General features: G+C 49.2%; 1 protein-coding gene across 1 annotated transcript; it reads left to right on the top strand.

Moving 5' to 3' along the window:
• Nucleotides 1-54042: 54042 nt before the first annotated feature.
• ITGA2 (integrin subunit alpha 2) lies at nucleotides 54043-281973 on the top strand. The gene is made up of 30 exons (XM_075326643.1): nucleotides 54043-54168; nucleotides 138353-138476; nucleotides 163338-163444; nucleotides 173993-174084; nucleotides 183258-183372; nucleotides 187179-187306; nucleotides 189598-189746; nucleotides 189827-189977; nucleotides 195390-195555; nucleotides 198815-198891; nucleotides 206029-206167; nucleotides 208911-209056; nucleotides 214721-214864; nucleotides 224961-225164; nucleotides 226218-226348; nucleotides 228573-228712; nucleotides 230110-230264; nucleotides 235800-235910; nucleotides 240346-240428; nucleotides 241663-241804; nucleotides 242766-242858; nucleotides 247729-247805; nucleotides 248516-248599; nucleotides 258533-258635; nucleotides 263819-263929; nucleotides 266468-266572; nucleotides 269438-269551; nucleotides 275720-275809; nucleotides 277199-277315; nucleotides 281171-281973. Exons 1-30 carry the CDS (start codon nucleotides 54126-54128, stop codon nucleotides 281246-281248), a joined length of 3519 nt encoding a protein of 1172 aa, XP_075182758.1. The 5' UTR covers nucleotides 54043-54125; the 3' UTR covers nucleotides 281249-281973.
• The last annotated feature ends 6385 nt before the right edge of the window (nucleotides 281974-288358 follow it).

The raw sequence follows: 288358 nt of genomic DNA, 5'->3' as shown, positions 1-288358 counted from the left end.
ACCTGAACCAGATCTTGAACCCATCCTCTCTGATCCAGCTGTAATGTCTGAACCAATACCAGTATACACACCCTACCTGTGATTCTGATCCCGTCTTGCCTGATACTTCATGTCCATACCTGTGTCCCTGACCTCTGTGGTCAATTTCTGCAGTCCAGAGACTGTCCTGGAGCGGTACTTGTCGTCTATGGGTGGCCAAGCCCAACCACACCATCAGAGGCTCTGATGAATCCCAGGCAGACTCTTAAGGGTGCTTTACACGCTGCGACATCGCTAACAATTGCTAGCGATGTCGCGAGCGATAGCACCCGCCCCCGTCGGTTGTGCGTCATGGGCAAATTGCTGCAAGAATGGTCACACGTACTTACCTGCCTAGCGACGTCGCTGTGGCCGGCGAACCGCATCCTTTCTAAGGGGGGCAGTTCGTGCGGCGTCCCAGCGACCTCACTAAGCGACTGCCCGATAGAAGCGGAGGGGCGGAGATGAGCGGGTGGAACATCCCGCCCACCTCCTTCCTTGCTCATTGCCGGCGGCCGCAGGTACGGTGATGTTCCTCGTTCCTGCGGTGTCACACATAGCAATTTGTGCTGCCGCAGGAACAACAAACAACCTGCGTCCTGCAACAGCAACGATAATTGGGAATAGAACGACGCATCAACGATCAATGATAAGGTAAGTAATTTTGATCATTAACGGTCGTTTGTGCGTTTCACACACAACGACGTCGCTAACGAGGCCGGATGTGCTTCACAAATTCTGTGACCCCAACGACATCTCGTTAGCATTGTCGTTGCGTGTAAAGCAGCCATAAGTCACACCCCTCCTGGGTAATCCTGGCTCATGGCGCAGTGGGTCCACACCCACCAACGTGACAGATTTTAGAAGTTTTTTCAGAGTGAATGATGAGTTCAGGAGGCGGGGGGAGGGCAAGAAGTTGCCCATAAAGAGATATAAGCAGAGAGATATAAGCAGATATCTCTGATATTACAATGCCTGTTTAATTTGGTTATTCCAGGGCCTTAAACCTGTGGACGGTAGGCCGCATGAGGGCCCTGAGGCTAGTTCATTTTGCCCACAGGCACCGTAGACCTCTTGTCAATCACAACCTTGTCCAAAGAGCCACCAAAGTCAGAGCTTTATTTCAGTTTAATGTGCAACCTTGGATGCACATTCAATTGAAATGTATTACTGCACAGAAACTGGCAGCAATACAGCTTGCTGCTGTGACAGTGCATGGCAGTGGCGTTATGCGCTGCCGAGCTGGCATGCCAACGTCAGCTACTAGCCTCTAATTGGCTGGCCTGGCCTGGGCTGCAATCATCAAGGGGTCTACGATGCTTGTGTGAAGCCCCACAGGTGCGATGTAGCGGTACATTACCTTTAGGGACTCCACGTGATGGGACGGTCTGGTCACAGGTAGGGAACCTTCGTTTTGGGATTGTCGTGACGCCACTCTCAGAATTGCGGTCAGTGAAGACCGCCAATGCAGGTTAAGGGATGCCTGGGGCTGATGGTGGGTGCAGTCAGTTGTAATAGCCTCCTGAGAGTGAGGCAAGCCCCAGGGCCCTGTGTAGGAGTGTGGAACCACAAGTCATAGAATGACTCACACACACAAGCAGAATGTCTTTCAGGGGTTTTACTCACTGATGGTGGCAGGGTGAGTAACCTGGGCGTAGCTGGGATGAACCAGGCTGGAACAAGGCGTCCTTCCGGCTGACTAGTGAGGGTGGCTACTGACTCGACCTTCCTTAGCCCTTTTGTGGTTTGTGGTAACCCACACTTGCATTCCCTACGGGGGTCACCCAGGGAAGTTACTGCTCCCCTCGTTTTGGCCCGTTTGCTTGTAGCCTGGACCAGGTCACTCCGGCTGCTTGCCTCCTGTGAGCTATGGGCCCTCACTCTGCTACGTGGCTGCGGACTCTGTGGTGTTGTCTTGGGGGTTTGAAGTGCCCCCTCAGGCAGGTTTGGCAGAAGAAAGGTGGATCTATCTCTGCACTGGGACCTGTTACCCGTTTGGGCCTGGTTACTCCCTGGCAGTCCCCTTACTTGCTACCCTGTTGCTCTCTCTAGCTTTGGGTGGATTTCGGGCGGCACTACCAGGTGACCGGTCTCCCCCGTCAGTAGTCACTGCACGGACACTGTTAGACTGCCACAGCTCCAGGATCTGCTTCTGCTCTCCCTGAGCTGCGCACTAAACCGGCTCACTTGTGGGTTCTGCACTTCTGCTCTCTCTGAGCTCCACACACCAACTAACCCAGCTCACTCTTTTCTTCCTTTTCCCACTCGTGCCTGCCTTCGCCACCTAGCAACCAGGCTCTCTACCACACCCCTTGAGTGGACATGGAGGCCACGCCCCCTCCTGGAAGCTCTCAGGGGTCCTCCCAAAGGTAGATGTGTGAGACCTGATTACTATGCGCCTGTGTAGTCACACCTCGGTCAGCCTTCTGGATTACCTGTATTGCACTGCCCCCAGCATGGGTGCAGTACTCAGTGGTGCCTGACCAGGTCAGGGGCACCACACTTGCAGGCTGCACGTGGAGTTAAGAGAACACCAAGGGAATGAAGGACATGTGAGAAGAATCTTTTTTTTAATGTGTATATAAATAAAGGTACAAGAGGGGACATTACTACAGGATGTATCAAAGAAGTGATGCTCCAACTCTGTCGGATACAGCTTTGCATTTATTGTAAAGATTAAAATTGTAACCACACGTGATGTCTGCCCACCCCAAAACCAACAAGCTTTATGATTAAGGCACCTAGCTGAAACGGGTTGGTTTTGGGGTCGGCATACATCACGTGTGGTTACAATTTTAATCTTTACAATAAATGCAAAGTTTTATCTGTCAGCATTGGAGCATCACTTCTTTGTTCCATATTGATTGCTGCACCTCCTGACGAGGGTGGCTCCAAGCGCAAGTCAGCCATTACCAACAGAGACAAGGTTTGGGTGAGCTGAATCTCTTTTTCCCTTTCCTGGATTTGTATATTACTACAGGATGGGGATTGCTACAAGTTGGGCACATTAGTACAAGTAGACCAGGATGGGCCATTACTACACTATGGGGAAATGGATGGGTAAATTACTACAGAATGGGACAAGGATGGGAGACATTACTACAAGGGGACAAGGATGGGGCACATTACTACATGAAGAGGACCAGGATGGTGCACATTACTACAAGGGGTCCAGGATGGGACATTACTACAATAGGAGGACCAGGCAGGATGGTCACATTACTTCAAGAAGGGGCAAGAATGGGCATATTACTACAGGTTGAGAACCAGGATTAATACATTAATATAAGAGGTCCAGGATAGGGCATATTACTACAAGGGGACCAGGATAGGCACAGTACTACAAGAAGGGGGCAAGATTGGGCACATTAATACAAGATGAGAACCAGGATGGGGCACATTACTACAAGGGGACGAGGATGGGACATTTTTGATAACCAGGGAAGGTAAAACATACAGCTGAGGGCTGGTATTATGAGGCTGGGAAGGTCCATGGATATTTGGCTCTTCCCAGCCTAAAAATAGCAGCCTACAGCCATCCCAGAAATGGTGCATCCCATTAGATGCGCTAATTCTCTGGCACTTCACTCGGTTCTTTTTGATTGCACTGGCGCGTTGACAAATCGGGTTAATACATTTGGGGTTGATTTCATCTGTGTAGTGTCAGTTGTCATCAAGCCCTGGTGTTAGTAATAGAGAGGGGTCTATCTGACACCCCCATTATTAACCAAGTAAGTAACAGGAAAGAAAAACAAGTGAAAAATAGTTTCTTTGAAAAAATAATCCCTGACTTTTTCCTTTGTTCACCAATTTATTAAAAATGAATAAAAACCCATGCAGGTCTGCTACATACCACAAATGGAAATCTGAAAGACATAAGCAAGGTTCCCAGGTGTGACATATTATTTGCACATTTCAGTGCTATGTGTTTTTTTTCTGGTAACTGTCACACGGATGGACAAAACGGAATGTGCCACGTGCATTTTTTACGCGCACATGTGAAGGGGCCAGAGTCAGGATTTATATCTAATCTGCAGAAGAACTTCAGATTATTTGGGAGAAAAAAAATATAATTTCTAAAGAAATCGAGATCCCTCAATTCTGTTTACAGGATACTGATCTGGAAACTGCACTGTTCACTCAATCCCTTCCAAAAGCATTATAGCAAATAATTGCTGTCAACACGAAAAATCAACAAACCCTCGTATCACTCTTCATTTATGTGCACATTGGAAATGTTTCAATTTGCTAAAACACATTTTCTGTGAATTCCTACAAAGTGTTAATTATTAATGAAGCACTTCCATATGCATAATATATCATATACTCAGCGGATCTGATCTGATGCAAAGTTCCGTGCAGGATACATGACTTACCAGATTATTGTGCACATACGGGATATGTGGGCCAGTAGTTACCTGAGCAGTTACATTCCCTGTATAGCGTTATGAAGTATATAATCACGATATATTATATATAAAAAATAGGGCTATATTTTCAGTTCCAGTTTTTACCACTAGATGGCAGTATAACTACCTGACTTTTCCTTTATAAGAATTTTTTTTTTTATTTAAATAGATGAGATTTATGGATTGTCTTCCACAAGTAACTTTTCCGACTACGCTGTCATGTGCGTACATGGGAATTATCATTATTTCTGGCCATTACATAACTTGCATCCTTACAAAAACGGAGTCCAAATAGTATTGGGAACTCACCGCTTAGTGCAAAAGCATGAGAGGGCTAATTTATTACAAGATTCTGAGATAATGATCAACCCAGGATAATCAAGCTAAAATCGAACAATGGTAAAAAAATAAAATGATTAATTATTGTATGTGTTAAAAGTCAATATAAAATATCAGCATGAGTAACTACGTGGCTTGGGGGACGTGGGCACAAATTGTACAAGAGATGTAGAAATTAATATCATAATATATATATATATATATATATATATATATATATATATATATATATATTATATATATACAGCTCTGGCAAAAATTAACAGACCACTTATAAATTTTCAGTTTTTCTGATTTTTCTCTTTATAGGTATATTTTTGAGTAAAATGTAAATTGCTCTTTTATTCTATAAACTACTGACAACGTCTCCGAATTTACAAGCAATACATTTTGTATTTATTTTCTGAAAATGAGAAATGCTCAAAATAACAAAAACAATGCATTGCTTTCAGACCTCAAATAATGCAAAGAAAACAAGTTCATAATCATTTAGAAACAACAATACTAATAATGTTTTAACCCAGGAAGAGTTCAGAAATCAATATTTAGTGGGATAACCATGATTTTTAATCACAGCTTTCATGCATCTTGGCATGCTTTCCACAAGTCTTTCACACTGCTTTTGGGTGACCTTATTCCGCTCCTGGTGCAAAAATTCAAGCAGTTCTTTGTTTGATGGCTTGTGACTATCCATCTTCCCAATGATTACATTCCAGAGGTTTTCAATGGGGTTCAGGTCTGGAGATTGGGCTGGCCATGACAGGACTTTGATGTGGTGGTCCTTCATCCACTCATTGATTGACCTAGCTGTGTGGCATGGCGCATTGTCCTGCTGGAAAACCAGTCCTCAGAGTTGGGGAACATTGCCTGAGCAGAAGGAAGCAACTGTTTTTCCAGGATAACCTTGTATGCGGTTGATTCATATGTTCATATTCACACTGTTACACGTCAGGTCATAGATTCATAGTCTCTGTAAGCAGCTGATCTAGCCTATACTACAAGATCTTGGTCAGAATTCCTATATGGTGCTAATTATAAGACAATATTACTGTATGTGGTCAATTGGGGGAAAAAATAGTAAAAATGTAAAAAAAAAGAAAAATAAAGCATGAAAAATTATTTTGCCACTAAAAATTCTGTTTTATATAGAAACTAAAGTAATGCCACATCTGTGACGACCCAAGATATAATACTATGCTATAACCCATATGGTGAATGCCATTTAAAGAATTAAGCATTTTAAAAAAAAAAATTACCCCCAAATGTTTTTTTTTCTGCGTGCAGTGCCGAGTGTGAGACCCTTGGCTTATATATTATATTGATGGAGGGTTTGTTTAAATGACAGTGACCATATCGTACCGTAAAGATGTAATAAGATGTAGACTGCACTAATATGACAAAATGTTCAGTCCTGTACACGTCACAAATACAGTTCACTATAAAGGGTCCAGAAAATGGCTCCATTCAGAGGTTTTCACTATTAAGATATTTCCTGTTTTTCCTTCCTTGTCCCGTCTCCAGAGCGACAAATGTAAATTCCCATATGTGCTACTGGAAGACTCATGGGACAGGAATTTTCTTAGAAAGGAATGATTGTGACATTGGGAGGCAGACGTTCCCGCCTATTAATCACGGGGTGACCAGAATTACTTCCCTCCTGATAATACAAAGCATAGAGTATGCCAGATTGTACGGGGAAGGTGGGGGCAGGTCCACGGCTTATGTGTGAGACCACCCCATCAGCGTGTAATTACACAACCTGCATCCACACATTGCGGTCATGTAGCAGTTTGCCAAAAGAAAACATTTGTCAATTGGGACACACCCAAGGGCGGACATATCATTAGTGCAGCTGCACAGGGGCCAAAGAGCTAAGAGGGCCACCACCATCTCCAAAGCAGGTGGAATTGCGCATTTTGATGAGCTATTGGGCTGCAAAGGGCCCATATATTGTTTTTGCACAGGGGCCTCATTCTGTCTGTCCGCTCCGCCAGTGGACACATCGATAGCCTAAGATGCACAACATTTATTATGAGCTCTATTAATAACTATTAATAACTTTGGTGCATTTTAATCCAATGCACTTTAGATTCAGACTGCCATATGTGATACTACTCTGACAGCGGAGACTAAAGGCTGCTTTACACGGTACGACCGATTGTGCGATTTCACAATTGATCGTACCCGCCCCCGGCCTTTTTGCGTCACGGGCAAATCGCTGCCCGTGTCGCACAAAGTTAGTAACCCCCGTCACACATACTTACCTCTCGTGCGACCTCGCTGTGGGCGGCGAACGTCCACTTCCTGGAGTGGGAGGGATGTTCGGCGTCACAGCGACGTCACACGGCCGCCGGCCAATAGAAGCGGAGGGGCGGAGATGAGCGGGACGTAAACATCCCGCCCACCTCCTTCCTTCCACATAGAGCCGGCGGCGGCCGCGGGAGTCAGGTGAGCTGCTCATCGTTCCCGTGGTGTCACACGGAGCGGCGTGTGCTACCACGGAAACGATGGTCAACTAAATCAAACGATATTATGGAACCTAGCGAGCAGTACCCGACTCACGATTTGTGAGCGATACTGCGTCGCTAGGAGGTGTCACACAGGCCGGCATCGCCAGCGATGCCGGATGTGCGTCACAAAAACCGTGACCCCGACGATCTATCGCACGATAGATTGTCTGGTGTAAAGCAGCCTTAACACACCATTCCAGCATGCCAGTGGTGAGGAGACTTTAAGCTGCAATGCTCCTCTGGGAAATATATTTCCTAGAGGAGCATTGCAGCTTAAAGTCTTCTCACCACTGGCATGCTAGAATGGTGCGTCAGTCTCCACAAACAGAATACCTTTCCCTTTAGACTCCGTCTTAGCATCTTATACAGCCAGATCAGGTCTCATACTTTGCACTGATGAGGGACAACCATCCCGAAACATCGCGTCTACAAATTGAGGTTCTGATCTGGCATAAATCCTAAGTCATATGACAAGGCTTGTTAAAGAGACACTTTTGACTTTTAGGATTGCTACCTCCAATAGGTGGCACTAGGGTTGCATATTTCTCAGGGGAGCATTGCAGCTTAAAGTCTCCTCACCGCTAGAATAGTATGTCAGTCTCTGAAAGGAGAATAGCTTCCCCTGTAGACCCTGTCTTAGCCTCTCATACAGCTAGGTCACCTCTCATACTTTATACTGACGAGGAACAACCATCCCAAAACACAGTGTGTGCAATTTGAAGTTCTGATCTGGCATAAATCCTAATGTGCCGCCCCCACGCCCGCAACAGCCGGGCTGCTCAAATCCGGACCCGCTGTGTGGCTCGAGGGATCCTCCAGACCCGAGGGTCACGCGGACATGCCGAATAAAAAGGGGACATAGTTGTACGGCCTTGGCCGTATTCGGTTCGTGATGCCATCTTCGGTGTGTGATGAAAGGTGGCACCACCGCTGCTGTTGTGGGATACCCGGGGGGAGATGTAGTGGAGCCGGATGTTAACCCCTCCGTGGGTAGGGATGGCTGCCCCGGGGCCCAGTGTCTCTGTGCAGGGTATGGCGATGGCAGGGTCTTGCGTCCCCGGATGGACCAGGGGATGTTTGGTTACTCACAATTAAATTAATCACACGAGTCTTTTGGTAAACCAAGGTGCTGGTGGCCGGCCACCGCGGCCGGTTGTACTCTGGTCTCCCACCCGAGCTGGTGGTCGCTGTCGTTTTCTCTGCACTAGTTGTGGTTGTGTGTTTAGACTTCCCGGTATGGAACACGGGAGTCCGCTCCCAGCTTTCTGTGTGCCTGAGGAGCCGTGCCCGCTGACGCTGACCCGTGGGATCTATGGGCCCTGGCGGTTGCCTTATCCCTCTCTGTGGGTGGTTGTCTGCTTTTGGGACTTTGGTTGGGACAGGACCTGTAATCCTGCCCTCAATCGGTTGATTAGCTAGGCCGTTGGTTCCGGTCCTGGCTTCATGGTCCAAGTACCCCCTCTGTGCACGGTTTCCGGTCGGGTCTCCGGTGTCGGTACCGGCGGGCTCCAACTCTGTCCCGGCCCTCCTCGGATCTGCCGAGCCGTCTTCCCGTCTCCTGCTGACGGAGACCAATATCTGCCACCTAGCCAAGGTACCAGGGCTCCGACCCTGGCACCATCCAACTTGAACTTCTCCAATGCTGGAGCTACACCTAGCTCCAGCCTCCACTCCTCTCAACTTGAACTACAACTTAATCTGTTTGTTTTTCCACCCTGGGCTGTCTAGACCCCTAGGTGGGCGTTTCTGCCCACTGGTGTGCCTGTCTTGCCCTGAGGGGGGGGTGACTAGGGTTTCAGGTCGGCTGTATGTGACCTAGGTGAGGGAAGGTGTTATGCGGGGGCCTATTGTGTGACTACCTGGTTTTGCCAGGTAATAACACACGGAGAACAGAAAGTCTCGCCTTACCTGATTCTTCCCGAAATGTCTGTGGTGCTGAATGACAGTGTCCGGCACAGGCCACGCCCCGCTGGCGCCTCTTCCGGCCCCCAGTGAAGAAGATGCGTTGTTCAAATTCACTGGGGGACGGATGCAGGTGACAGCAGCGGCAGAGACTGCAGGGCTGGTGGAGGTGAGTATGTGTTTTTTTTATTTTTACAATGACGTGTGTTTCTCCGGCGTGTGTCACGTGGGACCGCATCCACACTACATCCGTGTGGTACGGGTGCGGGCCGCGTGACACCCGTGCTGCTGGAGAAAAATGGACATGCCGCTGTATGGAACACACGGGCTCACGTCTGCTCCACACGGAGGCACGGGCCAATGGCTGAACACGTGTGTACACATATACGCATTGATTTTAATGGGTATTCGTGTGCCCGTGTCTCCGGTACATGTGGGAACGGACCTAGCACGTACCAGAGGCACGTGCGTGTGAAGGGGGCCTTACACATCTCAGCTGCTATCATTGAGGTTATTAATGGTTGTGTGAGGAAATGTGACGCTCTGGACTATCCAGGTCGTCCCAGGTAGACACAACAACACTACAAACCCCCTTCCCAGTTAGGTAACAGCAGTCAAACTAAAAGCCTTGTCACCACCCTCCAGGTTTGATGTCCACACCAGGGGGGGTGGAGCCAGGCAGTTGGCTCCACCCACCGAGGAGTTAACAGGTCTGGAGGCGGGAAAAACAGGGTAGTTGGAGTTGAAGTCTAGCTCAGGCTCTGGAAGGAGTCGAGTTCAAGTCCAGAAGCAGACCTGTGCTCAGGCCTGCCAAAGACTACTCTAGTGGCTGGGTTGGAGCCAAGTCACCATTGGCAAGGAGGCAGATGGTAATGGCCGCCTGCAGGAGACCGGGAATACGACCGGTGGAACCGTAAGGGACTGGGACAGAGTAGTGGCCCGCCGGAACCGAACCAGGGAGCCAACTGGATACCAGAGCACCAGGTAGGGTACTCAGACCCTGAACTAGGCTAGAAGCCACCACCATAGTCAAATTAACTGATTGCGGTCTGGACCTCAGGGGTTCATTCCCACCTAAGTCCCGATTTGAAGGCAACAGCCCAACTATTCCGGATAAGTGCCACCGCCAAGGGCCAAAGATCCAAAGGGCCAGCGTCTGCGGGAAAACGGGCTCCTACGGCAGATACACGTCGGGGAGCGGACTACTGGTGCTTAGGCACGGAAGTCAAGATTCACATACAGATGTGCAGGAGAAAGGCGGACATTACCAACCTAATCTTGGAGAAGCTGCAGCCGGCTGCGGGCCCCGTTCATCACTTCGTTTGGTTTACCAGTGACTCCAGTGTCTTGTGTCAGAGTGAGTACACCAGTGCCATCCGGCACTGCTCCCGGGGTTGCACACGCCGTTCCGTGTGACACCCCGGGAACGATGAACATCAGCTTACCTCTGTCCCGCGGCTCCCGCCGGCTATGCGGAAGGAAGGAGGTGGGCGGGATGTTTATGTCCCGCTCATCTCCGCCCCTCCGCTTCTATTGGCCAGCCGCTGTGTGACGTCGCTGTTATGCCGAACGTCCCTCCCCCTTCAGGAAGAGCATGTTCGTCGCCCACAGCGACATCGCACAGCAGGTAAGTACGTGTGACGGGGGTTTAACGACTTTGTGCGCCACGGGCAACTAATTGCCCGTGACGCACAAACGACGGGGGCAGGTGCGATCGATCTTGAAATTGCATGATAGATCGTACCGTGTAAAGCAGGCTTTAGTCAACCATGACTATGCCATGTCTGTATTGCACTGAATAAATCACCTGGTCACTCCGCTGGATCGCTTTTCTTCATTTCTCATTGCTGCGGCCAGGGCAGGGCCGGATCCGTGTCTGAGGTGCGGTGAGGTCAGACGTGGGTGAGCTGGATTCCTTTACAAATTTAGTCCCCCACCCCCTGTATTATCCTCACTTGCTGCCCTCTTCATCTGTTTCCAGTTTCGGTCCGGTTGGTTTCCGCCACTTTATGACCTGCCGGCTGTTCCAGTGTTTACTGGAGTGTGCCAGAGGTCACAATACAAGTCTATGAAAACCTCGTTCTGGCCTCGTTCTGGCTCTCATAGAGTTGCATTGAGCACTTGTGATGTAACTTCTGACTTCCGACCAGTCAAAAGTTACGAGCACTAGATGACACCGTGGGACTGAAGCCCGAAAAGGATGAATATGTCTGAGGGTGAGTATAAGACAAGGGACAGGGGACTTTGATTTAAAGCACCATTCCAGCAGTGAAAGAAAACGGTGGTGCTTTAAAGATCATCCAATCGCTTCTGCTGTCCAGAGCAAGGAATCAGCATCTCCTATGTATGGCGGCATTCACAAGAGGATCGTAAGGACAGACACAGGGGTTATCAGCTGACCCCGTGCTGTCATTACAACCCATCGGCGTCCTGCGATAACGTCAGAGAGCCCTATTGCCTACAAATGTGGGCTGTCTCAGCCCTGACTACATAGTTAAGAGGAAAATTATGCAGTCGGATTGAACTAGCAACCAATGAGAGAGCAGCCATGTCCAACCGTTCATATAAGACTCAATACCCAGAATTGCGAACTGATAGATGTAAAACGGCCTTGCTTCTGTCACCAGTGAGATATTCTACATGACCTGAGCCGAGGAACTACGGTTCTAGCTGGGGAATCACAAAACTGTTTCAAGATTTTTTTCTACAGGATTTAAGTCCAGGATCCACCGTTTCATTTCAAGGTTCTGTACCGCCCTGAAAGGGGACCGGCCGCTTCCTCCGCCTGCTCGGGCCGAGACGCTCGAGGTCCAGGCTCGGGTTGTCGGTGGCACGAGCGCCTCCGGACCGGGGGCCGCGTCACTCTTGTTAAAGGGGTGTAGGCGGTGGGAGGATTTGGTGGTCGTGTGACGTGTCGTGACGCCACCCACGGGTCGTGGTGACGGGAGAAGCACCACCGCTGCGGCTGAAGTGATGGCGGGCTCGTCCGGGATCGGTGTTGCGGCCGCAGCCGAGATGTTAGCCCCTCCGTGGGTAGGGGCGGCGTGTCCCGGGGCCCGGTGGGGGGCTGTAAGTGTTGGTTGTTGTTGTTGTCGGGGTGCAGGGCGCTGTGCCGCGGTGTAGTGCGTCGTGCCCGGATGGCACTGGTGTACTCACTATTAATTCACACTGAGTCACTGGTAAACCAAAGTTCGGGTCTGGTCGGTCCCCGCGGCCGGCTGCTGATGTCCCCCTGCGGGGTTGATGGTGGCCCCTTGTCCCGTGCACCTCTAGATGTTTGTGTTTCAGCTCCCCCTGCCTCAGCAGTGGTAGCCCGCTCCCCGGCGTTGAGCTGCCGGAGGAGCCCTCTGTTGCCCGCAGGCGCTGGCCCGTCGCGTGTTTGGCCTTTGGCGGTGGCGCTCACCCGGTCTCGGTGGGCTTTTGCCTTCTTTCGGGACTTCGGTTGTGGATGAACCCGTGAGGTCCATCCAGCAATTAGTCAATTCGCCTATACTCAGTGGCTTCTAAGCTAGGTCAGGGTCTGAGTACCCTTCCTTTTGGTGCTCCGGTACACATTTGACTCCCAGGTTCGGGACCGACGGGCCACAACCCAGGCCCGGTCCGTACGGTTCCGCCGTTTGCTGTACCGGTATTCCTAAAGACGGCCACCACCGCCTGCCTGCCTGACGTTTTCCAAGGGGCCCAGGCTCCAACCCGGGTCCCTGACAGCTGCTCCACTACCACTTCACTCTCTCTCTAGAACTTATCTGTCTGAACTTCCCGCCCCAGGACAGTAGTCTCCTAGGTGGGCGTGTCTTTCCGCCTGACTCCGCCCATCTGGTGTGCCCTACTGGCCCTGAAGGAGGCATCAGGTCTCCCTTTCGGGTGACATGTGTGTGACCTCACAGGGGGTGGGGGTGTGTGTGTATGTGGCTGATGTAATTACCTGTGACCCCTGGGGTCCAGGGCATCACAGTTCACAGAACTGCTTCACTGCTCAACGCTGAGACCACAAATTTGCTTGGAGAACCCAGGTTGGGACTACTCAGTCACCTGGCTACATATCTTGCTGTGCTTGGTGAGCTTCCTATGCTTGCTGGTATCTCCTCTCAGTGGGTGCCCACCAAAAGTGGGGTGCTGTTGGCTGGATAGTAGGCACTGGAAGCCCCGATGTCCCAAAGATTGTAATTCCTAGCAGGCCATCAGAAGGGTGAGACTCTGTCGCTTGTACCATCTTGTGCTGTTGCTGATAATGTACAATTTTTTTTTACCTTTTGGTGAACCAATAAAGTTGGACCAATATGTGGTTTTCTTGCTCTGTGTTCTCTGAGTAGTGTTCTACCCATGGGGAAGGAGTGCGAGCGTTCAGTGAGATGAGCCCTGGTCTGTACGGTCTTCCTGAAGACAGCCATGCCAGCAGATGAGAGCACCCACTGACCCTCGTGTCTCCACATCTTGTCTGACGCTGGTCCTGTAGGTGTAATGTGTAGGTGTCCTAATATTTATGTCCATATATTGTACTATTGTACTAATGTACTATTGTACTAATATTTATGTCCATATGTGGGGCCCCGAGGTTCGGTGTCGGTGCAGCTGTGCATTACCTTCAGGGACTCCACGCGGCTGGATCTTGTCACAGGTAGGAAATCTTCTATTTTGATTGTCGTGACGCCACTCTCAGAATTGCGGTCAGTGGAGACCGCCACTGCAGATTAAGGGTGCCTGGGGCTGATAGTGGGTGCAGTCAGTTGTAATAGCCTCCTGAGAGTGAGGGATGCCCCAGGGCCCCGTGTAGGTGTGTGGAACTACAAGTCGCAGAATGACTCACACGCACAAGCAGGATGTCTTTCAGGGGTTTTACTCACTGATGGTGGCAGGGTGAGTAACCCGGGCGTAGCTGGGATGAACCAGGCTGGAACCAGGTGTCCTTCAGGCTGACTTATGAGGGTGGCTACCAACTCGCCTTCCTTAGCCCGTTGTGTTTTGGGGTAACCCCTGCTTGAAGCCCTGCTGGGGTCGCCCAGGGAAGTTGCTGGTGCCTCTCTCCCCTTCTTTTTGGCCCGTTTGCTTGTAGCCTGGACCAGGTCACTCCGGCTGCTTGCCTCCTGTGAACTATGGGCCCTCACTTTGCTACGTGGCTGCGGACTCTGTGGTGTTGTCTTGGGGGTGTAAAGTGCCCCCTCATGCAGGTTTGGCAAAGGACAAGTGGATCTATCCCTGCACTGGGACCTGTTACCCGTTTGGGCCTGGTATCTCCCTGACAGTCTCCTTACTCTCCACTCCGTTGCTCCCTCTTTAGTCGTGGGTGGATTTCGGGCAGCACTACCAGGTGACCGATCTCCCCCGTCGGTAGTCACTGCGCGTACGTTGTCAGAATTGTGTAGAGCTACAGGGTCTGCTTCTGCTCTCCCTGAACTTCACCACTCAACTGTCTTTGGCTCACTCTTCCCTCCTCTCCTGTTCTTGCCTACGTCACCTAGCAACCAGGCTCTCCACCACACCCCTCGAGTGGAGATGGAGGCTTCGCCCCCTCCTGGGATCCCCAGGGGTCCTCTCAAAGGTAAATGTGTGAGACCGGATCACTATGCGCCTGTGTAGTCACACCTCAGTCAGCCTTCTGGATTACCTGTTTTGTACTGTCCCCAGCATGGGTGCAGTACTCAGTGGTGCCTGACCAGGTCAGGGGCGCCACATTCCCCCTTAGTTATCACCAGCACGTCCTCGGGCTGCAAGACAACATTTTAAAATGCGTAAAACAGTAAAACATGGTAAAACGTTTTAAAACCATCAGGTACCATACATCACCACCCTCCACCCACAAGTCCGTTAACCCACCCTAAACCCTCTCAGGCGGCAGGTCACCGGTTTCTTTTGGTAACCAGGTCTGGGCCATCAGCTTCCCCAGACCTTTCTTCCAATCTGCCTCTCCCGTTGGCCGCGCCTTCAGCCACTTCTGGCAGGATGTAGAGGCGGCTTTCATGGTCTGGTGGTTTCAGGGTATACCTGGCCTGGTGGAGCCGCGCCTTCAGCCTCTTCTGGCAGGATGCAGAGGCGGCCTCCACAGTTGGTGCTGACCAGGTACCCTCTTTGTGGTGGAGAGCCAGGCCCCATAAACAGGCGTGCTCCCTGGTAGTGGTTGTACCTCTGGGGTAACTATAAACACTGCGAGAGTTTGTGGCTATAGCCAGTTCATAGCCTTAAGGTTCAATTTTCAAAGTGCAAAAAGAGGTTTCTCACATTAGTTCATGTGGGCACATTTCTTGAACATGTAAACGTTGCAAAACTTGTCAAAACTTGTAACTTCTGTACTTTACTTTACATGAACTTTGCTCCTTCTTCCTCCTCACCAGGGCTTGGGCCTGTAGGGCTGCGGCACCTGTTGCTTTCTCCATCTCTGTCATCATCTGTAGTGGTCTCATCAATGGGTTCTTTGTCTTTTCTGTAGGGATTTCTGGGACATGGTGTAACATCTAGTGCGTACCATCCACGTTCTCCTTGGTGCTTTGTGAATTCTACCGAGTCTCCTATCTGTAGGTTTCTTCCTGGATGTCCTCTAGGTAAATGTGCTCTTACATCCCTTCTGTTCACAAAGATGCCCTCCTTTACACCAGGTGCTACTATAAAGCCATATCCAGACCTTAGATTGAAGTCTTCTACAACTCCTCGACAAAGTGGGCCTCTGACCTGCGATTTGGCTCTTCTCAGGGACCGCTTTTCCTCTAAGTCTCTGGCCGTGACCTCGTCCTTCTCCTCGGGAGACTGCTGTGCAGGTGGATCCCTTGTCCTGCTGCGGCGCCGTGTCCTGCGGGCTGGGTCCGGCCTGGCTGCTATCTCACCGCTTGCAGGCTCCCAGGTGATGTATCTGGATAAATCTTCCTCAGCGGAGGATGTCGGGCCCTCTTCATCCCAGCGGGAGTACGGCAGCATCTCTGGCTCTTGGACTGGTGCTGCATCCACTGCTGATGGTTCTGGGGTCAGCTTCTCAGCCTCCTGGCCTCCCCTCCCCCTTAGTTCTTCTGGGCACTCCTCTTGTGGCAGCGCTAGGGATGGATTTTTATCAGCAGGCCAGGGCGGGGGACTCTTTGGCATGAATGTTGCAGGAGTCTTCCTGTGGGTATGCGGAGGGAGCAGATACCGGTCCACCATCTCCTTTGGGAAGTGGGCCTCTAGATCAGCCTTCAGCTTCCAGTATTCGGGGTCCTCCCCCAGCAGGGACTTCCTAGCAGGGACTTCCTTGGGCTGGGGAGCGGTGTCTGCTCTGGCCTTGCAGGCCGGGGTAAATAATTGTACAGTCTTGTCTTGGCGGGCCGAGCCTGGCGTGGCAGCGGCCTGGTCTTGGCGGGCCGGGCTGGGCGTCGCTGCGGCGGCCTGGACTTGGCGGGCCGAGCCTGGCGTGGCGGCGGCCTGGGTTGGAGTCGCTGCAGGGACCGGATCTTGGCGGGCCGGGCAGGGCATCGCTGCGGCGGCCTGAATTGGCGTCGCAGCTGCGATGGGATCTGTGCAGGCCGGGCTGGGCATCGCCCCTGCGGCCTGGATTGGCGTCGCAGCTGCGATGGAGTCTGTGCGGGCCGGGCTGGGCGCTTCTGCGGCCTGGATTGGCGTCGCAGCTGCAGCCGGTCCTTGGCGGGCCGCACCTGCGGCGTGGAGGAGGGTCGCAGTGGCAGCCGGATCTTTGCGGGCCGGGCTGGGCATCGTTGCGGCGGCCTGGGCTCGGCGGGCCGCACCTGGCGTGGCTGCGGCCTGATTCAGCGTCGCCGCGCCGGGCATCTCTCCAGGGACCGCGGGCATGGCAGCAGGGGTCGGGGCACTCGCGCTGACAGGGGCAACACAGGACTCACCCATCGGTAACATCATCGGGGTCTGAGTCGTCGCCGCTCGGTCTGGCACTCGTCGTGCGGTTCCCCTCTCATAGGCCTGAACCGCTGCAGCCATCTCCAGAAGCTCCGTGCGTCCCTCGCTGATCTGCCATACGACCCTGGCCTCCAGTTGGTCGCAAAACTGGGCAAGTTCCCGATACCACCAGGCAGCGGAGCCTGGCTCTGGGTCTCTGCGTTCAGATGCCATTTCCTCTGCGTCTCCTTCTTCTAGTAGCAGGCTTCTGGCTCCCTTTCTTTCCCGATGTCTGTGAACGCCTCCGCTCCCATCACTTGCGGGACCAGGACCCTGCAGGGGATCTCTGGGTAGCCACACCTCTTCGTGGGCGGTAACTTCTCCCAGCGCGGGCTGCTGTTGTTTTTCAGCGCGCTTTTCATGGTGGCAATATGGCGGCGCTTCCAATTTTCCAAGCGGACCGCCCAGGCACATGGTCACCTGTCTGAACAGGTCTAGTCCTTATCCTGTTCGTGACGCCAGATATGTGGTGCCCCGAGGTTCGGTGTCGGTGCAGCTGTGCATTACCTTCAGGGACTCCACGCGGCTGGATCTTGTCACAGGTAGGAAATCCTCTATTTTGATTGTCGTGACGCCACTCTCAGAATTGCGGTCAGTGGAGACCGCCACTGCAGATTAAGGGTGCCTGGGGCTGATAGTGGGTGCAGTCAGTTGTAATAGCCTCCTGAGAGTGAGGCATGCCCCAGGGCCCCGTGTAGGTGTGTGGAACTACAAGTCGCAGAATGACTCACACGCACAAGCAGGATGTCTTTCAGGGGTTTTACTCACTGATGGTGGCAGGGTGAGTAACCCGGGCGTAGCTGGGATGAACCAGGCTGGAACCAGGTGTCCTTCAGGCTGACTTATGAGGGTGGCTACCAACTCGCCTTCCTTAGCCCGTTGTGTTTTGGGGTAACCCCTGCTTGAAGCCCTGCTGGGGTCGCCCAGGGAAGTTGCTGGTGCCTCTCTCCCCTTCTTTTTGGCCCGTTTGCTTGTAGCCTGGACCAGGTCACTCCGGCTGCTTGCCTCCTGTGAACTATGGGCCCTCACTTTGCTACGTGGCTGCGGACTCTGTGGTGTTGTCTTGGGGGTGTAAAGTGCCCCCTCATGCAGGTTTGGCAAAGGACAAGTGGATCTATCCCTGCACTGGGACCTGTTACCCGTTTGGGCCTGGTATCTCCCTGACAGTCTCCTTACTCTCCACTCCGTTGCTCCCTCTTTAGTCGTGGGTGGATTTCGGGCAGCACTACCAGGTGACCGATCTCCCCCGTCGGTAGTCACTGCGCGTACGTTGTCAGAATTGTGTAGAGCTACAGGGTCTGCTTCTGCTCTCCCTGAACTTCACCACTCAACTGTCTTTGGCTCACTCTTCCCTCCTCTCCTGTTCTTGCCTACGTCACCTAGCAACCAGGCTCTCCACCACACCCCTCGAGTGGAGATGGAGGCTTCGCCCCCTCCTGGGATCCCCAGGGGTCCTCTCAAAGGTAAATGTGTGAGACCGGATCACTATGCGCCTGTGTAGTCACACCTCAGTCAGCCTTCTGGATTACCTGTTTTGTACTGTCCCCAGCATGGGTGCAGTACTCAGTGGTGCCTGACCAGGTCAGGGGCGCCACACATACATTGTACAGTATATCCAGGGCCAGCTTCAGGTTTTTGTGGACCCTGGGTGAAAGAGTCTCAGAGGGCCCCATCCACACATAGACATGCACAGATACATACAGGCATACGTACACATACTTATTTAAAGAGAAATTCACAAAAACACATATAAATAGACATAACTCTAGACACAGTCATATAGACTGCTGAGACCCACAACCAAACCAACCCCCCATGCCCGAACAAAACACACATTTTGTAATAAAACAAGTAAACTTTATTGGAGAGATAATCAAGTGCAAACATATAAAACTCTCATCTTTTGCTGGGTTGAGGTCGGTCACAGCTTTTACATTAATTTGTGCAAATATCAAAACTAACTTATACTGCTGTCAAGACGAGGCGTAATGCCAGGCCGGTCACCCGGCGCAATCAGCCTTCGCTTGACACCACCATTCCATAACTGACCGCCACGGAGGAGCAAAGTCCCTAGACAGCGCTCCGACCCCCACCCATTAAAAGAAGTGCCTGCTCAATGCCATCTTGAAGGCCTGATAAAAATATATCGATGCCAATGTCCGACAAATGGACGCCATCCGGCAACATGAGGCTGGGGTTGTCCCCTTCCAGCTGCCTATGTCTGACGACTACACCACCCTTAAAGCGGATGAAACGGGACATTCTCGCGTTCAAAGTACGGCGTGACCGCTCAACCGCTGCTGCGTCACGAGCACCCTGCCATGCAACGCGGGGAATTACTTCTGACCAAATGAGAACCAGCTCAGGAAAGAAACCGTGGAATTTATCCACGTCAGACCTCATAGTAGTCAGGAGCTCTGCAAGCCGGTAGGAACAAAGATCATTGCCCCCGGCGTGTATGAGAAGAATCACCGGGGACACAGCAACTTGAGCGATGCCGACTACCTCCGGGAGAACCTGCGGCCACATCAGGCCTCTGATGCCCCTCCAATGCACGTCGAGGCCACGAAAGCCGAGATGCCTTCCACCCGGGCGATACGCCGCTCTCTGGCCAGCCCAAAAAATATATGAGTGGCCCAACAGCCACACCGCCGGCCGTGCACCGCCTATGGAAAGAAACAGAATTAGTAAAGCAATAAATCAGGTCGAACGTAGCGCGCAAAGCAAGAAGAATGCCATCTACCAATGCGCTGAATCTCGGAATTGGACAAACCAGCTCTCGCGGCCTCGGTAGCCGCACCTATCCGAAAGGAGTGTGTACCAAAATCAGTAGGCTTCAAGCCAAATGATCGCAGGCATTTACGAAAGAGGGCCAAAAACTGGAACTTTGTGAGTGGTGAACCATCCTCGTGAGATAAGAAGGACACACCAGAGCGACGCACAGCTAGATAGTTGTTTACCAAAACAATGGGGCAGACAGGGCCAGGGATAGCGAATAAGGGGATCCAAGAGCCCCTGCCAGATGGGTCCGTTTTGGACTTACGGATGCGGATACGCAAACCCCCATTGCAAACTGTAACATCATTGTGCCGGAGGCCACCGGGCCGGTGTTTCGACAAGGACAAAAGCTCACCAATTCGCAAAGTGCCAAAAAAGGCCAATCCAAAGGAAACCGCGAAAAGGGCGGATTCAAAGGGGGATGAGCAAAAATTATGGACGGCCCCAATGAGGCGAGCCAACAGTGCAAAAGAGATGGGCCGTCTATGCTCCTGGCGGGGGGTCAACCGACACCAACCACGAACTGCCCGACTGATAATAAAAGATTTTGTAACGTCCGACCAGCCGCGAAGCTTGAAATGGAAGGCGATGCCAGTTAAACGATTCCGGGCCACGGACCCAGAAAAACCAGAATCACGCAAATGTATCAAGTACCGAACTGTAGCTGCCAAACGGGCAGGTTCTGAACTGTCAATCGGGGGGTGCCCCGCAAAAATCAGCCATTCCGACCATGCCTTACCATAAGCTTGCCACGTCGCAGGAGCCACGGAAGCTCTCACCAACGGAATCAGTTGCTGAGAAGGAGGTTCCACATACTGACAGGGCAGGGCAAGCTGTCCGGCTGAGCGCGAGGGCAAAGCTCTCGAAATCTCTGTAAATGAAAACGAGAAAGAGCATCAGTAGCGGAATTGCGAAAACCAGGGACATGACGGGCACGAAACCAGATGTTAAGTTCCAAACATCTAAGGACTAATGACCTGAGTAATTTTATGACCGGGGGGGACGAGGAAGACAAATGGTTAATTGCATGAACTACACTCATGTTGTCAGTCCAAAACAAAATGCGCTTATTCCGTAGAACAGTTCCCCAAATAGCGACAGCCGCCACTATGGGAAAAAGCTCGAGCAAGGTTAAGTTGGAAACCCAGCCTAATGCATGCCAGGAATCTGGCCATCGTTCAGCACACCACTGGTCATCAAAAATCACTCCAAAACCAAGTGACCCAGAGGCATCAGAGAAAAGGGATAGCTCCTCATTAGTTATTTCCTCCTCCTGAAAGCATGTATGACCATTGTACTGAGAGATAAACTCAGTCCAAACAATCAAATCAGCGCACAGCGGTGCCGAGATCCGAATCCTGTGGTGGGGGAGCCTGACACCCCTGGTGGCAAGGGCCATGCGACGAGAAAAAATACGTCCCATCGGCATGACACGGCATGCAAACACCAGGAGGCCCAGTAAAGATTGCATTTGGCGTAAAGTAACACTACGAACTGAACGAAAACCCATGAGCAATGAAAGTAATGCAGAAACTTTGTCAGATGAGAGACGAAAAATCATGGCCTCAGAATCGATTTCAATCCCCAAAAAGGATAGCGTTGAAACCGGACCAACTGTTTTCCCTTGTGATAAGGGAACGCCAAATTTTTCCATGAGCCGGCAGAAATTATCCAACAAAAATTGACATTGAGAGGAATCACCTGGGCCTACAAAAAGAAAATCATCCAAGTAGTGAGTGATGGAATGGGAGCTAGACTCCCATCTCACCACCCACTACAAAAATGAACTGAAAAGTTCGAAATAATAGCAGGAAATCGAACAACCCATGGGCAGGCACGTGTCGTAATAATAAGAGCCATCGACGAACCAGCCCAGTAAATGGTGACAGTCGGGGTGAACGGGAAGGAGGCGAAAGGCCGACTCAATGTCAGATTTTGCCATCAACGCGCCCCTTCCGGCCTGTCGAACTAGCGAAACCGCTCTATCAAAAGACACGTAAGTCACGGTGGCATCTGCTTCAGATATGCCATCATTTACTGATGATCCTTTGGGGTGGGACAAATGCCGAATCAGGCGAAATTTGCCCGGTTCCTTTTTGGGAACAACACCCAAAGGAGAAACCCTTAAGTTGAAAAAGGGGGGTGAAGAAAATGGGCCTCGAATCCTGCCTGCTGACAATTCGCTTTCCAACTTCTGTAGTAACACCTGATGAAACTCAGTAGCCGATTTTAGGTTCTGAGCATGTCGCGGGCGGGGAGGAGGGTGTCAGCACACCGCGCTCACCCCTTCTGCTCGGGTCCGGCAGCTGCTCAGTGGTGGCTCGAGCCGTGGGCCGGATCCCGGGGTGTCTCGAGCGGCACTCCTCGCCCGTGAGTGAAAGGGGGTGTTTGTTGGGGTTATAGTTCGTGACGCCACCCACGGTTGTGGTGATGGCACCACCGCTGCTCGGTGTGGGGGTCCCGGGGATGGTGATGGGAGCAGCCAGGTGTTGTGTTGCCCCTCCGTGGGTAGGGGTTGGTGGTCCCGGAGCCCGGTGAAGAGATGTAAAGTGTAGGGCCTGGAGGGCGCAGGGACGCGGGGGCAGCGCTGTGCCTTGCGGCACTGTGGTACTCACTCAGCCTGAGACACGGACACAGTTTGTACGGTAAACCAACAGCTGGTAGGACGGTCCCACAGACGGCTGCACCTGCACTCCCGGTAGGTGACGGTGACGTCTCTCTTCCTTGCACCTGTGTTGTCTGATGGTAGCGGTGGATTCCCTCCGGTTACCCGCTCCCCGACTGCAATCTGGGCCGGAGGAGCCCTACACTTTGCCCGCAGGCGCTGGCCCTGGGGAAACTGGTGCCCTGGCGGTGGCGGTGTCTCCCCGGTAATGGTCGGGCTGTTGCCGTCAATCGGGACTTGGTTGCTGGGGGATCTATGTCCCCTTCACTGACGGATTCGGCAAATTGGGCGACTCCTAGCCTTGCCGGGGTCCGAGAGGCCCCTGCCCTGGTGCTGACTGTCCTTCGGAACACTGCTCCAGACCACCGGGCACACAGCCAACGGGGTCCTTCCAGGAACTTCCAAACGGTCCCCCTCCGGACAGTCACCGTCGTCGCTGACCTTGCTGTTCTAGCCCTACACACAGCTGGGCTCTCAGGCTTTCTTTCCTTCTGTCACTTTCTTTACTTTCACTTCTGGTTGTTTACTCTAGCCCCTGCCTGGGCTACTCCTCACTCCTTCCACTTCCTCCTCCCTGACTAGACTTGTTTACTCAAGCTCGTCCCTGAGCTGACTGCCTGGTACTTCCTGCCTCCAGAGTTGTGAGCTCCTCGGTGGGCGGAGCCAACCGCCTGGCCCACCCCCTGGTGTGCATCAACAGACTCCTGGAGGAAGGCAACAAGGATTTCTGGTTAGCAGATGTGCCTACCTGGAGTGTGGGGTGCGGTGGTGTTGTGACCTGTGTCCCCTGGCTTGCCCAGGGCGACACATTCCCCCTTAGCAAAATGCAGACCGTCCGCGGGCTGCCGTCCTACACCGGTTTTATTTTTCTGTAAAAAGGGGATAACAGGGTTAAACATAACATGCATAACATTTTTAATAAATTCTTCCCAAGACGGGAGGCACATTTTCTTTTAACGTTTCAACGGTATACGGTTACGGTTTCCGCTCTCTCCCACCCAAGTAACCTGGCCCTGATGCTGCCCCTAAAGCCCAGGCAGCACCCCTTGACCCACAGTCCAGCACACGGTACCCGAGCGGGATCTGTCCTTCCCTCCAGAGGGTAGCCACCGGTTCCTTTGGCGGCTGGGCCCTGGCCTGCTCTGCTCAGGGCCCTCCCTCCAACCTGCCTCTCCGGAGGCGGCATTGCGGAAACGGTAACGGTACCCAACATATTTACAAGCCACTAACGTTTGTGGTTGCCCTGCAGAGTTCACGGGCTTGTCCATGGATAGTTCCCATGCATTTTTAAACGGTGCCGGCTCCAGCCGGTTGCAAATCAACAACAATCAGGTGAAAACTCGGTTCAATCAGTGTTTTTCCATTTTTCAAAACTTTCAACTTTTTCAAACAGACACACAACACTCTTTTACATTTGCGGACCCCTCTTACTCATAGAACGGTCTCCCTGTACCTAAGTGGGGGTCTACCTAGGTTGGAACGGGTGGACCTTCGGGGCCCGGTGTCAGTGGTGCTAGACAGTGGGGTAGAGGGAACAATCAGTTCCTCCTCCGTGCTATAGTGTGGAGCAGGCGGAGGTGCAGGGGGGCTGGGTACAGGTTCATCCCTGGGCACTGGCACTGGTTCTGGCTCACGGTTAACCGCTTCCACTACTTCTTCATCCACGGGTTGTGGGAACAGTATCACTGGAAGTATCACCGCGCCGTTCTGTGTAGGCCAGTTTGCTGGGAAGTCACCCATCACAGTGTGGATCACCTCTGCTGCCTTTTCCACTGGTGGAGGAACCGGTACTTCAGCCTCTGCCTTCAACGCTGGGGGGCATTTTTTTAGATGGTCCAGAGAAACTGTGGCCAGGGTGCCCCCTTGGTCACGACTGATCTGGTAGGTCTTCCCATTGTCCCACTCGGTGGGTTGTACAACGTAAGGGACTTGCTCCCACTGGTCATCCAGTTTGTGGGCTTTTCTCTTCCGTTTCAGCACCACATCTCCTGGCTGGAAAGGACCTGCAGGCGCCTTCTGGTTGAACCGGTGCTCTTGCTGTTCTCGACTTCGACTGAGGTTTTTCTCCACATACTCCTGGATTTGCCGGTACTGGGCCCTCCTCCGACTTTCCCACTCTGCCGTTGAAGGGAGTGCTTCCGGAGCCTCCAACCCCATCTCCAGATCCACCGGCAGGCGGCCAGGCCGAGCCCTCATCAGATACGCTGGGGTGCACTTCGTTGAGCTGGACGGGATATTATTGTACATGTCGACCAAGTCGGGTAACTTTTCCGGCCACATGTTCCGTTCTTCCAGCGGTAGCGTCTTGAGGAGCCCCAGGACCAAGTGGTTCATTTTCTCGCACATGCCGTTGGTTTGGGCGTGGTACGGAGTGGTCCGGATCTTCTTGCAGCCGTACAACTGGCAGAATTCGTGAAACACTTCTGCTTCAAAAGCTGGGCCTTGGTCTGTCAGCACCTTCTCGGGGTACCCATGAGGTCGGCAAAAATAGGCCTGGAACGCTCGAGCAGCGGTTCGACCAGTCAAGTCCTTAACGGGGACTACCACCATAAATCTTGAGTAGTGGTCTACCATGGTCAATGCGTAGGTGTACCCACTTCGGCTAGGGGTGAGTTTGACATGGTCCAGGGCGACCAGCTCCAGTGGCTGATGGGTGACGATGGGATGTAACGGTGCCCTCTGGCTAGTCTCGTCCTTTCTCCTCAGGGTACAAGGACCGCACTCTCGGCACCAGGCTTCCACCGATTCCCGCATCCCACTCCAATAGAACCGCTCCCTCAACAGCATCTCCAGCTTTTTCCACCCGAAGTGGCCAGCACCATCATGGTATGCCTGCAGGACAGTAGCGACCTCAGCTTGAGGAACGATCAACTGGCATATTTTCTCATGGGTCTTTGGGTTGATCAGCTCACGGCACAGCCTCCCTTGGTGTAGGTAGAGCCGTTTTCGTTCTTTCCACAAGCGTTGGGCTTCGGCTGGAGCGCTAGGGTCTATTCCCATGGCGCCTTGTTCCACCAGAGTCTTGACAAGGCGGACAGCCGGCGCTTGGTCCTGGGCGTCCTGCCACTCTTGACTGGGCCGCGGGTCCAGATCCACCCTTTGCTGACATACTTGTACCCTCTCAGTAGGCGGCTGGTGAAACGCAGGCAACTCAATCTCCTCGAGGTCGTCATCCTCGCACCCCTCTTCTGACAAATGGGGCATCCGGGAGAGTGCATCTGCATTGATGTTGACACGACCAGCTCGGTACTTTATGGTGAAATCATAGTTGGCTAACCGGGCTACCCACCGCTGCTCCAGCGCGCCCAACTTGGCCGTGTTCAGGTGAGTCAGTGGATTGTTGTCCGTGAATGCGGTAAATTTTGCTGCCGCCAAATAGTGACGGAACCGCTCCGTGATAGCCCACACCAACGCCAGTAGCTCGAGCTTGAAAGAGCTATAGTTCTCAGGGTTCCTTTCGGTCGGCCGGAGTTTTCGGCTGGCGTAGGCAATCACCTTCTCCTTTCCATCCTGGACCTGGGAGAGGACCGCTCCTAACCCCACATTACTGGCGTCCGTGTGGAGGATGAATGGGCGCCCGTAGTCAGGGTACGCCAGGACCTCTTCTCCGGTCAGGGCCGCCTTCAACTGGCAAAAGGACTCCTCATGCTTGTCCTCCCACGACAGTGGGGCTCCGACGGGTCTACCACCTTTGGTCTGTCCCACGAGGAGATCTTGCATGGGGGCGGCCATCTTCGTGTACCCCTTTATAAAGCGCCGATAGTACCCCACCAGACCCAGAAACTGCCTTACCTCCCTCACGGTAGTGGGTCTCGGCCAGCTTTGGATAGCAGTGATCTTCTCAGGGTCAGGGGCGACACCATCCGCACTCACCACATGCCCTAGATATTGCACCCTGGGTTTCAGCAGGTGGCATTTTGAGGGCTTCAACTTCATCCCGTACTTGGCAAGGGACGCGAACACCTCGGCCAGGTGCTCCAGATGGGCTTCATACGTCTGGGAATAAACAATCACATCATCCAAATACAGCAGGACGGTCTCGAAGTTTAAATGTCCCAAACAGCACTCCATCAGCCGTTGGAAAGTCCCGGGGGCATTGCACAGCCCAAACGGCATGCTATTGAATTCGCAGAGCCCCATCGGGGTGGTGAAGGCGGTCTTCTCCCGGTCCTCTGGGGCCACGGCCACTTGCCAGTACCCGCTGGTGAGGTCAAGAGTCGAGAAGTAGTTTGCAGTTCTTAGTGCAGCCAAAGATTCTTCGATACGAGGCAATGGATAGGCATCTTTATGGGTTATCTGGTTGATCTTCCGGTAGTCCACACACATCCGCATGGTACCATCCTTCTTCTTGACCAGTACCAACGGAGCGGCCCAGGGACTACAACTGTCCCGAATGACCCCTGCCTCCTTCATATTCTTCAACATATCTTTGGCACACTGGTAATGGGCAGGGGGAATAGGTCTATACCTCTCTTTGATAGGGGGATGTTCACCCATGGGAATGTGGTGTTGGACCCCCTTGATCTGCCCAAAGTCTAGGGGGTGCTTACTGAAAACCTGTTCGTACTCCTGCACCACCCTGTGTACCCCTGCCCTGTGATGTGTAGGGGTATCATCAGTGCCTACATGTAGCTGTTGGTGCCACTACTTTGTGTCCCCCTGGGGTGGGGAAGTGCTGGTGGTAGGTGGGAGTGTGGATGGACTGGCTTCCTGGATAGTGTGAGGGTCCAGGGTGAGCAGCTTAGCAATGGTGGCATACCGGGGGAGCCTGACTTCTTCCTCCCCACAGTTCAACACTCTCACAGGCACTCTCCCTTTCTTCACATCTACCACCCCTCGGGCGGCTACTACAGTGGGCCAGTGCTCGGAAGGCATGGGCTCCATCATCGCAGGGTAGTCACGCCCCTGAGGCCCTACCGCTGCCCTACACCAAATCATCATCTCACTCCTACGGGGCACAGTCAATGGAGCAACATCCATCACTCTCACTCCACCAATCTCTCCTCCGGTTGAGCTTACATGCTGGCGGTACATCAGGGCGCGGATCTCACGCTGCACAGCCCTCTGCCGGCTTCCCGCCGCCGTAGCGGCTAGCTGTTGCAATAGGTTCAACACATCAGCCATGCAGTGTTCCATCACATTGGTTCCCAGCACTATTTTCGGGTTATGATCACTGGGTTCATTCATGATCACAATCATACCCTGGTGCTGCAGTTCAGCTTGCCCCACTGTCATAGCCACCTGTTTATACCCCACCTGGGTCAATGGGAGTCCATTAGCGGCAATCAAATTTATACTATTGTCTGGAGGCGCCAGCTCGTCTGTGGCCCAATATTGCTGATACAACGTGTATGGTATGGTAGTTACCTGCGATCCAGTGTCCAAGAGAGCCATCACTGGTATGCCGTCCACAGCCACGGGGATGATAGGGCGGGCCCCGACATATCGGTCTCGCCAGTCCGGGGGGCCACGGTGTTCTACTCCTGAGGATTGGCCCGGGGCCCCAGGGGTTGCTCGTTTAACGGGCACTGTCTGTAATAATGGCCCGGTTTACGGCAATTGTAGCAGATTGGAGGTCTGCTCCGCGGGTTGTTAGCGCTTCTCCGCTGCATCCAGGGAACATCTTCGGGACTGTCAGCAAGCTGTATCTGCGCCGGAGGCTGAGATCTGGTCAGAGGTTGTAGCGCAGCCAGGATCTTGGCAAGGTCTCCGTCCATGCGACGGACATGGGCTGCCAGTTCTTCCACTGTGCTGCTCGGGGCTGCAGGTATTAAGGAGGTTGGTTTGGCCGAGGCCGCCACAACAGGAGCTGTCTCGGCGGGCCACGGGACGGGTTCCAGAACTTCAGCAGCTGGGGGCTGTAGTGCTTTAATAGCCCGCTCTTTTAACACAGCAAAGTCCACATCAGGGTGTTCCAGGGCCCACAGCCGGAGTTGTTTACGATCCTCAGGGGACCTCATCCCCTGCGCAAATTGCTCCACTAACATCTTGTTGCTGTCCGCCTCATTAATAGAGTTCACTCGCTTCAGCGTGCGGAGGGCGGTCTGCAGACGTAGAGCATAGTCCCGAATGCTATCCCCAGCTCGTTGCCGGCACTGGTAAAACTGCATCCTCAGCTCAGCTTCGGTCCGGGTCTCGAAGGCAGTCTGTAGCTTCTCGAAGATGGTGGCTACAGAGAGCCGGTCCCCCTCGGCCCAGGTCTCCGCTTCCTGCTCCGCCGCACCGGTTAACTGGCCTAGCACTATCGCTGCACGTTGCTTATCAGTCAGGGGGTACAGCTCTAGCAACGGGTTAAGCTTTTTCCGGAAGGCCTGTAGGGCATCCGGTTTCCCGTCATACTGCGGTAGCCAGGCAGCTCCGGGCGCATAGGGCAAGGAAAACGGCATGACCTGAGCAAGCGCGGGGGCCGCGGCACCTCCCGCCGGTACGGCCGGAACCTGGGCAGGCCCATTCCCATCCGCGGGTGCCGCTGCGGCTGCGACCACCGCTCCTCCAGCGGCTCCGTCGGGCGCAGACATCTTGTTTCCGTCCCCCTTAGCTCTTTCCGGCCCCTCCTCTCTCGGGGCGGAGTTTTGGCCTTCGCGCCTCTACTGCTCGAGAAGACGCTCGAGCGGGAACTTTTCGCGCCAAAGATGGCGGCTTCTGAAATTTTTCTGCCGGATACCTCCGGCGGTAACAAGGCGCACCTCTACCAGACGGCAGAGCGGTAAGATCCTGCTCGTGACGCCAAGTTGTCGCGGGCGGGGAGGAGGGTGTCAGCACACCGCGCTCACCCCTTCTGCTCGGGTCCGGCAGCTGCTCAGTGGTGGCTCGAGCCGTGGGCCGGATCCCGGGGTGTCTCGAGCGGCACTCCTCGCCCGTGAGTGAAAGGGGGTGTTTGTTGGGGTTATAGTTCGTGACGCCACCCACGGTTGTGGTGATGGCACCACCGCTGCTCGGTGTGGGGGTCCCGGGGATGGTGATGGGAGCAGCCAGGTGTTGTGTTGCCCCTCCGTGGGTAGGGGTTGGTGGTCCCGGAGCCCGGTGAAGAGATGTAAAGTGTAGGGCCTCTAGGGCGCAGGGACGCGGGGGCAGCACTGTGCCTTGCGGCACTGTGGTACTCACTCAGCCTGAGACACGGACATAGTTTGTACGGTAAACCAACGGCTGGTAGGACGGTCCCACAGACGGCTGCACCTGCACTCCCGGTAGGTGACGGTGACGTCTCTCTTCCTTGCACCTGTGTTGTCTGATGGTAGCGGTGGATTCCCTCCGGTTACCCGCTCCCCGACTGCAATCTGGGCCGGAGGAGCCCTACACTTTGCCCGCAGGCGCTGGCCCTGGGGAAACTGGTGCCCTGGCGGTGGCGGTGTCTCCCCGGTAATGGTCGGGCTGTTGCCGTCAATCGGGACTTGGTTGCTGGGGGATCTACGTCCCCTTCACTGACGGATTCGGCAAATTGGGCGACTCCTAGCCTTGCCGGGGTCCGAGAGGCCCCTGCCCTGGTGCTGACTGTCCTTCGGAACACTGCTCCAGACCACCGGGCACACAGCCAACGGGGTCCTTCCAGGAACTTCCAAACGGTCCCCCTCCGGACAGTCACCGTCGTCGCTGACCTTGCTGTTCTAGCCCTACACACAGCTGGGCTCTCAGGCTTTCTTTCCTTCTGTCACTTTCTTTACTTTCACTTCTGGTTGTTTACTCTAGCCCCTGCCTGGGCTACTCCTCACTCCTTCCACTTCCTCCTCCCTGACTAGACTTGTTTACTCAAGCTCGTCCCTGAGCTGACTGCCTGGTACTTCCTGCCTCCAGAGTTGTGAGCTCCTCGGTGGGCGGAGCCAACCGCCTGGCCCACCCCCTGGTGTGCATCAACAGACTCCTGGAGGAAGGCAACAAGGATTTCTGGTTAGCAGATGTGCCTACCTGGAGTGTGGGGTGCGGTGGTGTTGTGACCTGTGTCCCCTGGCTTGCCCAGGGCGACACAAGCAAACGAGGGGTCCCTACAAAAATTAAAAGGGATGAAAAAACCGAAAGTAAAACCAAAACGCAGCTGGGCCGCCGCCTCTTTATTGGGGTACTGGTCGAGCCACGGCCCCATCGCGAGGACGCTCACTGGCATCCTTATCCGGCATGCTGGATGTCTTTGCAGGCAATTTTGTGGACGGACGGGTACACTTGGCTGCGGTATGAGGTCCACCGCAGGCGGAGCACTCGTGCTTGAATTTACAGAGGCCAAAGAAACGACAGTGGCCTTCATTAAATGACCAGCACGTGCCGGGTCTACGAACGGCCACTGAGCCGGAGCCGGCGGTGGTGCTAGGGGCCGCTGAATGAAAGGGCTGATACGCCTTCTGGGCCAGCATCAGTCGCAGCCATGTGTCCGTGGCTTTGACCCCCCAGCCTAGCTGGGGTTGTAGGGCTAAACGACGACGAAAATCTTCGTCGTAACGCCACCAGGCAGATCCCCCGTGCGATTTGTAAGAATTGTATATGGTGTCAAGATAAATGAACAACTCGGAACAGCGCTCGGGGTGCTTCTGACCCATTACGCATCCCATGACACAAAATGCTTGCAGCCAGTTGTTCATAGACCTGGCTACTTTTGGCCTCCTTTCAAAAGGACGATCCGCCGATCGCCGCTCTTTATCAACTGTATGTTGATTGGTGGAAACCAAGGACCATATATCAATATAGTCATTGGCCCATATTTTTTGAACAGTCTCCTCGCTCAAGTGGGATCCCAAAGGGGTAACGCCACAGAAAAAAGCGTCTCTGTGAATATCCGCGCATGGAGGGGGGGGAGGAGGGGGGTGGGTGAGTCAGGTTGGTTTGAAATTTGAGCATTAAATGAAGGGTTAACTAATATTTTTCCCCCCGCCGCAGGCTGCAAATTTGCCAAAAGTGCTTTAAGAGCTGCTGGCATACCCGCACTATTCCCCCATGCCCCCGAGTAGTGGTACTCACCAGCATCCTGAATAGGGGCGACATAAGGCTCCAGTGGTGGATCAACGAATTCCACGGGCTGCGAACGCGCTGTGGGAGGACCCGACTCCCTCTGCGGCTGATGGTGACGTCGGCGATGATGGCCATGAGGCACGACGGAGGCGTCTGAAGAAACTGATGAGGCGGAAGGAGAGCGCCACCTCGAGGAGCGAGAGCGGCGGCTCCTCCGAGAGGACCTGGAACGGCGGGAATGGCTATGTGCTCCATGCGACCTAGCAGGGCGCTCGTATCGCTCGGGGGTGTGTGATGACGCAGATGAATGTGTTGCTGAGCGTTCGCGGCGGCCGCGGCGGCTACGACCGCGGGCCAGAGCTTCAGCATTTATCTGTTCCAAAGCAATAATGGGGGCCTGTGAAGTGTGGACTAGTGGGAACAGATCAGATGGGGGATGGGCAGACGCAGCTGGCTGCGCACCCGCAGATCCCTGCATAATGGGTGGCAAGACCAGCATCTGGGGGTTAATATGTGCTGAAGGGCTTATTACTGCCCCAGCACAGAAAGCAGGTTGGCTGGACCCAATGTTTTGCTGTGCTGTTTGTGAAAGCTGGGTGGGAGGGGGAGTGGGCAGTGGAGGCACAGCGTCTGCAGTCTCCTCTAAGGATGAGGAGCTGCAGCTGTGATGTCCTCCCATAGTTGGTGGCAAGTGGAACAGTGGTGGTTCAGGGTGGCAGGGGTTACCAGCTGCCGACCGCGGTTCCGCGTTACCGGAGGGACAGAGTCGGCGTGCGGCAGCCGCGGTCGGGAGCTGGGAGGAAGTGGGCGGAGCTTGCCGCGAGGCGCGCGCAAGAGTGCGCATGCCCCGTGACGTCATCGTGGAAGGACTCAGGCGCTCCGGCGGGCGTGTACGCCGAGCGGATCGCCTGCCGCCGGAGATTACCGCCCGAGCCTCAGGAGGGAGAGGACGCATCTCGGCTAGGATGGAGGTAAGCCATGCGTCCCCTTCCCTCCCGATCCTGTCCCTGATCGCTGCAGCGAGCGCGTCGGCCATCTCTCACCAGAGGCTGCTGTGTCCGGGGTACCAGCAGCACAGCAGCTTCCAGGTCTCACGGATGAGGAGAGACCGAACCAGGAAATAAGGGGGATTTTATATGGGAAACTGGAGGAGGAGAAAACACTGGGATTGGACACAGACAAGGGTGCGGACGGTTCGGGCATGGGAAGGAAGAATTAACCCCTTCAGACCGGGCTCAGCAGTCAGGGTGCATCCAGCTCAATATTACTGATATGCCCCACACACTGACGTACATAGATACATATCATACATGCACACACAGACACATTTTTTATATATTTATATATATTTCTAATATTAAAGGGGTGGTTCACCCATTTTTTTTTTTCCCCAATGATTGTCACTTACCATTGTATGCATCTTCTCCATTGGCTTCTGTTTCCAGTTCTGGCACTGAGCGGCGCTATCCTGCACGCTCAGTGCCTGTCACATGACCCCCTGGAGCTGTGGCCGCCGGCATCCTCTGACGTCCCGGCATTTCCAAGCTCTCAAACTAGAGGGGTACGTCAGAGGATGCCGGCGCCACTCACAGTGATTGACTGGGCTGTGGGCAGTGACTACCGCACGTCACAGCCCAGCATCGAGGGGAGGAGCCGGAGGACGCCAGTGTGGAGCGGTGAAGGCAGAGCGCGCTCTTACCCTCCGTCAGCTGTGGGAGGTACGAGCTCCAGTGTGGAGTACAGGGGGTGTTTCCTCCACTGAAATCCCCCCTGTCACGCAAGTATGTGATCACACTGTCCACCCGCCCGCTGTGCTCAGCTGTCAGGAGAGCGGGCGCTGTCGGCAGTGTGATCATATACTCCCCCCAGCAGCACAGGTGACCGGACGCTGCATGGGACCAATCTGCTCCACTCTGTCACCTGCACAACAAGTCCTACAGTGGAGACAGTTAGTGACATGTAGCATCCGGTCACCTGCACAACAAGTCCCAGAGTGGAGACAGTGACATGCTCTGCTCTGACACATAGTGTGCTGCATGTCACTATCTTTCTCCACTCTGGGACTTGTTGTGCAGGTGACCGGATGCTACATGTCACTAACTGTCTCCACTATGGGACTTGTTGTGCAGGTGAGAGTGTATACAGTTGGTACTATGCAGCAGAAATCACAGAGTGGAGCAAGTTAGTGACATGTATCATCCGGTCACCTGCACAACAAGTCCCAGAGTGGATACAGTGACATGCAGCACACTATGTGTCAGAGCAGAGCATGTCACCAACTTGCTCTGCTCTGTCATCTGCAGTGCTGCATGTCACGTTTTTGCCGCGATTTGGTGCGTTTTTTGCTGCGTTTTTGCTCACTGCGTTTTTAATCAGTGCAAAATGCCATTAAAGATTGTTGATGAAAAAAAAAAAGGTCTGATGTCATTTCCTTATTCAAAATGTTCATTGTATGCAGGAGAGCAGACAGCAGCTGCAGAACTACAAGGCTCAGCATCCTCCATTCACTAGTGTATGCAGGAGAGCAGACAGCAGCTGCAGAACTACAAGGCTCAGCATCCTCCATTCACTAGTGTATGCAGGAGAGCAGACAGCAGCTGCAGAACTACAAGGCTCAGCATCCTCCATTCACTAGTGTATGCAGGAGAGCAGACAGCAGCTGCAGAACTACAAGGCTCAGCATCCTCCATTCACTAGTGTATGCAGGAGAGCAGACAGAAGCTGCAGAACTACAAGGCTCAGCATCCTCCATTCACTAGTGTATGCAGGAGAGCAGACAGAAGCTGCAGAACTACAAGGCTCAGCATCCTCCATCCAGGACTGTATGCAGTTTTTTACCCAAAAAGAAAAAAAATGACATGGGCTTCGCCATATTTTTGTATGCTAGCCGGGTACAGCAGGCAGGTATGGGCTGCCCCCAACCCCCAGCTGCCTATTTGTACCCGGCTGGGAACCAAAAATATAGAGAAGCCCTTTTTTTTTTTAATTATTTCATGAATTTCATGAAATAATTTAAAAAAAAAATGACGTGAGCTTCGCCTAATTTTGGTGTCCAGCCGGGTACAACTAGGCAGCTGGGGATTGGAATCCACAGTGAAGGGTGCCCAAGCTTTCTGGGCACCCCCACTGTGAATTGCAGTCCGCAGCCACCCCAGAAAATGGCGCTTTCATAGAAGCGCCATCTTCTGGCGCTGTATCCAACTCTTCCAGCTGCCCTGATGCAGGGTGGCTAGCTGGGTAATAATGGAGTTAGGGCTAGCTGTATATTATCAGCTAGCCCTAAGCCCGAAATTCATGGTGTCACGCCAATATTAGACATGGCCACCATGAATTTCTAGTAATGATAAAAAAAAAAAACACAACACACAGAAAAATATTTTTATTAGAAATAAAACACAACACAATTAGTGACTCCATCTTTATTGAAATAAACCCCCCTCCGCAGTAATCCTGGGTTAGGGTCCCGCGCCGTCCAATCAGGATCCAATATCATCTGATCGGTTTGCTGGAAGGCAAAGCGATCAGATGATGTGTCAGGTTAAAGGATGTGAATCACATCATACATCAGCTGATTGTATAAAAGCCGATTATACAATCAGCTGATGCATCAGTAGAAAAAAAAATAAATAAATGAATACATACTCACTTATGTGCTGATTACCGGCAGCTCCTGCAGCGGAGTCTGATCCTGGCCCATCACTGCAGGAGCTGCCGGTAATCAGCTGATGAAGTCCCCTGACAGCAGGATCAGCTGATAGCCGGCCGGGCGCGAAAAATCCGGCGACACTGCGAGAATCGATCAGCTGATGCGTCAGGTGACTGCATCAGGTGATCCACCGCCAGGTCCTGCAAGCTTCGTACGTGCCCCGGGGAGACTGCACACAGCCAGAGCGGCGGTACCGAGACAGGGGCTGGAAGCAGGCATGGCACCGGGACCCTGCAGACAGGTGAGTATGACATACACACACACATACACACTCACACACACACACTGTATATACGCACACACACTGTATATACACACACACACTGTATATACGCGCACATATACACTGTATATACGTGCACACACACTTTCTTCCCCTGGCTGTGTAGAGCTGCTGCTGTCTCTGTGTGATTGCTCTCAGTGCATCCACTGGGAAGAGGCAGGGAGGAGGGTTTGGTCGGAGAGCAGAGTGGGTGTATTAGACACAATGGGTGTGTTAGATAGGCTAGACACCGCCCTAGAGCCACAAAGAATTCTGGGACTTGTAGGAACTGAACACAGGAAGTCAGAGGAGACATTAACCCCATCAGAGCTGGAGCCAGCAATGAGCATGTGCTGCTGGTGCACAATAAAAGGTAATTTTGCTGAAAAAACATAATAGATGTGTTGAGGGGCACATATTAGCAAGATTTATCAGAAAAAAAAAATCAGTTTTGGTAACTGGACAACTTCTTTAAGAAGCCGGTAACAGCTTCATTCACCTCCCCGCTTGTCTCCATCCAGCTCCTCCTCGGCATGTGTCGGTGCCACGCTGATTGGTCACTAACAGACATAGAGCACACTAACACTGCTGTATATACATCACAAGAGAGGCTGGGAACAAACACATTACTGGGGGGCATACATATTACTGAGGAAAGGGGTATACAGCAATGGGGGGCATACAGCTCTAGAGGGGGGCAGTGGCTCTGAGGTGGGGGGACAAACAACTCTGAGGTGGGGGGTGACATGCAGCTCTGGGGGTATACAGCTCTGGGGTGGAGGGGACACCCAGCTCTGGGGGGTATACAGCACTGGGGTGGGGGGACATACAACTCTGAGGGGGTATACAACACCAGGGTGGAGGGGACATACAACTCTGGGGGTATAGTAGTATGCAGCCCACCATATTCTTCCATATAGTGTTATGAAGACCACCATAGTCCTCCATATAGTATTATGTAGCCCCCATGTAGCATTATGCAGCCCCCATATGGCACCATGCAGCCCCCATATGGCACTATGCAGCCCCCATATGGCACTATTCAGCCCCCATATGGCAACGTGCAGCCCCCATATGGCACTATGCAGCCCCCATATAATATTAAGCAGCTCCCATATAGCACAATGCAGACCCATATAGCATTGGCACTCTCATGTAGTATATAGCCCGCATATAGCACAATGCAGACCCTGATAGCATTAGGCACCCTCATCTAGTATACAGCCCACATATAGCACAGTGCAGACCCAGATAGTATTAGGCACCCTCATGTTGTACACAGCCCTTATACAGTACAGTGCAGACCCAGATAGCATTAGGCATCCTCATGTGGTATACAACCCGCATATGGCACTATGCAGACCCAGATAGCATTAGGCATCCTCATGTGGTATACAGCCCACATATAGCACAATGCAGACCCAGATAGCTTTAGGCACCCTCATGTTGTATACAGCCCTCATATAGCACAATGCAGACCTACATAGCATTAGGCATCCTCATGTTGTATACAGCCAGCATATAGCACAGTGCAGACCCAGATAGTATTACGCATCCTCATGCAGAATACAGCCCCTATATAGCACAGTGCAGAGCCAGATAGCATTAGGCATCCTCATGTAGTATACAGCCCATATATCATACAATGCAGACCCAGATAGCATTAGGCACCCTCATGTAGTACACAGCCCCTATATAGCACAGTGCAGACCCAGAGAGTATTAGGTATCCTCATGTAGCATATAGCCCATATATAGCACAGTGCAGACCCAGATAGCATTAGGCATCCTCATGTAGTGCACAGCCCCTATATAGCACAGTGCAGAGCCAGATAGCATTAGGCACCTTCATGTAGTATACAGTTCCTATATAACACAGTGCAGAGCCAGATAGCATTAGGCACCTTCATGTAGTATACAGCCCCTATATAGCACAGTGCAGACCCAGATAGCATTAGGCATCCTCATGTAGTGCACAGCCCCTCTATAGCACAGTGCAGAGCCAGATAGAATTAGGCACCTTCATGTAGTATACAGCCCCTATATAGCACAGTGCAGAGCCAGATAGCATTAGGCATCCTCATGTATTACACAGCCCCTATATAGCACAGTGCAGACCCAGAGAGCATTAGGCACCTTCCTGTAGTATACAGTCCCCATATCATTTAGTGCACCCCCATGGTCGTCTGGCCACAGTGATTAATACATACTCACTTTTCCTCGTTCCCCCACTGCTCCGGTCTCCTCGGCGCGTCCACTGCTGTTGCTCGCTCTGACCTCACTGCAGGCGCGCAGTGAAGACGTCACTGCGCTCCGCTGCTGATCTGTCAGAGAGCCGACAGAGTCAGACACAGCGGGGAGAATGATGAGAGGGAGCGTGCTGCTCCATCTCATCATTGCTCTCAATTGTATCGGCAACTGCAATGCTGATACAATTGAAAGCGCGATCCTCAGCGGGGTGGGAAGCCGGTGACAGCGCGGGCACTGGACCTCCCTGAGTAGTGGTACGCCACTTCTGCCATTGCTAGTGGGCCCCCTGGCAGCCCAGGGCCCCAGCATTTGACCGGGTTTGATGGGTGCTGACGCCGGCCCTGAGTATATCAGACTGACATCACTATAGTAAGATTTATTCTTTGTAAGTAAGAACTATACGTACACACTGGTGGACACAGACAGTAAAGGGCCCCTGTGCAAGACCAACATATGGGCCTTTTGAGCCTAAGAGCTCAACAAAATGTACAATTCCACTATTATTACCGGCAGAAATGGGCCCCATGACCTCTTGGACCCCTGTGCGGCTGCACAGGCTGCACCAACGATATGTCCGCCCCTATGGTATAGGCAGTATGAGATGTCCAACTACACAGGGTTGTGTTGTTTTCTTTGGCATTCCTATAATATTTAGATACATTAATACAATGTACAATAATCTTATTAATATAAGGAAGGAAATGAAAAATGACAGGATATCAAGGAGAGGATGTCTGGAAGAAAGCGAGAGCTGAACCGGAACGTATCATTGTTTTATACAACTGTAAAGACAAAGTAAGGGAATGTGAATACGGCGTACAGCGTCTTTTACAGGTATAGTCTGCCTGAAAAAAATACAGTAAAACTAAAAATATTGAACACACGCACGGTAGTGCCATAACAACTTGTGAATATGTTGGATTTTTTTTAAAGGGAACCTGTCAGGTGCAATGTGCACCCAGAGCCACGAGCAGTTCCGGGTGCATATTGCTAATCCCTACCTATGCGTCCCTGTATACACTAGCATAGATAAAGAGAGCTTTAGAAAAAGTATTTCTAAAGATCTTTTATCATATGCTAATGAGCACAGGGACTAGTCCCAAGGGCGTTGCTTCCCTTGCTAGTCGGTCCTATGAATGTGCAGCGTTACAGGATACACTCACCTCTCCGCTGCCATCGTCGCCCGACGCTGGATTTCGGCTCAGTGCGCATGACCCCGGACTTGCGGTCATGTTAAGTATATTTCTTGTTTTAACCGCTTCAGTGTTCGGAAACACTAGGGCAGTTAAGGCCTCTTTCACACATCAGTTTTTTGAGAGAGAGATTTTTTGTGACTAGAAGTAAATTTACACAATGTATGGGCATGCCCAGAAACAAAAAACCGTCCGTCGCCTGATTCCGTCATTTGATGTTGCTTTCGGTGGCCGCACACTCAATTTTTGCCAGATCCGTTGTACGACAGATGAAACATGAGGCCATGGGTCACATTCCAGTGCTAATACAAAGAGAAAAAAATGGATCAGGTGCCAGCTTGCGCCTGATGGCAAAAAACTGATGTGTGTAAGAGGCCTAAAAGAGGACAGCATAGTACCTCAGTGGGCAACAATGGTGCTTTCCAGTCCTGGTTTCAAATCGCACCAATGACAACATCTGCAAGGAGTTTGTATTTTATCTCTGTGTTTCCCCCCACGCTCCAAAGACAGTGATAGGCAATTTAGATTGTGAGCCCCAATGGAGAGACAGTGTTGATAATTAGTGATGAGCGACCACTACTATGCTCGGGTGCTTGGTACATAAACAGTCGGACGCTTGGACGGGCTCGACTTGTGTACCGAATTTAATGGAAGGTTATTCTGGAAAAATGCTTGAGCTCCCCATTGACTTCCATGGCGCTCGAGTTGCGTCCATCTGAGCATCAAATTGCTTGTTACTAGTACTGACCACCTGAGCATGGTAGTGCTCGCTCATCACTAGTTACGAGTACTGAGCACCTGAGCATGGTAGTGCTCGCTCATCACTAGTTACAAGTACCGAGCACCTGAGCATGGTAGTGCTCACTCATCACTAGTTACTAGTACCGAGCACCTGAGCATGGTAGTGCCCGCTCATCACTAGTTACGAGTACCGAGCACCTGAGCATGGTAGTGCTCACTCATCACTAGTTACTAGTACCGAGCACCTGAGCATGGTAGTGCCCGCTCATCACTAGTTACGAGTACCGAGCACCTGAGCATGGTAGTGCTCGCTCATCACTAGTTACGAGTACCGAGCACCTGAGCATGGTAGTGCTCACTCATCACTAGTTACTAGTACCGAGCACCTGAGCATGGTAGTGCCCGCTCATCACTAGTTACGAGTACCGTGCACCTGAGCATGGTAGTGCCCGCTCATCACTAGTTACGAGTACCATGCACCTGAGCATGGTAGTGCCCCTGGGCTTCAGGCGCCACAGGGTATTACACCACTATTCAGGGGTAATATCTATCCCGAGTCAGGAGGGGGTTAACCTGCTGCTGCCTTCACAAAACACACACAAACATCAGCAGGTGCTTACTCACAGGGGGTTGGACTAGGGCAGACAGAGGAGGCAGCCATCATGAAGCATGGGACTTCCCCAGTCACTAGGACAACCACTGGGGGTGGGCACCACATAGAGTAGAAGTAGCAACCACCAACACACTTAGCAGAACCTTCCTGGGCACAGCTTGGGATAACATCTAGCACTGACAGCTGGAGTTAGTGTTTCTCTCTCTTCTTGGGCCCGTGGCTTGGAGCAGGAGGCTCGGCCCGGGTGTTGGATAGTTACAGAGGGACACTTCACTAAAGCCAGCTTTACACCTTACAATTAGGTATGCGATCTCGTATGCGATGTGACACGCCCAGGTTGCATATTGGATCTTATGAGATCGCACGTAGGTCGTTCATTTGCTGTCACACGTGCGTTAGTAGTCTATGTTAAATTGATCAATTTTGTGTGCGATCCTTTAGATCATGTGTTCTGTGACGTATGCATTGGGCACCCTTTTTTTTTTTTTTATTTATTGACTTGCCAAGCGTGTGTAATGCGTAGGGGATCCGTTTTTACTATGTCATCTGCCATTCAGCTCTGCTACATGGCCGCTAACAGCAGACACAGACAGCCATGTAGCAGAGCTGAATGGCAGATGACAGCAGACACAGACAGAGCCGCACTGTCAGAATGAACTCGGGTGAACCTCACCCGATTTCATTGTCATGCTGCGGCTCTGTCTGTGTCGCGTCCTGATTAGCGGTCACCTGTGAAGGGCTCACCGGTGACCGCTAAACTCCTGAGTGACTGAATTGAGCAGCCCTCTCTCATACTCACCGATCCTCGGCGCGGCGCTGCACGGCGTTCACACTGCTCCGGCGGCTTTTACTGTTTTGAAAAAGCCGGCCGCCCATTAAACAATCTCGTATTCCCTGCTTTCCCCGCCCACCGGCGCCTATGATTGGTTACAGTGAGACACGCCCCCACGCTGAGTGACAGGTGTCACACTGCACCCAATCACAGCAGCCGGTGGGCGTGTCTATACTGTGCAGTGAAATAAATAATTAAAACAAACGGCGTGCGGTCCCCCCAATTTTAAAACCAGCCAGATAAAGCCATACGGCTGAAGGCTGGTATTCTCAGGATGGGGAGCTCCACGTTATGGGGAGCCCCCCAGCCTAACAATATCAGTCAGCAGCCGCCCAGAATTGCCGCATACGTTAGATGCGACAGTTCTGGGACTGTACCCGGCTCTTCCCGATTTGCCCTGGTGCGTTGGCAAATCGGGGTAATAATGAGTTATTGGCAGCCCATAGCTGCCAATAAATCCTAGATTAATCATGTCAGGCGTCTATGAGACACCTTCCATGATTAATCTGTAAATTACAGTAAATAAACACACACGCCCGAAAAAATCCTTTATTAGAAATAAAAAACACAAACATATACCCTGGTTCACCACTTTAATCAGCCCCAAAAAGCCCTCCTTGTCCGGCGTACTCCAGGATGATGCAGCGTCGCTTCCAGCGCTGCTGCATGGAGGTGACCGGAGCTGCAGCAGACACAGCCGCTCCTGTCACCTCCACACAGCAAATGAAGACAGCCGCGCGATCGGCTGAGCTGTCACTGAGGTTACCCGCTGTCACTGGATCCAGCGGTGGATGACTCTTGTCGCTATCATGACTCACTTCCTGTTACTGCTGGCAGAGCAGATGCTGTAACAGAAGACGAGCATTTCTCCTGGTCTGAGCTGTGCAGCTCTGATCAGGAGAAATAAATGAGGGATCATGAGCGATCAGACTGCTGATCCTTATAGTCCTGTCTGGGGACTAGTAAAAAACTGTTAAACAAAGTTTTAAAAAATTTAAAAAAACCTTTAAGTTCAAATCACCCCCACCATTGAAAATTAAAGGGTTAAAAAAATAAAAAATATACACACACATTTGTTATTGCCAAATTCAGAAATGCCGATCTATAAAAATATGAAATCAATTAATCTGATCAATAAATGGCGCAGTGGCAAAAAATTCCAAATGCCAAAATTATATTTTCTGGTCGTTGCAAATTTTGCACACAATGTAATAACAGGCGATCAAAATGGAGCATCTGTGCAAAATGTTACCAATGAAATGTCAGCTTGAGATGCAAAAAATAAGTCGTCACTGAGCCATAGATCCCGGAAAAAGAGAGCGCTTCGGGTCGCGTAAAATGTTACAAAAGTGCGCAACTTTTTTTGCACAAACTTCTGAATTTTTTTTAACCTTTTAGATAAAAGTAAGCCTATACATGTCTGGTGTTTACAAACTCGTACTGACCTGCGGCATCACACTGACACATTAGTTTTACCATATAATAAACACGGTGAATAAAATATCCCAAAAACAATTATGCAATCGGACTTTTTTTTTTTTGCAATTTTTCCGCACTTGAAATTTTTTGACATTTTTCACTACAATATATGGTAAAACTAATGGTTTCATTTAAATGTACAGCTCGTCCTACAAAAATAAGCCCCATATAGCAAGATTGACTGAAAAATAAAAAAAATTAAGCTCTCAGAAGAAGGGGAGCAAAAAATAAGCCCTCATGTGGAAATACTGAAGGAAAAATAAAAACGTCACGGCTCTTAGAAGAAGGGGGGGGCACAAACACGGAAAATTGCCCCGGCGGTGAAGGGTTAAAAGCAAAGAGAAAGTGGAAGTTTTTGTTCCTTTTGTGGTAAATAAAACTACGGTGGAACCTTGGATTAAGAGTAACTTGGTTTGAGAGCGTTTTGCAGACAAAGCTTTTTACAAATGTGTAACTTGGTTTAAGAGCAATGCTTTGCAATAAGAGCAAATACTCACCGTGCACACGTCCGCTTCCGTCTTTTCACCGCGTTCTGACCTGCTCTGGAGGTAACTTTCTGTACAGATGCACGGTACACAGTATACCATTGTACAGTACATTATACACTATATATCATGTCTATCAATTTGCATTTGTGGATATAGTATTGTACTTTCTTTCTGCTATCCAGTACAGCACATTGCTTGTATTGCACCGCTCGCACACCAACAATGCTATTGTAAGCTAAAGGCCCGTTTAATTTGTTTTATATGCTTTTACTGTACAGTATCGTGTATTAGTGTACTGTCATTTTATATGAATACAGGACATTATTTTACATTACTGTAATAAGTTTGTATAAATACAGTGAATATTTTTGGGTTGTGGAACGAATTGTCTGAGTTTCAATTATTTCCTATGGGAAGAGCACACTCCCGGAACCAATTATGCTCGTAATCCAAGGTTGTTATAAATGTACTGTAGACAAATGACACAGCAAAAATGAAGTAAAAAAAGTTGCAAAAAAAAATGCAGCAAAAACCCAACATGTGAACATAGCCTTGAGTAATTTTTCAGGTGTGTTTACTTGGAACAAGCCTGCTCCTAAAAATATCTCAAAACCCACTGTGTACGTATGAAAGGTGTGTGATCATAGCCTAGGGGGCAGAATAATCCAAGTGTGGCGCCCCTGAGGCTTCCGTCGCCACAGGTCATTGCACCCCATCAGCGGTGTGATGCCCCATTCTGGGAGAGGAAGAGAGTGCACTCCGGTCCCCTGGTAAATCCACACTACACCAATTGTTAGGTACATACTGGGACCAGGGAAAGTGGCAGGCAACCCTCCCATGCTGCATGCTAAGAGGGGCTGTAAGACCCATCCCTGCTCCCATAGGGTGGTAGCTTAGCAACTGGGGAGGTGGGAGGAGCCACCAGAGAGCAGATAGAGAAGGGAAGGTCAAGTTAGTTTCAGTTTACCTCAGGGAGTGAGAGAGTGAGGAGCCAGCATGTAGTTGGAGAAGAAGAACGAGAGCAAGGAGGGAGGAGGAGGCCTGCTGGAGGCAGGCAAGGAGGAAAGAAAGAAAGAAAGAAAGAAAGAAGGAAAGAAAGGCTCCAAGTCAGTCAGGAGCAGAGGAACAGAAGGAGACGCTTCCTGGTGAAGACCCTGGGACCCAGAGGTCCAGGTGACACCACGCAGAGAAAGAAAGGGTCGCAGGGCCACGGGTAGTCCTAGAGGTACCACGAGCAGTCCTTGATAGGTACCGACGAGAGGGCCTAGAGGCGCCACGGGTAGTTGTAGGCTGCGGTGGCCTGTTCCACATTAACATCGGTGGAGTGATTAAGCTGCGACAGGGGACGGTCCCTAGAGACTGGAGGAGTGCAAAGACAATCTCCAAACAGTAAAAACCGAGGCCCAGGGAACGTTGTAAACTCCCAGGGCCAGAACCCATAGCAGACCTTCAGAAAAGGGGTAATCAGCCGACAGGTGACCCCCCAGCCTGGAGGCTGTAGTGGAGGCCAAGCCAGGTCCACCCTAACAAAGGCAAGGCTAAGGGAGACAGCAGAAGAGAGAGAGACACTAAGAGAAGGACACCGGCTTTTACTCTCTGAATCACCCAGAAACGGCGGAGGTCCCTGACAGTGGTCCCAGCAGTCCAAGGGTCCCTACAGCTTTGACAAGAACTGTGAGTAAAGAGCTTGAACTGCACCCTTGAAGTGGTCTCTGTTATTTCAGCTGCATAGACATTCACAAGCACCAACTGTGCCCCGGGCATTGCTCCACCTGTGGGGAGCAGTATCACCATTGCTGCCATAACACCATCCCGGAGGCCTCACACAGCAGCGGCGGCTTAATAGCCGCATACCACAGGTGGCGTCACGAACACAACCATTAATAAGCAAGCCACATATTTTACTGACACCCACCAGGGCCACGGAGCCGGACCCAGCCACCACTGACTACCACCGGACTAGTCCGGCCCGGCACCGGGTGTCCCATAGCCCTGGGGTGGGCAAGTCAACTTTGGCGTCACGAACAGGATTTCGTGCCCGGTCTAACCGGGTACTGTGCGCCTGAAGAACCGTGTGACAGACTGTGTACTTTACTGAGAAACCGCCGCCATTAGCGCTGCTGAGAGCGGGAAGAAGGGGGGCGTGCAAGAAGAAAGGGCGTGAAGAGAAGCCCCGCCCCCTTGTCCAAGAAAAGCGCGCGAAGCGGTGCCCGCCATAGAAGGCGGAGGAAGAAAAGATGGCGCGTGAAGAAGCTAAAAGGATGGACGCCGAGCAACGAGCGGCCAGAGGAGGAGTGGCCGAGCCGGGACACGCACCTCAGAACCGGGTTGTGTCCTGCGTCCTGGAGGGCGGAGAAGATCCAGCAGCCGCTGCAGAGCCGGGTAAAGAGAGTGACACCCCCAGCCGGCGGAGCCCGGATTGCCAGGTGGGGTTCCTGCCCGGTCCTCCTGCAGGCGCGCGTGCCACGACCGCAGCTCCGATACCAGCACCCTGCAGCAAGACAGCGACCACCAGAACACCGGAGATGCTACTGAGGGGTGAGTCATTTAATGCCCCTGCCGATGCGAGAGCCCCAACCCCCGCTGCCATGCCCGCGGTCCCTGGAGAGACGCCCGGCACGGCGACGCCGATCCGGGCCGCAGCTACGCCAGGTGCGGCCCGCCAAGATTTCGCCGCCGGAGCGGCGCCCATCCACACCGCAGCAGCGACGCCAAGCCCGGCCCGTCCAGCTCGGGCCCCAGCAGCGATGCCCCGCTCGGACAAGCAAGATTCCGCCGCAGCGGCGACGTTAATCCACGCCGCAGATGCGGCCCGCCAAGCCCAGGCCGCAGCCACGTCAGGTGCGGCCCGTCAAGAATCGGTCACAGCAGCGACTCCAATACAGGCCGCCGCCATGCCAAGCGCGGCCCGCCAAGACCAGCAGATGCAGATTGTGCTGACCGCTGTCTACCTGCTTCCAGGTGGGGAGCCGGAGAAGAATCCCTACATGTAAAGAAGTAAGAAGCAGCTGAACTGTATATAGCCCCTGTCTACCCCTCATTCTTTTCGAAGATGACACCCTTTCCTGCTGTACTGCCCCTCATGCTTTTTGAAGACGTCACCCCCCATGTTTATGTGTTACCGGGCCACTGAACTGGAATGTGGGCCCCGGTGAATGTGTATGTGTCTTATGTAACCAGGCCATTGGACTTAATGGCTGGTTGATTTTGTCCCATTGTTGATTGAAAGAAACGAACTGCCGGGCTACTGGACTTGTTGTAGCCGAAAATGTATATAGTTGCACCCGTTGTGCCCCCTACCAGAATTATGGGGGATGTGCCCAAACCGTGCAATGGACTGGAAGTGCACACATAGTTTCTTTATAAGAAGTTTGCAACGTTAAAGTATTTGTGCCTCCCATAAAGGGATGAAATGTTTTATTGTTTTATGTTTTGCATACCAAAAATGTTTTGCAGTTTCTTCCACATGTTTTTGTTGTTTTTCAGCCCGAGGACGTGCTGGGATTTGCTGTGGGGAAGTGTGGCGCCCCTGAGGCTTCCGTCGCCACAGGTCATTGCACCCCATCAGCGGTGTGATGCCCCATTCTGGGAGAGGAAGAGAGTGCACTCCGGTCCCCTGGTAAATCCACACTACACCCATTGTTAGGTACATACTGGGACCAGGGAAAGTGGCAGGCAACCCTCCCATGCTGCATGCTGAGAGGGGCTGTAAGACCCATCCCTGCTCCCATAGGGTGGTAGCTTAGCAACTGGGGAGGTGGGAGGAGCCACAAGAGAGCAGATAGAGAAGGCAAGGTCAAGTTAGTTTCAGTTTACCTCAGGGAGTGAGAGAGTGAGGAGCCAGCATGTAGTTGGAGAAGAAGAACGAGAGCAAGGAGGGAGGAGGAGGCCTGCTGGAGGCAGGCAAGGAGGAGAAAAAGAAAGAAAGAAAGAAGGAAGGAAAGGCTCCAAGTCAGTCAGGAGCAGAGGAACAGAAGGAGACGCTTCCTGGTGAAGACCCTGGGACCCAGAGGTCCAGGTGACACCACGCAGAGAAAGAAAGGGTCGCAGGGCCACGGGTAGTCCTAGAGGTACCACGAGCAGTCCTTGATAGGTACCGACGAGAGGGCCTAGAGGCGCCACGGGTAGTTGTAGGCTGCGGTGGCCTGTTCCACATTAACATCGGTGGAGTGATTAAGCTGCGACAGGGGACGGTCCCTAGAGACTGGAGGAGTGCAAAGACAATCTCCAAACAGTAAAAACCGAGGCCCAGGGAACGTTGTAAACTCCCAGGGCCAGAACCCATAGCAGACCTTCAGAAAAGGGGTAATCAGCCGACAGGTGACCCCCCAGCCTGGAGGCTGTAGTGGAGGCCAAGCCAGGTCCACCCTAACAAAGGCAAGGCTAAGGGAGACAGCAGAAGAGAGAGAGACACTAAGAGAAGGACACCGGCTTTTACTCTCTGAATCACCCAGAAACGGCGGAGGTCCCTGACAGTGGTCCCAGCAGTCCAAGGGTCCCTACAGCTGTGACAAGAACTGTGAGTAAAGAGCTTGAACTGCACCCTTGAAGTGGTCTCTGTTATTTCAGCTGCATAGACATTCACAAGCACCAACTGTGCCCCGGGCATTGCTCCACCTGTGGGGAGCAGTATCACCATTGCTGCCATAACACCATCCCGGAGGCCTCACACAGCAGCGGCGGCTTAATAGCCGCATACCACAGGTGGCGTCACGAACACAACCATTAATAAGCAAGCCACATATTTTACTGACACCCACCAGGGCCACGGAGCCGGACCCAGCCACCACTGACTACCACCGGACTAGTCCGGCCCGGCACCGGGTGTCCCATAGCCCTGGGGTGGGCGAGTCACAAGAGTCACCTGAGATGTGCTGTGCCCACTGTGCGACTCTGGTCTCTATGCCCTGCGCCCACTCCTGATAGTGCCCACTGTGCACCTCTGCTCTCTGCGCCCCCTCCTGATAGTGCCCACTGTGCGCCTCTGGTCACTGCGCCCCCTCCTGATAGTGCCCACTGTGCGACTCTGGTCTCTACGCCCACTCCTGATAGTGCCCACTGTGCACCTCTGGTCACTGTGCCCACTCCTGATAGTGCCCACTGTGCACCTCTGCTCTTTGCACCCCCTCCTGATAGTGCCCACTGTGCGCCTCTGGTCACTGCGCCCCCTCCTGATAGTGCCCACTGTGCGACTCTGGTCTCTACGCCCACTCCTGATAGTGCCCACTGTGCGCCTCTGGTCACTGTGCCCACTCCTGATAGTGCCCACTGTGCGACTCTGGTCTCTGCGCCCCCTCCTGATAGTGCCCACTGTGCACCTCTGGTCTCTACGCCCCCTCCTGATAGTGCCCACTGTGCACCTCTGGTCACTGCGCCCCCTCCTGATAGTGCCCACTGTGCGACTCTGGTCTCTACGCCCACTCCTGATAGTGCCCACTGTGCACCTCTGGGCTCTGCGCCCACTCCTGATAGTGCCCACTGTGCACCTCTGGTCTCTACGCCCCCTCCTGATAGTGCCCACTGTGCACCTCTGGTCACTGCGCCCCCTCCTGATAGTGCCCACTGTGCGACTCTGGTCTCTACGCCCACTCCTGATAGTGCCCACTGTGCACCTCTGGTCTCTGTGCCCACTGTGCACCTCTGGGCTCTGCGCCCCCTCCTGATAGTGCCCACTGTGCGCCTCTGGTCACTGCGCCCCCTCCTGATAGTGCCCACTGTGCGCCTCTGGTCACTGCGCCCACTCCTGATAGTGCCAACTGTGCACCTCTGGTCTCTGTGCCCACTCCTGATAGTGCCCACTGTGCACCTCTGGGCTCTGCGCCCACTCCTGATAGTGCCAACTGTGCACCTCTGGTCTCTGTGCCCACTCCTGATAGTGCCCACTGTGCACCTCTGGGCTCTGCGCCCACTCCTGATAGTGCCCACTGTGCACCTCTGGTCTCTACGCCCCCTCCTGATAGTGCCCACTGTGCACCTCTGGTCACTGCGCCCCCTCCTGATAGTGCCCACTGTGCGACTCTGGTCTCTACGCCCACTCCTGATAGTGCCCACTGTGCACCTCTGGTCTCTGTGCCCACTGTGCACCTCTGGGCTCTGCGCCCCCTCCTGATAGTGCCCACTGTGCGCCTCTGGTCACTGCGCCCCCTCCTGATAGTGCCCACTGTGCGCCTCTGGTCACTGCGCCCACTCCTGATAGTGCCAACTGTGCACCTCTGGTCTCTGTGCCCACTCCTGATAGTGCCCACTGTGCACCTCTGGGCTCTGCGCCCACTCCTGATAGTGCCCACTGTGCACCTCTGGTCTCTGTGCCCACTCCTGATAGTGCCCACTGTGCACCTCTGGTCTCTGTGCCCACTCCTGATAGTGCCCACTGTGCACCTCTGGGCTCTGCGCCCACTCCTGATAGTGCCCACTGTGCACCTCTGGTCTCTGTGCCCACTCCTGATAGTGCCCACTGTGCACCTCTGGGCTCTGCGCCCACTCCTGATAGTGCCCACTGTGCGCCTCTGATCTCTACGCCCACTCCTGATAGTGCCCACTGTGCACCTCTGGTCTCTGTGCCCACTCCTGATAGTGCCCACTGTGCACCTCTGGTCTCTGTGCCCACTGTGCACCTCTGGGCTCTGCGCCCCCTCCTGATAGTGCCCACTGTGCGCCTCTGGTCTCTGTGCCCACTCCTGATAGTGCCCACTGTGCACCTCTGGGCTCTGCGCCCACTCCTGATAGTGCCCACTGTGCACCTCTGGTCTCTACGCCCCCTCCTGATAGTGCCCACTGTGCACCTCTGGTCACTGCGCCCCCTCCTGATAGTGCCCACTGTGCGACTCTGGTCTCTACGCCCACTCCTGATAGTGCCCACTGTGCACCTCTGGTCTCTGTGCCCACTGTGCTCCTCTGGGCTCTGCGCCCCCTCCTGATAGTGCCCACTGTGCGCCTCTGGTCACTGCGCCCCCTCCTGATAGTGCCCACTGTGCGCCTCTGGTCACTGCGCCCACTCCTGATAGTGCCAACTGTGCACCTCTGGTCTCTGTGCCCACTCCTGATAGTGCCCACTGTGCACCTCTGGGCTCTGCGCCCACTCCTGATAGTGCCAACTGTGCACCTCTGGTCTCTGTGCCCACTCCTGATAGTGCCCACTGTGCACCTCTGGGCTCTGCGCCCACTCCTGATAGTGCCCACTGTGCGCCTCTGGTCTCTACGCCCACTCCTGATAGTGCCCACTGTGCACCTCTGGTCTCTGTGCCCACTCCTGATAGTGCCCACTGTGCACCTCTGGTCTCTGTGCCCACTCCTGATAGTGCCCACTGTGCACCTCTGGTCTCTGTGCCCACTCCTGATAGTGCCCACTGTGCACCTCTGGTCTCTGTGCCCACTCCTGATAGTGCCCACTGTGCACCTCTGGTCTCTGTGCACCTCTGGTCTCTGTGCCCACTCCTGATAGTGCCCACTGTGCACCTCTGGGCTCTGCGCCCCCTCCTGATAGTGCCCACTGTGCGCCTCTGGTCTCTGTGCCCACTCCTGATAGTGCCCACTGTGCACCTCTGGGCTCTGCGCCCACTCCTGATAGTGCCCACTGTGCACCTCTGGTCACTGCGCCCCCTCCTGATAGTGCCCACTGTGCGACTCTGGTCTCTGTGCCCACTCCTGATAGTGCCCACTGTGCACCTCTGGGCTCTGCGCCCACTCCTGATAGTGCCCACTGTGCGCCTCTGGTCTCTGTGCCCACTCCTGATAGTGCCCACTGTGCGCCTCTGGTCACTGCGCCCCCTCCTGATAGTGCCCACTGTGCACCTCTGGTCTCTGTGCCCACTCCTGATAGTGCCCACTGTGAACCTCTGGTCTCTGTGCCCACTCCTGATAGTGCCCACTGTGCACCTCTGGGCTCTGCGCCCACTCCTGATAGTGCCCACTGTGCACCTCTGGTCCCACTCCTGATAGTGCCCACTGTGCACCTCTGGGCTCTGCGCCCACTCCTGATAGTGCCCACTGTGCACCTCTGGTCTCTGTGCCCACTCCTGATAGTGCCCACTGTGCACCTCTGGGCTCTGCGCCCACTCCTGATAGTGCCCACTGTGCGCCTCTGATCTCTACGCCCACTCCTGATAGTGCCCACTGTGCACCTCTGGTCTCTGTGCCCACTCCTGATAGTGCCCACTGTGCACCTCTGGTCTCTGTGCCCACTGTGCACCTCTGGGCTCTGCGCCCCCTCCTGATAGTGCCCACTGTGCGCCTCTGGTCTCTGTGCCCACTCCTGATAGTGCCCACTGTGCACCTCTGGGCTCTGCGCCCACTCCTGATAGTGCCCACTGTGCACCTCTGGTCACTGCGCCCCCTCCTGATAGTGCCCACTGTGCGACTCTGGTCTCTACGCCCACTCCTGATAGTGCCCACTGTGCGCCTCTGATCTCTACGCCCACTCCTGATAGTGCCCACTGTGCACCTCTGGTCTCTGTGCCCACTCCTGATAGTGCCCACTGTGCACCTCTGGTCTCTGTGCCCACTGTGCACCTCTGGGCTCTGCGCCCCCTCCTGATAGTGCCCACTGTGCGCCTCTGGTCTCTGTGCCCACTCCTGATAGTGCCCACTGTGCACCTCTGGGCTCTGCGCCCACTCCTGATAGTGCCCACTGTGCACCTCTGGTCACTGCGCCCCCTCCTGATAGTGCCCACTGTGCGACTCTGGTCTCTACGCCCACTCCTGATAGTGCCCACTGTGCACCTCTGGTCTCTGTGCCCACTGTGCACCTCTGGTCACTGCGCCCCCTCCTGATAGTGCCCACTGTGCGACTCTGGTCTCTACGCCCACTCCTGATAGTGCCCACTGTGCACCTCTGGTCTCTGTGCCCACTGTGCACCTCTGGGCTCTGCGCCCCCTCCTGATAGTGCCCACTGTGCGCCTCTGGTCTCTGTGCCCACTCCTGATAGTGCCCACTGTGCACCTCTGGGCTCTGCGCCCCCTCCTGATAGTGCCCACTGTGCGCCTCTGGTCACTGCGCCCCCTCCTGATAGTGCCCACTGTGCGCCTCTGGTCACTGCGCCCACTCCTGATAGTGCCCACTGTGCACCTCTGGTCTCTGTGCCCACTCCTGATAGTGCCCACTGTGCACCTCTGGGCTCTGCGCCCACTCCTGATAGTGCCAACTGTGCACCTCTGGTCTCTGTGCCCACTCCTGATAGTGCCCACTGTGCACCTCTGGGCTCTGCGCCCACTCCTGATAGTGCCCACTGTGCGCCTCTGGTCTCTACGCCCACTCCTGATAGTGCCCACTGTGCACCTCTGGTCTCTGTGCCCACTCCTGATAGTGCCCACTGTGCACCTCTGGTCTCTGTGCCCACTCCTGATAGTGCCCACTGTGCACCTCTGGTCTCTGTGCCCACTCCTGATAGTGCCCACTGTGCACCTCTGGTCTCTGTGCCCACTCCTGATAGTGCCCACTGTGCACCTCTGGGCTCTGCGCCCACTCCTGATAGTGCCCACTGTGCACCTCTGGTCTCTGTGCCCACTCCTGATAGTGCCCACTGTGCTCTGCGCCCACTCCTGATAGTGCCCACTGTGCGCCTCTGGTCTCTGTGCCCACTCCTGATAGTGCCCACTGTGCGCCTCTGGTCACTGCGCCCCCTCCTGATAGTGCCCACTGTGCACCTCTGGTCTCTGTGCCCACTCCTGATAGTGCCCACTGTGCGACTCTGGTCTCTACGCCCACTCCTGATAGTGCCCACTGTGCGCCTCTGGTCTCTGTGCCCACTCCTGATAGTGCCCACTGTGCACCTCTGGTCACTGCGCCCCCTCCTGATAGTGCCCACTGTGCGCCTCTGGTCACTGCGCCCACTCCTGATAGTGCCCACTGTGCACCTCTGGTCCCACTCCTGATAGTGCCCACTGTGCACCTCTGGGCTCTGCGCCCACTCCTGATAGTGCCCACTGTGCGCCTCTGGTCTCTGTGCCCACTCCTGATAGTGCCCACTGTGCGCCTCTGGTCACTGCGCCACCTCCTGATAGTGCCCACTGTGCGCCTCTGGTCACTGCGCCCCCTCCTGATAGTGCCCACTGTGCACCTCTGGTCTCTGTGCCCACTCCTGATAGTGCCCACTGTGAACCTCTGGTCTCTGTGCCCACTCCTGATAGTGCCCACTGTGCACCTCTGGGCTCTGCGCCCACTCCTGATAGTGCCCACTGTGCGCCTCTGGTCTCTGCGCCCACTCCTGATAGTGCCCACTGTGCGCCTCTGGTCTCTGCGCCCACTCCTGATAGTGCCCACTGTGCGCCTCTGGGCTCTGCGCCCACTCCTGATAGTGCCCACTGTGCACCTCTGGGCTCTGCGCCCACTCCTGATAGTGCCCACTGTGCGCCTCTGGTCTCTGCGCCCACTCCTGATAGTGCCCACTGTGCGCCTCTGGTCTCTGTGCCCACTTCTGATAGTGCCCACTGTGCGCCTCTGGTCTCTGCACCCTGCGCCCACTCCTGATAGTGCCCACTGTGCGCCTCTGGTCTCTGTGCCCACTCCTGATAGTGCCCACTGTGCGCCTCTGGTCACTGCGCCCACTCCTGATAGTGCCCACTGTGCACCTCTGGTCCCACTCCTGATAGTGCCCACTGTGCACCTCTGGGCTCTGCGCCCACTTCTGATAGTGCCCACTGTGCGCCTCTGGTCTCTGCACCCTGCGCCCACTCCTGATAGTGCCCACTGTGCACCTCTGGGCTCTGCGCCCACTTCTGATAGTGCCCACTGTGCGCCTCTGGTCTCTGCACCCTGCGCCCACTCCTGATAGTGCCCACTGTGCGCCTCTGGTCTCTGTGCCCACTCCTGATAGTGTCCACTGTGCGCCTCTGGTCTCTGCACCCTGCGCCCACTCCTGATAGTGTCCACTGTGCGCCTCTGGTCTCTGTGCCCACTCCTGGTAGTGCCCACTGTGTCTTTCGCCCACTCCTGATAGTGCAATGCTCTGCCCTGAGTGGGCACACACTGACTCATGCTCTGTGCTGTCTGCAGCCTTGTGAATGTGGCTCCTCCCCAGCCATTCATTGCTGCCTTTTCCCTATAAGATCTCCAGCTCCTGGGAAAGGCTGAGCTGGGAACTTTCTGCCCGGCTGCTGCATCCAGTGACAGGTCTCTGCTCTGTGGATCTTTCTGCTACAAGATGGACAGAAGAAATGCCATTTCTTTGCTGCTGATAATCCAAGGTAAGATCCTTCATTACTGACTGTAGATCTTCTTATGGACTGTAGAGTGTGTACAGAGCTGAGTTTGTCACTTGTCAGTTTGTGCTTTTACATAGGACTGTGGCTAAACCTACAAACTGCTACATATATACAGTGTAGACCTGCCAATAACGCTTTATTTTTTTATATAGCGCTAACATATTCTGCAGCGCTTTACATACATCAGGAACACTGTCCCCATTGGGGCTCACAATCTAAAGTCCCTATCTGGTTGGCTTTGGAGTGTGGGATGAAATCCAAGCAAACACGGGGAGAACATACAAACTCCTTGCAGATGTTGTCCTTGGTGGGATTCGAACCCAGGACCCCTGCACTGCAAGACTGCAGTGCTAACCACTGAGCCACAGTGCAGTGCTAACCATCAAGCCACCATGCCTCCCAATAGATACAAATGCTGAATGATGGACCACAATCACTTCAATGAAGGCACTAAGCTTTGTTTTGACAGCAAGAACAGAGCTACAGACTGAACTAGGAAGGAATAGTAGTGTAATTAAAGCCCTTAACAAATTCAGCTCTGCTACATCTTTATTACACATTATTACTGTTTTCTATGATTGTTTCATTCATGCATACAGATTTCCATAATAATGATGTAGCAGAGGTGACTTTTAAAGTAAAAAAACACAAAAAGTGTAATATTTTATTATGACAAACCTAGCTCTGCTACATAATTAATAAGTTATCTGTCATTTTCAAAATGCAGATGTAGTTGCGGTAAAGAAATGCCACGAGGTCCTATGTAAAACTTTAGCAAATTTTGATGTGACCACGACATAATCTTCTCTACTACACCTGACAAACTGAGCTCTGCGCTTATTTGTACGTGACATGTGATGGATTGTGCTGAGATGAGGGACAGTCTTGCATTGTATCTGTTTTCAAATGCAGATGTAGCAGAGCTGAATATGTCATTGATCTCAATGAGACTGTAGTTACGTCATTATGATGGTCACCTCAGCTCTGCTACATGTGGGCGAAGCTACAACCTTTCATTACTTCTTGTAGTATAAGATTGAGCTCTGTTGTTGTTATCATGGCCATCATTAATGAAACCTTCTGTCACTTTCCATCTTAATAAGGTCAGTGTCGTGTCCCCTGCAGTTTAATGGGAGGTCAGCAAGGTCCTGAGTTTCCAGAGACACTTGTCCTGCTTCGACCATTATCTATAAAGACCCCATTACTAGTCCTTGTCCTCATTCTTAAACCATCTGGTGTCCTTTAGCTAAACTGTAAATGACATCAAAGGAGCCACACAGGCAGTGCACCCTTGTATGAGTGAGGATCTTAGGCTGCTTTCACACATCAGTTTTTTGCCATCAGGCACAATCCAGCGAAAAAACTGATGCAACGGATCCGTCGAAAAAACGGATCAGTTGCATCAGTTCTTTCCATCCGTTTCTTCAGTTTTTTGACGGATCCGTTTTGATACTGCGCATGCTCAGTTTAAAAAAACAGAAACCGGCGCCGGATTCCGGCATTGACGGATTACGACGGATCCGACGACCATAGGGTTCCATTATAAAACACGCCGTACGACGCAATACGGTTTTTTCGACTGAGACAAAAAACGTTCCATTCAATGTTCCATCCAGCTGCAAATTTTGCCAGATCCGGCAAAAATCGGATGGAACGCAAGGCCATCCAGCACAATCTGGTGCTAATAGAAGTCTATGGGGGAAAAAACGGATCCGACGGCAACAGACGCCGGATCCGTTTTTTCATGTTTTTGCCGGATTGTGCCTGATGGCAAAAGGCAAAAAAATTGATGTGTGAAAGCGGCCTAATTCACAGCGCCACCTAGTGCTCAACTTATCATGAAGTAAAAGAAGAATCGTCTGCACTCAGACTTAGGGGCACTTTGCACACTGCGACATCGCAGGTGCGATGTCGGTGGGGTCAAATTGAAAATGACGCACTTCCGGCATCGCATGCGACATCGCAGTGTGTAAAGCCTAGATGATACGATTAACGAGCGCAAAAGCGTCGTAATCGTATCATCGGTGCAGCGTCGGCATAATTCATAATTACGCTGACGCGACGGTCCGATGTTGTTCCTCGCTCCTGCGGCTGCACACATCGCTGTGTGTGAAGTCGCAGGAGCGAGGAACGTCTCCTACCGGCCTCACTGCGGCTTCTGTAGGATATGCGGAAGGAAGGAGGTGGGCGGGATGTTTACATCCTGCTCATCTCCGCCCCTCCGCTCTGATTGGCCGCCTGCCGTGTGACGTCGCAGTGACGCCGCACGACCCGCCCCCTTAACAAGGAGGCGGGTCGCCGGCCACAGGGACGTCGCACGGCAGGTGAGTGTGTGTGTGAAGCTGGCGTAGCGATAACTTTCGCTACGCCAGCTATCACCACATATCGCTGCTGCGACGGGGGCGGGCACTATCGCACTCGGCATCGCAGCATCGGGCTGCGATGTCGTAGTGTGCAAAGCCCGCCTTAGGCTGTGTGCGCACGTGTGCGCTCTGCACTGCACCTAAAAGGTGCGCTTCAGAGCGCAGCTGAAAAGCTCCGTTCTGAAGCGCATGGTGCCGGCAGAGAACGTGCGCTCTGCATGCAGCTCCTGCCATAGACAGAGCAGGGGCTGCCGGCAAAGTGCACGGAAGAAGTGACATGTCACTTCTTAGAACGCGCGCTTCGGGCAGCAGCCGAAGCGCTGCGCTCTAAGACGCCACGTGCGAACGGTCCCTGCTCAATCTCCATAGATTATGCAGGGGACGCAGGACGCATGCAGTTACGCTGCGCTACAAAGCGCAGCGTAACTGCATGTAATACGCACACGTGCGCACAAAGACTTATAGTGATGATGGTGCAAGTGAAAATTGGGTCAAGGACCTTAGTATCAAATCCCAAACAAATTCACTGCACTCAATGTATATGATGCAAAATGTGACAAATTTTATTAAATAAGGAATTGCAACTATACAATCAGACGTTTCGACCCGCCTGGGTCTTAGTCAGGAGTCGCTATATAGTGGGTGTCTGGAGGGTGAAAGATGAGGAGCACTGTAGCACTAATGCATAGAACAAGGTGCCTTGAGGATTGTACACTGGGTCTGCAGGCGCAGCAGCGCTGTTGCTATTGACATAGAGTACAAGGATACACTAAAGGATACACTATATACTACCACAAAAAGCTGCTGACTGATTACCTTTAAGGATTTAAAGGGGGTGGTCCACAGTTGAGCGCAAATTCTGAACTCTACACAAGTGCAGACTACTGAATCATGAAAGTGCGCACTACACATACTGTCATGATTCCCCAGTATTGCATACATGTGGGTCACAGGCCGACTGGATACATTTAGCTTCTCTCAATTTTTGTCAAGAGAATCTAAATGAGACTAATCAGCATGTGGCCGCGTGCATGCAATAATGGGGAATCCTGACAGCAGGCACGCTGCACACTTTCATGATTCAGATGTCCATAGTCACATAGAACGACTGTAGACTTTGCTCTCAAATGTGCACAACCCCTTGAAGGTTTCTATGCTTCAATCTCTGGCTACTCCTGGAGGGTCCTGGCCTTGGGGGCTCCCTAGAGAAATGTGGCTCCTGGGCAATGAGGTAAAAATGTTATAAAACACACCTGAGCTGCTGCAGAACCTCTTTAAGGGTAGAGTAAGAGGAGCTTTTTTATGACTGAAACAATAAATCTCTGCATAGAAGTCTCTTAGTTAGCCAGTAGAGGACACACACATTTGTGTATATTTACTGCTGTATTAGACTTTTGGGGAGGTTCTCGGTAACGTCTGCATTTATTCGGGTGCATGAGGAGCGCACAGGAATCTGACAGCTGTGCATATGTACAAGCCACGGACAATGTTGTTTTATTGTCCCTCTAGAAAACCCATTTGATCACAGTTTCCCATAGGCAGCAAACGTCAAAACAGCTGGTGACCCCAGGGATTAGGGGTAGGAGAGTGGGAGAGCCCCCCACATCTATAATGCAGGCTGGAAGTGTGCGTCACCCACAGTCTCATATTTCACAATAATATGTTATAGTAAATATTCAGGATGTGCCGTAACATGAATATGACGGCCAGGTAGCATACATACCAGCTCAGCAACTCCACGGACCATTTTCTTTTAGATTTAAAGGGATTTTGTCAGCGCAAAGTGACAGTATAAGCTAATCACAAGGGCCTTATGAAAATCAAATATTTAGTGATCTAATTACTGTCTCTGTTTTGCAAAAACTGAAGTTTAATCAAATATGCTGTACTGTGACATCACTGTGTGTATTATCCCTGTACTGTGACATCACTGTGTGTATTATCCCTGTACTGTGACATCACTGTGTGTATTATCCCTGTACTGTGACATCACTGTGTGTATTATCCCTGTACTGTGACATCACTGTGTGTATTATCCCTGTACTGTGACATCACTGTGTGTATTATCCCTGTACTGTGACATCACTGTGTGTATTATCCCTGTACTGTGACATCACTCTGTGTATTATCCCTGTACTGTGACATCACTGTGTGTATTATCCCTGTACTGTGACATCACTGTGTGTATTATCCCTGTGCTGTGACATCACTGTGTGTATTATCCCTGTGCTGTGACATCACTGTGTGTATTATCCCTGTACTGTGACATCACTGTGTGTATTATCCCTGTACTGTGACATCACTGTGTGTATTATCCCTGTGCTGTGACATCACTGTGTGTATTATCCCTGTACTGTGACATCACTGTGTGTATTATCCCTGTACTGTGACATCACTGTGTGTATTATCCCTGTGCTGTGACATCACTGTGTGTATTATCCCTGTGCTGTGACATCACTCTGTGTATTATCCCTGTACTGTGACATCACTGTGTGCATTATCCCTGTGCTGTGACATCACTGTGTGTATTATCCCTGTACTGTGACATCACTGTGTGTATTATCCCTGTGCTGTGACATCACTGTGTGTATTATCCCTGTGCTGTGACATCACTGTGTGTATTATCCCTGTGCTGTGACATCACTCTGTGTATTATCCCTGTACTGTGACATCACTGTGTGTATTATCCCTGTACTGTGACATCACTGTGTGTATTACCCCTGTACTGTGACATCACTGTGTGTATTATCCCTGTACTGTGACATCAGTGTGTATTATCCCTGTGCTGTGACATCACTGTGTGTATTATCCCTGTGCTGTGACATCACTCTGTGTATTATCCCTGTACTGTGACATCACTGTGTGTATTATCCCTGTGCTGTGACATCACTCTGTGTATTATCCCTGTACTGTGACATCACTGTGTGTATTATCCCTGTGCTGTGACATCACTGTGTCTATTATCCCTGTACTGTGACATCACTGTGTGTATTATCCCTGTACTGTGACATCACTGTGTGTATTATCCCTGTGCTGTGACATCACTGTGTGTATTATCCCTGTGCTGTGACATCACTGTCTGTATTATCCCTGTGCTGTGACATCATTGTGTGTATTATCCCTGTGCTGTGACATCACTCTGTGTATTATCCCTGTACTGTGACATCACTGTGTGTATTACCCCTGTACTGTGACATCACTGTGTGTATTATCCCTGTACTGTGACATCACTGTGTGTATTATCCCTGTGCTGTGACATCACTCTGTGTATTATCCCTGTACTGTGACATCACTGTGTGTATTATCCCTGTGCTGTGACATCACTGTGTGTATTACCCCTGTACTGTGGCATCACTGTGTGTATTATCCCTGTACTGTGGCATCACTGTGTGTATTATCCCTGTACTGTGACATCACTGTGTACATTATCCCTGTACTGTTACATCACTGTGTGTATTACCCCTGTACTGTGACATCACTGTGTGTATTACCCCTGTACTGTGACATCACTGTGTGTATTATCCCTGTGCTGTGACATCACTTTGTGTATTATCCCTGTACTGTGACATCACTGTGTGTATTATCCCTGTGCTGTGACATCACTGCATGTATTATCCCTGTTCTGTGACATCACTGTGTGTATTACCCCTGTGCTGTGACATCACTGTGTGTATTACCCCTGTACTGTGGCATCACTGTGTGTATTATCCCTGTACTGTGGCATCACTGTGTGTATTATCCCTGTACTGTGACATCACTGTGTACATTATCCCTGTACTGTTACATCACTGTGTGTATTACCCCTGTACTGTGACATCACTGTGTGTATTATCCCTGTACTGTGACATCACTGTGTGTATTATCCCTGCATTGTGACATCACTGTGTGTATTATCCCTGTACTGTGACATTACTGTGTGTATTATCCCTGTACTGTGACATCACTGTGTGTATTATCCCTGTACTGTGACATCACTGTGTGTATTATCCCTGTACTGTAACATCACTCTGTGTATTATCCCTGTACTGTGACAGCACTGCATGTATTATCCCTGTACTGTGACATCACTGTGTGTATTATCCCTGTACTGTGACATCACTGTGTGTATTATCCCTGTACTGTGACATCACTGTGTACATTATCCCTGTACTGTGACATCACTGTGTGTATTATCCCTGTACTGTGACATCACTGTGTGTATTATCCCTGTACTGTGACATCACTGTGTGTATTATCCCTGTACTGTGACATCACTGTGTACATTATCCCTGTACTGTGACAGCACTGTGTGTATTATCCCTGTACTGTGACATCACTGTGTGTATTATCCCTGTACTGTGACATCACTGTGTGTATTATCCCTGTACTGTGACATCACTGTGTGTATTATCCCTGTACTGTGACATCACTGTGTGTATTATCCCTGTACTGTGACATCACTGTGTGTATTATCCCTGTACTGTGACATCACTGTGTGTATTATCCCTGTACTGTGACATCACTGCATGTATTATCCTTTTCCTGTGACATCACTGTGTGTATTATCCCTGTACTGTGACATCACTGTGGGTATTATCCCTGTACTGTGACATCACTGTGGGTATTATCCCTGTACTGTGACATCACTGTGTGTATTATCCCTGCATTGTGACATCACTGTGTGTATTATCCCTGTACTGTGACATCACTGTGTGTATTATCCCTGTACTGTGACATCACTGTGTGTATTTTCCCTGAACTGTGACATCACTGTGTGTATTATCCCTGTACTGTGACATCATTGTGTGTATTATCCCTGTACTGTGACATCACTGTGTGTATTATCCCTGCATTGTGACATCACTGTTTATCACTGTGTGTATTATCCTTGTCCTGTGACATCACTGTGTGTATTATCCCTGTACTGTGACATCACTGTGTGTATTATCCCTGTACTGTGACATCACTGTGTGTATTATCCCTGTACTGTGACATCACTGTGTGTATTATCCCTGTACTGTGACATCACTGTGTGTATTATCCCTGTACTGTGGCATCACTGTGTGTATTATCCCTGTACTGTGACATCACTGTGTGTATAATCCCTGTACTGTGACATCACTGTGTGTATTATCCCTGTACTGTGACATCACTGTGTGTATTATCCCTGTACTGTGGCATCACTGTGTGTATTATCCCTGTACTGTGACATCACTGTGTGTATTATCCCTGTACTGTGACATCACTGTGTGTATTATCCCTGTACTGTGACATCACTGTGTACATTATCCCTGTACTGTGACATCACTGTGTGTATTATCCCTGTACTGTGACATCACTGTGTGTATTATCCCTGTACTGTGACATCACTGTGTGTATTATCCCTGTACTGTGACATCACTGTGTACATTATCCCTGTACTGTGACATCACTGTGTGTATTATCCCTGTACTGTGACATCACTGTGTGTATTATCCCTGTACTGTGACATCACTGTGTGTATTATCCCTGTACTGTGACATCACTGTGTACATTATCCCTGTACTGTGACAGCACTGCATGTATTATCCCTGTACTGTGACATCACTGTGTGTATTATCCCTGTACTGTGACATCACTGTGTACATTATCCCTGTACTGTGACATCACTGTGTGTATTATCCCTGTACTGTGACATCACTGTGTGTATTATCCCTGTACTGTGACATCACTGTGTGTATTATCCCTGTACTGTGACATCACTGCATGTATTATCCTTTTCCTGTGACATCACTGTGTGTATTATCCCTGTACTGTGACATCACTGTGGGTATTATCCCTGTACTGTGACATCACTGTGTGTATTATCCCTGTACTGTGACATCACTGTGTGTATTATCCCTGTACTGTGACATCACTGTGTGTATTACCCCTGTACTGTGACATCACTGCATGTATTATCCCTGTACTGTGACATCACTGTGTGTATTATCCCTGTACTGTGACATCATTGTGTGTATTATCCCTGTACTGTGACATCACTGTGTGTATTATCCCTGCATTGTGACATCACTGTGTGTATTATCCCTGCATTGTGACATCACTGTGTGTATTATCCTTGTCCTGTGACATCACTGTGTGTATTATCCCTGTACAGTGACATCACTGTGTGTATTATCCCTGTACTGTGACATCACTGTGTGTATTATCCCTGCATTGTGACATCACTGTGTGTATTATCCCTGTACTGTGACATCACTGTGTGTATTATCCCTGTACTGTGACATCACTGTGTGTATTATCCCTGTACTGTGACATCACTGTGTATATTATCCCTGTACTGTGACATCACTGTGTGTATTATCCCTGTACTGTGACATCACTGTGTGTATTATCCCTGTACTGTGACATCACTGTGTGTATTATCCCTGTACAGTGACATCACTGTGTGTATTATCCCTGTACTGTGACATCACTGTGTGTATTATCCCTGTACAGTGACATCACTGTGTGTATTATCCCTGTACTGTGACATCACTGTGTGTATTATCCCTGCATTGTGACATCACTGTGTGTATTATCCTTGTCCTGTGACATCACTGTGTGTATTATCCCTGTACTGTGACATCACTGTGTGTATTATCCCTGTACAGTGACATCACTGTGTGTATTATCCCTGTACTGTGACATCACTGTGTGTATTATCCCTGTACAGTGACATCACTGTGTGTATTATCCCTGTACTGTGACATCACTGTGTGTATTATCCCTGCATTGTGACATCACTGTGTGTATTATCCTTGTCCTGTGACATCACTGTGTGTATTATCCTTGTCCTGTGACATCACTGTGTGTATTATCCTTGTCCTGTGACATCACTGTGTGTATTATCCTTGTCCTGTGACATCACTGTGTGTATTATCCCTGCATTGTGACATCACTGTGTGACAATGCCATCTCCTGTGCCCACTGCTGACTAATATGCGATGTATATGCTAGCATTCTGAATCCCCACACATTGATAGATGTTGGAAATATAGAAAGATAGAATCCTATTGGATTTATTTTCAACATGTCTGATCATTCTTTGATTGTGACGTGAAGTAAGCCACTGCTAAGTGTGTCTGTCGGCTCCTTACTCCTTTTTTACCATTGAGAACACGTACACTTCTCAGGCAGGTTGCTGGGTCGTCGGGTATCCAAGCTGTATGGGTGTATGGGCACTACGAATGTACAAACGAAAGGAAAATTGAGCAAACAGGTCACTTTTCTGCTTCTCTCTTTATAAGGGGTACAGAGAGAGGATGTAGCTTAATCTTAACTTTGGCATCTAGGTGGATCCAGAACCCATCTATCAGAATACGATATATGACATTGTGCTGTAGCATACTGTAGATTTGGCAATGGGACCTGAGGCGTTGAAGTTAAACTTCCACATTAACCCATCCTCCATTGACTACAATCCGTCATCTCTTGGTCGTAGAGGAATGAAGACTGGCAAAAAAAAAATGTTTTCCGATTACTTCCTGTCCTGGTTTACGAGAACACAAGTCCTTCTTCCATGACTGAACAATTGCAGAATATATATGAATTCTCATTCTATGGTGTTCATTCGTAGCTGTCCTGAGTAAAGTTGATTCTTTCTTGGGAAATAGTGTCTCAGTCCTATTTACTGGTCCCTCATAAATGGAGACCATAGTCCTTGTTATCAAGACATCACTGTCCATGAATTGACTGTCGCTGTCATTTGAGGTTCTTAGACCCTACTGTAAACTCTGTCACAGCATCCCGTCCCCTTGCTATGTTCGATACTACAACTGTATCTTCACATGTGGCACCTTAGCTATCAGCACTGTACTCCTAGCTACCTGTCATGGGTGTGTCACACATCACAGACAGTCAAGTGGTTTCTGGCTATAGAAGGTCACAGTATTTGGTTTTGCAGATTACTCCCTGACTTTCCATTGTTCTTACTTTCAGTATTCATTGTTATACGTAGCTTTCCTGCTGGATTCATCTCTCCCTCTTTTGGACTCAGCAGGAGCTCGACTTCCACCCAGCTGCTGATTATCTGTGTTCTCTTGGAGCTTATATACCCCTTCCTTCCTGGGACTGGTGCTGGTGATATTTTTCAGTTTATTCAAGCCTTGGTTGCAAGCAGGTGGCTTGTACTCCGCTGTGGTATCGTTGCTGAAATGAAAACAAGTGAAAACACTGCTGAACTTGCACCTGAGGCATCTGTGGATAAGTAGTTCATGCTTTTTCACCTGTGTGTCCCCCTTGTGTCTTCTCTACTGTTTAGTGGGGTTGACGAAGAGCTCATCCCATTCAGTACTAGAGATATCTAGGGTCAGGTATCCAGCTTGTTACATAGGTGTGGAACCTATCTAGGGTGGTGAAGGACTCCAGGGACCAACAGTCGGTTTGGTCAAGGGCCATCATCTACCTTTTCCCTAGACACAGGGTGGTGAGGGACCCTAGGGACCAACAGTCGGTTCGGTCAAGGGCCATCATCTACCCTTTCCCTAGACACAGGTTGGTGAGGGACCCTAGGGACCAACAGTCGGTTTGGTCAAGGGCCATCATCCACCCTTTCCCTAGACACAGGATTTCTCTGCCCTTCCTTTTTGCCTTGAGCTTGGTACTTCCCTGTACCTAGCGTGACACTACCACCATGGCTTCCAGTTGTAGTTCCAACCTATATACATTTATCATTTCCCTGTTGTTCGTATCTTCAATACATTAGAAATGACTCAGAAAATAATTTCGGTAAAAACGTTCAAGGCAAGAATGTGCATGTTACTATAAAAGTGTGGCGCCCCTGACCTGGTCAGGCACCACTGAGTACTGCACCCATGCTGGGGACAGTACAATACAGGTAATCCAGAAGGCTGACAGGGGTGTGGAACACAGGCGCATAGTGATCAGGTCTCACACATGTACCCATGAGAGGACCCCTGGGGATCCCAGGAGGGGGCAAAGCCTATACCTCCACTGGAATAGTAGCAGGGGGTCAAAAGCCTCCATCTCCTCTCAAGGGGTGTGGTGGAGAGTCTGGTTGCTAGGTGGCGTAGGCAAGAACAGGAGAGGAGGAGCAGTGAGTCAGTTAGAGCAGAGGACTCCAGAGGGCTCAGAGAGGAGCAGACCTGTGGGGCTGTTGCTGTCTAACAGCGCCCGCGCAGTGGCTACTGACGGGGGAGAACGGTCAACTAGGAGTGCTACCTGAAAGCCAGCTTCAGCTAGAGAGAAAGCACGGAGTGGGAAGTAAGGAGACTGCTAGAGAGCACCAGGCCCAACCGGGCGGCAGATCCCGAAGCGAAGATAGATCCAGCTTTCTTCTGCTAAACCTGCCGGTGTGGGGCTCTCAAAGCCCACACCACAACACCACAAAAGCCGCAGCCACGTAACCGCAGTGAGGGCCCATAGGTCACAGGAGGCAAGCAGCTGGAGTGGCCTGGTCCGGGGAACAAGCAAACGGCAACCAAAAGGGGGAGAGAGGCTGCAGCATCTTCCCTGGGTGACCCCCATAGGGACTCAAAGTCGGGGTCACCCCAAACCACCAAGGGCTAAGGAAGGCGAGTCAGTAGTCACCCTCATAAAGTCAGCCTGAAGGATACCTGGTTCCCATCTGGTTCATCCCAGCTACGCCCGGGCTACTCACCCTGCCATCAAATGTGAGTAAAGCCCTTGAAAGACAGCTCTGCCTGTGTTAGTCATTCTGCGACTTGTGGTACTACAAACCTACACTGGGCCCTGGGGCTTGCCTCACTCTCAGGAGGCTATTCCAACTAACTGCACACACCATCAGCCCCAGGCGACCCTCAACCTGCAGTGGCGGTCCCTACTGACCGCAATACTGAGAGTGGCGTCACGACAAGAAGAAGATTTCCTACCTGTGACCAGATCCAGCTGAGTGGAGTCCCTGAAGGTAATGCACCGACACAACACCCGTGGGGCTTCACATATGGCGTCACGAACAGGATAAGGACTAGACCTGTTCAGACAGGTGACCATGTGCCTGGGCGGTCCGCTTGAAAAATTGGAAGCGCCGCCATATTGCCACCATGAAAAGCGCGCTGAAAAACAACAGCAGCCCGCGCTGGAAGAAGTTACCGCCCACGAAGAGGTGTGGCTACCCAGAGATCCCCTGCAGAGTTCTGACCTTGCCAGCTATGAGAGTGGAAGCGTCCAGAGACGTCGGGACAGAAAGGGAGCCACAAGCCTGCTGCTGGGAGAGGAGCTGCTGAAAGAGGCAGAGCAGAAACTGAACAGCTTGCTATCAGAGGCAACGGCGAGTCCACAGCTGGAGAGTCGTGCAGAAGAGGGCGCAGAAGAAATGGCGTCTGACCGCAGAAATCCAGAACCGGGCTCCGCTGCCTGGTGGTATCGGGAGCTGGCCCAGTTCTGCGACCGACTGGAGACCCGGGTTGTGGAGCAGATCCGGGAAGAACGAATGGAAATGCTGGAGATGACCGCGGCGGTTCGGGCCTATGAAAGGAGAGCCGCACGCCGAGTGCCAGACAGGACGGCGATGACGCAGACCCCGATGCTGCCACCGGTGGGTGAGTCGAGTGATGCCCCGGCCAGCGCAAGTGCCCCGACCCCTGCTGCCACGCCCGCGGTCCCCGAAGAGGCGTCCGGTGCGGCGACGCTGAAGCAGGCCGCAGCCACGCCAGGTGCGGCCTTCCAAGCCCCAGCGGCCGCAGCGGTGCCCTGCTCGGCCTACCAAGACCCGGTCCCTGCAGCAACGCCCAGTCCGGCCCGTAAAGAACCGGCTGCCACCGCGACCCTCATCCGCGCCGCAGGCGTAACGCTAACCCAGGCCGCCGCCCTGCTAGGCCCGGCCCGCCGAGACCCCACCGCCGCAGCAACGCTCGTCCGCGCCGCAAGTGAGGTGCTGAACCAGGCCGCAGCCACGCCAGGCGCGGCCCGCCAAGCCCCGGCCGCCGCAGCGATGCCCTGCTCGGCCCACCAAGACCCGGTCCCTGCAGCGACGCCCAGCGCCACCTGCACAGATTCCATCACAGCTGCGACGCCGATCCAGGCCGCCGCCATGCCGGGCGCGGCCCGCCAAGACCAGGCCGCCGCCATGCCGGGCGCGGCCCGCCAAGACCAGGCCGCCGCCATGCCGGGCGCGGCCCGCCAAGACCAGGCCGCCGCCATGCCGGGCGCGGCCCGCCAAGACCAGGCCGCCGCCAAACAGGGCGCGGCCCGCCAAGACCAGGCCGCCGCCATGCCAGGCGCGGCCCGCCAAGAAGAGATTACCTCATCATTTACCCCGGCCTGCAAGGCCAGAGCAGACACCGCTCCCCAGTCCAAAGAGGTCCCTGCTAGGAAGTCCCTGATAGGAGAGGACCCCGAATACTGGAAGCTGAAGGCTGACCTAGAGGCCCAGTTCCCACAAGAGATGGTGGATCGGTATCTGCTCCCTCCGCACACCCCCAAGAGGGTTCCGGCAACCCCTGCAGCAACCACGCCAAAGAGTCCCCCGCCTGGGCCTGCTGAAGAAAGCCCATCCCCAGCACTGCCACCAAAGGAGTGCCAAGAAGAACTAAGGGGGAGAGGAGGCCAGGAAGCTGAGGAGCTGACTCCGGAGCCACCGGCAGTGGAGCAATACTCAGAGCCGGAGATGTTACCCTATTCCCGTTGGGATGAGGAGGACTTGACACCGTCTGCTGACGAAGACCAGCCCAGAAACCTCACCTGGGGCCCTGCAGGCATTGAGGTAACAGCCCAGCAGAACCCAGCCCGCAAGACCAGGCGTCGCAACAGAACAACGCTGTCCCCTGCACCACAGTCTCCAGAGCAGAGAGAAGTCACGGCCAGAGACCTACAAGAAAAAAGGTTCCTGAGAAGAGCCAAAGCCCAGGTCAGAGGACCCCTTTGCAGAGGAGTAGTAGAGGATTTCAATTTGAGAAGTGGATATGGATTCATCGTAGCACCTGGTATCAAAGAAGGGATATTTGTCAACAGAAGAGATGTGAGAGCTCATCTGCCTAGAGGACACCCTGGCAGAAATCTAAAGATGGGAGATTCAGTCCAGTTTACTATGCATCAAGGTGAAAGAGGATTGTATGCCCTGGACGTAACACAAAGTCCTAAAGAAAGAGAAGGAAGACAAAGCAGAGAAAAAGAACCTACGGATGAGACGACCACAGACGACGACAGAGAGCAGGAAAGCAGCAGGTGCCACCGCCATACAGGCTCAAGCCCTGGTAAAGAGGAGTAAAGTAAAGTAAAGAAAGAAGTTACCAGTTAAAGTTTTGAAAAAGTTTGTTTTGCAACGTTCTCAAGTTCAAGTAATGTGCCCACAAAAACTATTGTGAGAAATAAACCTTAAGGCTATGAACTGGCTATAGCCACAAACTCTCGCAGTGTAAATAGTTACACCAGAGGGCACCACCACCACCAGAGTCAGCCTGTTTAGGGGCTTGGCTCGTCTGCAACCAGGAGGAGCCCGTCCGTATATAGGGCCTTGGCTCACCTGCGACCAGAGAGCATGCCTGTTTATGGGGCCTGGCTCTCCACCACAAAGAGGGTACCTGGTCAGCACCAACTGTGGAAGCCGCCTCTACATCCTGCCAGAAGAGGCTGAAGGCGCGGATCCACCAGGCCAGGTATACCCTGAAACCACCAGCCCATGTAAGCCGCCTCTACATCCTGCCAGAAGTGGCTGAAGTCGCGGCCAACGTGAAAGGGTTTTGGGTGGGTTAACAGACTTGTGGGTGGAGGGTGGTGATGTATGGTACCTGGTGCTTTTAAAAATGTTTTACATGTTTTAATGTTTTATGCATTTTAAAATGTTGTCTTGCAGCCCGAGGACGTGCTGGTGATAACTAAGGGGGAATGTGGCGCCCCTGACCTGGTCAGGCACCACTGAGTACTGCACCCATGCTGGGGACAGTACAATACAGGTAATCCAGAAGGCTGACAGGGGTGTGGAACACAGGCGCATAGTGATCAGGTCTCACACATGTACCCATGAGAGGACCCCTGGGGATCCCAGGAGGGGGCAAAGCCTATACCTCCACTGGAATAGTAGCAGGGGGTCAAAAGCCTCCATCTCCTCTCAAGGGGTGTGGTGGAGAGTCTGGTTGCTAGGTGGCGTAGGCAAGAACAGGAGAGGAGGAGCAGTGAGTCAGTTAGAGCAGAGGACTCCAGAGGGCTCAGAGAGGAGCAGACCTGTGGGGCTGTTGCTGTCTAACAGCGCCCGCGCAGTGGCTACTGACGGGGGAGAACGGTCAACTAGGAGTGCTACCTGAAAGCCAGCTTCAGCTAGAGAGAAAGCACGGAGTGGGAAGTAAGGAGACTGCTAGAGAGCACCAGGCCCAACCGGGCGGCAGATCCCGAAGCGAAGATAGATCCAGCTTTCTTCTGCTAAACCTGCCGGTGTGGGGCTCTCAAAGCCCACACCACAACACCACAAAAGCCGCAGCCACGTAACCGCAGTGAGGGCCCATAGGTCACAGGAGGCAAGCAGCTGGAGTGGCCTGGTCCGGGGAACAAGCAAACGGCAACCAAAAGGGGGAGAGAGGCTGCAGCATCTTCCCTGGGTGACCCCCATAGGGACTCAAAGTCGGGGTCACCCCAAACCACCAAGGGCTAAGGAAGGCGAGTCAGTAGTCACCCTCATAAAGTCAGCCTGAAGGATACCTGGTTCCCATCTGGTTCATCCCAGCTACGCCCGGGCTACTCACCCTGCCATCAAATGTGAGTAAAGCCCTTGAAAGACAGCTCTGCCTGTGTTAGTCATTCTGCGACTTGTGGTACTACAAACCTACACTGGGCCCTGGGGCTTGCCTCACTCTCAGGAGGCTATTCCAACTAACTGCACACACCATCAGCCCCAGGCGACCCTCAACCTGCAGTGGCGGTCCCTACTGACCGCAATACTGAGAGTGGCGTCACGACAAGAAGAAGATTTCCTACCTGTGACCAGATCCAGCTGAGTGGAGTCCCTGAAGGTAATGCACCGACACAACACCCGTGGGGCTTCACAAAAGCTGTAACTCAAAGCCGTTCTGGTGTGGAGAACCATGGCAAATCAGATCATGGCAGTCGTTCAATTGTACCCACCTGGCCGTATCATCAAGTATCATGGGGCCAGACTGCATATCTGTTTCCTGCTCACGTAAAATAAAGTCACTAGGAAGGTACGATGATGATGATGGTGCCTTCAAGGCTTTAAAATAAAAGGTTTTTCACTAGTTCCACTTATGATCGAATATCTAAAAATCCATCACTTAATAATAATATTTATTCATTTATATAGCGCTATTAATTCCATAGCGCTTTACATACATTGGCAACACTGTCCCCATTGGGGCTCACAGTCTAGAGTCCCTATCTGTATGTTTTTGGAGTGTGGGAGGAAACTGGAGAACCCGGAGGAAACCCACGCAAACACGGGGAGAACATACAAACTCCTTGCAGATGTTGTCCTTAGTGGGACTCGAACCAGGACCCCAGCGCTGCAAAACTGCAGTGCTAACCGCTCAGCCACCGTGCCGCACTTACCCCTTTTTACAGAGGACCAAATGTCGTCTTTGGAGATGAATACTAAAGTTGATCACAACTGACATTCCATTTGCCGGTTTTGAACCTATAGCTCACTAAATTAAGATACCCCAGATCTATAAAGGGAACACACCTCTTCATAAATTTGGCATATCTCTAGAGCTTTCTGTCCACCAGAAAACGTAGTCTACACCAGCCAAGAGCTTGCATCGACTTCAGATACCATGTGTTTTCTGCAAGGCAGTAGGCAACACATTTTGGCTGAGCCCCGCAGGTCTAGTGCAAAAGGGCAACATTTTGCACACCTACCAGTTAAGTTTTTGATGCCAGAAAACTATCATTGAGGGGATAAATTTCTCCCCAAATGTTATAGGACGCCAAATGTACGATTGGTGAGAAGAATCATAACCTTCCAGAGGGCACTCTCACTAAGGATTAAGTCTGAGCAGTAATTCTCCATGAAAAAAAAACCATGCAAATTAGCTCTCTCCCAGAGTGGTCAGCTTTTAGAAGTATGCTTTCTCTAAGGCCTCTTTCACACGTCTGTGAAAAAATCATGCACGTTTTTCATGGACGTGTCAAAGGTGCGTATTACCCTCCGTGTGACGTGTTTATGGCAGACGTGTGTTCTCTGTGTGGTATACGTGATAACACACGGAGAACAGGAACTTTCTGCTCACCTGTCCCTGGCTTTGCTGTACGTGATGCTGATCTACGGTCTCCCGCCCTGCCGACTCCACGCTCCTGCTGCTTCCGGTCCGCAGTGGAGTGAATATTCATGAGCATAATGAGCGGGGGTCGGAAGCAAGTGCCAGCAGCGGCAGAGACAGCAGCGCTGAAGAAGGTGAGTATAGAAATTATTTTTATTTCACAGGCATGTGTGTTTTCTCCGGTGCGTGTTAGATGGATCACATCCGTGCGGTCCGTGTGCGGTCCGTGTGACACCCGTGATGCCGGAGAAAAACAGACATGTCTATGTGTGGAGCACACGGGTACACGTTTGCTCCACATGGACACACTTTCCATGGCAAAACACGCACACGAGCGCAGACTCATTGATTTTAATGGGTCTACGTGTGCCCGTGTCTCCAGAACGTGAGGAAACGGACCAAACATGTACCGGAGACACGGACGTGTGAAAGAGGCCTAAAACTCACTGCAACTCAGAATAAGACAACAATAGTGCAGCCATTGTCTGACTCCGGCTGCCTGTACGATTCAGCTATCTGGTTCCCTTTAATTCTGCATCCATGAGAATGGTAATAATCATGCCTGTAATTTTCCTTTCCCCACTCTATGATCTGTGGTCGACCCTAAGGAATTATGGGACAGATGAAGATATTACACAAAATAAAGCATTCTCATTAACTTTTTTCCTCTAATTCTGTGTGATTGTTGGGCCATGTACACACTGCGTTTTTTGGTGCAATTTTGTCACAAAACTGTATGCCTGTCCTTATGACTACAAAAAACCTGGTTATACAAAATAAACCAAAAAACGAGTATTCTGCCAATAAAATATTATCTGTTTATTGAAAAGGATTAAAATAACTAATATATATATATATATATATATATATATATATATATATAGCTAGCTTGCCTGTTTTTACACTGTGGATACTGTATGCCCCCCTTTTAAATTGCCATTAATTGGTTAAATTGAATATAATTGATTGTTGAGATATATATATATATATATATATATATATACAGTGCCTACAAGTAGTATTCAACCCCCTGCAGATTTAGCAGGTTTACACATTCGGAATTAACTTGGCATTGTGACATTTGGACTGTAGATCAGCCTGGAAGTGTGAAATGCACTGCAGCAAAAAAGAATGTTATTTCTTTTTTTATTTTTTTTTTTAAATTGTGAAAAGTTTATTCAGAGGGTCATTTATTATTCAACCCCTCAAACCACCAGAATTCTGTTTGGTTCCCCTAAAGTATTAAGAAGTATTTCAGCACAAAGAACAATGAGCTTCACATGTTTGGATTAATTAACTCTTTTTCCAGCCTTTTCTGAGTAATTAAGACCCTCCCCAAACTTGTGAACAGCACTCATACTTGGTCAACATGGGAAAGACAAAGGAGCATTCCAAGGCCATCAGAGACAAGATCGTGGAGGGTCACAAGGCTGGAAAGGGGTACAAAACCCTTTCCAAGGAGTTGGGCCTACCTGTCTCCACTGTTGGGAGCATCATCCGGAAGTGGAAGGCTTATGGAACTACTGTTAGCCTTCCACGGCCTGGACAGCCTTTGAAAGTTTCCACCCGTGCCGAGGCCAGGCTTGTCCGAAGAGTCAAGGCTAACCCAAGGACAACAAGGAAGGAGCTCCGGGAAGATCTCATGGCAGTGGGGACATTGGTTTCAGTGAATACCATAAGTAACGTACTCCACCGCAATAGTCTCCGTTCCAGACGAGCCCATAAGGTACCTTTACTTTCAAAGCGTCATGTGAAGGCTCGTCTACAGTTTGCTCATGATCACTTGGAGGACTCTGAGACAGACTGGTTCAAGGTTCTCTGGTCTTATGAGACCAAGATCGAGATCTTTGGTGCCAACCACACACGTGACGTTTGGAGACTGGATGGCACTGCATACGACCCCAAGAATACCATCCCTACAGTCAAGCATGGTGGTGGCAGCATCATGCTGTGGGGCTGTTTCTCAGCCAAGGGGCCTGGCCATCTGGTCCGCATCCATGGGAAGATGGATAGCACGGCCTACCTGGAGATTTTGGCCAAGAACCTCCGCTCCTCCATCAAGGATCTTAAGATGGGTCGTCATTTCATCTTCCAACAAGACAACGACCCAAAGCACACAGCCAAGAAAACCAAGGCCTGGTTCAAGAGGGAAAAAATCAAGGTGTTGCAGTGGCCTAGTCAGTCTCCTGACCTTAACCCAATTGAAAACTTGTGGAAGGAGCTCAAGATTAAAGTCCACATGAGACACCCAAAGAACCAAGATAACTTGGAGAAGATCTGCATGGAGGAGTGGGCCAAGATAACTCCAGAGACCTGTGCCGGCCTGATCAGGTCTTATAAAAGACGATTATTAGCTGTAATTGCAAACAAGGGTTATTCCACAAAATATTAAACCTAGGGGTTGAATAATAATTGACTCACACTTTTATGTTGAAAATTTATTAAAATTTAACTGAGCAACATAACTTGTTGGTTTGTAAGATTTATGCATCTGTTAATAAATCCTGCTCTTGTTTGAAGTTTGCAGGCTCTAACTTATTTGCATCTTATCAAACCTGCTAAATCTGCAGGGGGTTAAATACTACTTGTAGGCACTGTATATATATATATATATATATATATATATATATATATATATATATATAAAACTAATCAGCCTTCAATACAGTTCTTGTGCTAACAATAAATAACTATACAAGCTATACAAATAAATGTCAATCAGTCAGCATCCAATAAAGCGCTTGTGCTAGCAGTAAATAACTGTGCTGACTCATTAAAATAATCCAGTATAGCCAGTATTAGGATCCAAATGGTAAAGCATATGTTTAAATATAATCCAGTATTGCTAATTTGGCCAATATTAGGATCTCTATAATATTGCTTACCTCAAAGGCTGTGCCCTGTGTGTCCCCCTCGCCCCAACGTATGTTTCGCCTCTTCGTCAGGGAGCGAATGCCTTTCCTTATGCCAGCAAAGTCAATGAGAATTCAGAAGTGCTGTGTGCACATTGCTTAATTTTTCCTTGCAGATTTAGTTGCAGAAAAATCTGCAGCATGTGAACTCTTTCAGCAATTTTGCCTGCCTACATTTTCCAGCCCTTCCACCCATTGACTTCACTATTAAAAACGCCTGGCAAAAAAAAATCCACGGCAAAAACGCACCTCATTTTTGGGGCACCAAATACTCAGTGTGCGCACCTAGCCTTCGTGTAGTGTTAGTGCGTTAATATACTCATTAATAGCTATCTTCTTCAGTATCCAGCGCTGCGTATTCCTAAAGATCCTTTATGATATGCTAATGAGCGCAGAGACTAGACGCAAGTGCGTTATATCCCATGACTAGTCCACTCTCTTAGCATGTTAGTACACCCTTGTGGATGTGCTAACATGCTATTCAATGTCTACTGCCCAGTGTCATCAGCATGGACGCTCATACCTGTCCACTGTCACTGCCGGACTTAGGTCAGTGTCCATAATCAGAAGTCCCGACACTTCCAGTCATGTGCACTAGACCTCTCCGAAGCCAGGACGCGTATACCCGGCTTCATACTGCGCATGACCGGAAGTGCTGGGACTTCACTTCAGTTTTACCCTACAATAAATGCCATAAAACAAGTGGCAAAATTGCGAGTTTTTCACAACTTTTTCACATTTTGTGTTTTTTCTCTTTTCACTAAATTGTATGACAAAATGAATAGTGTCACGTAAAATCACAACTGATCCCTCAAAAAAACAAACAAACAAGCCCTTGTGCAGATATGTCTTTCAAGTTCTGTCTCTTGGAAGAAGAAAAAAATAGGTAAAGCATAAAAAAATGAAAATTGGCTTTGTCATCAAGGGGTTAAACCAAATAATAACATAGATATATTTTATAAGTGAGGGAGAAGTGTGCACATAGCTGAACGTGTACAGACAGCGCCTCGCCCCAGTGGATACCTGCCCGTAAGGGAAGGAGGAAAACATATGATGTATCCCGCCGGCTGCTCATTGGCTCCTCATGGCGCAAAGTAGATGTCCGTGCTTGTCCTCGTCTCTAGGGAAGTGATTACACAGGAATGTGTGGCTGCAGGGTGCGAGGTTAAATGGAGAAATTTCTGCCAACCATTTCACTTTGTTGCTGTGTCATATATTTGGTTCAGTGCTATAAGCCGCCCGCCATGTTACTGTGTCTGGTAATCCTCCCTTTATTCTCCTGAATGTCTGTTTATAAAAGGAGCCATTCAGTCTGTGGCCATCACTAGTACATAATTGCTTGGATACATGACCCCTGCATAAGAGCTGTCCATTCACGGTCATACAGTGAGGATCTCTTAAGCGGGCTTTACACGCTACAACAAATCTAACGATGTGTCAGCCGGGTCACGTCGTAAGTGACGCACATCCGGCATCTTTAGTGTTGTTGTAGCGTGTGACAGCTAAGTGCGATTGTGATTGAACGTTAAATCGTTCATTGCTTAAGAGGGCTTTACACGCTACGACATCACTAATGCGAACTCGTGGGGGTCACGGAATTGGTGGCGCACATCCGGCCGCATTAGCGATGCCGTTGCGTGTAACACCGATGAGCGATTTTGCATCGTTGCAAAAACGTGCAAAATCGCTCATCGGTGACATGGGGGTCCATTCTCAAAAATCATTACTGCAGCAGTAACGAGGTTGTTCCTCGTTCCTGCGGCAGCACACATCGCTCCGTTTGATACCGCAGGAACGAGGAAGCTCTCCTTACCTGCCTCCTGGCCGATATTCGGAAGGAAGGAGGTGGGCGGGATGTTACGTCCCGCTCAGCTCCACCCCTCCGCTGCTATTGGGTGGCCACTCAGTGACGTCGCTGTTACGCTGCACGGACCACCCCCTTAGAAAGGAGGCGGTTCGCCGGTCACAGCGACGTCGCCGGGCAGGTAAGTAGTGTGACGGGTCTGGGCGATGTTGTACGGCACGGGCAGCGATTTGCCCATGTCGCACAACAGATGGGGGCGGGTATGCACACTAGCGATATCGGGACCGATATCGCAGTGTGTAAAGCCCGCTTTACTCGTCGTTCATTTCCTTAAAATTGTACGTCGGGTTGTTCAATGTTCCTGAGGTACCACACATTGCAGTGTGTGACACCCCGGGAACGATGAACAGATCTTAGCTGCGTCCCGCGGCTTCCGCCGGCAATGTGGAAGGAAGGAGGTAGGCGGGATGTTTACGTCCCGCTCATCTCTGCCCTTCCGCTTCTATTGGCCGGCTGCCGCGTGACATCGCTGTGACTCCGAACATCCCTACCACTCCAGGAAGTGGATGTTCGCCGCCCACATCGAGGTCGTATGGAAGGGTAAGTACGTGTGACGGGAAATAATCGTTTGTGCGACACAGTCAACAAATTAAACGTGCCGCACATACGATGGGGGTGGGTACGATCGTATACGATATCGTATGTGATATTGTAAGGTGTAAAGCAGGCTTTAGACGTTCAACTATTATCGTTTTCATCACTGACTAGTAAGAGAGTAATATGTCACCAATGGGTATAAACAAGTAAACCTGACGCCGGCCGATTACCAAGTGCCTAAAACTTGATAGAGGACCTGTCACTCCTCGCTATATTTATGTGATTTTTACTTGGTGTAAGTTCCACTGATCTTCTGAATCAGGCATTGTTTTACTTTCTTCCTGTGCCTCTCCATTCCTGGGACATGCCCCCTTATTCTGTGTACATAAAGCTAATCTATGTATCCAACTAGTCATGGACCCCCAATTCCTCTCAATGGGACTCTTGAGGAATCTATTCACCCACACACATTATGATCACTGGGTTCTGACAGCGGTATGGGCTCTGGAGCTGTTACACCCGAGTTACCGGATGAGGTAGAAGTGGGTCTACTAGACCAAGGTACCATTTACTCACCCACAGAAGCGGACCTGGGCGGCCACCGAATCTTCACTACTACTACTACTGGAGGTGCCAGCAGGTACACACGCTGGTAAGTGTCCATCTGGAGGAAGCCTGGAGGATCTCAATACCTGAGCAGCTGGCGCCACATGATATAGACCTGCACCCGGGACAGATGAAGCAGAGTCTGGTGTGGTCTGGATCTGGCTGGCACTGGTGGTAACTGGCAGGTGGTAGGTGTTTGCAGGAATGGGTGGTAGACAGATGGACACAAGCGGGAACATCAGCACTACTAGACGAAAGCAGAGATAGAGTCACAACTAATACGGAGTGCGGGATAGCACAAGGGACATGACAACTAGCATGGGCAGACTAGGCTATGGTAACACATTGAACAGGCACCTCTCAATGGGGGAAGGTGCCTTAAGTACCTAGTACCTCCAAGGGTCATAGGAGGAACATCCGGGTTGGATGGTTCTGGCCCTTTAAGGAAAGGGGAGAGAGCATGGCTGTTTCTTAGTGCGCATGCGTGGACCTCGGGACCCAGAGGCCAAAACAGGAAGCATGGAGGAGGAGGCCGGAGCAGGTCATCGGTGCTTCTGCACAGTGGACCGTGTGGGTGCCAACGGGAGTGTGGGGTAGACTTGAAGGCTGCCGGGCCGTGAAGGAGCCATGGGGACAGGAGCACTGAGTGGGGGGTGATGTCAGCACTCCCAGGTTAGAAGTGCCGTTGGAGTAATAGGACCTCAAACAAGAGTTCTAAGGAAGCTCCTTTAAGAACAGAGAGGAGCTGCGCACACTCGATCTCCACTCCATTAATATTTTTGTGGAGAGAAAAATATGATGTGTGTGTTCTCTGTTAGTGTTTACTCTTTCCCCTTTAGGACCCTGTGGAGATCTTTTCCTTTCAGCTGATAATCATTATATTTTACTCTGTCTTTGTATACCTGCATTTCCCCTTGGTATGTTGCTGGTGATAGAGTTAAGTTTCTATATGGTCCTGATTGCAAGTAGTTGACTTGTAATCATCTGGAGAAACGTTGTGGTATGTTGCTGTACCTCTTCCTAAGTCATCTTGGAGATAAGTTGTTTGTTTTCCCTGTGTGTTCTTTATGAATTAGTGGGGTTGACTAGTGCTCATCTCCCCTGTTAATTACCTAGGGCCTGGTTCAGGGTCAGCCAGGGCCAGGTATCCTGCTCAGCAAATAGTTGCAGAACCTATCTAGGGATGTCAGGGGAGCCAGCGCAAAGTTTTATGAAGTGTCACTATCTCCCCCTCCCCTAGATACAGGGTTTCCCTCTAACCTACCCTTACTGTTTGCCGTTCATTCGGTATTTCCCCATAGCTAGCGGGACACCAATTCACTCCAGATAGGGCTTTGCAGAGCATGATTTCTGGCTTCCAGAACCTGTTCTAGGGGTTGCCGGGGAACCTCAGCGATCAGTACGTTATTGATTAATATATAGATAAGGTATAAGTTAATATTTTAAGAATACTGGCATTTCCCATCTGGGATATTTACCATTGGGACTTGTATGTCAAGAATGGAGGTGCAATGTGCATTGTCTGGATTGGAGAGGAGGTATTGCATGGACAGCTTTCTCCATTCATTTGTATAGAAGTTCCGAATATTCCCGAATGATTCAAATCAGTGGTGAAAGTCTCCCATGTGTGGCTACTTCTTCGGTGATAGGGGCGCACAAAGGAGTCACGTTCTCAAAATATATGTAGGTCCCAGAGTTGAGACTCTCATCTATCAAACATTTATGGCATTCTCTATGGATATATTATAAATGTTCAAGATGAAAACACCTTTACCTTCTATAAAATATACAGCAGGAGTATTACAATATTTTCCATATGGCGGTATATGATTGTGCACCGTTTTGCATTCTATTCTATAATAGTAAGCTAAGTACACGTAAGCTCGAGTTTACACGATTCCTTCATTGTTTCTCCTGAAATCCCCTTTCTGTTTCCACATCCTCACATGGATAAGAGCATAATAGGAAATGACAGTGATTAACAGAAAATCATCATTCCTTCCTATCATTTGCAGTGCAATATCTTTATTACACCAGATGATTCAGGGGTGGACACAGACAGAAGAGGCCCCTGTACACGAAGAGTATATGACTGAACCCTTTGCATTCCAGTAGCTTCTCTTAATGCATAATACCACCTATTTTGGAGTGGGCAGTGACGCCCTTACCTCCCGGACTCTTGTCGTGCTCAACTGATTGTACTAATGACCAGATCTCGAATTGATGCGACTTGATTTGAAGGACCCTTTCCTACGGCCACATAAGTAGGATGGGAGAACAACCTCTTACCTCCCGTCATCTGCAGCTTTTCTTTTGATTAGCCGTAGCCGGCCTGGCAGACATGTGACATTGCCACTGACCGGCTAATCAAATGAAGAGCCACCAATGCCGAGAGCTAGGAGGTAGATCTCCCGTCCAGCAGCCACAGATTAGTGACATGGTTGATGGATCGGGTCTAGATTAATTTGCACCAACTCTAACCAGATCCTATCTCTTCCCTTTATAACTGGGAATTTAGGCGTGACTAATCCCTGTCTTTCCACCTTTGCTGCACCCTGGTCACTGTTGGCACTGCAACGATGATGTCACGTATATGTGCAAGTGATCACTGGCCTCAGCGGCCATGATGACGATGATATGGTGTATATGACGAAATTTCTGCAGGTCAGCAGGGGCCACCAAAGCTGTCACACTGGAATACCAAGGATTTAAATAGGAGAGTAACAGAGATGAGAAAATCTTCCCAAATTTTTTTCAGGCAGATTAGTTGATTTCGGCAGCAAGTTCAAACCGTTTGACTAGATCGGCCTTACAGAAGGTGCCTGTCACAGGTAACAGACAGTCATGTGTTTTTAGGTGGTGGAAGGTCAGTGCGATTGGCATCACAGAATGCTCCCGGACTTTCAATTGGTCCTGATGTCAGTATTTATTGCAATCGGTAGCTTTCCTGCTGGATTCATCTCTCTCCCTTTTGGATCCAGCAGCAGCTCGCCTTCCACCCAGCTGTTAGTATTCTCTTGGTATTTAAATACCTTTTCCTTGCTATGGACTGTGCTGGTGATATTTTCAGTTAATTCAAGTTGAGGTGGCAAGCAGGTGGCATCTACTCCTCTGTGGTATCGTTGCTGGAAACTGCTGAACTCCTACTTGATTAATCTAATGATAAATAGTTCATGCTTTTCCCCCTGTGTGTCCTCCTTGTGTCATCTTGACCATTGAGGAAGGATTCTCCAGTCGTGCTGTATGTGTGTTACCCACCAATACCATCTGTAAATAATACACGAACTGCATGTGACTTGGTTTAAAATTGGCCACAGCAGCCTTTATTACCTATTATTTACATACTAACACAAGGGGGCGCCGTCCAACGGGCGACCCCAACAAATAACAATAGGTAACACAGTAACCAATACAGTAAATATACAACCCTGAGTAGGCCCAGTCCAGGAACCACTTCTCACCCCAGTATCCCTGGCCGCAACACACCGACCCAGAGATGAGGTATTAATCACCTACGGATTAATACCCCCCAACTTTGCAGAACCCCGTGCCTGCAACATCCCGGAACCTGGAGCCACCATACCAAGATGGTGTCTCTCTGTCCAGTTACCATTGCCTTCAACCGCCTCTGGACCAGACCTACCCCCCGCTGCTGTGACAAAGAAACAACCCAGACAAAATTCCCCTCGGTATTAAACACAAGGGAGGGTGGACGGGGATCGTTCCATATCCGGAAGTCAAGAGAGAGGGGGTAAGTCAAGGTCCTTTACTTACACCCCTCAACTGTCCCACCTCTTCCTCCAGGGAACTCCTCCTACCCACCAATCCCTTCATCCTGCCTTATAAACAAACCATTCCTGTTTCCATTAACCCCATCACTCCTTCCCTTCCCTCTAGTCATGTCGCCCTCTCACCCTATGGGTTCCATGGCTTTCTTGACCATTGAGGAAGGATTCTCCAGTCGTGCTGTGTGTGTTACCCACCAATACCATCTGTAAATAATACACGAACTGCATGTGACTTGGTTTAAAATTGGCCACAGCAGCCTTTATTACCTATTATTTACATACTAACACAAGGGGGCGCCGTCCAACGGGCGACCCCAACAAATAACAATAGGTAACACAGTAACCAATACAGTAAATATACAACCCTGAGTAGGCCCAGTCCAGGAACCACTTCTCACCCCAGTATCCCTGGCCGCAACACACCGACCCAGAGATGAGGTATTAATCACCTACGGATTAATACCCCCCAACTTTGCAGAGCCCCGTGCATGCAACATCCTGGAACCTGGAGCCACCATACCAAGATGGTGTCTCTCTGTCCAGTTACCATTGCCTTCAACCGCCTCTGGACCAGACCTACCCCCCGCCACAGGACAGGGCACGTGACTCCTTACGTGGCCTGGACCCGCCACACACCAAAAGCTTGTACCACACCTCCACACAATCCCAGTGTCCACAAAACAGCACCAAGAACGTTAAGATGCACCCCCATCGCATCTCCAAAACCACCAGTTCAGCGCCACCAACTTTTGGCGCCGCCCCCCAATAAGGCTCGATTGATACTGCCTACCGCACGAGCCCCACGCCATTCCAACCCGGTCACACTATCAAAACTACCCCATGATTAAGCCCGGGTATGTCTTCCACAATGCAACAAACCAACAACTTTTTATTTATTTATTTTTTTTTAAAACATTCATAAATAACTTCTCGAGATACCAAATCGCTGCCTCCCACTTACTGGACCAGTACCATCGACCCGTCCAGACCCAACTGGCAAAATTCGGGCGAGCCTCAGACCGTCGAGGCCCCGAGAACCAACGAATGCCCAAATATCCAAATGAGGCACACCCTCACCACAAAACCCAGAGGTTATAAACCCACAGATAACACCAACCTTTTACGCCAACCCATTCCACTCCCAAAAGACTCAAACGCCTCCATTGGCCTTAACCCGATAACAACTGAGGCCAAACGTAACGCCGAAACAAGAGGACTCCCACCTCCCAATACTTCCCACAACCCCTTTTCTGAGACCACCGAGGGGCCTCCGAGGCAGCCCAATCCAGAAGGAATACGACCCGTAGTATTCCGGGCGCCCACCCCCGCCACCTGCAATCAAGTCTGCAGCACTGCCACAAAATGGTACCTTAACAAACGCGACCCAATAATGAGCCTGGGCGTCCTCACAACATAATTCCGCACCCGGGACCGCGTATAACAACACCAACCTTCACCTCCCGCCTAATCTGATTCGGTGAGCGACGGAGCCGTCGCTCAACCCACTGCACCACCTCGGACACATCCTTCAACATCCAACCTCCGCTCTTAACCGTAGATGGGCTGACCAACCCCACAATCTCAAAGTCCCCCAAAAGGCTAACACAAACCGTTTTGGACAAGGGAAACAAAACCCGCTCGTGCTCAGATGAACATAGCCACCACAAACCACTCACCAAACGCTGCCACAAAAACAACGGAGACGGACCCTTGTGTCCCGCTCCCTCACACCCTTACGACAAAACCCTTCAAGGCCTGCCGCGCACTAAGATCCTGCGAAAACATCTCTCCACATCTAATCCTCAACAAGACAGCCACAGCCGCCACCCTCTGCTCCACTGCTGACGCTGGCCTAGCAACCTGAAAACCGTTACTCACCACTGCTAATGCCACCACCAAATACTCCACCGGGCCTTCCTCACACATGGCCCCCAAACAACGTTATCCGCGCCACCCACACTTCTGGATATCAGTCCCAAACAACCTCAGTCACTGGGCTCCGAGCCGCTCCCCAACACAGCCACACCAGACTCCACAAGCCCTCCGGACACACCGTGCCCACCTCGTCTGCTACCCGGCCTCAACTCCCGAGACCTGCAGAACTGGAAGGAAACAAAGCAGCTGCTATTCCCTTGGCGAACCCCCAGTACTGGTTGCGCCACGCATAACATTTTTTTTTTTTTCTTTTAAACGCATACAATTGAGAAACCAACTGCCGCAAGTACGCTACCCTTGGCCCCAGGATTAGCAAACCAACTATTAATCGAATTCTCCACCAACTGATAGTCAGAATGACAGCACACCTTCCTCTTGGAAAAACTGCCAACCTCCACAACCCGACCACTACCACCGATTGGAATCGCTACCCACAATGCCCAACCAGAAAACAACTGGACCCGCTGCATCCGAGTACCGCAGCTACGTTCCATCAGGTACCCCCTTACCCAGCCACAATCCGCGGCCATTAAATCGCCGTAAGAAAAAACCTCCTACCCCATCAGATCATCATTGATCTCCCTCGTGACCACACACAAATGATCCGATGGCTGCACCATTGGCGCAGCCATCGCCAGCCGTCCAGCAGACACGCACCCCAGCGGCGTAACTCTGCACCCGTGGTTCGACCACCCCTGCAAAGGCTGCACCGCCTGAAACCGCACCGTCTTAACCGACCTAACTGCCTCTATCGCAGCCCATAGGACCACACCATTACCCACGAATCCTACCTCTCTGACCATAACATCAAACTTTATCCCCCACAAACCGTATCACTGGCGTTGGACCCTCAGTCTTCGCCTGCGCCAACAGGCCCAAAAGAGTATCCACCACCATCTGCAATGAAACAATCAACCCCAACGAATCACCAACCCGCCAACCCGATGTAAAGAGAATCAACCTATAATGAATAAGAGGTGTAAGCTTGGACACACCACGCACAAACCCCTCCACAAAGAAATAACCGCCTCCAAAGGAACATAAAATGGGACAAAAACCCATTAGCACCCACCGATCAACATAATAATCACTCCCCTCCCCACCGCAGCACCAGAACTGCTAGCTAGCAGGGTGGACCAGGAACAACCTAAATGCCGCCTCCAAATCCGCCTTTGCCATCAATGCTCCACGGCTCACCGCCTTTACCAAATCCCACCCTCTGTCAAACGACACATAATAAACCGCCGACAATTCTGGAGCCAAGCAGGCATACACCGATGACTCCACCAGATAAGATACTTTTTGAACAAGCCGAAATATATATATCTATATACGGCTCATTTCCGGCACTACCCCCCAACAGAGAAACCCAATCATGACAAGGAGGGCCCCGAATGGCCCACCCATCCTGCCCAAAGCCACTTCCTGACCCCTCTTTCCACTGACAACCACCAGGTGTCCCCTAGCCCAGCGCAAACTCCCAATAAGGGGGCGAAGATCCCCCAATACAAATAGAAAGACGCAGAATTACTATGTTCCTTACCACAACCCAACACTTATGCTTAAGACAACCGTCCGCGCCAAATCTGCACCACCCACCATTCTATTCCCCCCAAAAAACCCTCATCGTCCGTGTCGCCGGGGTCCCAATCCCCGAACAGCCAACTACCCCCCAAAAAGGGGGGGGGGCTGAATAGGAGCCGCCATCCACTGCAGCCATAAGGATGTGCCCGTATGATCCTACCGCATACTGGCACGCAACACCTTCCCTTACTGAAATTACTCGGCGTACTGAAGCCAGACTAAACCGCCATATGACCTAACAAGCCACCCAAATGGATCCATATAACCGAACCATGCCGAACCAATTACCCAATTCCTTCCCCCGATACCCTTGCCAAAAAAAAAACCGCAAATGCCCGCAGCCACGTTGCAAATGTACGAGGGGTGAGCCTCCACCGGCGCTCCCCTCCCTCTACTTATCCTTCCTGGAATCACTTGGCTTAACCTAATCCAGGTGAAACTGTTCCAGGGGGAGCAGCGAAACTATTGCTACACTTTCCCCATTCAAATCTTATCCCTCACATCCTCCAGCAAGTGAGCCCCCCCCCCAGCGGGCCTTTGAAGCACCCATACCTCTCACACTTGGCCACTGTCAGCCAGACGCACCACCTCATCCCCCTCTTCGTTCCTCACCACTCACTCTGTCACAGCCCTTGCCGCCTCTGCCCGAAAATGCTCCCCTGCCGCCTCATGCGCCCTCACTCTGCCTGCCGCACCTGCGCCTACTAACCACCGATCCCGTCCATGCCGCCGGCGGTGCATGCGCACTCTCCACAACCGTATACACCACTGCAGTAAACCCCATACCTGGTCTAAACACAAACACACTCGGCGCTGCCGTGTCCACAGCCGCCCCCCCCCCCCACCAACTGTGCCCCAACCCTGCCGAATCCACGGCCGTCTCACCCGACCGCGACCCGGCGTATCCTGGAATAAAAATCACGCCATCCGGACATCTGATTCTTCCGTCGCTGCTTCCTCCTCCTCCTCGCTGGAGCCGACCGCCTCTGGCTCATGTAACGCAGATGCCACCGAAGCGCTGCCACCACCACGGCCGTCCTCCTGGTACGCCGCGTGGGCACCATCCTCCAAGCTCCATCTTCTGTCCCGCGGCGACAACCCCGGAAACCGTCCCGTCCCACGGGCTGCCACCGCGGGCCTCATCTTCTGGCCCGACCCCCCCCTGCTGCCTGCAAGGACAGGGGGTACCTGTGGCCCGACCCGCTGCCAGCAGACTCCCATCCAGAGCCGCCAGCCTCCTGCCCTCCTGGGCCCAGAAGGCATCCGTCCGCCGGGCCCTCGCCCCCCTGGGGGAGACCGCCGCTGCCGGGAGCTGCCCGCCTGCTCTGAGTGACCAGGCAGGGACCGCAGGGCCCCCGCCGTCACCCCCACGTACCGACGCCTCCCGGGCATCCGTGGCACCAGGCTCGCCTGCCCTGGTGCCGGACCCCTTGCTGGCTGCAGCCCCCCGGCCCCCCCCCCTCCACCCGCGGGGGGGGGGTAACGCTGGCCTCCGTCCTCGCCGGGCGCTCTCCCGGCCAGGAGCCGCCGCATCCAGCCCTCCTGGGCCCCATGAAAGCCTCTGTCCGCTGGGCCCTCCCCCTCCTGGGGGAGACCGCCGCGGCCGGGAGCTGCACCCTGATCTGGGTGACCAAGCAGAAACTGCAGGGCCCCTGCCGTCACCCCCACTCACCGACGCCTCCTGGGCACCCGTCGCCCCAGGCCCGCCTGCCCTGGTGCCGGACCCACCACTGGCTGCAGCTCCGCGGCCACCCCCCGCCATCCGCGAGGGGTAAAGCTGGCCTCTGTCACCGCCGGGCGCTCTCCCCGTCCAGGAGCCGCCGCATCCAGCAATCCAGGCCGCGGCTCGGACCGGAAGTAGGCCGCAGACAAGCCACGCCCCCCTCCCGGCTGCCGCGGCCCGGACGGAGATTCCTCCCGCGGCCGGAGCAGCAGCTGAATACTGCCCTGCCCACGTCACTACCGCGGAGGGTCCCCGAAGGGGCTCTCGCATCTCCTCCTCGCTCCCCCCCGCACACGGCAAGTACCTGAGAGATGAGGGAGGGGGGACGCCACCCGCAGCTGACAGGGGAGCGAGGGGAAAGTGCCAACGGGTTAACCCCCAGCAGCCAAGACGTGGGACCGCGCTGCCAGGGGCCCGTGCACTGCCATGATGAATCCGCTGGGCCCGGGTAGCAGCCATCCTGTCGCACGTCCGGATCGTTCCATATCCGGAAGTCAAGAGAGAGGGGGTAAGTCAAGGTCCTTTACTTACACCCCTCAACTGTCCCACCTCTTCCTCCAGGGAACTCCTCCTACCCACCAATCCCTTCATCCTGCCTTATAAACAAACCATTCCTGTTTCCATTAACCCCATCACTCCTTCCCTTCCCTCTAGTCATGTCGCCCCTCCACCCTATGGGTTCCATGGCTTTCTATAGTGTTTAATGGGGTTGACGAAGAGCTCATTCCATCTGTTCCCTATTTAGGGTCCAGCACTACAGATACCTAGGCTCAGGTATCCGTCTCGGTGCATAGGTGCGGAACCTATCTAGGGTGGTGAGGGTCCCCAGGGACCAGCAGCAGGATTGGTCAGAGGTCACCATCTTCCCTCTCCCTAGATACAGGGTTACCCTTCCCTTTTGTCTTACGCTTAGTACTTCTTCGTACCCAGCGTGACAGTGCCCCCTTATTGTCGGTGAAAAGACATTGTGCTCTGAAGTCTCTCCATACCCCAGTGCATAAAATATGGAGGGGAGGGGATAAAAAAACCATATTTGGGGTCTTTGGGTACAAGGTCTATCTGGTCACAGTGGGGATGGACACATCTTTGACGCCAATGAATTGTGTCACTCTCCAACTGACGAAATGGGAAGAACTGAAGATCTGCGAGTTGCAGCGCCTTTTGTTTGTAAAGGATCCATTTTTTGCCTAAATGGTCAGTTTTAAATGGACGATAAAGAGGAATCCGTTTTCCATAGACTCCAATGTTAAAAACAAAAAAAAAAAACAAAAAGAAAAAACAAATAACGGATCCAGCTGAAATGAATGTTATAACAATGGATATAAAAGTTGTCTGCACAACGGATTGCTGTTGGATCCGTTCTGATGAATGATTACGGAACATGTGAACTTGGCCTAAAAAAGACTTTCCCAGGTGGATGACTTGTTGAAGAAGCTGCAGCTCAGGAGCGTTGCACAAATGGTGTTCTGTTTCGAAAGGAAAAGTAGATAAGTAAAGTAGTATTTGTAGGAGCTGATACTATGAGATTAAGACGGTTCTGATGACAAAGTTGTTCTGGGAAAACAATCAGAAGAATGTCTGCAGCTACTATCGGCGGAGCAGACGTGCCGTACTGTGCCGGGCTTTGTTAATTAGTAACAGAATCTAGTTTTATTGAAAATATTTTCACTTCTGTCTTATCCCACAATGAAGAGAAACACTCCTTTATGTTCCAGACTGTTTCACATTAGAGGCTGATAAAATCTTCACTTGTGGCTTTATGGCCCCTAATCAAGCATTTCTCACTGTCCCACTAATAGCAGAAGACGCATCGCAGTGTTCAGCCAAGGAACGAAGACAAATGCCTGACAACAAGCAGAGATTTGGGCTTGACACATGAAGATTGACGATATACACGCCAATCTTATAGGGGTTGTCCAGTGCGCTGTGAGGATTCCCCAGTGCATGCGCCAGCGGTGGGCGGTTATGTCACCACAAGTATTCAAAGTTCACACTTCCAGCCACATTCCAACTAGACTTTGTCCATCCTACCTGAATACACTTGCATTGAGCATCCCGTGTATTTGGCAGAAGTCTGCCTATATGCAAATCACGTGCTCGCCGCTCCTGGTGTTGCACAGTGTACGCGATGTGAGGATTCACTATATGTGACTGCAGAGTTGGAGCCGAAAGTTGGACAACCCCTTTAATGAATGGGTGCTTTGCAGTAGAACGCCTCATAATGAACTTTCACCTTGCCAGAAATACATAACAAAAAAAAAACACCACTGTTGATGCATCTGCTCCTACCTCCTTCCTCTTTTGCCCCCAACTCCACCCATTTTGGAAGTGCTGATTAAAACTAGCATGAAAGGGTCAAAGGTTGGGAAATTTGGGGGCAAATCCACGTTGAGAAAAAGTATTGATGACTTTTCAAAGCGTTTTAGAAAAGCTTTAGAAAAGATCTCTTGACTAACCGGGTGAAAAGATGAAGGTTTGGATAAAGCCTGGATAAAATGCTTCATTAACCACTGATTTTGAGGAAATATCTATTTGTGGTATATGTAGCGCCCCAGAGGCTTCAGTCGCCAAAGGGTACTGCATCTCACTTAAGGTGTAGTACTCATCCCGGGTAAGGCAGAGGTTAACTGCTGGTGTTTCTCATATTCACAAACCACACACAGTTAGGTGCTTTCCCACTGGGGTTGGCCTAGGGTTGATAGGGGGTGAACATCATGAGGCATGGGACTTTCCCGGTCACTAGGACAACCACCTGGGGTGCGGGCACCACTTAGGGAAAAGGAAGGAGCATCTCACAGTTTGTCAGTTTTACCCCTGGCACAGCTTGGGGACCTCGGTCCAGGCATTTTCTTCCTCACATTTCTGGAGCACTTCAAGACCCGTGGCTTGGAGCAGGCAGCTCAGCCCGGGCTCTCTTCACAGCTACCGGGAATTCCAGGGTCTTCGGAGAGTACAGGAAATACCGTTCCACATTCCATCCACGGAATTGGAAGGACCCTGACCAGAAAGGTCACACAGTGGGAACACCGGCGGTGACCTCAGAATTATCCGGGATCGGATGGGGCCCATCACAACAAAGACCGGCACTCCTAGGGCAGCAACTGGACAGTGAGTAAAAACCTTGAACCGTAACTACTGAGCCAGCCCTTCATTGCCGTCGCCGGAACGCGAGTGTAGCCAACGGTAACCACCACCCCCATCATCCTCTCTGCGGCATAGCTGTACCTGTGGGGAGCTGAACTATCTCGGCTGCGACACCATCCGCCCTAGATGATAGCAATAATGGCTAATCCCTGGCCACACACCACAGGTGGCATCACGAGATAACTACTACTTCCAATACCCTCATCATCCCACCATCCTTCTCCACTTCCATTTTTGTGGACGCCTCAGGGTCACAAAGCCGGGCAGGGCCACCCGTGACATCCCCTGACCCTCACATGCCTCACAGGTGATGGGTATCCCCCGGACTCCTTGGGGTGCTCCAGATACGTCCCAGACAGTGAAAACCTGAGATGCCCGTGGAGATGTCAGTGGAATACACAGCCTATGTAGCAGCCAATGTATTCTTTATTCACTCCTTTTAGCCACACTGCACAATATGTTTGTATCCCGTCTTCATAGTATGCCTGTATGGGTATTGTTACGTGGCACCAGGGTCCTGGGTCTGATGTCATCTAGATACGGTTTGCTCAGTTTGTGAGATGGTTAATTCATTTCTTTGCACTCGTGTGGTTTAGCTCTCACCTCCACATTGTAATTACAGTGATATAATTATACCATACATATATTACTGCAGACACATTACATGTAACAGGATCATCCCAATGTCCGGAAATGATGAGAGAAACTACAGCAGCTATTAATATATCTAAGATATCACATATACGGCAAGATGGTTATCTTCATATCTAGATCATAAAAGTATGCCAGAAATATATAATGTATCGTTAGCTGTCTGAAGGCTGCTTTACACGCTGCAACATCGCTAGCGATAGCACCCGCCCCCGTCGTTTGTGCGTCATGGGCAAATCGCTGCCCGTGGCGAACAATATCGCCGGTACGCGTCACACATACTTACTTTCCTAACGATGTCGCTGTGGCCGCTGAACAACCTCTTTTTTAAGGGGGAGGTTCGTTCAGCGTCACAGCAACGTCACTCAGCGGGCCACCAATAGAAGCGGAGGGGCGGAGAGCAGCCGCATTCACGTCACTCCCACCTCGTTGCCGGAGGACGCAGGTACGTTGTTGTTCGTCGTTCCCGGGGTGACACATGTAGCGATGTGTGCTGCCTCAGGAAAAACGAACAACCTGCGTCCAGCACAAGCAACGACATTATGAAAATGAACGACGTGTCAACGATCCACGATTTGGTGAGTATTTGTGATCGTTAGCGGTCTCTCGTAGGTGTCACACGCAACAACGTCGCTAACGAGGCCGGATGTGCGTCACGAATTCCGTGACCCCGACGACATATCGTTGCGTGTAAAGCGGCCTTAACTAAACATTCCAACATAGCATTTTATCAGAGCAATGAAATGAATGGTTATCCATGTTGGAACGTCAGGGTGGTGGCTACTCTTACAAGTTGGGCTCTCAGTTTTATGTTGACATCTAAGGCATCTGTGACAGGTAACTACACCACCACACCCTACACCCCGGTTAGGCACATCTAAGCCAGACACAAAACCCTTGTTGCCTTCCCCAGGGGCTGATGTCCACACCAGGGGGTGGAGCCAGGCGGTTGGTCTCCACCCACCAAGGAGTTCACATTCCTGGAGGAGGAAAAAGGAGCAGTCTAGTTTTGGAGGTGAAAGTGTGAGGAGCAAAGTAGTAGTGGAGCAACTGACTGACAGAGTCCGGGTGTGTGGCCCGGACAGAACAGCAAGGTTGGCAGACAGTGGTGACCGTCTGCAGGAGTGGCCGATTGGAGTCTACCGTAACGACCGTGGATGGGCGGTGGCCCGGCTGTACCGGACCGGTATACAAAGAGAAGCCAGCACCAGTGGCAGGGGCTTTTCGGACCCCGGCAAGGCTAGGAGTCGCCGTGAAGTTGCCAAATCCGTTAGTGAAGGGGACCTCCTGGGTTCCCAAACAGTCAAATCCCGACAGAAGGCAACCGTCCAACCGTGCAGGGGAGACACCGCCACCGCCAAGGGCAACCGTCTCCCAGGGCCAGCGCCTGCGGGCAAAAGGGGCTCCTCCGGCCCATATCCAAGTCGGGGAGCGGGTTACCGGTGGGAACCCATCGCTACCAACACTGAACTTAGGTGCAGGGAGAGACAGTCATCACTAACCTGCAGGGAGGAACAACCGCAGCCGTCCGGGGGACCCGTCCATCCATCCGAGTGTTTTACCAAGAACTGTGTCCTGATTACTGGCTGAGTGAGTACCCCCCGTGCTGTGCGGCACAGCGCTGCCCCTGCGACCCTGCACCTCACCAGGCCCCGCAACCCGCCTGCCACCATCCCTACCTACCCCATCACCGGGCCCCGGGACAACAAACCCCCTACCCACGGAGGGGAGAACTACCAACAAAGCTGCTCCCTGTCACCGCTCCCGGGATCCCCGTCTAGAGCAGCGGTGGTGTCACCAATATCACCACAACCGTGGGTGGCGTTACGGACAATATACAAATCCCCACAATCAAACCACCCTTTTCACTCACGGGCGAGGAGCGCCGCTCGAGTCCCCGGGATCCGGCCCACCGCTCGAGCCATCACCGAGCAGCAGCAGCTGCAGCAGTAGCGGCAGCCAGACCCGAGCAGTGGGAGAGCGCAGCGTCCCCTCCTCCGCCCGCGACACATCCATAATAATCAACCGCAGAACACGTGTAACCACAACAGCCAGCACCTTCACCTCCAAGATCGTCTGAGATCAGGCACTCGGACAGCTGCTGCAACAATCATTGAGTAACCAAAGAATTTCTGCACAACCTGTCAGAAACTATCTCAGGGAAGCTAATCTGCTGCTCATCGTGGTCTCCATCTGACTGCAGTTTGTTGTCGTAACCAACTTGAGTGGTCAAATTCTCACATTCGATGGCGTCTGGCATTCTGCAGAGGTGTTCTCTTCACGAATAAATCCTGGTTTTCACTGTACAGGGCAGATGGCAGACTGCGTGTATGGTGTTATGTGGGTGAGCTGTTAGGAGATATCAACGTTGTGAATCGAGTAGCCCATGGTGGTGGTGAGGTTATGGAATGGGCAGGTGTATTTATGGACAATGAACACGGATGCATTTTATTGATATCGTTTTGAATGCGCAGAGATACCCTGACGAGATCTTGAGGCCATTGTTGTACCATTCATCCACCACCATCACCTCATGTTGCAGCATGACACTGCACGGCTCCATGTTGTAAGCCTCTGTATACAATTCCTGAAAGCTAAAATATCCCAGTTCTTGCATGGTAGCATACTCACCGGACATGTCACCCAATGAGCATGTTTGGGATGCTCTGGATCGGCGTATACAACACTGTGTTCAGGTTCCTAACAATATCCACCAACTTAGCCAATAAAGAATCAACAAGGCTTTAAAAACTATTATACTGTATATGCTGTGAAACAGCCTCCCACGCTGCTTGGAAATATCCAGCAACTTTGCACGACCGTTGAAGAGGAGTGGACCAACAATCCACAGGCCACAGTCACCAACCTGATCAACTGTATGCGGAGAAGATGTTATGCATTGCATGAAGCAAGTGGTGATCATGTGACACCCTGGCCTATCAGGTCGTCACAGGGTGTTGCACAATTTGTCTTTCCGTGCAGCATCCATCTCTCCTTTGATTCCAGGTGCCCCCCCAGTGATGTGCTAGGACCAGCATGCAGATCTCAGTCACACACACACCAGTGGGGAGGTCCAGGAGAGAAGGGGCCGCCCACCTTAGAGTCAGGCAGACTGGGTGGGAGGTGACTGGGCAGTCGTCGGCTGGGGAGCAAAGAGAGCAGAGGGCTCTCAAGTAGCTCTCAGTGAGGAGAGCAGGACGGGGAGTTGGAGCTCCCAGACAGCGTGAGAGAGTAGCCTCAGAGAGTGAGGGGCTGTGGAAGTGGAGGCTCCCGGAGGGTCGGACTAGATCAAAGCACACTAGTAACATCACAGGGAACGGTCATCTGGACGTGCTCCCCCTCAGCGGCAGCGGTACTGAAGGATGTTTGGTTAAATCACTGCCTGTGTGTTCATTGACCTCACAAATCAGCACAGCCTCATCCAGCACTACGACAACCACTGTGAGTTTCTCTGCTCCCTGTCTCCCAGGTCTACAGCCCACAGCTCCCCTTCTCCACCATCACCGGGCCCCGGGGCACAACCCCCTACCCACGGAGGGCTCCCCCACCAACAGCAGCGGTGGTACACCATCTTACCACGCACCGTGGGTGGCATCACAAACTTCTAATCCCCCTGTACATATTCCCCCTTTATTGAGTGGCCAAACGACCCCCGGGTCCGGAGACCCCTCGAGCCACCGTGAACCCGGACCCGAGCAGCCCGGCTGCTGGCACGGGGCGGCACAATCACACCAGATACTGACTGGTTTTCTGACACCCCCCCCCCCCCCCTGGAGCTCCCCAATACTGTAAAATTGCACATTTTTGGGTGGGCTTTTATTGTGGCCAGCCTAAGGCACACCAGTGCAATAATCATGCTGTCTAATTAGCATCTTGATATGCCACACCTGTGAGGTGGATGGATTATCTCCGCAAAGGAAAGGAAAAGTGCTCACCAACACAGGTGTAGACAAATTTGTGAGCAATATTTGAGAGAAAAGAGCCTTTTGTACATAGAAAAAGCCTTTTGTACATAGAAAAAGCCTTGGTTCTGAATAGCAGCTCTGGAGCACAAACTGCTGTTCTAGTCATGGAAATAATTGATATACTAAGTGGCTAATTGTATTCTTGAGCATATTTACTGTTAGTCACTATTCTGGCGCGATAGGGGTTAATATCCTTTGTAAAACCTTGTCATGAAGAGCCGAAGAACTACATATACATAACACTCAATATTCAGAGGTCATTTCAGCAGTGATGTCACACGGAGATCTAATGTCAACATTGCACCAATTCCTCGAAAATCAGCCCCCATTAAATATACAGGATGCTTCTGACTTCATACTAAGCCTTTCCTCTCCTGTCAGGGACCACATGGGGGACAACAGGCAGCTCTGGACGTATGTGTTATATGATATTCACAGTATGTCATCTAATGATGGATGTTTTTTTAACTAATAAGAAACACGTTCATGGATGGTTTTCATTTTTCAATATAGGAAAGGTTATTATTACCATCAGTGAAAGCTGCAGAAGAACATGGGCCCAATATGGAGAAAGTCTTGAAGGATTCCATACAAATGAATTAAGACATGAAAAATATTCTGGTAGCTGGGACCCCAATTGTCAGGATACCATTACCAATAACCACACCAGATTGCGGAGTGATACAACTGCAGAAACAAACCTTAGTGGCCAATGATAGCTCTTGAATTGCTGCAAAAAAACCCAATCCATTATTACATATAATAATAATTTATTCACTTATATAGTGCAATTAATTCCATAGCGCTTTACTCACAATCTAAAGTCCCTATCAGTACGGTGTTTGGAGTGTGGGAGGAAACCCATACAAACTCGGGAAGAACATGCAAACTCCTTGCAGATGTTGTCCTTGGTGGGCCTTGAACCCAGGACCCCAGCTTTGCAGGTCTGCAGTGCCAACCACTGAGCCTCATATGGAAATGAAGTCACAAAGTGTCCAGTGGGCGGTTCCAGCCCAGCATGTGCTCTGGATGACCTCAGTGAACTCTTCTCTGTGTCTTTACACCTGGTCTTGGTTGACGTCTCAAGTGTTGTCCTATGTCACTCTTTTCAACACTTGAGAGAGACATCAAGACTAAGGAGTACTCAGAGTTTACTGAAGAAAGCATGAACACTTGCCCGGCTTATGACCACCAGCTAGGCACTTGTAGCCTTATTTGCGTAATTGATAAAAATTAGCGGGTTTTGGTAGTTGAACAGTGTGACGGCTACCGTGTGCCTGGTAGAGAGCTGAAAGGTATGGCTGAAAGAGAGAGGGAAAGAATCAAAGAGAAAGAACTGTTTCTGGATCAGTCAGAGTAAAACATGAGAATCCTAAGATGTAAGAGGAATAAGGGACCTGAGAAGGGTCTGTTCAAGTAATGTGCCTGGTAATGAGAAGTGGCCATCAAGCTTAAATGTCTCCTCCGACATTGAGTGTTATTATATCGGCCTGTAACTGTCTCCTATTAGCCACATCCAGTGTTGTTTACTTGGCCTAGCTGTGACATAGCTTTGCAGGTTGGTTACCACCTACCCCTCGTTTACCCCGTGGTCTGCAAGTTTACAAGATAGTGTTTTTCATAAGGATTTGTTGCATCTTCATAAGCAGGAACCCATGGCTTCTCAGCCAGCCTTCTAGTTGAGGGGTTGGTGGACATTCCTGCTTGAGTGACAGTACAAGTCAGTGGCTTGAACTTTTCGCACGCAGATGGTCTTTATGAGGCACATTTGCCTTTTGTGTCTAGATGTGGTAGGAATGAAGATGGACGGAAACTGGTCACCGACCGGCTGCAGTGCAGAACACATCAATCAGCTCACAGAGAAAGAGCTTGTAAGCATTGCACATACTGTATCTGACCACTATTAATAAATTGCATTGGTGGCCAGACCCCTTGGCCACAAGTAACTATATTTTTATAGCACTGACATATTACAAGTAGTGTTGAGTAAGGGTGCTCGCACTGCTCGTTACTCGATTGAGAATTGGGTTGCTCCTACGTGACTTAAGTACCAAGTGTAGTGTAAAGCGGGCTTTACACGCTGCGACATCGCTAATGCGAACTCGTTGGGGTCACGGAATTCGTGACGCACATCCGGCCGCATTAGCGATGTTGCTGCGTGTAACATCGATAAGCGATTTTGCATCGTTGCAAAAACGTGCAAAATCGCTAATCGGCGACACGGGGGTCCATTCTCAAATCTCGTTACTGCAGCAGTAACGAGGTTGTTCCTCGTTCCTGCGGCAGCACACATCGCTGCGTGTGACGCCGCAGTAACGAGGAAGCTCTCCTTACCTGCCTCCCGGCCGCTATGAGGAAGGAAGGAGGTGGGCGGGATGTTACGTCCCGCTCATCTCCGCCCCTCCGCTGCTATTGGGCGGCGGTTCAGTGACGTTTCAGTGACGTCGCTATGACGCCGCACGGACCGCCCCCTTAGAAAGGAGGCGGTTTGCCGGTCACAGCGACGTCGCCGGACAGGTAAGTATGTGTGACGGCTGTGGGCGATGTTGTGCGGCACGGGCAGCGATATGCCCGTGTCGCGCAACAGATGGGGGCGGGTACCCACACTAGCGATATCGGGACCGATATCGCAGTGTGTAAAGTAGCCTTTAGTCAATGGGAAACTCGAGTACTTTCAAACTCATGGCTCAATCAAGTAATGAGCAATGGCCACGCTCGCTCATCACTAATTACAAGTGTTTGCAAAATTACTTGTTTTCACAAGCACAATCCAAAAGTAATAATGTAAGGAAATGGAAATAGGTCTTTAAAAAGACCTGACACAATCCAAGAGCAGCATGTTCAGACACTGGCTGTATGATTTATGCCAGATATGTTTGACTCTAAACCTCTGTTGCCTTTGGAGAAAGACATAAATTAGAAGTCATCGTGGACCAAGCCACATGGGTCACTAGTTGGACAGGTTGGTACCTGGCGGCATTTCCCCGCCTTACACACAGGCATAAGGAGAGTCCCGTCAGAGAAACCACCTCTTCCGACTAGTCGGTTATGCGGATTGGTCCTCAGGTGGCTTTTAAAGTGTGTTTTCCCATTTCAGAGTCACATATATGGTGGAAATCATACATGCTGCACGATCTGGTTGTCAGGTTTCCTTTAAGTGTGAGTGATTTGTCCAGTCACACAGGGCTCATCCATTGTCATTAATGAAGGGGGCATCACTGGTCCTGATAGGTTTGTCATGTAGAACTTGTACTATTGATTCTGACCTATAGGAACTCAGAAGTAGTAGATCCTGCCACATTTCCTAGTTTATTGATTGGGAAGTGTTATTTGAGATCTGTATAATTTGATTATGTAGGAACACCACCATAAGGTGGTCAATAGCAAGTTCAGCACAGAGCACCACCAGTCCTCAACCTGGCCATGTGCCTTAGGCTGCTTTCACACATCCGGTTTTTGCAGTGCGGCTCAATCCGGCTCAAAAACCTATGCAACGGATACTGCGAAAAAAACGGATTTGTTGCATAAGTTTTTCCATGTGGCCTGTCCGTTTTTTGACGGATGCGGCTTGATACTGAGCATGCGCAGTGCAAAAAAACGCATGCGGCGGCCGGATGCAGTTTTTGCCGCAGGACGCGGCATCCGGTGTCCATAGGCTTGCATTGTAAATCGCACCGCATCGGCGCAATGCTTTTTTTTGCCGCACAAAAAAACGTGCCAGGCAACGTTCCATCCGGCCGCCGCATGGGCTAAATATGCCTCATCCGGCAAAAAACAGACGCAACGCAAGGCCATGCGGCACAATATGGCGCTAATGCAAGTCTATGCGGGAAAAAACGCAACCGGCGGCAAAAAAAAAACGGTTGCGTTTTTTCTGCAAAGCGCCGTATTGTGCCACACTGCAAAAAACGGATGTGTGAAAGCAGCCTTATTCATCCTTTTGTTGTTGGAACTGATCCTAAATTGGAAAAGAAAATGTGTGGATATGAGAAGCTGAGTGCATCGGCCTTCATGAGTTCTAAGAGGATTCAGCAGTAGAAGGCAGATCGAAAATTTGATGCAAAGTAATTATTTTATCACTTGTCAGCTATTATTTAACTATCTTCAGAAATGTTACCTTGCCTTAAGGCATTGTTCACAGTTCCGATGCTATTATTTAGACCAATTTTGTGAAAATCACTAAAAAAAACATCAACTGATCCACAACGTGTGAAAACAGACAAACGGTATTTGGCACTGAAGATTCTGCAAAGTGTGCCACCATTTCCGACCTAGCGCTTACGGCAATGAGGGCCGCTCTTCCAGTAATTGAATTCAGCTCGTCCTGTCCAATCATGCAGTATATGGTTGCAATTTGCTAATTACTCCCTGTACCACACCTACGTAGAAACGTATGTTTTGAATATCCTGGTTTCTAAGCATTTATCATTTCACTGGAAAAATGTGAAACAGTTATAGAAAGCAGAGGATTGAGGTAGAACAGCATTGTAACTCTGTTATCAAATACGGTGTAAGCCACTAAAGTGTGAGTAGTGTTTGCAATGTGGGGAAAGAAAAACCTTTTTGTCTTAGTGGAGACTTTTCCGAGTCCAGTTGAATATAAGTGGTGCACTGAACATCCTGGAAGGCCACAACGTTGTGTAAGTTGATGTAGAGGCCCCAATGCATCGGCACAATACAGTGTCTTTTCACGGTGGCTTCTTTACTTCACATGTAGCCCAATCACTTCAACGTTTCAGCAACAATTGTTTTTACAGTCTAAAGGGTACTTTACACGCTGTGATATCGGTACCGCCCCCGTCGGTTATGCGTCACGGGCAAATCACTGCCCATGGCTCACAACATCGCTTACACCCATCACACGGACTTACCTTCCCTGCAACGTTGCTCTGGCCGGCGATCCGCCTCCTTTCTAAGGGGGCGGTTCGTGCGGCGTCACAGCGACGACACTAAGCGGCCGCCCAATAGCAGAGGAGGGGCGGAGATGAGCGGCCGGAATATGCCGCCCACCTCCTTCCTCATTGACGGTGGACGCAGGTAAGGAGATGTTCGCCGTTCTTGTGGTGTCACACATAGCGATGTGTGATGCCGCAGGAACGACGAACAACATCGTACCTGCAGCAGCAACGATATTTGGAAAAGTAGCGACATCTCAACGAGCAACAATTTTTCACGTTTTGCGCTCGTTGATCGTTGCTCCTTGCTGTCACACGCTGCAATGTCGCTAACGGCGCCGGATGTGCATCACTAACGATGTGACCCCGACGATATATCGTTAGCGATGTCGCAGCATGTAAAGCACCCTTTACTCTCTCACTTTCCCCTCTTGGCTTCTAGCTGACCTCTGGCTCAGGTTTGCTTTGGTCTACACTTTGAATTGCTTTTCCCTTGGCCATAGTACAATGGCACACTTCTCACTTTGATCCCTTGTGGCTGGAGTGACACAATTTTGATCTAGAGAATGGTCACTCCTGGATCTCAAATGTCTCATTTGTCCTTTGTGCTTGGCTTGTTAACTTAATTCTAATAGGAGTCACTTACCTCCCACTGGCAACTACAGCTCTATGTCTACTCAGAAGGGAGGCTTCTCTGAGTACAGTTGAGTGTAAGTAATGCACCGAACTTCCTGAAAGGCCCCAAGTTGAAGAACAGGCCCAAAAGCACCGACACAACTTAATTCTAGCAGGAGTCACTTACCTCCCACTGGCAACTACACCTCCGTGTCTACTCAGGGTCAGTTTCTCCTTGCCCTCTGCTTCTCTGCTACCAAGACATGAAGGCAGGCCTCTACTCTTCCCCAGATCTTGTCTCACTATGGAGGCAGCATTCTACTAGAGTGGTCACTTCTTCTTTCATGTCTAAAGGTGGATAAAGCGATCTCCTTGGGGTCACGGAATTTGTGACGCACATCCGGCCGCGTTAGCGATGTTGTTGCATGTGACACCTATTAGCGATTTTGAATCGTTGCTAAAACATTCAAAATCGCTAATCGGTGACATCCGCCCCTAATCTCAATTATCGTTGCTGCTGCAGTTACGATGTTGTTCGTCGTTCCTGCGGCAGCACACATGGCTACGTGTGACCGCAGGAACGAAGAACCTCACCTTACCTGTGTCCCACCAGCAATGAGGAAGGAAGGAGGTCGGCAGGATGTTACGTCCCGCTCATCTCCGCACCTCTGCTTTGATTGGGCGGTCGCTGTGACGCCGAACGAACCGCCCCTTTAGAAAGGAGGCGGTTCGCCGGTCACAGCGACGTCGCTATGCAGGTATGTAGTGTGACGGGTTGGCGCGATTATGTGCGATATACCCGAGACGCACAAACGATGGAGGCGGGTACGCACGCTAGCGATCTCGATAGCGAGATCGCAGCGTGTAAAGCAGGCTTAAGGCGGGCTTTACACGTTGCGACATCGCTAGCAATTGCTAGCGATGTCGAGAGCGATAGCACCTGCCCCCGTTGTACATGCGATATCTGGTGCTTGCTGCCGTAGTGAACATAATCGCTACGGCAGCTTCACACGCACATACCTGGTCAGCGACGCCGCTGTGACTGCCGAACAATCCCTCCTTCAAGGGGGAGGTGTGTTCAGCGTCACAGCGACGTCACCGCGACGTCACTAAGCGGGCGCCCAATAGAAGCGGAGGGGCGGAGATGAGCGGAACATAACATCCCGCCCACCTCCTTCCTTCCGCATTGCCTGTGGACGCAGGTAAGGAGATGTTTGTCGTTCCTGCGGTTTCACACACAGCGATGTGTGGTGCTGCAGGAACGACAAACAACATCGTATCTGCAGCAGTAACGACATTATGGAAATGAATGACGTGACACAGATCAGCGATTTTTTTACGCTTCTGCGCTCGTTCATCGTCGCACCTAGGATTTACACGTTGTGATGCCGCTTCCGGCGCCGGATGTGCGTCACTAAGGACGTGACCCCAACGATATATCGGTAGCGATGTCGCAATGGGTAAAGCCCGCATAAGGCTGAAAACAGCTTACTCTGATCGGAACAGTCACAGAAGCAGTCTTGCTTCCATAACCTGAGGTGACACAGATGTTCAGATAGGTCCTCGATAAGTCCTTTTAAAACTCACAAGCTATATCAGGTAGCATAACTCCTACTGGCTGCATGTGCCCTCTACAACTGATCCCTAGTGACGGGAAAGTCAGCCATGAAAAAAACAAGGCCAGACAATTTCCACCCACTCTCACTTCAGTTACCATCATACTTTACCCCTAACTAACAGGGCTATTGTAGTATTGGCGTGACTCCACAGATACCGAGCACACAATGAATTCAATGGTAACAATGGACAGATCATAAAACACAAAAAAAGTGCAATAAGTGTAAATCCTAGTGAAAGCACACAGCATAAAAGGCCTGTCTATTTTTTGTAAGAGGTTTAACTTGAACAGTCATTTTCAACCTTGTACCAGGAACATGCCAAGATTTACTTTTTCTGGTGAATTGATTGAGAAACCTATAGATAAAATCAACATGATATGGAGGTATAATAGTGAGGTCGGACATCTCTATAAAGCCTGCTTTACACACTACAATGTATCTTACAATGTGTCGGCGGGGTCACGACGTAAGTGACGCAAATCCGGCATTGTAAGGTACATTGCAGTGTGTGTGTAACAGCTACGTGCGATTGCGATTGAACGTTTAAATGTTCATCGCACACACGTTGTTTATTCCTCATGTATTGCACGTCGGGTTGTTCATCGTACCCGGGGTAGCGCACAACGCAGTGTGTGACACCCCGGGAACGGTGAACAGATCTTACCTATGTCCTGCGGCTCCCGGCCAGCAATGTGGAAGGAAGGAGGTGGGCAGGATGTTTACGTCCCACTCAGCTCCGCCCCTCCGCTTCTATTGGCTGGCTGCCGCGTGACGTCAATGTGACGCCGAACGTCCCTCCCACTCCAGGAAGTGGACGTTCGCCGCCCACATCGAGGTCGTATGGAAGGTAAGTACGTGTGACGGGGGGTTAATCGTTTGTGCGGCACATTCAACAAAATTGAATGTGCCGCACATACGATGGGGGCGTTGCAAATCGCATACGATATCGTATGCGAAATTGCAACGTGTAAAGCTGGCTTAAGTTGTCAAAGCTTGTGACCAAAGTGTGTAGTCACTCTATACCATGTAATCATGACAGTGTGTGCAGTACACACTATCACAATTTAGAATTCTGCAGTCCCATAGTGTGATAAGCCGGGACAACCCCATTAAAATAACACAGAACCGTACTTGTCTGAGAGCTTGAGTCTTAAAGTACCGTCCAGGACATCTTCTTTCTGGATCTTTCTTCTTGCAACAAACCTATATCAATATGATTCTTCCAATATGGCCCATATCTGACAAAATCATTCTTCTTATCACGATAACATCATTATTAACAGTTTTCTACTGCACTTTACCTTGCCTTTGTTCAGTTTCACATATTGGATGAGTCACGGGTGTGTCACGGTTGACAGAGAGTCCTGTGGTATCCGGTTATAGAAAGTCGCAGTGTTTGGCTACACAAACTGCTCCCTGACATTCTATTCTTCCTGCTGTGGTTTAAATGGTATCCTATGTATCTTCTCTGCTTGTGGTTAATCCCTTTTCTTTTAGGACGCTGCGGATATCCTCACCTTTCAGCTGTTAATCATCATCACTTTCCCTTGTGTCCTTAGATACCCACATTTCCCCTTGGTGTTTGCTGGTGATAGAGTTATACAGGCATTGGACGCAAGCAGTCGGCTTACAATCACCTGAAGAAACATTGTAGTTTGTTGCTGTACCTCTGCCAGAATCATTCTGGAGATAAATTGTTTGTATACTTTCCCCTGTGTGTGTCTTCCCTGTGTGCTCTTTTAGTGGGGTTGATTAAGCACTCATCCCATCTGTTTCTTACCTAGGACCCAGTTCAGGGTTAGCCAGGGCCAGGTATGCTGCTGAGCACGTAGGTGTGGAACCTATTTAGGGTGACCAGGGGAGCCAGGGGCCAGGGAAAGGTTTGGTCAGGGGCCACCATCTCCCCTTCTTTAGACACAGAGTTTCCCTTCCCTTCCCTGTCGGTACTTCTCCATACCTTGCATGACAGTGTGGCAGCAAACCCTGGTCCATTTATAGGTTTGACTAACCAAACTATTAAAGAATGTAAATTAAAAGCAAAATCAGCAAATACCCTGTACTAAGTGAAATGGTAATTAATACATGTTAATAAAATAGGATACTTAGCTGACACTGTTTTGATAAAAAAAAAGTGTAGAAGCCATCTCACCATGATAAGGTGTACCCCAAATGGATGAACCCTAAAGCCTGCTTTACATGTTACGATTTCGCATATGATATCGTACGCGATCGTAACCGCCCCCATCGTATGTGCGGCACGTTCAATTTGTTGAACGTGTCGCACACACGAGTAACCCCCCTGTCACACGTGCTTACCTGTCCATACGACCTCGATGTAGGCGGCGAACATCCACTTCCTGGAGTGGGAGGGACGTTCGGCGTCACATCGACGTCACGCGGCAGCCGGCCAATAGAAGCGGAGGGGCGGAGATGAGCGGGACGTAAACATCCTGCCCACCTCCTTCCTTCCGCATTGCCGGTGGGAGCCACAGGACGCAGGTAAGATCTGTTCATCGTTCCCGGGGTTTCTCACACTGCGATGTGTGCTACCCCGGGTACGATGAACAACCTGACGTTCAATTTTTAGGAATTGAACGATGTGCGTGCGATCAACATTTTACCGTTCAATCGCTATCGCACGTAGCTGTTACATGCTACAATGTAACTTACAATGCCGGATGTGCGTCACTTACGACGTGACCCCGCCGACACATCGTAAGATATATTGTAGCGTGTAAAGCGGGCTTATCTCTTGATGTTCACGTCGCTATGTGGATGCAGATCTCAAAATGGAAGGGGGAAGAGCAGGACCCAGGCCAGACTGTTCAGACACAGACACCTGGCAAGCTATATAAAGACAAAAGCTCAGCCCAAAAAAGGGGGACCCTCACTATTAGCATTATAAGTCTTTATGACGCTGTTACTTTCGTGATCACGGCCTAGCTCAGGCCCGGTTGTGGCTCTAGCACCATCAGAAGCACACAATACTCAAACCATCGACTGTTTAGTTAAGCTTAGGTTACTATAGATTGATGTGAGTTTAAGGCGGCTTCCAAAAGATGATTGTAAACTAGACTATGATCAGTACAATGACGGATGACAACGCCCAACAAATATCACATAAAACAATTTGCTCCTCAGTGTAATGATTCTTACTAGTTAATAATTACTATCGTACAATTTTTACTGTGTTCTTTTAAGGTCCACAAAGGCAACATTGTTCCGGCACTACAATACTGTGAGCTCTTGTGTGTGAAAGCCTTGAAACACTTTTTTTTTAATTTTATAAATCATATACATAAAAATAAGAATTATTGTAATATTGCTTTTTGGAGAAACCTCCTGCTCCTGGACCAATATTTCATTCTCGATTCTGAATTCAAGGGTAAAATCCATTTTCAGCTGATACAGGTTATCCTATTACTGAGGTAGGAGATGGCAGTTGGTGCTTATAAAGTTATATGGAGAACTGTAACTCATTTCATGGGAACTTGCAGCTGAATGTCTGTGTCTGCCTCTAGCTCCTCCTCTCCTCACCTCTCTCTTTATCTCAGTAATATAGTTCTCCAAAGAATCTTATATGCATAAACTATCATCTCCTAGCTGAGCAAGGGGGAAATCTGAATTCCCTTAAGGTAGATTTTAGCTGTGAATTCTTAGATAAAATGTGTAGAATCTCTATACAGTGAAGGCAGACATTCACATTTAACTGTTGTTTCAGGGGAACTTGCATGACAATGTCTGTATCTGCCTCTAGCTCCTCCCCCTCTATAGAATGTTATAAACACAAACTTTCATTTCAGTAATGTGAATGTCTTCACTTACGTCATAGACTATGTTTTTAGGCAAAAATGTATCCCCGCGCTTTACAGTTATTTGACAAAAAAACCTGCTTACATTAAAGTCAATGGAGCTGGGAGCTACAGGTCATTAATAGAAGCTCTGATTCGTGAGACAGACAGAGAGAGAGACAGACAGAGAGAAAGAGACACAGACAGACACAGACAAGGAGAGAGGCAAAAAGGGAAAGTGACAGACAGAGACAGACAGGGAAAGAGGCAGACAGGGAAAAAGGCAGCCAGACAGACAGGGAAAAAGGCAGAGAGAGACAGGCAGACAGAGGTAGACAGGGAAACAGGCAGACCAACAGAGACAGAAAGGGAAAGAGGCAGACAGAGACAGACATACAGGGAAAGAGACAGACAGAGAAAGAGGCACACAGGTTAAGAGATAGACAGAAAGGGAAAGAGACAGGCAGACTTAGGCAGACAGACAGGGAAAGAGACAGACAGGGGAAGAGACAGAGAGAGACAGATAGAGAGACAGACAGACTGTGAGGGAGACAGACAGAGAGAGGGAGAGAGACACTTAGTTGCTATCCTGGATAACGCCGGGTACTACAGCTATTTATTATTTATTTATAGAGCACCATTGATCCCATGTTGCTGTACATGAGAAGGAGTTACATATAAAATACATATACAAGTTACAGTAGACAGACAGGTACAGAGGGGAGAGGGTCCTGCCCTTGTGGGCTTACATGCTATAGGATAATGGGGAGGAGGCTAGAATTTATTTGAATTAGTAATGGGTGAAAATTAATTTTGTATACAGGTTATTAGTCACATTTAATATTTTACTGTCCTCATAGATCTCTAAGAATGTCTCCTTGCCCATCACTCGTGAGATACAGCTGGTGTTCCTGGTTATACAGTAACCTGCCCCCAGATATGATCCCACCATGACAGGTCTGCTGCTCCCTTCTGCCCCACACTCTCCTCATTGTCCTCTGTGTGGGAGATGACGTAGACTTTCTGTAATCATTAACCCATATTTTCTATAAAAGCGGAAGCAGAGTCCTGGAATGTCGTGTAGGCACAACCTAGGAATGTCAGCCCTTACTTCATCAGGTTATTATTATTCCTCTAGTAGAAGCAGCTTTATCATTGTAGTATAAGATCAGATACGGGGGAATCCAAAAACACGTCTAAAAATTATCTCCTGCCATTAACTAGGCAGCAGTTGGGATGTAACGATAAATGGGTTGTGTGGCTCATATCCCATTTCTATATACCCTGTATGGAAACTCTGAGTTAATAAACAAGAAATACTCATCACTTGGCCAAAGTGTCACTTGGAGGACCTGTCCTGTAATATGCAGATAACCCACTAATTCCAATGGGCACTGTCTGATGCCTGAGTTCACTCAAGTTCAAAGGAAACTTTGGGCTCCTTCACACATCCGGTTTTCACGTACGAGTGTTATTCGTGACCTGTAATAGTCTATGAATAGTCTATGGGGCCATTCACATGTCTATGAATTTCACAAACCGAGAGGTCTGCAGAAAATCTTTGAGACTTTTCTGATTTTAATCCAATGATCTGATCAAAGTTGGCAATGGAAGTCAATGGGTCTCCACATACAAGCAAATCTTATGACACTTGTACCACACCCTGATCAAACTCAGTCTGATAAGAATAATCGTTCAGTTGTTCTCGTATGTGGAAAAATGGGATGTGTGAATGAGCCCTTACTTTGCGGTTTCCTGAGATCACTTCTGACGAAATTATCTAAATTCAAGAAGTCTTTTAATGACACCATCTTAACACATGTGACAATAAACATGTATGTTAGTTACCAGGCTCACACTTCCAAAGTATACCATACCTCCCAACTGTGCCGGATTCTATGGGACTGTCCCGATTGCAGGGCTCTCTCCCACAGTCCTGCGGCTCACAGCTGTTGTCCTGGCTCCTTCCCTCAGTGCAGTGAATAAATTAAATTCTCAGCCACTTTAGGTTTCTGGGACTCAAACTCGTGAACTCAGTGTCCATAGGCAGCAGCTCTACCATTGAGCTACTGCTTCTAAAGAAAGACATAGGCCTACAACCTACAATAATCCTCAGTTTAGTACACCACTGTGCAACCAGCTCTGTCCTCACCTATTGTACCCTCACCCATTCCCTGTAGACTGTGAGACCTCGCGGGCAGGGTCCTGTCTCCTCCTATACCAGTCTGTTTTGTACAGTTAATGATTGTTGTATGTATACCCTCTTTCACTGTAAAGCGCCATGGAATAAATGGCGCTATAATAATAAATAATAATAATAGGTAGGTTTGGTAATCTTGACCTGTATTGCAGCCAGAGAAACCATAAGCAGCTACATAGATAATAGATAGATAGATAGATAGATAGAGGGATAGATAATAGATACTATATAGACAATAGATAGAGAGAGGAATAGATAATAGATTAAAATAGATGGATAGAGGGATAGATAATAGATAATAATAATAATAATAATAATTTTATTCATTTATATAGCGCTATTAATTCCATAGCACTTTACAATAGATAGATAGATACAGGGATAGATAGCTAGATAATAGATACTATATAGATAATAGATTGATAATAGATAGATAATAGAGAAAGGGATAGATAGATGGATAGATAATAGATAGAGGGATAAATAGATATTAGATAGATAAATAGATAGATATTAGATAAATTAAAAGATATTATTATATATATATATATATATATATATATACATACATATACACTGTATATATATATATATACAGTGTGTGTGTGTGTATATATATATATATATTTATATATATATATATATATATATCTATATATATATATATATATATATATATATATGTATATACAATTAATATCTTTTTTTTTATTTTATTTATTTTTTAAAGTGTGCAAAAACAGAATACAACAAGCATAGGGCAGGAGTGTGAGTCATCGTGATCCACTGCCCGCAGGAAATAAAAAGGAACCAAAACCACAGTAGAAACAGCTTTATAGAGGGAGATCTCCCCTATCAGTGAAGGCCTGCAGACGCAGACTTTATTAACCTCATAATACCAAACACCTCACAGACAGTTTGGCATTTCCCTGCCATAACTGAGAATCAAATCGTAAAAATGTGCAAAAAAGCACAAGGAAAACCATATAAAATACGGAGATAGAGTTATGTTAGTAATATTACTCATTGTTGTCTCATAGTAAATCTGGAGGGATAAATCATGTGGCAATCACAGTAACAATGCCGTGCGGTAAGAATGTACCGTGACCACTCAAGCGTTAAGGCATTTCATAAAGGTGCAAACACAAAAAAACAAGAGATATACTGTAATCTAGCTACAGTATAGTGGTTAAAGAGGTTGTCCACTACTTTTACGTTGATGGCGTATCCTTAGGATAGCTCATCAATGTGTGATCGGCCGGCGTTCGACACCCCACACCTCCACCTATCAGCTGTTCTCTGTGCCAGTGGCAGGAGCAGATGGCTGAAGATGCTCAGTTCCGGAGGTGCCCTGTCAACTGATAGTGGCCATGGCTGGGTACTACATATCCACCTTCCAATCAAATCAATAGGAGGTGGATGTGCAGTACCCGGCCGCGGCCGCTATCTGAAGGCGGGGTAGCTCTGAAACTGAGTATTTCTGGCTGCCCACCACCACCATCGGGAACATCTGATCAGCGGGGCTGCTGAGTGTCAGACCCCAGCCCATCAGACATCGAGGACTTCTCCTAAGGAAAGGCCATCAATGTAAAAGTAATAGACAACCTCTTTAAGTTTTCTCTCCATTCTGAAGGACAGGAGTATTTTTAGTTCTATAGCTGCCTGTTCTCTGTCTAGGTTACTGGCCACTTCTGCAGTCTAATCAAATGTTGTGCTGTGTTCCTAGCTTAGGAGTATGTGCTGGCAAGCTCTTTGTTATAGAGCTTGGAAGCGCTGCTCCATGGCTGGCGGGTCTGCTGAATCTGGCCTTCATCAGTGTTATTATACAACTCCAGTAGGACATGGCACTGTTTTTATGAGTTTAATGATTTTTCCACTGATCTGTCCTGTAAATTTTCAGGAGTGCACTGCCCCATTTGCAAACAGTTGTGGTGCACTCCTGAAAAAAAGAAACTGAGAAAAACTATTTAGGCTTTCTCACTGACAAATGAGTTTCTAAGACATTTGAATGTGTGATAATCTAGAATATTGGATAATCCGACGCTATATGTACATCATTTTCAGATTCCGGGGGCATGTAGAGGGCACACTGCCTCCATAATAGCAGCTTCCTGCCAGAATTTGTAGTTCGATCATCTGTTCATAGAAGACTCCTGCGTCTCGTTGACTAACATCCTGTCTGTATACGATCGTGACGTTCCTATAGACGGCTGTTGCGTAATCCATTGATTCAAGTGTATTTAAACTGGAGATGCATGAAGTCAGCGTGTAGTAGTAATTTAGTGCAAACATAAAGTTTTTGTGAGTCAGTGATTGTAGGTGTCCTCGCCTGGACGTTCATCATTCTGAACAGCTAACCTGGGTGACGTGTGTAGTTCTGTTATCAGCCACTTCCAGGAAATGAACAATACTTTTAGACGGTGACAAGGAAAGTCACTGAACGAAGGTCAGTTTCTCCACATAGGGGGGTCAGTTTCTCCACATAGGGGTGTTAGTTAATGTCATGAGGAGATAGCAGGAAACCGACGCCCCTAAGCTGACCCTCAGGCTAGGGGGTCCTATTCTATCCTATTCTCAGAGATACTACTGTGCCGCCCCCGCGTCAGCAGCCGGGCTGCTCGGATCCAGATCCGTGGTGGCTCGAAGGATCTCCGGACCCGGGGGTCGAGGTCGCGCGGCCACTCGGATAAAAAGGGGGAGTATTTACAGGGGATGATGTGGAAAGTTTGTGATGCCACCCGTGGTGCGTGGTAAGATGGAGTACCACCGCTGCGATTGGGAGTACCCGGGTGCGATGGTGTGGGCAGCCAGGTGTTTAACCCCTCCACGGGTAGGGGGGATGCCCCGGGACTCAGTGATGGTGACAGGGAGGTGCCGTTAGGACGGTAAGGGTCACTTGTGTACTCACTGACTTCAATAACCCTGACACCGACAACTATGGTAAACCAAAGTTCTGGACACCAGAAGGAGCACGCCTGGATCCCGTGCCCGTTGGTGTTGCCTGTTAGTCTCTGACCTTTGCCTTGGCACGTAGTTTTCTGATTGGTCCCTTAAGTATAAAACTGATCGGGTCCCGCTCACCATTATGGCTATCTGGGTGAGCTTGCTCTCAGGATTCACGCTTGGGATTTTTTAGACCGTGTAGTGGGAAAGTCCTATCCCCCTCGTTGCGCTAGTACCCCGATTTTGGAGCCTGTGGAGAATGGATCTTGAAGGCTTCCTCCTCGTCGGTTAAATTGTCAGGACGCCTGAAGCTCCTTCCTGACCTAGGGTCCACGTACCTCGTAGTGCCCTGGCCCCTGCCCGGTGATGGCACAAGGCCGCCGGCTGTCCTTCTTGACAGTCCGTGCCCCTTGTCACGATCCCCTGCGACCGGGGTCCAGCTCCTACCAAGCCCAGACCAACGTCTGCCACCTAGTAGTTCACGAAGTCCAGCTCCTGACCTCTCCTCTCGAGAGTCACCGCTTAACTGAACTGTCTCCTGACACTCCTGACCCCGCTTAACCAACCCCCCAAGTGGGCGGCCCTATTCCACTCAGGCCGTCCACTGGTGTGTCTGGTGGGTGTGGTGCAGAGTGTTTCTAGGATTTTGATTAGCCTGTTCTTGGCAATACCAAAGGTCAGGGACCCGTAACCAAGGAGGAGGTGGATACTGTACAGAAGGGCAGATTGCACAATACCCTGTGACGACCTGATAGGCCAGGGCGTCACACTACTAATGGTGGGGATGTCTGAGTCTCCTTCTTGGCCCTACTCTTGACCAACCCTGATCTTATACCCCCTCTCTCTCTCCCAGGGGGGACCGGAGCAGGAGTGTGATTTAACTCACAGAGATAAACAAACAGGGGAAATCAAAACTCTGTCACAAAGCATGCACCAACAAACCTATAAGACAATAAGAGAGTAGGAGGAAAACAAGATAAGGGTAGAAACAACAAGACGATGGGTAACTCCGCAACAACAAAAAGCACAAAGCAACTCTTTCTTCAGCAACTCTGGGACACCACAACTTACAGATCAACACAGCATAACTATAGTTGGCATAGGTAGAAGATTTGCTCCAGCCTAAAAATGAGAGGAGCAGATATGATTGGCTTCCTTACAATATGTGATCAAAGAAGCCTAATGAGCAGGCTAGCACAGGTTAACTCTTGCTAGCCTGTCTATGAATGAGCAGACAGCAGGTCGACGCCTGGGTCTGCCTAAGTTGATCAGAGAAACCATCGGACAGAGTGTCAGACTTTGCAATGTGAACAGAGCTTGACGCCGCCATGATAGTCGGTGAGTTTGTCTTGGAAATATCAGATTTTTAAAAAAAAAAATGGGGCAGAGTCTTTTCCTTGTCATTCTTTTTATTAAGATTCTAATTAGGGGGGATCACTCAAATTGATAAATGGTTAAAATGAAAAAGGCTCTGTAAGGGTGGGAGGAAGTTCACATCCAAACAGCAGCTCTGGAACCCTATTCTGACATCATGCAAAAAAAATCAAAAACTATCCAAAAACTCACAAGATCAATGGATTCAAGAATTGTGAAGGTGATATCGAAGTCACCATGTAACTTGGCCTGGTAAAATGTTTTTGATTGGAAAAGCTTTTGATTTTAGTAAATGTGACCTCTTAATGCTGGAAATTATAAAAAAAAAAATACCATTACCATATTTAGTTCTTTACAACCTATAAAATGTTTGGAAACTCTGTTGTACATAATAATTTGGAACAGTACATTTTGAGGTTATCATTGGGAAGTTTATCCAATAAAACGTGATTTTTATATTCTAATGGTTGATGATTTGAACATTGTATTGACTCATTTGTATCGAGCATTTAGGAAAATCAGAGAAAAATAACAATTGCATAAAAATTTTGAATGCAGTATATAGTACAGCCCATTGCCTGGGTTGCAGTTGCAATCTATCAGCAGTGGCAATTCTAGACAATGAGTGCAGAGCTTACATGCTCTTTTCTATAGAGCTTGTTGGCTGTATTGCTGCTGCATCTGTGACGCCCTGGACTAGTCAGGTCGTCCCAGGTAGTCACACACAACACCACACCCCCCTCCCGATTAGGTGACATCAGTCAAACTAAAAACTTTGTCACCACCCTCCAGGTTTGATGTCCACACCAGGGGGGTGGAGCCAGGTGGTTGGCTCTGCCCACCGAGGAGTTCACAGGCCTGGAGGCGGGAAAACACAGACACAAGTTCAAGTTGACAGTGCAGAGTAGTTTTGACAGTGAAGGAGAGAGGTTGAGTCCAAGGGCAGATCTGCGCCCAGGCCTGCCATAGACTACTCTGGTGGCTGGGTCGGAGCCCAGTCACCTTTGGCAAGGAGGCAGACGGTGGTGGCCGCCTGCAGAAGCTGGGATTACAGCCAGTGGAACCGTAGGGACCGGGATCGGGCGGTGGCCCGCCGGTACCGAACCGGGGAACCGATTGGAAACCGAAACACCAGGAGGGGTACTCAGACCCAGACGAAGCCCCGAACCGACAGGGCCGAGTCAAATCAACTGATTGCGGACTGGACTTAAGGACCTATCCCACACAAGTCCCGTTAGAAGACAACAGCCCAACCATACAGGGTAGAGCCACCGCCAAGGCATAGAGACCCAAAGGGCCAGCGTCTGCGGGCAAACCGGCTCCTACGGCATATACAAGTCGGGGAGCGGACTACCGGTGTCTAGGCATAGGAGTCAAACATTTACACACAGAGGTGCAGGAGAAAGGCGGAAACCACCAACCTATACTGGGAGAAGCTGCAGCTGGCTGCGGGCCCCGTTCATCACTCCGATGGGTTTACCAGAGACTCCAGTGTATTGTGTTATAGTGAGTACACCAGTGCCTTCGGGCCGTGCCGCACCGCACCAGCGTCCAGCACGCATCACCCTCTCCCCCGCCTCAGCACCTCCCTCGGGCCCCTGGGACCATCGCTCCCCTACCCACGGAGGGGTCAACACCAAGCTGCGCAACACCGTCCCCGGGAGGCCTAGTTAACGGCAGCGGTGGTGTCCATCCATTCACCACAACCCGTGGGTGGCGTCACGAACTTACAACCCAAACCAAACAACCGCGGCCCCGGCCGTGGAACTCCTCACCCAAGTTCCCGCGTGTAGCCGCCAACTCCCTTGCAGAGCGACATGACCCCCCGGGTCCGTGAGAGGCTCGAGCCACCACCCGCAGTACGAGCACGGATCCGAGCGGCTCGGCAGTCACAGCCGAGCCCGCAGGGCGGTACAGATCCAGCCAGCTTCAGTGCCCCTACATTTCAGCCCATGCTTCAGGCGAAAAGTGTCACAGGCATGTTATGGGTGACAGACAGTCATGTGGTTTCGGCCATAGACGGTTACAGCATTTGGCTGTGCAGAATGCGTGTTACGGGGGAACCGGCAGATTAGGACCAGGGGGTATATATCCTAATCGCCAGTCGGGGCCCACCGTGCTCCAGATGACAAAGGAGCTGCTGGCACCCGAGGGTTAGGCGGAGACTATAGAGCTGGATGGCTCTGAGGTAACCCAGGAACTCTGGGAACCGGTCACGTGTGTTGGGACACGTCAGACCGGACGACAACCCGATTAGCGTTTTGGTGCACCTAGCGCTACACCAACCACGTGTGCAGGAAACACGTCAGGCCGGGTGGTAACCAGGTAGCGTTGACCGGAAGACCGCCACGAAAGCACCCTGTCGGCCACGTGTGTAGGACACGTCAGGCCGAGCGGTCCTCTGATTAGCGTTTCTGGCCAACTCTCGACTGGCCACGTGTGTGTAGGACACGTCAGGCCAGATGGGTACACCAGTAGCGTTGACCGGGAAGCCGAGGAAAATAAGGAACACCCTGTTAACTCCACAGGGGTCCTGGAGTACGCTGTCCGTGCGCGTAGGGGGCACAACCGGACAGGTGGCGCAGCAGGTGCGTTGTCCGTGTGCGTAGGGGGCACAATTGGACAGGTGGCGCATCAGGTGCATTGTCCGTGTGCGTAGGGAGCACAATCAGACAGGTGGCGCAGCAGGTGCGTTGTCCGTGTGCGTAGGGGGCACAATCGGACAGGAAGCACAGCAGCCGCAGCCCAGTTAACGCCACTGGGCTGCTATAGCAAGACTGGAACGGCAGGAGGGAAGCACGGCGCCTGACCCTGATGTGCCGAGCCACGAATCTTGGCGTGATAGGCACCGTTCGCCTAACCCTACCTACCGCTTCCCAACATAGGCTTATGCCGCAATGAGGCTCTAACATGGAGGTGTGCTCTGACTGAGCAAAAGTGAAGACTGCGCCCCTCCATGTTGTCTCCAGCCCTTTTTATAACCTGGGTCCGCCCCAAACCCAGGGTGGAACCACCAAGGTCCAATAGCAGAGTGCCATGTCATCAGTGACGTCACATGCGACCTATCCGGAACCGTCACGTCATTGAAGACCGCATGGCAGCCACGCCCCAAACACTTCACCAGTCATCGTCTGACGACCAATACTGAGGTGCCAGATCATAGGGGCGGGCCTCTGCGAGCCAGTCCGGAGTTGCCACGTCATCAGGACACCTGACACCCTCTGCCCTATCAGGGCCTGCCACCTCACGGACATGCTCAGTGAGGTCCTTACTGGACCTAGCCTCTGGTGCACTAAGTGGCTGAGCATGCCCAGTAGCCTGAGCAACAGGCTCAGAAAGCAGACTATCAGTTTGAGCATGTAGGCACATCCCAGAACTTAGACACAGCACGAAGTCCAAGCACCTGTGCAAAGAGGCTGTTAGGGTTAATTGTGGGAGCATGCTCAGTAGCCTGAACTGAGGACTTAGTCTCAGACATAACACAATCAGGCTGAGCATGCTCACTAGGCAAAACACCGGGCTTAAACTCTGGCTGGGGTAAATCGGCGCACGCATGCGCACTAGCCGCCTCTCCACACTTAGACGTGGTGGAAGGAACAGCCAACTGGACGACCCGAGGCACGGCCAAGAATAGCAGCCGGCGCCTGGGCGCAACAGGAACCGCAGCAGGCTGCTTGCGGCTATGGCGGCGCCGGTTCGTAACAGTACCCCCCCCTCTAGCGGCCCTCCCACTCGAATGGTCTATAGTCGCCACAGATACCACTGAGCGACGGGCGGAAGATGGAGACATGCAGTGGGAGCTACAAGACTCGCTCCACCACGTAATCACCCCAGACGACCAGTCGATATGTGGGGAATGTTGCTTCAACCAAGGAATACCCAGCAGAATATCATCTGCACCCTTAGGGAGAACCAGAAATGAAATGGTCTCCCTATGCCCAGATGACATGGCAAGGGTAATGGGCACTGTCCGCTGGTGAATTACCTTGGGCAACAAGGACCCATCCAATACACGGACTCTCACTGGCCTTGGCATTTGCACCAGTGGGATGGCATGCCGCCGGGCAAAAGAGGAGGAGATGAAACTATCCCCAGCACCTGTGTCCACACTTGCCCTTGTGGACCATGTTGACCCCTTAAAGGAAATGGACGCGGGAAACGTCACCCTAATGGATGACGCAGAGTCCAATCTACCTTCAGCTATGGTCACCAATCGCGGTCGCTTACCCTGACGCTTTGGGCAACGGTTGGCATAATGACCATACTGCCCACAAGCGAAACAGGAAATGCCCTTGCGACTCGAACACCTAGCAACACCAACCCTAGCGATGTCCATAGGGACAGAGATGTCCTCTAAGGGAGGTGCAGTAGGAGAGACCACTACAGTGGCTGAACGACCCTCTGACCTGCGCTCCAGCTGCCGTTCGAAGGTCCGCAGGTCAATGCGGGTAGCCAGAGTCATGAGGCCCTCAAGGGTAGTTGGTACCTCACGCGACGCTAATGCGTCCTTCACGTGCGAGGCTAATCCCCTCCAGAACAGTGGAATGAGAGTCCTCTCTGACCACCCCAGTTCTGCAGCAAGTGTCCTGAAACTCACAGCATATTGACTTGAGGAGGTACGCCCCTGCTCCAAAATCAGTAGCTGTAGGGCCGAGTCGTGAGTGACCTGAGGCCCCAGGAACACTTGTCGCAAGGACTCCAAAAACTCCTTAGAGTCCTGTACTACGGGGTCATTCCTCTCCCACAATGGTGTAGCCCACTCCAGTGCTCTATCAGAGAGCAAGGAGATGATAAACCCCACCTTCGACCTCTCTGTAGGAAACCGTGCAGCCAACAGCTCTAGATGGACTGAGCACTGGTTCACGAATCCCCTACATGCCTTGCTGTTCCCCGTAAACTTGTTGGGCAGCGAGAGGTGAGGGAGGGTTGGAGTAGGCTTGGTGACTGACACCATTGCAGCCGCTTGAGCCACCACATCATCCATATCAGCAGCAAGAGCAGACTTCTCCAGAGACCTCACTCTGGCATCAAGCTGCAGCATGAAATGACGTAGCTGCTCCATCTCCGCCATGCCAGCAAGACCCTGGCGCAGTCTTACTGTTACGGGGGAACCGGCAGATTAGGACCAGGGGGTATATATCCTAATCGCCAGTCGGAGCCCACCGTGCTCCAGATGACAAAGGAGCTGCTGGCACCCGAGGGTTAGGCGGAAACTATAGAGCTGGATGGCTCTGAGGTAACCCAGGAACTCTGGGAACCGGTCACGTGTGTTGGGACACGTCAGACCGGACGACAACCCGATTAGCGTTTTGGTGCACCTAGCGCTACACCAACCACGTGTGCAGGAAACACGTCAGGCCGGGTGGTAACCATGTAGCGTTGACCAGAAGACCGCCACGAAAGCGCCCTGTCGGCCACGTGTGTAGGACACGTCAGGCCGAGCGGTCCTCCGATTAGCGTTTCTGGCCACCTCTCGACTGGCCACGTGTGTGTAGGACACGTCAGGCCAGATGGGTACACCAGTAGCGTTGACCGGGAAGCCGAGGAAAATAAGGAACACCCTGTTAACTCCACAGGGGTCCTGGAGTACGCTGTCCGTGCGCGTAGGGGGCACAACCGGACAGGTGGCGCAGCAGGTGCGTTGTCCGTGTGCGTAGGGGGCACAATTGGACAGGTGGCGCAGCAGGTGCGTTGTCCGTGTGCGTAGGGAGCACAATCAGACAGGTGGCGCAGCAGGTGCGTTGTCCGTGTGCGTAGGGGGCACAATCGGACAGGAAGCACAGCAGCCGCAACCCAGTTAACGCCACTGGGCTGCTATAGCAAGACTGGAACGGCAGGAGGGAAGCACGGCGCCTGACCCTGATGTGCCGAGCCACGAATCTTGGCGTGACAGGCACCGTTCGCCTAACCCTACCTACCGCTTCCCAACATAGGCTTATGCCGCAATGAGGCTCTAACATGGAGGTGTGCTCTGACTGAGCAAAAGTGAAGACTGCGCCCCTCCATGTTGTCTCCAGCCCCTTTTATAACCTGGGTCCGCCCCAAACCCAGGGTGGAACCACCAAGGTCCAATAGCAGAGTGCCATGTCATCAGTGACGTCACATGCGACCTATCCGGAACCGCCACGTCATTGATGACCACATGGCAGCCATGCCCCAAACACTTCACCAGTCATCGTCTGACGACCAATATTGAGGTGCCAGATCATAGGGGCGGGCCTCTGCGAGCCAGTCCGGAGTTGCCACGTCATCAGGACACCTGACACCCTCTGCCCTATCAGGGCCTGCCACCTCACGGACATGCTCAGTGAGGTCCTTACCGGACCTAGCCTCTGGTGCACTAAGTGGCTGAGCATGCCCAGTAGCCTGAGCAACAGGCTCAGAAAGCAGACTATCAGTTTGAGCATGCTCAGTAGGCACATCCCAGAACTTAGACACAGCATGAAGTCCAAGTACCTGTGCAAAGAGGCTGTTAGGGTTAATTGTGGGAGCATGCTCAGTAGCCTGAACTGAGGACTTAGTCTCAGACATAACACAATCAGGCTGAGCATGCTCACTAGGCAAAACACCGGGCTTAAACTCTGGCTGGGGTAAATCGGCGCACGCATGCGCACTAGCCGCCTCTCCACACTTAGACGTGGTGGAAGGAACAGCCAACTGGACGACCCGAGGCACGGCCAAGAACGGCAGCCGGCGCCTGGGCGCAACAGGAACCGCAGCAGGCTGCTTGCGGCTATGGCGGCGCCGGTTCGTAACAATGCGCCCTGACTTTCCATTGTTCCTGCTGTCAGTATTCATTTACTGCTGGCTTAATTTCTCCCCCTTTTAGACCCAGCAGGAGGTCACTTTCCACCCAGCTGCTGATCATAAGCATTCTCTTGGTGATTAAATACCACTTCCTTCCTTCCTTGGACTGGTGCTGGTTTTATTTTCAGTTCATTCAAGCCTTGGTTGCAAGCAGGTGGCTTGCACTCCTCTGTAATATTGTTGCTAAAAACTTTGCAGAACGTCTACTTGTGTCATTTGTAGATAACTAGTAGTTCATGCATTTTTCCCATGTGTCCTCCTTGTGTCGTCTATAGCGTTTAGTGGGGTTGACATAGAGCTCATCCCATCCATTTCCTTAGGGCTCAGCACTAGGGATACCTAGGGCTTGGTATCTGGCTTGGTGTATAGTTGCGGAAGCAATCTAGGGTGGTGAAGGACCCCAGGGACCAGCAGTAGGTTTGGTCAGGGGGGTCACCATCTTCCTTTTCCCTAGACATACGGTTTCCATTCCCTTTGCTTTTGCCATTCGCTTGGTACTTTCCTGTATCTTGCGTGACAAAAAGTCTCTTCAAGGCCATGGGAGAAACCATGTTGTTCTTCGGAACTGTCAATCAATCAAAACTGCATCGTCCCTGGAAAGAAGAAAGTCGTAAGGCAGGGCAGCAGCTTCTGAAGACAGAACATGGGCGTAGACCTTTATAGGGAATTGTAATAAAATTATGCAGGAGTATATACTACCCCCTGCTGTCCCAGTGTTCTCGCTCTAGTCCTGCTTGCCTGTCACTGTTAACTTGACTGCAACAATGATGTCTCGTCAATTATGTGACTGTGCTGCAGCCAATCACCCATCTCAATTGTACACTGCTGTGCTGGAACAGCAGGGGGGTAACCAGTGTACATGAGCATGCAGAATGTACAGATTTTGCCATCTTTATCTGCATATGAAATTTGCATTTAGAGTGCCTGTGTCAACGAGAGCAGTGTGTAATATAATGGGCAGATTGACATTGATTCATGTTGCCATTGCCACAGAGCGACGATTGCTCATAGAGAATGTTTATACCCAGTCATTGCACCAGTGCAAACCTTCCCAGTGATGACAGTGAGAAAAAGTCATTTGACATAGAGCGTATCTTTCGGTTGGGAAAAAAAAAAGAAATAGTGGTGCAATAGTTTCCTTCTCCTGTCCTTATTATCAGCATTACATCTGTGTATGCAGAGGGGTGCGCAATAGGAAAAGATTGCACAAGCCCCCTAACATCATAGTCTGGTGTAAGCTGAAAGTAATCTAATCACTTCCGATATTATAGATTGACTTTCGTTACAACTTAAATTGTGCATAGTTGCATATTTGACACCCGCAGCAAATCCAAAGGGGTACAATTCACCCAAAATGGCTGAAGTCTGCTGCAATAATGTTAGGAATTTTCACTGGTGATCTCATGTTTTTGATGTAAAGGGTACAATGTCCAGTCATGTGGTGTGGAGATCCACAGTGGATGTGTCTTTTGTGGATGCATCTTTAAAGCACAGCTCCATGTCTTTTTTATTGCACCGCTGGAGTGGTGCTTTAAATGGAAGCCCCTGCCGCCTGTCTAATATTCACCTTCCAGCTGCGTCACCCGCTTTCATCGTTGCTCCTTTGGGTAGTTTGACACCTGCTGGCAGCTCCAGTGTTTCGTAAAGCGCGCTGGAGGTAATAAATCAATACAAGTTTGAGAGCCTTATTCTGATCTTGTTCTTCCTCTAATAGACTTGCATTAAGCGCTAGTGAAAGTCACACGTGTCTCTGGTGCTTGAGGGACTTGTGACAACTCTGACCTGGCGCTACTCATTTCTCTGTGATTTTAAATGTGTTTTGCTTTCTGTTGGTGCAGCAAGGGTTAATGTCATATTCCTTGCTAGTAGCTCCTTGTTAGTTCACCGCAGGTGCAGCTGCTTTGTGACTACTCCCATCTCCTTTAAATAGCCACATGACCATCACCTGATGCCGGTAATAAAATTTCATTCTGTTTCTGATCATGGTGGAGGGAGGAAGTTTTCTTGGCACTGCTGGTGTTATGATGCTGAAGCTTAGTTATTGGAGTGCTAAGTTTTGGAGCCTAGTCAGCTGCAGCCTTGCTGTCTGGCTGCAGCAGTAAAGTAGGTTTGTATATCCTTTTGTCTATGTTCCCTTGTTTGTCCTCCTTCCCCTGTGTGGAGGGACAGTAAGGGACTAAGCTCATGATTGTGACAAGGAGAAGGACTCGTATAGGGACGTTAGGGGAGCTTTGGGAACAGACACAGGTTAGTGTCAGGAGGGGCCTCTATCATCAGGGTCCTCCTCTCCTTTACCATCCCCATTGCTACCCTTGTATTTAACAATGCACTGGACAGTCATTGGTCCATACGCATCTGTCTCTGTGAGTCGGACTCTCACCAGTTCTGAGCATGACAGTGACATAACTTCTGACTTCCGGTCAATTTCAATGGTGTCAACACTTTCGGTTACGACTATATGGGTTTGGACACGCCATGGTGCACCAAGCTCATGGGCTTGGTTTGAACTGTCATTCTGTGCTGACAGAGTCAGTTTAAAACAAGGGGAAAAAGTTAATGGATGAGCAATGTACAAGTGTGAAACGTGCATTTCTAATGAAATGCTAATCCTTAGCTACTGAAGCCTTTTTTGAAGATTTTTCTATGTAGTAAAAATATATAAAATCTGGTGATTTCACTCCTAGAAATTCTAATGTCAAATTCATGTTCTTTTACACAATTAACCCAACATTCTCTAAAGCGGGCTTTACACGCTGCGACATCGCTAATGCGGAGTCGTTGGGCTCACGGAATTCGTGACGCACATCCGGCCGCATTAGCGATGCCGTTGCGTGTGACACCGATAAGCGATTTTGCATCGTTGCAAAAACGTGCAAAATCGCTAATCGGCGACATGGGGGTCCATTCTCAAATCTCGTTACTGCAGCAGTAACAAAGTTGTTCCTCGTTCCTGCGGCAGCACACATCGCTGCATGTGACGCCGCAGGAACGAGGAAGCTCCCCTTACCTGCCTCCCGGCCGCTATGAGGAAGGAAGGAGGTGGGCGGGATGTTACGTCCCGCTCAGCTCCGCCCCTCCACTGCTATTGGGCGGCGGTTCAGTGACGTCGCTGTGACGCCGCACGGACCGCCCCCCTTAAAAAGGAGGCGGTTCGCCCGTCACAGCGACGTCGCCGGACAGGTATGTATGTGTGACGGCTGTTGTGCGACACGGGCAGTGATTTGCCCGTGTCGCACAACAGATGGGGGCGGGGTACCCACACTAGCGATATCGGGACTGATATCGCAGTGTGTAAAGTAGCCTTTAGGGTTAGCCAGGACTCACCACCATAGACTTTAAAGGGACTATCTGGGATGAAATATTTTTTTTTTACCATGGGCTTGAAAACTAACAGGCAGGTGATTACTAACTACCTGCCTGTTCTGACCGGCATTGACCTCTGCCACCACAGAGTGGTCACAGACGGCTCCTGCACACAATTCTGTGGCTTTCGCTGACCATGTCGGCGGGGCAGCTGCTTCTATTCCACTCTGTTGTGGAGGCATGATTGCCAACATCTTGCTGATTGACAGCCGGCACCCCACTGCCTAAAGGCTACTTTACACACTGCGATATCGGTCCCGATATCGCTAGTGTGGGTACCCGCCCCCATCTGTTGCGCGACATGGGCAAATCGCTGCCCGTGTCGCACAACAGCCGTCACACATACATACCTGTCCGGCGACGTCGCTGTGACGGGCGAACCGCCTCCTTTCTAAGGGGGCGGTCCGTGCGGCGTCACAGCGACGTCACTGAACCGCCGCCCAATAGCAGCGGAGGGGCGGAGCTGAGCGGGACGTAACATCCCGCCCACCTCCTTCCTTCCTCATAGCGGCCGGGAGGCAGGTAAGGGGAGCTTCCTCGTTCCTGCAGCGTCACACGCAGCGATGTGTGCTGCCGCAGGAACGAGGAACAACCTCGTTACTGCTGCAGTAACGAGATTTGAGAATGGACCCCCATGTCGCCGATTAGCGATTTTGCACGTTTTTGCAACGATGCAAAATCGCTTATCGGTGTCACACGCAACGGCATCGCTAATGCGGCCGGATGTGCGTCACCAATTCCGTGACCCCAACGACTCCGCATTAGCGATGTCGCAGCGTGTAAAGCCCGCTTTACTGTGTGGATTTGGCTGTCAATCAGCATGATGTTTGAGGTTCATATTGAGTTTGGAGTTTATCTTCGAATGTTACATCCTTTTACAATTTTTCAAACCTCTGTACAAACGCCTGGACTCCATTCTGCAATATTTTTTTTTACACTATCACACTTCCAGAATCTAATATATAAAGCTGTATGTGTGTATGTGTATATGTGTGTGTGTGTGTGTGTGTGTGTATGTATGTCCGCTAAAAAAAATCCGCATTGTCACATTTACAATCACAAAATTTTGCACACCCACCTCATTTGACTTAGGGAACGTCATGTCTATGTTTTGAGGGGAAAATATAATCCTGTGAGAGAGGCAGAGAGAGAGAGATGGATAGAAAGACAGAAAGAGACAGAGACACAGAGAGAGGCATAGAGAGACAAACAGAGAAGGAGACAGAGAGAAAGAGTGGGAGAGAGGAAGAGTGGGAGAGAGGAAGTGTGGGAGAGTGGGAGAGTGGGAGAGTGGAAGAGTGGCAGAGTGGCAGAGTGGCAGAGTGGCAGAGTGGGAGAGTGGAAGAGTGGGAGAGTGGGAGAGTGAGAGTGTGGAAGAGTGGGAGAGTGAAAGAGTGAAAGAGTGGAAGAGTGGGAGAGTGGGAGAGTGGGAGAGTGGGAGAGTGGAAGAGTGGAAGAGTGGGAGTGTGGAAGAGTGGAAGAGTGGGAGAGTGATAGAGTGGGAGAGTGGGAGAGTGATAGAGTAGCAGAGTGGGAGAGTGGAAGAGTGGAAGAGTGGAAGAGTGGAAGAATGGCAGAGTGGAAGAGTGGAAGAGTGGGAGAGTGGGAGAGTGGGAGAGTGGGAGAGTGGAAGAGTGGGAGTGTGGGAGTGTGGAAGAGTGATAGAGTGGAAGAGTGATAGAGTGGAAGAGTGATAGAGTGGGAGAGTGATAGAGTGATAGAGTGGGAGAGTGATAGAGTGATAGAGTAGCAGAGTGGGAGAGTGGAAGAGTGGGAGAGTGGAAGAGTGAGAGTGTGGAAGAGTGGGAGAGTGGAAGAATGGCAGAGTGGAAGAGTGGAAGAGTGGGAGAGTGAGAGTGTGGAAGAGTGGGAGAGTGAGAGTGTGGAAGAGTGGGAGAGTGGAAGAATGGCAGAGTGGAAGAGTGGGAGAGTGGGATAGTGGAAGAGTGGGAGAGTGGGAGAGTGGGAGAGTGATAGAGTGATAGAGTGATAGAGTGGGAGAGTGGGAGAGTGGAAGAATGGCAGAGTGGGAGAGTGAGAGTGTGGAAGAGTGAGAGTGTGGAAGAGTGGGAGAGTGGAAGAATGGCAGAGTGGGAGAGTGGGAGAGTGGAAGAGTGGGAGAGTGGAAGAGTGGGAGAGTGGAGAGAGTGATAGAGTGATAGAATGGGAGAGTGGAAGAGTGGAAGAGTGAGAGAGTGATAGAGTGGGAGAGTGATAGAGTGATAGAGTGGGAGAATGGGAGAGTGGAAGAGTGGAAGAGTGATAGAGTGATAGAGTGGGAGAGTGGAAGAGTGGGAGAGTGGGAGAGTGGGAGAGGTGAGAGTGTGGAAGAGTAGAAGAGTGGGAGAGTGATAGAGTGATAGTGTGGAGATGGGAGAGTGGAAGAGTGGGAGAGTGATAGAGTGATAGAGTGGAAGATTGGGAGAGTGGAAGAGTGGGAGAATGATAGAGTGATAGAGTGGGAGAGTGGGAGAGTGGAAGAGTGGGTGAGTGGGAGAGTGGGAGAGTGGAAGAGTGGAAGAGTGGAAGAGTGGGAGTGTGGGAGTGTGGGAGTGTGGAGTGTGGAGTGTGGGAGTGTGGAAGAGTGGAAGAGTGGAAGAGTGATAGAGTGGAAGAGTGATAGAGTGGAAGAGTGGAGAGTGGGAGAGTGGGAGAGTGGAAGAGTGGGGTGTGTGGATGAGTGGGAGTGTGGAAGAGTGGAAGAGTGGAAGAGTGGAAGAGTGGAAGAGTGGAAGAGTGGGAGAGTGGAAGAGTGGGAGAGTGGAAGAGTGGGAGAGTGGAAGAGTGGGTGAGTGGGAAGTGATAGAGTGGAAGAGTGGGAGAGTGGAAGAGTGTTGAGTTGTGAGTGGAGAGTGGGAGTGTGATAGGTGGAGAGTGGGTGAGTGTGGAAGTGTGGGAGAGTGTAGAGTGATAGTGTGGAGAGTGATAGAGTGGAGAGTGGGTGAGTGGATGAGTGGGAGTGTGATAGAGTGATAGAGTGGAAGTGTGGAGAGTGGGAGAGTGATAGAGTGATAGAGTGGAAGAGTGGGAAGTGATAGAGTGGAAGAGTGGGAGAGTGGAAGAGTGATAGAGTGATAGAGTGGAAGAGTGATAGAGTGGAGAGTGGGAGAGTGGAAGAGTGGGAGAGTGATAGAGTGATAGAGTGGAAGAGTGGAAGAGTGGAAGAGTGGGGAGAGTGATAGAGTGATAGAGTGGAAGAGTGGAAGAGTGGAAGAGTGGAAGAGTGGGAGAGTGGAAGAGTGTTAGAGTGATAGAGTGGAAGTGTGGAAGAGTGATAGAGTGGAAGAGTGGGAGAGTGGATGAGTGGTGAGGTGATAGAGTGATAGAGTGGAAGAGTGGGAAAGTGATAGAGTGGAAGAGTGGAGAGTGGGAGAGTGGAAGAGTGATAGAGTGATAGAGTGGAAGAGTGGAAGAGTGGAAGAGTGATAGAGTGATAGAGTGGAAGAGTGGGAGAGTGGAGTGTGGGAGAGTGATAGAGTGATAGAGTGGAAGAGTGGAAGAGTGGAAGAGTGGGAGTGTGTTAGAGTGATAGAGTGGAAGAGTGGAAGAGTGGAAGAGTGGGAGAGTGGGAGAGGAGTGGAAGAGTGGAAGAGTGGAAGAGTGGGAGAGTGATAGAGTGATAGAGTGGAAGAGTGGAAGAGTGGAAGAGTGGGAGAGTGGGAGAGTGGAAGAGTGGGAGAGTGGGAGAGTGGGAGAGTGGGAGAGTGGGAGAGTGGAAGAGTGGAAGAGTGGAAGAGTGGAAGAGTGGGAGAGTGGAAGAGTGGAAGAGTGGAAGAGTGGGAGAGTGGAAGAGTGATAGAGTGATAGAGTGGAAGAGTGGAAGAGTGATAGAGTGGAAGAGTGGGAGAGTGGAAGAGTGGGAGAGTGATAGAGTGATAGAGTGGAAGAGTGGGAAAGTGATAGAGTGGAAGAGTGGAAGAGTGGGAGAGTGGAAGAGTGATAGAGTGATAGAGTGGAAGAGTGGAAGAGTGGAAGAGTGATAGAGTGATAGAGTGGAAGAGTGGGAGAGTGGAAGAGTGGGAGAGTGATAGAGTGATAGAGTGGAAGAGTGGAAGAGTGGAAGAGTGGGAGAGTGATAGAGTGATAGAGTGGAAGAGTGGAAGAGTGGAAGAGTGGGAGAGTGGGAGAGTGGAAGAGTGGGAGAGTGGGAGAGTGGAGAGTGGGAGAGTGGGAGAGTGGAAGAGTGGAAGAGTGGAAGAGTGGAAGAGTGGGAGAGTGGGAGAGTGGGAGAGTGGGAGAGTGGGAGAGTGGAAGAGCGGGAGAGCGGGAGAGCGGAAGAGCGGAAGAGCGGAAGAGCGGGAGAGCGGGAGAGCGGAAGAGCGGAAGAGCGGAAGAGCGGAAGAGCGGAAGAGCGGAAGAGCGGAAGAGCGATAGAGTGATAGAGTGATAGAGTGGAAGAGTGGGAGAGTGGGAGAGTGGAAGAGTGGGAGAGTGGAAGAGTGATAGAGTGATAGAGTGATAGAGTGGAAGAGTGGAAGAGTGGAAGAGTGGAAGAGTGGGAGAGTGGAAGAGTGGGAGAGTGGGAGAGTGGGAGAGTGGGAGAGTGGGAGAGTGGGAGAGTGGGAGAGTGATAGAGTGATAGAGTGGAAGAGTGGAAGAGTGGAAGAGTGGGAGAGTGATAGAGTGATAGAGTGGAAGAGTGGAAGAGTGGAAGAGTGGGAGAGTGGGAGAGTGGAAGAGTGGGAGAGTGGGAGAGTGGGAGAGTGGGAGAGTGGGAGAGTGGAAGAGTGGGAGAGTGGGAGAGTGGAAGAGTGGAAGAGTGGAAGAGTGGAAGAGTGGGAGAGTGGGAGAGTGGGAGAGTGGGAGAGTGGGAGAGTGGAAGAGCGGGAGAGCGGGAGAGCGGAAGAGCGGAAGAGCGGAAGAGCGGGAGAGCGGAAGAGCGGAAGAGCGGAAGAGCGGAAGAGCGGAAGAGCGGAAGAGCGGAAGAGTGATAGAGTGATAGAGTGGAAGAGTGGAAGAGTGGAAGAGTGATAGAGTGATAGAGTGATAGAGTGGAAGAGTGGGAGAGTGGAAGAGTGGAAGAGTGGGAGAGTGATAGAGTGATAGAGTGGAAGAGTGGGAGAGTGGGAGAGTGATAGAGTGGAAGAGTGGAAGAGTGGAAGAGTGGAAGAGTGGGAGAGTGGGAGAGTGGAAGAGTGGGAGAGTGGGAGAGTGGGAGAGTGGGAGAGTGGGAGAGTGGGAGAGTGGAAGAGTGGAAGAGTGGGAGAGTGGGAGAGTGGGAGAGTGGGAGAGTGGGAGAGTGGAAGAGCGGGAGAGCGGGAGAGCGGAAGAGCGGAAGAGCGGAAGAGCGGGAGAGCGGAAGAGCGGAAGAGCGGAAGAGCGGAAGAGCGGAAGAGCGGAAGAGCGGAAGAGTGATAGAGTGATAGAGTGATAGAGTGGAAGAGTGGGAGAGTGGGAGAGTGGAAGAGTGGGAGAGTGGAAGAGTGATAGAGTGATAGAGTGATAGAGTGGAAGAGTGGAAGAGTGGAAGAGTGGGAGAGTGGAAGAGTGGAAGAGTGGGAGAGTGGGAGAGTGGGAGAGTGGGAGAGTGGGAGAGTGGGAGAGTGATAGAGTGATAGAGTGGAAGAGTGGAAGAGTGGAAGAGTGGGAGAGTGATAGAGTGATAGAGTGGAAGAGTGGAAGAGTGGAAGAGTGGGAGAGTGGGAGAGTGGAAGAGTGGGAGAGTGGGAGAGTGGGAGAGTGGGAGAGTGGAAGAGTGGGAGAGTGGGAGAGTGGAAGAGTGGAAGAGTGGAAGAGTGGAAGAGTGGGAGAGTGGGAGAGTGGAAGAGCGGGAGAGCGGGAGAGCGGAAGAGCGGAAGAGCGGAAGAGCGGGAGAGCGGGGAGAGCGGAAGAGCGGAAGAGCGGAAGAGCGGAAGAGCGGAAGAGCGGAAGAGCGGAAGAGCGGAAGAGTGATAGAGTGATAGAGTGATAGAGTGGAAGAGTGGGAGAGTGGGAGAGTGGAAGAGTGGGAGAGTGATAGAGTGATAGAGTGGAAGAGTGGGAGAGTGGGAGAGTGATAGAGTGGAAGAGTGGAAGAGTGGAAGAGTGGAAGAGTGGGAGAGTGGGAGAGTGGAAGAGTGGGAGAGTGGGAGAGTGGGAGAGTGGGAGAGTGGGAGAGTGGAAGAGTGGAAGAGTGGAAGAGTGGGAGAGTGGGAGAGTGGGAGAGTGGGAGAGTGGGGAGAGTGGAAGAGCGGGAGAGCGGGAGAGCGGAAGAGCGGAAGAGCGGAAGAGCGGGAGAGCGGAAGAGCGGAAGAGCGGAAGAGCGGAAGAGCGGAAGAGCGGAAGAGCGGAAGAGTGATAGAGTGATAGAGTGATAGAGTGGAAGAGTGGGAGAGTGGGAGAGTGGAAGAGTGGGAGAGTGGAAGAGTGATAGAGTGATAGAGTGATAGAGTGGAAGAGTGGAAGAGTGGAAGAGTGGGAGAGTGGAAGAGTGGAAGAGTGGGAGAGTGGGAGAGTGGGAGAGTGGGAGAGTGGGAGAGTGGGAGAGTGATAGAGTGATAGAGTGGAAGAGTGGAAGAGTGGAAGAGTGGGAGAGTGATAGAGTGATAGAGTGGAAGAGTGGAAGAGTGGAAGAGTGGGAGAGTGGGAGAGTGGAAGAGTGGGAGAGTGGGAGAGTGGGAGAGTGGAAGAGTGGGAGAGTGGGAGAGTGGAAGAGTGGAAGAGTGGAAGAGTGGAAGAGTGGAAGAGTGGGAGAGTGGGAGAGTGGAAGAGCGGGAGAGCGGGAGAGCGGAAGAGCGGAAGAGCGGAAGAGCGGGAGAGCGGGAGAGCGGAAGAGCGGAAGAGCGGAAGAGCGGAAGAGCGGAAGAGCGGAAGAGCGGAAGAGCGGAAGAGTGATAGAGTGATAGAGTGGGAGAGTGGGAGAGTGGGAGAGTGGAAGAGTGGGAGAGTGGAAGAGTGATAGAGTGATAGAGTGATAGAGTGGAAGAGTGGAAGAGTGGAAGAGTGGGAGAGTGGAAGAGTGGAAGAGTGGGAGAGTGGGAGAGTGGGAGAGTGGGAGAGTGGGAGAATGGGAGAGTGGAAGAGTGGAAGAGTGGAAGAGTGGAAGAGTGGAAGAGTGGGAGAGTGGAAGAGTGGAAGAGTGGAAGAGTGGGAGAGTGGGAGAGTGGGAGAGTGGGAGAGTGGGAGAATGGGAGAGTGGAAGAGTGGAAGAGTGGAAGAGTGGGAGAGTGGGAGAGTGGGAGAGTGGAGAGTGGGAGAGTGGGAGAGTGGAAGAGTGGAAGAGTGGGAGAGTGGGAGAGTGGGAGAGCGGGAGAGCGGGAGAGCGGAAGAGCGGGAGAGCGGGAGAGCGGGAGAGCGGAGAGAGCGGAAGAGCGGAAGAGCGGAAGAGCGGAAGAGCGGGAGAGCGGGAGAGCGGGAGAGCGGGGAGAGCGGGGAGAGCGGGAGAGCGGGAGAGCGGAAGAGCGGGAGAGCGGGAGAGCGGGAGAGCGGGAGAGCGGGAGAGCGGAAAGAGCGGAAGAGCGAGAGCGGAAGAGCGGGAGAGCGGAAGAGCGGGAGAGCGGGAGAGCGGGGAGAGCGGGAGAGCGGGAGAGCGGGAGAGCGGGAGAGCGGGAGAGTGGGAGAGTGGAAGAGTGGGAGATAGGAAGAGTGGGAGAGATGCTTAATTACTATTCCAGGCAACGCCAGGTACTACAGCTAGTTTATTATAAAACTCAGAATGTGTAGCCATATCTCCAGTGATCAGAGAACATTAGACAATAAACAAATGAAACTTTGTGTGTATTTCAATATATTAGTAATTAAAATAAAAGTAAATTTGTAAATCGTCAGATAACGAATTACAGCATTTGGTTTCCACACCGCTGCTGGATGTACATTATTAGCTTCAGGATGTGGGATTGGAGGCCAGTGGTCTCAGAGCTACACGTGGTCTTGTCTTGCAGAGTGTTCATGAGAAGATAATGGGTTTTGTTGCATAATCTCCTTATTTGGAAACAATAAGCATTACGGTAGTTAAGACAACTGTTAATTCTGCAAAGAGAAATTGTGTCCATGCTCTGCACGATAAATGACACGTTTCTGTAATAATAATGTACTCACACTTCCTTATGTGTGCAGTTACACCAGACATAATTTTTGTATATAGCAGTTAATTCATTATTTTGATTATGGAGGTGCTATTTAGTGACTATATGATGCTATTATATGAGCATTGTTTAGCAGTATTGTGTGACATTGCCACTAAAGCCCGCTTTACACGCTGCAATGTATCTTACAATGTGTCCGCGGGGTCACGTCGTAAGTGACGCACATCCGGCATCGTAAGGTACATTGCAGTGTGTGACAGGTACGTGCGATTGTGATTCAACGTTAAAACGTTCATCGCATACACATCATACCTGTCTCTAGAATTGCACATTAGATTGTTCATCATACCCGGGGTAGCACACATTGCAGTGTGTGACACCCCGGGAACGATGAACAGATCTTGTGGAAGGAAGGAGGTGGGCGGAATGTTTACGTCCCGCTTAGCTCTGCCCCTCCGCTTCTATTGGCCGGCTGCCGCGTGACGTCGCTGTGACGCCGAACATCCCTCCCACTCCAGGAAGTGGACGTTCGCCGCCCACAGCGAGGTCGTCTGGACGGGTAAGTACGTGTGACGGGGTTTACTCGTATGTGCGGCACGTTCAACAAATTGAACGTGCCACACATACGATGGGGGTGTTGCAAATCGCATACGAAATCGTATGCGAAATTGCAACGTGTAAAGCAGGCTTTAGTCACTGGGGAGTTTAATATTCTTTACTCTTATTGTATAGGTATCTATAATGAAATTATTTGAAAGTAGCATATTTGGGCACCATACTGTGGTACTATTTGTATGGTTATGTGGACACTGTGTGTAACTATATCTTTCAAAGTGGTGGACTACCACACAGGGCATCCTTTAAACCTATTGTACGGTTGCTTGTAGCGCTAGCGACCCTGCAGGGACGTCAACTTACTCTCCACTCCAGCCAAGTTGCTTGCTCCCCCCGCATCTCCTCGGCTGTCCTTGTGTGCTGCTGTCTTCTCCTCTCCCCGAGGCCTGTGCATGTGGCACAGGCTCCCCGGGAACACACCTAGTACATGCATGCATTTGCCCTCTTCTTAAAAGGCCGGCATGCTATTTCGAGGAAAATGCCTCTCAGCCTATGGTACTATGTATTTCAGGCACCCTCCCATTAGGGCTGGTGCCTGCGCAACACCTTTAGTCAGTCAGTCAGTCTCCATTCTGCTAGCTAGTTAGTTGTGATGTCCTGAGCTCCTGTCCTGTTATCCCTGTGTCAGTTTGTTTGCCACAATCAACCTGACTGCATCTGCCGATAGCTGAGTCCATCAACTGTCCTGGGTGGTCAGCTGCCATAGTCTTGGTCACTGTCCTAGGAATGATACCTGACTTCCACCTCGAGGTGGGCGCTTAATAAAGCCCCTCCCACTAAAGAGTAGGCCCCGATCCCCCCTGAAGTCCAGTGGGTCCACTAACCCCGCTCGCTGCCCCTACACTGGCTGTGAGTATTACACTGTCCATACACATTAGATCAAAGTTGATAGAAATGGCCAATTAAGATCAACCCTCCTTAGGGTATTCCTTTATCCTGCATTTCTGAGGGTGCAAAGACCCTTAAAGGAAATCTGTCACCATGAAAATCCAGTCCAGTCTGCAGGCACCATGTTACAGAGCAGGTGGAGCTGTGTACATTGATGTATAGTTTTATGAGAAAATATTCAGTAAAATCTTGTCACTGGCGTGTCATATCCTGATGAGACCTCTTATAGATATGAGATCAGAAGGTAACAATACATAATTGACTGCAGATTCTCGTTGCTGCCCACTTGGCTATTTTCATGTATTGCAGTGGTTTTACTTTCCGTTAGTGCTGAAAGGGGCAAGGACTCTTTCCCTTCCACCTGAGAATGTGTTGCCCGTATCAGAAGGGGTCCACGCCCTTCTGTCCTGTGTGTGTGTGTGTGTGTGTGTGTGTGTGTGTATATATATATATATATATACACATCAATCAAAAAATTAAAGAGAACACAACCAACTGAATATAACTCCAAATTAATCACTCTTCTGTGAAATCAAACTGAAAGCAATACTGATTGACAATCAATTTCACATGCTGTTGTGTAAATGGAATAGACATCAGAGAGAAATTATTGGTGGAGACCACAGACCACATTTCAGTACAATGCTTTCTGGCTGATGCTTTGGTCACTATTTAATGTTGGTTGTGCTCTCACACTCGTGGTAGCATGAGACGGACTCTACAACCCACACAAGTGGCACTGTGGCGCCCTGGACAAGCCAGGTTGTCACAGGTACTACAACAACACACCCCACACCCCGGCTAGGCACATCTAGGTCAAACAAAAATCCTTGCTGCCTCCCTCCAGGGGCTGATGTCTACACCAGGGGGTGGAGCCAGGCGGTTGGCCCCACCCACCGAGGAGTTCATAGTCCTGGAGGCGGGAAAAGGAAGGAGTTTTAGTTTTAGAGTTGGAGAAGGAAGTGGTAGTAGAGCAGCCTGACGGTGTCCGGGTGCGTGGCCCGGGCACATACAGCAAGGTTGGCAGACGGTGGTGACCGTCTGCAGGAGAGGCTGATTGACGTGAACCGTAAGGACCGGGGACGGGCGGTGGCCCGCTGATACCGGATCGGGAAGCAAAGAGAAGCCAGCACCACTCGGCAGGGCTTACGGACCCCGACCAGGCTAGGAGTCGCCGTAAAACCGGTCAAATCCGTCAGCGAAGTGAACCTCCGGGGTTTCCCAGCAGTCAAGACCCGATTGAAGGCAACAGCTCAAACCGTGAAGGGAAATACAGTCACCGCCAAGGCTACAGTTCCCAGGGCCAGAGCCTGCGGGCAAAAGGGGCTCCTTCAGCATCCATCCAAGCTGGGGAGCGGGTTACCGGTGGGAAGCCACCAGAACCGAGAACATAACACAGGTGCAGGGAAAGGCAGTCACCACCAACCTACCGGGAGAGGAACAACCGCAGCCATCTGTGGGACCCGTCCATCCAGCCGTTTGTTTTACCGGAGACTTTGTATTCATCATTGACTGAGTGAGTACCACTGTGCCGTGCGGCACCGCGCTGCCCCCGCGACCCTGCACCTCACCAGGCCCCGTAACCCGCCTGCCATCCCTCCCTCACCGGGCCCCGGGATAACCAACTTCCCTACCCACGGAGGGGAAAAACAACATCCAAGCTGCTCCCTGTCATCGCTCCCGGGATCCCCGTCCAGAGCAGTGGTGGTGTCACAACCTCACCACAACAGTGGGTGGCGTCACGGACAATAAATCCCCAAAACCATTCCCCTTTTCACTCACGGGCGAGGAGCGCCACTCGAGTCCCCGGGATCCGGCCCACTGCTCGAGCCACCACTGAGCGGCAAGCGGAGCAGCAGCAGCAGCCGGACCCGAGCAGTGGGTGAACGCAGCGTCCCCTCCCCTCCCGCGACAACTTGGCGTCACGAACAGGATCTTACCACTCTGCCGTCTGGTAGAGGTGTGCCTTGTGACCGCCGGAGGTGTCCGGCCGAACATTTTGAGAAGCCGCCATTTTGGGCGCGAAAAGACCCCACTCGAGCGTCTCCTCGAGCAGTGGAGGCGCGAAAACCGAAACCCCGCCCCTGTAGAGGAGGAGCCGGAAAAAGACTAAGGGGGACGGATGGCGTCTGGCCGCATGTAGCTCGTGGCTGTGGAAGCAGGGACGCCAGGACTCTGCGATCTGCTGGTTCCTGGAAAGTACCGGTACCAACATGTCCGCCCCGTCCAGCTACGCAGAGGTTACAGAGCCGGTGCCCGGAACAGCGGCGTGGCTCAGGGCCCGAACGGCAGGGATCTGCCGGCGCTACCGGAGTCAGATATGTCTGCTGATGGAGCAGTGGACCGCGGAGGTGGAGGAGGTAGCTGCGGTCGCCCGGGGAGTCTCTGCAGCGCCTGAGTTAACCCCTACTGTTGCAGCGGTGTGCCCCAATGGAGAAATATACTTTGACACTTTGTCTTCTAAACCAATGAATGAAATTCATGGTATACCTCCCCGTTCTTCCATTTCCCCATTGGGCTATCACCCCGCTGCAATTTTCTCACACCACATTGCTATGGTATGTGGTGGAATTATAGATTCCTACTCCTGCCACAAACCAATTGGCTGGTTGTGAGGCAATCTGTTTGCCCACACATTAACTACCTTTCATACTCCCATACTAGTGTTAGACCTGTCCTAAACTATATGTTTTTTGTACTATATAATATTATGTGACTTTTATCCAATAAAATATATTTTTCTAAATGTATGTTTTGCCTCATCTCCTTTATCCTCCGGTTTTGCATATATATCGTATTGTTGTGCCGCCCCCGTGCCAGCAGCCAGGCTGCTCGAGGGATTCTACCGGACCCATTGGTCGCGCGGACACCTCAAATAAAAGGGGACGTATTTGTACTGGATTTGCCGTAAACTGTTTGTGACGCCACCCACGGTGTGTGGTGAAGTATGGCACCACCGCTGCTGTTGTGGGGCTCCCGGGGGCGATGGGATGGCAGCTGGATGTTAACCCCTCCGTGGGTAGGGATGGATGCCCCAGGGCCCAGTGACTTTAGGTTAGGGATGTTAGGTTACTCAAGGTTGAATAAATCACACAAGTCCAGTGGTAAACCAAGGTACTGGTGGCCGGCCGCCGCAGTCGGGTGTATCTGGTCCCACACCCGGGCTGATGATCCGTATCACTTTCCTCTGCACTCAGTGTGTGGTGTGTTGGACTTCCCGGTGTGAAACACGGGAGTCTGCTCCCTGTCCTTTTTGTTGGGAGCCTTGCCCGCTGACGCTAACCCTAGGGATCACCTGGGCCCTGGCGGATGCCCTATCCCTCTTGGTGGGTGGTTGTCTGCTTTAGGGACTTTGGTTGGGACAGGACCTATAATCCTGCCCTCAGTTGGTTAATTAGCTAGGCTGTTGGTTCTGGTCCTGGCTTCAGGGTCCAAGTACCCCCTCTGTGCACGGTTTCCGGGTCGGTTCTCCGGTGTCGGTACCGGCAGGCTCCAACCCTGTCCTGGTCCACCTCGGATCTCCGGCAGCCGACGCCTTTCCTTTCTGACTCCGCACTTCACTGAAGCTACACTGCTCCCCTCTCTGCTACTCCACTTTAACTACTTCTTTTTTCTTTTTCTGCCTCTCTTACCTCCCCTACGTGGGCATTTCTCATCCGCCTTGTCCGGCCCACTGGTGCGTCTGTCCTACCCTAAGGGGGGGCGGCTAGGGTTTCAGGTTGGCTGTATGTAACCCTGTGTGGGAAGGTGTTATGCGGGGGCCTAACTGTGTGACTACCTGGTTTTGCCAGGGCGTCACATTGTCTTATTGTAGTAGGAAGAGTAGTGTCTCACTGGCCTTCACACTAGTCAGGGTGAGTACAGGGCTAGCAAGGACCTAAGCATGTGACGGCAACAGGGGGAAGAACCCATATAGGGACGTTAGGGGAGCGCAGGGGTCATCCACAGGTGAGTGTTAGGAAGTGACGCCTTGCCCTCTTTCCGTAACACCAGGGCCTTCCGTTATCATCTTCTCTGGTGCTTCCATCTTTGTTGTGCCGCACGCTGGATGTTTCCGTGCCCCGGCATGACAAATCTATGTTCTCAACATTTAAACCTCTGCTCTTTCTGGAATTTTTGGTCAAGTGGGCGACGCTAACAGTAACTGACACCTGTCAGTCACTGGATAGGACCACACACTGGATCGAAAACCCAGGAGGCACTTTAACGGATTAAAACCCAGAATATATTCTCACAAAACCATACATTTCTATACACAGCTGTCCCTGCTCTGTAACATGATGCCTGCAGATAGGAGTGTGCTTTCATGATGACAGGTTCCCTTTAAAAAAGTGGATGTTTGCTTATACCCTCTGAAGAGATTGTGTAGCACCCAGGGGGCAGGGGTCATCAGGCACATAGTATCTCGTATCTGCGTTACTCGTCACCGGGTTGGTGTGATGATCTGGGTTGTCGCGGTGGCCTGCCCGGCTTCGTGCCCCGAGGTGTACACCAGTAAGGAGGGAAGATGATGGGGGTAGTAGTAGGATGAATATCGAGACACCACTTGTGGTATGCGGCCAGGGATTTAGACGCCGCTGCTGTCGCTGTCCTCCGGGGCGGATGGCATCGCTCACAGGTGGAGTGGGCCCCGGGGAGGATGATGAGAGGAGTAGTAATGGCGTTTGGCGTCGAGGGGCGTGGCGGCGGCGCTGGTAATGAAGAGTCCAAACTAGTTGCTGCTGTTCCAGGTGGTTTACTCAGTCTTTACTGCCCCTCGCCTGAGTAATACTGGTCACCTGCTGTGATGGGCTCCGTTGAACTCGAATCCTTTCAGAGGTCAGTCCGGTGAAGTGCTTGGTGAGTCCCTTCCTCCTTGCGCCTTGTGTGTTGGATCCCCGTGGCTTAAAGCTGCTTGGGGACCCCAGTTTGTCTCGAGTAGTACTCTTATCCCTATTAGCAGGTACCGCGACTCCACACTGGGACCTGGTGCTGCCCAAGGCCCCGGATCCTATCTTGGTACTGTGCTTTCCGGCTTTTTGTGGCCACGGAAACTTGAAACCTCCCTGTCCTGGCAGATTCTGGAAAACCAACATGAAGTGTGATTCTCCCTAGGGTCCCTAGGGTCCTCTGTCCCACCGAAGCAGCAGTGAGACATGTCTGCTCCTTTCCTTTCCTACTGGAGAACTCCCTAACTGTTGTGTTGGCTCCTAACTCTACCAAAATGGCAACCCCTCCACGGGTTCCCGTCACTAGTCAGTGGTGTCCCCCATGTTTGAAGGCAGCCTTAAGACCCTACCCTAGCCCAGTCTCTATTGGGGAGGGCAACCTGGTGTGTATGTGAGTGTGTAAGTGATGAAACCGGTATTGACCTCCTCAGGATCCGGGTGCAGCATTACACCTTAAATCATTAAATCAGGTGCAATACTCTGTGGCGACTGAAGCCTCGGGGGCGCCACAATTGCTCATGTGATTTAATGATCTATCTGTTATATATCACATGATGTATTGCTATAATGATATTAATGCAAAGTATTGTGATGTATTATTCAAGAAATTTGACTGTTAGGCATTTTTATAAGGATATATGTTGTGGTAAACTGAAGATGCATAAGTAAGAAGATGGATCATAGACTGGTGTAGAAGGAAGTTTTAGTTGCAAGATTGCAATTGTATTGAGAGCGGCAGTTGGATTGAGTGGCAGTTGGCATCCTAGACACATCCAGAACATCTTTGATGCCCTGGAAAGTGGACCCAAAAGAAAGGAAGCTGCTGTGGGTATGGCCAAGAGCCCGTGAGGGTATAGGGGTTGGCTTATGGGAACCTTGAGACACAAAAGGTATGTGGGACTGTCGCACTGTATAGACCAGACCAGGAGATTAGTGAAAGAAGACTCAGCTTACCATTCTGTGAAGAAGTGGTCTATGGAGAGCGTGAAGAAAGTGTGTCATGAAGGGGCTACATAAGTAGAAATGTTTCTTGCAAACAGAATTCCTCCATAAGTAACTGCTATGCGTGTGCCTCTGTTGAAAACAGAAGGGGTTTTTTTTGCAAGTCATGTACATGCAATCTACTTTAGATAAGTATCGACAAGTTCTCAAGAAAAGTTCCGTTTTTATTTTACAACCCAGACTGAATCCTCCTTGTCTACACCGTAAATCTGGGGTTACTGTGTCATCTGACAGTATGCTGCCATAGTGTGAAACATCTGCAGAAGATAACATCACACACACATGGTAAAAACACACCGTGGCGACAATCTGATCCAAAAAACTGATGACACTTGTACCGTTTGTTTTTTTTTGTGTACGTGAAGAAACATGGGTGTCTGAACAAGGCCACATATGCAGTGGGACTAGGTGTGAATAGATTTTCAGCCTTCGTGTGATGAGATAAAATGATATACAATACTCGTTGGCAGAGGCATAGCTGTAGGGAAGCAGCGGGAGAACTCGGTGCCCATTTTGCCTAAGAAGACCCAATGGCCCCTGAAACACGAAGGGACCAATATAAGGTCATTTTTTGTGTGCACAAGAGAAGGACTATTTTGTACTGGTGTGCTAGATCCATAGTGTTTGGTCTCTATGTCCATTTTCAACATTTGTGTGTCATATGTTCTTCTCGTATGCAAAAACACAATAATTCAAGCTTCTTTTACGGATTAAACTGTAAAAAATGGACAACACTCCACAGGTCTAAGCAAAGCGTACTATGGAACCTCCTGGTAAATTGTTTGACATCTAGTTCTTTAAGTCATCTCTTGCCTCTGTTTAATGATTCCTTCTTATTTATTTTTCCTATTTCTCTTTTTTTTCAGGCATCTTTTTGAAATTTGGCATTGCATATAATGTTGGAATTCAAGGGAATAAAATATTTTCTGGACCATCTGGTGTACAGTTTGGATATGCAGTACAACAGTTTAGCAATCAGGATGGAAACTGGTAAGCAACAAGTCATACATGTACTTACTGTAATGTGGATGTGGAATTATTTAGAAATGAGAAAAAAAATACTTCCAGGACCGTGGTCATCAGTAGTCTATTGGCATCGGATGGGAGCTCTTGTACTGCCTCCAATCAATCCCCGATGTCTCTTCTGATGTGCAAGCTCAGCACGACATTTTCGTTCCAGCATGTGTCACGAGAGTACCACGACGGAGAGTGGTCCCACCTATTTCTGCTCTCCGGAGATCACAGCGCAGGGCTTCATACACACTTGCTCAGGTTAATACTGCTTTCTAGCTGTGCAAATTCTCCTTTATACAGCGCTGCAAGGGTTAAGTAGATCCTCTGGTCTCCTGAACTCTAAATGAAAGCTATAGCCAGCTGTTCTCTATTGCTAATTAGCTCTGCTATAAAGACTTCCCTCCTAGCTCAGGTAATCGCTGGTGATAGTTTCTGCTTTGCTTGCCTCTAGAGGAAACCTGTGAGCTGTGATCCAGGAAACCATTCAGAGAACGCTTGCTGTGCAAAAGCTGTGTTGAGTTTTTCCCTTCCTTAGTCCTTTTTTGTTTTTCGTTTCTGGTCCGGTCCTCATTATGGGTATGTGCGCACGTTGCTTTTTTTCCCGCGGAAACGCTGCGTTTTGAACTGCAGCGTTTTCAGTGCCAAATTGCATGCGTTCAGCTTCCCCAGCAAAGTCTATGAGAAAGCCGAAAAATCAATGCACACGCTGCATTTGTAAACGCAGCGTTTTGGATGCCCAAATTCGCTGCGGGAAAAAAAGCAGCATGTCTTCTTTTGTGCGTTGTAGCATCGTTCTCCACCCATTGAATCTGTCAATGTCGGTCAATCTCTGTCTGTGGATGTCGGTGAATCTCCTTCTGTCTGTCGGTCGGTCAGTCTCTTTCTCTGTTAGTTGGTCGCTCTGTCTGTCTGTCTCTCTGTCTCTCTGTCTGTCCCTCTCTCTGTCCGTCGGTCAGTCTCTCCTCCTCTCTCATACTCACCGATCCCCGATCACCGGCGCGACGCTGCACGGCTGTCGCACTGCTCCGCCAGCTTTTCCTCTTTTGAAAATGCCGGACGCTCATTATTCAATCTGGTATTCCCTCCTTTCCCCGCCCACCGGTGCCTATGATTGGTTGCAGTTAGACACGCCCCCACGCTGAGTGACAGCTGTCTCACTTCAACCAATCACAGCCGCAAGTGGGCGGGCCTATATCGTGCAGTAAAATTAATAAATAATTAAAAAAAAACGACGTGCGTCCCCCCCAATTTTGATACCAGCCATGGTAAAGCCACACGGCTGAAGGCTGGTATTCTCAGGATGGGTAGCGCCACGTTATGGGGAGCCCCCCAGCCTAACAATATCAGCCAGCAGCCGCCCGGAATTGCCGCATCCTTTAGATGCCACAGTCCCGGGACTTTACCCAGCTCATCCCGAATTGCCCTGGTGCGGTGGCAATCGGGGTAATAAGGAGTTAATGGCAGCAGCCCATAGCTGCCACTAAGTCCTAGGTTAATCATGGCAGGCGTCTCCCCGAGATACCTTCCATGATTAACCTGTAAGTTAAAGAAAATAAACACATACACCCAAAAAAATCCTTTATTTGGAATAAAAGACAAAAAAAACACCCTCTTTCACCACTTTATTAAAATCCTCAAATACCCCTCCAGGTCCGATGTAATCCACACGAGGTCCCCCGACGCTCTCAGCTCTGCTACATGAAGCTGACAAGAGCGGTCACAGACCAGACCACTCTCTGTCAGCTCCACGCAGCAACTGAAGTGAGCCGCGCGATCAGCGATGACATTATAGGTGAGTTGTGGTCTCGAGTGGAGGACTCCAGCTGGCCGCGGGTAACCTGAGTGACGGCAGCGCTAATCGCGCTGCTCACTTCAGTCACTCAGTGGATTAGCGGTCACCGGTGAGTCCTTCATGGGTGACCGCTAATCAGGACGCGACTCTGTCTGTGTGTGCTGTCAGCTGGCATGTAGCAGAGCTGAATTGCCGGGGGAATGTGTGGAGCCCCGCAAACGCTGTGTCGGTGCATTACCTTCAGGGACTCCACGCAGCTGGATCTGGTCACAGGTAGGGAACCTTCTTTCCTGATTGTCGTGACGCCACTCTCAGTATTGCGGTCAGCGGGGACCGCCACTGCAGATTAAGGGATGCCTGGGGCTGATGGTGGGTGCAGTCAGTATATTAGCCCCCTGAGAGTGAGGCAAGCCCCAGGCCCCGGTGTATGTGTGTGGGACCACAGGTCGCAGAATGACTCAAACACAGTCCAAGAAGTCTTTCAACGTGTTTACTCACTGTTTGGAGGTCACGGTGAGATGCCCGGGCGACACTGTGATAACCAGGTTGAACCAGGAATTCCAGGAGGCCGTTCTGAGGGTAGCTGTCCACTCGCCTTCCTTACTCCTCAGGACCTGTCTGACACGAGAGCTCCTCTGCTCCCTTCCACACACTTCAACTTCTTCCTCTCGACTCTCCTCTTTTTCTCTCTCTCTGCCCTGCTTCCTAGCAACTAGCCCCTGAACACACCCCTAGCTGGGAATTGAAAGTTAACCCCCTCTGGCTACCCAAGGGTCCCCTCTGGTGATGTGGGAGGCCTGATCACTATATGTTTGTGTGTGCGCCTCATCCTGGCCTTTGGAGATTACCTGGAAGCATTGCTCCCGCATGGGTGCAATACTCTGTGGTGCCTGACCAGGTCAGGGGCGCCACATTCCCCCTTAGTTATCATCAGCACGTCCTCGGGCTGCAAAGACAAGAGAAAAGAAAAGGTAAATACAAACTTTTCCCACACAGGGGCAATTATTTACATTTAAACATGCCAGGTACCATTCCACCACCAACCACCCACATGTCCGAACCCCACCCAAAAACCTCCAGGAGGTAGGTCGCCGGTCCTTTTGGTGACCAGGGCTGGGCCATCACATTCCCCAGACCTTTCCTCCAATCTTCCTCTCCTGAGGAGAGTGGTGTAAGGTAGGCCCCATAAACAGGCGTACCCGCTTCCGAGTGTTGGGGGGCAGGCCCCATAAACAGGCGTGCCCCCTTGTTGGTGCAGAGCCATGCCCCTCAACAGGCAGACTCTGTGGTTGATACCAAGGAGGCAACTTTTTACAATGCAAAGTTTGTGGTTAAAGCCAGTTCATAACCAGTGGTCTAACATTTTAAGGAGGTCTCACAATAGTCCTTGTGGGCACATTTCGCTTAAACGTTACTTAACTATAACAGGTTAAACATTACATTTCATACCGTTACTTTGAACTAAACTGTACTTTCTCTATAGCGTAATGGGAGCTGACCAAAGTTGCTGCGGGTTGATCTACGCAGTACCATACTGTCATCTGTCTGAGGTTGTGTCCTCCCACCCGATGTATGTGTCTCAATGTGAATAATTGGTGTGCTAGGTATTGATGCCAGTGCATGGTCTTCTGCTTCAGCTACATTTGGCTCTTCCAGGTTCTGAACAGGTTCTTCTGGGTCTCTTACTTCTCCCGATTGAGGGAATGTAATAACCGGAATAACTACTGCTCCATTGTATTGAGGCCAACTTGCTGGAAAATCTCCAAGTACAGTATGGATCATCTTTTCTTTTGGTTCTTGAACTGGCAAAGGGTTGGGACTTTCTTCAGGGATTCTTAGTTGTTCAGGACATTTCTTTAGGCGATCTCTAGAAACGACAGCTGTTGTTTTTCCTCCATCCTTGCTGATACGGCATGTCTTTTCATTGCTAAGCGTCGATGGTAACACAGTATAGGGTTCTTCTTCCCAGTGATTGTCAAGTTTATGATGTCTTCTCTTTCTCTTGAGAACTATATCTCCTGGCATCAAAGGAACAGCAGGTGCTTTTCGATTGTAGGCCTTTTCTTGTTTCTCACGCTGCTGAGTCAGGCTTCGCTCCACACACTCTTGTACTTTCTTGTATTGGGCTTGGCGGTTGGAATCCCAATCAGCACCTTGTAGATGGTCTTCAGGGGTCTCAACTCCCATTTCCAGATCTACTGGCAATCTCCCTGGTCTGGCCCTCATCAGGTATGCCGGTGTGCAGTTCGTGGAACTCACAGGGATGTTGTTATACATGTCCACTAGATCGGGCAGCTTTTCCGGCCACTGACTTCGTTCTTCTAGTGGGAGCGTCTTCAGAAGGTCGAGAATGATGTGGTTCATCTTCTCACACATGCCATTGGTCTGGGGATGGTAAGGCGTAGTACGGATCTTCTGGCAGCCGTATAGGTTACAAAACTCCTTAAACACCTCAGCTTCAAAGGCTGGTCCTTGGTCAGTGAGCACTTGATCTGGATAGCCATGTGGTCGACAGAAGTGTGTTTGGAAAGCTTTGGCTGCAGTTTGACCTGTCAAGTCCTTGACTGGTACTACCACCAGGAATCTGGAGTAGTGGTCAACCATAGTGAGAGCGTAGTTGTAGCCTTGTCTGCTGGGTGCCAACTTTACATGGTCCAGGGCCACGATCTCCAGAGGCCGTTTAGTTTGGATTGGCTGGAGTGGTGCTCTCTGGCTGTGCTGGTCTTTTCTTCTAAGATTGCAGGGCCCGCAGTTTCGACACCACTTCTCTAGGGCGGATCTCATACCCACCCAGTAGAATCTTACTTTAAGTAGGGCCTCCAGTTTCTTCCAACCAAAGTGGCCTGCACCATTGTGATAGGCTTCTAGCACCATCCTCGTATCCTTCTGTGGTACAATCACTTGCCACACCTTCTCATGCGTCCTCGGGTCAATGATGCTCCTGTAAAGTTTGTCTTGATAGATGAATAATCGACCCCTCTCCTTCCATAGGTACTGTGCCTCAGGTGGGGCTCCTTTGTCAAGGCTGGCGCCAGGCTGGCTGATCAGTTTCTTTACCAAGCCTACCGCTGGATCATTTTCCTGGGTCTCCTTCCAGTTGTAGTGAGGTAGTGGGTTCAGGGTCACCTCTTGGCGGTTGGCACGCGACTGCCGACACTGTTTTGCTCCATGGCGATGGAACGCTGGCAGCTCAATCTCTTCAAGATCATCTTCATCTTCACCCTCGTCTGCTAGGTGAGGCATCCTGGACAGAGCATCTGCGTTGCCGTTCTTGCGGCCAGCTCGATACTTGACAGTAAAGTCATAATTCGCCAGTCGGGCTACCCAACGCTGCTCCATGGCACCCAATTTAGCAGTATCCAAGTGGGTCAGGGGGTTGTTGTCCGTGAAGACAGTGAATTTGGTGGCTGCCAGGTAGTGCTTGAACCGCTCTGTGATAGCCCATACCATGGCCAGGAACTCTAGCTTGAATGAGCTATAATTCTCTAGGTTTCTTTCAGTAGGCCTGAGCTTCCTGCTGGCGTAAGCAATCACACGCTCTTTGCCTCCCTGCACCTGTGAAAGCACTGCTCCCAGTCCCACATTACTGGCATCGGTGTACAGTACGAATGGCAGACCGTAGTCAGGGTAGGCTAGGATCTCTTCACCCGTCAAGGCCCCTTTCATTTGTCTGAAGGAGTGTTCTTCTGCTTCTCCCCAGTGAAATGGCGGGCCGGAGATCTTTCCTTTCTTCTTTGGGTGGCCTACCAGGAGCTCTTGCAAAGGCGCTGCCATTTTCGTGTAGCCCTTGATGAACCTTCTGTAGTAGCCTACCAAGCCAAGGAACTGACGTACCTCCCGGACGGTAGTAGGTGTGGGCCATTCCTGGATGACTGTGACCTTCTCTGGGTCCGGTGCTACTCCTTCTGCACTGACCACGTGACCTAGGTACTGGACCTTTGGCTTCAGTAGATGGCACTTGGATGGTTTCAGCTTCATTCCATATCGGGATAGTGCTTCAAACACTTCAGCCAGGTGTTTCAGGTGGTCCTCGTAGGTCTTGGAGTACACGATGACATCATCCAGGTAGAGCAGGACGGTTTCAAAGTTGAGGTGCCCTAGGCAGCATTCCATAAGCCTCTGGAAGGTCCCGGGGGCATTGCAGAGTCCAAATGGCATGCTGTTGAACTCACAGAGGCCCATTGGGGTGGTGAAGGCCGTCTTCTCCCGATCTTCTTCTGCTACAGATACTTGCCAGTAGCCACTAGTAAGATCTAGGGTAGAAAAGTAGTTAGAGGCTTTCAAGGCAGCGAGGGATTCCTCTATCCTTGGCAAAGGGTAGGCATCCTTGTGTGTTATCTGATTTATCCGTCTGTAATCCACACACATCCTCATCGTGCCATCCTTCTTTCTTACCAGGACCAGGGGAGCCGCCCAGGGGCTACAACTGTCCCTTATGACGCCTGCCTCCTTCATGTCCTTCAGCATGTCCTTTGTGCGCTGGTAATGGGCTGGTGGAATAGGCCTATGTCTTTCCTTAATGGGAGGATGACTGCCTGTGGGTATGTGATGTTGCACCCCTTTGATCCTACCAAAGTCTAGTGGGTTCTTACTAAAGACCTGCTCGTATTCCTGCACGACCCTGTAAACCCCATGTTTCTGGTAGTCGGGTGTAGAGTCAGTCCCCACGTGTAGTTTCTGGCACCAATCTTCTAACTGCTTTTGGGAGGTCTCACCCTCTTTTGAGTCAGCTTGTGTCAGGGGACCTACAGGTGTTATGGCGTCATCTGAGCATGTAAACAGTTTGGCTATGGTAGCGTACCTTGGTAGTCTGGCTTCCTCCTCCCCACAGTTCAACACTCATACAGGCACTCGTCCCTTGTGTACATCAACTACCCCCCTGGCTGTCAGAATCGTGGGCCAGTGGTCTGAATGAGTGGGCTCTAGTACAGCCTGGTAATCCTGTCCTCTGAGACCTACCGCTGCTCTACACCACATCATCATTTCACTCCGTGGGGGTATCACAATGGGGTTAGCATCCATCACCCGTACACTACCAATCTCACCGCCAGTCTGTTTTACCTGTTGCTTCCTCAGAATGATTCGGATCTCCTTTTGCAAGGCTCTTTGCGACCTGCCCTCAGCACCCTCAACAATCTGGTGAAGCAACAACAACACTTCCCCTAAGCAATTTTCTATGACATTAGTGCCTAAAATCATTTGCGGGTTCCTTTCTCTAATATCAGTGTCCACAACAATCAGTCCTTGTCCCTTCATTTCCTGCCTTCCCACCTTTATGGTTACCTCTTTGACCCCGATCTGGTCTATAGGCTGTCCGTTGGCAGCATAGATGGTGAGGGAGGGGTCCGGTGGTCGGAGATCGTCGTCCGACCAAAACCTCCGATAAAGGACATACGGGATCGTGGTGACCTGAGAGCCGGTGTCCAATAATGCCGGGGTAGGGATCCCGTCCAGGACGATGGACAGGACAGGACGTCCACCCACGTACTGATCACAGCAGCGACCTGGGCCTGATCTTCTTAATCCTGAGGACTGGCCCCCGGCCCCAGGTTTGGCTCGTTTAAAGGACAGGCCCTTGCATAGTGTCCCGCCTCCTGGCAACGACGACAGATGGGTTGTCCAGATGAGTCATAGCGATCACTGCTCCTGCCTCGGGTTGGGGGACCTCTTCTCCTCCGCATCCAAGGGACGTCCTCTGGGTTGTCAGCTAGCAGGATCCGATGAGGGACTTTGGTCTCTGAGGGCAACTGCATTGCTTTCAGGATTTGTGCGACGTCCTTAGTGAGCTGTTGCACCTGGGAGGATAGCGTACTTATGGTCTCTGCTGGCGCGTTGAGTCCTTTTGCAGTTATTAGGGTCTGCGAGGAGGATTCCGCTCCTGCAGCCGTGGAACTGGCAGGCCATGCTGGTGCGACGGGGTCTGTGTCCACAGGAGGTTGGAGTGCTTTCACTGCCCTGTCTTTCAGAATGGCAAAGTCCACGTCAGGGTGTTCCAGGGACCACAGCTTCATCTGCTTCCCATCCTCAGGAGAGCGCAGGCCCCGCAAGAATTGTTCCTTCATCATCCGGTTTCCTTCCTGATCACTGACAGGGTCCACCAGCTTGAGAGCCCGTAGTGCAGCCTGCAGCCTGAGGGCATAGGCTCTTATGCTATCTTGGGGCTTCTGCCGGCAGTTATAGAAGTCCGTCCTCAGCTCTCCCTCGGTGCGGTGTTCAAAAGCAGCTGCTAGTTTGGCAAAGATGGTCTCAACAGAGCTCCGGTCATCATTGGTCCAGGACTCAGCTTCCAATTCTGCTGCTTCAGTCAATTGTCCCAGCACCACAGCGGCCCTCTGCTTACCAGTCATCGCGTGCATGTCTAGCAGGGTGTTGATCTTCTTCTTAAACCCGGTCAGCGTGTCTATTTTACCGGCGTATTGGGGCAGCCATTGCGCTCCTGGGACATACAGCAAGGAAACTGGCATTATGGGGGAGATTTCAGCCGGCGCGGCTGCGACCGCGGCACCGGCACCAGGCGCTGCTGCGTCCAGCGCGACGGGGGCTGGCATCGCTTGGGCTGCGTCGCCCTGACCAGGGGCATTACCTCCTGCAGCGTCCATTTTTCTTCAAAAAATCTGCGCGCCCCCTTTCCACTTCCTGGGTCAGAACGCTCTCTGAATTGTGGGGATTCTGGGGCGGCCACACCTCTTCGTGGGCGGTGCTCTTCTCCCTCGCGCGGGCTGCAGCGCGCGCTTTTGAAGATGGCAATATGGCGGCGGTTCAATTTTTGCGGTCGGACCTCTGAGGCACACGGTCACCTGTCTGAACAGGTCTAGTCCTTATCCTGTTCGTGACGCCAGATGTGGAGCCCCGCAAACGCTGTGTCGGTGCATTACCTTCAGGGACTCCACGCAGCTGGATCTGGTCACAGGTAGGGAACCTTCTTTCCTGATTGTCGTGACGCCACTCTCAGTATTGCGGTCAGCGGGGACCGCCACTGCAGATTAAGGGATGCCTGGGGCTGATGGTGGGTGCAGTCAGTATATTAGCCCCCTGAGAGTGAGGCAAGCCCCAGGCCCCGGTGTATGTGTGTGGGACCACAGGTCGCAGAATGACTCAAACACAGTCCAAGAAGTCTTTCAACGTGTTTACTCACTGTTTGGAGGTCACGGTGAGATGCCCGGGCGACACTGTGATAACCAGGTTGAACCAGGAATTCCAGGAGGCCGTTCTGAGGGTAGCTGTCCACTCGCCTTCCTTACTCCTCAGGACCTGTCTGACACGAGAGCTCCTCTGCTCCCTTCCACACACTTCAACTTCTTCCTCTCGACTCTCCTCTTTTTCTCTCTCTCTGCCCTGCTTCCTAGCAACTAGCCCCTGAACACACCCCTAGCTGGGAATTGAAAGTTAACCCCCTCTGGCTACCCAAGGGTCCCCTCTGGTGATGTGGGAGGCCTGATCACTATATGTTTGTGTGTGCGCCTCATCCTGGCCTTTGGAGATAACCTGGAAGCATTGCTCCCGCATGGGTGCAATACTCTGTGGTGCCTGACCAGGTCAGGGGCGCCACAAATGCACTGTCAAAAATGCATCCAAAACACATGCAAAATGCATGGAAAAAGCATCCAAAATGCATGCGTTATGGATGCATTTTCTTTTACAAACGCAGTGTCCAGTCTGCCAGAGGGTGCGTTCTTTTCTGCACTGCAGAGAACACAACGTGCGTATATACCCTATTACCTCTTCTCGTTTGGAGTGCTTTGTATTATTGCTGTTTTTTTACCCTTATCTGGCTAATCCTCTCTGTGACTTTAATCTAGAGCAGGACTAGGGTTGCTGCTGCCCTGCGCACCATACAGGACTGAGTCCAGGTTAAGACAGGGATAAGCAAATTATCAGCGACAGGGTGAAAGAACCTGTATAGGGACGTTAGGGAGTGCAGGAATCAGCCTCAGATGAGTTTAGGATGTAATCCTGCTCCCCTTTCCCTAGCCCAGGACACACCATTGTATCATGTACCACGTGTGTAGTGGCGCTCGCTGGGGGTTCCCGTGTACCTGGCGGAACCTTGCTAGTGACTGCATGATAGCATGATGAACACATGATATCAGGCCTACTAATCAGAAGAGATGCTGGCAGGAGCACGGAGCCTAAGTATGGCTGTTTCACTCATGGACCCGTAGAAGCACTGATTGGTGCAAAACAGTCGTCGTCCGGCTCAGTGCTTCTATCTATAGCCTCTCCCCCTGTTTCCACGAACACACTGTGGCTGCTGTTTTTATATACCTGGATTAATAGAAGAAGAAAACGTTCACGATTGAAGTGTGCCGCTGTTCTTCTGTGTTCCTGAGTTACATTGTTTTGACTGCCTTCAAATTTTAATCAGACAGCACATATATAATGTATATTATGCTTGTCTGAACAAGCCTTTACCATTATTAGAAAACACCCTAAGGCCTCCGACACACATCCGTGCCGCCGGTACGTGTTTGCCATTTTTTACACGTACCGGCGGCACGGAGACACGTTCAGCAATGCTACCCTATTGTAGCAGGCACACACACGTAAAACCACACGGAACGTGTGTCCGTGTGCGTTTGTACGTGTGTGTGTTTTTCTACACGCTGACATGTCCACGTTTTCTCCGGCAGCACGGGTGTCACACGGCCCGCACCCGTACCACACGGATGTAGTGTGGATGCGGTCCCGTGTGACACGCGCCGGAGAAAACACACGTGTCAGTGAAAAAAAAAAAATCCTTTACTCACCTTCTCCAGCCCTCCTGTCACTTGCTGCCGACCGCCGCTCATTATGCTCATTTAATATTCACTTCACTGCGGCCGGCAGCAGCAGCAGCGGGGAGACGGCAGGACCGGAGACCGAAGATCAGTACCACGGACAGCAGCGCGGACCACTTAAGTATGCAAATTATCGGTTCTACGTGTGCTATCACGGATAGCACACGTAGAACACATGTGGACCGCACGTACCTGAGACACGTACTTACCACACGCAACACGCAGGGTAAATACGTGTCTCGCGGCACGTGCGTGTTTTTAACGGAAGTGTGTTTCAGGCCTAACACACAATGTGGGTAGAGGAGTTCCTCATTTGGCACTTTCCCTAGTCATAGTGCAAGCTTTCCGCGAAAGCCCTGATGAAGCATTGTATTAGGAGAAACGGCCGTAGGCTTTTTTGATCACAGTCCTGTATTGCTTATGGAATAAACTACTTTAATTTACGTTATGGTAAGTGCTGTGGATTTTCTGCCTTTGGGCTATTTAATATGTGGACTGTATCTTTTACCACTTGAGTACCTCCTAATCACTGAGCAATCAGTCCAGGTGGATGTGAACTATTGAGAATTACATTGTGACTGGACATAGCAGTATCGGTATGGTACTTTTAGTATTGGTTTGTTTTTTTTCCGCATATACTCACAAATACTCACATTTAAATAGGGTTGCAGAAACTCTGTTCACATGCTTAGGAAGGAGATTGTCACTATGGTTCTTAGCTCTGCAGCCCATTATCTGTATGTGGTTTATCTGCACAGTACGGTAACTAACACATTGTTCTTAATGCGTGGGGTTATTAGGAAGAAATGCATTAATGATTTTTTTTAAAAAAACTAAACTTCAAACCATAAACAGCAAATGCTTGTAATCTGGGATCCAGGAACGTCATATTGTAAATGGTGGGTTAGACTGTTTAGGCGTTCAATACTCCTCCACCACAGGATGTTATGTGAAATGTAGACATTTACCAGTATACCGGACAGGATGTATTATGTGGCCGTCTGTCAGTTACAAGGGCTTTTTCATCATTAATATACAAGCTTAAATTGTTTTACTTTTGTCACCCATATGCTTTAAGTAAAAAAAATAAATAAAAAATATATATATATATATCTATATATATAATTGCCTTATTCTGTCTGTCTGTCTGTCTGTCTATCTGTCTGTCTGTCATGCTCCAAAATTGTGTCCTTACGGTGACACAAAGCTGATTGGCCGCTGGGCTCGCCATGGCCCCGCCCCCCCACACCGATTGGCCGCTCGCCCAGGCTGCGCCCCCACACGGATTGGCCAGCCGCTCGCCCAGGCTCTCCGCCCCCCCCACAGATTGGCCTCTTGCCCTGGCACTCTGCAGGCATTGGCAATTCGGCCACGCCACGCCCCGCCCCCCTCACGCAATGCACGCTAGCTCTGGCCCCGCCCCCTCCCTCCCCCCGCGCATTCCCCGAACTGACACGGCTGTCACGGAGGTGAGTACTGTACTCCCCCCCGCGCATTCCCCGAACTGACACGGCTGTCACGGAGGTGAGTACTGTACTCCCCCCCCCACCCCCACCCCTCCCCCGGCCCCCGCTCGCACGGGAGTGGTGTGGATACGTTGGTAACCATGCTCGCATGGTTACAAGCGCATCAAGGTCCTGCTGCGGCGGAAGATCCACACGCACACACATAACAGCACACACACAAACATACACACACATCAGATCACACTCACTCTCACACACACACACCTCACACACACCTCACATCGCATCCACACACTCACAGCATCCGGCGATATCGCTTGCTTCTCGGCCTCGATACTGTGCTGTTGTGACCTTCCAGGACCTGACGGAGGATCACATGGCCAGAGGCATGTGGTATCTCCGGATGTTGTGAGTATCAGCGCGTATGTGCGATATCGTCAGTGTCTGTGTGTGTGAGTGGATGCGATCGGGTGTGTGTGAGTGGATGCGATCGGGTGTGTGTGAGTGGATGCGATCGGGTGTGTGTGAGTGGATGCGATCGGGTGTGTGTGAGTGGATGCGATCGGGTGTGTGAGTGTCGGCAGAGGAGCACGGCGTGCTGGAGGAGGCTGGGAACAGAGAGGCTGATCATGGGGAAGGCTGGGAGGGGGAGGCTGATGCTGGGGGAGACTGGGAGGGGAAGGCTGATGCTGAAGGAGGCTGGGAGGGGGAGGCTGGGAGGAAGGAGGCTGGGAGGAGAGAGGCTGATCCTGGGGAAGGCTGGGAAGGGGAGGCTGATGCTGAGGGAGGCTGGAAAGAGAGAGGCTGATGCTGGGGGAGGCTGGAAGGAGAGAGGCTGAGGCTGGGAGGAGAGAGGCTGATGCTGGGGAAGGCTGATGCTGAGGGAGGCTGGGAGGGGAAAGCTGATGCTGGGGAAGGCTGGGAGGACGGAGGCTGGGAGGAGAGAGGCTGATCCTGGGGAAGGCTGGGAGAGGGAGGCTGATGCTGGGGGAGGCTGGAAGGAGAGAGGCTGATGCTGGGGGAGGCTGGAAGAAGAGAGGCTGATGCTGGGAGAGGCTGATGCTGGGGGAGGCTGGGAGGAGAGAGGCTGATGCTGGGGAAGGCTGGGAGGAGAGAGGCTGATGCTGGGGACAGAGAGGAGAGGCTGATGCTGGGAGGAGAGAGGCTGATGCTGGGATGAGAGAGGCTGATGCTGGGAGGAGAGAGGCTGATGCTGGGGGAGGCTGGGAGGGGGAGGCTGATGCTGGGGGAGGCTGGGACGAGGGAGGCTGATGCTGGTGGAGGCTGATGCTTGGGGAGGTTGATGCTGGGGGAGGCTGGAAGGAGAGAGGCTAATGCTGGTGGAGGCTGATGCTTGGGGAGGCTGATGCTGGGGGAGACTGGGAGGGGAAGGCTGATGCTGAGGGAGGCTGGGAGGAAGGAGGCTGGGAGGAGAGAGGCTGAACCTGGGGAAGGCTGGGAACGGGAGGCTGATGCTGAGGGAGGCTGGAAGGAGAGAGGCTGATGCTGGGGGAGGCTGGAAGGAGAGAGGCTGATGCTGGTGGAGGCTGATGCTTGGGGAGGCTGATGCTGGGGGAGACTGGGAGCGGAAGGCTGATGCTGAGGGAGGCTGGGAGGGGGAGGCTGGGAGGAAGGAGGCTGGGAGGAGAGAGGCTGATCCTGGGGAAGGCTGGGAAGGGGAGGCTGATGCTGAGGGAGGCTGGAAGGAGAGAGGCTGATGCTGGGGGAGGCTGGAAGGAGAGAGGCTGAGGCTGGGAGGAGAGAGGCTGATGCTGGGGAAGGCTGATGCTGAGGGAGGCTGGGAGGGGAAAGCTGATGCTGGGGAAGGCTGGGAGGACGGAGGCTGGGAGGAGAGAGGCTGATCCTGGGGAAGGCTGGGAGAGGGAGGCTGATGCTGGAGGAGGCTGGAAGGAGAGAGGCTGATGCTGGCGGAGGCTGATGCTGGGGGAGGCTGGAAGGAGAGAGGCTGATGCTGGTGGAGGCTGATGCTTGGGGAGGCTGGGAGAGGGAGGCTGATGCTGAGGGAGGCTGGGAGGAGGGAGGCTGGGAGAGGTAGGCTGAGAGAAGAGAGGCTGATGCACACACACACACACACACGCGCACGCACTGCACAACACACCACACACACACACTGGGAACCACAAACAACTGCCCTACACAGACACCCAACACACAAACACCGCGGCACACACAAATATACGCACATACCGCACAACACACACATTGCACAAAACATACCTCCCCCCAAAACACACCACACACACACAAACCGCGCAACACACACACAACGCTACAGACACACAGCGCTCCACAAACAACGCAACACACGCAACACACATACAACACCGCTCTCACCCCCCCGCCACACCCAGACAACACCCAGAACATGTACAGCGCCTACACAAACACTTGGTAACTACACACAACAACATCTCTCTCTATATATATATATATATATATATATATATATAACAAAAATCATAAATGAACTACACAATACGTAAATTCTAGAATACCCGATGCGTAGAATCGGGCCACCTTCTAGTATATATATATATATATTTATTAATGTATAAATGTGATTTATACATCCTTTGCTTAAAGGAGTTGTCCACTACTTGGATAACCCATTCTCAGTCATTATAGTACCCCATTTAAAATAATAACAGCCAATTCTCCTCTCTGTTTCTAGTGCCTCTTCTCCCTCGGCTAGCGGGACAATCAGAGGACACTTCACTGTCACTTACTTCAGGTGCAACTGAAGTGAGCGCTGTTTCTATTCCCTAAGTTCCTCCAGGTGTCATTTTTTTCCTGAAAGTAGTGAGTAAAGCAGCCACTTATTGGCTGCAGGTGTGACGCCCTGGCCTATCACAGGGTTTTGTGCAATCTGCCCTTCTGCACAGTATCCACTCCTCCTTGGTTACGGATCATGGTCCTTTGGTGTTGCTAAGAGCTTAGCCAGTCAAAATCCTTGAAACACTTTACACCGAACCCACCAGACACACCATTGGGGGGCCTGAAGGGAATGGGGCCACCCAGATGGGGGGATGGTAAGGGGAAAGTGACAAAGTGAAGAGAGTGGTGTGGTGACTCTCAAGAGGAGAGGTCACAGGTTAGGAGCTGGGCTCCTAGAGTATACTAGGTGGCACACGGTCTGGGCCTGGTAGGTGCTGGAACCCCGGTCCCAGGGGATCGCGTCAAGGGGCACGGTCTGTTGGGGAGGGCAGCCGGCGGCCTTGAGCCATCACTGGGCAGGGGCCAGGGCACGACGAGGTACGTGGACCCTAGGCCAGGAAGTAGCTTCACGCTTCCCATTAATTTACTCGACGGGGGTGAAGATTTCAAGATTCATCCCCAACCCATTAAAAATCTGGGTACTAGCGCACCGATGGGATAGGACTTTCCCAAATACAGTCCAAAGAAATCCTACGCGTGAACCCTGAGAACAAGCTCACTCCGTTAGCCATACGGTTGAGTGGGACCCAAAAAGTTTCAAGCTTGAGGGTCCAACTAGTGAGAAGGTGCCACGGAAAAGGCCACAGGCTAACAGCAACACCAAGGGCACAGATCCCAGCATGCTCCCTCCAGGCTGCAGTGGTGCTCAGAATTCTGGTTTACAAGCTGTCGGTGTTCATTATTCCTGGACTGAATGACTACACTGAAAAGTCCCCTTTCCTCTACTAAACGGCACCCCATTCACCAACTTCCCAATGGGCCCCGGGGTACAATTCCCCCTTCCCACGGAGAGGTTAAAACACCTTTCTGCTATACCACCGCCACCGGGCTCCCCCACCAACAGCAGCGGTGGTACACCATCTTACCACGCACCGTAGGTAGCGTCATGAACTTCTAACTCCCCTCTACATACTTCCCTTTTCAAACTCGAGTGTCCTCACGAACCCCCAAGTCCGGAGATCCCCTCGAGCCACCGCGGTTCCGGATCCGAGCAGCACGGCCGCTGGCACGGGGGCGGGACACAGGGTTCATATGACATAACAACATCATGTGAGCCCCGGGAGAGCAGGCGCCGCCGCCAACATTGCTGGCATGCCGACGGCATCGGAGGTGAGTATAGACTATTATTCTACATTAATGCCACCTTAATATAAAGCTCCCCGATTATTAGTAAGTCTAAGTTCTCTCATCCCAGGCAGTGGGAAGCCACATCTGAATATACATTTCTTCTCCAGCTCCTGCAGAAGAAATGTAACCTTAGTAGGCCTTCAACCTCTAAACCCCATACAGATGGCAGGCCTCACACAGGTAGTAAGTGTCACGGACGTTTTCCGATATTAGGAGATTTGTGACAGGTTTGGGACCTGAGTCTCACTTAACCCTTCATCCCCAGGTGATTTTCTGTTTTTCCATTTTTTTTTGCTCCCCTTCTTCCCAGAGCCGTAACTTTTTTATTTTTCCATCAATCTTGCCATATGAGGGCTTGTTTTTTTATGGGATGTGTTGTACTTTTAAATGAGACCATAAGGTTTACCATATAGTGTACTGGAAAACTGCAAAAAAATATTTTTTTGTGATATTTTATTCACCATGTTCACTATCTGGTAAAGCTGATGTGTCCATGTGATGTCTCAAGTTGGTGCGAGTTCGTAGACACCAAACATGTACTGTATAGCTTTACTTTTATCTAACATCACGTGACTTCCAATGGTGCTGGGTAAGGGAATACTTAACGCGGCGCGCTGTTATATCTCGCTGTCAGATTTTGACAGCGAGATGTAAGGGATTAATAGGCGCGAGTGGAGCGCGGATCCACTCATGCCTGGCAAGGTTAACCTTGTGAGACTCAGATGATTAAATGTTTTTTCCTTTCCTTTTATTGTATTATGCGTTAACGTACCGTCACACTAAGCAACATCGCTAGCAACATCGCTGCTGAGGCACAACTTGCTAGCGATGTTGCTTAGTGTGACATCCAGCAACAACCTGGCCCCTGCTGTGAGGTCGCTGGTTGTTGCTGAATGTCCTGGGCCATTTTTTAGTTGTTGCTCTCCCGCTGTGAAGCGCACAGCGCTGTGTGTGACAGCGACAGAGCAACAACTGAATGTGCAGGGAGCAGGAGTCGGCTTCTGCGGATGCTGGTAACCACGGTAAACATCGGGTAACCAAGAAGCCCTTACCTTGGTTACCCGATATTTACCTTCGTTATCAGCGTCCGCCGCTCTCAGCTGTGAGTGCCGGCTCCTGCTCTGTGCACATGTAGCTGCAGTACACATCGGGTAATTAACCCCATGTGTACTGTAGCTAGGAGAGCAGGGAGCCAGCGCTAAGCAGTGTGCGCGGCTCCCTCCTCTGTGCACATGTAGCTGCAGTACACATCGGGTAATTAACCCCATGTGTACTGTAGCTAGGAGAGCAGGGAGCCAGCGCTAAGCGGTGTGCGCTGGTAACCAAGGTAAATATCGGGTTGGTTGCCCGATATTTACCTTAGTTACCAAGAGCAGCATGCTTCCACGTGTAGCGACGCTCCAGCGATCCCTGCCAGGTCAGGTTGCTGGTGGGATCACTGGAGCATCGCTTAGTGTGACATCTCACCAGCGACCTTCTAGCAACTTACCAGCGATCCCTATCAGGTTGTATCGTTGTTGGGATCGCTGGTTAGTTGTTTAGTGTGACTGGGCCTTTAATGTCAGTTTTGTTGGCAGCAGCTTTCTAGCAGTCCTTTGCAGGTGTAGCTGCTTAGTTACCACACCCATCATCTTTAAGTAGTGGCAATTCCCAGCATGGCTGTTGATAGAATCCATTCTGTCCTGGCTCTCTATGGAAAGAGCTGCTGGTGTACTGACCAAAGCCATCTGTTTGCTGCCTTGGAGTCTGGCTGCAGCCGTGGAGTTTGTGTTGTACCCTTTTCTCCCTGGTGTGTCTACCTTTCCTTTGTGTTGTAGTGCAGTGGTGGGACTAGTGATCCTCACCTGCTAGCTCACTAGCCAGGGTTACAGGGTTTTCATAGGATGTCAAGCATCCTGCTTGGCAACAGGTGCGGATTCTGTATAGGGCTGGCTCGGAGGGCAGGGTACAGCTGCAGGTTTGTGCAGGAGGTGTCCCATCGTTCTCCCTAGCGCGAGGGCCCATCGTTGTTATATTGTCTCCGGAGTTTCTACTTTGGATGTGGTGTTTTTTGCAGTGCGCCAGACAATCAAAGGTCTGAGCGCAACTGTCACGCCATGTATTCAGACTTCTCCCACTCCAAGTGTGACAGTAGGCTGATGACCGTTGGAGCAAATTGTCATCAAGTGGGTTTGTTACCATGAGGTCAAAGTCAGGGACAGAATAAGAAATGGAGATTAAAATACGAGCTAAGGTCAGAAAATAGATAATCAAAATAAACACCACAGGGATGTGGACCAAGTCAGGCTGGCAGCATGGCACAAGGATTCAGGAGCTTAAATAGCCAGCATTTCCACACCTACCGGTAACTATCAACAGGGAGCCAACACAAACCACATATAGATTTTAATCCTTTACCGCCCTGTCTGGACTACATCATACGTCCCATAGAATTACACAGTACTCCTGTGTTGTCACCTTGTGTCACCAGCAGTGAAGGTGCAGCACCACTAAGCGACAGAAGGATCAACAGAGGGACAGGCACTGTCACAACTATATGGAGGCCATTCATGAAACACAGAGAAGAGTCGTGAACAAAGGTTCGCCCTCTAACGTTCTATAATGTAACCCCAAAAGGCACCTAAAAACATCTCAAACCTATAAAAATAAGACATTAGTTGATGATTCATATGTAATATGTTTCATAGAACGTGTAAGGGCAAAAATTAAAAAAAATCCAGAATACTGACGTACGTGTGCACTGATTAGGGTGATCACATGGGATATAGAAGAATCGGACCTTCAATCCCTTTTGAAGGACTGATGACTGTCTGTATTCACATGACCACCCCAATTAATACACTTATATCATCATGTGGGAGCTTTTTAAAATTTGTACATTTTTGCGCTTCCACATTTTGCCAAAAATTGGAAAAACTACTGATCCTGGCTAATTAACACCTAGGGGAATTGTGATGTCAACAAAGGAATGGGCGCTAATTTAGACTTCTTTTAGAACTGTCCTATAATGATTACTGTTAGGGGTACTTTGCACGCTGCGACATCGCAAGCCAATGCTGCGATGCCAAGCGCGATAGTCCCCGCCCCCGTCACAGCTGCGATATCCTTGTGATAGCTGCCGTAGCGAACATTATCGCTACGGCAGCTTCACATGCACTTACCTGCCCTGCGACATAGCTCTGGCCGGTGACCCGCCTCCTTATTAAGGGGGCGGGTCCTTCGGCGTCACTGCGACATCACACGGCAGGCGGCCAATAGGAGCGGAGGGGCGGAGATGAGCGGGATGTAAACATCCCGCCCACCTTCTCCCTTCCGCATATCCTACGGTAGCCGCGGTGACGCCGGTAGGAGATGTTCCTCGCTCCTGAGGCTTCATACACAGCGATGTGTGCTGCTGCTGGAGCGAGGAACAACATCGGACCATCGCGTCAGCGTAATTATGGATTACGCCGACGCTACACCGATGATACGATTATGACGCTTTTGCGCTCGTTAATCATATCATCTAGGCTTTACACACTACGATGACACCTGTGATGCCGGATGTGCGTCACTTTCAATTTGACCCCACCGACATCGCACCTGCGATGTCGTAGTGTGCAAAGTACCCCTTAGAGGACACCTATTGTTATTAAAAAACAAATACCTAAAATAAGAGATGACCTTTTTTTCAAGACTCTTTAGGACAAACCCTGAATGGGTTTTATAGCAGTCAGCCTTGGGTAACTAGTGGTTTCCCGAAATTGTGATAACTGCTTCAAAGGAGATTTGCCCTTAAAAAATCCTGTTGATTGCATCACTAAATGGGTTAAGATCTGGAATCGGAGATTTATTTTATCCCATTAATTGTAGTTAGGCCCATTTCAAACATCCGGCATTTCACCGGATGCCGGATGCGGCACACATGCAGTACAGTAGATTCATTTACAGTGGAAGCACAACACCATACACAACCGCATTTGTCCATATGGTGCCGCGCTTCTACTGTAAATTAATCTACTGTACTGCATGTGTGCCGGATCTGGCATCCGGCAAAATGCCGGATGTGTGAAATGGGCCTTAGAGAAGGGTGGTATACAAATACTAAGAAAAAGACTAATGGCACATCCAGCCTTTCTAACGTGGACAGGTGCAAACTGAGCATGAATCATTGTGACAAAAAGGAGACAGTTGCACTCTGTAGCTCTAAGATATGTGTAACAATGAATATGGGAATATAGACATGCATTATTGCTATGAAAATCATTTAAAAATTGAGATACTTAGCACAGAAAAATAGCCAGATTTTATGTGAGCCCAACAGCCAGCGGCAAGGTGACCTCTTTTTTTTGGGTCCCTATCAAACTAATGTCTCTCTTTGTGTTAAAAAACCTCCAATTTATGGGCAGACAGGAACAAGGAAATGGAGAATTAAAATCGCCTGAGGCGGAAGAGCAGGAGTGCTCGATCAGAAGGAATGACCCCGTAATCTAAGAAAAAGACTGATGGCACATCCTAACTTTCTAATGGGAACAGGTGGAAACTGAACATGAAATATAGTGACAAAAAGGAGACAGTTGTACACTGCAGTGCTAAGATGTGTAGAATGAATATGGGAATATAGACATGCATTACTGCTATGAAAAACATGGAAAAATTGAGATGCTTAACACAAAAATGGCCAGTTTTATGTGAGCCCAACAGCCAATGTCAAGGCAACCTCATTTTGTTGGGTACCTACCGAACAAATACTGGCTGACTGCTGGTGTCATTGTTACACTGGCATGCTCTAAATGTATGATCATGATGAGGCAACTGGCCGGCATTTTGATATTGGGAAAAAAAGGGTTTTTATGTACTTATCTGCGATTTATTGAGGTTTCCGTCAGCTGACTGTATATTTGTGAACCTTGACAGAACTTTTACAAACCCCCATTAAGTTACATGGAGAATATCTAAAGAGAATTATTGCTACTAATTATTTTTGAAATTTATGTAAAATGTCAGGAGCTGCTGTAGACACTGGCACTTTATGGGTTACCTTATCTATCCTGAACTTTTTATTGGGAAACATATGGATGTCTCTTGAGTGAGGCTAGTGGGGGGGTGACATTTGAATTACTTAATAACCTTTAATAGACACATCTGGTTTAGATCTGGACTTCTCTGTAAAACGTTGCACGCACAGAGAAAGAAGTGACAACATTCATCTTCCGGCTAGAACTGTGATAGAGATGGATTTATTACAGAAGGAAGCGCCAATGATGGGTTTTACGTAGAAACAAGGACAAAATTACTATTGCCGCACCTCACTCTAGGGGGCAGTATATTATTAGTATTATTATTATTTAAACCACTGTCTGTGATAAGGGTCATTTTAGCACCCAGCCTCATCTGAAGGCCATTGCTCGCTCATACACTTCTCGGACAGTGTCGGCATCGGTGTCACTTTCCACCAATCGCAAGTAATCAAACCAAGCATCGTAATTATGGGGATTAGCCTTTACTTCTTCCTCGTACTGAAACCTCCTCTTGTTCACAATGATATCTTCAATGCCTCGCCGGTCACCGTACTTCTCAAAAATGGTATAGGTTTTGAAGAGCTCTTGGGCTTGATGCTTTGGGATTCTGTCCAGGACGTATTTGTGTATAACCCGGACCCTTTCCGACTCTTTTTGATTCTCTTCAAATTTGGCAAATGCTACATACAGATTCTCATCCATGTGATCCTTGCCAAAAAACTCCACAGCGCATATGCCTCAAGAGTCGAAGACATACCGTATATTGTCTTGGATCATTATGGCTCATGGACGTTGGCCAACAAGGTAGACATATCTTAAAGGGAATCTGCCAGTAGGATCAACCCTCCTAAGCCATTATATGGGCATGTAGGTCATAGAAAGTAGAATAATAAGATCCTTTAATGTCCATGTTCCAATGTCTTATTCTGGAAAAATCCATATTTTCTTAATATGCAAGTGAACTGCTAAGATCTATGGGTTGGACACTGATCTGCCTGAGAATCTTCCTCCAGAGCTTATTTTAAATACAATGGGGTGTTACCAATGCAAGACATGTAATGGCTGACAGTCTGCTCTTGTGATTGCACTGCAGAGCTTTGTGTGATAACTCTGTGATTACACAGCTGATATTTGACTCATAACAAACACATCTGCAGCTGCATATTTCCTCTCATAATGCTGTCAGCTCTGATACTGAGCTGTACCTTATTGCAACTAACATAGTACAGCAGAGATGAAATTTGTCTAATTACAAACACATCTGCAGCTGCAGTTTTCCCTCTGATAATGCTATCAGTTCTGATGCAGAGCTGTACCTGATTACAACTAACACATTACAGCAGATCTGAGTTTTGTTTCATTACAAACACATCTGCCGCTGCAATTTTTCTCTCATAACGCTGTCAGCTTTGATGCAGAGCTTGTGCCTGATTACAACTAACACAGTACAGAAGTGTTGAGCTTTGTCTCATTACAAACACATTTTCTCTTGCAGCTTTCCTCATATCGTGCTGTCAGCTGTTATACTGCCCCTTCCCCCACACTGGCTGCCCGTGAGATAGATGCCTACAGCAATTTCAGAGGACAACTGCAGCTGCAAATGTGTTTGTAATGAAGAAAATGTCAGCTCTATTCAAAAACATCTGTACATAATTCAGAAAATCCCAAGGTCACCCTATCTCAGAGCAGTCTCTATTGGCCGCCACTGATAAGTGATGGATAGTAAGACATAGGGCCAAAATGACATTCATGTAGCATAGTCAGACAGGTGGAGTTCGCTGAGTACAGTGGACAAGCAGAAGGACAGGGCTGGCAGCAGACAAGAAACTAGGTAATGAAACAAACCGGTTTGCTAACTGAAAACAACTCTGAAGAATTCCTTTATAGAGACAGGATAAAAGGAACCTTATTGAGAATGAAATAGTTGTTCTCGTCTTCTGGACTGAATGTGCATCACTGCCCAAACTCCTGGCTTTCTGCATTCAGGTTGTGCTGTGTTCCTCCTTGCTTAAAATCTCAGAACAGAGCACTGACGCTCCACTGGCATGAACTGTGCGCTCCCGATGCTGCTGTTGCAAAGTAGTGTAGAGGGCACCACAGATATATTAGTGGGATCTAGACCAATTACATACTGGTACCGGTATCCCTGATGCCGCTGTATGAGACAGCTTTGCCTCTTCAGTTTCATTGCAGCTGACTGAATCAGCTAACAGTCCTCTACAACTAACTGGCCAGAAAACAATCAGTGCTTACAAGCTCTATGGGAAAGAAATCTGTAACCAAGTACGGTGTGATTATCTGAAGCCGCATAGATTAATGAGAACTGCAATCCCTTTAGTTAAGCCACTTGAAAAGCAATAGGCAACCGTGCCTTCTAAGTGGCTAGCTAAGGTAAGGGGCTCCTTCTAATAGCCCACTGACCCCATGATGTGTTTTCATAGTAACCAGGTATTGCACAGAGTTTTGCTCAAAATTCGCTGCTTGCATCAGACACTGTTCACACTACATATTCTGACACTCCACACTATGGTTTCTCTGGTGTTTCTGAGTTACACAGGGAGGCTCATTTGTCGAGCAGCTGTGTGATCATTAGTGGTCACTCAGGCTAGCAAGAGTTAAACTCTGCTAGCCTGCTGTGTACCTCGGAGATCACATGTTGTTGAAAACCTATCACAGTTGCTCCTCACCTTTTTAAGATGGTGGAATCTGTCTTCCCACACTGACTATAGTCTTATACGACAACGGCCTCTGTGCTGTTGTGTTCCAGTCCTGCGGATGATTGTGTTGCTTTGTGCTTGGTGTTGTTGTGGAGAAACCTGTTGTCTTGTTTCATCCTTGCTCTTATTTTCCTCCTATGCCATTATTGTCTTGTAACTCTGTGTGAGCATGCTATGAGATAGAGTTTTGGTTTCCCCTGTTTGTCTCTGTTGTTATCACATTCCTGTCCTCCCTGGCGATTGGGGGAGGGGGGTATAAGATCAGGGCTGGTCAGGAACAGGGCTAGGGTGGCCCGTCAGATATCCTCCCCTTAAGAGTAAACTCTGAGATAAGGGATAACTAGGGGACCCCTAGTCTGAGACCAATCTAGGAGCCTCTGTCCCATGCACTCTCCCCATTTACCGTGACACCGGGTGCCCAATAATTGCCGCCATGACTGCCATCTAAGTACGTCTACTATAGGGTCTAATAGGATGTCTACCAAGATTATGATGATACACATAATACACTGCAATATCAAAGTATTACAGTGTATTATATATGTTCAGGCTGAACCAGATTCATGCCCCCTAGTGGGACTAAATAAAAAAAGGAATATAATATAATGTTAACAATTAAAAAATGACCTTTTTTCAGCTCATATATTGTTAAAAATATATAAAAGAAGGAAACCCCCAAAACGTATTTGGTATTGTCACATCCATAGATACCTTTGCTGAAGTATAAAAATGTCATCCAATCTATAAAGTGAGCATCATGAAAGGAACACTGCCAGAATTAAAGTTTTTTTCCTTTATTTCTAAAAATTGAATAAAAAGCACATAAAACAGTAAATGTATCCCAAAATCGAAGTAATAAAATATCGACTCGTCTCTCAATAAATACCACTCCAGTCAGCTATTGGAATTTGACAATAAAAGAGATTTTTTTTATCATTATTTCACAGTACCTTTTTTTAATCGTTTATTACTTTTAAAACAAGCATATGTAATTTTCTGTAGGTTATTGGTGAGTTCTCCTTGGAGCGGATATCCCAAGAACAGGATGGGAGATGTCTATAAATGTAATCTGAACTCACAAGCAAAGTGTGAAAGAATGAACCTGCCAAGTAAGTGCTGATCACTATAATACAAAATCATTTTACCTAATAAATCTAAATATTATTTAGTTTTTAATTTTTAAATTTAAAGGGAACCTATAATGTAAAAAAGCTATTAACCTGCGGGTATGAGGTTACTCTGGAGGTTAATAGTGTTCCAAAGCCGCACTGCCATCACACTGAAAATCCGGCTACTGAGAGAAAAGGAACTGTTTTTCTCCCTGCAGCCTCCAGTTTTTAGCCACGGAGACGCGGATGGCACGGCTTCAATCAACGCTTACTAAACAGGCTGTAACCGCACCTTGGCACTAACTGACAGCCGACTCTACACTGCATCAGTGCTGAACCAGCTGTCAGTCAGTGCCAGGGAATGGTTACAGCTGCCGCTCACTATGACTGAAGCTGCGACTCTATGACTGAAAACCATACGCTGTCGGGGAGGCTCTCAGTTTGGTGGCCGTGCAGCTTTAGAGCTCTACTAACCTGCAGATTAACCCCATACCTGCAGGTTAATAGCATTTTGTGACTTAACAGGTTCCCTTTAAGGGTAAAGCACAGTTGTGATGTCAGGTGACTTTTCAGAATAAGCTGTTGTGTGTATGCACATGATGGCTGATACCATTTCTGACCAGTATAAGACTTTAAGGCTGGAAACATACTTATGCGTGTAAAATCGGTCCGAATTGCATGAAAAAAAGTCGGCCGATTTTAGTTCACGTTATGATCAGTATGCTATGCAACTGCAATGCGATCTTCTGAATTTTATCATCATAGCAGTGCGCGTGTAATGCGTGTTTGATGCGTATGGGATGCATTTTTCCAAATAAACATTTAAATAAATTAAATCATTTAGACATGTGTAACGCTCATGTAAATGATCTAGCCCCCACGTGGCTCAATGGAACAGTAGCTATTTTTGATCTCACAGCTAAACTGCATGCTGCTAAACATTGTTCCATTATCCTTTATTGATAAAATATATTTATCATGTCTTCACATTTGACATTAAATACAACAGAGAATGCATGTGAACGTTGTGGAGCGTGTGTGTTTCTTTATTTTACACGCTTCCATAGAGAATCTTTGCAGAGACTCGCGCGATAAACTCTCCAAATCGCAGCATACTGCCATTTTTTTCTCAGTCCGATTTGGACTGAGAAAAAAATCGCAGATGGGAGCTGCATCATTGATTAACATGTGTCCGAGTGCAATGCGAGAATTACTTGCATTGCACTCGTCCGAGAAAATCGCAAGTGAGAAGCCGGCCTAATGGGAACCTGTCACCAGATTTGGCAACTTTAAGCTGTGGCCACCACCAGTGAGCTTTTATACACACCATTCCAGAATACTGTATAAGAGCCCAAGCCACTCTTAAGAATGTAAAAAAAGACATTTATTCTATTCTCTTAGGGGGCTGTCTGGTCCGATGAGTGTCACTGCTCTCCGATCTGGCGCCTCCTCTCTGCTACGATGGCCGTCCTCCTTCTTCGCAGGCCCATGTGGATGACACGTCCTGCATCATACACCAAGGCTGGCATTGTGGTCCTGCCCAGGCGCACTTTGATTTGCCCTGCTGAGGGCAGATAAAAGTATTGTAGTGCACATGCTCGGGCAGTCTCTTACCTTTCCTCACACCTGCGCATTACTAACTTTGATCTGCCTTCAGCATGGAAGATCAAAGCGCGCCTGCGCAGGACCACAATGTCAGCCTGTGTGTATGTTGTAGGATGCGTCAAGCACATGAGCCTGCGAAGAAGGAGCATGGATATCGCAGCAGAGAGGAGGCGCCAGAGTGGAGACCAGCGACACCCATCGGACCAGACCGCCCCCTAGATGAGTATTGTAAAATTGTTTTTTATGTTATACAGAATGGCTTGGGCTCTTATATACAGTATTCCGGAATGCGGCATATAAGAGCTTACAGTAGGTACCCGCAGCCTATAGGGGCCAAATCTGGTGACAGGTTCTCTTTAACTCTGAATATTTATTCCGTTTTCACCTCTCCTGGTGCAGTCTCTAATTTCTTCTTTGATCCTTGGTCCCGTTTAGGTAAACAATAATAAGATTTGTAATCTGATACTTCAGTGAGATGGCAGTGCATCTTGTCATGAATAAGACCGTTTTGACCAGTTTTTAAAGTAAACGATTAGTTCTGGAGGCAGAGGGCGCAGACAAAATGTTTTTTAATTAAAGAATGATGCATACTTATCTGGTCAGATATATTCCAACGCTTATTATGTTGATGTCGCGGGCGGAGGAGGGGACACAGCGCTCTCCCACTGCTCGGGTCCAGCTGCCGCTGCTACTGCGGCCGCTGCTGCTGCTCAGTGGTGGCTCGAGCGGTGGGCCGGATCCCGGGGACTCGAGCGGCGCTCCTCGCCCGTGAGTGAAAAGGGGGATGATTGGTTGTGGGGGTTTGGATTATGGATATTTGGATTTTGTCCGTGACGCCACCCACGGTTGTGGTGATCTTGGTGACACCACCGCTGCTCTGGACGGGGATCCCGGGAGCGGTGACAGGGAGCAGCTGAGTTGTTAGTTCTCCCCTCCGTGGGTAGGGGGTTTGGTTGTCCCGGGGCCCGGTGATGGGGTAGGGATGGATGATGGCAGGCGGGTTGCGGGGCCTGGTGAGGTGCAGGGTCGCGGGGGCAGCGCTGTGCCGCACGGCACGGTGGTACTCACTCAGCCTGAGACGACGACACAGTTCTCGGTAAAACACACGGCTGGAAAGACGGGTCCCACGGACGGCTGCTGTTGCTTTTCCCCGGCAGGTTGACGGTAACTGCCTTTCCCTGCACCTAAGTACGGTAAACGGTTCCAATGGGTTCCCACCGGCAACCCGCTCCCCGGCTTGGATATGGGCCGGAGGAGCCCCTTTTGCCCACAGGCGCTGGCCCTGAGAAACGGTTGCCTTGACGGTGGCGGTGTCTCTCTCACTGGGTTGGACTGTTGCCTTCTGTCGGGACTTGACTGTTTGGAAACCCAGGAGGTCCCCTTCACTAACGGATTCGGCAAATTCACGGCGACTCCTAGCCTTGCCGGGGTCCGAAAAGCCCCTGCCAATGGTGCTGGCTTCTCCTTGTGTACCGGTCTGGTACCGCCGGGCCACCGCCCGTCCATGGTCCTTACGGTAAACTCCGATAGGCCACTCCTGCAGACGGTCGCCACCGTCTGCCAGCCTTGCTGCTCCGTCCGGGCCACACACCCGGACTAACTTCAGATCGCTCAACTACCACTTTGCTCCTCACACTTGCTCCTCCACAACTAATCTGACTGTTGTTCCCTCCTCCAGGACTGTGAACTCCTTGGTGGGTGGAGACCAACCGCCTGGCTCCACCCCCTGGTGTGGACATCAGCCCCTGAAGGAAGGCAACAAGGGTTTTGTGTTCTGGCTTTGATGTGCCTAACCGGGGTGTAGGGTGTGGTGGTGTAATTACCTGTGGCCCCTGGCTTGTCCAGGGCGCCACATTCCCCCTTAGCAAAATGCAGACCATCCGGGGGCTGCCCGTCTATCACCGGTTTTATTTTCACCAACTGAAAAAGATATAAATAACGGTAACAGACATACAATTAAAATAACATCTTCCCACATCGGGAGGTACTCTTACTTAAACGTTGCAACGGTAAATGGTTACGGCTTCCGCTCTCTCCCACCCAAGCAACCTGGCCCTGATGCTGCCCCTAAGCAAACAGGCAGCACCCCTTGACCCCCAGTCCTGCACAAATTGCCCGAGCGGGTTCTGTCCTTTTCAAGGGACCCACGTCCATGGGGAGACCCTGAAACCCCCAGAGGATTACCACCGGTTCCAGTGATGGCTGGGCCCCAGCCTACTCCACTGCGGGCCCTTCCTCCAATCTGCCTCTCCGGAGGCGGCAACGGTGGGAGCTGTAACAACATAATTATTTACAGGCCACAAGTTTGTGGTTGCCTTGCAAGTTCTCAGGCATGTTCATAGTAGTTTCTATGTAAAACTGTAGACGGTCCCCATGGGGACAACGGTGCCGGCAACAACCGGTTTTAATCAGCAGCTGACAATCAGATGAATTTTCGGTATATTATGCACTTATCATTTAAAACTTCTCAAACTTTAAAACACACACATGTTCCCCCCCCTCTAAATAGTGGTTTCCCGGTACCTAAGTGGGGGTCTACCTAGGTTGGGACGAGTGGACCTCCGGGGTCCGGTGTTAGTGGTGACAGGCAGCAGGGGAGAGGGAACAATCAGTTCCTCTTCCCTGTTATCGTGTGGGGCAGGCGGAGGCATAGGGGAGCTGGGCACAGGTTCATCCCTGGGCACTGGCACTGGCTCACGGTTGACCGCTTCCATCACTTCCTCATCCACGGGTTGTGGGAACAGTATCACTGGAAGAATCACCGCGCCGTTCTGTGTAGGCCAGTCCGCCGGGAGTCACCCATCACGGTGTGGATTACTTCCTTCGCCTTCTCCGCCGGTGTAGGAACCGGAACCTCAGCCGCTGCCCTCAATGCTGGTGGGCACCTCTTTAGATGGTCCCGGGAAACCGTGGCCAAAGTGCCCCCTTGGTCACGACTGATCTGGTAGGCCTTCCCATCTTCCCATCCTGTGGGCTGTATGACATATGGAGTTTGTTCCCATTGATCATCCAGCTTGTGGGTCCTTCTCTTCCGCTTTAGCACTACATCTCCAGGCTGGAAAGGGCCAGCAGACGCCTTCTGGTTGAAGCGCTGCTCCTGTTGCTCCCGACTCCGACTCAAGTTCTTCTCAACATATTCCTGAATCTGTCGGTATTGCACCCTCCGCCGAGTTTCCCATTCAGCTGTTGAAGGGAGTGCCTCCGGGGCTTCCAATCCCATGTCCAGATCCACCGGTAGCCGGCCGGGGCGAGCTCTCATCAGGTATGCTGGAGTGCATTTCGTTGAGCTGGAAGGGATATTGTTGTACATATCGACCAAGTCAGGTAGCTTCTCCGGCCACAGGTTCCACTCTTCTAGCGGCAACGTCTTGAGGAGGCCCAGGACCAGGTGGTTCATCTTTTCACACATGCCGTTGGTTTGGGCATGGTAAGGTGTGGTCCGGATCTTCTTGCAGCCATACAACTGACAAAATTCATGGAACACCTCAGCCTCAAATGCTGGGCCTTGGTCGGTAAGCACCTTCTCAGGGTATCCATGTGGTCGGCAGAAATAAGCCTGGAACGCTCTAGCGGCGGTACGGCCAGTTAGGTCTTTGACTGGGACAACCACCATGAACCTTGAATAGTGGTCTACCATGGTTAGAGTGTAGGTGTTCCCACTTCGGCTGGGGGTGAGCTTTACATGGTCCAGGGCGACCAGCTCCAGCGGTTGATGTGTAACGATCGGGTGTAGGGGTGCCTTCTGGCTGGCCTCGTCCTTCCTTCTCAGCGTGCAAGGGCCACACTCTCGGCACCAGGCCTCTACCGATTCCCGTATTCCACTCCAATAGAACCGCTCTCTCAACAGCATCTCCAGTTTCTTCCATCCGAAGTGCCCAGCACCATAATGGTACGCTTGTAGAACGGTGGGTACGTTAACTTGGGGAATCACCAACTGGCAGATTTTCTCATGAGTCTTCGGGTTGATCAGCTCACGGTACAACTTTCCCTGGTGTAGGTACAGCCGGGTCCGTTCTCGCCACAGGCGTTGGGCTTCAGCCGGGGCGGCAGGGTCTATCCCAGCAGCGCCTTGCTCCACCAAGATCTTGACTAGGCGGACAGTGGGCGCCAGATCTTGAGCTTCCTGCCACTCCTGACTGGGCAGCGTGTCCAGGTTCACCCGTTGTTGGTAGACATGCATCTTCTCAGTTGGCGGCTGGTGAAATGCAGGCAACTCAATCTCTTCGAGGTCGTCATCCTCGCACCCTCCTTCCGACAGGTGGGGCATCCGAGAGAGTGCATCAGCATTAACGTTGGCACGGCCGGCCCTGTATTTGATGGTGAAATCATAGTTGGCTAGCCTGGCCACCCACCGCTGTTCCAATGCGCCCAACTTGGCTGTGTCCAGGTGGGTCAGCGGATTGTTGTCCGTGAAAGCAGTGAATTTTGCTGCTGCCAGGTAATGGCGGAACCGCTCGGTGATAGCCCACACCAGCGCCAGGAGCTCAAGCTTGAAAGAGCTCAGGGTTCCTTTCAGTCGGTCGGAGCTTTCGGCTAGCATAAGCAATCACTTTTTCCTTCCCGTCCTGGACCTGGGATAGGACTGCCCCCAAGCCCACATTGCTGGCATCAGTGTAGAGGATGAATGGGCGGCTGTAATCAGGGTACGCTAGGATCTCCTCTCCGGTCAAGGCCGCTTTCAGCTGGCGGAAGGATTCCTCATGCCTCTCTTCCCACACCAGTGGGGCTCCGAGGGGTCTACCACCTTTGGTCTGTCCCACGAGGAGGTCTTGCATGGGGGCAGCCATCTTCGTGTACCCCTTAATGAAGCGACGGTAGTACCCCACCAGGCCCAGAAACTGCCTTTCTTTCCTCACTGTGGTCGGTCTCGGCTAGTCTTGGATGGCAGTGATCTTCTCGGGGTCGGGGGAAACACCTTCTGCACCCACCACATGCCCTAGGTACTGCACTCTGGGTTTCAGCAGATGACACTTGGAGGGCTTCAACTTCATCCCGTATTTGGCAAGGGACGCGAACACCTCGGCTAGGTGCTCCAGGTGGGCTTCATATGTCTGTGAGTACACAATCACATCATCCAGGTACAACAGGACGGTCTTGAAATTTAAATGCCACAGACAGCATTCCATCAGCCGTTGGAAGGTTCCAGGGGCGTTGCACAGCCCGAACGGCATACTGTTGAATTCACAGAGCCCCATTGGGGTGGTGAAGGCAGTTTTCTCCCGGTCTTCGGGTGCCACGGCCACTTGCCAGTACCCGCTGGTGAGGTCAAGGGTAGAGAAGTAGTTTGCGGTTCTCAGTGCGGCCAAGGACTCTTCAATACGGGGCAGTGGGTAAGCATCTTTATGCGTGATCTGGTTAATCTTCCAGTAATCCACACACATCCGCATGGTGCCGTCCTTCTTCTTAACCAGTACCAACGGGGTGGCTCAGGGACTACAGCTATCCCTGATAACCCCTGCCTCCCTCATGTTCTTCAACATGTCCTTGTGTAGTGTGCAGGGGGAATAGGCCTGTACCTCTCTTTGATAGGGGGGTGTTCACCGGTGGGGATATGGTGTTGGACCCCTTTAATCTGCCCAAAGTCTAGGGGATGTTTGCTAAAAACTCGCTCATACTCCCGTACCACCCGGTAGACCCCTTCTTTGTGGTGTGCAGGGGTATCGTCAGTGCCTACGTGTAACTGGCGGTGCCACTCATCTAACTCACCTTGCGGCGGTTGAGTGCCGGCAGGAGGGGGTGAGGTTGGGGGAACTGCCTCGCGGATGGTGTGGGGGTCCAGAGTGAGCAACTTGGCAAGTGTAGCGTACCGGGGAAGCCTGACTTCTTCATCCCCACAGTTCAGCACCCTCACAGGCACTCTCCCCTTCTTTACATCTACCACCCCCCGGGCGGCCATTACTGTGGGCCAGTGTTCGGAGGGCATGGGCTCTATCATGGCAGGGTAGTCACGCCCCTGGGGCCCTACTGCTGCCCTACACCAAATCATCATCTCGCTCCTGGGAGGCACAATCAAAGGGGCCACATCCATCACTCTCACCCCACCAATCTCTCCTGTCGAGTTCACATGTTGGCGGTACATCAAGGCTCGGATCTCAGGCTGCACAGCTCTCTGTCGGTTCCCGGCCGCCGTGGCGGCCAGCTGCTGCAGTAGGGTCAGCACATTACTCATACAGTGCTCCATCACATTGGTTCCTAGCACTATCTTCGGGTTATGATCACTGGGTTCATTCATTATCACAATCATACCCTGGTGTTGCAGTTCAGCTCACCCCACGGTCTTGGCCACTTGTTTGTACCCCACTTGGGTCAATGGGAGTCCATCGGCAGCAATCAGTGTTATACTGGCATCTGGGGGAGCCAGCTCCTCTGTTCCCCAATACCGTTGATACAATGTGTATGGTATGGTGGTTACCTGTGATCCAGTGTCCATTAGAGCCATCACCGGTATGCCGTCTACAGCCACGGGGATTATGGGTCGGGCCCCGATGTACCGGTCCCGCCAGTCTGGGGGGCCATGGGGTTCTACTCCTGAGGATTGGCCCGTGGCCCCAGGGGTTGCTCGTTTAACGGACACCGTCGGGAGTAGTGGCCGGGTTTGCTGCACCTCTAACAGATTGGGGGTCCATACCGTGAGTCAATGGCTCTTCTCCGCTGCATCCAGGGGACGTCCTCAGGGCTGTCGGCGAGCTGCATCTTCACCGGAGCCTGGGATCTGGTTGGAGGCTGGAGTGCGGCGAGGATCTTGGCGAGGTCTCCATCCATGCGGCGGACCTGGGTAGCCAGTTCTTCCATCGTTCCACTTGGGGCTGCAGGCCCTGGAGGTGTTGTTAGGGTAGGGGTCACCACAACAGGAGCAGTCTCAACCGGCCATGGGGCGGGCTCATGAGGTTCAGATGCAGGGGGCTGCGGAGCTTTGATGGCCCGTTCCTTTAACACGGCAAAGTCCACATCAGGATGCTCTTGGGCCCACAGCCGGAGTTGTTTGCGGTCCTCCGAGGACCTCATCCCCTGCACAAACTGCTCACTTAACATCTTGTTACTGTCCACACTGTTGATGGTATCCACCCGCTTCAGTGTGCGGAGTGCGGTTTGCAGGCGCAGGGCATAGTCCCGAATGCTATCTGCGGGCCGTTGTCGGCATTGATAGAACTGCATCCGCAACTCGGCTTCAGTACGGGTCTCAAAGGCAGCCTGTAACTTTTCAAAGATGGTGGCTACAGAGGACCGGTCCCCCTCGGCCCAGGTCTCCGCCTCTTGCTCAGCTGCGCCGGTTAGCTGCCCCAGCACTAGCGCTGCACGTTGCTTATCAGTCAGGGGGTACAGCTCCAGTAGCGGACTAAGTTTCTTTCGGAAAACCTGCAAAGCATCAGGTTTCCCATCGTACTGCGGTAGCCAGGCAGCTCCGGGCACATAGGGCAAAGAGAACGGCATCACCTGAGCGAGAGCCAGGGCCGCGGCGCCCCCCGCCAGCGCGGCCGGGACCTGGGCAGGCCCGTTCCCATCTGCGGGTGCTCCCACGGCTGCGTCCGCTGCTCCGCCAGCGGCTCCGTCGGGCGCAGACATCTTGTTTCCGTCCCCCTTAGCCTCTTTCCGGCTCCTCCTCTCCAGGGGCGGGGTTTTGGCCTTCGCGCCTCCACTACTCGAGGAGACGCTCGAGCGGGAACTTTTCGCGCCAAAGATGGCGGCTTCTGAAATTTTTCGGCCGGACACCTCCGGCGGTAACAAGGCGCACCTCTACCAGACGGCAGAGCGGTAAGATCCTGTTCGTGACGCCAAGTTGTCGCGGGCGGAGGAGGGGATGCTGCGCTCTCCCACTGCTCGGGTCCGGCTGCCGCTGCTACTGTGGCCGCTGCTGCTGCTTGGTGGTGGCTCGAGCGGTGGCCCGGATCCCGGGGACTCGAGCGGCGCTCCTCGCCCGTGCGTGAAAAGGGGGATGATTGGTTGTGGGGGTTTGGATTATGGATATTTGGATATTGTCCGTGACGCCACCCACGATTGTGGTGATCTTGGTGACACCACCGCTGCTCTGGACGGGGATCCCGGGAGCGGTGACAGGGAGCAGCTGAGTTGTTAGTTCCCCCCTCTGTGGGTAGGGGGTTTGGTTGTCCCTGGGCCCGGTGATGGGGTAGGGATGGATGATGGCAGGCGGGTTGCGGGGCCTGGTGAGGTGCAGGGTCGCGGGGGCAGCGCTGTGCCGCACGGCACGGTGGTACTCACTCAGCCTGAGACGACGACACAGTTCTCGGTAAAACACACGGCTGGAAAGACGGGTCCCACGGACGGCTGCTGTTGCTTTTCCCCGGCAGGTTGACGGTGACTGCCTTTCCCTGCACCTAAGTACGGTAAACGGTTCCAATGGGTTCCCACCGGTAACCCGCTCCCCGGCTTGGATATGGGCCGGAGGAGCCCCTTTTGCCCGCAGGCGCTGGCCCTGAGAAACGGTTGCCTTGGCGGTGGCGGTGTCTCTCTCACTGGGTTGGACTGTTGCCTTCTGTCGGGACAGCCCCTGAAGGAAGGCAACAAGGGTTTTGTGTTCTGGCTTTGATGTGCCTAACCGGGGTGTAGGGCGTGGTGGTGTAATTACCTGTGGCCCCTGGCTTGTCCAGGGCGCCACATTGATATGTAGTATTAATTTGTGCAAAGTATTGTTGCGTTCACTAAAATAATCATGATATGAAAGCATATCCTAGAATTTTATAAGATAGGATTATCTGTTTAACTTTGCCACACACTAATATTGAAATGACTCTGCTGACTCTGCCTCAGTCTACACATTTTAATAGTTCTCTTGTAAACTTAAACACGGTAAGTTTTTGAGGGGTCTCTTGGAGCAGAAACTGAGTAGAAACCCTCCTCAAAAAGTTAAACATCTGGCGTTTTCGCTCCAAAACTGTAGCAAAAAGATTCAGTGTGCTCATAGCCTAACAGTTATTTTCCTTGCAGGTGCAACTGTGATTCCAAATGTTACTGAGGTAAAGGACGAGATGAATCTTGGGCTGACACTGATAAGGAATGAAGAGACAGGTGGATTTCTGGTATGATAAAATAAAGCACAATCTTATTCACTTTTATAGAGCCCAGGATGTCTTCAGGACAGGGGTTGCGGGACCCTTGTTCTCAGCATGGAACAGTTCAGTTTTCTTCAGTGTCAGTTTTTACCATCAGTTATTATATATTATTATTATTATTCATTATTATAGCGCCATCAATCCCATGGCGGTTTACATGTGAAAGGGGTATACATAATAGGGACAAGTACAATAATCATAAACAATACAAGACACAGACTGGTACAGGAGGATAGAGGACCCTGTCCACGAAGGATCACAGTCTACAAGGGATAGATGAGGATACAGTAGGTGAGGGTAGAGCTGATTGTGCGGCGCTGTATCAGACTGAGGGTTACAGCAGGTTGTAGGCTTGTCGGAAGAGGTGGGTCTTCAGATTCCTTTTGAAGCTTGTCAAGGTAGGTGAGAGTCTGATGTGTTGTGGCAGAGCATTCCAGAGTATGGGGGAGGCATGGGAGAAATCTTGGATGCGATGGTGGGAAGAGGAGATGAGAGGGGAGTAGAGAAGGAGATCTTGTGAGGATCGAAGGTTACATGCAGGAAAGTACCGGAAGACTAGGTCAGAGATGTAGGGAGGAGACAGGTTGTGGATGGCTTTGTAGATCATGGTTAGGGTTTTGAACTGAAGTCATTGGGCAATAGGAAGCCAGTGAAGGGATTGGCAGCGAGAAGAGGTTGGGGAGTAGCGGGGGGACAGGTGGATGAGCCGGGCAGCATAGTTTTAGCATAGTTTAGAATAGATTGTAGGGGTGTGAGACTGTTAGAAGGGAGGCCACAGAGCAGGAGGTTGCAATAATCCAGGCAGAAGATAATAAAAGCATGACTAGGGTTTTTGCAGCTTCTTGAGAAACGAATGTACGGATGCGGGAGATATTTTTGAGTTAGAGGCGGCAGGAGGTGAAGAGGGCTTGGATGTGTGACTTGAAAGACAGATTAAAGTCTAGCATTACTCCCAGGCAGCGAGCACGTGGCACTGGGGAAAGTGAGCAGCCATTCACATTGATGGATATGTCAGGTGGGGGGGGTTGAGTGAGGAGGAGGAAAGACAATGAATTCTGTTTTGTCCATGTTCAGTTCTAAGAATTGAGCAGAGAAAAAGGATGAAATAGCTGATAGACATTGTGGGATTCTGGTTAGTAGGGAGGTGATGTAAGTTTTTCATCAGTGATTTTCTTTTATGAAAAAAATAAAAATTGGAAAAATTGCAAAGCAAAACTTAAGCTTGCAAACTGGAATGGGAAGCAAAATGGCACCACAATATACAAATCTTTTCATGGCCAAGCTTGAGAGTGACTTTTTATCCTCTCCTATCAGGCCTCTGGCCTACTACCATTACATTGATGATATTTTAATCATCTGGACAGAGTCTGAGAAGCAACTGAAGATCTTCCATGAACACTTTAATCAGTTTCATCCCACCATCAACCTAACACTCCTGCACTGAAATCAACTTTTTGGGCTCCATCATTAATCTACGCAACAATGAAACAGAGACATCCCTGTACAAGAATCCAATTGACCGTTCCAACATACCTGAAATGGGATAGTTTTCATCGAAAACACATAAAAAACTCTATAGTGTACAGTCAGGTCATCAGGTACAATCGGATATGTTCCAACAGTACAGATAGAGACAATCACCTTGAGGGCCTCAGAAAGACCTTTCTGAATCAAGGCTACCATTCAAGAACAATTGAAAACCAGATTACAAGAGCCACCAGAATATCCAGAAACCATCTCCTACATTATAAAACTAAAGAAGAAAACAATCGGGTACCTCTTGTAATCACCTACAATCCACATCTGAAGGTGTTAAGAGCAGCTGCACGGAAACTACAACCATTACTGCAAAAAGATGCCCGATTAAAATCTATTTTTCCAGACCCCCCACTTCTGTGTTTTAGACAGCCCCCGAATGTAAGAAGCATTATTGTCAGAAGCTCCCTATCCTCTCCAACAACAACTGGAACACTTCCCTACAACCAGAAAAAATGTAAGACCTGTCCATTTATATTGACAACGGACAAGTTAAAGATCCCCAGATCACATCAGGACTCCAAGGTAACATCAGCTGCACCACAACTAATGTGGTGTACTTAATTATATGTACCAAATGTCCAACTGGAGGTCTGTATGTAGGGGAGACAGGACAACAGCTCAGGACAAGGATAAATTCTCACCGCCACACAATTAGAGAAAAAAGGATAGATCTACCTGTGGCCAAACATTTTTGTAACCCAGACCACAGCCTCATGGACATGAAATTGCTGGTGTTGAAAGGAAATTTCAAGTCCCAGAGAGATAGGAGACTATGGGAGTACAAACGTATGATGACCTTTCACACATTCAGAGCAGGAAGGAATGTGCCACATAGATTTATGTCTTTTTACATCAATTAAGAGATGTGCTCCTCAGAGCATCTGGGGGAATCACAGCTCTGGACCAGACCCTAATCAGAGGACAATAAAACTTTCACACTGCTTTTCTATGAACTGCTGCAATATTTATGGCCACAACAGTTTGTCCTCTTGCCATACTGATAGTTCTGCTTCACATAACTTGTCTTATTTACTGCCCCATTCTATGTCCTGTTGTGTATAAATATGTGACTCTTCAGATTTTGTATTATACTGAGCCTGATGAAGAGACCTGCGTAGTCTTGCTATTATTACCATCTTTTCAGTTAGCCATTAAAAGATATCAACCACTGAGGACTCTCAGTTGTTTTAAACAATTTTTTTATCTCTACTGGCTAACACGGTACAAAGATATATTTTACCTATATCACTTTTAGTCTTCACACTGTTATGACAGACATGGCCTTCTTTTCAGTATGGGGTACTGCTCCTCGACCAGTTCCCTATCCACTATCTTGGATCTCTTCCTCAAGCTTCGGGGTCTGTGTCTCCTTCCTCCTGACTCTGTTTACCTTCTTGTGATTCTGGGACCTGGTGTCAGGTTTCCAGGTTTTCCAGTTCTCTTTTGAATGAGCTTGCCCTCAGTTAACATGGAGTTTAAGGTTCTGTTGCCCTACTTCCTGTCCAGCTGCTTAAAAGGCCGCCTCTCAGCCCAGTCCAGTGCCTGAGTATACTGCTTGCTGTGTGCTCCTGCTTTGCTGTTTCTACTTCCTGATTGCCTTGGATTCTCCTGAAACTCTACCGACCGACTCTGGACCATACCCGGTTTTCTTCAAGCTGTGCCCGGACTCCGTCTGCCGTCTTTGATCAGCACTCTGCCCGGTTCGTAACCACTCTGGACAATCATCCCGTACGGACACTCCTGGACTATACCACTTGCCCCTTGTGTACCGGCTGCCGCACATTTAGGCCTTCCGGGGTTGATTGCCGGACAGTCCCTGTACAGGGGTTCGCTCTGGTGGTCTCCCTGGGGGAGTCCGGTGCGTGGCCCCGGGAATCCCCTTCGCTCCGTTTTGTGTGTTGTTTTACTGTGTTTATTCCCGTTGTGTATCTACTGTGGTGACATATTATATAACATCTTGTACCAAGAACTCGTCTCTGTTGTCATTGCCCTAACGCAATCGAAATCCTCAGAACATACAGTAGTATTACATTATACTCAGGCCATTAGAGGATTTCGCTGGGGCAATGACTGAGACACGAGTAGATCAGCTCTTTTCCATGATCAACTCCTTGCAGCAGGAGATGGAGGCGGTGCAAACTAAACTCAGAGATGTGGAGGCACAGCTGGGCCATGATCACCAGGTACTGGGTCCGGCTATTCAGGATTTGCAAGTCAGAGTGGAGGCTCAGGAAGCCGTCCCCACTACGTCCGTATCAGCTGCCGGTATGCCTAGGTTACCCCCATTCCGTTTCAATGGTGATCGTAGTCAGTTTCGTGGATTTGTGAACCAATGTATACTGTTTTTTGATGTACATGCTGATTATTACCGTTCTGACCGGTCCAAAGTGTTATGTATAATCATGTTATTAACCTCACGAGCACTGGCTTGGGCTAATCCTATGATAGAGAATCGGGACATCCGTTTAAATCACCTGGATGACTTTCTGAACGCAATGGCGCAAATGTTTGATGATCCGAATCGCCGTGCTACCGCTGAATCGGCTCTCCTTTCCTTACGTCAGGGAAAGCGTTCTGTCGTTGAATACGCCACTGAGTTCAAGAGGTTAGTGGTAGACACCGACTGGGGAAACAATGCATTATTGTATGTATTCAGAAAAGGTTTGTCCGGTACCATCAAGGACGAGTTAGCTCGTTCCGAATCTCCAGGGGAGTTTGAACTGTTTCTCCAGCACTGTGTGCGTATTGATACCCGCTTGACGGAGCGTAGACAGGAAAAATGGGCAGCTGTAAACCGTGTAAACAACTTTGCGTTTCCTTCTAGAGAACCCGCTCTCAGGACACCACGGGAGGCCGAGGACGTTCCTATGCAAGTGGACTCTCTGCAAAAGCGAGAGACCAACGAACGTCGCGAACACCGGCTCCGTGAGCGTTTGTGTTTCTATTGCGGTCAATCGGATCATTTCTTGATCGACTGCCCGAAACGTCCGAATCGCCCAAATAAGGTATTGGCAGCCATGGCAGAGTGTGACAACACGGACGCAGAGTCCGATATCTCTGAGGCAAGTGGGCACTTGGATGCGGTATTTCCCTTGACTGTAATGTCAACCTCACCGAAGGACTCAGAAGGGAAATATACCCATTGCTCGCTCCCCATTCAGATCCGGTGGGAGGGGCATCTAATACCTACCTCTGCAATGATAGATTCTGGGGCAGGGGGAAATTTCATGGACTCCTCTTTTGCCAGGAAACACGGTATCTGGACTCAGCAAAGATCCTCACCGGTTACCATGGAGACGGTAGACGGATCTCCGTTAAGCTCTGGACCAGTGGATCGGGAAACAGTACCGCTAGAATGCGTGATGAAGCCAGGTCAGCAGGAGACCCTTGTTTTCATGATAATTTCTTCTCCTCATTTTCCGATTATTTTAGGTATTCCGTGGCTACGGTCTACGAATCCGGTCATCGATTGGGAAACTAAGGAAATAACCTTCCCACCGCAGAGTGGTCCGACCATTAGTCCAACTGTTCCGGTTCCAGTAACACTGAATGCGGAGGGCACTGTACAGGTACCTGTTCTACCCCCGGTTTATGATGACTTTGCTGACATATGCGACAAAAGAAAAGCCGATCGGCTTCCCCCGCATAGACCGTATGATTGCCCCATAGACTTACTTCCAGGGGCGGAGATTCCGTTTGGCCATGTCTACCCGTTGGCGGCACCTGAGCTAGAAGCACTAAAAGAATACATTGATGAGAGCCTAGCCAAGGGATTTATTCGCCCGTCTACCTCACCAGCAGGGGCACCCATCTTTTTCGTGAAAAAGAAAGAGGGGACTCTGAGACCCTGTATTGACTACCGGGAACTGAATAAAATAACCATCCGGAACCGGTATCCGTTACCGTTGATTCCTGAGCTATTGGAGAGGGTCCAACAGGCAAAAATATTCACCAAATTGGATCTCCGTGGGGCATATAATCTACTTCGCATACGTCCCGGAGACGAGTGGAAGACCGCGTTCCGATGTCGGTATGGACATTTTGAGTACCTAGTGATGCCTTTTGGACTTTGTAACGCTCCCGCGGCTTTCCAACATCTAGTTAACGATATTTTTAGGGATATCATGGACCAATTCATGGTGATTTATCTGGATGATATCCTAATCTTTTCTGATTCCTTACAGGAACACCAGGAGCACGTCAAGACCGTACTTACCCGGCTGAGGGAAAATCACCTGTACATTAAACTGGAGAAATGCGAATTCCATTGCTCACAGATACAATTCTTAGGGTATGTCATCTCTCCTCAGGGACTGAACATGGAGTCTGGCAAGATACAAGCAATTCTGGACTGGCCGGAACCGGGTAACGTCAAAGAGGTACAACGCTTTGTCGGTTTTGCCAACTTTTACCGACGTTTTATCCGTAATTTTTCAGAGATCGTTCGTCCCATCACTCTGTTAACCAAGAAAGGACAGAAGTTTGTGTGGTCCGCCCAGGCCCAGGAAGCCTTCCATCGTCTCAAGGTTTGTTTTACCTCAGCGCCTATATTGGTACATCCGAATCCCGCACTTCCCTTTATCGTGGAAGTCGACGCTTCCGACTACGCATTAGGGGCCATCCTTTCTCAAAGGACCGGGGACAAGAGTCTCTTACATCCGTGTGCTTTCTTTTCCCGCCGGTTGTCCCCTGCAGAAAGGAACTATGACATTGCGGACAAGGAATTGTTAGCGATTATTTCCGCTTTCAAGGAATGGAGACACCACTTACAGGGAGCCGCGCAGCAAGTGATAGTACTCACAGATCATCGTAATCTGGAATTTCTTAAGTCTGCCAGGTGCCTGTCTCCACGGCAAGCCCGTTGGAGCCTATTTCTTAACCAATTCAATTTTGTCGTTACATACCGTCCAGGTTCACGTAATGGGAAAGCCGATGCCTTGTCCCGAATCCACGCCGTGGACTCCGTGCCTGGAACCCCGTCTCAGACCGTGTTATCGGATGCCAATTTCGTTGGAGTAATCCAGGACCAGGACTTGTGGAAGGACATCAAGCTGGCCTATGATGGTGACGTATTTCTTGCTGCCCCCCCGAATGATGTAACTCTTGTTCTTCGGAATGGTGTGTGGTTGAGAGAGCGACGCATTTATGTCCCTGAGGCCGTAAGACTTCGGGTTCTCAAGTTGGTCCATGACTCCGTGTTGGCTGGTCATAGGGGGGTACAGAAGACGCAGGAATTTCTGAGCCGTTTTTTCTGGTGGCCTACCTGTCTAAAGGATGTAAAGGACTATGTCCACTCATGCGTGGTTTGTGCCCGGTGCAAGGTCCCTCGTGTGGCTCCTACGGGACTCCTCCAACCGTTACCCGTGCCATCTCGCCCTTGGGGGTCTATCTCCATGGATTTTATTGTGGAGTTGCCAGTCTCAGGCGGGCACAATACCATCTTAGTGGTGGTGGATCGATTGACTAAAGCTGCTCACTTCATTCCGTGTACCGGTCTTCCCTCAGCCGCAGAGACAGTGGATTTGGTTATCCAGAACGTATTCCGATTGCATGGGGTACCAGACGAGATCATCTCTGACCGGGGCGTGCAGTTCACGTCTAGGTTCTGGAAGGGCTTTTGTACGGCACTCCAGATTGATGTCTGTTTGTCTTCTGCATACCATCCTCAGACAAATGGGCAAACCGAACGGACGAATCAAACCCTGGAACAATACCTTCGCTGTTATGTCAGCCATCTGCAGGACGATTGGTTGAAGATGCTTCCGTTGGCGGAGTTCTCGTATAACAACACTCAGAGCAGCTCCACTAAGGTAACGCCCTTCTTTGCTAACTTGGGTTACCATCCGACTATTTTGCCTAGGTCACCGGTTGCGGTCTCAGTGCCTGCGGTGGAGGACAGATTGACAGAGCTACGACAGAATCTGGAGGTTCTGAAGGACACTGTGGCTACAGCTCAGGAGCGTTACAAGAGGTCGGCAGATGCTCACCGGAAACCGGCACCCATGTATAAGGTAGGGGACTCTGTATGGTTATCCACCAAGAACCTGAGATTGGGTGTTCCTTCGCAGAAGCTGGGACAAAAATTCATCGGTCCGTTTAAGATCACCGGGATCGTGAGCCCTGTGGCCTGTCGGCTACGGTTGCCGCACCATCTAAAGGTACACCCGGTCTTTCATGTGTCTCTCCTCAAACCTGTCTCCCCTAATACGTTTCGTGGTCGTGTTGTGCCTCCTCCTCCGCCTGTGATGGTCGACGGCGAGGAGCAGTTCGTGGTTGAGGACATTATTGACTCCCGGCTCCATCGTCGTCGGCTTCAATATCTGGTACGTTGGCAGGGGTACGCCCCCGAGGACGATTCCTGGGAACCGGTGGGTAACATTCGGGCACCCCGGAAGATCGCTCAGTTTCATCGACGGTTCCCGGACAAGCCGGGCCCTGATCCGTCCTGAGGCCGTCTCTGGGGGGGGGAGTAATGTCAGGTTTCCAGGTTTTCCAGTTCTCTTTTGAATGAGCTTGCCCTCAGTTAACATGGAGTTTAAGGTTCTGTTGCCCTACTTCCTGTCCAGCTGCTTAAAAGGCCGCCTCTCAGCCCAGTCCAGTGCCTGAGTATACTGCTTGCTGTGTGCTCCTGCTTTGCTGTTTCTACTTCCTGATTGCCTTGGATTCTCCTGAAACTCTACCGACCGACTCTGGACCATACCCGGTTTTCTTCAAGCTGTGCCCGGACTCCGTCTGCCGTCTTTGATCAGCACTCTGCCCGGTTCGTAACCACTCTGGACAATCATCCCGTACGGACACTCCTGGACTATACCACTTGCCCCTTGTGTACCGGCTGCCGCACATTTAGGCCTTCCGGGGTTGATTGCCGGACAGTCCCTGTACAGGGGTTCGCTCTGGTGGTCTCCCTGGGGGAGTCCGGTGCGTGGCCCCGGGAATCCCCTTCGCTCCGTTTTGTGTGTTGTTTTACTGTGTTTATTCCCGTTGTGTATCTACTGTGGTGACATATTATATAACATCTTGTACCAAGAACTCGTCTCTGTTGTCATTGCCCTAACGCAATCGAAATCCTCAGAACATACAGTAGTATTACACCTGGCGTCTCTCTAACCGGATGACTGTCTAAGCCCACCGGGGTGAGCCATAGGCTCCTGGACCTACAGAGCTTACCTCAGGGTTCCCTGGCTGGCTCTAGAACTGAGACCACATCTTCTCACACTTGAACCCTATTCTACTCTGGCTCCTCTTGAGACCTCCCAACCATCCTTTTTCTGCATCCGTCACTAGCACTTTAACCCTGTCTCTTCCATCCTGCTGCTATCCCAGCCCAACCAAAAAGTGGTGCCTTTCGTGACAGTCTCGTTCAACTGTACATGTACCTGGAACCTGCACCCAGCTAGCAGTATAACACATTGGCATATACAGTTGGTATAACACATAACATACATGGCACAAACAGTACAGGGGCAAGTCCACCCTCTACACATGCATTTATCTCTACTGAACCGCATGGGTTATAATGTTTGAAAAACAAACATTCTGTTGATATCTTGATAGTTTCTACAGCAGTTACCATACAGAGTGTTTTTATTTCTTCTTTGCAGACATGTGGCCCCTTATGGGCACAGCAGTGTGGAAAGACTTATTACGCTACAGGGGTGTGCACTGACATCAGTCCTTCCTTCCAAGTACTAAGAAGCTTTTCTCCAGCTATTCAAAGTAAGTGAAACATGTGCATTGAGTTTATTTTCAAAGATGATTGTATATTTTTCACTGCGCTTAGGGGTTGTTTGCTTTTAAAAACATAGAGCCACTAAGCTTCACTTACCCTCCCTGGGTCCAGCATTGAGTCTCCACCATTGCCCCAGTCTGTTGTTCGGCTGCAGCAGTGATGTCACGCAGCGCTGCAGCCAATCACTGCCCTCGGTAGCTCTGCCGACATAGATGCAGTGGTGGACCGGAGGAGGGTAAGCAAATCTAATTGTGTTATTTTCCATATAACTAACCCTGTAGGCTAAAGTTTGTTAAAAGGTGACAACCTCTTTAATTATATCGTCAGAGAGATATTAATATTACATTTCATAATCAATGATATACAAGTTTGGCATTAAATATTATGTCTTAAAATTAATATTGATATTTTCATCATTATTAATGGAGTTGTGCGGAACTTAACAATTGAAGAGCTATGAGCAGGATAGGTTAACTATCTGTGATTGGTGGGAATCCAGCACCTATCACCCCTAAAACTGCTCCGGTAATATCTGGATGTAGGTGATGTACAATGGGGTGAAGAGGAGCCGCTGTTGAGTACGGGACTTAATTCCCCATTAACTTGAATGGTAAATAAACTGCTACTCTGCAGCGTCCAGTAAGCAATGTACAGGGCTGCAATGGTCCTCTGCGATGTCAGTTATACTTGGCTGGAGCTGAGATGTCGCTGGGGTCATGAAATTCGTGACGCACATCCGGCCTCGTTAGCGACGTCGTTGTGTGTGACACGTACGAGCGACCGCTAACGATCCAAAATACTCACCACATCGTTGATCGTTGACACGTCGTTCATTTTCAAAATGTCATTGATCTTCTGGGACGCAGGTTGTTCGTCGTTCCTGAGGCAGCACACATCGCTACGTGTGACACCCCGGGAACGACGAAGAACAGCGTACCTTCGTCCTCCGGCAACGAGGTGGGAGTGACCTTCATGCGGATGCTCTCCGCCCCTCCGCTTCTATTGGACGCCTGCCGTGTGACGTCGCTGTGACGCTGCACGAACCGCCCCCTTAGAAAAGAGATTGTTCGCCGGCCACAGCGACGTCGTTAGGCAGGTATGTGTGACGCGCACTACCGATTTTGTCCACCACGGGCAGCGATTTGCCCGTGACGCACAAATGACGGGGGCGGGTGCAATTGTGTGTAAAGCAGCCTTAAGTCCTGGACAACCTCTTTAAATCACTATTCAATATGAACAATGATAATCATTTTGATGTTTATTATTACTTTTTACTATTATTACTATGTACTATTTACAAATAATGTTAAATGGAACCAAGCAGTCTCACTGCCCCTGCGCTAACAAAAGTAGTGCTTTATAGGGCAGCGTAAAACACTATATCAGATGACTGTCACAGTGCTATCCACTCTGACCTTGTGTCAAAATTAGTTTGTGATTCATATGCAAATTAGATTTGCAAGTGCACTGGTAAGCATATAAGCATAGCGGTGCACTTGCAGTCAATCCTCCTATTTACTTTTTCCTAAGGCTAAGTGCACATAGTGCATTTTTTTAATGCAGTTTTTGATGCATTTTTTGACAAATCTACACCAAAATCTTCATGCCTCTCCTGAAGCCAGCAAAGTCTATGAGATTTCTGAAGTGCTGTGCTCACGTTGCTTTTTTTTTCCCTTGCAGATTTGGTGTAGATTTTGTTGCAGAAATCTGCAGCATGTCAATTGTTGGGGTGTTTTTTTCCTGTGTTTTTCTTAGCCCTTCCACCAATTGACTTCATTAAAAAAAATGCACGGCAAAATAATGCACCAAAAAAACATACCAAAAATGCATCAAAAACGCATGCGTTTTTTTGGTGGGTTTTTCTAACAGAAAGTGCAGATTTCATGCAGAAAATTTCTGCACCAAATCTATAGAATGTGTGTAGATACTCTTATGGTGGATCCCCGCGTCGTGATTAACAGTGAAGACAGAGGCTCTGCTGCACGACAACATCACCTCTGATATGCAATGTAAATCAAGAAGGTTCCCATTAAAGTGTAGCCAAACTTAATACTTTGTAGGCCCTTAAATTCCCAGTAGATTGGTTGCGCCACTCAGGAATCAGGAGCAAAGTATCAGCACAGAAGAAAGTCTGCGGGTCCATACTCCGCCGTGCATGCGCTTCATTTTCCTGAGCAGGGTTTTATGGATCGGTGAGGGTCACCGAACTAGCACCTCCACCAATCACACAAAATACTGTGTAGGAGATAAAAGCACTCACCTCCTGCATGGGCACACGCAATGCAGGGTACGAACCCATAAACTTTAAATTCCTCTTCTACCCCACTTCTGCCTCAAGAGGTGCGCACTCCTGAGCAGTCTTATGAGTGATTGTCACAAAACACGGAAGCCTACCTATCTGCAGGGAATCTTAACAGCCTGAAAAACATCAAATAATTCAGCAATGTTTAATTTTGTTTTTTTATTATTTATTCAACTTTATTTTTTCCATTAGCTGCTACAACATAATATATTGTAATATATAGAAGTACGGTATAATACAGTATACAGTACCTTTAGAAGATATATTAAAATTTTATTCCATAAGAGTAAAGAGAATCATGCTCATTTATAATATTTTTACCATTATTATTTGTGCTTATTTGTAAAAGAAAAGTTTTTATATAATGTATGCATATACAATCATGGACGAAAGTGTTGGCAGCCTTAAAATTGTTTCTGAAAATGAAGCGTTTCTACCAGAAAATTATTGCAGTTACACGTTTTCTTATACACACATTTATTTCCTTTGTGTGTATCAGAGCAGCACAAAAAAAGGAGGAAAAAAAGCAAATTGGACATCATTTCACACAAAACTCCCAATATGGACAAGAGAACATTTTTGGCATCCACAACTTAATATTTGACTATCCACTATTTGGGATAAATAACTGCAATCAATCGCTTCCTATAACTGTCCACAAGCTTTACGCTCTCACCTGGAATTTTGGACTCTTCTTTATAAACTAATCCAGGTCCCTCATATATGAAGGCGTCTTCTCCCAGCAGCAATTCTAAGTTCTCTCCACAGGTGTCAATGGAATTTATATCCGGACTCATTGATGCCCCTTCAGAAGTCTCCATTGTCCTTCTGGAAGACCCATGATCTAGGATGCAAAAATCCTTTGGTAATCTTCTCATTGCATGATGCCTTGCACACAGTCAAGGCACCCATCGCCAGAAGCAGCAAAGCAACCTCAAAACATCTTGAACCTCCACCATATTTGACTGTAGGTACTGTGTTTTTTTTCTTTATAGGCTTGGACAAAGAAACATCAAGATATCTAGAGATGTAACCTTGAGATTATTGATATTTTTCAACAATTCTAATTCTGAAGTCCTCAGACAGTTGTTTTCTACTCTTTTTTTGTTCTCCATGCTTAGTGTGACACACACAGACACGCAATGCAATGATTGAGTCAACTTCTCCCCTTTTTATCTTTATGGAGGTGTGATTTTCATATCGCCCAAACCTATTACTTGCAAGTTGTTTACCCACAATTTTGGAAAAGTGCCAACAATTTTGGTGTTTTGTATGAATTTATGTCTAATTTGCCTTTCTTTCTCTTTTTTTGTGTTGTTCCAATACACACAAAGGAAATAAACATGTCTATAACAAAACATTTAAATGCAATAATTTTCTGTGAGGAATACTTTCTGGAACAATTTCAAGGATGGGATGCTAACACTTTCGGCCATGACTTTTTTAAACATATAATTTTTTTATATTTAATAGGATTGTTTTTTCTTTTAGCCTGTTCCTCATATATCGACATTGCTATTGTGTGTGATGGTTCAAACAGTATTTACCCATGGTCAGCCGTTCGGAATTTCTTGGAAAAATTTGTAGAGGGCTTAGACATCGGACCAACAAAGACTCAGGTATTGTTACGTGAAGAGAACAGAAGACAGTATGAACTGAAAATGTTTTTGGCACCATAGCTGTAGAAGCAAGCTCCAGTCATTGCTGTTTGACCCTTGTCAATCGATGAAGCCAGCCTTCTAGGTGGTGCATTTGTTTGGCATCCATCACCTCCACCCCACTTCACCCACAGAGTGCTGATGGGTTTCCATGAACATATAACGTAATTTAAACCATTACATCAAAATCGTGAAAACAAAAGTGTAAAAATTTAAAAAAGCAATAAAAACATCAGGTGTATCCAAAAGTAGAACAATAAACCACAGCAAGCACTAAAAAAAGCCCCTTTTTACAATTCAGTTGTGGAAAAAAATAAAAAAGTTATGTGTTCCTTGCAAATGGTGACAAGCCCAATTTTAATTTTTTTTTCCAACCAAAGTTCAAAATTTTTTTAAGCCATAAGTGGAATAAAAAATATATATACACGTTTGGTATCGCATAATCATACTGACCTGGAGAATCATGTCGCCAGGTCATTTTTACTTCACAATGAATGCCTTAAATAGGAAACCCAAATAACGATTGCTGATCTTATTTTTTTTCACCACACTTGGGAATTTTTTCCCCATTTTTCAGTACATAACATGATATAGTGAACAGTTGCCATTGTGGTAGAAAAAAAAGTTGTGGCTTTTGGAAGAAGGGGAAGAAAAACAAATTTGCAAATATGAAAAAAATTGGTTTGAAAATTTGGGTTGTCTGGTGCTACGCACTGCTGCATCGGGTGAGCGGTGCCAATGATGTTATGACTAGTGATGAACGAGAGTACTCGGCACTGCTTGATACTCAATCGAGCTTCCCAGGGCACAGGTAATCTCATTTCTCAATTGAGTATCGCGGGTGCTCCGCCATTCCCAAGTCCCCACCCCACATGTTTCGTGGCTGTTTTCAGCCACTAAACATGCAAGGATTGCCTTCCAATTATGGCAATACCATAGCCATGTTGACTACTGGCATTACAGTGATCGGTCGGCTGCATTGTATCATCAGATTTTATGAGACCCAGGATCGCGATGCTAGGGACACTGTCCTCTAGAAGCAGTTCAGTGAGAGTTGATGTCAGAACAAGAGCTTAGAATACGGCAGGGTTTGTACACTTGAACCCTTCAGTGCCTTTCATATGGCACTAAATGATGTTTTTAGCCTTGTTTAACCTATTAAATAAATAAATTTTAAAAAACAACGTGGGGTCCCCCCTATTTTTAATAACCAACCAAGATAAAGCAGACGGCTGCGGGCTGTTATTATCAGGTTGGGAAGGTTCATGGTTATTTGGCCCTTCCAAGCCTAAAAATAACACCCAAGAAATAGCACATCTATTAGTTGGGGCCAATTCTGGCACTTCACACCAACGCACCAGAGCAATCGGGGTAATATTTTTGAGATGTTGAGGTCAGCTGTGAATTGTCATCAAGCCCAGGGGTTAGTAATGCAGAGGTGTGTATTTGACACCCCCATTACTAACCCAGTAAGTGTACAGTGAAAACAAACCCACACACAGGGAAAAATAGTTCTATTTGAGTAAAGACTCCCCCCACACTATCCCACATTCACCAATTTATTATTATAAAAAAATCCACCGACTCGATTCGAGTAATGAACGCTCAAGTATTTTAGTGCTAGCTCACCGCTAGTTATGACAATACTCACCTACCGAAATGCAAGCATGACTGGCAGATATCATGCTCTTCTCCTTTTCATTAATATAGGATATTTGCCGATTGTGTACGTGTCTCAACAGGAGTGTGGGGTCATAACATCATTGCTACCGCTCAACTCAGATGTCAATGATGCTGGACAATCTCTTTACATTTAGACTTTAGTTAAGCTGGCGGGATCTGTGGCATGCTCTCTTTATACATAATGAGTCAAATACATCAAGACTGGCATTGTTCACCCCAGTCTCGATGAGTGGCCATGCTGGAGTTAGATGCTCCCGATTAATATGCCTCTTCATGAATCAGGGCCATCTAAGAAGTGGTGCAGCCTCCGTGTATGCCTCACCATAAGTCTTAATCCAGGCCCTGCTGGAGTAAGATTTGTGGAATAGCAAAAGCCAACGCTCATCATGGATTTGATGAGTTGCGGTCATTACACCCTCGCCCCGCCCCATTTCTGCCCACATAGTTGCAGTTGGTGGAAGATGACATGAGATCTCCAAGAATTTAGCACAGTCACCAGTTGCCTCCAAATTATGTATCAGGCCCATTTATTTCTGAACTTTTGATAACCTGACTATTTTTATCTAAAGGTGAGTCTCATACAGTATGGGAACTATCCCGACATCATGTTTAGAATGAACACCTACAAAGATAAAGAAACCATGAGAAGTGCGATATCGGGCATCAATCAGATGGGAGGCGATCAGACCAACACTTTCAAGGCAATTGACTATACCAGGTAGGATGTTAACACAGGGGTTTATAGTGATCCAATTTGGGTTGACCAGTTAATAAATCATCGTTCTTCATCCACAACAGGCAATATGCTTTCTCTGCTGCCTATGGAGGTCGGCCAAATGCCAACAAGGTGATGGTGGTCATCACTGATGGTGAATCTCATGACAATGCATTACTAAAAGAAGTCATCTCCCGCTGTGAGCAAGATAAGATTACACGATTTGGCATTGCGGTAAGTAATTCCTAATTTTATGGTCTTGTTCTATCTTTAAAGGGAATGTATCATCAGAACATTACATATTGTTTACATCAAGTTTTTTTGTCATATGTTTTATTTTTCATATCATGATCTTGCAGTTGTTACACTGCAACAGCGACTATTCTAGTTCCTGTTCTTTCAGGAATTACACATTTACATTAGCTGCAAAGAAAAGACTGAGGTTCTATCTTTTTTTATTAATGAATCTAATAAGCATGTGCAAAGTCCTTTGTGAAGGGTGGGGGTAGGAGGTGAGCTGTGATATTACCTAATGTGCATGGGGAATCATGTGTTATCTCCTGTATAAAGAAGTTTACCTATGCTTGTAATCCTGCCTGTGGTGATAATGAAACTACTGAAAAGAAAAGATTTTTATTTTGTTTTAACGTAGATTGTGACATAAAAAATTGTCAAAAATAAAAAAAATACATTTAACATAAGAATTTGATATTTGATACCTTTAAAGTTTCTGAGTTCCTAAGATAAAGTGTTTCTCCGAAACATCTGTAATCTCATATCTCGGCCAATGAAAGAGGAGCCACCGTAGCATTCATATGTCCTAATAATGCAAAAGGACAAGAGTCTAAATTAGTGTTGAGCAAGTAGTTAACTATTTGTACTTGCTATGCTGTTAGCGAGTACTGTCCGCTACTCGCATTTTCGTTACGAGTAGCGGGTACAATGTAAGTAAGTGGGAAATACTCGCTAAGTAGCGAGTAACCCCAAAGCCGTACTATTTGCCAATCGCACGAAAAGTACGGGTTTCGGGTTACTCGCTACTTAGCCATTATGTCCCCATTGACTTACATTGCGCCTGCTACTCATAACGAATATGCGAGTAGTGGACAGTACTCGCTAACAGCATAGAGAGTATAAATAGTCAACTACTCACTCAACAGTAGTTTAAATCAGTGTGTCCCTCTCTGAGCAAAAGTCCACATATGAAATCTAAGACTGGACTAGAGGACCCAAGATTTCCTGTGCTTGGTGCCAGGATGCTTTGTCTTCAGTGAGCCCCGAAATCCAGGCACATAGGGAGGGGGTGGGAAAGAAGATGGCAAGGGCCGCTCTATATAAAAGGGGCCACTGCTCTGGAAAACATTTTCCCACAAAACTTTTTCAGAGTTGTCAAGTACAGTTCATCTTAACATGCCTCTCCCCCACACAATTCTCTAGGAATAATATAATGTGTGCTGTTTTTGTTCTTATAGAGCTGCTCCAGGTCATGATTGTCAAATAAAACAGCTCCTGGCCAGGGAGAGAAGGATAAGTCACTTATGATAATTGTGTATATAGACAAGACTTACTGTAGCAAGGACTCACAGCTGTGGCTTTCTAAGGTAATACACTTCCCTATTTGTTGTATCACAGGAGTGAGTATTTCTATCATGTAATCAGCCATGTGACCTCATCATAAATGAAATCAGTAACATATAAGTTTAGAGGCCACCTGAGCTGCTATGTCACTGACATAATATATATTAAGCTCAGAGCTGGAGATGCAGCAGAAACACTCACTCCTGTGATAAAACAGGCAGGGAAATGTATTTCCTCAGACAGCACCTAAGAACCCCTGCTGTTTCGCCTGTGCACTCACTTATCATAAATGACATGTTTGCTCCCCTGGCCAGGAGAAATGGTATGTGCCAACCATAATCTGGAGCTGCTTTGCATGGTCAGACACAACCATTACACAGTACACAGCAGATACACAGTCATGAGATTATCTCAGCACTGGAACTTTTTTAAAAGATCTAATTGTGCAAGTTATTATTCAAAGATCTATTAATTAAAATTTACTTTGTTCGTGGACAACCCCTTTAAGCTAAGAACAAAATTATGAAAGGACATGTCTCTAGTAATTTAACCAGTCTTGAAAAATGTATTATATTTGTGACCAGTAAGAAAAGTGGAATTTACCTAGATATCTGGAGTTTGTGGAGTTCTGGAGTGATATAATCTTACACATAGATCACATTATTAAAAGTTATTCTCAAATGAACCCATTGTGGGTTAAGATAAAAAATCCTATATTTTTAATATTGTATTGTATTGCAGTGATAGGGCACCCCCTAGTGGCCGGGTGGGACGGCTGTCACCACAGGGAGAGGAGGAGCCGGCAGAAACCAGGGGGAAGAGAGTGTGTATGTGTGAGAGAGAGGTTGTTGGATCTGGGACGCGACAGGGTGAAGATCTAGGGGCAGAGTGTGGGGGCTGAATGAAAAGGGGACGCCGGAGAGAAAGGAGGTGACGGATCCTCATGAGTGAAGCAACCGGTGTGGGTCCGGGGTGTGTGTAACCGACAGTGGGAGCCCGGTGAAGCGGAGTAATCAGGGCACAGCCCCACGGGAGGATTTGTCAGGGCAGGTTGTCCCCCAGCCCAGGAAGTTTTACTTGTTTGCAACAGCCAGAACTGCGTGTGTCAAGAGTGTCAATAAATATGTCTTTTATTTGCATCACATCTGGCCTGAAGACTATTTGTGCCGCTATCGACGACAACACGACCACATTCTGCCCCACCAAGCTAGTCCCCAACATTGAAGGAGTGATGGAGCCAGGGGTGTGCCTTGAATTCACTGCTGCCACGACTACACAGCCAGAGGCCTCCCTGGCTCATCACTTCATGTGGCGTAGTCGGCAGGATGCGATTCCCCTGCCAGGAACCCAAGAAGCCGGAGATCAAGTGGTGCCGAGTGCACCGTATCCGGGCTATGAGAGAAGATTTCCAGTCCCATGGTGGGAGGAAGAAGTGCCCAAGGCGTTGGACCGGGCACAAGATGGCGGCAAGATGGCCGCCGTCTGTGAAGTTGAGGAAGAAAAGGCGCGAAGAATTGGCGCCAAAAGAAGAGCCTGGGGCTGGCCGGTGCCGACGAAGAGGTACAGAGTACTCCGCCCAAAGAGGGGAGGCGCCAGTCCCAGGGCATTGAGGAAGACATACGAAGTGGGCGGTGTTCGGAAGAAAAAGAAGTACCGCCGCAGAGGAGTCAAGATGATGCGTGAGGCTGGGGGAGGGATCCGTTTAAGAGCGGGAAACAAAGGCCCGCCTCCACTCTCCTCAGTCTCAGCTTTGACGCCGCCGCCATTGTTAGGACAACGATCGGAGACAGCGATGGAGACTTCCGGACAACCAGAAGAACTTGCCACCACCATGGCTCTGGTCAGCCTAGGCCGGGGGCGTCCCAAGTTTGCTGCCGCAAGCGAGGCATCTCTAGTGGACCTTCCGACTGGACCGGGAGGTTCCACGCGTCCCGAGAAGGTGACCTGGAAGACCACTTGGGATGCGAAGACCGGAGGTACGATTACGGAAGTACGGGCAACGTATGCCACCCAGCCACCAGTGAGAGACCGGATTCCGGGGATTACGTATTCCCCTTGGGAGACACCACAGCCTGGCGCCACCGCCGCCATACCTTCTGTCCCATCTGGGGAGCCGGCCGAAGTGCTTGCCGAGCGGCTGGAGGAAGACCACCTGGGCTTCGTTTGGGATCCGGTAATCGTCCCGTCCCCCGTACCGCACCCCAGAGCTCCGTCCCTGGTACCCGACCCTGTCCGAGAACGCCTGCTGGCCGAAACCATCGTCCGGGAAATGTTGTCCGGTCCCGGCGGTGAGGAGCTGGCCCTGCAATTCACCACTGGCATAGTGGTGAAGTTCAATCAGCAGGAGGGCTACGGGTTTATTCGCGAAGCAGACACCGGGGACGATTACTTTTACAACCGGGTCCACCTGGACGTAGAGGGGCTGCCGAAACGTCTCCACACGCTCTACCCGGGGGAGAGGGTGCAATTCTTGCCCGATGCGAGGAGTCGTGGCCTGTTTGCGGTGGGGGTCACTCGAATGCCGACTGCCCGGGAAGCGGCCCAGTGGCAACAAGAGCTGGAGTGGGAGGAGCAACAGGAACGGCGCCGGAGCCACCCAAAACCGGTACTGACCGCGCCCTCTCATTCCAAGCGCACCTTGGCAGCTGTACCGGAAGTACCATCTGGCCCGACCGCTGACCCGGAGAAGGTTACCCCGGTGGTAGCGGTGAATCAGAGTGTGACCAACAGACCGGTCATAGTCTTGGATGTGCCGCAACCCGCGCCACAACCACCCCGGGTAGCGATGCCATCACCTCCGCCGGGAGCTGAAGAAGCTGTGTCAGCAGAGCCACCTTTTGCCCCCGTGTCATTCCGGAGAATACGCCGCCAACCGGGGCAGTCTCTGGGAGCCTACATACAGGCACAGGCGGAGGAGTGGAAGCGGTCCTGGCCTCCGGAATAGATCTCTGCAGATTTCTTGTTTGAAGACCGGTATCGTTCCTAGACCGGCAGAAGTTCTTGTTCCAAAGGGTTAAAAGTTCTACGGGCCCGTTGCCCGCCACCTAAGACCGGGAGCGCTGTTGAGCCTCCGGGCGCCATCTAAGACCGGGAGCGCTGTTGAGCCTCCGGGCGCCGCCTAAGACCGGGAGCGCTGTTGAGCCTCCGGGCGCCATTTAAGACCGAGAGCGCTGCTGCGTCTCCGGGCGCCACCTAAAGATCGGGAGCGCTGCTGAACTGGTGCCTCTGTTGGTGTGAACCGGACTAAAGGTTTTCTTATGTTATGTGTGTTTTAAAGAAGAGCCGTGCCGGGAGGCTCGGATTTTAAGAGGGGAGGCATGTAGTGGGTGCTCATAACCCCTACTAAAGGACCGGAAATGTTGTTAATAAAAATGTTGTATTTTTAATATTGTATTGTATTGCAGTGATAGGGCACCCCCTAGTGGCCGGCTGGGACGGCTGTCACCACAGGGAGAGGAGGAGCCGGCAGAAACCAGGGGGAAGAGAGTGTGTATGTGTGAGAGAGAGGTTGTTGGATCCGGGACGCGAGAGGGTGAAGATCTAGGGGCAGAGTGTGGGGGCTGAATGAAAAGGGGACGCCGGAGAGAAAGGAGGTGACGGATCCTCGTGAGTGAAGCAACCGGTGTGGGTCCGGGGTGTGTGTAACCGACAGTGGGAGCCCGGTGAAGCGGAGTAATCAGGGCACAGCCCCACGGGAGGATTTGTCAGGGCAGGTTGTCCCCCAGCCCAGAAAGTTTTACTTGTTTGCAACAGCCGGAACTGCGTGTGTCAAGAGTGTCAATAAATATGTCTTTTATTTGCATCACATCTGGCCTGAAGACTATTTGTGCCGCTATCGACGACAACACGACCACATTCTGCCCCACCAAGCTAGTCCCCAACATTGAAGGAGTGATGGAGCCAGGGGTGTGCCTTGAATTCACTGCTGCCACGACTACACAGCCAGAGGCCTCCCTGGCTCATCACTTCAGGTCCCACCTCAGCATTTGCAAGCTGCAGCTAAAAGTGGCCCCTAACATTAAATTTGAGTAATGGAAACCCCCTTTAAATGGCTTTGTTTCCTTTTAGGTTTTGGGTTATTACAATAGATACAGTATCGACAGTAAGAACCTGATCAGCGAAATCAAAGCCATCACAAGTGATCCCAAGGAGAGATTTTTCTTCAATGTGTCAGATGAAGTAGCATTGCTTGATCAAGCTGGGACCCTGGGAGAGAGGATCTTTAGTATTGAAGGTAAAGTTATGTTTAAAAATGTATATACATGTACACAGTGATATTCTGATGTGCAAAATAGACTTACTGTATATATTTGGATAATTACCATATATACTCGAGTATAAGCCGATCTTAGTATAATCTGTGGCACCTAATTTTATCACAAAAAAATGGGAAAATGTATTGACTTGAGCATAAGCCGAGGGTGGGAAATGCAGCAGTTACTGGTAAATTTCAAAAATAAAAATAGATACCAATAAAATGTAACGTGCCCATTCTTGTCCCCTCCTAGTAGTAATGTGCCCATCCTTGTCCCCCTTGTAGTAATGTGCCCATCCTTTTCTCCCCCTTGTAGTAATGTGCCCATCTTTGTGCCCTGTAGTAATGTGCCCATCCTTGTGCCCTGTAGTAATGTGCCCATCCTTGTGCCCTGTAGTAATGTGCCCATCCTTGTCCCTACCCTTGTAGTAATGTGTAACAGCCTGGTTCCCTTGTAGTAATATGACCTATCCTGTAGTGACCCATCCTTGTACCCTGCAGTAATGTGCCCATCATTTAGTAATGTCCTCATTCTAGTCCACTTCTTCTTGTCTCTTCTTATGCCATTGTTCACACACACGCACAAAAAATTATTCTCAACTGTCCTCCATTCCTGCAGTGTCCACTTACCTGCTTCTTTCAGACTGCAGGCACATAGATCCCTCCATGATTGTGTATGGTGCACTGGGCCACCGCTGTCATCAGCGATTTACTGCAGTTGAATGCTTTGCGGCGGTACAAACCATTCCACTGCAATAAAGCGATGACTGCACCAGCCGCGATCACTGAGGAGTCTATGTGTGCGCAGTCCGCAAGAAGCAGGTAGGAGGATACCACAGGAACGGAGGACAGGTGAGAATAATTTTTTGTCGAAATCTCATTGGAGTATAACCCGAGGAAGGGGCATTTTCGGCATAAAAAAGGGCTGAAAAACTTGGCTTAAGCGGGTTTTACACGCTGCGATATCGCTAGCGATATCGCCAGCGGTAGCACTCGCCCACATTGGTGGCGCGTAACGGGGTGATCTCTGCCATAGCGAACAATATCGCTACGGCAGCGTCACACGCTCTTACCTGTTCACCGACGTCGCTGTGGCCGCCGAACAATCTCTCCTTTAAAGGGGAGGTTCGTTCAGCGTCACAGCGGTGTCACAAAGCGGTCGCCCAATAGAAACGGAGGGGCAGAGATGAGCAGCCGAAACATCCCGCCCACCTCCTTCCTTCCTCATTGCCGGCGGCCGCAGGTACGATGTTGTTCCTCGTTCCTGCGGTGTCACATGTAGCGATATGTGCTGCTGCAGGAACGATGAACAACCTGCATCCCAAAGCAGCAACGATATTTGGGAAAGGAACAACGTGTCAATGATCAACGATTAGGTGAGTATTTTGCATCGTTAGCGTGTCACACGCAACAACGTCGCTAACGAGGCCGGATGTGCGTCACGAATTCCGTGACCCCAACGACATCTCCTTAGCGACTTAGTTGCGTGTAAAGCGGCCTTTATACTCGAGTATATAAGGTAGATGATTACGTATCATCTTGAATGAATGTGGCTCTTTGTACCTAATTAGACGGTAACTCCACTGAATCCTTAAAATGTCAGGAGTAAGTTTATAGTCACTCCCATCCCAGTGGTGGCAATCACAGGCATCTAAGCCTAGGGTCACACGATCTCGAATGACTGCTATCTGATTTTTTTTTTATCAGATTGCACTTGGACCAATGTTATTTAATGGGGCAGCACCGATGAACATTTTTTTCATACCAATTTTGCATGAGAAAAAAAATGCAGTGTGCTGAAATTTGACGCTTAAATCAGACGAGACTCCCCCATTCATGTCTATGGGTGCAAGAAAAAAATGGATGCCACAGTATGACATTACATTGTTATGGATGCATTATCTTTCTGTAACATAGGAAACTGTAAATAGTTTTGTAAATGGATAATAGCTCCTGAGAAAAGAAGCAGATTGCATATGGACAGCACACGGATGAGAGAAAAAATTGACTTTTCTGGATAAAAATTGAACCAATTTTTTTATATGCCCACGTAACCCCAACCAGAAGCTGAGATATGGGGATTACTTCACAATAACATTTCAGTCCAAGAGATACCGATAAGAAGACTCCCATCAGACTGCACATGCATACTAGAGGACCGCCTTCCTTTTCTCAAAATTACTTTGAGCTTATTATTCTGCTGACCCCAAACCTTTGGTGTAGAAGGTGGACCTGCGCCTGCATTTTTTATCTCATGTGTTCTATGTGTTATGCTAATTGCAAATGTTGATATGTTATGCTGCTGGCTGGGTGCAGGTTCCAGATACAGTAGAGAGGGACTGTTCCCAAAGGCACCACCTAGTGGGAAAGTGACGGCATGGGAGACATAGGGTTAAAGGGGAAGTGACAGATTCGGAAAAGAGGATGGTTTGGAGGTCTCAAGAAGAGCCACTCTAGAATAGGGTTTAAGTGTGAGAAGATGTGGCTTCGGTGCTAGGGCCAGTCAGGGAACACTGGGGTATCCTCGATAGGTCCAGAGCCTACGTCTCACCCCAGCGGGCTTAAAGAGAAGTCGTTCGGCTAGAGAGCCGCCGGGGCCCAGAATTGGATGAAAGTGAGCGGAGTCAGGAGAAAGGAGATACAGACCCAGGAGATCCAAGACAGCGGAGCGTGACTGATCGAGAGGAAGTACTCCACACTAAGAGGAAGGAAACAAAGGAAGGCCATGTCATAATGGTGTGAATTATAAAGTGAACTTTGTGGTTGTCTAAGTGAGCTCTGGTGTCACGTGTGTTACTGCCTGTCTATGATGATGATCGGCTGCGGGGTGACGGACACTGGCCTGAAGAAACCAGTAAGTGTCGTGCACCCCACCTGAGGTACTATCCACACACACAGTCTCCTTAGTGAAGGAGTGCAACGCCATGAGGCCCAGGACCAGCACCTTCCTTCATCCGTGCTGGGTGGGTCTCTCGGGGTTCTGATAAGAACACAGGCCACATAACAATATAAATGAACAATCAAAAGACTAAATTGGTTTCCAGTAAGCAAAAAAATACAAATTATTCTAAGTGTTATCTATTGCAATGAGCTATTAACTAGTAGACATTGGCATAATTTGGTACATGTAGGATATGGATAGGCAATGTACCGATTATGCTATGTTGTGGATATGCAATGTGCCTGATATGCTATGTGTAAGATATGCTACAGTATATCTATACTCTCTTCTATGTAGGTACAACACAAGGTGGTGAAACCTTCCAGTTGGAAATGTCACAAGTTGGCTTTAGTGCACAGTATTCTGAAAATAAGGTAAGAGGAAAGTCCTCGTAACCAGGGTGTCTATGTAACCTGTACTCCATAGAGGTGACAATCTCCAACTGATGTGCCGGTTGGATTCTTAAACAGTAACATAAAGTTTTGTATTTTCCCACCATGCAATGTGTTTCCCTTTACCTAATTTTAACAATAATCCTGATTGATACGCTAGTAAATCTTCAAAAAAATAACATGAGTGTATTTCCTGGTCTTACAAAAGGTCGAGACAAGAGTATTGTTCAGAAGGAAGATTTGCCCATGGCTTTATTCTAGGCAGTTCTCCAGGGGTTTGTGTAGTATTTGGGAAGATTTCTCTGCAGGAAGGAGAGAGGTGAAGGTCCTGGGAAGTGACACTCAGATGAGAAATGAATGAATATATCACAAATACTGAATTGAATCATGGAAAATATACTTCGTTACTGCTATACATATGGCCTGGACCTGATTTCTGCATCTTGGGACTTTGATACAATGAGCTAGGAAGTTCTTATGAAACTGGTGTCTGACTGCAGCCATGAAGCTGGGCTTTATTCTCTGTTGTTTCCCCTGTCTGTACATTCCCTTCTTGTTATATTAGTGCAGTGGTGGGACTAGTGATCCTTACCTGCCAAATCAATAGCCAGGGTTATTGCAGGGGCTTTCAGGGTTTCAGATATCCTGCTCGGCGACATGTGCTGTAGCTGCATAATGTCTGACTAAAGGGGGCTTTACACGCTGCGAAATCGCTAATGCGGAGTCGTTGGGGTCATGGAATTTGTGACGCACATCCGGCCGCATTAGCGATGTTGCTGCGTGTGACACCGATGAGCGATTTTGCATCGTTGCAAAAACGTGCAAAATCGCTCATCGGTGACATGGGGGTCCATTCTCTATTATCGTTACTGCAGCAGTAACGATGTAGTTCGTCGCTCCTGCGGCAGAACACATCGGTATGTGACGCCGCAGGAACGAGGAAGCTCTCCTTACCTGCCTCCCGGCCGCTATGCGGAAGGAAGGAGGTGGGCGGGATGTTACGTCCCGCTCATCTCCGCCCCTCCGCTGCTATTGGGCGGCCGCTCCGTGACGTCGCTGTGACGCCGCACGGACCGCCCCCTTAGAAAGGAGGCGGTTCGCCGGTCACAGTGACGTCGCCGGGCAGGTATGTGTGACAGGTCTGGGCGATGTTGTGCGGCACGGGCAGCGATTTGCCCATGTCGCGCAACAGATGGGGGCGGGTACCCACACTAGCGATATCGGGACCGATATCGCAGTGTGTAAAGTAGCCTTAAGAGTGCAGGGTACAGCTGCAGGTGAGTGCAGGATGTATCCCATTATCCCTCTCACTAGCTCCTGGGCCTACCACTATTAAAGCATCCCGGTGTACCCCTTGTTTGTTGTGGTGAAAACCTTGTTTGTTTTATGTCTCATCCCACACCAGATCTTCCCCAAGTCTGTGTGTGACATATGTTCAGACCTTTGTCAGTCTTCGTGTGTACCTCTTGTCTGATGTTCTGATCCCTTGCTGACCTGACCTAACAATTGCATTTTGACTACTTTTTTGGATTGTTCATTTTATCTTTGACACACTCCGACCTATTATGTCACCCTGGACTTGGTATATGACTATCCATTTAGTCTAATCCCTCTGTCTTTTCCATACTCTCCTAGCATGCCTCATGGCTAGTCCGTGAGTAGTGACTCAGCACCACATATATCTTTACAATTGCTATCTCTAAATGTGTATAATATATATATATATATATATATATATATATATATATACACAGTATATATAATTGACTTTCAGTAGCTCAATACTCAATATATTCAAGGATATAAATGATGATATATGTTAAGTATACAAAATATTTCAAGCAGCGGGTGAAATAAATATTGAACAGGTCACAAATTTGTCAGTAAATATATTTCTGAGGTGCTATTGTCATGAATTTCTCACCAGATGTCGGTAACAGCCCATACAGTCCCCACAGATAAGGCAATCAAACCATAGATGTCAATAAATTAGTGATAATAGTGTAATAATGAGAAATGACGCAGGGAAAAAATTTAAAACTTTAAAGCCTTTATTGGTGATAAAGCTTCAAGACGCTTCCTGTATGGAGAAGCTTGTTGCATGCATTGCTCAGGAGTGGTTTTGGTCCTTTCTTCCACACAAACACTCTTCAAATCCTGAAGGTTCCATGGTCTCCTTCTATGAACTTTTGATTCTTCCATAAATTTTCTATTGGATTCAGGTTTGGTGATCGGCTCGGTCATTCTAGCAGCTTTATCTTCTTTCTGTAAAACCAATTAAAGTTTCCTTAGCTGTGTGTTTGGGATCATTGTCTTGCTGAAATGTCCTCCCTCGTTTCATCTTAATCATCCTGGTAGATGGCAGCAGATTTGTACCAAGAATGTTTAGGTACATTTGTCAATTCCTCCTTCCTTCAATTATATGAAGTTTGCCTTCACACTTCACTGTTGTTGGTGTTTTTGGGGTGATTTTGCCTTTTATCCTGTAAACATGGTGTATATTATGGCATCCAAAGAGTTCAATTTTCAAATCTTATCTGACCAGACTATATTTTCCCTGTCTAAATATTGTTGAGGGACCTTCAATTGTGTTTGAACCTGCTTTTTGTTCAGCAATGGAGTTTAGCTAGGTGAGCGTGCATATAGGTCAAGGAAGTTGAGCGCATTACTTGTTGTTTTCTTTGATACAATTATAACTGCTGATTTCAGGTCTTTTGGTAGCTCTCCAGTTGGTTCTTGGCTCTTGGACAACTCTTCTGATAATTCTTTTCACTCCTTTGTCTGAAATCTTGTAGGGAACACCTGGCCATAGCCAGTTTGTAGTGAAAAGATGTTCTTTCCACTTCTGGATTATGGCCCTAACAGTGCTCACTGGAACCTTCAGTCGTTTAGAAATATTTCTGTAACCAATGCCATCAGTATGTTTTGCAACAACAAGGTTGCAAAGGTTCTGAGACAGCTCACTGGTTTTACCCATCATGAGATGTTTCTTGTGTGGCACTTTGGTAATGAGACCTTTTTATAGGCCATCAGCTGAACTAGCTGATATTATTTTTCACTAAGTGGCAGGATTGCTTTCTAATAACTGCTAGATTTCAGCTGGTGTCATGACTTTCCATGACTTTTTGCACTTCTCTCTCTTCATGTGTTCAATACTTTTTCCCTTTGTCATTTCTCATTATTACACATCATTTAACCCCTTCACGACCGCGGGCCACAAAATTACGTCCTATTTTAACGTGACTTAACGACCAGGGACGTAATTTTACGGCCTAAACTTCATTTGATTGCCGTGGCCATAGCAACGGCTTTCAAATGATGTCCCCTGCTGTTTCTTACAGCAGGGGACCTCTGCTTGACCCCAGGGGGGGCGGCATCGCCACCCCCTATCGACGATCGATGTGATTGGCTGTTCAAATCTGAACCACCAACCACATCGATCGCACTAATTTCAGCAAAAATAATGCCCGAATAAGTGCGATCCTGTGAGATCCAGCTATGAGATGCCGCAGCTGCTGCAGCATATCATAGGTGGACCTCAAACATGCCGCCCCCAGCCCCTGCAGCACTGATTGGAGCGATCGTGCTATGACGCGCAATCGCTCCAATCAGTGTGCAGTGGGGCGGTCTGATCTGCCGGTGGCCGCCCTCCCCAGGCCTGTGCTGGCCTGCGAGCCCTCCCCCAACATGTCTGCAGCGTGCAGTGGCTGGTACTTGTTGTACCACGCCACCGCTGATGCTGCCGCCGCCGCCGTAGTTGATGTCACCGCTGCTGCTGCACGTGAGTACTGTGCTCACTTTGCAGCCCGTGCGCGCTCCCGTGGTGCCCCTGCGCGCTGCCGTGATAGCCCCTGCCGTGCCCCCCCCGCGATCTGCTACCCCCAACCCCCCCCCCCCCCGACATCCCGATCTGCTCCCCCCGCGATCTGACTGCCTCCCCCATTATCTCTGTTCTGCTTCTTCAGCTCCCTCTCCGGTGTCCCCCTCTGCTCTACCCCCTCCCCCTCTGCTCCCCCCCCCTCTGCTCTCAACCCCCCCTCTGCTCTCACCCCCCCCCTCTCCCCCTCTGCTCTCCCCCGACGTCCTCTTACCTGTCTTCACCGGCCTGATCACATCTGCGTCCATCGCTGGGTCCTTCCTGGGCATTCTGCTGATCTGCCTGCTGCTCCTGTAAAGCTGTCCATCTCTCTGCCATCTGTTCCTCTGCAGCTCTTCTGGTCAGTGATCCTCCTGCTAGTCCTCTGGGTACTGTGAGTATAACTTTTTTTTTTTCCGTATCCCCTGTCCATTTTTACACCTCATCCGTCCGTGCGTCCTGCCAAGCGCTGATCAGGGATGCAGATAACGGATCGGCATCCCTGCTCAATTTTTGGCGTGACTTTTTTCCGTATTCCCGGCGCTTTTTGTATCGCATCCGTCCGTGCGTCCCGCCAAGCGCTGATCAGGGATGCACATAACGGATCGGCATCCATGGTCAATTTTTGGCGTGACTTTTTTCCGTATCCCCGACGCTTTTTGTATCGCATCCGTCCGTGCGTCCCGCCAAGCGCTGATCAGGGATGCACATAACGGATCGGCATCCATGGTCAATTTTTGGCGTGACTTTTTTCCGTATTCACGACGCTTTTTGTATCACATCCGTCCCTGCGTCCCGCCAAGCGCTGATTAGGGATGCAGATAACTGATCGGCATCCCTGCTCAATTTTTGGCGTGACTTTTTTCCGTATTTGCGACGCTTTTTGTATCGCATCCGTCCGTGCATCCCGCCAAGCGCTGATCAGGGATGCACATAACGTATCTGCATCCATGGTCAATTTTTGGCATGATTTTTTTTTGTTACGTATCCCCGACGCTTTTTTTTATCGCATCCGACCGTGCGTCCTGCAGCGGCCGATTAGTGCACTGCGTCTGTGCGTTTGAAAAGTCAAATGGCGCTCCTTCTCTTCTGAGCCCCGCCATGCGCTCAAACAATTACTTTCCACCACATATGAGGTATCTGCGTACTCAGGAGAAAATGCACAATACATTTTATGGTGCATTTTTTCCTGATAGCCTTGTGAAAAAAAAAGCTGCCTAGTTGAAGCAACCGTTTTGTGGTAAAAAAAAAAATTTTTCTTTTCACGGCTCAACGCTATAAACTTCTGTGAAGCCCCCAGGTGTTCAAAGTGCTCACCAAACATCTAGAAAAATTATTTGAGGGCTCTAGTTTCCAAAATGGTGTCACTTGTGGGGGAGCTCCACTGTTTAGGCACCATAGGGGGTCTCCAAACGTGACATGGCGTCCGCTAATGATTCCAACCAATTTTGCTGTCAAATGGCGCTCCTTCTCTTCTGAACCCCGCCATGCGCCCAAACAATTACTTTCCACCACATATGAGGTATCTGCGTACTCAGGAGAAAATGCACAATACATTTTATGGTGCATTTTTTCCTGATAGCCTTGTGAAAAAAAAAGCTACCTAGTTGAAGCAACCGTTTTGTGGTAAAAAAAAATGTTTTTCTTTTCACGGCTCAACGCTATAAACTTCTGTGAAGCCCCCAGGTGTTCAAAGTGCTCACCAAACATCTAGAAGAATTATTTGAGGGCTCTAGTTTCCAAAATGGGGTCACTTGTGGGGGAGCTCCATTGTTTAGGCACCTCAGGGGGTCTTCAAACCCGACATGGCGTCCGCTAACAGGTGCAGCTAATTTTGCACTCAAAAATTCAAATGGCGCTCCTTGCCTTCCGAGCACTGCTGTGTGTCCAAACATGTGATTTCCACCACATATGAGGTATCTGCGTACTCAGGAGAAAATGCACAATACATTTTATGGTGCATTTTTTCCTGATACCCTTGTGAAAAAAAAAGCTACCTGGTTAAAGCAACCGTTTTGTGGTAAAAAAATTTTTTTTTTCTTTTCACGGTTCAACGCTATAAACTTCTGTGAAGCCCCCAGGGGTTCAAAGTGCTCACCAAACATCTAGAAAAATTATTTGAGGGCTCTAGTTTCCAAAATGGGGTCACTTGTGTGGGAGCTCCATTGGTTAGGCACCTCAGGGGGTCTTCAAACCCGACATGGCGTCCGCTAATGAGTGCAGCTAATTTTGCGTTCAAAAATTCAAATGGCGCTCCTTCCCTTCCGAGCTCTGCCGTGCGCCCAAACAATTGATTTTTACCACATATGGGGTATCAGCGTACTCAGGAGAACATGCACAATAAATTGTAGGGTGCACTTTCTCTTTTCTCCCTTGTAAAAATGAAAATTTTATGGCTAAAGTAACATTTTTGTGTTAAAAAGTAAAATTTTCATTTTTTCCTTCCACATTGCTTTGGTTCCTGTGAAGCACCTAAAGGGTTAATAAACTTATTGGATGTGGTTTTGAGCAGTGTGAGGGGTGTAGTTTTTAGAATGGGGTCACTTTTGGGTATTTTCTGTCACCTAGGCCTCTCAAAGTCACCTCAAATGTAATGTGGTCCCTAAAAAAAATTATTTTGTAAATTTTGTTGGAAAAATGAGAATTTGCTGATGAACTTTGACCCCTTCTAACTTCCTAACGGAAAAAAAATTTGTTTCGAAAATTGCGCTGATGTAAAGTTGACAAGTGGGAAATGTTATTTAGTAACTATTTTGTGTGACATATCTCTCAGATTTATGGGCATAAATTTTCAAAGTTTGAAAATTGCGAAATTTTCAAAATTTTCGCCAAATTTCCTAAATTTTCACAAATAAACGCAAAAAATATCGGCCTAAATTTACAACTGACATGAAGTACAATATGTCACGAAAAAACAATCTCAGAATCGCCAGGATCCGTTGAAGCGTTCCAGAGTTATAACCTGTCAAAGTGACACTGGTCAGAATTGCAAAAAATGGCCCGGTCATTAGGGTGTTTTAGTGGCCGGGGGTGAAGGGGTTAATTTATGGTCTTCTATGGTTTGATTTTTTTTTGCCTGTGTGGATTGGATGGGTTGTTACCGACATCTGGTGAGAAATTCATGTCATTAGCACATTTAGAAAAATATTTACTGAGAACATTGATGACATGTTCAATACGTTTTTCACCATCTGTATATTATTTATTATTTGCATATATCACATAACTTTGTCATTGAGTTTAATTGGATGTCTCCCTCGCAGGCATCACTGATATTGGGAGCGGTTGGCGCTTATGACTGGAGCGGCACAATAGTTCATAAGAATGCAAAGCAGTTTTCTATTTTTCCTTACAATGCATTTGAGAAGGTTATTCATGGCAAAAATGAAAGCTCCTATCTGGGTGAGTAATGCAGTATTTACACATGTACTAATTTGAACTCTGTGGACAAAAATATTGGGACACCTGCACATTACCCCTGCACATTACAGGAGTTTTAATGACCTCCCATGCTCAAAGCATCAATATCGAGTTGGTCCTCATGCAGCTATAACATCCTCCACTCTTCTGGAAAGAGTTTCTACAAGATTTTGGAGGTGTCTGGGGGAATTTCCATTCATCCAGAACAGCATTTGCAAGTCGGAGAAACTGATTTTAGAGGAGAGGGCCGGGATAACTCCGTTCTAGTTCATCCCAATGGTGTTGGTTGGGGCTAAGGTCCGGGCTCTGTGCGGTCTGTCATATTCTTCTACACCAAACTCCCTCAACCAAGGGCCTTCTCCAAATTGTTCCCACAATGTTGGAAGCTACAATTCTCCAACATGTCTTGTCTGCTGAAGAATTGAGATTTCCTTTCAAAGGGGCTAAGGGGTCTAAGCCGGTCCCTACAATACAACCCCACAGCACTATCCCTCCTTCACCAAAACGTACAGTTGGAACAATGCAACAACACAAGTACAGCTTAGAGATGAGGATTCTATAACCAGCATAAGGTGGTAAGACATGTAATAGCGAAGAGGAGTGATCACATGGGGATGCACCTGAGATCAAGGCCACAAGGGATAGCCAGACAGGAAAGAGTCCTTAACCCTTACACAGGGGTGGGATTCAAATTTTTAACAGGTTCTCTGTAAACCCCGCCCATTTGAAAACCATACCCCATTCTATAACCACACCCATTTTGTTAGCCACACCCATTTTTTTTGCACACTTTCCTCAACCACAAAATACAAGTAAATAATAAAAACTTTCCCCTTCTTACTCTTCTTAGACCTTCACTTTCCTATCAAGTACCAGTTGTTTCAGTCAGTCTCAGTCACTTATTTACTTGGCATATTGTATGAAAGTTTTTCTACAATGTTTGAAAATTATTACTAAAGGAACCCTACTCAAATTGGAACGGACAACCTTTCCCATACAGATCCCATCCCATGCAGGCTCCCATCCCATGTGGCCTCCTCCTGCCCTGCAGGCTCCCATTCCATGTGGCCTCCTCCTGCCCTGCAGGCTCCCATCCCATGTGGCCTCCTCCTGCCCTGCAGGCTCCCATCCCATGTGGCCTCCTCCTGCCCTGCAGGCTCCCATCCCATGTGGCCTCCTCCTGCCCTGCAGGCTCCCATCCCATGTGACCTCCTCCTGCCCTGCAGGCTCCCATCCCATGTGGCCTCCTCCTGCCCTGCAGGCTCCCATCCCATGTGGCCTCCTCCTGCCCTGCAGGCTCCCATCCCATGTGGCCTCCTTCTGCCCTGCAGGCTCCCATCCCATGTGGCCTCCTCCTGCCCTGCAGGCTCCCATCCCATGTGGCCTCCTCCTGCCCTGCAGGCTCCCATCCCATGTGACCTCTTCCTGCCCTGCAGGCTCCCATCCCATGTGGCCTCCTCCTGCCCTGCAGGCTCCCATCCCATGTGGCCTCCTCCTGCCATGCAGGCTCCCATCCCATGTGGCCTCCTCCTGCCCTGCAGGCTCCCACCCATGTGACCTCTTCCTGCCCTGCAGGCTCCCATCCCATGTGGCCTCCTCCTGCCCTGCAGGCTCCCATCCCATGTGGCCTCCTCCTGCCCTGCAGGCTCCCATCCCATGTGGCCTCCTCCTGCCCTGCAGGCTCCCATCCCATGTGGCCTCCTCCTGCCCTGCAGGCTCCCATCCCATGTGGCCTCCTCCTGCCCTGCAGGATCCCATCCCATGTGGCCTCCTCCTGCCCTGCAGGCTCCCATCCCATGTGGCCTCCTCCTGCCCTGCAGGCTCCCATCCCATGTGGCCTCCTCCTGCCCTGCAGGCTCCCATCCCATGTGGCCTCCTCCTGCCCTGCAGGCTCCCATTCCATGTGGCCTCTTCCTCCCCTGCAGAGTCCATGTGGCCTCCTGACCTGCTGAGTCGCATCTTCGGCTCACAGAGCGCTTACCTGGTCCAAGTGCCAGCGGCCTCTCCTCCGTCCTCCTTCTCCTCAGCAGCACTCTTCTGCATACTGACGCTGACAGGTGGAAGCGTGGTGAGGTAATCTCACCACGCTGCCGTGACCTCTGCAGCGTCATCACGCCGCCGAACGCCGGGTCACAGAGCAAACTGGCTCCACTGAACCCGGAAGTGCGGAGTGTATGGAGGTGCGGGGGTTCATTTGTATCGGCGTCTCAAAGACGCCGATACAAACGAATACAGGGAACTGGGTCGTGACGCCGATTCTTGCCGGTTCTGCGAACCAGCTGTTATTTTAACAACCAGTTTGCCCGAACCGGACAGAACCGGCTGAATCCCACCCCTGCCCTTACAGCACCAAAAGAATGCAGATACCTTTAAACACAAGCTGCAGACCTGCACATATTAAGGCGTTGTGACCTTGTGGTCTCAGACTCACCAGAGGTCTCCCCCGAGTGGGGCACACCATGACATGATCATTCAGTGAAATGGGAGAATCGATTATAGACAAATGATGACCATTAGGCACCTGAGACTGCTATCTATTAATATTGATCCCTCCACCATAAAGCTGTAATCAATGGACACCAAGGTTGATGCTTCTGTCATCGTCTCTGCGGGAGCTGTGCCCTTCTACACATACATCTGTTTTCAGGCTTCTGTCAGATCACAACCAGATATATCCTTCATAATGTATAAAAAATATGAAAATGATTGTTTCCCTATTCTGTAGGATATTCTGTGTCCATCATCAACATGGCGAGATCTGTGAATTATGTTGGTGGAGCCCCAAGAACCAACTACACCGGACAAGTTGTGGTGTACACCATAAATACTCAGGGAAATGTGACCGTCCTACAGATTCAGAAAGGAGAGCAGGTATGGAGACATGAAGGGTTAATACTAACAATACTGCGCAGATCGCCCTCCTGACGGTACTTTTCACCAGTAACTGTCACCTTATCATTTTTCATAAATCAATAGTACTTGTGAAAATAAGAAACTTTAAGTACGGTATATCTTTTAAGAGAAATCTTCTTTTTCCTCCTCCTGAACATTCATTCTCAAAATTCTCAATTCACGGGAAAAATCTATCAGTGAATACAGAGAGATGACAGTTGGTGCTTTTAAAGTTCTATGGAGAAGTGTAACTGTCGTTTTCAGAAACCATTGCAGCCAGGGGTGGAACGATCATGGTCACAGGGATCGCAACTGCGACCAGGCCCCTGCTTCAGCTGCACATCCAGCTGACATTCATCGCAGTGCAGAGAACCATCGGGACCCTGTACTGCAAAACACACTGCCGGCCAAACAGAAGCCAATAGCTTTCATCTGTGCTCCAGTGATTGCAATGACGTCATGCGTTGCATTAGCACCGACACCAATGAAAGCTGCCAGCCACTGCGCCCTGGCTACTCAAGAGGACTCTGCATGATGTGGGAGCCAGGGACAGTGAGTACAATGTTATTGTTTTTATTGTTTTTTGCATTAGACAGAACAGAGACATACGGTATTTACCAGGATGGGGACATACTATATTTTCCAATTAAAGAATGTACGTCTGGAACACCATGGTGTGAACAAGGTGCAAGACTCAAAAATATACAAGTAAACAATAGGATAAAGAGTTGCACACCAGTCACAATGTATAGGGGAAAAATGAAAAGCAGAACTGCTATGGGAATACTAGACTGAAAAATACAATGGACTATCTGAAAAAAGAGAAAAACATGAAAATGGAATATGCATAACTGCTATGTGTCACGCTCCCCGGGTCCCCTGTGCTGCCCTCCGGCTCACCTGTCACGCTCCCCGGGTCCCCCGTCTCGCTTCCTGGTTCCTTGGTCCGGTCACCGCCGCTCCCCGCTCTCCAGCACCCCTTGCCAGCGCGTCCCCAGCGTCCTGGTCCCCGCACCCGGCGTCTGTCGGCTTCACAGCCCCATCCTGGCCCTGCTGCTTCCTCCTCGCAGCTTCCTGCTCTGGCTTCTGGCACTCGGGCCGCGCGCATGCGCATTAGGGCGCGCGCGCGGTCATTGACCCTTTCTTAAAGGGCCAGCGTCCATTAACAGGAAATGATGCAAAACAGGTACAGGGTATAAAGGGGGTTTATGTCCAAGGGGGCGGGGCCTGATCTTCGTGTTTCTTAAGCTAGGAGTCAGGTCTCCTGGTGTATATGTGTATATACTCACCTATCTCTCTTGTAGAGCCGTGCCTGCCTCGCCATCCGGTCCAGACCGAATCCCGAACCCCGAACGCAGTCCATCTGCCATCCTGACAGTCCGTACCATCTCGGATCCCTGCGGTGACCTGTCATCTCGCTCCAAAGGTTCCGGACCCCGCCTGACATCCTTCTCGGCTTCCGAACCTGAGCTGCGTCACCCGGACTACCACCAGTGACTCCGTAGTCCCAGGGACTTCTCCGTTATACTCCTGTGCACGGACTGTTCTGCTGCCTATAGTGCTCCAGCTACCGGACCCCTTACCACCATCTAGGAGTTCGGCCCAGTGGATCCACCTCCTGGGTCTGCCCGTCCACCTGGCCCTGACACTATGAATAATAGGAATGAGAGATATGTAGCCATTGTATTGATCAATGCAAAGGAGCCCTAAACCAAACGCCAAGGTAATCTCTATTTTTGGGGTCCCTAACCTACGTGTAACCTCACCTGCAGTTAAAAAAACTTGCTCTGTATGGGAAGCAAAGGACCAAGCTATATATGTGAAATAAGACACATGGCTATGGGTGGGGCAGGGTTCTATGCATTACTGCTATGAATAATAGGAATGAGAGATGTTTAGCCATTGTATTGATCAATGCAAAGGAGCCCCAAATCCAAACTCTATACAGATTACCTTGGCATTTGGTTTGGGGCTCCTTTGCATTGCTCAACACAATGGGTAAATATCTCTCATTCCTATTATTCATAGCAATTATGCACATACCATTTTCATGTTTTTCACTTTTTTCAGATAGTCCATTGTATTTTTCAGTCTAGTATTCCCATAGCAGTTCTGCTTTTCATTATTCCCCTATACATTGTGACTAGTGTGCTACTCTTGATCCTATTGTTTAGTTGTATATTTTTGAGTTTTGCACCTTGTTCACACCATGGAGTTCCAGGCGTACATTCTTTAATTAGTATGCATTTTCGTCTGAGAACTCTGCCCCACCCACAGCCATGTGTGTTATTTCACACACACACACATATATATATATTGGTCCTTTGCTTCCCATACGGAGCAAGTTTTTTAACTGCAGGTGAGGTTACACGTAGGTTAGGGACCCAAAAAATAGAGATTACCTTGGCGTTTGGTTTGGGGCTCCTTTGCATTGATCAATACAATGGCTAAACATCTCTCATTCCTATTATTCATAGCAGTTATGCATATTCCATTTTCATGTTTTTCACTTTTTTCAGATAGTTCATTGTATTTTTCAGTCTAGTATTCCCATAGCAGTTCTGCTTTTCATTATTCCCCTATACATTGTGACTGGTGTGCAGCTCTTTATCCTATTGTTTATACTATATTTTCCAGCATATAAGACGACCCCCAAATTTAGAGATAAAAAAAAGGTAAAAAAAGGGGTCCATCTTATACTCCACTGTTGTCTTACCTTGGTGGGGATCAGCAGTGATGAAGTGGGGTCACAGGAGGCAAGGGTGGTGCTAGTGGGGTCTATGCCTGGCAGCCTTGGGTCTGTGCCTGGCAGCAGTAATGGAGCTGTGTCACAGGAGGCAGGAGCGGTGATAGTGGGGTCTTGTGCCTGGCAGAGGAGAGTCTGTGTCTGGCAGCGTTGGTGGAGCGGGGGGTGCTGGTGAGTCTGGGCAGCGGAAGCTGTGCTGGCTGTGTGGAGCAGGCTGATGCGGCAGGTGTCCCAGATGCTCTGTTGGCGGTCCAGGCTTTAAAGAAATGACACCCATATGACTCCGTGTGCCTTGATTTGAAGTCAGAGCATCTGGAACATCCACCGCACAGCCACCGCAGCTTCTGCTGCCAGCACAGCCAGCTGGCCGGCCACCCGCTTTCCGCATGGAGAGACAGCCAGCCGCACAGAGAGCCGCCCGCACAGAGAGGCAGTCGGCCGCCCGCACAGACAGCCACCAGCCACTTCTAATCCAAAAAATACGGTACCTAATTATACGCCCTATAAGACGACACCCGGCGTATAAGACGACACCCGGCGTATAAGACGATACCCAGTGTATAAGACGACCCTCGACTTTTGAGAAGATTTTCAGTGGTTAAAAAGTCATCTTATATGCTAGAAAAAACTGGAGGGGAACAGTAGATACCAGGAAGGAGGAAGGAAGCAGTGTATACCAGGAGGGGACAGAATACACCAGGAGGGGCCCAGCAGAGGGACAGTATACATCAGGAGGGGGACAGTAGCTACCAGGAGGGGAAAAGTATACACCAGGAGGGGGACAGTAGATACCAGGAGGGGGGCAGTAGATACCAGGAGGGGGACAGTATATACCAGGAAGGGGACAGTATATACCAAGAGGGGCCCAGCAAGGTGACAGTATACATTAGGATGGCCCCAGGAGTTGGACAGTAGATACCAGAAGGGGGACAATATATACCAGAAGGGGAACAGTATACACCAGGAGGGCCCAAGGAGAGGGACAGTATATACCAGGAGGGGAACAGTAGATACCAGGAGGGGGACAGTTTATACCAGGAGGGGCCCAGGATGGGGTCATAAATACATAATACTAATACATAATATATACCAGGATGGTTACATATATACCAGGATGGGGACAGAAATACACCAGGATGTAGGCTAGAATGGGGAACATATATATTAGGATGGAGACATACTAGGATGGGGGGCATATACTGTATACCATGATGGGGGACATATTTATGAGGAAGGATCCCAGGATGGGGTACATTAGAACAAGGTGGGGACATTACTACATAATGGCGGGGGGCAACTCTTATGTCTTTATAGGATTTAGAATGCTAAATGTATACATTGATATACTGTACATGCATCTGACCAACATATGGTGGGGGGCAGGCCCAAATTTTGCACCAGGGCCCATCGAACTCTAGTTATGCCACTGCTTGCAGCAAAATGTATGTGTCAGCTTTTAGCTCCGTGCTCCTACCTCTCCATAAAATTTTAAAAGCACCAACTGTCATCTCTTATTTCAGCAATGGGAAAATCTGTCTTCACTGAGTACAGACTTTACCCATGAATTGAGTGTGAAAAATCACTTCAGGAGAAGAAAGAAGCAGATTTCTCTGATAAGCTCTATTACAAAGTTATTTATTTTCACATGTACTATTAATTTAAGAGATAAAAATTAAAACCACGGTTCCTGTTTAATAACATTTTTGGAGTACTGAACTTGCATTGCTTCATTTCTGTTACTCCTCCTGGGAAAGTATCAATAAAATCACAGGAAGTGGTGAAACTTAAAGGAGTATTCTCAGGTTTAGACGTTATTCCATATCCATTGGATAGGCCATAACTTGTGGATTGCTTGGGGTCCAAGTGCCGGAACCCCCTCAAATTCTGAGAATCAGGGCTCTTCTGGTGTATTTAATTTACTGTGAAAAAAGTGTTCATTTTTTCATTATAAAGGCATAGTATTTAAGGGGATTTTTTTTTGCTATGTAATCTGAGAGTAGCATGGAGTAGCAGTAGAGACTCTGATTCCAGTGATGTGTCACTTGTTGATCTGCGTGCTGTCATTTTAACACAATCACAGTTTTCTCTGCTGCAGCTTTAGCATTGCTCAGAATGCTGAGCCCTGTTTAACCCCGCCCCCACCACTGATTACAATGCACAGTGCACACAAAAAGCTGCTAATCAGTGGTTGGGATCGGGGCTACACAAGGCAGTTGACTAAGAGCCAGGAGACATCTAGTCCTGTAGTGATAATCTCCAGCTGATAAAACACTGCAACACACAGCCCTGTAAGTGACACATCGCTGCAATTAGGGTCTCAAACCCTACATCATGCTGCTCTCAGATTACATAGCAAAAACCTGCTGACAGATTCCCGTTATAAGTCCTGATTTTTTAACATGGTTAAACTGATAACAAAACTGATACCCTGGGTTGTTGAATACACAGGGCTTTGGAGAGCAAACCATGACTTTTCTTTGGATGGATTATTTGTTCTTTCCCATAAAACCTGTAGAAAAAGCATGTAAAGTAAAACTGCTTGCTGTGCACATAACAGTCTTGTATGTCCTAACTCTCCTGCTCTGAAACTTGAGATCCACTCTTTCAGTGAGTAGTTCTGCCTCATGAGCATCCTACCAGCACTTTAGGTGCTAGAACCCCATCTTTCATATCCCAGTTTTGTAGTGTTCCAGTAAAGAAAGTTAAATTCAAGCAATCTGGGTGGAGTTTATTAACCTATTTTTTGCTTTTTGTGTCACTTGTTATAATGGGTGGAGTAAGCCTATAAATCTGGACGTATCTGATTGCTTGAGTCTCGATAACTAGATACAGTAGCAATATCTGGGGCCTTTTTCTCCACGTGTAACCCTTCTTTTTTCGATATCTTTCACCTCCAGATTGGTTCATATTTTGGGAGTGTTCTCTGCTCCGTGGACGTTGACAAGGATTCGGTGACAGATGTCCTATTAGTGGGAGCTCCCATGTATATGAATCAGTACAAGAATGAACAAGGACAGGTCTACCTGTTTACTATAAAGGGGGTAAGAGTGATTTTTTTTATTCAGAATATTATCGGGTTTGTATATTTTTTCCATGTGAAAACAACTTTCTCTATCGTTTCATTGGGGGACACAGGACCATGGGTTATGCTGCTGTCACTAGGAGGCTGACACTAAGTAAACAGAAAAAGTTAGCTCCTCCCCAGCAGTATAACCCCTGAGCCGGAGGCGGGCTCAATCAGTTTTTTGCTTAGTGTCGTAGGAGGCTGATGTGGGCCGACTGGGCCCCCTTCAGCCACTTGATTTTTTGCGTATATTTTTTCATTTTTTCTCGGCGACGCTCGTCGCTCTCATCTGTGGTAATTTTCTTTTTCTGCAGGTATCTTTTCTCTACCTCAGCTCTCGCAGCCCGTGTGGGTACCACTCCCCTGGGTCGCAGAGGCTTGAGTTTGTCGGGCCCTCTCCCCCGTCCAATTCCACGATACCACTCCCGGGTTGGCACGCGGGGCTGAACCTTCCTGGGCACCCCCTATTCACCCTGCGGTATCACCCCAAATGGTGCAAGGAGCATACAGCAGAGACTGGACCTCGCAGCGCGTCTGGATTGTATGATGGGGCCCGCAGCGCTGCTACACTACCAGCGTCCACCTCCCTGCCTGCCTCATTCTTCTCCTGCTGCCCGCAGCCATTCCTCTGGTGTGCGGAGCACACGGACTCAGGTGCAGAGCTCCTCGACTGCACACTGGCAGATGCGACGCCGCCGATCAGGTAGGACACCCTCTCCTACCTTCTCCCGGGCGGCTGCAAAATTTAGGCCCCGGTCCGGGCCTACTCACCGGGCGCCCCGGCCACGTCCCCATCCGACGCTGGAGTCCTTCAGCACACATGCAGTGCTCGGCCGGTACCCGGACATCGCTGCCGCGCCGCCGCTCCCGCAGGTAGGACCGCCGGTCTTTACCTTCTCCTGAGCCAGCTGCTTCAAATTTAGGCCCCGGCTTCGGCCCTGTCTCCGGCGTCCCAGGCCCGACCCCCGCCGCATCGCTATTGGCCGCCGGCCGCTCCGTCTCCGCCCATCCGCTCAGCCCCAGGCATCACAGTGGGGGCGGTGGATGTGTTTTCCCGCTCTCCTGGGCCCGCCTCCAGCCTCCTCAGCGTTCATTTTCAAAAAAAAAAAAAAAAGGGATTATGGCAGTCTTCCGGTATGCGGTTTGCTGACGCTGCAGCAGCCCGTATATCAGGGAAGAATAGACCCTAGACCCAAGTCTTCCATGATTATTAAATACAGTGGGGTTTTATCAGGGGTTGAGTTTTTTCAATTATATATTAACCCCTTCAGGTACTTTTCGGGCTTTGCATCAGAGACACACTTCCCAATAGGGTTAGTATATAGAGCTCTCAGAGATGAGTTTTTAGTTATTTTGGGCCGGTAGCTCAAGTTTGCGTTTTCCCTTAATTGTAATTTCCACATAATGTCAGATTAGTGTTGACAGCTCCGCAGCCCCTGGCACCACACGCCCCTGTATCTCGCCACTGCCGGCTGGTTAGCGCCCTGTCTCAGGCCATATATTCCCTCGCTGACGTCCCTCGAGTTTGTGCGCATGCGCTGCGTCCCCCGCCGACGCTCGGTCATACCATCCACGGAACGGCGCAATCCCCTCGGGGAGACGAGTCCCGTACCAGGGACCTTTTCCTAGGCTAGAAGCGGACCCGCCAGGTCTCGTCTTTCGTGGCCCCCAGTTTTCCACCTTATTCCCCAGGTTCAGACTGCCCTTCCTCCGGTAGTCTTCCGACCTCTCGTGTGATGGCCCAGGCTTTCCACCTCCGCTGGACTTCAAGCAGGACCTGGATGTTTTGGCGCAGGACGAATAGCCGGCTAGAAATGGTGAGTCAAGCCGTAAGGCTACGGACAGCCCTCTTCTCTCCATGCACACAGGTCTCCTTTAAGACATTTGGAGCGGACCCTTGATGTGCTCAGGGGACATCCAGAGTTCGCCGAGTTACCGCATGATCACAGATAACTACCAGACTCGGCGTTTACCAGCGGTAAGCCATGTCATGGTCATTATTCCCTTCTCCAAAGGGGTTACGGAGAGAATGGGCATGCTACACTGGAGTCGCTGATTGATCACAGACATCTACCAGTCACGGCGTTTACCAGCGGTAAGTCGTGTTATTGTCAGTATCATTCCCCCAAAGGGCTCTGGAGAGAGGGGTCAGTCCACCTTGCAGAGACGAAGGTGGCAGGTCCCTGCGGTTTTCAGTGGACATCCAGTTCGCCGTGTGACTGCGTTATCACGGATATTCCCCGGACACGATTTTTACCAGTGGTAAGTCCTTTTATTTGTCATTACCCCTTCTCGAAAGGGGCTCCGAAAGGAAGGGGCACGCTACCCTATAGTCGACCCGCCTGTGTTCCTCCGGGCTCCTCGCCCCTAACGTGACGCCCCTCAAGGACTCAGCGGACACCATACGCAGCGGACCACGTTCCACCTATGCCGTCCCAGGACTGGTTATCATCTTCAGTGAGTACCCTCTTTTCACAAGCCTGGGATTTGTCTGCTGCTCGGCCTCAGCCTCTACCATCAGTATGGCCACCCGTCGAGACCTCCGACTCGGGATCAGGAACGCAGATTCGACATCTAGGAAGTCGCTGACTTCCCTTCCGACTTAGGGAACGCCCCTCTGGAGATGGGCGAGTCCAGTGGCCCTCCTAGGCTACGTCAGGGTAGAGTACATCTCTCCCCTAGATTACGTAGGGAAGGGCACATCCCTTTCCCTGCATCGGCCCAGATGCATCAGGATCGCCCCCTCACGCTAGGTCCCAGCCCATTCACGCCGCACCCGTCTGGGAGCCTCTATCCCTCCAACAGCCCCTCCGCCTTGCGTGGTAGTGGACCGTTACAGTTTTTCTAAGAGCGCTTGCAGGGATCACTGTCCCTGCGCATCCTACTCTACAGAGCGGCTAGGCTCTCTACGCCCAGGTACGACCGGGAGGCCCAGAGTTCTCCCTTCAAGGATCCTCTCCTTGAGGTTTAGACCGTCCTCTTCACTTTTCGCTACTAGGGTAGCTGAGATGCCGGAAGGAGTCCTCCCAGACCCCGGCCCGGTCCATCATCCCTTAGGCACGGTTTTCGAGCCCGTTCAAGGGTAGCTACTCCTCACGCAGGAGTAGGTGCCTTCCTGGCACAGAGTCCCGCGTACCCTTTGCCACCCGCTCCTTTTTTTCCATCGGCTTTTTGCTATGCGAGTCCTCGGCAGTCTGTGGCGGTGATAGCGACGGTGCACTTACCAGATTTCATCCCGGACTCTCCAGCGGACCACACTAAAGAACGGAGACAGGAAGGTTCCAGTCTTCGCAACCGTCCCTTGAGAAGCTTCCCTTTCCTCCTCTGGAGGATATTATCAACCGTCACCAGTCTCCCGTGCTAGGGTATGCTACCCCACCATTCCTCGGCACGGTCCCGAGGGACACCCCTAGAGCGTTTTCTCCCCTTCAACATTCCGGAAACCAGAGCCATCCTGTTAGCCCGGTTACAATTTCTTCTCTGGGTCGGGGTTGCCTAGTCAGGTTCCAGTCGGACCATGCCACAGCGGTGACGTGCATCATCCACCAGGAAGACGTAGAGAGTGTAATGGCAAGGGAAGAGGCCAAGAAGACCTTGCTCTGGGACGGGTCCCTTCACCCGCTAATCTCGGCAGTACATCCCTAGCGTGGACGTTTGGACGGCCGATTTTCTCGGTAGGAAAGACCTCCCTTAGGAAAAGGGCTCCTCAACAGGGAAGTCACCAGCCAGATCCCTGGCGAAGGAAGACCTCCAGTCGTGGATCTATTGATCGTCCGATCCAGCTTTCAAGCCAATGGTGCTTCGAGTGTACCACCTGCTCTGGACTAGGTGACGACGCTGTTCAGGCTCTCCTGCATCTTCCCGCGGCTTCCCATAAGTCTCGAGGGTTGTCAAGATGGACCAAGGCAACGATGCCTCTGGAGTGGCCCAGGCGAGCATAGTTCGCATAACTTACTCAACTCCTCGCGGAGGCCCCGTGGCTCCTTCCCGACCGCAAAGTTCTTCCGTGTCGGGGCCCCTCTCTTCTTCCAGGACTCAGAAGTCCCAAGTTCGACGGCCTCACCAGTGGTTCCCGGGTGCTGCCTCGGTCAGGTCTGTTGTCAAGAGGTTTACAGACAATGTTGAGGGCCGGGAATCCAGTTTCCTCCAGAGTTTATTTCCACTCGGAAAGAGCTCCCCCGGTGGTGTGAGGACCACATCTTCCCTCCTTCTTGCTAGCATTCTTCCAGTCAGATCCGATTGCGGCCCTCTCGCGCGTCCCGGTTTCGGCCAGGTGTCGGCCCGTTTCGTTTCGGGTTTTCGGAGTCCTTTCACTTCCCGTCTTCCAATCAGGGCCTTCGCTCAGGGAAGCGTCCATCTGGCTAGGCTGTATCATCGTTCACTAGAAACGTGGGTCCTTAATCCAGTGATGGGTTCGCTTCAAGGTACCCCTTTTTCCCGGCTCCCACCTGTTTTTGATAGGTGGGCTCCTCGTGGCCATCTCATTGTTACAGACGGCATCAGGGCGGACAGCCCTCTTGTCGTTTTTTCCCCCCCTTTTTCCGGCTCCTCCAGCAGGACAAGGGGGGGCTCCGGCCAGAACCCTTCGTTTCTGTCCATCGCAGCTCGCTGTTTCCTTCCAGAAGAGGTGTTTAGTTTTCGGTTTTCGGTTCTAGTCTCCTCTCTCAGCCGGAAAGGGGCCTAGTTCGTTCCAGAACTGGTACGAGCCCTCAGTTTTTCATGTCTGCAGGACACCTTTTTTCGGTTACACCGACAGTCAGTCCATCCCTCCACCCGTTCCCAAGAGGCGCATGCCGGCGCCAGGGGCCAGAATTTTCACATGGATCCATTCCTCCATATGTGAAGACTAGCGCATGAAGAGCGGACTTCCGCCGCGGTCTACCGAGCAAGGGGTACCCGTTGGACGATTGGACTCCTGACGTCGACCGACCAGGTCCCCTGGGCCGCCACCCGATCTAGTCGGCATACCGTTACTAGTTTCTACCAGGGTCACACCTGAGCTTCGGCAGCGACCAGTCTTGGAGTAAGGTGTGCGGGTGGCAGTGGCACACCTGTAACAACGTAGGTGCTTGTAGGTCTGGCGCAAGCCCGACAGGGGGAAGCGGTTGCCTTCCTATCTCCGGTGATGGTTTTTCTTCCCACCCAGGGACTGCTTTTGGACGTCCCATGGTCCTGTGTCCCCCAATGAAACGATAGAGAAAGAAGGATTTTTGTGTACTCACCGTAAAATCTCTTTCTCTGAGTCTTCATTGGGGGACACAGCACCCACCCTGCTTGTGTTATTTGTTATATATTACCTGTCTGTTACCCCAGTGGCCATATCCCCAGGCCACTGGTCACACGACTATTGGTCATAGTTTTTACCTTGTTTTACTCCAGGATTGTTTGGTTCTCCTCCTACTGCTTGTGCACTAAACTGATTGAGCCCGCCTCCGGCTCAGGGGTTATACTGCTGGGGAGGAGCTAACTTTTTCTGTTTACTTAGTGTCAGCCTCCTAGTGACAGCAGCATAACCCATGGTCCTGTGTCCCCCAATGAAGACTCAGAGAAAGAGATTTTACGGTGAGTACACAAAAATCCTTCTTTATACCAAAATTTGCTTTCAAACTTTACCTTTAGGGCTGGGGTTACATGAAATCATACTGAAATCGTAGTGTTACATTGTGACATGGCATTTCCTATGGTATCGCACCTCAACTGTGCGACTATGGAGTCCACTCTGGCCCATTATATCCATATTATTTCATAGGGACACAGTTTTTTGTCCCCTGTATCAATAGTCTGCGTGCTTCGGAAAAAAAAATGGCAGCGCCCGCTATTGTGGTCCAATTTCAGGACCAAAATAATGTAAGTCAGATGGCTCCTGCTCTCTTCCACTGTGCTGCACAACTAACCAGTGACTGTGATTAGTGTCACGTTAGGTACGGGGAAGTACCCAGCGAACGGTGAAACGGAAGGGAGACCCTGTGTCTAGGAAAGGGGGTGATGGTGACTCCTGACCAAACCTACTGCTTGGCTCTGGCTTCCCTCACTGCCCTAGATAGGATCTGCACCTATGCACTGAGCCGGATACCTAGGCCCTAGGCTGACCCTGATCTGGGCCCTAGGTAGGGAACGGATGGAATGAGCTCCTCACCAACCCCACTAGGAGCTAAAGGACACACAGTGTCAAAGGGGAAAATAACAAACAGCTTATCTTCAAGAAGATTCAGGGAGAGAGACTGCAACATGCAACAAAGTTACTCCAGATGATTGCAAGCCAACTGCTTGCACTCAGGATCTGTAGGTAGTTAGAGCTATCACCAGCACAGACCAGAAGGGAATGAGGGAATTTAGGGACACAAACGGAAGTGCTGATGAAAACAGCTGAAAGGGTGAGGAACTTCGCAGGGTCCTAAAGGGAAAGGGATGAACCCCAAGCAGAGGAGATACATAAGATACCATATACACCAAGCAGGAATAATAGAAGGTCAGGTAGCAGTTTGTGTAGCCAAACACTACAACCTTCTATATCCAAACACCACAGGACTGTCTGTCACCCTTGACACACCCGTGATAATCAGTCCAAGTTTTTGTACTGCCATCTCACCCAACGGGTATTTCTTTGTAGGTATGGCTATTAGATTTCATTCAAAATGTGAAATAAGAACATCATGTTCATTTTTAATAATTTTGCTTATCAACAAAGGAATAATGTATAAGAAATATATGTGGATCCGTGTGTTTTTTCTACTATATCACAATTACATTCCTCCCAATTTAAAACCTCAGATGTAGTAAAATTTACGGACCGGCCTCTGATCCTCCCAGAAACAGACGACCTTCTTCGTTGTAAAAATTACTTTCTCACTGTATTGTAATTATTGGAGGCTAAAGGGGTTAATTTGTACCACCGTGAAAGAAATGACAAAATTGCAAAAGTCTAGGATGGTGATTTATTTAGTCAACGTATTTCAAAGAATGGATATCTCCTTCATCAGGACAAAATCACATCACATGTAAAGTCATTTGGTCCTGATGAAGGAGATATCCATTCTCTGAAATGCCAGAATCCAGGAATTCTGCAATTTTGACATTTCTTCCAAGGCAGCGTGGATTAACCCCTTTTTCCTTGTTTCTTCGGACTTGCATACTCGTGGGGCTGCTGCAGCCATGGCTATTATAGTGGTTGTGAACACAAGGTGAGCACTTAGATTACCTACATCCACCTCTCCTTTCCAGGTAAGACCGCGCTTGTTATTCCAGTTTTTATAGTTTTCTATTGTAGTTATTGTAATTTTAATAATCTCCTATGGATACGAGCACAAGCGTGACCACTGTCTGACCGCTTAAATGTCGCATTTACCATTGGCTGTAGCACCTAAGGAAATAAACTGCCAAATTCAGAGCAAACTCTGACCCCAACAGGTAGAGATGAGTGTCAGCTCCATAGGCACCCACCTAACAGCCACTGTGCTTATAGAATATGTCAGGAATAAGTTAAGGCCTGTAAATTATCATATGCATTCTCTATGGATCCGAGTTGTATTTTTTTCAGGACACCCCTCACAAGATTCATCAGATTGAAATCTGAGGAATATGGAGACAAGCCATCAGAGGGATTGAGATCTGTGGAACTTGGAGACACGTCACCAAAGGGATTGAGATCAGGAGAATTTGGAGACATATCACCAGCGGGATTGACATCTGGAGAATTTGGAGACATGTCACCAGAGGGATTGAGAGCTGGAGAATTTGGGGACATATCACCAGAGGGATTGAGATCTGGAGAATTTGGAGACACGTCACCAGAGGGATTGAGAGCTGGAGAATTTGGAGACACGTCACCAAAGGGATTGAGATCAGGAGAATTTGGAGACATATCACCAGAGGGATTGAGAGCTGGAGAATTTGGAGACATATCACCAGAGTGATTGAGATCTGGATAATTTGGAGACATGTCACCAGAGGGATTGACATCTGGAGAATTTGGAGACATGTCACCAGAGGGATTGACATCTGGAGAATTTGGAGACATGTCACCAGAGGGATTGACATCTGGAGAATTTGGGGACATATCACCAGAGGGATTGAGATCTGGAGAATTTGGAGACATGTCACCAGAGGGATTGACATCTGGAGAATTTGGGGACATATCACCAGAGGGATTGAGATCTGGAGAATTTGGAGACACATCAATAGAGGGATTGAGAGCTGGAGAATTTGGAGACATGTCACCAAAGGGATTGAGATCAGGAGAATTTGGGGACATATCACCAGAGGGATTGAGATCTGGAGAATTTGGAGGCACGTCACCAAAGGGATTGAGATCAGGAGAATTTGGAGACATATCACCAGAGTGATTGAGATCTGGATAATTTGGAGACATGTCACCAGAGGGATTGAGAGCTGGAGAATTTGGGGACATATCACCAGAGGGATTGAGATCTGGAGAATTTGGAGACACTTCACCAAAGGGATTGAGATCTGGAGAATTTGGAGACACGTCACCAAAGGGATTGAGATCAGGAGAATTTGGAGACATATCACCAGAGTGATTGAGATCTGGATAATTTGGAGATGTCACCAGAGAGATCAGAGAGATTGGGATCTGGTGAATTTGGAGACACGTCACCAGAATAATTGAGATCTGGTGAATTTGGAGACATGTCACCAGAGGGATTGAGATCAGGAGAATTTGTAGACATATCACCAGAGGGATTGAGATCTGGATAATTTGGAGACATGTCACCAGAGGGATTGACATCTGGAGAATTTGGAGACATGTCACCAGAGGGATTGACATCTGGAGAATTTGGAGACATGTCACCAGAGGGATTGACATCTGGAGAATTTGGGGACATATCACCAGAGGGATTGAGATCTGGAGAATTTGGAGACATGTCACCAGAGGGATTGACATCTGGAGAATTTGGGGACATATCACCAGAGGGATTGAGATCTGGAGAATTTGGAGACACGTCAATAGAGGGATTGAGAGCTGGAGAATTTGGAGACATGTCACCAAAGGGATTGAGATCAGGAGAATTTGGGGACATATCACCAGAGGGATTGAGATCTGGAGAATTTGGAGGCACGTCACCAAAGGGATTGAGATCAGGAGAATTTGGAGACATATCACCAGAGTGATTGAGATCTGGATAATTTGGAGACATGTCACCAGAGGGATTGAGAGCTGGAGAATTTGGGGACATATCACCAGAGGGATTGAGATCTGGAGAATTTGGAGACACTTCACCAAAGGGATTGAGATCTGGAGAATTTGGAGACACGTCACCAAAGGGATTGAGATCAGGAGAATTTGGAGACATATCACCAGAGTGATTGAGATCTGGATAATTTGGAGATGTCACCAGAGAGATCAGAGAGATTGGGATCTGGTGAATTTGGAGACACGTCACCAGAATAATTGAGATCTGGTGAATTTGGAGACATGTCACCAGAGGGATTGAGATCAGGAGAATTTGTAGACATATCACCAGAGGGATTGATCTGAAGATCTGGTATCTGGGATCTGGAGATGTTTCTCAAAGCATTGCTAAACTGGTAAACTGCATTGCCACTGGTAATATGGCATTTACTGCTGAAAAAGACCGCTGGCCTTAGGGAATACTTCTTGTCAGTGGCGTAACTTGAAGTTTGTGGCCCAAAATTAAAAATCTGCAAAGGTTCTCTCAACCATCACAAGTTCTTAAAATTATTCGGCTTCTTACGAGGGTCAAATGTACCTTTCAACTCCCAAGGGCTCCAGGGCTGAGGTGCAACTGCAACCATGAAACCCACTGTTCCTTATCTCCTTAGTCTGTACAATGGTTAGGTAGGTAGGCACTACTTGTCTCATCCACATTAACCTTGGATTCCCAGCAGAACATTGCCCAGAGCCGCACACTTGTCTTCTACTGTCTTATTGCATTGTACTGCCATCTTTTCCCCAAGTTAGCCACAAGCACCCTTCAACATGATGAAGAAGAAAAAGTCATTCATGAGTCCAGGCCTCTTTCGGAGGTCGGCATTGTGATCTTCATGTCGTCAGGCAGACGTGGCCTTAATGTAATATTTCTTTTCTCTTCCAGGGACTCTTACATCAGCGTGAACGTTTAGAAGGTCCTAAAAGTGCAGAGAATACAAGGTTTGGAGCCGCCATAGCTGCGCTCATGGATATAGATCTGGATGGGTTTAATGATGTCATTGTTGGAGCCCCCTTAGAAAACCAGAACAGTGGAGCAGTTTACATCTACAACGGCGATAAAAACACAATAAAAACTAAATATTCCCAGGTAATCCAGACTACATCTTATAGAATCAGATTTCTTACTGTATTCATGAGTTAGTATGGTAGGTAACCACATACTGATAAATGTACAATGTAGTGAGAAACATGGAAATACAAGATATCCTAAAACACAAAATGTGCAGGGTGATAAAGTAAAACAAAGATACTGTACTTATTTTATGCCCCTGCCATGGGGCCACTATATTGTGCCTCTGTATAGTCCTGCACTACAGGTTTATTCAAGCCTAGAAAGTCCATATGACACATTTTCTTTTACCACCTATATACATAGGCATAGCACTCTCCTATAGACTGCACCATATTACTTAGGCTAGGTTCACACTTCCGTTAAAATGTATCAGTCACAATCCGCGGCTATGGTAAACGACGCTATCCATTTAGCGGATTCCGTTGTGTCCCAAAAACTTGTATTAGTGGCGGATTGCGATTGATGACCTTGCGTTGCGTCCGTCGTTTTTTGACTGACCGCCGGACGGGATCAATGCAGAATGTAACATTTTTCTGGCCGTCAAAATTGACGCACCACGCAGGAATCCGCCGCAGTCCATCACGCTTGTAATGTATGTCTATGGCACTGGATTCTGTCATGCTCTACTGAGCATGCCCAGCATGTTTGGCGCACCCACTGGGCTGTCCCAAACACAAACGAATCATGACTGATCCGTCAAAAAACGGACGCACAGCGGATGCAAAGGCTGCAACGGATCAGTTTTTTCACAGGATTCCTGTGAAAGGAATTCTGTGAAAAACACATCCGTTGCATCAGTTGACAACTTAAAAATGACTGATCCGTTGCTGACGGACCTGACGGATTTAAAACAACGGAAGTGTGAACCTAGCCTAACCCGTCTATATGCCCTTTGTGTCCATGATGCAACACAAATAAACACAGATGACATGGCGGTGAGTAGAGTAGCATCTTTATATAGATTTGCACACTGATCCTTGTAATGAAGTTGGCGGATCCAATGTCTTTTTGGCAACTTTACCGTGTAATTATACTGATATTAATGTGTAAACTTTGTCCTACATACAGAAAATCCTTGGCAACTCATTCACACCGCCGCTGCAGTTTTTTGGGCGATCGCTAGATGGGTACAAAGATCTAAATGGAGATACCATCACTGATGTAACTGTGGGGGCCGACGAGAAAGTCGTTCAGTTTTGGTGAGTAGAGCCGTTCATTCTGATCAGAAAAGATATAAAATGTCCAAACCCTAAAGTAATTTCCATTTGCTACCAATCTTAAAGAGGTTGTCCACTACTTTTACATTGATGACCTTTCCTTAGGATAGGTCATTAATGTCTGATCACTCCGTACTTCCACCGATCAGCTGTTCTCAGTGTCGTTTGCGGCAGGAGATGCTCAGAGCTGCCCCGTCTCTTCATAGCAGCAACGGCCAGGTACTGCAAATCCATCTCCTATTGATCTGAATGGGAAGAATCTGCAGTATCCAGCCGTGGGCGCTATCAGAAGATAAATCAGCTCCAGAACTAAGCATTTCCTGCCGCCGGTGGCACAGTTGATCGGCGGAGGTGCCGGTGTCAGACCCCAGCCGATCAGACATTGATGACCTATCCTAAGGGGCACTTTGCACACTACGCGATAGTCCCCGCCCCCGTCGCAGCTGCGATATCATGGTGATAGCTGCCGTAGCGAACATTATCGCTACGCCAGCTTCACATGCACTCACCTGCCCTGAGACATCGCTCTGGCCGGCGACCCGCCTCCTTATTAAGGGTGCGGGTCGTGCTGCGTCATAGCGACGTCACACGGCAGGCGGCCAATAGAAGCGGAGGGGCGGAGATGAGCGGGACGTAAACATCCCGCCCACCTCCTTCCTTCCGCATAGCTGGCGTGAGCCGCAGGACGCAGGTAGGAGATGTTCCTCGCTCCTGCCGCTTCACACACAGCGATGTGTGCTGCCGCAGGAACGAGGAACAACATTGTAACATCGGTCATTTCCAAATTATGGAAATGACCGACGCTACACCGATACGATTACAACGCTTTTGCACTCGTTAATTGTATCAAAAAGGCTTTACACACTATCGCCTGCGACGCCGGATGTGCGTCACTTTCAATTTGACCCCACCGACATCGCACTTGCGATGTCGTAGTTTGCAAAGTGCCCCTAAGGGTAGGCCATCAATGTAAAAGTAGTGGACAACCTCATTAAAGGGGAATCTACAGGATAGGTGATGTCTTGATCGGTGGAGGTCTCACCATTTATTGTCTATGGGACTGCTGGACGGCACTCTGCTCAGCACTCAGATGTCTCCGACAGTCCCATAGACCAGTGTACCCCAACTCCAGTCATCAAGATTCACCAACAGGCTGTGTTTTTAGCATCTCCTTAGTATTACACAGGTAAGAATTTAATCACTTGCACAGATAATGATTCCAACAGCAGTGCATTGCTCAGGAAATCCTGAAAACATGCACTGTTGGTGGGCCTTCAGGACTGGAGTTGGGGAACCGTGTCATAGACAATGAATAGAGCATTCGTGTGCACGCTCGAGCACTGCTTTCAGACAAGTGTAGAGCCCCAATCTTTGGATTAGTGACGTCACCTGTCATCAGTAACTAGAGGTGGGTGAACCGATTCTCAGGAGCCTTGTGTAGTGGCCATGTATGTGACTGCCGGTTGGGATTCCTATGAGCAAGATACATTGCATGATATCATGCCAGGACATCCAATAAGGAGAGCTGCATGAATGTCGGCAGATAGGAGGTTGGCTTGTGGGACTGCTGTCCACAGTCATGGACAACTGACGTGGAGACTGACCAGGGTTCTTTGAATCAATCCAGTCTTATCAACCTCTTAGGGTATGTGCCCATGATAAGGACTCACTGCGTCCTGGACACAACGGGTCCTGACCTGTGGGTCCATGAGTCTCCTCTGCAGGAGAACGCAGGAGACCGCAGCTGCTTGTCCAAACGATCAGGGTTTAGTGCGCTGTGGTGTCTCTCGCTTGTGCTCTCCCTACGGAGGACGCATGCGAATCCACAGCAAACAATTGACATGCTGCGACTTGGAAAGCTGCACCTCAGGGCAGTGTTTGCTGCGGGAAAAAAATTTCTAGAAATCCCATCCATTGTGCTTCTACTGTACAATGCTGTGTTTTGGACAGAGCAAAAACACTCTACATCAAATATGTTGCAAACACTGATCGTGGGCACGCACCCTTACCTTTGAATACACCGGACATTATAGGAGTCAAACATGGCGAGACCAGTTTCACACGGCCCTTATATGGCTGCCCAACCCTTTACTGAGCTGCGTTTGCTTCAGTAGCGTTGCGATGGTTTGGGCCATGCTTGGATAGGAAATGGTCATAGAATTGTGTTTTAATTTTTTTCTTATGTCTATTTGTGCCCTCTCTTTAGGTCACAGAGTGTTGCCGACGTGTCCGTGAAGGTTTCATTTACCCCAGATAAAATCGTCCTCACCAATAAGAACAGTGAGATCACTGTCAGGATCTGCTTCAGCGCTCGCTTCAGACCTGCAAACTCCAGGCAACAGTCTGGTAATTACTACAATTTTCCTATATAGATTTTTATTAAATAAATTGAGTAAAATTGAGATGCGTGATATGACCCTGTGTGCGAGGTCAAGAGTGCGAGCTGCCAGCCGAAGGAGAGGGGGAAAGTGAAGGAGGTTCATGAGTGCCATTATCCATCTGTTTCCAAGAACAAGGGGACCCAGATTTTCGTTCTCAGTCGGGGACCAGTACAGGCATGATTGGTGCCTCTAATCAGATTTGGGGCCCCTTGGTATTGGCAATGGTACGTGGTATAACTATTTGTCCCCCGCCTAAAGTACTTGTTTGTTTGCTGGGTCATAAAAAAGTGGAAAAAAAATGTTTTTCAAATTTCACTCCCACCATGTCGGAGAATGTATAAAAACATCTACATAATTTTACTTTCTGCTCGTCACCACCTTGTGCTGATTATAACATGAGTTACCCAGAGAAGAATGACAAAGAGATACGTTAGAGGGGTCCAAGGAGCTAGGAGTCTAACCTATTGTCACCCTAGGTACGGGGAAGTACTAAGCACATGGTGAAAGGGAAGGGAAACCCTGTGTCTAGGGAAGGGGAAGATGGTGACCCCTGACCAAACCTACTGCTGATTCCTGGGGACCCTCACCACCCTTGATAGGTTCCACACCTATGCACCGAGCTGGATACCTGAGCCTAGGTATAACTAGTGCTGGACCCTAAATAGGGAATGGGTGGGATGAGCTCCTTGTCAACTCCCCAAAACACTAAAGGAAGACACAAGGAGGACACACAAGGGAACGAGCATGAACTACTTATCATTAGATGACTCAGGTCCACCTGCTTGCAACCAAGGCTTGAAGGAACTGAAAAATATCACCGACAAAAGTCCAAAAGGAAGGAAGGGGTATTTAAGCACCAAGATAGTACTGATGATCAGCAGCTGGGTGGAAGGCGAGCTGCTGTTGGATCCAAAAGGGGGAGAGATGAATGAAGCAGGAAAGCTATCTATACCAATGAATATTGACAGCACAAACAATGTAAAGTCAGGGAGCATTCTGCGCAGCGAAATGCTGTGACCTTCTATGGCCAGAAACCACATGACTGTCTGTCATATGCAACACACCCGTGACACCTGTACTCTAATGTAGAGGGTCCTAATATTGGCTTTTTAGTAAAAATATGGTTTTACCTGCGTAGCTATGTCACCATCAGGAGCCTTGCAAGAAACCTGTAAGCTCTGTGTTACTAAAAAACAGACTCTGGGAACAACTCCATAACTAGATCATTGGTGACCCCATCATCAACTCCACCATGATAACGCTCTTCTTTTATGGTGGATTGATAATACTTATTATTAATGTTGTCTTTCTCCAATTTTTGCTCCTCTATTAGTATTGATAATGCTTTTTCTCCTCCGTTAGTGGCTATCACTTACAACGCAACGCTAGATGCTGATCTGGAGGCATCAAGAGTGACGTCTAGAGGGCAATTTAAGGAAAGTGGAGACCGATTCATAGCTAAGGCCACTGACATAGGCACTGAGGAGAGATGCTTTAATCACGTTTTTAACGTTCAGGTATGATGAATAGTCACCTAATTTTTTGGTCTAAAGTAGTGATGGGTGAACCTGGACTGCAAAAGAATACAGCCCCCAGCTGTCGGGCTTTATCCTGGCTGGGTATCAAAATTGGGGGAACTACATGTCGGTTTTTAAATTATTTATTTCAATCATTTTTAAAAAGCCGCATGCAGTTCCTCTTATTTTGACGCACAGCCAAGATAAGCACATGGCTGGGCGCTCTAGTCCGTAGCCATAGGATTTATCTCTGCTGGGAATCATAATATGGGCGACCCTATGCCAATTTTTTTATTTAAGAGGAGGAGCTGTGGAGAAAATAAAGCGCAATAGGGTCTTACCCTTATAGGCACAGGGCAATAGGCAAGGGGAGCAAATATACTCACCAACTGTAGTTGTGACAGTCACAACTACTATAATCGCATAGACAATAGATCCAGGCAGCGGCAACCCAAGATGACTTGATAACAGAGAACAATTGTAGAAAAAAGGGTTTTCTATACCGCGCCAATGATCACAAAATGGAGATCAGGATTGATGTGGCTTTATTGTAGCACAGGTCTACGCGTTTCAGGAGCTCTGCTCCCTTCCTCAGGACCATAGAAACAACATCAAATCTACCGTAGTAAGTACACACATACATTAAATAGATCCAGTGACGTAATAGTACCGCCCCGTATAGAAAAAAACGGCGGTTGATCCCGCTGTAGTTTGGATCTGTAGTCACTCACTATGAAGTTCCTGTCACCCGTTCTGAGTTCTGGGATCACTCTGCACTCCAGCACTAGATTGATCTGGTATATTTCATTGATCGGTGTATATGTATAGAGATATATATACGCTGGTATTAATTTTTTATTAGCTGTATTTATTTTTATACACATAATTGAAATAAGTTATTTTTCGATGTCCAGTGAATGTATTATGATCTGTCAAGATGTGGGTCACTTACAGTGTATAAGAGCTATATGTTTTTCTTCTGATCTTGTTTTTTTCTGTATTGCGTCATGTTTTCTTCCACGTTGCAGCCGTTCCCGCCGTTTTTTTCTATACGGGGCGGTACTATTACGTCACTGGATCTATTTAATGTATGTGTGTACTTACTACGGTAGATTTGATGTTGTTTCTATGGTCCTGAGGAAGGGAGCAGAGCTCCTGAAACGCGTAGACCTGTGCTACAATAAAGCCACATCAATCCTGATCTCCATTTTGTGATCATTGGCGCGGTATAGAAAACCCTTTTTTCTACAATTGTTCTCTGTTATCAATTTTTTTATTTATTTATTTTTACACCACGATAGACACACACAGACAGAGTCTGTGATTCCAAACCAACAGACACAGTGTCATACAGAGTGCGGGCGTGTCTGACTGCAACCAATCAGAGACTCCTGGACTGCTGGTGGGTGGGGGAAGTAGTGAATATACATGAGGGTAATGAGCGGTCTCAGAATTAGTGTTACAGCCTGCTCTTATTCACCTAGCCCTTCCTACCCCTATTTTAATGCGCATGATTCGGGCTTCCATAGACTTATATTGGATTGACATCCGGGCAGATATCCGAGATTAATTCCGGGTTCTTTAAAAAAATCCATTTGGACCTGCCAATCTCAGATATTTGTGGGTTCACCCATCACTAGTCTAAAGTGATCCCTGGGCAATCCAATGTGCATGAACCTGCATTACAGTTCTAGTGAAATCATTGGTGCCAGCTGCAAATCCTACAATACTGGAAAAACGTAAAAGCAGCAGTCTTAGCCTCTTTTTATACAGATATTCATCAATAAATCTGCAACTAAAGACACCAAAATCCTCCATATATAAATTTCCTAAAGCCCCCTTCACACGTCAGTGATTCCTGTACGTGTAACGCCATTTTTATGCATACCGGAATCGCGGACACGCATAGACCCATTAAAATCAATGGGTCTGCGCACACATCAGTGATTTGTTACGGACCGGAGACAAGTCCGTTTTTCTCCGGGAGCACTGATGTCACACGGACCACACAGTGATGTGATCCGTGTGACACGTACCGGAGAAAACACGTGTCTGTGTAAAAAAAAAAAATAATAATTTTCTATACTCTCCTGTCTCGAGTGCTGCGGTCTTCAACGCTGCTGTCACACTTGCTTCAGGGCCCGCTCATTATGCTCATGAATATTCACTGCACCACGGACCTGGAAGCAGCAGCGCCGGAGGCAGCAGCACCACGTATAGCAGTGTCAGGGGCGGGTGAGTAAAAAGTTCCTGATCTCCGTGTGCTATCATGGATAGCAAACACACGTGTGCCAAAATCATTGCACATAGATGGGCCATATGCACCTTCAACACGTCTGTGAAAAACGTGTGTTTTCCATGGACGTGTGAAAGAGGCCTAATATGAAGTTATGGTTAAACCCCTCAAACAGGGTCATAATATAGGTGGGGGTAGGTGGTTTAGGTGGTAGTTAAGGGTGCACTAGAAAACCACTCTAACTAGGCTAGGGTATTTAGAAGTAGCTAATGGATCTCATTAGTTCTACTTAAAAAAATGATTAGTATTATTATTTTTACTTCTTTCCCACACTGAGCAAAGATGCTCAAATCTGTCTACAAATCTGTCTTCAGTGAGGGAAGAAAATATACCTGTTGCCTATACAAGTCTAGAGAAAGTCGAGAAGGGAGAGGAAACAAGCAGAAAAATGCTCTTCTAGTGCTTAAAGACTGTATATGGGAAAAGTAATAAAAACTGCAGTTACATTATGGGCAGAAAGTGTTATTTGTCGTGTATACACGTGATAACTGTGCTGGTACAAGAATAAGGACCCCATACTCAGCCCCAAGTGAAGGAAAGCTTAGCGAGCCTGCTGCTTCTGAATACCCTGTAGTATATGCTTATGCTCCTGTTACCTCCTCCTGAGTACAGCACGCATCCAGATTCTGCATGTGACGGACAGATGGATGCGGTGAATGATGCGCTCACTCCACCAGAGGATAATGACATCTTATTGTGGATTCGTCTGTGAGCCAAGCAGACAGCTCGCTCCTTCCACAATATTCGGATGTGTGACCTTAGCTGCTTGCGTTCTGGTAACATTTCTCCCTGCTGCTCCCAGTGCAGCTATAATTATAACACCATAATAAAAGAGGCGACAACGCTGCTACTAATTATAATGGATGTAAACAGGAAGAAGGGAAAGTGCTCCCAACGGCCACAATAAAGTGTAAGCCCTCCCTCCAAAAACAGAAGAAATGCGCTGCACCCCGTAGTGGGTTATTCCCAAGATAGTAACTTATTCCCTATAGAATAGTGGATAGTTTACTGATTGCCGGGGATCCGACCAACTGAGCCCAGACCTGAAAGAAGTGGAGGTGCACATGCTCAGTCTCCACTCCATTCATTGTCTATGGGACTGCTGAAGAGAGCCGAGGACAGCGCTCACCTGTTACCACCAGCAATCCAATAGACCATGAAGGCAATGGAGCTCAAGCATGTACTGATTGGCAGCATTTAAGACAAAGATCCGAAGAGAGAGATTCCTGGATTCCAAAGCCACGTCCCAGTGATATTTGGGGGTCCCACAATATAACTAGGTATGACTGACAGAAGACTCCCAACAATCACAAGAGTATGCCCCCTGTGTGCGTATATATGACCACCTTTTTATTCTCTTTCTATGGGAGTAGTGGTCACACATGCACATTACTGCACCCATGGACCTATGGATGTATAGAGAGTGATGGTCACACATGCACATTACTGCTCGCATGGACTAATGGATGTATAGAGAGTGATGGTCACACATGCACATTACTGCACCCATGGACCTATGGATGTGTATATATAGTTGTGTTCATGCATGCACATTACTGCTCCCATGGACCTATGGATGTATAGAGAGTGATGGTCACAGATGCACATTACTGCTCGTGTCAGGGGCGGGGGCCAGCTTCCCCGTCGCGGGGGCTGCTCAGGGACATCGCGCTCGGATCCGGTGCCTTCTCCTCGGTGGCTCGAGTGGGCCGGACCCGGGGCTTGAGCAGCGCTCCTCGCCCACGAGTGAAAAGGGGAGGAATTGGACTTTTCGGGATATATAGAGTTCGTGACGCCACCCACGGGTTGTGGTGATGGTGGGCACCACCGATGCTGGTGACGGGGTTCCCGGGAGCGATGGCGGGGAGTAGCTAGGTGTTGACCCCTCCGTGGGTAAGGACTGTTAGTCCTGGGGCCCGGTAGGAGGGAGGGTTCCGCAGGATGGGTTTTGGCAGGGTGTAGGGTTGCGGTGCAGCACAGCGTGGTGCCAGATGGCACAGGTGTACTCACTCAGACACAGATGGATAGAGTCTCTGGTAAACCAAACGGCTGGATGGACGGGGCCCGCAGCCGGCTGCGGTGTTCTCCCTGGATGGGTTGATGGTGGCTGTCGTTTCCCTGCATCTGTGTTTTGTATCTTGACTCCAATGCCTGGGCACCGGTAGTCCGCTCCCCGACGTATACGTGCCAGGGGAGCCCGTTTGCCCGCAGACGCTGGCCCTGTGGATCTCTGGCCCTTGGAGGTGGCGCTTATCCGGAACGGTTGGGCTTTTGCCTTCAATCGGGACTTGGGTGGGAATGAACCCCTGAGGTCCGGACCACAATCAGTAAATTTGACTAAAGGTTGGCTTCGAGCCTAGTCGGGGTCTGAGTACCCTGCCTGGTGCTTGGCTCCAATCGGCTCCCCGGTTCGGTACCGGCGGGCCACCGCCCGACCCCGGTCCTACGGTTCCGCTGACCTTCACCAACTCCTGCAGACGACCACCACCGTCTGCCTACCTTGCTGGAAGTGCCTGGGCTCCAACCCAGACACCAACAGTTTCACTTCTCTCACTCTACTGCCCACAACTGGACTGACTACTGTGTTTTCCCGCCTCCAGGCCTGTGAACTCCTTGGTGGGCAGGGTCATCTGCCTGGCTCCGCCCCACCTGGTGTGAACATCAACCCTGGAGGGTGGCCACAAGGGTTTAATGTGTGACTGGTGTGACCTGTCCAGGGAAGAGGGGGTGTATGATGTTGTGTCTGTGACCACCTGGCTAGGCCAGGGCGTCACACTCGCATGGATCAATGGATGTATAGAGAGTGATGGTCACCCATGCACATTACTACACCCATGGACCTATGGATGTGTATATATAGTTGTGTTCACGCATGCACATTACTGCTCCCATGGACCTATTGATGAATATATAGTGGTGGTCACCCATGCACATCACTGCTACTATGGCCGTATAGATGTATATAGCGTGATGTCACGTATGCACAATATTGCTCCATTCACTACCACAAACTTCCATTCACTTAGGACATTGGGACCTCTTTGTAGTCCGAGCCTTGACCTTATTACTACAGGTTTTGTGACTTCTTGTGCATTCGGCTTTAGTGGAGAGCATCTTGGTTGTTAGCGAGTAGCAGATATAATTTAGACATAAATGTAGTGTATTAAAGTTTGACAATTGCGTCTGTAAATAGTTGGAATTATTGATCTTGATGTAAGAACCATTGATCTCTATTCCAGGAGACGTCAGACTCGGAGAACGCCCTGGCATTGCGCCTTAATATTGCTGCTCAGAAACCAGATAGCAGTCCAGTATTAAATCCGTACTCATCCGGCTCCAGCGCTTGGTTTGTAAGTATAAAATAAGATAAGAATGTAACATCTATAAGCCGAGAGCTCTGCTTCCTCTTAGTCTTACGGAAACCCACAACTTGTTGGGAAGAATGTCATGAAGATGGCACCATGCGGTTTGCCACAATTAATTAATTTTTCCCCGAGAGCAGACTTTGGCAGCCGTCCATATACATCTGGCTACATCCACAAAACCCATTCTCCAGCTGTAACGTGTTGTAGCGTCTGTACAATATTTTTATGCAGTGCAATAACTTAGAGGGTGTGTAATCATTTGCAATATTTTTATTAGTCCAATGTGTCTAAAATAGAAAATATTAAATATTGAAGAAAATAGCTGTCTGTTATATAGGTATAACATGCGCAGATCTATTGTGTTTCTATGGTGACAGACTACAAATAGCCCTCATGTAATACTACAAACAACCACCTCCAGCTTTTCATTATCATTAATAAATTGGAATAAATGGATTGGAATAAATGGCGCTATAATAATAAATAATAATAATAATAATTAGACTTATCTTGCAGACTCAACCACCTGAAAACACCGCCAAAGCTTCATCAGGGAGTGGCACATGACCAAAGCAAACAATAAAGGAAATCTATTTATCCTCCCATGATTGCCAATGGATAGAATTAAACGTATATGTGAAACATCATGCTACAAGCAAGTAGCCCCAATTCATCGGATATTCATGACACTTGGAGTTTAAAGTTTATAGTCTCATATCTTTGTGGATTTATGAGACTGCCCATATACATGCAGGTTTTGCTGGTATATACCTGTATGTGAGCGTACAGGCAATAGAAAAAGATATAGATGGGTCAGCAGCACATGTTTGTATGTGGGCTATGAAGTTATTTAATCGTGTTCATTATTTTGGGGCTTAGTAATGTCATGCACCTTGCATATGAATCTCTTTAAACGGAGGGTTTCGTACCGCTCCCGTGGTGGTGCTGAGCGCGTGCCTCCTGTGGATGCTGCTGTTGTCTGGCGGCAATGCCTGTGCGCTTGATACACAAGGTGTCCCAGCGCCCAGGCATTGTCAGGAGAGGAACGGCGGCCCACGGAGATCTGGGATGTCACGAGGCATGCGCCGATAAATGCACTGCCATTGGACATAACATCTGAGGCGGGCTATATAAGTAGTGGGAGTATAACCAGCTCATGTGCCACTCCCTGATGAAGCTTTGGTGAAATGCGCATTGGAGGCATAAGGCTATGTGCGCACGTTGCGTAAATACATGCGCTTTGTAGCGCAGCGTAACTGCATGCGTCCTGCGGCCCCTGCACAGTCTATGGAGATTGTGCAGGGGCCGTGCGCACGTGGCGTCTAAGAGCGCAGCGCTTCGGCTACTGCCGAAGCGCTGCGCAAAAAGAAGTGACATGTCACTTCTTTCCTGCGCTTTGCCGGCAGCTCCTGCTCTGTCTATGGGAGGAGCTGCAGGCAGAGCGCATGGAATCGGCGCTCACTACGGACATTTCTGCAGCGATCTAAAGCGCACATGTGCTCTTCAGATCACTGCAGAAATTTCTGCAGGGCTAGTACGCAACGTGCGCACATAGCCTAAGAGGTCACACTCAGAAGCTGCTCAAGTAAAAATGGGTAATTTAAAATGATTAACTTTCATTGATTTTATGGGCTCTCACTAACAGGGGTGGTGTTTGTATATTAAAGATAACAGGTTATATACAATTCACCTTATCATGAGAAAAATGCATTTGTGTGTGCCTGAGTGAGGAAAAAAAAAAATTTTGCATAGATGCATAACTTCTTACTTGGTATATGTACCTGACTGGCAGCTATTTAGCTGGGGAATTTTTCTTGATCCAGAGATTTAATCTAGTGAAGATTTCAATGGCAGTCAGGTTCAATGGCACACACAAGTGCGCACCCACCCTTTGATGTTTCTCTGCTCTATTTGGAAGAGGCTAAATAAAATGGAGGATTAACCCCTACATATCCTCTTGAGGAAAAGTAAATATAACAGTCATCTTTCAATGTATAGAGCAGATCTTAATTATTTTTGACATAATATGACTGGAAGAATGGATCCAGTCAATAAGTGCTAAAAATAATGAGACCAGAATTTGTGTAGGTTATCCCAAAAAATATACATAAAAATAATTTGAGCATATCTTTTTGTGAACCTGTTTATCCTGGACTATGAGTTTTTGCCTGTGACCTTGTATGTGCTTTTTATGAGATCAATTTTTGTACTATGTTTCTTTAATTATAATAAAGTGAATATTGCTAATTTTTTGCAAAAAAACACACTATTGCATCAGAGACTCCCTTTTTTCTTGGTTGTGGAAATAGCCCTCATGTAGTCTGATCCTACAGTCATGGTCCACAACTTCTATCATCCATATGTGCCGCCCCAGTGCCAGCAGCCGCCGCTGCTCGGATCCGGCCCTTCTACGGGTGGCTCGAGGGTCTCCGGACCCAGGGGTCTCGCGCACACGCCGAATAAAAAACAGGACATAGATGTATGGGCTAGGCCATATTAAGTTCGTGACGCCACCCACGCTGTGTGGTGAGGTGGGACATCACCGCTGCTGTTGTGCGGTACCCGGGGGAGATGTAGTGGCAGCTGGATGTTAACCCCTCCATGGGTATGGATGGTTGCCCCAGGGCCCAGTGTCTCTGTGCAGGGGATGGTGATGGCAAGGGCCGGCGCGCCCGGACGTGCGGGGGAATGGTTGGTTACTCCCAGTAAATGAATCACACGAGTCATTTGGGAAACCAAGGTGCTGGTGGCCGGCCGCCACGGCCGGTTGCATTCAGGTCCCCCACCCGGGCTGGTGGTCGCTGTCTTTTCCCTCTGCACTTGCTTTGTGTATGGTGGACTGCCTGGTCTGGAACTCAGGAGTCCGCTCCCGGCTGGATGTGGCCTAAGGAGCCGTGCCCGCAGACGCTGGCCCATGTGATCTATGGGCCCTGGCGGTGGCCTTATACCTATCGGTGGTCTGTTGTCTTCTTTTAGGGACTTTGGGTGGGACAAGACCTATAATCCTGTCCTCAATCGGTTAATTATCTAGGCCGCTGGTTTCGGTCCTGGCTTCAGGGTCCCAGTACCCCCTCTGTGGTACGGTTTCCGGGTCAGTTCTCCGTGTCGGTACTGGCGGGCTACAACCCTGTCACGGTCCACCTCAGATCTGCTGAGCCGTCTTCCCGTCTCCTGCTGACAGAGACCACCGTCTGCCACCTAGCCAAAGGCACCAGGGCTCCGACCCTGGCACCGTTCAACTTGAACCTCCTCTGCTGGAGCTACACCTAGCTCCAGCCCACACTCATCTCAACTTGAACTACCAAACTTTACTGCTTGTTTAGACTGCTTGTTTTCCCTCCCCGGGCTGTTTAGACCCTTGGGTGGGCGTGTCCAACCACCTGGTCCCGCCCACTGGTGTGCCTATCTTTCCCTATGGGGGGGTGATTAGGGTTTCAGGTCGGCTGTGTGTCACCTAAGTGAGGGATGGTGTTATGCGGGGGCCTATCTGTGACTACCTGGTTTTGCCAGGGCGTCACACATAGGTTTGCAAGAAAAAGGGACAGAGGTAGTGCAGTCACCCTTACACTGCACACAGGTGTCATGGATGTGTCGCAGCCTGTCACGGAGGTATCATGACCGGCTGATAATCCAGTGGCAGCGAGTGCTAGAAGATCACAGAGATTGGCGCCATGTGGTGTTATCTGACAGTTCTCTGTTTCTGCAGCAGGTGGACCCTATGACCCTGGCCAACTGTCATCCTGCCTCTCAGTTGTTATCCTCTGACTTCTTTTATTAACCTCACCCTGGGGTGGTTTGAGTGTGGTTTATAGTTTGTGCCTTGCTGAGCTCTGGAAAGGTCATTTTCTGTTGCTCCAGACTTCTGTGGTTGCTGCAGCTCAGATAAGTGTTTTGTCTTTTGCTATCTACCAGGGCTCTTGTGATAACTGTTGTTTCCCCTGTATTGTTCCCTTGTGTCTTCCTTTAGTGTTAGTGGTGTTGACTTAGCGCTTATACCCTCCATCCTTACTTAGGGCCCATTTGCCAGGGTAAGACAGGGCCCCAGGTATTCCAGCTCGGTGACAGAGGCAGAACCTATATAGTGTCAGTGACGGCAGTGGGGGTGAACTGTAGGTTGTTGTCAGGGGCCACCACTTCCCCCTTTCCCTAGCTATAAGGCATTCCTTCCCCTTCCTGTGTGTTGTCCCATATGGCTGGTATATACTCTCTCCCCTTCCGCGACAACAGGATACATCTGTAGTCAGTCCGTTAGCATAGAGACACAATGCTCTGCACAGGAGCTGTGGACTGAAAAAGTCAGTTCTTCAAATAAATGGAGCTTAGTCAGAACATCTGATGCAGCCTGTGAGCATTTTGTTGTACCTTCTCTCGTGCAATCCCTTTACGTGTAATTGAGATTTTTTTTTTATTGTTACAATAGATTCCCTTCCAAAAAGACTGTGGTGATGATGAAGTTTGTCATTCAGACCTTTCCCTACAAGTGGTGCAGAAACCTGACGATGTGTAAGTCTAGTTTTGCCTTTACACTCAGTTACGTAATTATATCCCATGTGCAGATATCCAGCTCTTATAAAAGCACATTTTCCAACATGCTCTGACCAGGGAATACTGAGACTTCTAGTGTTACAGCAGCCAAGATGCTAAACTTTACTGCGTTTTCTACGCTGTTAAAGTTGATGTGGGCAGAGTTAGATGAAGGTGACTGTGAGGAGCTGACCATGAACTAAGACTATTGGACTTTTTACAGCATGGAGCACTGGTTTTGTCCATCTTGTTTGCCAGTTAAGGGTCACTTGTCTGGACACAATTGGAAGGGGGAAGGGGTTGTAACATTGTGTCATATTAGTTGGCCTTCTTGGACTCTAATTCAATCTGTCCGGCATCTGGTGGGGTATTGTGCATCTATTGTTCCCCTCCTCAGGGGAACAAAAGATACACAATAGATAGTCTCCCTGATACACAATCCTGCAGACTGGCCCTAGACTGCCCTCCTTCATACTTGGAGTTACATTAAACCAATGTTTCAGTGTGTGGGATGTAATCACCTCTCCTCATCCAGGGGACTGATCCCAAAAGAGGTAGAAAAGCGAGGAGACACATCTTTGGTCAGTAGTTAGTGCTGTGATGTGGAGGGGATAGGATCTGTTGTTGCAGCCAGATCCTGGTGCCCATAGATGGACTCTAGAGTTTGGAGCTGGATACACGTGCTATGGTTGTGATATTTGTCTTCTGGATTGAGGAACTATCCTAAGGACTGTTGTTGCCGGCTGGAGCTGGATACACGTGCAATGGTCGTGATATCCATCGTCTGGAGGAAGATAAGGACTATTGTTACCGGCAGATACTCTACAGTCGTGATATTCGGCATCTTTTTGAGGACCATAAGGACAAGGACTATTGTTGCTGGCTGTTGCTGGATATGCGTGCTATGGTCGTGGTATCCATCATCTGGAGGAGCATAAGGACTATGGTTGCTGTAAGACCATGTACGGATGAAATAAAAATTGGTGCGTCGTTAACCTCCCTGGGTGATTAATACAACCCATGACCTCAGATCTTCACCGTCTCCTTGTCTGACATGTTGCAGTAGGTTTGACTGAGAGCACAGCTCTACCGAGAGTGAACTGACCTCTGCTACATCTTTACCGTATAACATACCAATATGTTCCTATCAATAAGTATGAATTAATTACTGCATGGAGTCCTATGCAAATTAGTGACACCTCCCTCCCTACAGGAAATTACCGTACATAGTCAGTGACAAAAACCGACGACTGATGTTCCAAGTAACGCTCATGAATAAAAAGGAGAATGCATATAACACAAAACTGAAGGCGCTTTTCTCAGAAAACCTTTTCTTCGCATCTTCAACTTCTCCAGTAAGCAAATTTATTATATATTACAAGAGAATATACAGTTTTGTGTCTGCTGATAATCTTCAGACCTATTTGTCTCCATGGTTACAGACTACAAACATTCCGTGCGTAGTCAGATCCTGCAGCCTTGCATCTCTGCCTCCACTTCCGCTAATCTAAATCGCACAGGTCTGTTTGTCCGCTTTAATAATGGCGGTCGCTACACCAAATGGCAGGATACTTTTAAAGGGATCCTGTCACCAGTTTTTCGGCCTATAAGCTGCGGCCACCACCACCGGGCTCTTATATACAGCATTCTAACATGCTGTATATATGAGCCCAGGCCGGGGCTATAACATAAAAAACACTTTATAATACTTAACTAACGGTCGCGCTGTGGGCCATATGGGCGTCTCCGTTGTCTGGTGTCGGCGCCGACTCTTACGGCCATCTTCTTCCTCTTTCTGAAGTTTGGGTGCATGACACGGCTACGTCATACACACTCGCCAGTCCTGCGCAGGCGCACTACAATACTTTGATCTGCCCTGCTCAGGACAGATCAAAGTGCAAAGGACCTGAATGCTGGCGAGTGTGTATGACGTCGGACCCGTAATGCACTGCGGCTAGAGAAGGAGATGAAGATGGCCAAAAGAAGCGGCGCCGGCACCAGAGAATGGAGACACCCTTAAGGCCTACAGCGCGACCATTAGGTAATTATTATAAAGTGTTTTTTATGTTATACCCCCGGCCTGGGCTCTTATATACAGCATGTTAGAATGCTGTATATTAGAGCCCGGTGGTGGTGGCCGCAGCATATAGGCCGAAAAAGTGGTGACAGGTTCCCTTTAAATACATTCTAGAGGCATTGGAGAAATCAGGCTAATGTGAAATTATAAAAGAAAGTGACTCTCGTAGTGGATAATATATGTCCGTCTAGAAATGTTTCAGGCTGTTTTTTGTGCTGACAAAGTTCCTTATGTTGCAGAACGACGGAACAGAAGTTTTGTGCCAAGTTGGCAGCACACAGGGGTCCGTCAGCTGTCAGGTGGGATTCCCTTTCCTGAAGGACCAGCAAAAGGTATTTGAAAGTTATTAACATTACTATATGAGCAGCGGTAGATCTATTGTACAGCGGTAGATCTATTTTTTTTTTTTTTTTTTTTTTTTTTTTTTTTTATGTTAAGTGTTTGTTTGACGTCATTCCATGCAACGTGGCAGTCCTTCCCGCTCGTTTTTTTCTTTAGGGGATGTGCCTGTGATGTCAATGTGTCTATATATTGTATACATTGTCTGTACTAGACAGATTGGATGTTATCTGTTTCTTTGGTGGTCCTGATGAAGGGGGCAGATGCCCCAGAAACGCGTTGACCTGGAAAACAATAAAGTAACACTGGTCTGAACATCATCTGAAGTGATCTATTGGCGCGGCATTAAAACACCACTCTCTTGTGCTCTCTGTTACGGGCAGGGATATGGGGCTCCCAACATCCGGCTCCCCGACGGCAGTTGGGCAGCGTAGGTCGCCCGGACCTCGGTTGTGGTCGCACCGGTCTCCGCGTCCCATGTTGTGAGCCACGTCACCCTACTGGCTTGCCCCGGTCCTCCGGGTACAGCCGGCAAGTAGGTAGGGAATCCCTCCGCAGACACCACCTGCTTCAGACGGCTCTCGTCCAATTTCTCCATATTCTCGGCAACACTAGTACTCAGTAATGGCGTCTGGGTCAGTGGCGAGACTAGAGGAAGTGGAGGCGGGCTCACTTTTCCCGCTCTTGAGGATGCTCCACCCTTAGCCTCGCACCACAGCTCGACCCCTACGCGGCGGTTCTTCTTTTTCTCTGGAACACCGCCCACTTCACATATCTTCCTTTGTGCCCTGGGACCGGCACCTCCCCTCTTTGGGCGGAGTACTCCGAACTTCTTTTTCGGCACCGGCCAGCCCCAGGCTCTTCTTTTGGCGCCAATTCTGCGCGCGCTTTCTGTGTCTTCACAGACAACGGCCATCTTGCCGCCATCTTGTGCCCGGTCCAACGCCTCAGGCACTGTTTCTTCTTCCCACCATGGGACTGGAAATCTTCGCTGAAAGTCCGGATCAGGGGCCCTTGGCACCACTTGGTCTCCATCTTCTTGGAGCGGGTCCCCTTGCATACGATCCGGATCCTGCCGACTACGCCAAATGTAACGGGGTGCCAGGGGTGCCTCCGGCCTTGTAGTCATGGCCCTTGCTGACAGGCTTACCCCTGGCGTCGCCGTCACTGGGGGGACAGGAGGTGCCTTTGTGGGGCAGAGTGTGGTGGTGCAGGTGTTGTCCGGCGCACAAATACTCTTCAGGCGTGGGTCAATGCAAACAACAAACATCTTTTATTCTCTGCAGCTCTTCACACTTGGCAGTAATACAGCACAATGCTATGGCACTTCCTTCAGCTGAGGGGAAGTCTACTCTAGCGTTCCCTCAAGTGGGCGACTTGCCTGACTACTTTACTTCGCCCGGCTCCCACTTCTGGCTACCCACAGCCCGGACCCACACCGGACTGCTTCACCCTACGAGGTTCCGCCCGCTCCTGTCTTCTCCGGCTTCCCTGTACTTCAGCTGCCACACTCTGCCCCTGGCTGTTCCTTCCTCTTTCCTGTCCCAGAGACAACTGCCTGACTTACACACTTTCTTCCCTCCTAAGCTGCCAGCTCCTCCTCCTTCCCTGTCACTGTTACCAGGGGAACCACTCACTACACTGGCACCTAGGGGGTACCCTGACTCAGCATACATGCATACAATATAAAACATTTTTATTAATAACATTTCCGGGTTAACTAGGCTTCTTAGTGAGGGGTCTGCCCACCCCTTACACATCCGGGCTGCATCGTCTTTGTAGCTTTCGTCTGCATACGGGTCATTTCAGGCCAACTGGTGCAGCACGGATGCAGTTCCCTGCTCAGCCAGATGACCATGAGCGCCACTGTGCAGAGAATGCAGCTGTGAAGGAGCAATGGAGCCCCTTCATTCTGAGGAATGGTGAGGGTACAAAAAGTCAGACCCTCAGCAATCATAAAATGAGGGCATGTTCTAGTGATCAGCCATCACTTATGCGGGCGTCACACGGTACGATCTATCGTGCGGTCGCACGAGCGATCGTACCCGCCCCCGTCGTTTGTGCTTCATGGACAAATCGCTGCCCGTGGCGCACAAAGTCGTTAAACCGCCGTCACACGCACTTACCTGCTGAGTGACCTCGTTGTGGGCGGCGAATATCCTCTTCCTGAAGGGGGTGGGAAGTTCGGCGTCACAGCGACGTCACACAGCGGCCGCCCAATAGAAGCGGAGGGGCGGAGATGAGCGGAACGTAAACATCCCGCCCACCTCCTTCCTTCCGCATAGCCGGCGGGTGCCGCGGGACGCAGATAAGCTGTGTTCATCGTTCCCGGGGTGTCACACGGAGCGATGTGTGCTGCCCCAGGTACGATGAACAATCGGCGCCATGAAAAATAAACAATTTTTTAAAAATAAGCGACATGTACACGACTCACGATTTGTAACCGATTCAGCGTCGCTCGGAGGTGTCACACGAAATGACGTCATGAACGATGTCGGATGTGCGTCACGAAAACCGTGACCCCGACGATGCATCGTACGATAGATCGTCTCGTGTGACGCCCGCATTACTGTCATGAGTGTGTCGCGTCCAGCTGAGACCTTTGTGGTATCTGAGATTAGAAGGTCACAGCAATTAGCGGATCATTTGTCCTCTTCAATATGAGAAGAGCAGATTTATTTTCATTTGGTGTTGAGGGGTTAAGAGTTCCTTAATGATCCTGCTGAGATTCTATAATCTCATCTCCTGCACCTAGCTGCTTTCATTATTTAAACTCACTCCTTACTCTTCCATATGCCAGTTATAGTTCTTCTATACTGACCTCTCAGGAGAAGTTGTCCTTTGTGGAAGCTGTGGAGGTCTGTGTTGTTTTATTTCCAACTGTTTGTGTCTCTTCCAGTATTATCTTATTGTAGTAGTAAGACTAGAATCTTAGTGCTCAGCTCACTAGCCAGGGCTTGCACAGGGTTTGCCAGGGCTTGACGTGATCTGCACAGGGAAGAACCTATCTAGAGACGATAGGGAGTGCAGGATTAAGTCTCAGTGATTAGGAATCAGACTTACTCCCCTCCCTATCGTCAGGGACCCCCGTACACCTTTTGGTCTTCTTTTGCATCACATGATAGGCATCATTCCACCCAGTCATGACATTTACTAACATGAGAGTACCCCTTTAATATAGGCTAGTCTTTGTGGCTTTGTACGTTGCAGGGGTTAGTGGGGATGATCTAGGTCTAATTCACATGAATGTAGATAGAATCTTTTATTTATTCCAGATTTATTTATAGATGTTGATTCTCAGCTTTAAGCTCCTGCTTTCCTTTCTTCAGCACCACTTCAGCATATTTTTTTTTTACTTTACCACTGAAGTGTTACTTTAAATCCAGGTCTGCTGCCCCCATGTTTTATACTTATCGTCCAATGGCTTCATCTTTTTTTCCAGCGTCACTGCAGTCGGTCTTCTCCAGTTTGTGAGCCTTCTGGCAGCTCCATTACTTCAAGCTCAATAGAAGTCTATGAGAGCCTCATGCTGGCTCTCATAGACTTGTATTGAGCGCTTCTGATTTAATTTCTGACTCTGGACAGTCAGAAGTTACAGGCAGAAGATGGCCTCATGGAACTGAAGAAGCGCCAAAAAAGATTGGGGCCACCAGAGGATGAGTATAAGACCAGGGGGTTTAGATTTACAGCAGTGAAATAAATAAAAACACTGCAGTGGTGGTTTAAAGATACAGCTAATTAATAAAATGTATGACATCTAATAAAAACACCAACTGAGTTTACATCGGGGTCCCATACATTTTCTTGTTCTGATTGACAAATCTGCAGTGAACACATAAACAGGCAGGATTGTCATTCGGGAATCTGGAAACGTTTTCTGACAACTTTGTAGCAGATGAATTAGCAATTAAATTGGTTGTCACCCAACTCTGAGATACAGGTATAATATACAAAAGTATGACTTTAAGGGTACGACCGCACTTTGCGTTCTCCTACTTGCAGTTCAAAACGCACCTTTTTGCCTTAATTGATTTGACCAAAGTTGCTTTTTCCAGAAATTTAGCGCTGAAAACGCATGCGTATTTTCCGAGTTTTACATGCGTTTTCAGCGCTTTTTGCCTGCTTTTTCACTTGCGTTTTGATGGATGCGTTTTGAAGAAGAAGACACAGTCAAATAAAGTTGCATTAGTCAAAATAAATAAAAAAAGAGAAAAAAATGGTTTAAATAAGCATTTATTAAAACTATAATAAAAATGTTAATTTTTAATGAAATTATAGCGGTTAAACACAATTTTATGGTAAAATAGGTATATTTTATTAATTTAAATCATTTAAATTGTCGGGTTTTGTGTGTGTGTAAAGGAACATATAATCCTTTAATTTTATGGTTGAAAAGCATGCGTTTTTGGTCTCCAAAACGCTATGGAAAAGCAGGTAAAAAGCAGGTAAAACGCAGGAATTTGGATTTTGGGTGCATTTTGCCATTTCACATTGACTCCAATGTTAGCAAAACTGACCGAAAATGGCAAAAACAATTGACATGTTGCTTCTTTGAACGAATGTTTTTTTGCCACAAAATATGCAAATTTTAACTAGCGTTTTGAAACGCAAAGTGCGGTCGGGAAAACTACTTTTGCCATTGGTTTTAATGGAAAATGGAAACGCATGCATTTTGGCATGAAAAAGGTGCTTCTGTAAACGCAACCAAAAAGCAATGGAAACGCAGTTGGAAACGCAAAGTGCGGTCGTAGCCTAAGCCTCACCCTGAGACTATTGCGACCACAACCACTGCTCTCCTAAAGCGACCCCTCTTGTGATACCGCTGCTTTTTAACCGCCAACACAGCCATGTTTTTATTTCTAGGTTACATTTGATATTGGATTTGATTTTAACCTCAAGTATCTTCATGACAAAGCTTATATCTACTTCCAAGCTACAAGGTACAATTCATATTGATATTTTTTTTTTTTTTTTGCATATTAGAGAGGTTGTCTGAAATTGGAAAAACATATGTGTTTTTCCTACTTTGTCCATAATCTGTGTCTTTATTGCCGCTCAACATCATTCACTTGTAACTAAACTTTTCCTTTAGTTTCCTTCAGTCATTGCAAACCTATGAATTTTTCGTTCATTACCTTTTTTCTACTTCCTTCTGTCACAAACACTATGCTGCAGTGCTGTTTCACATTCCCATTTCATTTTCCTTTAGAAGCTGCCTTTAACTGCTGCTCAGCCACAATCTGTTCTATATTACCAAACAATCACAGTAGGGGGAATACCCATCTCTGAGCCTTTTCTCTCCACTCCTGTACTCAAAAAGGGAGTTCCAGTATGCACACTGTAAATAGAGTGGGATCTTTGCTGAGCAGCAGTTGAAAGCAGCTTCTAAAAGAGCATAGACTGGTGATGTGAAACTGCACCCCACTATGGTGTTTGGAGGCAAAGGAAAGAAAATAGAGTAATGATATATATTACAAAAATCGTAACTTTGCCATGTCTAGAGGATAACCAAATACAGAATATAGATATTTGATAACAAGGGGCACTGTATATGTAAAAAATATATATATATATTTTTTCTAAATCTGAACAACTCCATTAAATATATTCTTCCATCTACAGACATTGACTTAATTTAATTTTATTATAGTGAAAGTTATGAAGATGTTGAGCAAGACAATGCAGTGAACATATCTATCCCTGTAAAGTATGACACAGAGATGCACTTCACAAGGTAAGTGCTTGTATACCCTGAATGCTTTATGTGCTAGCAATCAGATTTCTGAATATGTTGTTTTTCATACATATAATTAAAGGGAATCGGTCAGCAGACTATCACCCCACATACTATTTATATGCGCATGTTGCTCCTGCACAGACAAGTCCTGCAATACAGTTACATGGCCAGCGTGTTCCTCTGTTACTGAGAAATATATGTTTGAATTGATATACAAATAAACCTGAAGAAGTATTTGTAGATCTGAAGCCTCTGTCACTCCAGCTCTATTCCGCACCCAACACCACCACCTGATGTGACACAGCATAAAGGCTGTCAGTCAAGCAGGAGGCAGCGGCCTGGAGCTGGGTTGGGAATAGAGCTGGATAGGCTTAGTGAACAATTTTTTATTATTAAATGAATAAAGGTTAAAATTTAATATATTGATTCTCTTTAAGCCAGTGATATGGGGAATAGAGCTGGAGTGACAGAGGCTTCAGATCTACCATAGCCAAATGCATATCATTTCAAAGGCTGATTTCCCAATAATGGAGGAATGGACTGGTTTTTAAAAGTATTGCTCAACCTCTCTTTTAGGCCTCCTTCACACGTTCGAGAAAGCCATGGAACCCATAGGGTGTAGGGGCGACATGACAGCCCGGAGGGTAGGGAGTTGATGGGGTTAAACAGTGTTGGTTCGTTTAACAATGAGGAAAAGAAGGTGATTGGTTAGGGGGTGGAGTGTGGTGGAAGGAAAGGAGGGAGCTTTATGGTGTATATAGGAGGTGGGAGTCCATTACCTCCTCTTGCATTTCCTGGATGACAGCTTGGACGGGCTGGGGAACCTCCATCATGACATCCAGCATGATGGATCCGGACATCGCAGATCTGCAGCTTGGACGGGCTGGGGAACCTCCATCATGATGTCCTGAGGAATCCTCGGATCTGGTCAGCATGGCGGTGCAGGGCGCCCAGGTAGTGCAGTCCTACACCCAGGCTGCCTGGGTGTCTCCTCGGCACCTTCCCCTCCCCCCCCCTCTTTGCTGTAGTGCTGGCAGTTTCAGGACTCGCCGGGGTCTTTTGGGGAAGGTGGGGGTGAGGAGGACAACGTGAGAGCCCCCACTCCCGTGGGGACCCTCCGCAGCTGGGTGGGCAGCGGTAGCGCCCGCTCTGGCTGTCGGGAGGAATCTCCTGCAGGGCCGCGACGGCCGAAAAGGGGGCGTGTCCAGCCCGGGGGCCTACTTCCGGCGTGAGGCCTCAGGCTGGATTTTTTGAGCGATGCGGCCGCTCCCGGCAGGGAGCGCGCCCAGCGGCGGTGGATGGACAACACCCCCCCCTCCCTCCGCGGGGGGGCGGAGGACGGCTGCCTACAGGGTCACCTCACCTGTGTGGCTTGGATTATTGGGACCGGAGGACTGGGCGCAGAAGGCGGCGGCGAGGAGGAGACAGGAGGCGCCTGCAGGGTCACCTCACCTGTGTGGCTGGATTATCGGGACCGGAGGACTGGGCGCAGTAGGCGGCGGCGAGGAGGAGACAGGAGGCGCCTGCAGGGTCACCTCACCTGTGTGGCTGGATCATCGGGACCGGAGGACTGGGCGCAGCAGGTGGCGACGAGGAGGAGACAGGAGGCCTGCTGTCTATCCTGGAGCAGGCATTGGGACAAGGGTGCAGCTCTCATCAGTAGCGGCTTCCCCCAGGAGGGGAGCGCCCAGCATTGTGGAGGCGACAATCGGCCCAAACAGGGCATGTGGACACGGTGCTCCTGGCGTCAGGGGGCGAACCCGGCGGGCATTCGGTGCCTGCAGCTTGAGGGACTGTCCCGGGATCAGCGACGGACGACTGGCGAAAAGGACGGTGACGGCTGATCTGAGGGCGTCCTCTGGAGGCAGCCTGGCGCGGTAATCAATTTAAGTTTCAGACTTTTTGTAGTGGTGGGGGGACAGTCGCTGTAGTGGAGTAGTGTCTGGAGATATGGGTAGCAGCTGGGGGGGTTTGGAGCATGTGGTTAGTTCATAGGTCGGTTGGTTGTTCTGGAGGCCAGGGGCAGAGTTACGGACGGGGTGGTCTCATGGCAGCGGGGCCGTGAGGGTGCAGGTGGCGTCAGGTCCGGTGGTTACAGTTGCAGGTTGGGGATGGCGAGGTACGGCGTTTACCGCAGTTTAGGTCTTGTGAGACTTGGTTAAGGGGGCTGATGATTGCGGCACATGTGAGCGGGTGAGACGGCGCAGTTATTGAAGGTTTGCTGGGGTGTTTCATTATTAATCTTCTGATGCATGGTGGTTCTTATTGGATGAATTATGGTGGGTAAGGTAAAGGGGCGAGGGGTCCCGCGGTACGGTGTGTTCGAGGAGTTTTCAGGGGGTTTTTGTGAGTGATGTGTAGGTGCGGGGCCCCGGTATGGCGCGAGGGTTGCTGTGGATAAGTGAATAAAGGAGAGCGGAAATGTAGGAGAAGGTGAAGTGTTGGTTGCTGTAATGGGTTTGTAGGTTTGCAACCGCATCAATGGTAACATGGGGTTAATTTGTGGCTAGTCAGCATGTTATCCCATTGTGGAGGTTGGTGCTGGCAGGAATGTTGAGTCCAGCGTGACTGAATTGGTGTTAATGTAGGTGCTGGGCAGCTTTGGGCTGCTGTGGGTGAACTCGGTTAATCAGCAATGGTGGGCTGCGGACGGAATAATGGAGTTCTTCGGACAGCCGTGATTACGGGTGGGGACTATGCGAGTTATGGTTTGGACTAGAGGATTGGGTACTTGTGGTGCATAGAGTGTAAGTCGGATAGCTTGGGGCCATCTGGTATTATTGGGTGTTTTGCATGAGTGGACTCCTGGCATCTGTGGGCTGGTGGAGTCTATTTAATATTCATATACAATTTAAAAAAAAAAAAAAAAAGGAATGCTTGGCCCGGTGGTAGGTATGGGCATCTGGGTAAGGGTTTGCTTAGGGAGTCGTGGTGCTCCGGTCTCACGGCACGAAGGTATTTGGTTTGAAGGTGCAGTTGTGCGTTACGGGAAAATGGTGGTACGCCCCACGGTGGTCGGCTTTGAGCGGATACTATGGTGTGGCCAAGGTTTTAATTTATCTTGGGGTGTAATATGAGAGCTCAAAGGGGGTTGCGTGTCACAAGGTTTTCCTTGAGATCGAAAGGCCCGGACATGGTGTTTGGTAAAGTTGTGTCTCCTGATGCCCATAGTTGCATATGGAGTCAATCGGGCCAGTGGTGTGGCTGCAATTTTCCGGTGGGCATTGTAGTACAGGGAGCTTGTCGTGGTCCAGTTTGCAGAGGCAAGCGGACTATGCATTATGGTTGGAGGTGTTGTTGGGGACCTTGGGATCGAAGGTAATGCTTCAATATCTTCGACTCAGTAAGGGGTACAGGGCGATGGTTGCGGTTGTTTTGTTTTATGAGGCCGTGTTAATTTTGAGGTGGAGCATGGTTCCGTTAGGCCGTGTGGGCCTCGTTGAAATTAAGTGGGCCTGATTTCGGATGAAGAAGGTCCATTAGTGTGGTAGTTGAGTATGTGGGAAGATTTTGGGATTTTCTGGGGAAGACAGCTCGAGCCTCTGTTGTTGTCAGAGGGTGTGATGGCGGAATAAATCGGTCAGGGGAGACCAGTAGTGATATTTGGCTCTGGGGAAGCTGCAAGGTCAGCTGTAGGGGAAATTTCAAGGCTATGGATTGCAGTCGTTTTACAGCGGGGTTTCACTTTAGCGGTTTCCTGGGAGAACTAGGTTTGGGGTGTGAAGTGACCCAGTAGCATAAGCAGTGTGAGTGTCATCCTGTTGTTGTATCTCAACCCCAGTGGTGGTTTAATTCAGCTGGAGACAGGAGGAGGACTGACTGTACAGGGTGACTGTACAGTGGTTTTTTGGTCGGTACTGGGGAGGACAGTACAGTACAGTCGGTACTGCATTTAATTGGTTATGATAAGGCCAGCGGGGCATGGTGTGGATTCCGGTATAGTTTGGGAGCTTGTGGCATGGTGGGCCTGAGTGGCCGTCAGAGGGACCCGGTGGCTCCTGCCACCAAGGATCAGGGGAGTGCGGTGCAGTAAGGTGGACTGGGTACGCTGGATGGTGCATATATGGGATGCTCAGAGTTTAAGTGATAGATGGACAGGTTTTAATGGTTGGTTTGGCTTGCAAGTTGGGGGAGCAAGCGTTGGGTGTGTGGGGGTCCAGGCCACGCAAGGTGTCACGTGGCCTGTTCTGTGGCGGGGGTAGGTCTGGTCCAGAGGCGGTTTAACGGATAATGTTATTTGATTGGAGAGTCACTTGTAGGATATAGTGGCTCCGGTTACAAGGATCTTGCAGGCATGGGTCCTGCAAGGTGGGGGGTATTGATCCGTAGGTGATTCATACCTCATCTCCGGCCCGGTGTGTGTTGCGGCCAGGGATCATGTTTTGGTGGTGGAAGGTGGTTTCTGGACCGGGCCTACCCAGGGTTACGTATTGTATTACGTACTGTATTATTATTATTATGGTATTACCTATTGTTAAATGTTGGGGACGCCCGTTGGACGGCGCCCCCTTGTGTTAGTGTGTAAACAATAGGCAATAAAGGGCTGCTGTGGCCATTTTTTACCAAGTCGCAAGCAGTGTCCGTGTATTATTGATACCGGGTAAGGGTAATTGGGAATAATATAGGAATCAACGACCGGAAAATCCCTCCTGGAAATGTCAAGAAAGCCATGGAACCCATAGGGTGTAGGGGCGACATGACAGCCCGGAGGGTAGGGAGTTGATGGGGTTAAACAGTGTTGGTTTGTTTAACAATGAGGAAAAGAAGGTGATTGGTTAGGGGGTGGAGTGTGGTGGAAGGAAAGGAGGGAGCTTTATGGTGTATATAGGAGGTGGGAGTCCATTACCTCCTCTTGCATTTCCTGGATGACAGCTTCCCACCCTCCCTCCCTTCTATTGTGTATTGTTATTATTGGTGTGATTATATGCATGTATAATTATTCAATTTTAAGAGCCATTACAACAAAAAAAAAAAAAAAAAAAAAAAAAAATGAGAAAAGAAAGGATTGGAGGAAGTGTCGTGTATAAAATAATAATAATAAAAAAAAAAAAACGAAACAAAAGAGATTTCTATGTGGATTGTGATGTATATTGTCATTTGGGATTCTTGTAAGTGGGTGAATAAGATGGGGGTAATGTGGGAATATATGTATATGATGTGTATGATGTATATGTGTATGGTCAGCATAAATAATGGGGATTATGTCCTTTGTCACAGCAGCAGGGGTAGGTCTGGTCCAGAGGAGCTCTAATTGTTACTGGTGTTTTGATGGAGAGCCACTGGGGAAGGTACAGTGGCTCCGGTTACTGGTGACCTGCAGGTACAAGGTTGTCTGCAGGGAGGAGGTATTGCTCCATTGGTGATCAATGCCTTATATGCCTTATATATGGGTCAGGGTTGTTGCCAAGGATTATATATTAAGGAGTTGATGGTTGCCAGGGAGTCACAGGTGGCTATAGTGCCCCAGGTGATAGGTAATTGAAAGTACGGGAGTTTTTGGTTTGGGTAAGGGTATTACTCCTTTGGTGACTTTTACCTCATTTAAATATGGGACCATTGTTATTGTCAGTGATCCATTTTGGTGAAATGGTAATCGCAGGAGGAGTCACTGGTTGGGGTCATGGTTCTGGATCCAAGTGCAGTGCAAGCACGTGGTTCTGCAAGGCATAGGGGTTTTGATCCGTAGGTGATTAATACCTCTTATCTCTGGGCTAGTTGCAGCCGGGGATGTTGTTGGATTAAAGTCGCTAACGGGCTTTAAGGTTTTTGAGGTCACAGTTACTGTTATGCACATGGGGGATTGATCCGTAGGTGATTGATGCCTCATATCTCTGGGCTGGAGGTTGCAGCCGGGGATAATATTGAGTTGGAGGTAAAGAGGAATGTAAGGTTTTGAGACACGGTTGATACTTGATGCTACTTGGGGGGGTTTTAATCCGTAGGTGATTAATGCCCCCATCTCTGGGTCGGTGTGTTGCAGCCAGGGATCGTGTTTCTGACGGTTGTGTGATTTGAAGGGTCACTTGTAGGATATAGTGGCTTTGGTTACAGTGACCTTGCAGGCATGGGGTCCTGCAAGGTTGGGGTATTGATCCGTAGGTGATTAATGCCTTGTATCTCTGGGTCAGTGTGTTGCGGCCAGGGAACGTGTTTTTCTGACGGTTTGTGTGATTGAAGAGTCACTTGCGGAATACTGTGGCTTTGGTTACAGGGATCTTGCAGGCATGGGGTCCTGCAAGTTTGGGGTATTGATCCGTAGGTGATTAATGCCTCGTATCTCTGGGTCGGTGTGTTGCGGCCAGGGATTGTGTTCTGGTGGTGGAATATGGCTTCTGGACCGGACTTATGGCGGGGGTAGGTCTGGTCCAGAGGCGGTTTAACGGATAATGTTATTTGATTGGAGAGTCACTTGTAGGATATAGTGGCTCCGGTTACAAGGATCTTGCAGGCATGGGTCCTGCAAGGTGGGGGGTATTGATCCGTAGGTGATTCATACCTCATCTCCGGCCCGGTGTGTGTTGCGGCCAGGGATCATGTTTTGGTGGTGGAAGGTGGTTTCTGGACCGGGCCTACCCAGGGTTACGTATTGTATTACGTACTGTATTATTATTATTATGGTATTACCTATTGTTAAATGTTGGGGACGCCCGTTGGACGGCGCCCCCTTGTGTTAGTGTGTAAACAATAGGCAATAAAGGGCTGCTGTGGCCATTTTTTACCAAGTCGCAAGCAGTGTCAGTGTATTATTGATACCGGGTAAGGGTAATTGGGAATAATATAGGAATCAACGACCGGAAAATCCCTCCTGGAAATGTCATGTCTCCGGTACGTGCTAGGTCCGTGCCCGTATGTATCGGAGACACGGGCACACGTATGCCCATTAAAATCAATGGGTATATATGCACGCACGTGTTCTGCCAGTGGCCTTTGCCTCTGTGTGGAGCAGACGTGTTCTGTGTGCTCCACACAGATGCATGTGCATGTTTCTCTGGCAGCACGGGCCCGCACACGTATCATACGGATGTAGTGTGGATGCAGGTGCACGTGACACGCGCCGGTGAAACACACGTGGCATTGTAAAAAATAAAAAAAACACAAACTCACCTCCACCAGCCCTGTAGGCTCTGCCGCGGCTGTCACCTGCATCCGTCCCCCAGTGAATTTGAACAACGCGTCTTCTTCACTGGGGGCCGGAAGCAGCGTCAGTGGGGTGTGGCCTGTGCCAGACACTGTGAGTCAGCACCACAGACAGCTCCGGAAGAAGCAGGTAAGGCGGGGCTTTCCGTTCTCCGTGTGTTATTACGTATAACACACGGTGAACAGGAATGTGCCACAAAGACTGCAAACGGGGAGCAAACCACCCCTTTAACACGTACGTGAAAAAACAGATCTTTTTTTCACGGATGTGTGAAGGGGGCCTTAAAGAGCACCAGCAACCAGGATTTTCCTATATAAACTAAAGCCAGTGCCATATTGCCGCTATCATGCTGATTCTATACATACCTGTAGTTGTCAGATTGGATGTATACTTTCTGAGGTGTACTTTTGTGAAATGCAGTTATTAATGAGATCTGCCACAGAATATCTAATAGGTGGGTCGGGTTTTGCTAGTTATTCCTGCCCATATCTGCTGCCTGTGCTTCCTCCCCTTGTCCTTCCTCCCCCTGTCCTTCCTCCCCCTGTAATATATGAAACAGGAGGAGGAAGGACAGGCAGGCAGACAGGGGTGGGAATAACTAGCAAAACCCGACCCACCTATTACATATTCCGTTGCACCTGTCATCAAGTAACAGTGCATTTCACAAATTTACTAGTCTATATTTCAGAAAGTATACATCCGATCTCACAACTAAAGGTATGTATAGAATCAGCATGATAGCGGCAGTATAGCACTGACTTTAGTTTATATAGAAAAATCCTGGTTGTCAGTCCTCTTTAATGAGCTACATGCACATATAAATAGTGAGGGGGGTGAAATCCTCCTGATTGCCATTAATCAGGGGTTGTCAATGCTTTTATTGTACACAGTGATCTCATGATCGCTGAGTATCTGCCCATCATAGTAAAGCTTCTCAGTCCTAGCAAACCCAGATCAGCTCTCCCATTGACTTCTATAAGCACAGGGAGCTGTTTCCCCCTGCAACTTGAGCTGATATGAATGCCTCAGTTACAGTGAAAAACTTCACATCCCCTCCTCCCAAGAAAAATCGCATAAAATACATTTTATAACACACATTTATTCACTACCTATAACTAAAAGTCCTATGCTTATTGGGCATCCATTCACCAGTAATAACTAGGGATGATCGAATACCTCAAATATTCGGCTTCGTGAATATCTGACGAATAGGTCGCCGCTATGCGAATATTCAATGTGCAATGTAAGTCTATGGGAAGTCGAATAGTTTTGAATAGTTGTTATTCGGGTTTCCCATAGACTTACATTGCGCATCGAATATTCGCGAATAGTTGAATAGCGGCGACGTATTTGGCAAATATTCGCGAAGCCGAATACTTGAGTTATTCGGTCATCCCTAATTATAACCTGAAGTTTAAAAACTAAACGAAAATCCAGAACAATATTTTCTTTTCTATACTTGCCTCACAAAAAGAATTCTGCGTGCTACAAAGTAAAAATAACACTCTCACCCCTCCCCTTCAGAAAGCAAAGGTCAGGGAAAAATATTAAATGAAAAAAAATTAAATTGGTTGTTACTAAAGTGTTTTTCACTTTCAAAAATTATGGCCCCAGGCGATTCTGGACATATAAAATAACAAATACAGCTGGTACTTACCTTCCCAGGGTCCAGCGATCACCCTCCGGTGCTGCTTCAATCTTTATCAAGCTGCAACAGGGATGTCACAAATGGAAATCCAATGACCGCTGCAGCCAATCGCTAAGCTGAACAAAACAGCTCAGTGATTGGTTGCAGCAGTTTTGTGTAGTATAATCGTGATGTCATCCTTGTAGCAAAAAAAAAACAGAAGAGAGCAGGGATGGAGAAACAGTGCTGGACCCGGGGAGGGTGAGGACTATATGTACCTGTTATTTATATGTATACAGGCGTTTGGGGTCATATTTTTTGACTGTGTAAGGCCCTTTTAGATCTGGTCACTAAAGGGGTAATTCAATAAAGGAAAACCTGGCAGAGCAATGAATTTCTTTATACTGTGTAAGTGAATTGTCTTTGTGGAAAATGATATTTGTAAAGGGAAGGTAACTGATAGCATTACAAGACATAAAGAGCAACATAATGGTAAAACAAATGTGTGCAGCCACAAAGCTGGTCTGAACGCATTATATTCCAATAACTGACTCTGCTGGAAGTCCTGGGTGAAGCCGTTAAGTGGTGTAACCACATTATGGGCTACTCGTACACTAGTGCGACAAACCGTCATGGAGCCTTTTGTGAAGGAAGGGAGGGCAATCTTGAAGATGAAGGAGAATAAAACCGGCCATAAAGATGAGACAGGTCTCTGCCGAATGTTCGTTTCTCTCACCCAACTTCCGTGTACACATGAGCACTCTACTTGGCCAAGAGTTCAGGGGTTTTCGATGTAGACAGACAAGAAAGCCACCGCAGGCACCTCTACTGGTGGCTTATCTTCCCTGAAAACACATGGGTTGGTCTGAGACGTCTCTTCTTTGATATCATTTGTCGGGGGAGAGTCGGAAGGCTCCTATACACATCAGATGTTTTTCTAGTATCTTCACAATCCCTACCAAGCCACGGAGGTTTGCACCCTAAATTTTGCATGTGGTGCCCCTGAAACACTTTGTGGGGAAGTGGGAACTGGATGTCACTCCTCTAGGGTAGGGTCAGGTATTGGATCGCAACCCTCTCTCAAAGCTGCATTTGGTTCTCAAGGTAAGAAAGGTTGGAGATCACTGCTCTATGGTGTAACACATGCTGTTGTATTTTTTAATAGGTCTACAAGCATAAACTTTTATGAAGTATTTTCTGGGGCCAGTATCCCATCAACTATAAATCATCTTAGAGAAATTGGTCCAGAATTTAACTTTACTCTAAAGGTAATTTTGAACATTTATTTTCACCTTATCTTCATTATTACTATTAAAACTATCCAACTGAAGTGCTATCTACCTATTATGATTGTAGAAATATATAAATAATATATCTGTCCAATCAAAATAGACAATGGACGGATAATAAAAGATAACCCCACCTTGGAGGAACTTTAGAGATGAAATTATATATTTTATTAGCAATTCCTTCTGCCAGTCAGATATACAGTATACTAATAATACCTGTGTAAAGGCCGCTTTACACTCAACGACATCGCTAACGCGATGTCGTTGAGGTCACGGAATTCGTGACGCACATCCGTTCTCGTTAGCAACGTCGTTGCGTGTGAAACATACGAGCGACCGCTAACGATCAAAAATACTCACCTTATCATTGATCGTTGACATGCTGTCCATTTCCCAAATATCGTTGCTATTGCAGGACGCAAGTTGTTCGTCGTTCCTGCAGCAGCACGCATCGCTACGTGTGACACCGAAGGAACGAGGAACAACACCTTACCTGCGTCCACCAGCAATGAGGAAGGAAGGATGTGGGCGGGATGTTCGTCCCGCTCATCTCCGCCCCTCCGCTTCTATTGGGCCGTCGCTTAGTGACGCCGCTGTGACGCCGCACAAACCGCCCCCTTAGAAAGGAGGCATGTGAGATTAAGTCCAGCGCAGGAAAGAAGGCACTCTTCAATATAAATTTCCATATGGTTTATTCCATGTGCACACGTATGAAGGTAGGTACAGAGAGCAGGGGAAGAATGACTAGCGACGCGTTTCGACCGTATTACACGGTCTTAGTCACACACATTACCATATGGAAATTTATATTGAAGACTGCCTTCCTTCCTGCGCTGGATCTCATCTCACATGCTTGCAGCTGCCCGGCCGATTGTCCGTGCTGCAGAGAGAGGGCCTGGAGACTTGGAGTGGGTGAGCTGAATTCCTTTGTCATTCATTAGGATGGGGGATGATCAAAAGAAATCGGGTTAAATGCTGCGCTAAAAACCACAATCCAAAGATATATCGTGAATTCCTTTTCTTTATTTTCACAGGTCAACGCGTTTCAAAGGCATCTCCACCTTCTTCATCAGGACAAAAGTCAGAAAGGAACAGCATAACCTTAAGGTTATGCTGTTCCTTTCTGACTTTTGTCCTGATGAAGAAGGTGGAGATGCCTTTGAAACGCGTTGACCTGTGAAAATAAAGAAAAGGAATTCACGATATATCTTTGGATTGTGGTTTTTAGCGCAGCATTTAACCCGATTTCTTTTGATCATCCCCCATCCTGTTGCAATATCGGGGCTGCAGCTGACCACTTTTGTATTCATTTATTCCATGCTGACAAGGAGTTGTGCCTGTCACAACTGAAGCAGGTGAGTACCTGTCCTATTCCCTGCACCTATATCTATCGGTTAAAACCCTATGTGCGCTTTCTTTCCACAGTTTTTGCTATTTGTCATTCATTAGAAAGGAGGCGGATCGCCGGCCAGAGCGACGTCGCTAGGCAGGTAAGTCCGTGTGATGGGTCCTAGCGATGTTGTGGGCCACGGGCAGCGATTTGCCCATGACGCACATCCGACGGAGGTGGGTACGCTCGCTAGTGATCTCGCTAGCGAGATCACAGCGTGTAAAGCGGCCTTTAGGCATCATGCACATTTTTGATTTCATACAGAGGCTATACAGAATTTTATGCAGAATCTGAGAGAAACAAAACTGTGCTATACAGATGCACCCCATACTATATACAGGTCCATAAAATGAAGCCACAGAACTTTACGTTGCTCAACAAGTCTCTCCTGTGTGCATAAGACATTATAGAAAAAGATGGCACCTTTCTGGGTCACTGGGTTTCATTCATCCCAATAGGCCACTATGTCAGTGATTTAGAAAGGTCGTAGAGCCGTTTCACACATCCGGCATTTCACCGGATTACCGGATCCGGCACACTCCAGTACAGTGTTAATACTGTACCATGGCATCGCGGCAAGCTCCGGTCATATGCTCAGGTCACATGACAGCATGTGCCCGGAGGTTGCCGCAATGCCATTGTACTGTATTACACTGTACTGGAGTGTGCCGGATCCAGTAATCCAGCGAAATGCCGGATGTGTGAAATGGCCCTTATGCAGAAGAGAGTCTGTATAAAACTTAATTAGTTCATATTATTGTCATGTGCATGAAACCAAATACAGGTATTATTAGTATATATCTGACTGGCAGAGGTATTTTCTAATAAAATATATAATCTCATCTCTGAAGTTCCTCCTGGGTGGGGTTTAACTGTTCTTATCTATCCAATGTTTGTTTTGATTGGAAAAATAATGACAATACATTTATACAATCATTATTGGTAGATGGCACTTCATTAGAAGTTGTATAAAATCCCATTGGACCCCAGTAGGTCACTGTGCAATCCTCCGCGCCAGCAAGTGATTGGCTGAGCAGGCACATTCGGCAATTCCACAGTGTTTAGGCTAGGACCGGGATGCAGAGTACATCAGGAACCAGGTTAACGCCAGAGTAAAGGCATCGGAGGATCATGGAGGGGGAACATGATTTCTTTTATTATTTTAAAGCAGCCTGAGGCATTGAAAAATAAAATTCCTTGCACAACCTCTTTGGCTGAAGAAAAGAACCTAAGAAGACCTAAGTATGGAGAAGTATGAATTTATATCGTCACCCATCTATTTATTAATGTGTCTAACAGACTGCCTTTTTGGAGAAAAGTCTTTTTGGTGGAAAATTAGAGTTTTGGAATTATGTGACTTGGCAGTAAACAGGAAGACATGAAATAAGAAAAGGAATAAAGGAATTTGTAGATTGTAGTTCCAGCTCAGCGCTCGCCGGCTTTACAGAATGTGCTGGAGACGGGCAGAGCAGACTATACCCTCATGAAAAGTTAGTACCAGTGGGGTTATATAATACCTGCAGAATCCAATGTATACAGGTTTTCCTTATTTAAGTCTTCATCTATTTGAACTTCTATCTCAGTATCAGCATCAATTAGAATACACAATCGTCTGATTCTGAGATTCTATCGGATTTTCTGTGAAAATTATCTTGTTTTCTAGTCTTGTCCATGGACAGTGTCCGGTATTGCAGCTCTGCCTCATGTAAGATAGTGACAAAACCTATGTAATGTTTGTTCCTGAATTATTGTCTTTATAATTGCAAGTAGATCAGTGGTGGTCCGGCTCCTGAGACTTCATTCACTAAAATCATCTCCCTGTCCAGCTCGGGAGGAGACAGGAGCGCGGCCTGTAGTAGGAATTGTATGGAGTCAATGCTTTGTATTGGATCCTTATACCCGGTGATCCGTTTACGGAGCTGTGCACCTCTTGGGTGGGTGAAGGACTTTTGAGCTATTGATGAGGATCTCAGGACTAGAGGTGACCGAACTTGATGTTCATTTTTCTGGCCAAATACCAACTTTACAAAAAAAACAGAGTTTGGGTGCTTTGCGTATGCTGACCACCTGTGAGAGCATTGCTGTGCTCCGGTACACTTGGTGCTCAGCTCAGTGAGAGCCGCTTGCAGTGTTTGAACGGCTCACATGTGGGTGGAGATCCGAACTTCCAATCAGTAACTTCCATTGGGGTTCGGGTCAAGTCCAAACCCATGGAGGTTTGGTTCAGCTGTACTCGCCTAACCGAACTTCCACGGGTTCGCTCATCTCTACTCTGGACCTGGACCCCACTTATCTGCTTGTAAATATAAAGACACTTAAACAGGAAAAAACATGGAACAAGGTATTGCCATAGTCTTCGGACTATAAGACGCACCCAGGTTTGGACAACAGAAAATAGGAAAAAAATATTACTATAAAAACTGCCTTGCTGATGTGGAGGAGTAATGTTTTTGGTCTACAGTTGTGCTCATTTCTTGGTGCTCTAGGGTAGATGGTAGGAGGGTAAAGATTTATTACAAAGTGGTAGAAATAGGGCTGTCCCAAAAAATAAAGGGCATTATATACTGTCCCCAACACTGACATAACAAGGACCCAATGCAGTTTACTTTGGTTGTCTTGTACCAACGTTCATGAAGAGAGGAAGTCCATTTATTGTGGAATCGGCTACGTGCCTGGTGCCTCATATGTGTAACGTCTACTATATATCCCACGTACAGTCCTTTTGCACAATATGGTCCGCTGTATTAGAGTAGAATTTATTCTAATTTTCACACTATAATTTATCCCTATTTCAGATTTTTTATCAATCAGTCCTGTGCCCTTCATGACCACACATAAATGTGGGCAAACAAGGACGTCATCACATGTGTATCCTATATAGTGCAGACAGAGGAACACGAGGAAAAGCCGGACATCGGCTATTGTCTGGGAGACTCTCCTGCTAAGTGTAAAATCATTGTGTTACCTACATGTGACTGTATTATTTTTCAGCCTGTGCATCAAAGATCCCTTCTATTAACCCTCATGGCGACACAAGCTTGCTCTAACCTGCCAGCAATCTCAGCTCAGTCCCTCCTGCTAACAATTAATTAGGGAGAGAACTGTGCAGACACTTAGATATCTCAGTGATAGGAACACAGCTCTTACGAATGCTCTACCCTATGATTTAATGAAGCAGTCAGGGATGTCTCACATTGCAGACATTACTGTGGACATTAAGACAAATCAATTTTAGCAGGACAAGTGCGTCTCATAGTCAGAAGATTACGGTAGTTACTCTTTAATGAAGACGACCTATAATGCTCAACAAAGCCATTGGACAGAAGTGACACCATTTCTGGAAAAAAGTAACTTCAAAAACCTGGGGATGTTCATATGTTGTTTTTTTTCCACTTTTAGTTGCATCTTTTTTTCTACAAGATTTTTCTGCGAAAATAAACAAAACGTAACGTTTTACAGTACCATCAATGGGAATGAGATTTCGGAAATCTCGTATTTTCTCCTTGTACATATGAATCAGTTTCCAAACTGCAGTAGAATTCTTGTTTTGCCCCCAAAAACCTGAATGGGAAAAAATGCATAAAAATGCATGCAAAAACGTGGCAAAAATACGTGTTTTCCGCAGCTTTTTTTCTTTGAATCATATTTTTCTGTTGCAAATCCCAAATGTGTGCACAAACCTTATATGCCAGGACCTCCTGCCTTGTTATTGGGTACGGAGCTCTTTTAGATTTATTTTCTTGGTGACATATTTATAATTGTGTTATTTTAGATCAGTACTGGGACCATTCTAGTGACTTCAGCATTTGTAACTGTGAATGTGCCAGAATTTACAAAAGGAAACAATCCCTTGATGTACATCACCGATATTCACACAGATCAGGTAAGAAGCTCCAATACAACAGTGGTAAGGTTGACTTCAATATTTGGTGCAGTTTTTTTGTAACTTACTATATCTTCATGAAAATCTCTGCTTATTACGTGCAGATTTTGTTGTCTCAGATTTCACCCTTTTTATTGCAGCTAAAATCTGTCTTGAATCCCACACACAGTACTGACTTTGTGCAGATGGTAAATCACCACCACAGGTTTACTTTCACCCAGAATTTTGTAGAAAAAGGGCATTTTTGATAGCTGGGGGTTCACCTGCTAGAATCCCCTGTGATCCCAAAAACCAGAGCTCTGAAAAGCCCCACGTGAATAGAGCGGTGGTCAATCATGCGCACAGCCATTCCGTTAACTTTTAATGATGGCGCTACAGATTGATGAGCACTGATCTCGCTGGTCTTTGGTACTCCCAATAGAATGAATGGAGTTGCAGTCCGCATCATACACCACCGCTCTTCTTCTACCGAGCTCTTCAGAGCTCTGGTTCTTGGCGTAACTGTGGATCCCAGCAGTTGGACCCCTAGCTACGAGAAAATTATCTCCTATCTCCTATCCTATGAATTGGGGATAACTCTGAAACCTGGGGGTCTGTGTGCTAGAAACCCTAGCCATCCTAAAAACCAGAGCTCTGAAGAGCAGTCCGCATCATACACCACCGCTCTACTCCTACCGAGCTCTTCAGAGCTGCAGCGCCATCTTGTGCCCATAGCTTCTGACTGACTTGAAGTTACGACAAAGGCACAATACAAATCTATGGGGCACTTTGCACACTATGACATCGCAAGCCGATGCTTACGATGCCGAGCGCGATAGTACCCGCCCCCGTCGCAGCTGCGATATCATGGTGATAGCTGCCGTAGCGAACATTATCGCTACTTCAGATTCACATGCACTCACCTGCCCTGCGACGTCGCTCTGGCCGGCGAACCGCCTTCTTATTAAGGGGGCGGGTCGTGCGGCATCATAGTGACGCCACACGGCAGGCGGCCAATAGAAGCGGAGGGGCGGAGCTGAGCGGGACGTAAACATCCCGCCCACCTCCGTCCTTCCGCATAACCGGCGTGAGCCGCAGGACGCAGGTAAGGTGATGTTCCTTGCTCTTGAAGCTTCACACACAGCGTTGTGTGCTGCCGCAGGAACGAGGAACAACATCGTAACATCGGTCCTTCCGAAATTATGGAAATGACTGACGCTACACCGATGATACATTTTGGACGTTTTTGCGCTCCTTAATCATATCAAAAAGGATTTACACACTACGATATCGACTGCGATGCCGGATGTGCGGCACTTTTGATTTGACCCCACCGACAACGCAGCTGCGATGTCGTAGTGTGCAAATTGCCCCTAGGTGTCAGGCTGCCAGCAGAGGGAGCTGGAGTTCTGCAGGGAAAGACACTACACAGAGCTGAATGAGCAAGGAGGGGAACTCACAGTGTGTGTTGATGCAGTGTCTGCCAGCATCAGCCGGACAGCTGAAGCTGTGGGGCATGCGGGAGATGGTCAGACGGGTCCGGGTCATACACAGTGCAGCAGGAAGACCAGAGGAACTAGCAGAGGAGGAGTCGAGTTCAGGCCGAGGTCGGTACAAGAGAAAACAACCGAGTGGTGAAGTAGGAGAGGGGCTAACAACCGGGGCTATTGTGGGAAGAAGGAGGTGGGACAGAGGATGGCAAAACAACTAGGGGATAGAACACAGACAGAGGCTTAGGGCACAAAGAGGGAACGGATCAGGATCACACTTAGAGGGACCAGCACTCACAAGCAAAGCAGCGCTAAGCATATAGCCGGCGCTGGTTCACCGGAGATGACAGTATTTAACGCATCCCAGCTCCGGAGGTGAGGCCCGGGAGAAGGCTCCACCCCCTAGTCATGTGGATGGGGAGGGGAAACCGTGACACTATGAGAGCAAGAACGAGGATCTCATAGATTTGTATTGAGTTGTGAATAAAAATACTGGCTGGTTACCTTTCAGTCCAGACCAAACAGAGCACCACTGGAAAAGGATGAAGGTGGCGGAAAGTCAGTATAAAGCAGGAGGTGGGGGCTTGAATTTAAAGCGCCACTAAAGTGATGGAATAAAAAACCCCGCTGTAGTAGTGCTTTAATACTATGAAGATTGAACGAATGGCATCTTTTAAGTATAGTTTCTCCTAAACACTTGTGCTGCCACGCTCTGATTTATACTGGCCACGGTTAAGCATCTTGAATCTGATCACAGATTCCCTTTAATAAATTGAGGCTGGCAGAACCATTAACCTTCCATTGTAAAATCACAAGCACCACCTAATCTGCAGCAATTCATTCCAGTGACCTTTTCCTCAAAGCATGTGGAACTATTTTCCTGCTACTCGGGGCTGTGAAAAACATCTCTAGTAGCAAATTCTTCATCTTGGACGCTGCTTTGGCCTCGGTAGATCTTTGCTGCTAAGAGGCCTCCTCAACAAACACAGGGTTCACCGTCATGTCTCCAGCCTCACCCTGTCATCACTGGAAACTCAAAAGTGATTTTATATTTTTATTTCTTTTCTAGTTTAAAGGAATTAGTTGCAATGCCATCACCAATCCTCTTCACATCGGAAAGAAGGAATACACCACTTCATTCACGGAAGAGAAATTTATGAATATCCAGGAATTGGTAAGTAGGCTCGTTTAAGGGAGAACGGCAAAAGTTCTCACAGTCATCTGAGTTTTATTTCATGTGTTAAAAGGAAAGTGTCATCAGAAAATAAGTGTCCTCAGAAAATAAGTGTCCTCAGAAAATAAGTGTCCTCAGAAAATAAGTGTCATCAGAAAATAAGTGTCATCAGAAAATATCCTATCGCTTAAATCAGGGTTTTTTGTTTAATGGATTATAAAAGATTTTATAGGGGTTTTTTTTTCCAATTTTCCATATTCTTATAAAGAATTTTGCAATTATACAAAGAATATCCCCCAGCTCTCTGCAATTAATGAATACATCAACCCCACTGTTGCTGCAAACCTAAAAAGGTGAGGTAATTGTATTACAATTTTATGGAAAGTGTATGAACCCATCTGTCAATGACAAGTAGGCATTTCACATGGGACGCTGATTCTACACACTCCATGTAGCTAGGACACAAATGAATCGGAGAAGAATAGGACCCAGCGATACTTTACACTAATTAATAACAGATTGGGAATGATGGGTTGTTAGGTTGCAGGGTGTTGGAGATGACCCACACTCTCCAAATGCAAAAATATAGGGCAAAGCCAGCACTGCTTATAGTATCTATTATGGACTTAACTGGTGAGATTTTTTTCCAAAGCTGTAGGTCAGAATGAGCCGCAGGGACTGGAGTAGATGCTGCTGTGGACCAGGCTGGACGTTCAGCATGTGGCTCAGCGAGGACCAAGACAGCAAGTTTATTCAGAATGGTAGAAAGATGAGCAGAGTTGGAAGAACTAGCAAATCCAAGTGTGCATATATAAATAGGAATATATATAGGAATACAAAAACAGTATATTTATAGACATATCTGGAACTTGAAGCAAGCAAATGGTTAATAGCAGAAACATATGCAATCAGGGATTTAAGGAAGACAGATTATTAAAGATGTTTTCCCCTACTCAGACAACCCTTTCTCAATCACCATGTTTGCCCCTGTTAAATAACAACACTTTTACTCACCTCTGGTGCCGTTCCAGCTGTATCTCATGGCTCTTTTTCTCAAGGCTCAGGTGATGTTGTTATGTCACGTGAGCCTTGTGCCCTATCAGTGGTGGCTTCACTCTCCCCCTGCCATCGGATATATCAAACATCAAGAGGAAGTTAGCAGGCAGCCGCAGCTCTAAAGGCCCCGTTACACGCAGCGATATCGTTAACGATATCGCTAACGAGCGTACCCGCCCCCGTCGTTTGTGCGTCACGGGCAAATCGCTGCCCGTGGTGCACAAAATCGTTTGGAGCCGTCACACGGACTTACCTGCTTAGTGACGTTGCTGTCACTTAGAAAGGAGCGGTTCGTTCAGCGTCACAGCGGCGTCACTAAGTGGCCGGCCAATAGAAGCGGAGGGGTGGAGATGAGCGGCTGTAACAGCCCGCCCACCTCCTTCCTTCCTCATTGCCGGCGGACGCAGGTAAGCTGCAGTTCGTCGTTCCCGTGGTGTCACACGTAGCGATGTGTGCTACCTAAGGAACAATGAACAACCTGCGACCTCAACAATTAACGATATTTTGAAAGTGAACGACGTGTCAACGATCAACGATAAGATGGGTAGTTTTGATCGTTAACGGCCGTTCGTTGGTGTCACACGCAACGACGTCGCTAACAATGCCAGATGTGCATCATGGAATCCGTGACCCCGGCGATATATCGTTAGATACGTCGTTGCATGTAACGGGGCCTTAACTTCTTCTTGTTGTTTGACTTTTCCAAAAGCCTATTCGAACCCTGGATTTTCTCAGACATATGTCTATTGACTCTTTTGTAGACATCTGATGAAGAGTGCTAAACCTGAAACGTTACTAAGGTAGAAAGCCTTGTCAGAGCAATTATTAAGCAGTAAATACAAGGAGATGCCATAATCTACAGCCAATTGTGATATTTTATGGTCATTGTTACTTTTATTAACATATTGGTAATGTTATTGGTGTTGTTAAACCCTACAAGGGCATTATGACATGCACATATTGGAGTTGTGCACAACCAAGAAATGAGTTGACACAAGATTCTACATAGACCTTTAACACTAGAACTACTGAGGTAGTCATTTTGACTACTTTGCACCATGTATTTCTATATAGGTGTCACGAGTCCAGTAGTTCTAGTGTTAAAGTTGGTCCTAGATGGACCCAACTTCATTGTCCTACCATTCTGATGAGACCATGATGTTACTTCTTATTCACACTCTTGGTTTGTTATTTAACTAATTTGGAGGTTGCAAGCCATTCTCACCCTATCAATGCCCCCTACTACCGTCCAGATGATTCCTTCTGCAAGCAATCACTGAGCAATGATGTCCTTGACATGGATATGTGGCCATTGCGGAGAAACACTAGTTGCACTAAAGAAGCCATACTCCCCTTAGTCTCTTGTCAGTCTTTCCTTCCTGCTTAAGTAAAGATGTTCCCGATACAGACATGTCACCGCTGCAGCCAATCACTGGGCAGTCACTTCCTTGTCACAAACGTGAGTGGTTTAGGATAACCTGCACTTGCAGGGGTTGGACCAATGGCCCTTCAGGTCCCTTCCAACTCTACCATTCTATGGTTCTATGATTCTATATACCAGCTACAGCCAGTCACTGTTGTAAGTAATTGGCTGCAGTGGTCTCATATCCATGTTGTGGAGCAGCAGGGGGATTGGTACAATAATGTATATATGGCTTTTTTGTTACTTTATATCATTCTGATTGGGTCCCAAATTAATGTTGCCTGTTAGTAAAAGCGGTTATAAATTATGTGAATTGTCCTGGAAGATGGTAAGGTGTAAACATGCTGCTGGAAGTCTTGACTCAGTTATAACGTTATCTTTTTTAGACCTGTGATAATACAAGATGCGCCTCCTTCAAGTGTCTGATGAAAGACCTGCAGCTGAGAGAAGATTACTTTGTTAATGTGTCTACCAGGATCTGGAACGGGACATTTTCAGCTGTAAGTGTTGATCTATACTTGCCTCAGTGACGGTGACTATTAGTAAAAAAAGATGACAATCAGCACCTTTAGGCGATGTGCATGTTGAGTATTCCATTTCTGCACTTTTGGCAGGTGTTTTTGATGCTGTTTTTATGAGTTTTTTGGCATGCATGTTTGGATGTGTTTTTCATTGATTTCAATAGTATCATAGTATCATAGTATCATAGTTTTTAAGGTTGAAGGGAGACTCTAAGGGGCACTTTGCACGCTGCGACATCGCAGGCCGATGCTGCGATGCCGAGCGCGATAGTCCCCGCCCCGTCACAGCAGCGATATCCTTGTGATAACTGCTGTAGCGAACATTATCGCTACGGCAGCTTCACATGGACTCACCTGTCCTGCGACCGTCGCTCTGGCCGGCGACCCGCCTCCTTATTAAGGGGGCGGGTCGTATGGCGTCACTGCAACGTCACACGGCAGGCGACCAATAGGAGCGGAGGGGTGGAGATGAGCGGGATGTAAACATCCCGCCCACCTCCTTCCTTCCGCATATCCTACGGAAGCCGCAGTGACGCCGGTAGGAGATGTTCCTCGCTCCTGCGGCTTCACACACAGCGATGTGTGCTGCCGCAGGAACGAGGAACAACATCGGACCGTCGCGTCAGCGTAATCATGGATTACGCCGACGCTGCACTGATGATACGATTACGACGCTTTTGCGCTCGTTAATCGTATCATCGAGCCTTTACACACTACGATGTCGCATGCGATGCCGGAAGTGCGTCATTTTCAATTTGACCCCACCGACATCGCACCTGTGATGTCGTAGTGTGCAAAGCCCGCCTAAGGGCGGCTTTGCACGTTGCAACATCGCACGTGCGATGTCGGTGGGGTCGAATCGAAAGTGACGCACATCCGGCATCACTTTCGACATCGTAGTGTGTAAATCCTAGATGATACGATTAACGAGCTCAAAAGCGTCGTTATCGTATCATCGGTGCAGGCTCCGACTTTTTCTGCCGCGACAGGTACGATGTTGTTTCTTGTTCCTGCGGCAGCACACATCGCTGTGTGTAAAGCCGCAGGAGCGAGGAACATCTCCTTACCTGCTGCCGGCGGCTATACGGAAGGAAGAAGGTGGGCGGGATGTTTACTTCCTGCTCATCTCCGCCCCTCCGCTTTGATTGGCCGCCTGCCGTGTGCCGTCGCTGAGACGTTGTACGACCCGCCCCCTTAGGAAGGAGGCGGGTCGTCGGCCAGAGCGACGTCGCAGGACAGGTGAGTGCATGTGAAGCTGGCGTAGCGATAATGTTCGCTACGCCAGGAATCACAAGATATCGCTGCTGCGACAGGGGCGGGGACTATCGCGTGCGACATCGCAGCATCAGCTTGCGATGTCGCAACGTTCAAAGCCCGCCTAAGTCCATCTAGTTCAACCCGTAGCCTAACATGTTGATCCAGAGGAAGGCAAAAAAAACCCAATGTGGCAAACAAGTTCCAATGGGGAAAAAATTTCCTTCCTGACTCCACATCCGGCAATCAGACTAGTTCCCTGGATCAACACCCTGTCATAAAATCTAATATACATAACTGGTAATATTAAATTTTTCAAGAAAGGCGTCCAGGCTCTGCTTAAATGTTAGTAGTGAATCACTCATTACAACATCATGCGGAAGAGAGTTCCATAGTCTCACTGCTCGTACAGTAAAGAATCCTCGTCTGTGATTATGATTAAACCTTCTTTCCTCAAGATGTAGCGGATGCCCCCGTGTTCCAGTCGCAGGCCTAGGTGTAAAGAGATCTTTGGAAAGGTCTCTGTACTGTCCCCTCATATATTTATACATTGTGATTAGATCCCCCCTAAGCCTTCGTTTTTCCAAACTAAATAACCCTGAGTTTAATAACCTGTCTTGGTATTGCAGCCCACCCATTCCTCTAATAATCTTGGTCTCTCTATAGTGAAAAACGCAGGCAAAAAAAATGAAGAAAGAATTGACATGCTGCAGGTTATTTTCTGCAGCAAATCTGCAAGGAAAAAACTCAACATGTGCACAAAACGTCAGGATTTTCACTGACTTTGCTGACATAAGGATTTGCTTACAGTTTTGTGACAAAACTGCACAAAAAATGTATAAAAATGCAATTAAAACGCACTGTGTGCACATACCTTTAAGATGAACCTGTCAGGTGCAATATGCACCCAGAACTACGAGCAGTTCTGGGTGCATATATCTAATCCCTGCCTAACTGTCTCTGTATATAGTAACCTAGATAAAGGATCTTTAGATAAAGTATTTTTAAAGATCCTTTATGATATGCTAATGACCGAGGAGACTAGTCGCAAGGGTGTTATATCCCCCGACTAGTCCGCCCTCTTAGCATGTTGCATGTAATTAGCATGTCTATTCATCATGTGATTTCCATAATTCCACGACTTACCCTTTGTGGTGTTGCACTTTCAATGTTCAGGACCGTATTTACTGTACAGAGTATGTGGCTCTGTAGCACCGCTGAGCCACTCAGGGCACTACTAGGAACTGCATCCTCATGGGGATGCAGGACCTACACCCGGGGACCTGGAACACCAGTGCCAGTAACACCTAGACACACCAAAATCCTAGTTACCACTCCACGCCAGGGGTAATTGGCTAGTCGGACACAAGTGGATAGTTACACACCCAAAAAGGATGGCCACCCAGAGGGCGGAGCCAGTCCAAAGGACTAGACAGCCTGGTAGGAGGGGACAGCAGTGAGTCTGAGTAGTAAGTGAAAGTGGACAGACGTGCCTAAAGCTGGGTCATGTAACGGTGACCTGGGGGCACAGGAGAGTGGTCGCCAGGGCAGGTACACCCGAGAACCGCTGGGATCAGAGCACCGACGGAGCACAGAGCCCTAGGTCAGGTGACAGTTTTATACGGCCTGGCAAATACCTGCACAGTGAGGGGACCGTCACGGACCTCACTAACCCACAGATCCGGGGGCACCAGCAGTAAAGCAAAGATCAGGGTTCGGGACACAGACCAGCCCTACAGGGTCCACACTGCCTGCCATACGGACAAGGAGACTGCCACAACAAGGGACAGTCGGGCCCCAAACTGCTCCATGCTACTGGGACCTAACCACATTGAGGGTGCCGGGGACAGAGCAACTGAGTCATCAACTGGCACTGGAAATACAGGGACCTGAACCAGCTGTCCGAGGGTCAAGAGTGAGTAGAGACTGTTAATTACAACCCCGGTATGGCCTTCCTTATTAACGGCGAAAGACACCATCTCACATCTCCCCGGGCTCAGCCCTACCTGCGGAGGGCCTACCACCATAGCTGCCATTACCACCAGTCCTGGGAATAACCAGTTCAGCAATGGCGGTTCCCCCATACTAACCGCACCCCGCAGGTGGCGTCATACAAATGACTATAATCTCCCCTGTAAATACTCCCTATTAAAAAGCACTCAGGGCACGGGACTGGGCAACGGCCACCAAAGTGACATTCCCCCAGTTATACATTGCCCGGGACCGAGTACCCCATTCCCTGGGCGACACAGATATGAGAATGTGTAGTTTGGTTGTGGCAATTACCTAAAACTGGAGGCGCACAGAAGAGCAGATCATCCAGGCATCGGCACATCATCCAGGCATCGGCACATCATCCAGGCATCGGCACATCATCCGGGCATCGGCACATCATCCGGGCATCGGCACATCCTCCGGGCATCGGCACATCATCCGGGCATCGGCACATCATCCGGGCATCGGCACATCATCCGGGCATCGGCACATCATCCGGGCATCGGCACATCATCCGGGAATCGGCACATCATCCGGGCATCGGCACATCATCCGGGAATCGGCACTTCATCCGGCATCGGCACATCATCCGGGCATCGGCACATCATCCGGGCATCGGCACATCATCCGGGAATCGGCACATCATCCGGGAATCGGCACTTCATCCGGGAATCGGCACATCATCCGGCATCGGCACATCATCCAGGCATCGGCACATCATCCGGGCATCGGCACATCATCCGGGCATCGGCACATCATCCGGGAATCGGCACTTCATCCGGCATCGGCACATCATCCGGGCATCCGTACATCATCCAGGAATTGGCACATCATCTGGGCACCCGTACATCATCCAGGCATCCGCACATAAGGTGGCAAGTGCAACTGGAGTTTAGTGAATGGAAAAAATAGTTACAAGACACATCTGCCACTGACTTAATAGCTGTGGAAAATATGCTAACTAAATAATACGTTCTGTATACCAATCTCTTAAATGCTTTCATATGGTTTGGAAATCACATGTTGAGGCAATGGCAGATCCAGACTTCATCCCAGTGTTATTATAGTAATTAAAGATTTATTTCTAGAATACATATCACTGTTATATGACCGAGGTGATGTCAGCAGTATGAGGACGATGTGGTATAGAAGGTGATCATGTAGGTGCTCAGCATGTGTAGGGATCAGCTCTGCTGCTAGACAAGCCCCCATAATGCATAGTTATACTGCCTGTGCACATAAAGACTATGTATAAGGCATTCTAAATAATATCCTAAAAAATACTCTATAGTCTATAGTTTTACTTTTAAGGTGAATCTCCTCTCTTCAAGCCCATTTTTTTTCTAATAATAATTTAAAGGGGTTGTCCATTTTTGGACAGTGGTCCCAGTGTACTGCACAAAGTAAAAATAAAAATGATCCCTTCCACCCAGACAGCTGTCATTCCTCTGCTGTCATCCTTGTTCCTCCTGCCGATATCAAGAAAACATGTCTATCGCAACCAATCAGCAGCCGCATGTCACATGGACTTTTGCACAAACTTTGCTGACTGTCATGGTAACATTGGACTCTGTTCAGATTGCAAAATCTGATACCCCGCCTAATGGTTTCTCTCATGTCTGGGATCAATACAGGCAGACCCGGGTGTCAACCTGCTGTGTGCTGATTCATTGGCACACTAGCAAAAGTTAATTTCTGCTAGTCCGCTTGCTCCTTTAATCACATGTTGTGGGAAAACCTATCAGATCATCTCCCCTCCTATTTATGCTTGTGGAACCTACCTATGCCAGCTATAGATTCTTTGTTCGTCAGTGAGGTGTGGTGTCCCAGACTTTCTGGAGATAGTTGTGCTTATTACATGGTGTGGTTGTGGAATTTACCACTGTTTTGTAGCTTCCTTCCTGCTCTTCTTTTTCCTCCTGAATTTCTTATTGTTTTTACCTTTTTGTGTATGTGCTGAGTGATAGAGTTTTGCTTTTTCCCTTGTCTGTCTTTATTTGTGGTTTTCAACACACTCCTGTCTCATTTTCCCTGGGGGAGAGGGAATCAGGTCAGGCCTGGTAAGGAGCAGGGCTAGGAAGGAGACTCAGGCCTCTCCACCATCAGAAGTATCCCTGAGACTCTGAGATTAAGGAAAGCATAGGGTCCCCTAGCTTGAGGGACAGCCTAGGAGCCCTGGTTTCTCTCTATCCCTTAGTCATTGTAACACAGCATGACACTTTTTATGTGAGTAGACCTGCAGGGGATACAGGGCTGAGAGCGGAGGAACTGTGCCATATAGTGCTGGCAGACTGCTGATGAAGTGATATACTCACTTAAAAAGAGTGACTGGTATGTTGCACTGTATGAGAATAGGGAGAGTACCTGTACATATTAGACTGGTATATTTACATAAAGCAGCATTTATTTGTTCAGGGATGAACAAACTTTAGATGCTGCTAGCAGCCACCACTAGATGAAGCTGAGAAGCTACCTGCATACGAAGCAATCATTCAATTACATGTATAAACTGTATACAACAAGCTCCCTCTAGTGGTGGCTGCTGGAAGACATATTTATTTTTTTACCTCGGTGCAACTAATTTGGAGCTATATATATAAAAAAAAATGTGATTGCTTTGAGGATAGATTAAGAAATTAATTGGAGAGAATTTGTGGCTTTAAAACAACATGATGAGTAAAGATGAAGACTCACCTTAGGGTTAGGAAGAGCGGTATTTCAGTCACTGCTGTCCTTTTAAGAGGGAAAGCTATCACTAGAGTGTTCAGTGAGCAGTTATCTCCTATATGTCCTCCATTAGTAATGAAATAAGCTTGCAAATCCTAATTTAGTCTTTGGTTCTGTGGCTCCATCCAGGGATCATTTGTAACAATAGGTTTTCTTTTCATTGTCTTTCAGTCGTCATTCCAGTCATTGGAGCTGGTAGCGAGTGCAACACTTGAAACACTTAATCCTGAGACCTTTGTCGTCAGCAACAACGAGTTATTGGTAAGTGTAACATACAAGTGAATGGGAGAGAGCTTGCAGTACCATTAATGGCCACTACATGATGCTGTGAGCAGCAGTCACTTTATTCAGCTGGTAAATGGAGTCCTGGAAGTTGGACCTCCATCTGATTCTGACCAATTTTAAGGATAAGCTGTCAATATAAAAGTCCTAGGAAAACCCCTTCAACCCTTTCATACACTCTATACTGGGTTTGAATGTAAGGAGCAGGCTCAAGATCAGAACACACAATGCACGTGTTGGCTGTGTTATACAGCCAGCACTCTAATGAGAATGGTCCATTGATGAGATCTAATCATTCAGTAAAAAAAAAGAAAAAAAAAAAAAAAAATCTTCACTTGTCCATTATAGAAATATTAGCAAACAAAGTATTTGGCACCTAATGGTTAAGTCCAAGATGATAGTTTTCATATGGGGGAGTGTAAATTTCCTCCTAGCCCAAACATAAGGAGGCAGCAACACTCATGAAATACACTCCCACAATAGCCCAGAACAGGCTGCTCCTGTGTGAGGCTTATAATTTAAAACAACCTGATGTCACTGCCGACCTTGTGCAAGTTGCCCTGAGCAAAACAGACAATGGTGTGACTACTGACACTTTTCTGAACAAGCAGCGTGTGAGCAGGGGCAGTATAGTGGAGGTAACTGTGCTCTCAGCGGAAGAAGAATATTAGAACGTTTTTATTTTTACAGTTAAACTCAGTTGTGCTGCCCCTCGCCTCATACTGACTGCTGAGACTTATCTGAAAGGTGTTAGTCATCTGTGCTCTACTGCCAGCACAATCTAATCATGCAGGAGGTTAGGCCAGGAGAACAGGGCTGACTGTTATACATCTCACACACTGAGAAACCTCTTCTGAGCTACTGTGGGGGTGTTCTTTTTATCTCGTGTATTGCTGCCTGCTACTGATTGGGTAACCTCATTCAGTGGAAGCAATACACACCCCCGTAAAAGCGATCTGACAACACCCACTTTTCGTAACTAAAATTAACTCTTTAAATGCTGAATACTTTGAATACTTTGATTGCTAATATCACTACAGCGGAAAGGTTAAATTAAAAAAAATATATCAGTTTTATTCTGTTCTGCAGCCAAAATGACATGATGTGGGCAGATCAATATGAAAATTTTGGTGAAAAGTAAGTTGCACGATCATGAGGGAAGGGGTGAGAGGCATATAATTGTCTGTCACTCCCCTTACCCCTCTCCACGCTACATGGCTACTGAAAATGCCCATTAGGGGGTTATTTATATTCCTATGAAGCCTAGCCCACAGCTGGGTATCACAGGGGTTTGCTGATTTTGCTATGCACTGCAATGCACAAGCAATCAAATGACTAAAGGATAAAGTCTCTTTGCTTTTGTCATAGATTCCTCTCATCATTATAAAACCGGGTGAGAAAGCTGAAGTCCCCATAGGGGTGGTGGTTGGAAGCGTCATCGCCGGACTCGTACTTCTCGCTGCTTTAGTCGCTGGTTTGTGGAAGGTATGAGGAGCAGTAACTGCTCCGCATTTTACTATTATATGCACATAAGGATTTTTTGTTGCCAAGTGGAGTTTGCTCTGCATCTTTCTGATGGTTTTGTATTGGAGTTCACCCATTAATATCCCAAACAAATCTATAGCAGAACAGAGCATGAGGCAGGTTTAGAAATCCACAGCAGTATGTATGCTACACATAACATTATTATGGATTATTGGTAAGGAGTTTAGAACATAAAGATGTCCTTATACAAGTTCAAAGCGATAGCCCCGATGTTCGGCCCATAGCAGAGCCCCGATGTGCGGCCCATAGCAGAGCCCCGATGTTCGGCCCATAGCAGAACCCCGATGTTCGGCCCCCAGCAGAGCCCCGATGTTCGGCCCCCAGCAGAGCCCCGATGTTCGGCCCATAGCAGAACCCCGATGTTCGGCCCATAGCAGAGCCCCGATGTTCGGCCCATAGCAGAGCCCCGATGTTCGGCCTATAGCAGAGCCCCGATATTCGGCCCATAGCAGAGCCCCGATGTTCGGCCCATAGCAGAGCCCCGATGTTCGGCCCATAGCAGAGCCCCGATATTCGGCCCATAGCAGAGCCCCGATGTTCGGCCCATAGCAGAGCCCCGATGTTCGGCCCATAGCAGAGCCCCGATGTTCGGCCCATAGCAGAGCCCCGATGTTCGGCCCATAGCAGAGCCCCGATGTGCGGCCCATAGCAGAGCCCCGATGTGCGGCCCATAGCAGAGCCCCGATGTTCGGCCCATAGCAGAGCCCCGATGTTCGGCCCATAGCAGAGCCCCGATGTTCGGCCCATAGCAGAGCCCCGATGTTCGGCCCATAGCAGAGCCCCGATGTTCGGCCCATAGCAGAGCCCCGATATTCGGCCCATAGCAGAGCCCCGATGTTCGGCCCATAGCAGAGCCCCGATATTCGGCCCATAGCAGAGCCCCGATGTTCGGCCCATAGCAGAGCCCCGATGTTCGGCCTATAGCAGAGCCCCGATATTCGGCTCATAGCAGAGCCCCGATGTTCGGCCCATAGCAGAGCCCCGATGTTCGGCCCATAGCAGAGCCCCGATGTTCGGCCCATAGCAGAGCCCCGATGTTCGGCCCATAGCAGAGCCCCGATGTTCGGCCCATAGCAGAGCCCCGATGTTCGGCCTATAGCAGAGCCCCGATATTCGGCCCATAGCAGAGCCCCGATGTTCGGCCCATAGCAGAACCCCGATGTTCGGCCCCCAGGAGAGCCCTGATGTTCGGCCCTCAGCAGAGCCCTGATGTTCAACACTAGCAGAGCCCTGATGTTCGGCCCTAAGCAGAGCCCAGATGTTCACTACCTACCTCCTTTAGTGGCAATTACTGCTGTAAGATTCTTTGAATAAGTCTCTATGAGTTTTCCACATCTTGCCACTGGGATTTTTGCCCATTCCTCAAGGGAAAACTATTTCAGTTTCTAGATGGTTTTGTCTGGTGAACAGTAAGGCTGACCACAGATTCTCAATTTTTATTAAGGTCTGGGCTGGGGCTAGAACGCTCCAATACATTTACACCTTTCCCCTTAAACCACGTGAGTGTTGCTTTAGCAGTATGCTTTGGGTCATTGTTTTGCTGGAAGGAGAACCTCTGTCCTAGTGTCAAATCACTGACAGACTGAAACAGGTCTTGCTGAGGAATATCCCTGTATTTCACACCATCCATCTTTCCCTAAACTCGGACCATTTTTCCTGTCCTTCCTGCCAAAAAACATCCTCTCAGCCTGATGCTGCCCCCACCATGTCTCACTGTGGGGATGGTGTTCCTGGGGTCATGAGCTGTGTTGGTTTGACATCAGACATAGTGTTTATCTTAGTGACCAGGATATAAGAAAACAAAAAGCGCAAGAATAGAGTCTTATCTGTGAGATACGGTGAACCTGCGATTAATGTTTTGCCCACTTGGCTAGGTTGTGTTAGACACAACCACTAGGAAGAATCTAGGAAACACAGCTGATGCAACTCACAGTATCGAGGATACTTGTGATCGCAAATAGGGGTGGAAAGGGATAAATTACCGCACTGCTGTGCAAGAAACATGAATGCTGGCTCTCCGATATGTGACTTTATTCAATGCGTTGCTCCAATACGCGTTGATAAAGTCACATATTGAAGATCCAGCATTCATCTTTATTGCACAGCAGCTCGGTAATTTAACCCTTTCTACCCCTAGTTGCGATACCTTAGTGACTAAAAAGTTGAATTATGGTCTCATCTCACCACAGCACCTTCCTCCATACATTTGAGGAGTCTCGCACCTGTCTTTTGGCAAAATCAAAATGAGCCTTCCAATGTTTGCTGTAAGTGAAGGCTTTTTTTCTGGCCACTCTTCTATAAAGGCCGCCTCTATGGAGTGTATTGTTTATTGTGGCTGTATGGATAGCTAAACTCTGCAGTGCCTTCAAAGTTAACTTTGGTCTCTGTGCTGCCTCCTTGCCCAGGCTGAGAGTTTTGGTGGGCAGCCCTCTCTTGGCAGGTTTGTTGTGGTACCATGTTTTTTCCATTTGATGTAAATGGATTTGATGGTGCTTCGGGGGATCATCAGAGATTTTGGATATTTTTTTAGAACCCAACTCTCACTTGTACTTCACACTACTTTGTCTCTGGCTTGTTTGGATATCTCCTTGGTCTTCATGGTGTTTGGTTAGTGGTGCCTCTTGCTTAATTGTGTTGCAGCCTCTGTGGCCTTTCAGAGAAGTTATGTATTTATTGACAGACCCTGGGACACTTAGATTGTACAGAGGAGGACTTCCTTTTACTAAGCATGTGACTTAGGCCTAAGCCACACGGCGAGAAAATCGGTGCGAGTGGAGTGCGATAAAACATCTCATTCCACTCGGACCAATATTAGCCTGTGTCAGCACCCATGAGCGATTATATTCTCAGCCCTAATCGGACCTAGAAACAATCACAGCATGCTGCGAGTGTAATGCGAGACTTTTTCTCACACCCATTCAAGTCTATGGGGCAAGAGAAAAATCGCACTGCACTGGTGTACCGCGAGTGCAGTGCAAGAATGTCAATAGCCGACTACGGAGGAGAGAGGGAGATAAATCCCTCCCTCCCATCCTCCGTGCCGGCCCACCCCTCCTCAGTGCTGGCCTGCCCTTCCTCAGTGCTGGCCCGCCCCCCGCAGTTGAGGACCGCTCGCACAGTCGGACCTCAGTCGCAGGGACACTCGCATGACACTCGGCTCTGCTGTGCTGCCAGCGTGAGCCGAGTGTCATGCGAGGATCGCACTAGTGCCCCATGTGGCCCTGGCCTTACAAAAGTAATTGCTTGCACCAGAAATTTTTAGGGGACAGGGGTGAATACATATGCACATGGCAAATTTTTTTTATTTTTTCCATAAATTAAATTTTAGCCTTTATTTTTCTCACTTCACTTCCCCAACTTAGACTATTTAGTGCTGATGCATAACACACAAAATCAGATTACAAAAGTATTGAAACACAGGTTGTAATTAACATAATAGGTAAAACCCCAAGGGGGTGAATACTATTGCAAGGCACTGTTTATCTGTACCATCAGTTTTGTATCAGGAAAGGCATTGTGAATTTCCCTCATTGTGTGAATGACAATTATTAATTTTCTGAAGGGATATTTTCAATCTTGGAAGTTACCCACCGGGGATAGCTTCCCAATGGCTGGAGGTCCGACCACCGCGACCACCACAGATCCCAAGGACAAGGATCGGGATGGATTGTGGTTGATTTTTCGCTCCTCATTTCCATTTATTCTTAAAGCGACCCCTGGAGTTAAAAATCTACAATCTACAGTCTCCTACTGAATTGCTGCATTAAATACATTTCTTTTTTTTTTTTTTTCCAGCTTGGATTTTTCAAAAGAAAATATGAAAAACTTCAGAAAACCGAAGACGAAATTGCTGAAACTACACAACTAAACTAAAGCTGAAATCATCTGCTGTAGATTATTTGGGAAGGGGACAAAAGTGGGGTTTATTTTGCAGGTTTTTAAAGATGAAATCAATATAAGGATTTTTTTTTTTTTAGAAAATTGAATTTTATTAAACTGCTGGGCAGTTTTTGATATTTTTTTAATTTTTACTGGCTGGTCTGGGGTACTTTCTTATACATTGCTATGTTTCTGATGTACAGTAGGTTTTGTTTTATATTCAGATGAACATATTTTGTTCTTGACAATAAAAGTTCATGAAATTGATGAAATCTTCGTAGGAGAATGTAGAATAATATAATGGGGGTCTGTTGTATAAAGTCCATTTTTGTAATATATTAACAGATCAGAGTTGTAGTGAGATTTTTGCCTTCACTGGGCAAAGATTGCAATACCATGGACATGGCAGAGTATTGCCGCCCTGAATTTCAGATTATTCTCCCATTTGATGCCATCACTAAATCTAATTCATAGCATCACCCTCATTTACAAACTAATGTAAAATATTTACCTTTATTTATTCTGTAAATGTGTCTGGACACCCGATCGATCACCACTGCAATTACGCTCCCAAAAGCCCTGATAGTAAAAGGATATAGATACTTCGGGGGGCATATTTTCTCACATAATTGCATGTATTTGGGGGAAAAAAATCATTTTTGCAATTGGATTTTATTAAAGAACAAACTGTAGTACCCAGGATAGTAATTAAGTCTCTACCACTCTCCTTGTCTCTCTATCTCCCTCTCCCTCTTTTCCGCTTTCCTACTCTCCCTGTCTCACTCCTCCTCTCCCACTTTTCCGCTCTCCCTCTCACCCACTCTCCTTGTCTCCCTCTATCTCCCTCTCCACTTCACTGACTAGCTCCCTCACTCTCTCCCACTTTTCCTCTCTCCCACTCTCCCTCTCACTCCCACTCTCGACAACGTTTCCTCTCTCCCACTTTTCCTCTCTCCCTCTCCCTGTCTCTCACCCACTTTCCTTATCTCTCTCTATCTCTCTCTCCACCTCTCTGCCTACCTCACTCTCCCTCTCTCCCACTTTTCCTCTCTCCCTCTCTCTCCAACCTTTCCTCTCCCCCTCTCTCTCCAACTTTTCCTCTCTCCCTTTCTCTCCCACTTTTCCTCTCTCCCACTTTTCCTCTCTCCATCTCTCTCACTTTTCCTCCTCTCCATCTCTCCAACCTTTCCTCTCCCCCTCTCTCTCCAACTTTTCCTCTCTCCCTTTCTCTCCCACTTTTCCTCTCTCCCACTTTTCCTCTCTCCATCTCTCTCACTTTTCCTCCTCTCCATCTCTCCAACTTTTCCTCTCTCCCTCTCTCTCCAACTTTTCCTCTCTCCCGCTCTCTCACTTTTCCTCTCTCCCACTCTCCCTCTCTCTGTCTCTCACCCACTTTCCTTATCTCTCTCTGTCTACCTCACTCTGCCTCTCTCCCTCTTACTCCCATTCTCCAACTTTTCCTCTCTCTCACTTTTCCTCTCTCCATCTCGCTCACTTTTTCTCTCTCCCACTGTTCCTCTTCCCCCTCTCTCACTTTTCCTCCCCCTCTCTCACTTTTCCTCTCTCTCACTCTCTCTCCCTGTCTCTATTCCACCTTGTTTCCCCCCTTATCTCTCTCCCCATCTCTGTCTAGCTCCCTCTCACTCCCACTCTCCCTCTTTTCCACAGTGGGCAGGAGATTTTTATAAATCCCATGCACTTTACTGGAGCTGTCAGATGCTGCTTTTTGTTACCCCAAAAAAATCACCAAAAAGAACGTGGGAACTTAACCTTTCATCTGTCTTTTACTGAGCTCTTCTCAGCTGATTTATGACCACAGACCACATCAAAGTTGAGCTGGTCCTAAATCAAAAGGTGCTCAGAAAAACCCAGGTAAGGGTTACAATCGTCCCAGAACCAAATTTTCAGTTAACTCTTTCCACAGCCTGAAATGCGTTGATACAAAAGGGCCTGAACAAGCCGCCGAAAGATGCAATATTTTTAATGAAAAATAATAGCAAAAATTATTTTTAGCCCAAAATACACGTATTTCAGTACAAAAATGCCCCTGAAGGTTTTTAAAAATGTTAAATCTTCAGAGTTATATAGTGATATACAATTTAAGGATTTTTATATATTATTGAGTAATGGCACTTTAAATACTGTATTAAAGAGGACCAACCACCAGGATTTTCCTATATAAACTAAAGCCAGTGCTATACTGGTGCTATCATGCTTATTCTATTCATACCTTTACTTGTGAGATTGAATGTAGTTTCTGAAATACAGGCAAGTAAAGTTTGTGAAATGCACTGTTATTTAATTGATAGGTGCTACAGAATATCTAATAGGCGGGTCGGGTTTTGCTAGTTATTCCTCCCACTGTCCTTCCTCCCCTTGTAATAAAGAAAGGGGGAGGAAGGCCAGGCAGGCAGACAGGGGCGGCAATAACTAGCAAAACCTGACCCACTTATTAAATATTTTGCAGCACCTGTCAATCAAATAACAGTGCATTTCACAAACTTTACTTGCCTGTATTTCAGAAACTATATATCCGATCTCACAACTAAAGGTATGTATAGAATCAGCATGATAGTGCCAGTATAGCACTGGCTTTAGTTTATATAGGAAAATCCTGTTGGTTGACCCTCTTTAAAAGTTTTTTCCCACCTTCACAATCATTTATTTTACTATTTTTCTTGTGTCTAAAACAAAAAATGTAAATAATTAATTGAAAATATTGTATTGATCTGTGACTTTTCATGGCAAACTCCCGCAGTCGTGCTCCCATCCAGCTGACCCTGCTTCTTGGATGTGATAGGTAAGAAACAGAGAGTCAGGGCTTGTTCACACATTGCCCATTTTCCATCCAGATTTGGGATCTGGAAAATCAGCAGCAGATTATGATTTCACATATCTCATTCCTTATGGTGGGTAATTTCCTTGTGGTAATCGACCTGCTTTGTACCATGTCAATCCTTTTGGGCGGATTTCATCTTTTGCTTGGCATGGATGAATATCCACAAATTTGTAAGAGAATCCACATGGAACACAGAACGCAAATTTTATTTTGCAAATCCGCTACAAAAAATGTGAAAAATGACTGAATAAAATGCAGAATTTATTAATTAATGTGTATATAAGACATAAATAAACAATACAAGTAAAAAAATAATAATAGTCGTAATAGACAGGTAGAGTGCAGCAACGTCACAGTAGGACTACAGCACTGAAAAAATATCCAAATTACACTCAGGAGGACACAGAACCAAAAGGGCGAACCCCCCCATGTATTAATAAGTATGGGAAATAGAGAATATAAAGAGCCCTAGTAATCAATAATACAACTAAGAAAAATTCATATAGCCCTGGTAAAATCCTAGGTAAAAACCCTAGTAATTATTATTATTATCATTATTTATTATTATTGCACCATTTATTCCATGGCGCTTTACAAGTGTAAGAGGGTATATGTACAACAATCATTAACAGTACAAAACAGATTGGTATAGGAGGAGACAGGACCCTGCCCGCGAGGCCTCACAGTCTACAGGGAATGGGTGATGGTACAATAGGTGAGGACAGAGCTGGTTGCGCAGTGGTGTACTGGACTGAGGGCTATTGTAGGTTGTAGGCTTGTTGGAAGAGGTGAGTCTTGACGTTCCTCTTGAAGCTTTCCACGGTAGGGGAGAGTCTGATGTGCTGAGGTATATTATCACTAGTATAATATGCCAGATAGTAATGGCATAGTCATCTAAAAAGGAATATAGTGCAGCTCTGTAGCATATGAAAACCATGACTACTGTGATATATTTCAACTGGCATATCAAAGAAGCAATCCCTAGCTGGCAGACTTGTAAAGGCCAAAGTAAGAATCAGCCACAGTTATAATACTGGCTGCAAAAACATAGGTAGAGTCTAGAGGGTGGATTTGTAATGGACAGAATACAGGTTAGCCCAAGATGATTACGTGACAGCTTAACTAAAACATTTAAAGGGAACCTATCGCCAGATTTGGCCCCTATAAGGTGCGGCCACCACCAGTGGGCTCTTATATGCACTATGTTAGAATGCTGTATATAAGAACCCAGGCCGTTGTGTAAAATGTAAAAAAATCACTTTAAAAAAACTTCACCTAAGGGGCGGTGCGGTGCAGACTGGTGGGATGAGGGTCTCCGTTCTCAGAGACCGGCGCCTCTTCTTTCGGCCATCTTTGTCCTCCTCCTTCAGAAGCCTGGGTGCATGACGCGTCCTACGTCATCCATACTAGCCGGCTTTGAGGTCCTGCGCAGGTGCACTACAATACTTTGATCCACCCTACACAGGACCACAATGCTGGCTAGTGTGGATGACGTAGAACGCGCCATGCACCTGTTGAAGAGGACTTTTCCATTAAATACTTAATTAACCTCTTGTCAAGGGATTGTGGGAAATATGTTGATTTGCCTTACACAATTCAGGTTTCAGATCATACACATAACACAGATTTGAAGATGGCCACCATTTCCTGTTCTCCACACCTTGCCTGGGATACAAGGAATGTCCAGATGTAAGAAGACCACCATATAAGGAAAAGACCCACTGGCCAAGCTAGAGGACCAACCCACAGATCAGATTACACCATGGATTCATCCACTGAAGTTAGACCCGCCCATCAGCATCTCCCCATTGGCTAGCCCATGAACTGTCCCACTAAATGGGCATATCTGAACTCGTGTACGCCCCTAGCCTATATCAGAGGCAGCATGTTCTGTACTTTTTTCTCTTAGCTGCCATTTTTACTGTGATCAAGAAAAGATTTCACATTTGACTGTGTCTGACGTGAATTCTTTACGCATGCACTTGGTCCACACCAATTAGGCCAGGCAGTAGGCAACGAATGACCTCTGGTTAAGAGTTCACCCTAAAGGGGGCTTTACACGCTACGATATCGTTAATGTTTTATCGTCGGGGTCACGTTGTTAGTGACGCACATCCGGCGTCATTAACGATATCGCAGCGTGTGACACTGACCAGCGACCTTAAGCGACCTCAAAAATGGTGAAAATAGTTCACCATGGAGAGGTCGTCCCAAACTCAAAAATCGGTAAGGGTTGTTTATCCAGGTGGTTCATTGCTCATGCGGCAGCACACATCGCTATGTGTGACACCGCAGGAGCGAGGAACGTCTCCTTACCTGCCGCCGGCCACAATGCGGAAGGAAGGAGGTGGGCGGGATATTACGTCCTGCTCATCTCCGCCCCTCCGCTTTGATTGGCCGGCCGCTTAGTGACGTTGCGGTGACGTTGCTGTGATGCCGAACGTCCCTCCCCCTTGAAGGAGGGATTGCTCGGCCGCCACAGCGACGCCGCCGACCAGGTAAGTGCGTGTGACGCTGCCGTAGCGATAATGTTCGCTGCAGCAGCGATCACAAACAATCGAATGCGTGACGGGGGCGGGTACTTACACGCTCGCTATCGCTACAACTTGCTAGCGATATCGCTACCGTGTAAAGCCCCCTTAACACACAGACGCTTCAGAAGAAGGACAAAGATGACTGAAAGAGGAGGCGCCACACCCGGAGAATGGAGACACCCATCCAACCAGTCTGCAGTGCATCGCCCCTTAAGTGAGTATTATAAAGTGATTTTTACGTTCAACACAGCGGCCTGGGCTCTTATATACAGTATTCTAGAATGCCGTATAGAAGGGCTCACTGGTGGTGGCCGCAGCTTATAGTCGCCAAATCTGGTGACAGGTTCCCTTTAAATGTTTTCCAAACTAAGTTAGGATGTTTACATAGAAATCAAATGATCTGTGTGGAAGCCACTTTTTTTTATTTTTACATTCCCATCTACTTATATAGGCAGGTCTCATCCAATACTTGAAAGAGACAGGCACATTTTCAGTTTGTTTATTCCACGAGGATCATGAAAATAGTCATCCGGAAAGCCCTATTGAATTACATTTGTCATTGTACAATCTTTATTCGGAAAGGTCACATCCTTACATTAAGGGAGTATAATACGGACAAGGCTGGGGCTACACGGCTTGTCGCAGCACCCTCTGCCTCACAATGTGACCCCATACACTTACGGCAATGAGCAAACCTTGATCAGGTGACATCTCGTGGCCAAAGTCGCCCAAGCCTTAGCCAACAACTGGACGGGAGTATGACCACAAAAGCAGGACATTTCCAGTTACCACTGATTCAAGTCAGGTTGTTCATCTTTATTTTTAAAGCTTCCGAGCAATAAAATAAAAAATATTGGTTGTGAAGGTGACTGTGACCTCTCCAGCGAGCGCTCCATGGTGATACGTGGTTGCACAAACCATGGTAAAGTCTTAGGTACATATTTTTTTGGATAGCACTGGATGTAAATATATCTGATCGCTGGAACTAAGCTCAAATTTTAATATATTTTTGAATATTCTATATATTTACCAAATCCCTACAGAACACAAAGTGCATTGTTCCTAGGTGCTAAAGATATATGGCAGAACGTGTGGTACAAAATGGAACAAGTGACACTTTTTGCAAGCATTTCTGTAAATCAGTGTATTGGGTAAATGGTTAAATGATGGCTGTTACCGTACTACTACAAGACTGTGCCAGCCGGAACGCCCTGGCATGTCCCTCGGCACAGCCACACGTAACCATAAAAAAATCAATAATCATTTTGCAATTAAAGGGGTAATCCATCTCCTCTCACTTCCAAATCTCCCGAGCAGAAGGTATTGGGCACCGTCCTATTCTGACGGCTAGCGAGGACCTGAATAAGGCCGGTGTCACACTTGCGAGTGCCTCACGTGTATCTCGCGCAAGTCTCGCAGTGCATCACCCGGCACGGACTTACCCTCTCTGGACAGGAGCGTCTCAGCTGCATAGAGATGCATGCAACCAACCCGCTCCTATGAGGAGACTGTGAGTCCATGCCGGGTGATGCAACGCGAGATACTCGCGAGGCACTCACAAGTGTGACACCGGCCTTACCCCTCTTATGGTTATAAAATAAAAATTGTGTGCATCATTTTCCTTGCTGCAGGGTGTATTCTTGGGATATTTGGGCCTTTTGTATAATAATATATTTCAAATGTATAGTTTCTATAAATTTTCTACATACTTGAAAAAAACCATTTTACTTA

The sequence above is a fragment of the Anomaloglossus baeobatrachus genome, chromosome 1 (assembly GCF_048569485.1).
Source record: "Anomaloglossus baeobatrachus isolate aAnoBae1 chromosome 1, aAnoBae1.hap1, whole genome shotgun sequence".
NCBI classification, from domain to species: Eukaryota; Metazoa; Chordata; class Amphibia; order Anura; family Aromobatidae; genus Anomaloglossus; species Anomaloglossus baeobatrachus.
This window is presented reverse-complemented; position numbering and strand designations above follow the sequence as displayed.

Coding starts and splice junctions, on each gene's coding strand:
- ITGA2 (XM_075326643.1), top strand. CDS start 54,126: ATGGACAGAAGAAATGCCATTTCTTTGCTGCTGATAATCCAAG. Junction 174,085..183,257: donor AAGAGACAGGTGGATTTCTG/GTATGATAAAAT, acceptor TCTTCTTTGCAG/ACATGTGGCCCCTTATGGGC. Junction 275,810..277,198: donor TCAGCAACAACGAGTTATTG/GTAAGTGTAACA, acceptor CTTTTGTCATAG/ATTCCTCTCATCATTATAAA.